The sequence below is a fragment of the Musca vetustissima genome, unplaced genomic scaffold, assembly GCF_032173495.1.
Source record: "Musca vetustissima isolate MV318-11 ecotype Yass unplaced genomic scaffold, APGP_CSIRO_Mvet_v1 utg17722, whole genome shotgun sequence".
In the NCBI taxonomy this organism is placed as follows: domain Eukaryota; kingdom Metazoa; phylum Arthropoda; class Insecta; order Diptera; family Muscidae; genus Musca; species Musca vetustissima.
This window is the reverse complement of record NW_026880099.1, coordinates 993-289350: the sequence shown is the minus strand read 5'-3', so window position 1 is coordinate 289350 and position 288358 is coordinate 993. Positions and strand designations below refer to the sequence as shown.

Here is a 288358-nt window from a genome sequence, read left to right as displayed (position 1 = left end):
CATCACGGAAAATTTTAAAGCGATCAGCGCTATATTTCCGCCCTCTAGTATGGCAATGGGCTACTAAATAATATCTGAATGCGTAAGGACCTGTAATTATTTATTAATTTTATACTATTGACCTATTTGCGGCCTCTGGAGCGATCCGGAAAACCGACAAAAATTAAGTATTTGGTCAATCTTTCGATCTTTTCCAAAAACAAAAGGGGTCTTCTTTGCAAAATTTTGTGAAGTTTGGTCCATAACTGTGGCCTGTATCGTATTTAAACCAAACCCAAAAACCAAAAATGGGATGGTACCAATATATAGAGACTATATCGATATATCCAATTTGCAATACTAAATTTCAATCAATTTCCTAAATATTGCGAGCTCTAACGAGATTTCAAGAATCAGACGACCACGAAATTTTATATAAACAGTGAGGAAAGTAGTAAAGTCGGACTGGGCCGACTATATGATACCCTTCACCACTTTTGTTATATATCTATATCTGAACCGAGGTACGATCAGTACTTTGTATCAATCGGAAGATCATGTTCCAAGATGTTTTTTTCAACTTGGTCTTTCCATCTAATTCGTGGCCTTCCCCTTCTACGGGAACCATCAGTAGGCTCGTTTTTATATGCCTTTTGAGCTGGGGCATTTTCATTCATCCGCACAACATGGCCTAGCCACCGTAGTCGCTGTAGCTCAATACGACTGACTATGTCGATGTCCGCGTATAAATTGTAAAGTTCGTGGTTCATTCGACGCCGATATTCACCGTCGATGCAGATCGACCCGGAGAATTTTTCTTTCAAACATCCCAAGAGCTGCTTCATCTGCTTGCGCAATTTCCACAGTTGGTCCGAGTCTACTGGACGTTTTGCGCGTTGATACCATCAGCTTGGTATTCTCGCCGTTTACTGCCAGACCCACTTAAAGTTATCCTGCATAGCCTTAATAATTTTGCAGGAATGCCGAACGCAGACATGGCTTTAAACACCTCTGAACGGATAGGGCTGTTGAATGCGGCTTTATAGTCCACAAATAGGTGGCATGTGTCGATGTGTTTTTCGTGGGTCTTTTCCAGGATTTGGCGCAGAGTGAAAATCTGGTCAATGGTGGATTTACCAGGTCTGAAGCGGCATTGGTAAGGTCCAATGATGTCATTGACCATTGGCTTCACTCGTTCACACAGCACACTGGATATCACTTTATATGCGATAGGAAGGAGACTTATTCCTCTATAGTTGGCACATATCGTATTGTCTCCTTTTTTTGTGCACGGGACACAGGATACTGAGGTTTCAATCATTGGACATGCATTCATCTAGCCAAATTGTACTAATCAGCTGGTGAATACTCCTAACCAGCATCTGGCCACCAGTCTTGAATAGTTTGGCTGGTAACCCATTAACATTCAGTACGCTATGCCAAAATTCGTGCAAATGAAAAGATTTCGAAGGACTTTGGTACACCATTTACCTAAAATCGGGCGAAACTTTATATGGGAGCTATATCTAAATCTGAACCGATTTTCATGAAACTTGGTACACATCATTCTAGACTGTGACGCTGTGCCAAATTTCGTGCAAGACGAAATATATGTAGGGACTTTTGTACACCATTTACTTTAAATTGGATAAAAATATATATGGGAGCTATATCTAAATCTGAACCGATTTTCATGAAACTTAACACACATCATTCTAGACATTACGCTGTACCAAATTTCGTACCCCATTTACCTTAAATTGGATGAAAATATATATGGGAGCTATATCTAAATGTGAACCGATTTTTCAATAGGGTTCGTCCTTGGGCCAAACAAATGAGCTGTGCCACATTTCATCCAATTCGGACATGTACTTTGCATAAATCGACTCAGAAAGTGATTCTATGCATATTCTCAAAAGAAACCATGGGTCTATCTCGTTTCCTTTTGCCTGCACAAAGACATAATACAGGGTATTATTATGTAAAATTTCAGGATGTTTCGGATCATAGGTGGGGTCTGTGGAGGTACTAGCAGGCCAAAAAGTTATTGGTCCTGGATCAACATTTATAGCACATAATACTACTCCCACAAAATAGTGTTGTAGTTTAAATCGCACACACATTTTTCTCCACATTTCGCTGACTAACTTAATTAGAATGTGTGTATGTGTGTGTGAGTGAGTGTCAGTGACAACCACTACTAAAAACTAGTTGACAACAAATGTAAACACTTATAATTTAAACACTTTTACAACTACTAAACTTTTTGTTACAAGTTCAACAACAAACCAACCACTGAGAGCCAATATACGGCAGAATTAGGTCGGAACAAAAAACTAACCCATTAAACAACCAATTAATTTCAAGGACTAGAAAACATCCGGCTAGTTATGGAAAAAATCGATAATTACCATAATTTGAAATTTAAAACCATGTTGGGCGCGGTTAGTAATTTTGAAATTTAATATTGAACATTTGACCTATTACACGCTGTATTATATCATTACAAAAACAACATCATGGAAGCATGATTGATATGTGGATGATGATGATGGGAGTGATTCATCAAAAGGACTAAGAGTCCGGACAAGTAATTATTGTTAGCGGAAGTAATGACTGGTATAATATCCTTACATACTAAGCGTGTGTAGACAAATTAAATTAAAAAAAGCATGACATAAGTTTGGGGGGTTATCATATATTAAGAAAGGATAGATGGCGTCTTAAGGATGACAAGTGGTTTTCTTAATAATGAAGGATATACACACAAGGATAAGGTCAATGACCTATTGTCAAACACTTTTTATGTAGGAGTACATTTGAAGGATGTTATTAGTACATACAGAGTAAAAATTGATTTAAGGGAAACCCCTCCCCCCATTCTCGATTTTAATTTTTCAAGATTTTTAATGGGCTACTAAATCAATACCAACGCTTGTTAAGGTTTGTAACTTTACACATATATAACTGAAGATTTAAAATAGAAGAAAAATAATTTACAAAAATTGTTTGTTGTTGTTTTTTGTAATTAAAGAAAAGTCCTTATTTTTGATGGCGGGCATGATAACTCCTCACTGGAACATCGGAATCCGAAAATTCCAACGGTGTTAAAAAGAGTACATGTCTGGCTCTCGTATGAACTAGGATTATTGACATCGCTCTAAAATTAACAAAATGGCGGACCTTTGAAAAAATATTTTTGGAAAATCGCCAATTTTTTACCAAAACCAAAGTTAAAATATAAGGAAGATCTTCACCGATTGGCTTTATCCTAGTTCATACGATAGCTATACACTCAGAGAGAAACGTATAAAATTTTGAAATCGATTGGGTTATTAGTTTTTGAGTTATCGTGCCCGCCATTCGCAAAAAAATGTTTAGAGAAAAACGCGTTTAAAGTTTGAGAAGCCCTTCAGCCGTCACTAGATGCTGACACAATAAATCGGATATATCTTCAAGAGTTCTTGAGATTTTCACTTGAAATTTTGTAGAGACATTCTTGTATTAGTGTAGAATCGAATTAAATCAAAAAAAATTTTGACCCCGAGAATGGGGGGGTCCCCTTAAAGTTTGAGAAGCCCTTCAGCCGTCACTAGATACTGACACAATAAATCGGATATATCTTCAAGAGTTCTTGAGATTTCCACTTGAAATTTTGTAGAGACATTCTTTAATCAGTATAGATTCGAATTATATCAACAAAAATTTTGACCCCGAGAATGGGGAGGGGGGGGTCTCCTTAAGTGACGAATCATGAATCTATGGGTATGGACCAGAAACCATACAGCAATGTGTATTCAATGACGTTCCAAATCCAAAATTATTGTTCGTTTATGAAGCACTTAGGAGGCAATAGTCGTTGGTTTTTTTCCAGCAAAGCTGTTCATTTGACAACTGTTCCGTTCGAACAATATCGAAAGTCAACTTAGAGTAATGAACCACAACTAATTTACCTAAAGTCTTCGAAGAAATTTGAAAAATCAAGAAGAGAAGATAAATCTTCTCAATGCTTTTCGTTCCGCTCGTGTGATATTAACATTTTCCATATCCATCAGAATTAAAATTCTGCCTCGATTTACGCATGTCCGTCTGTTGAAATCACGATACAGATCCCACTATTTAAGATAGAGCTTTGAAACTTTACATTACTAGTACTCCTAAGATGTTTGGTATTGCTAGATATGGTATTTACCGGGTAAATACCCATTTGCGGGTATTTATTTGGGTATTTACTATATTGAATCGGTAATACAACATTTTACACCCTATTTCCGGGTTTCTGTTATCAAATGGATAGTTTTACGATACTTTAAAGACGTGGGTAAATACCCGAGTTTTTACCAAAAAATTGGGTATAAACTCATTAACTGCCGAACCACCTGACATAGGCTGCCAAAATTTTGCATAAATGTTTTTAATGTCAAAGCAAACATAGAAATCCAAAATGGGATCCCTGGGAGTTTGGATATAGCCCCCATATCTCCCGATTTAAGGTATTTTTTTGCCTATTAGACACATTTTACGACCAAATTGGATGTAATTTGGCACAGAGTGTTCTCTTTGCTGGCAAACTGTCCACGCAAAAACTTATGTATGTAGGTCCACGTTTACTGGTAGCCCCCATACAAAGGTTCCCCTATTTTGAGTATTTACCCAAAAATTGGGTTTAAATTCATTAACTGCGGAACCAATCGACATAGGCTGCCAAAATTTTGCAAAAATGTTTTTAATGTCAAAGCAAATATAGAAATCGAAAATGGGGTCCCTGGATCCAAATTTTGATATAGCCCCCATATAACCGTATCTCCCGATTTAAGGTATTTTTTTTGTCTATTAGATACATTTTACGACCAAATTAGCTGTAATTTGGCACAGAGTGCTCTCTTTGGGTGCAAAATGTGCATGCAAAAACTTATGTATGTAAGTCCAAGTTTACTGGTAGCCCCCATACAAGGGTACCCCTATTTTGAGTATTTACCCAAAAATTGGGTTTAAATTCATTAACTGCGGAACCAATCGACATAGGCTGCCAAAATTTTGCAAAAATGTTTTTAATGTCAAAGCAAATATAGAAATCGAAAATGGGGTCCCTGGATCCAAATTTTGATATAGCCCCCATATACCATATTGCAAATGGGATATATCGGTCCACGTTTTGGTGTAGCCCTCATATAACTGTACGTTGGGTTCGCATTGAATAACAAATATCCGTAACAAAAAATATTGACCCATGTTTCAGGGTACCCAACACCACACTGTGGTACAGAGTATTATGTCTCTGTGCATATGTATGTAACAGGCAAAAGGAAACGAGATAGACACATGGTTCCTTTTGAGAATATGCATAGAATCACTTTCTGAGTCGATTTATGAATGTCCGTGCGTCCGTCTGTCCGCCGGTTTGTCCATGCTAAATTGTAAACAAAGTACAGGTCGTATTTATGATTCAATTATTTGGCCCAAGGACGAACCCTATTGAAATTGGGAAAAATTAGTTCAGATTTAGATATATCCACCATATATATATATATATTCGTCCGATTTAATAGAAATGGTGCACCAAAGTCCCTATATATCCTTCGATTTGCACGAAATTTGGCATAGCGTACTGAATTAAGTCTAAAAAGATGTGTGTTCAATTTGGTGAATGTCGGTTCAGATTTAGATATAGCTCCCATATATAGTTTCGCCCGATTTTAGGTAAATAGTCCACTAAAGTCCCTATATATCTTTCGATTTGCACGAAATTTGGCACAGCGCAATGAATAAGGTCTATAATGATGTGTGTTAAGTTTCATGAAAATCGGTTCAGATTTGTATATAGCTCCAATATATATCTTCCTCCGATTTAAGGTAAATGGTGGATCAAAGGCCCTATATATCTTTCGATTTGCACGAAATTTGGCACAGTGTACTGAATTAAGTCTATAATGATGTGTGCAAAGTTTCGTGAAAATCGGTTCAGATTTAGATATAGCTCCCATATATATCGGATTTGCACGAATTTTGGTATAGGGTACTGAATTAAGTCTAGAATGATGGTGCTAAGCTTTGTGAAAAAATCCATAGCTAGGGCAATTGACACAACGTACTGAAGTAACATAAATTAGTCTCTGGCAAGTTTCCCTGAAATCGGTTCAGATCTAGATATATAACAAACACGCGACGTACGTTAGTATACATATGTAGAATATACCCAAAGTAATAAAGGGTATAATGTAGTCGGCCCAGTCCGACTTTACTACTTTCCTTACTGGTTTTTTTTTTGTTTAAATGGTTTAAACAGTTATGGTCGATTTTTAGCTAACATGCCGGTCAAATTCGAACATTTCTCCGATTTTATTGTCATTTTCGACGACCAATCTACATGTGCGATGTGCATCTTTAACATCAAGCATCAACAATTTCTGAACGGAATGTACGAAACAAAATTTGATTTGAGGCCAACTGTTCCTCTTTCATACCCTGGTATATTTTCGGAATCTTGTCTTCCCAGGGTGAATATTTAAGCCATAAGATGCAAGTGTTGTGATTTTACATTTGATCCAATTGATTTGACCCGCTGAATATTGGTCAATCATTATCAAAACAGTAATGCTTAATGGTAAGTATGGTGGCCATATCCCCTTCCCTGTGTAAAATTTGTGATGTTCGGCTTATAATAGTGCTTTCTAGAGCGACTAGGCAAAAATAGAGTTTTCTAGCTATTTCAGCACCTAAATGATGATATCAGGTCACCTCCAAAATTTATAGTCGTCGTTTTTGTTCACAAAATTTCAAAGTGATCTGCTCGATTTTCTATCCTCTAGAGTACGAAATCATATCAGAATAGGTAGGCCCACTGTAAATACTTACGTATAAGTCCCACATTCGAGTACATACAACAACATAATCGGTATCAATTTAAAGATCAACCACTCTTCTTGGATATACTGTCGACATCCACGGTCTATATCCTTTAGGAGAAAATTATACGCCATCGAATATATTTTTTTTAGATACCAGGAAAAAATTAAATATTTTACTCAAGACTAACGAGAAGCCTAATCGATGGTATTTCAGAGATTTTATTTTGCAATTTAATTCATTCAGGTAATTGAAACCATATTATGCACATCAATTCTATGATTTTTTTAAAATCTATAATATTGAGAGGGCTTCCCACATACCTGAATCAAATTTCCTAAAACCCTCACTTATTTGCATTTTAAATTGAATAATAAAAACATTTAGTTTCTTCTAAAAATAATCATCGCAAAAGTAGCGCTATCAATATCCAATCATCAACAAACCTCCACCTTTTCTGTGTTGCTACAATACGATATCGAGTGTCATTCATTATTCCGATTAAAACCAAATATTTTGTTATTATACAAATTTAATGGATATGTTTACACTTAACAAGCTCCTCCTCCTCTTCTCCTGTTTCCCCTTATTAGCCTGTATCTGTGTGCTATTTTCAGATATTTTTAGTTAAAATATTGTACATAAACTAAAACACTCACGCACACACATGCATCCATAGATGTGCATCTATGTTTACACAACTAATCTGCATCGCATACATTGATATTGAACTTATCCCAACATACCATTCAGTAATCAAATCTCAATACCACTTGAGAACAAGCTTATAATAATAGTTGTTCTTAAGCTTTTTTTAGTAATATTAAAAAAATGTTGTTAAAATTTGACTTCACAAACAGTTTTCAACTATGCTTGATAAACTATTGTTGTACACAAATGTTTCTCAAGAGTTGTATATTGAGATGACTAACCTTTATACACACTAGTTAAGATAAAATTACATTTGTAAGCTTATTCTACAATTGCAAGAATAAGCTTTTAGTAATATTACACAAGTAATTGTATCATAAGGGTTCCGTTTTGATTTTTCTACAATTATTAATAAACATTTCTCAAGATTATCTCAAGACTTTTTCAAGCTTAATGCTTTTGTGGTAAGCTTAATATAATATTATTCTCAATACTTTTGGTTTGTTGGGATCCTTCTACTTGTTTACATACATACACATTGTACATGTGTATATGTATGAGGTTACTCTTTCGTTAGCTATGCAAATAATCTCAACAAGTTGTTGTGGTTTGCGGATTTTTTTTAATACATGGCGTTTAAAATAAAGTCAGTAACGAGGCGGATAACTAAACCATGATGTACTGAACATTTTAGTGAAAAGTTAAAACAAAAGGTTTACGGTAATGGGAAATAATGCTCCGAGGTAAACAAATTTATATATAACTTGTTTTCTAGAACTCCAAAATCGAGATATGTTTTGGGCTAGAGCTCACATTTTTATACCCTACACAACTATGTTGTCAGGGAATTATAGCTTTGTGCAGCCCCAAAAGTTTGTAACGCCGCGAAATATTGGTCCTAGACCCAACTTTAAGTATACCGACCGTCATACCTCGACTAGCTGAGTCGATCTAGACATGTGTGTCCTTCAGTTCGTCTGTCCATTATAATTTGTAAACACGATACAGGCCACAGTTATGGACCAATCTTCACGAAATTTGGCATGTAGGATGGGTTTTGGCCAATGAAGACCCTTATTGTTTTTGGTAAAGATCGGTTAATATTTAGGGTATGAACTGGACCAAATATTAAATTTTTGTCGGTTTTTCTGGTCGCTCCAGAGGCCGTAGTTATGGTCCGAACATCGTGAAATTTTACATGGAGAAGGTGATCGGGCCTAAGAATTAGCATGCCTGTTTTAATAAAGATCGGTCAATATTTAGCGGGTCAAATGGACCCTGATTTTTGTGTGAAAAATTACAAAATTTTTATTCTGGGCCGTATATACTTGCTCCTGAAGGACATTTACCCGAGAAGTTGTTGACCTTCAAATTGATACCAATTATATGGCTGTGTGTACTCTGATTTGGGAGTTATATGTAATTAGGTAAAGGTGACTATGTGCATAGTATTACTATTACTCCATTGGAGGACGGAAATGTCGCGCTGATCGCTTTGAAATGATACATGAATTTCCGATTATGGTCCAGGACGACGCCTATAGTTTTCGGTGAAGTTGAGATTTCATTCAGGGGGTGCAATGAACCGAAAACTTTAATTTTGTCAGATTTTCTAGTCGCTCTAGAGTCAATTATTAAATGCAGATCATAACATATTTTAAAAGTTGAAAGTGATATGACCAAATAATTAGAGCAGCTGTTTAGATCATGATCGGTCAATTTTCCGAGGGTCAAATCAACCAAAACTTAAAGTGACCAATTTTTTATTTTACGGCGTAAAAATTCACTTCAAGAAAAAAAACAATATTGGTTAGAAAGTGGAGTTGTTGATCTATAATCGGTAAAAATGGTGCAAATATCACGAAATATTGCCCAGGCTCAGAATATAGAAACGACGAAAGTTTGCTTTTCGTGGTAGTTGTGTAGGGTATCATATGGTCGGCCCCGTCCGACTATACTGCTCCGCTCACTGGTTTATCCATACATCTTGTACAAAATTGTGTGTCAATCGAACAAACAAACTTTGCACAATTTACATACAATCGGACGAAAATATATGTGGGAGCTATATGTAAATCGCAACCGATTTTCACGAAACTTAGCACACATCATTGTGGTCTTAAATTAGTACGCTGTACCAAATTTTGTGCAAATTGAAAGATACATAGGGGTTTTGCTGCATCATTTACATAAAATCGAGGAAAATATATGTGGGAGCTATATGTAAATCGCAACCGATTTTTACGAAACTTAGCACACATAATTTTAGACCCAATCTAAATTTGATCCGAATCGGATCATAAATGCGACCTGTACTTTGTTTACAATTTATCATGTACAGACGGACGAACATGCATAAATCGACTCAGAAAGTGATTCATCAACTTTCGGTACTTTTTTCTCACATTTTCTGTCAATATGATCAAATTTTTGTATCACCTTTAACCTCTATTTCCATTTTCATTTCAGACGTATTATAAACAGCGGTCTAACAACAATACCGGACTTAACTTATTTGCCATCGACAAATATACTGCAAATGATGTAAGTAAAAGACAGATATTTCAATTTTATATTTATTTTATTATTAAACCTTAAGGCAACAACAAACACCAGGTTTTTTAATTTACGCAAAAAAATACTATTTTATTTACCTTTTCAGAGATCTCGATAATAATCACATAACTCGAATTGATTCCAAATCGATTAAAATAAAGACTGACCAATTGTAAGTGACAAAAATAAAACAAACAAAAAACAAAATTAAATTAATTTTCTTATAAATATATTTAGATAATATTTTTATATAACAAAAATTAAATTTATTTTTTGACATTTATTTTTTATTTTTAGAATTTTAGCAAATAATTATATAAATTATATAGATGATTCAGCATTTTATGGCTCTCAAATAGCCAAACTGTAAGTGAAGTTATTTACATAATTATTATTTAATTTATAAAAATATTGCTAATGAAAATAAAAATATATAAAATATTAAAATATCCGATTTTTCCTATTTTTTGCAGAATTTTAAAAGAAAATCGCAACCTGCGAGAAGTACATCCGAATGCATTTCATGGCATGAGTATGCAAGAATTGTGAGTATATTTACCTCAGAAAAAAATATTTTAGGAGAGACGAAGAGAGTCTCTACATAGAGTGGGATGTGAAGGGAGTCTATCATAGACGAGGTTAAAGGGAGTATATCATAGACGAGGCTGAAGGGAGTCTATCATAGACGAGGCTAAAGGGAGTCTATCATAGACGAGGTTAAAGGGAGTATATCATAGACGAGGCTGAAGAGAGTCTATCATAGACGATGCTGAAGGGAGTCTATCATAGACGAGCCTGAGGGGAGTCTTTCATAGACGAGGCTGAAGGGAGTCTATCATAGACGAGGCAGAAGGGAGTCTATCATAGACGAGGCTGAAGGGAGTCTATCATAGACGAGCTGAAGGGAGTCTATCATAGACGAGGCTGAAGGGAGTCTATCATAGACGAGGCTGAAGGGAGTCTATCATAGACGAGGCTGAAGGGAGTCTATCATAGACGAGGCTGAAGGGAGTCTATCATAGACGAGGCTGAAGGGAGTCTATCATAGACGAGCCTAAAGGGAGTCTATCATAGACGAGGCTGAAGGGAGTCTATCATAGACGTGGCTGAAGGGAGTCTATCTTAGACAAGCCTGAAGGGAGTCTATCATAGACGAGGCTGAAAGGAGTATATCATAAACGAGGCTGAAGGGAGTCTATCATAGACGAGGCTGAAGGGAGTCTATCATAGACGAGGCTGAAGGGAGTCTTTCATAGACGAGCCTGAAGGGAGTCTATCATAGACGAGGCTGAAGGGAGTCTATCATTGACAAGACTGAAGCTAGTCTTTCATAGACGAGCTGAAGGGCGACTTTGTTCAGGAGTTGAAGGGCGACTTTATAGACGAACTGGAGGGAGTCTTTATAGACGAGGAAAAAGGAGGATTTTTACACGAGCTGAATGAAGTCTTTATAGATGGGCTGAGGGCAGTCTTTATAGGCGAAATCTAGGAAGTTTTAGCAACGACTGAAGATGCTCTTTATAGACGAGGCGAAGGGAGTCTTTATAGGCGAGCTGTAGGGCGACTTTATAGACGAGCTGAAGGAAATCTTTGTAGACGAGGTGGATGAAGTCTTTCATAGATGAGCTGGATGAAGTCTTACGTAGACGATCTGAAAAGAGTTTTTATAGACGAGCTGTAGGAAGTCTTTATAGACGAGTTGGAGGAAGTCTGTTTAGACGAGCTGGAGGGATTCTTTATAGACGAGATAAATGGAGGATTTTTAGACGAGCTGAAAGAAGTCTTTATAGGCAAAATGTAGGAAGTCTTTAGCGATGAGCTGAAGGGAGTATTTTCAGATGAGCTGCTGGGAATCTTTCATGACATAAGTATGCAAAAATTGTGAGTATATTTTTCAGACAAAAAGAGAGTCTTTATGGACGGGATGGAGGAAGCGTTTATAGACGAGTTGAAGAGAGTTTTTGTAAACGGTGCGAAATAATTGGAAGTAATAGGAGCTAGTATTTATATAAAAACTTAAGGAGGTTTTTATGGATGGGTAGGATGGGGTATTTATAGAGAAGTAAAATCTGTAACGAATGGAAATGGTCCTTATAATTTATTTCATGTGTACAATTTAATGACACAATTTCAATTAATTAATTAATTTTTTTGTGTCCTTTGCAGAGATCTCTCCAGTACCTCTTTGGTGCGTTTGCCCTCGGCTGGCCTACAAGATATTGAAGTGCTGCGTATTGAAAATACCCACACACTGAAAACCATACCATCCATTTATAACTTTAAGGTAAATATTGAATGTGACATAAACCTAAACAGGAGATGTTTGAGAAGAAACACAACAACAACAAAGAACAGAAAAACAAACAAAACAATAAATCTACCAGCATCAGCAATTTATTGACAATTCTAAAACTTCTGTTTGCATTTGTTTTTTTCTTTCTTTATTTCTTTTTCATCTCTTCCTTTCAGAATTTACAAAAGGCTCATTTAACACATTCCTTTCATTGTTGTGCTTTTAAATTTCCCTCACGCCACGATCCACTCCGTCATGCCGAACGTCTAAAGGAAATCGAAAAATGGCAACAACAATGCACGAATAAAAACAATAGAGCAGCAAATAATTTACAGAAATTCGAGAAATTTACACAAAACAATAGAGCCACCGATGACTATGAGGAGCTGAGAAGTGGTGAACGAGGAGATGGTGTAGGAGGAGAAAATGCAGAATTTGTCAAAGGTACTTGGTCAACGCCACAGGTTGATTTGGGCGCCACAGCTGGTGTATGGCATCACAGTACGACACATGGTGATGAATTTCCGGTTACGGGGACAACTACGTCTGGCGTTGCCGCAACAACATCCTCAACCCTGGATACAAATCAACTCAATTTGTTGACAAATATCAACAGCATTCTATTCAGGTATGAGATGGGAAAAAGAAGGAGAGAGGGAGAGGGAGGGAAAATTACAAACATCATGTCAATAATAAAATTTGTTGAGTGTGTGTATGACTGTAGGGGCGGAGAGCATGTTTCATAAATTTAAACAAATATTTGATAGAGTTGCACACACACACGAGCATATTTTCATCAGAATTAATAGCAAATATGAACAAAACAATCGGGAAAATATTTTTAAAATAGGAAAAATTGAGCAGGAAGGACCATGTGAAGTAATGGAAATATTTATAAAGAACAGTAGGGAGTCTCAAGGAATATATTCAGTCAAATTTTTTTTTTAACAGGATGAACGGTGCCTTTCTAGTAGGATTGAATGGAGTCTTTGTAGACAACCTGAAGGGAGAACTTTTAGGATCATATAATGCAACCTAGAGGGAAGTTTTATAGACGAATAGTTGAAGCCTTGGAAGCTATAGGAGGTCTCTGTAGACGAACGGAAGGGAGATTTTGGAGACAGGATGAAGAATTTCTTAATAGAAAGCTGTATGGAGCCTACAGTCTTCAAAGATTTGTTTCTAAGTTTTTTCGAATATTTTGTATAGAATACAAATTATATATTTTTCTATGAAAAAGTATAGGACACTTGGACTTTTATTAGAATAAATTATTGGGTCCGGTGATTTTTTTTTGTATTGATAAAATGGGGATAAGGAGTTATGTGAATTTTTCCTATAGAAAAAATGGGGACCTGATGTCCTTTGAATTTTTTTCCTATAGAAAAAATGGGGACCAGGGGCCTTGAGATTTTTTTTCTATTCTTTTATTATTCTATAGAAAATATAAAAAATAAAAAATCTCAGGAACCCAGGTCCTATTTTTTCTATAGAATAAAAAATCACACAACTCCAGGTCCTAGAAAAAATCCATTTATTTTTCTATAAAAAATTCATAGGGACCCAGGAGCCATTTTTTTCTAAAGAAAAGTTAAAGGACCCCAGGTCCAATTTTTTATAGATAAAAATTCGCAGAAAAATTTATAGGGCGATAGGGCAATTTGTTTCACAGACCCCTATAAGGCATTTTACTACAAAAAAATCACGGGCCACCAGTTCCAAGTTTTTATACCCTTCACCACACTGTGGTACAGGGTATTATGTCTTTGTGCATATGTTTGTAACAGGCAAAAGGAAACGAGATAGACACATGGTTCCTTTTGTTTGCATAAAATCACTTTTTAAGAGCCATGTATTTTTGTTAACAAAGTACAGGTCGCATTTGTGATCCGATTTGGATCAAATTTGGCACAGTTCATTTATTTGGCCCAAAGACGAACCCTATTGAAATTGGGACAAATCGGTTCAGATTTAGATATAGCTCCCATATATATTTTCGTCCGATTTTAGGTAAATAGTGCACCAAAGTCCCTATATATCCTTCCATTTGCACGAAATTTGGCACAGCGTACTGAATTAAGTCTAGAACGATGTGTTTTAAATTTCGTGAAAATCGATTCAGATTTAGATATAGCTCCCATATATATTTTCTTCCGATTTTATGTAAATAAAAATATATCCTTCCATTTGCCCGAAATTTGTATTTGTAAATAAATGAAGAACTCAAAATGTGGCCGAATGAAAAAAAAATGCTGAAATAAGTGTAACCTAACATGTGACAAGTTTCGATGAAATCGGTTTAGATTTCGATATTTTGCTTTAAATTTAATTACATAATTTTGTCCCTTTGTAATATTTTTCTATAGAAAAAAGTAGTACGGAAGGAACTCGGTTTTTTTCTGTAGTAAAAAATTGTTCTGAATGACCTCGCTTTTTCTATAGTCCTTTTCCATAGTCCTTTTTCCATAGTAAAAAAAAGTCCAAAAGGACATGATATTTTTCTATAAAAAAAATAATAATAAATAAATAAACATCACGGCCACCAGGTCCAAGATTCTTCTATTGAACAAATAGTTCCGAAGGACCTCAAATTTTTTTCTAAAGAAAAAAGTAGGACGAAAGGACCTCGGTTTTTTTATAGTAAATAAATAGTTCTGAAGATAAAAAATAGTCCTGAGGGACCTAGATTTTTTCTATAGTAAAAAATTGTCCTGAAGAACCTGAATTTTTTCTATAAAAAAAAATCCAAGTTTCTATAGAACAAATAGTTCTGAAGGACCTCACATTTTTTCCAATAGAAAAAAAAATCGAAAAAATTATCCCGAAGGACCTTTGAACTTTTTTCTATTAAAAAAAATAGTCCTCAAGGATCTCACATTTTTTTATAGAAAAAGTATTATTGAAGGATCTCGATTTTTTCGTACAATAAAAAAAGTTCTGAAGGACCTTGATTTGTTTTTATAAAAAATTGGTTCTGAAGGACCAGCAGTAAAAAATATCTTGAAGGACCTCGATTTTTTTCTTTAGCAAAAAAAGGCCAGAAGGACCTCAATTTGTTTTTATAGAAAAATATTACTGAGGGACCTCGAATTTTTTCTATAGAAAAAAATAGTAAGGGACCTCGATTTTTTCTGTAGAAAAAAAATATTTTTTCCAGTAATAGACTATAAGCTTCAGGACTGACTTTTTTTATAGATACAATAAAAAAATTCTTCAAGACGAATTTTTATTTAGTTTTCTTTAATTCCAAGAATATAGTTTTTGATTTTCTTTGGTTATCGAATAACATTTTTTTTTATTTTTATTTTTTTGATTTGACCTTAAATATTTAACATGAAGTGATACTGAAAAGTAAAAAAAATCTAAAGGTGGTTATGTTGTTGACATTTGAATTGCAATTTCAAATACAGCCCCATACGATGGGAGGAATGCTAACAATCATAGTTCAGGGTATTTACCCAAAGGAATACCATATAGCATTTTACAATTTTGGGCAATACTACCCCAGTTTGGGTAAACATTTGTTTTGGACAAATCACTGTTGACATTCACAACACAGTTGTTTAAGGCCTCTTCAAATGGAAGAGGCCTGTACATGAAGTTGACCAAAAAAAATCTCCAATACATAGAGTAAAGGAAAAAATTTGTTGAACAAAAAACTTACCTATATCTTTATCTTGTTAAATTTTTATTCTAGCCGTTTAATGCGTTCCGACTTTCCAGTAGGAGATGACCAATTTGTAGGGGAATCGAATATGTGGTCTGAGCTGAAACCCAATTTAAATGACATCGAATATTTTGTCGATGAGAATGATTATTTGTCGGATTCAATGAAATCGGATATTGGCATATTCCACGAACCAATCAACACAGATTCAAGTCAATTGGATGAGTACTGTGGCAATTTTACTTTTAGGTAAGTATTTATTTTTTATTTACTTACTTATTTTGGAATGTGTCATTCAAGTGTATTTAAATAGAATTGGATTTATTGGAAACTTTGGGATATAAAAAATGTATTCTGGGAAATTGGAAAACTTTTATTTTTTTTGGAAAAATATTTTACGCTGAAAATGTTTGACAATCGCGACCTGTGAATTTTTTTCTATAGAAAAAAATAACCGACCTGGGGTCTGTGAATTTTTTCTATACAACAAAAAACAACCGATTTGGTGTCTGTGAATTTTTTTTAGAAAAAAATAGACCTAATTTTTTTCTATAGAAAAAAATAGAAAAATAGACCTGGGGTCTTGTGAATTTTTTTCTATAGAAAAAAAATATAGAAAAAAATAGACCTGGGGTCTTGTGAATTTTTTTCTATAGAAAAAAATAGACCTGGGGTCTTGTGAATTTTTTTCTATAGAAAAAAATAGACCTGGGGTCTTGTGAATTTTTTTCTATAGAAAAAAATAGACCTGGGGTCTTGTGAATTTTTTCTATAGAAAAAATAGACCTTGGGTCATAAAACTGGGGTCTTGTGAATTTTTTTCTATAGAAAAAAATAGACCTGGGGTCTTGTGAATTTTTTTCTATAGAAAAAAATAGACCTGGGGTCTTGTGAATTTTTTTCTATAGAAAAAAATAGACCTGGGGTCTTGTGAATTTTTTTCTATAGAAAAAAATAGACCTGGGGTCTTGTGAATTTTTTTCTATAGAAAAAAATAGACCTGGGGTTTTTTTCTTGTGAAAAAAAAAATAGACCTGGGGTCTTGTGAATTTTTTTCTATAGAAAAAAATAGACCTGGGGTCTTGTGAATTTTTTTCTATTTTTCTATAGAAAAAAATAGACCTGGGGTCTTGTGAATTTTTTCTATAGAAAAAATAGACCTGGGGTCTTGTGAATTTTTTCTATAGAAAAAATAGACCTGGGGTCTTGTGAATTTTTTCTATAGAAAAAATAGACCTGGGGTCTTGTGAATTTTTTCTATAGAGGCAAATGCATTGAATCCCTGCGAAGATGTGATGGGCTATCAATGGTTGCGTATTTCCGTCTGGATTGTTGTAGCCTTGGCCGTCATTGGAAATGTTGCTGTACTTGTGGTGATTCTATCCATCAAGTAAGCTATTATGGAATAGAATTATTTTCATGTAAATGTTTTTTGTTTTCTTATCCAAGAAATTAAATTTTTTATTTCTATTTATTTCCTTTGTGTTCTTTTATATTTAGGTCAGAATCCCCCTCGGTTCCAAGATTTCTTATGTGCCACTTGGCCTTTGCTGATTTATGTTTGGGTCTGTATTTGCTGCTAATAGCCTCCATTGATTCTCACTCGATGGGCGAGTATTTTAATTATGCCTATGATTGGCAATATGGTGAGTATGAAGTGGGCGAAATATTTCCATTAAAATTCCATTTATCAAAACATCAAGTAAACATATTAGAAAAGCAATATTTAAGGAAGTTATTACCTTCATCGTAATCATAGACCTCCATTATCTTAATCCTCTTTGTCTATTTATCATCCTATACATTTCTTTTTTATATGTATTTCCTCAATCTCAATTAGCCTCACATTCATTTTCGTTCGATGTATTTTTCTTCCCCTATAGGTGCTGGCTGTAAGGTAGCCGGCTTCTTAACAGTCTTCGCCAGTCACTTGTCCGTATTTACATTGACCGTAATCACCATTGAACGTTGGTTGGCCATAACCCATGCCCTCTATTTGAATCATCGCATCAAATTGCGACCAGCAGCTTATATTATGATGGGCGGCTGGATTTATTCGATTATTATGTCCTCGTTGCCATTATTCGGTATAAGCAACTACTCTTCGACGAGGTAAGTGGTACAAAAATTACAAAAAAACGACACGACAACAGGTCCATTCAGTAAACTTCAGGTCGATTTTTGCTAAAGAAAATAATGAACAGGAAAGTTGGACCAGGTTGGACCAGGTTCACGACAACAAAATTTCAATGAACCCCAGGTCCATGCTATTATATAGGGAACAACTAACAAAATATCAGGCTCATTTTTTTTTAAAAACTAACAGGTCCATTTTTATCTATAGAAAAAAATTCACAGTTACACTGGTCCATTTTTTTACAGAAAAAATAGCAAAAAAATCATAGGGCCCCATGTTCCCATTTTTTTCTATAGAAAAAATCTTTACGACCCCAGGTTCCCATTTTTTATAGAAAAAAATTCACAGGAACCCAAGGTCCCAAGTTTTTTCTATAGAAAAAATTCGCAGGACCAGGACCCAAGTTTTTTCTGTAGAAAAAAATTCACAGGACCAGGACCCAAGTTTTACTGTAGAAAAAAATCACAAAACCCCAGGTCCCTAGTTTTTTCTATAGAAAAAAATTCACACGACCCCAGGCATCAAGTTTTTTCTATAGAAAAAAAATTCACACGACCCCAGGTCCCAAGTTTTTTCTATAGAAGAAAAAATCAGACGACCCCAGGTCCCAAGTTTTTTCTATAGAAAAAAAAATCACACGACCCCAGGTCCCAAGTTTTTTCTATAGAAAAAAAATCACAGGACCCCAGGTCCCAAGTTTTTTCTATAGAGAAAAATTCACACGACTCCAGGTCCCAAGTTTTTTCTATAGAAAAAAAATCACAGGACGCCAGGTCCCAAGTTTTTTCTATAGAAACAAATCACAGAACCCCAGGTCCCAAGTTTTTTCTATAGAAAAAAAAAATCACAGGACACCAGGTCAAAAGTTTTTTCTATAGAAAAAAATTCACAGGACCACAGGTCCCAAGTTTTTTCTATAGCAAAAAATTCACAGGACCCCAGGTCCCAAGTTTTTTCTATAGAAAAAAAATTCACAGGACCCCAGGTCTAAGTTTTTTCCATAGGAAACAATTATTTCTTTAAATTTTACAAAAAATTGAGGGACAAAAAATTCGAAGGACTTCAAATCCCTATTTTCTTATATAAAAAGACTGGACCGTAGTTATAATTATTGTTTTATCTTTTCTTCAGTATTTGCTTGCCCATGGAAATTCGTGATCCTTTTGATACCGCCTATCTGGTGGCCATAATGGGTCTAAATGGTGTGGCATTCTTTATTATTGCAATTTGTTATGGCCAAATATATTTGTCGTTGGGTGAGGAGACCCGTCATGCTCACAGCAACTCGACGGGAGAGATGAGTGTGGCCAAGAAAATGGCTTTATTGGTAGGTGATACATTGCCGATTTCTATAAGGACATTAAAATATTCAAGAAATTTGTTTTATTGTTTTTCAGGTCTTTACAAATTTTGCCTGTTGGGCGCCAATAGCATTTTTTGGCCTAACAGCATTATCCGGCTATCCTTTGATTAATGTAACCAAATCGAAAATATTACTTGTATTCGTGTATCCATTGAATTCCTGTGCGGATCCATATTTATATGCGATTTTAACATCACAATATCGTCAGGATTTATATCTGCTGTTGGCAAAGTAAGTATATTAATTTTTTACAGGGTGGGATACATCGAATTAATTTCCATTTAAATTTGAGCACCATTCACAAGTATCAGAATTCGTGATTCATTGTTACTTTTTTCTTGGAATAATCCGCATCTGTCTATCAATTTTCTTAAAATTTTATTTCTTAAGAAAACATTCACATATTTAAAACATTTCAACAACTTTTCTCATCATTTGTTTGGTTTCTCGCTATCTCTCTCTCTCTCTCTGTACACAGGTTCGGTCTCTGCCAACAAAAGGCACTGCAGTACAAAAACAGTATTTCCTTTCCGGCCACCTCCAATTATACCTGTTCCATACAGAGGCACGGTTCTTTAATACCGAAGATACAAAAGAACAATAGTACCCCGCCACCTGAAACTCAAATAATGCTGCAGGGCAAAGAGGATTTTGTCTGAGACAGCGTTACAAATCGAAATGAGATTGTGACAACAACAACAACTACATGAAGTATTGATACAATGACAACAAAAAACATACCAAAACATTAGAAATAGACTTTAAGTCATATTTGCTATTAATTTTATTTGTATTTAATTTAAATATTTTATTATTTAATTTTTTAAATATTTCTATTTTCGTAAAAAATGGTATATAAGTCAGAGACTTATAGTAGATATGAACAAAATGTATGTAGCTAGGCTATTAGATAGATGTAATTATTATAATGTATATAATAGGGTGTACCGAAGAACAATCAAGGGAATTTACAATTAAATGTTAACTCAAAAATCAATTTTCTATAGAAAACCCACACGATTCACATTTTTATTTAAACAAAGGGTTTCTCAATAAAAACAATTACAGAATCTCACGTTTCAGGGCTTTTCTATAGAAAAAAAAATCACAGGACCTCAGGTCCCCAGATTTTTTTATAGAAAAAAATTCACAGGACCGCAGGTCCCAAGTTTTTTCCATAGAAAAAAATTCACAGGACCCTAGGTCACAAGTTTTTTTCTATAGAAAAAAATTCACAGGACACCAGGTATTTTTTTCTATAGAAAAAAATCACAGGACCCCAGGTCTTATTTTTTTCTATAGAAAAAAATCACAGGATCCCAGGTCTTATTTTTTTTTCTATAGAAAAAAATCACAGGACCCCGGTCTTATTTTTTTCTACAGAAAAAAATCACAGGACCCCAGGTCTTATTTTTTTCTATAGAAAAAAATCACAGGACCCCAGGTCCCAAGTTTTTTCTATAGAAAAAATTTCACCGGACCCCAGGTCCAAAGTTTTTTCTATAGAAAAAAATTCACAGGACCTCAGGTCTAAAGTTTTTTTTATAAAAAAAAATTCACAGGACCCCAGGTCCCAAGTTTTATCTATAGAAAAAATTCACAGGACCCCAGGTCCCAAGTTTTTTCTATAGAAAAAAATTCACAGGACCCCAGGTCCCAAGTTTTTTCTATAGAAAAAAATTCACAGGACCCCAGGTCCCAAGTTTTTTCTATAGAAAAAAATTCACAGGACCCCAGGTCCCAAGTTTTTTCTATAGAAAAAAATTCACAGGACCCCAGGTCCCAAGTTTTTTCTATAGAAAAAAATTCACAGGACCCCAGGTCCCAAGTTTTTTCTATAGAAAAAAATTCACAGGACCCCAGGTCCCAAGTTTTTTCTATAGAAAAAAATTCACAGGACCCCAGGTCCCAAGTTTTTTTCTATAGAAAAAAATTCACAGGACCCCAGGTCCCAAGTTTTTTCTATAGAAAAAAATTCACAGGACCCCAGGTCCCAAGTTTTTTCTATAGAAAAAAATTCACAGGACCCCAGGTCCTAAGTTTTTTCTATAGAAAAAAATTCACAGGACCCCAGGTCCTAAGTTTTTTCTATAGAAAAAAATTCACAGGACCCCAGGTCCTAAGTTTTTTCATTAGAAAAAATTCATAGGACCCCAGGTCCCAAGTTTTTTTCGATAGAAAAAATTCACGCGGGGTCCGTCCCTTTTCACAGAACTTTTTTCTATAGGAAAAACTTTAAAAGTTTTTTTTGTTCATTACAAATTCCCCCTTTGTTTTTACTTCGACCCATCCTAATATAGTTTATATACAAAAACCTATTTATTTATGTGACATGTGAAAATAATCGAACTTTAATCGTAATATATATTTGTATAAAATACAACTGTTTCTAAGAAACTAATTGAAAAATTGAAGAAAAACAAACAATTTGATGTTCCAATATTTATATGAACCAGAATTTTAAAATAAGAGAAAAAAGAGAATCCAAAAAACAAAAATATATATTTATTATATGTGTGCTTGTGTAAGATAATATTGATTGATCAATGGTACAAAATTTATTCATGTGACATAGATCTCTTGGTAAGTCCAGGTTTTTTTACAATAAAAAATCATCCAATGAAAATACAATAAAATGTGATTAAACATTAAAAAAAATGTGGCATTCATTCTAAATATAAAAAAGATCTAATAATCGTTATCTAAAATGTCCGTAAAAAAACCGTAATAATCACTATCATAATTTAGGGGAAAACCTTATAAAATGAAAACTGCTCCTCGGAATTTTAATTTCAATTTATTGGTCATTCAAAAAATATTATTTTATATGGATCACATATACCTTAAACGATCTGAATTACGCTATAAACCCCGGCCTATTAAATCATTAGTTCTCAGTGCATTTAAAAAGAGCAGTTAGATCGATTTAAACCCCGTTTTTTATTTGTTCCTAATGAGGGCGTATACGTTGTGTCATTATTTATACGCTCCATACCCCCTGCCTTAAATGGAGTAAAATCTAAAATATTTATTAAGATTCCGTTTAAGGTGATGTAATTTTGTGTGCTTGATAAAACGTGAAGACTCTTCAATTAACCCACTTAACGAATTGAATACATGTTATTACACAAAACAAAATGTGAAAGGAGTATTAGATTTGATTTAGACGTTTCACTTAAAACGAGGTCTACTAATCGTCACTACTAAATCGCCTAAATCGTCACTGAGCAACCCTTCTGAACTAATATCCATTTTTTTCCTTATTCCTAGCGAGGGCGTATACGTTGCGACAACACTTATACGCACTAAACCGTTAGACTTGTATTAACATGTTTAATCTTTCTTGAATAGATCCTGATGTATTAATTTAGATTTCGGATAAGGCGATGTGATCTATTTATTGTACTGCATAGTACATTTTGATGCCAGCGATATTCTTTAAAAGCCCAACTTTAAAGCTCTGAAAATCCTTAAAAAGTTTTTTTCTTTTTTTAAATCAACGTTTATAACTTCGAAAATCGATACATACTAATATTGTAATCCGACCGAACTAATTGCCGTTTTTACTTGTTTCAAATAAGGACGTATACGTTGTGACAACACTTATACGCACCATATTCTCCGGCTTTTATTGAAATATTAAGTGATGTGATTTTTTGACTGACACACAACTTTTTTAACGGTCACGCCTCAAATTCGATTCAAACTTCGTTTATAGCTCACAGTTATGGACCAATCTTAATAAAATTGTACATGTGGGATGGGTTCAGGACAAGGAAGACCCCTAAAGATTGGTTAATATTTGAATATTCGGGTATGTAATGGACCAAAAACTTTATTTTTGTCTGATTTTCCGGTCGTTACAGAGGCTGCAATTATGGCCCAAACATTGCGAATGTTTACATGGAGTAGGGGATCGGGCCAAAGAAGAAGCATGCCTGTTTTGATACAGATCGGTCAAAATTTCGCGGGTCAAATGGACACTGACTTGTGTGTGAAAAATTACAAAATTTGTATTCTGTAACGTATATATTTGCCCCTGAAGGACATAGACCCGAGAAGTTGATAGTATATCCAAAAGGAGTGGTTGTCAATTAAATTCATACCAATTACATTGTCGTATGTATTCGGATGTGGGAGTTACACATGAATATTTACAGGTGATTACGTATTCAGATATTATTTAGTAAATCCATTACCACACTAGAGGGAGGAAATATAGCGCTGATCGCTTTGAAAATTTCCATGAGGATCCAGGTATGGTCAAGGACAACGCCTATAATTTACGGCGATAATCAGATAATAATTTTGGAATGAAGTGGACCGAAAACTTATTTTTTTTTTTTGGTGTTTTTTTCGAGTCGACCTATAGGCAGGGAACGGAAATATAGCTGTGATCACTTTGAAATTTTCCACGATGTTCCAGTTATGGTCAAGGACAACGCTTATAATTTTCAGTGATGATCAGACAATCATTATACCCTTCACCACACTGTCGTACAGGGTATTATGTCTTTGTGCATATGTTTGTAACAGGCAAAAGGAAACGAGGTAGACCCATGGTTTCTTTTGAGAATATGCATAGAATCACTTTCAGAGTCGATTTACGCATGTCCGTCCGTCTGTTGATGTTAAATTGTAAAATAAGTACAGGTCACATTTATGATCCGATTTGGACGAAATTCGGCACAGCTCATTTATTTGGCCCAAGGATGAACCCTATTGAAATTGGTGAAAATCGGTTCAGATTTAGATATAGCTCCCATCTACAGTTTCTTCCGATTTAATGTAAATGGTGCACCAAGGTCCCAATATATGTTTCGATTTGCACGAAATTTGGTATTACACACTGAATTAATTTTAGAATGATGTGTTATATTCAGATTATATTACCTAAATGTACCTATATATAATTTCGCGCGATTTCAGATAAATGGTGCACCAATTTGGTATAGGCTATCGGTTCAGATTTACATACACCTATATATACATATTTTTGTCCGGTTTTGACCGATTGACACAACGTATAGAAGTTTATACAAATTAATATCTGGCAAGTTTCCTTGAAATCGGTTCAGATATAGATATAGCATAGCTTCCATATATAATTTTTACCTATTCATGGTAATTGTAAACCAAGTAATCAATGGATGTCTAATTGAGATAAAATTTTAAACAGTGAAGCACACCAAATAGCCTGTATCAAGTTTGTTTCAAATCGATTCAGGGATTGATGTTGGTAGGTTTAGATATAGACAAATATCACATAATTTAGTTCGTTCAATTGCATGTCAATGTTCTTTCTAAAAGGCGACGTCTGTTAGGATACATATGTAAAATATACCCAAAGTGGTGAAGGGTATCATATAGTCGGCTCAGTCCGACTTTACTACTTTCCTTACTGGTTTTGGTATAAAGTGAACCGCAAACTTATTTTTTCTTTGTGTTTTTTTCGAGTCGATCTATAGGCCACAATTGAAAGGCGAACATTACAACCGAATAGCACATGTAATTAGAAGGACTGTACTGAATATTAGTAATATTTGTTGACCTCTAGTCGGTCAAGAGAGTGCAAATATCGCAAAATATTGCCCAAGTTAAGAATATAGAACCACAGAAAATTAGATTTTCGTAGAAGTTGTGTAGGGTATGATATGATCGGCCCCGTCCGACTATACTGCTCTGCTTACTGGTTTGAAATAGCTCTGTAAATCCCTTAAACGTAATAGTTGTCTATCTGTATGAAAAGTTCGAATTAAATACAGTTTTTTTATACCCTCCACCATAGTATGGAGGGTATATTAATTTTGTCATTCCGTTTGTAACTCATCGAAATATTCATTTCCGACCCTATAAAGTATATATATATATTCTTGATCAATTCTAAGACGATCTAGCCATTTCGTCCGTCTATCCGTCTGTTGTAATCACGCTATCTTTTAGGGTGCTGAAATTTTGCATAGGTTTGTCTTTTGTTTGCAGGCAGGTCAAGTTCGAAGATGGGATATATTGGTCCACGTTTAGGTATAGCTCCCATATAACAGTACCACCCCCTCCAATTTTCGGTATTTTGGGGTTCTTGAGCGCGTTTTTCAATCGAATACGCTGAAATTTGGTTCATTGTGTTCTTATTGGGTAGTAAATTATAAATATAGGTCCACTTTTTCTTGTAGCCCCCATATAACGGTACCTCCTAGTTATCAGTATTTTGGGGGTTTTTATCGTGTTTTTCCACCGAATTGGATGTAATTTTTTTGTTCTTAGTAGGTTTGAGTTCTTAGTAGGTACCAAATCCCTCCACAAAAAATTATAAATATAGGTCAATTTTTTCGAATATCCCCCATATAGGGGCACCCCCCAATTTTCGGTATTTTGGGGTTCTTGAGTGCGCTTTTCAACCGAATTCGCTGAAATTTGGTACACTGGGTTCTTATTGGGTACCAAATATTTCCACTAAAAATTATAAATATCGGCCCACTTTTTCTGGTAGCCCCCATATAAGGGCACCCCCAATTTTCGGTATTTTGAGGTTCTTGAGCTCGATTTTCTACCGAATTCGCTGAAATTTGGTACATTGAGTTCTTATTGGGTACCAAATATCTCTAATAAAAATTATAAATATCGGTCCACTTTTTCATTTCAAATACCTGTCAGTATACCTGTGGTGGAGGATATCCAAAGTTAGGCCCGGCCGAACTTAACGCTTTTTCACTTGTTACTTCTTTATAATGGGGGCGTATACGTTGCGACAACACTCATACGCACCATACCCTATAGTTGAAATGGAATATATTCTTATAGATTTATTTATATTTCGGATTATATACCATAGTAAATTATTTTAGAACTCTTTTCAAACAAAACACCCATTCTATTTAACTGTTTATCCAACAGCAGTGATGAGTCTGCAGGTACTTTATCATGGTTTAAAGGTTCACGTTAATGGCCTACACCACAATGTGTCCTTGTGATAAAGTCTCTTGCAACACAATGCAATTATCCCTGAAACTATCTGTAATGACAATGATAATTTCTCGAGCATGCAAATTAATTATTCCTTAACCGCAGCCGTTCAAATGTCCTTCCCCAATCCTAGGAAAATAATGGTAATTACTTTCCATTCCCATCCATTAACTTTGTCAATACTTAACACATTATTGTGATTTGCAATATGACAAGTCCGAAATCAATTTCTTAAATAATAATAATAAAAATGAAATTAAATTGCAATCTTTATATAAATTATTGAATTGTCTCTGGATTTATAAGACAGATAAAAGCCACAAAACACTAAATGGACAATTTACTAAAGTTTATTGCCAATTTTAGTTTATAACTAAATTGTGATGTGACAATGGTGAAGTTGATAAAAGTTTGTGATTTATTTGTGTGGTTTATAAACCACAGAATACACAGTGGAGTGTGGATATAAAGTATACGTTCGTTAGTCAATGACAAATGAATAAAATATTTATTTCTCTTGAAATGTTTTATTTTTTTTTAAATTAGAAATGTATCGTTTTGGTTTTTTTGTAATTTTGGTGCATTATAGCCATGTTCTACTGTCCACATAAAATTACAGAAAACAGATTCCTTCCCTCTGTTCCCTTTTGCAAAACACTTCCTTTTAGCTTTAAGTTCATGCAGAAGTTCTTCAGAAATTGTGATTTAGTTATTTAAATGAATTTGTTATGAATATTCTCTTTTTTATTTATAGGAAAATAAAAATGATATTTATGTAATTTGATGTTTGCTATGTGTGTTTGTTATATTCACAAATATTATATGTACATTGTGTGTGTACTTTGTTTTCCCAAATGAGTGTTTTGTTAGTTAAATATTTATTTAAAATAAAAATCATAATATACTTTGTAAATTGTTTGTAGTTTTATTTAACAAAAAAAAAAAAAAAAAAAAAAAAAAAAAAAAAATATTGTAATGAAAGGTACGTTATGGTTACAAGGCAATGTTTGTTTTTTTGAAATATAAATAAGAGCCAAATAAGCGTATTTTTATGGAAAATATTTTTCAAAAACCACAATAAGTGAGGATTAAAAAAAAACAACTATTTTATACAATTTTTACTAATCTTCAAGGTAGATATTTAAAAAAATATTTTCCAGGACTCCCAAGGACTTGAGCTTATAAAAAAATATATATTCTAGGCCTTGGTTTCTTATCGAATATTTATCAAGGATTCAAATAGGCGTGGGTTTATTAAAGAGAATGTTTTTTTGAGGACTTCAGTAGTATTAGGTTTGCTAAAACCAGTAAGGAAAGTAGTAAAGGCGGACTGGGCCGACTATATGATACCCTTCACCACTTGAGTATATTGTACATATGTATCCTTACAATTGTATGTCAATGTTCGTTCGATGGAACCTACTCATCTCTTTCTGCAACCTATGATAAATTTAATTTCATTCGGGCAGATTTAGAGTCGTCTGCGTATCATGGGACACATTTATGGAAATGATTTATAGCAAAGTTGATACACGCTATTCGTTACGCCGCACTGTTAAAAATTTTATCTCAATCACACACCCATTCGAAATACATATGGAAGCTACGGCTGGATCTGCCGCAATTTCAACAAAACCCAATAACGCCATTCAAGTCTTAATTTGATATTTTGTGCAGAATTTCGTGTTAATCGGACAAACATTAAGAGTTTTGAGCTATATCTAAATCTGAAAGGATCTAATTCTAGAGTTATTTAATATGCTATGAAAAATTTTGTGCAAATCGAGAGGTATATAGGGACTTTGGTGCACCATTTTCCTTATATCGGACGAAAATATATATGGGAGCTACATCTAAATCTGAACCGATTTTCACGAAACTTCGCACACATCATACTAAGCTCAATACAGTTCGCTGTGCCAAATTTAGTGCAAATCGAGATGTATATAGGAACTTTGGTGTACTATTTACCTTAAATCGGACGAAAATATATATGGGAGCTATATCTAAATCTGAACCGATTTTTACGAAACAGCACACATCATTTTAGACTCAATTCAGTACGCTGTGCCAAAGTTCGTTGAAATCGAAAGATATTTTGGGACTTTGGTGCACCACTTACCTTAAATTAGACGAAAATATATATGGGAGCTATATCTAAATCTGAACCGATTTTTACGAAACTTAGCACAAATCATACTAGGCTCAATTCAGAACGCTGTGCCTAATTTCGGGCAAATCGAAAGATATATAGGGTCTTTGGTGCACCATTTACATTAAGTCGGACGAAAATGTATATGGGAGCTATATCTAAATCTGAACCGATTTACACGATACTTAGCACACATCATTTTAGACTCAATTCAGTATGCTGTGCCAAATTTCGTTCAAATCGGAACTTTGGTGCACCATTTACCTTATATCGGACGAAAATATATATGGGAGCTATATATAAATTTGAACCGATTTTTCCGAAACTTTGCACACATCATTCTAGACTCAATTCATTACGCTGTGCCAAATTTAGTTCAATTCGGAACTTTGGTGCACCATTTACATTAAATCGGACGAAAATATATATGGAAGCTATATCGAAATCTGAGCCGATTTTCAGGAAACTTAACACACATCATTCTAAGCTTAATTCAGTAGTCTGTGCCGAATTTCCTGCAAATCGGAAGATATATAGGGCCTTTGGTGCACCATTTACCTTAAATCGGACTAAAATATATATGGGAGCTATATATAAATTTTAACCGATTTTTACAAAACTTAGCACACATCATTCTAGACTCAATTCAGTGCTCTATGCTAAATTTCGTTCAAATCGGAACTTTGGTGCACCATTTACCTAATATCGGACGAAAATATATATGGGAGCTATATCTAAATCAACCGATTTTCACAAAACTTGGCACACGTCATACTAGGCTCAATTCAGTACGCTGTGCCAAATTTAGTGCAAATCGAAAGATATATAGGGTCTTTGGTGCACCATTTACATTAAATCGGGCGAAAATATATATGGGAGCTATATATAAATTTGAACCGATTTTTACGAAACTTAGCATACATCATTGTAGACTGAATTCAGTACGCTGTGCCAAATTTCGTTCAAATCGGAACTTTGGTGCACTATTTACCTTATATCGGACGAAAATATATAAGGGAGCTATATCGAAATCTGAGCCGATTTTCAGGAAACTTAACACACATCATTCTAAGCTTAATTCAGTAGTCTGTGCCAAGTTTCCTGCAAATCGAAAGATATATAGGGTCTTTGGTGCACCATTTACATTAAATTGGACGAAAATATATATGGGAGCTATATATAAATATGAACCGATTTCTACGAAACTTAGCATACATCATTCTAGACTCAATTCAGTACGCTGTGCCAAATTTCGTTCTAATCGGAACTTTGGTGCACCAGTTACCTTATATCGGACGAAAATATATATGGGAGCTATATATAAATTTGAACCGATTTTTATGAAACTAAGCACACATCATATTAGACTCAATTCAGTACGCTGTGCCAAATTTCGAGCAAATCGAAAGATATATAGGGTCTTTGGTGCAGCATTTATATTAAATCGGACAAAAATATATATGGGAACTATATATAAATTTGAACCGATTTTTATGAAACTTTGCACACATCATTCTAGACTCAATTCAGTATGCTGTGCCAAATTTCGTTCAAATCGGAACTTTGGTGCACCATTTACATTAAGGGAACCCCACCCATTCTCGATTTTAATTTTTCAAGATTTTCAATGGGCGGGTAAATGAATACAAATGCTTATTAAGGTTTGTAACTTTGCACATATATAATTGAAGATTTAAAAGAGAAGAAAAATAATTTACAAACAATTTTTGTTATTTTTTTGTTGTTGTTTTTTTGTAATTAAAGAAAAGTCCTTATTTTTTATGGCGGGCATGATAACTCCTCACTGGAACATCGGTATCCGAAAATTCCAACAGTGTTAGAAAGAGTACATATCTGGCTCTCGTATGAACTAGGATTATTGACTTCGCTCTAAAATTAACAAAATGGTGGACCTTTGAAAAAATATTTTTGGAAAATCACCGATTTTTTACCAAAAACCAAGTTAAAAAATAAGGAAGATTGGCTTTATCCTAGTTCATACGATAGCTATACACTCACAGAGAAACGTGTAAAAATTTGGAACCGATTGGATTATTAGTTTTTGAGTTATCGTGCCCGCCATTCGCAAAAAAATGTTTAGAGAAAGACACGTTTAAAGTTTGAGAAGCCCTTTAGCCGTCACTTGATGCTGACACAATAAATCGGCTATATCTTCAAGAGTTCTTGAGATTTTCACTTGAAATTTTGTAGAGGCATTCTTTAATCAGTGTAGATTCAAATTAAATCAACAAAAATTTTGACCCCGAGAATGGGGGGGGGTCCCCTTAAATCGGACGAAAATATATATGGGAGCTATATATAGATTTGAACCGATTTTTATGAAACTCAGCACACATCGTTTTATATTCAATTCAGTACGCTGTGCCAAATTTCGTGCAAATCGAAAGATAAATAGGGACTTTGGTGCACCATTTACATTAAATCGGACGAAAATACATATGGGAGCTGAACCGATTTTCACGAAACTTAGCGCATATCATTCTAGGCATAATTCTGTACGCTGTGCCAAATTTCGTGCAAATCGAAAGATAGTTAGTGAATTTGGTGCACCATTTACCTAAAATCGGACGTCCTCGAGCCAAATGAATGAGCCGTGCCAAATTTCATCCAATTCGAATAATAAATGCGACCTGTACTTTGTTTACAATTACATGGACAGACAGACGGACATGCATAAATCGACTTAGAAAGTGATTCTAAGCATATTCTCCAAAGGAACCATGTATCTATTTCGTTTCCTTTTGTCTGTTACAAACATATGCACAAAGGCATAATACCCTGTTACACAGTGTGGTGAAGGGTATAAATATATATATTTTTCTGAATACTATAAGAAATGTTGATTTTTTTGTTGTGAGGTGTGGTTTTAGAAAAATTATTTTGGCATAAATCATCTGGTCTACAAACAAAGTTTTTCTTTCAAATTATTTTTTTTTTTCGACAATCGAACCTTAATCTTTAATTTTTAAAATTATGTGTGATTGCTGAAGCCACCTTGTTGCCTTCTAACGAATGGCAACATTTTCATGTTAGCAAAGTTTCACACCTTTGGAAAATATATTCACGACTCTAACCATAATTGGTATTGCCTAATAGTTGGGCTCTGTGTACTGGTAATGTACCATGCCAGCCGCTCTATAATATTTACATATAACTCATGGAGATAATCTCAGATAACCATGGTTAGTTCACATTGTCTTCACCAGATGTGGACACATGTTGAGTGTGTACAGTACATACAAAGCATATTGTTCCCCATTCATCCCAATTAAAAGGGTTTTAAAATTGTATTCCCTTTTTTGAAATAAAAAACACCCAGAGTTTACAATTACACAAAACAATTTTAAAATTTTATTTATTAATTTATTTTTTTTTTTACTTTTCATATAATTGTTGTATTTGTTTTTTTTTTGCCATACGAATGGGTTTGTTGTTGTTCTTGTATTTACTATATATCAGTTAAAAACATTATTTATATATTTTGTTTTGTATGATTTATTATTGTTGTTAATTGAAAATTGTTGTTGTCTTCATGTTCTTGTTGTTACAATAAATTTTAATAAAGGAAATTAAAGAAGCTGTTGTTGTATATTTGTATTTGAAATTTAAATTTTCATTTTAGAAAATTTTGACAAAATTAAATTGGGAATGCAAAAAAACAAATCAAAAAAAAGTATATCGAAAATTTATATTTGTTTGGTTCTGATTTTTTTCAAGCATTAATAAATTCAATATGTATATATATTTATAAATATGTTTGTTTCTTTATTTTTTCGGTTTAATTTAAATGTCGTATGTTTATTGGTTTTGTTATTATTATTTTTATTGTTGTTGATCTTTTTGTAATAACATGACATATTCTTTTTTTGTAATTGATTTTCATAAACAATGCAGTTATTTGTTGTTGTCCTTCTTCTTGGTTTTTTGTTTTTGTTTTACTAATTTATTTATATTCCTTTTTTTAACAATACGTTTAAACTCACAATATTTTTGCTACATATTTATTTATTATAATTTTTTTATTTTTTGGGATTTTTCTCTTCAACACCTTCTTTTTCAATACTTTGTATATAATTTGTTTTTATTTAAATAATATTAATAATAATGTATAGTATAATTTAGCTTAATTAATATAAGTATAATATTTTTTTTTATTTCTTCGCATTAATTGTTTTAGTTTTTTCATTTGTTTTTAAATATGTATATAATATGTATAGTATATAAAGAACAAGGCTTGTTTACTGTTGTTTTTTTTTTAATTTATTTTAATATTTTTCAAATTTGTTATATATTCAGTTTTATTTTTTTTTAATAGAAATATGATTTATTGAATATTGATAGTATGAGTATTTTGTTGTTGATATGAATAGTTTTTTCTTGTAGAATTTCGAAATAAATTGAAAATAAGAACACAATTTCTAATATTTCTAAGCGGAATATAATAGCGTATTGTTGGAGAAAATGTACACGGATAAATTGATGATTATATAGGACTGTCGAACCTGCTGGTCCATTAGGGGGGTTATGTGGGTTCTACCCCTAAAAAGTGGGTCGAATATTAATCATTTTTGGGAGGGAGATTTGTTACCATAAAACAAAAAAACAAATTACAGCGAATTCGGTTGAAAAAACACGCTCAAGGACCCCCAAAATACCGAAAATTAGGTGTACCCTTATATGTTGGCTACCCGAAAAAATGGACCTATATTTATAATTTTTAAGGAGAGATTTGCTACCCAATAATAAGTGAAAGTACTAAATTACGGCTACTTCGAGCGAAAAATGCGATCAGAACCCCCCAAAATAATGAACATTACCAGAAAAAATGGTCCTATATCTGTAATTTTTAATTGAGAATTTTAGTGGCCAATACGCACCCAATGTACCAAAATTCAGCGAATTCGAATCTATCGAAATTCGTTTTGATGATCTATCTCAATAGAATTCTACGCTGATCAAGTATATATAAACTTCATAGTGTCGGAAATGATTATTTCGATGAGTGACAAACGGAAAAACTAAATTAATATACCCTCCATACAATGGTGATGAGTATAAAAACGTAGTTCATGTAACTTTCGAACTACATTTTCAAATGCAAAATTGTATATCTTGACAAAAAAAACTGGTCCTCTCAGCTTTTATGTGACGCCAATTTTATTACAATATCTCAAGTAGTTCGAAAGTTACGGCACAAAAACCATAGCATTATATTAAAAAATTTCGCCATTTTAATCTACTGCATTAAGGGGACCCCCCACTCTCGGGGTCAATTTTTTTTTTGATTTAATTCGAATCTACACTAATTCTAGAATGTCCCTACAAAATTTCAAGTGAAAATCTCAAGAACTCTTGAAGATATAGCCGATTTATTGTGTCAGCATCAAGTGACGGCTAAAGGGCTTCTCAAACTTTAAATGCGTTTTTCTCTTTTGCGATGGCGGGCACGATAACTCAAAAACTAATAACCCAATCGATTCCAAATTTTTACACGTTTCTCTGTGAGTGTATAGCTATCGTATGAACTAGGATAAAGCCAATCGGTGAAGATCTTCCTTATTTTTTAACTTAGTTTGTGGTCAAAAATCGGTGATTTTCCAAAAATATTTTTTCAAAGGTCCGCCATTTTGTTAACTTTAGAGCGGTGTCAATAATCCTAGTTCATACGAGAGCCAGACATGTACTCTTTTTAACACCGTTGGAATTTTCGGATTCCGATGTTCCAGTGAGGAGTTATCATGCCCGCCATCAAAAAAAAGGAATTTTCTTTAATCACAAAAAACAACAACAAGACAACAACAAAAATTTTTTGTAAATTATTTTTCTTCCTTTTTAAATCTTCAAATATATATGTGCAAAGTTACAAACCTTAACAAGCATTGGTATTCATTTACCAGCCCATTTAAAATCTTAAAAATAAAAAATTGAGAATGGGGGGTTCCCTTAATAGATGGCGCTGTGTCCGCCAAAACGTCAGTTCGCTGATCATCTGTATGTTAAAATAAGTTTAATATTCCGTTCACAAGTAGGTAAATAGTGCTACAAAATGCTGTCAAGTGTTAATAGGGAAATTTCTATGCGACTTTTAGGGAAAACATATTCTACATAGGAATTGAGGATAATTTAAGCATTAAACAATCGTTGCATTTTTCGAAATGTCTTAGCTCATTTGAAAGTTATTGCAATTTTAGCAATACCATGATTTTCCCTAATGACCTGATGGTTGGGCGACCACAGCGCCATCTATTGATGCAGTAGACTGAAATTGTGAAAATGAATAATGGAAGGTTATGATTTCTGCGACATAATTTCTGAACTACTTGAAAAGTTATTTCAATTGTACCAATACTTTAATTTTCCTTCCGCAGCGCCATCTATTAATATAAAAGTGGAGAAAATGAAAAATGTAAGGCTGTGGTTTTTGTGTCATAATTTCTGAACTACTTGAGGTATTTTGAAATTTATTTATATTTAATAGAATATAAAATACTGTTTGTAAAAATTTAATTAAAAAGTTAGGTTTCAAAATGATGACTTGAATTAAGTTTTTAAAATATAGTTTGCCGACTCGATAACAAAGACCCGTATTTTCCCTACTATATGACACCACATTTGTGTTCTATAGGTATTTATTTCTAAATATCACAATTCGTTCAAAAATTATTTCAATTGTACCAATAGAATGATTTTTCCGTCCGCAGCGCCATCTATTGATGCAGTAGATTGAAATGCCGAAAATGAAAAATGTAAGGCTATGGTTTTTGTGCCATAACTCTTGAACTACTTGTGATATTGTAATAAAATTTGTGTCATACGAAAGCTAAGAAGTCCAGCTATTTGAAAATTTATTTGTCTTTGCGAAGATATGAAATATTGTATTTGAAAATTTAGTAAGAAAATTATGTTTATCAATTATCACCCGAACAAACTGTTTAAAAAATACTTTGTCGGTTCTATAACGAAGGCAAGTATTTGCCCAACAATATGCCACCTTATTTGTATTACATACGTATATATTCCGCCGCTATATAAATAAATATTTCCTTTAAATGAATATTAAAATTATTTGTTATTTAAATATGTTGTTCAAATATTTATTGTAATATTTATGTTGTAACTAATGTTAAATATTACTGTAACATATATTTCATGATATACATGTAAACATGTTTATATATATATAGCAGATATGTATTTTGCAATAAAACACAAAAATGTAGTTATATTTTTTATTTTCAATACTATTCTAATGTTTGCTTTAAAATAATTGAAAAAATATTATTTGTTTAAAAAACACGTTTTTTTCTCATCGGGCACGAGTTTGATATGCATTGAATTAGATTTGTTTTCTTTATATATATATATATATATATATTTTCTTTTTTTTCTATTTTCACAATCTTATAATTAATAATTATATTTAATAATTTATATATAATGTATTTTGTTGTTCTCTTTGTAGAAACTCGAAATGAATTGATTTACTTGTTGTGAAGAAACTCACCAAAGAGGCCAAACCTCCGTTGAAATATATTTCTAAATTGACTTAATCTAGTTTATAAATTTAATGAAAGAAATAATACAGAAAACAAATAATTTTTGTTTTATTATTATTTAAAATGTAATATTTTTCTAAAATGTATAGTTGTATTTACTTATTTTTTTTTTCTTTTTTAAGCAGTTAATATATTTATTAATTTTCTATTTTCCTCAATTTTATTTATTATAAAAAAGTTTATTATTTTGTATATATGTAATAATACATTGTATAGTTTTATAGCAAAAAATGATGATGATTCTTTCACTAATTTAAAATTCGTTCTTGTTAGGTTCCATTACTTTTCTTCATGTCTTATTTTAAATATTTGATTAGAAAAATTGTTGAAAACAAAATACTTGCCTGGATACGAAAAAAAAACAAAAAAACAAAAAAAAAAAAAAAAGAACAAAGTAATACAAATTATAGAAAAATATTGTCTTATTGTTCAAACTTGAAATAATGAATTAAATACTTGAAAAGGGCTCATACAATTAATGTAAAAAAACTTCGATTATATATGTGTTTGAAGACTTAAATAAGAAGAAAATACAATTATAATATGTTGTTCTCTTGTTGTTGTTCTTTTTGTAATATAAGAAAAGTCGTCCTTTTCGATGGCCGGCATCAAAGAGTATATATCTGTCTCTGGTATGAACTAGGATTATTGACTTTGCTTGAAAATTAGAAGATGGCGGATCTAGGAAAATTATTTTTTGGAAAATCGCAAAAAAACCAAGCTGGAAAATAGGGAAAATCTTCACCGATTGAATTTTTTCATACGACAGCTATGTAGGTGCAGAATAACGTGTTAGAATTTGGAACTTACTGGATGGATAGTTTTTGGGGTATCGCGCCCGCCAATCGTAAAAACTCTGTTTCGAGGAAAACGTCTTTAAAGTTTGAGAAGTACTGTTGCCGTCGCTTAATGCTGACACAATAAACCGGCTATATATTTAAGAGTTGTTGAGATTTTCACTTAAAATTCGAATCAGACAGATATATACCCCGAGCTAATTTTATTATTCAGTGTATAAAAGATATATGTTTTTTAAAGAGTTGGCCAACTGTGGAGATGTACCAGAGCAGCTTTCCCTATAGACCCCATTTTCTGATTTGAAGTAGGTTTGGTAAAATATTAAGATGTGAAAAACGTGAATTTAATAGGTTATTCAATTCGCTTCAAATTAAATTTAAAAATATTTAATAATGTGAGAAACGTTCAAAATAAGGTTCTAAATTTTGATCATTATGTGTGGGACGTGCCAGAAGGAGTGAACTTATAAATCCCATCTTACAACATTATACAGGCATGGTTAAAATATTAGGTTGGGGAAAAATAAATTCATTATTTTTATATGAACTATAGGACTTTATTTAACATGCTTCGGAATGTTCGATTGCAACAAATATGCACCGTTTTGTTGTATGATTTGTCCTGCTCTCTATTTGCAAAAAACTCTATTAGTCGATTTTCACAATCCACCTTGGTTACAATTTTTTTTTTATTTTTAAAGAAATTTTGCAATGATAGAAAAATATGATAATCGCTTGGTGCCAGAGTGTATGGTGGATGCATTAAAACTTCTCAGCAAAACTGGCGAAGTTTCTGTCAGGTCACTGTAGATGTGTGTCCTGGTGGAACACGACACCCCTCCCGTTGGCCAAGTATGGCCGTTTTTGGTCAATTGTTATCTTCAAACGGCCCAGTTGTTGACAGTAGAGATCAGAATTTAACGTTTGGCCATATGGAAGCAAATCATAATAAATAACACCCTTCCAGTCCTATCAAACCTTCCTGGCCGTTAGTCCAGGTTTGGTCACTGTTTGAGGTACTTCAACGTTCATTGACCACGATCGTTTTCGCAGAGGGTTATCGTATGTGATCCATTCTCATCTCCAGTCAGCATCCGTTTAGAGAATAGTCTATCTCATTACGTTTGGTCAAGGCTTCGCAAATGGAATTTCGATCCATCCTATTTTTCTGTTAATAGGTGTGGCACCCAAACATCGAGCTTCTTTTTGAATCCAGCTTTGTGTAAATGGTTTAAAACAGTTTTTTTTGCGACTTTGAGCTCCTGGGCGATGTTACGACTGCCAACATACCCGTCAACTTCGATCATTTCTCCGATTTTATAGACATTTTCATAATGGATTTCTTATTTCCCAACCTAATATTAGCTTGAGCAAAATTTTGTTAAATTTTCAAAATTTTGACCCATTGTAGGGCAAGTATCAGATGGAATGTACCCGATGGGTCCAATCCTCGATTTAGAGTTGCTAAAAACATGACGATGTGCAGAGTCTGGATCAATTTGGACATTACGTTCGCTTAATATTGGGTTGATAGCGAACGTAAATACAAAATACAGGCTTGATAGAAATATTACGTTGTGCAAAGTTTGTATGAAAACAGTTACTTCCATCGAGAGTTATCATGTGCAACATCCAGCCATATATACACAGACAGACGGATGGACATTTGTAAATCGACATCAAATTGGCTGAAACGGATTTGGCCCAAAGAAGCATGGGATCCAAAACCAATATTTCGATGAGTCACATTTTTGCCGTAGAAAAGTGTATAACATTTCCTCATTAGCTCTAAGACTGAGGGTAGAAAAACATGGCCGATCAAGATCCAGTTCTAAACTCAATTCAATACGCAATGCAAAATTTCGTGGTAATCGAACAAAGATAGTGTCTACTAAAAAGGACGATTTTTTAAACGCTATTTGAACTTTCACATAATGACAATTTCTCTCTTATATAATGTAATTCTATGTTTATAAGATTTTTGAGATTTTTTTTTGAGAAACCATGGTGAATTCAAATGCAAATAATTCAGCGATTTTCATAAGTTTTGTACAGCTGTCACGAGGGAATTCTAAAGTTGTATTTTATATTGACAATACACAATATTTAACCAAGCCTACTTACACTCCCGGCCGAACATGGCGAAGTCTTTATAAATAATTTATAATTTTAGCAATACCATATCATCCTCTAAAGCATTTCTAAAAATCGCATGCATAACTCATTCCAACTCAAAAATATAAAAAAAAACTATCAACCAAATAAAACAACAAAAATAGTTTTTTTCTGTTTTTATTTTCATTTAAACGAACAAATAAAATAATTTATTATTATTGTTGTTGTTGTTATTATTGTTACACATATTCAAAGTTGAAAGTTATTATTTAGTATATAATGTAAATGTATGTATTTGTAGATGTATTGTTGTTTGTTTTGTTTTTTTCTTCTCAATATTTAATTAATAATTACTACACAAAAGTTTGTCTTGTTTAATTATTTAACATTAGAATATTTAATAGTTTTAAAAATAAAGCATACAACAAAAAGGAGAAAAAAATATTAATATAAAAATTGATATAAAAAATAAATAAAATATTATTAAAAATTATTTATGTGGTTTTGTTACAAATACTAATAAGGCTTATAATATATTTATTTAAATATTTGAAATATAAATAATATACAATAAACTAATTTTTAACAAACAGATTAAAATGTTGATTGATTTTAATAATTTGTTTTATATAATTTAAATAAATCCGGCAAATGTTAGTAATTTTTAATCGTAAAAATAAATAAGGCATTTATTAAAGTAAATAAAAATAACGAAAGGCATTGAAATGTGTTTCAATAAATTTAATAAATTAATTTTGAACGGATCTGCGTCCTATCATTTGTAAAAATTAGTTTTACATCAGCCTATCATAGGAGTGAATTTTTTAAAAAATATTTTTTAAATTTTTAAAATATTTTTTTTTCATTCACCTATCATGGTGATTTTCAGAAATCTATCATAGGTGTGGTTTTTTTGCTGCAACCTATCATAGGCGTATTTTTTTAATATTTTTTCAGAAACCTGTCATCATAGATGTGAATTTTTTTAATAAGTACTTTTTTCATTTCATTCACCTATCATAGGCGTGGATTATTTAAAAAATATTTTTCATTCACCTATCATAGGCGTGGATTATTTAAAAAATATATATATCTTTTCAGCAACCTATCATAGGCGTGGATTTTTTTTAAAAATTTTTTCAGCAACCTATCATAGGCGTGGATTTTTTTAAAAAAATGTTTTTTCAGCAACCTATCATAGGCCTGGATTTTTTCAAAAAAAAAAAATATTTTTTTCAGCAACCTTTCATAGGCGTGAATTTTTTTTAAATATTTTTTCCGCAACCTATCATAGGCGTTGATTTTTTTTTAAATATTTTTTCAGCAACCTATCTTAGGCGTAGATTTTTTTTTAAAATATTTTCCCAGCAACCTAATATAGGCGTTGATTTTTTTAAAAATATTTTTTCAGCAACCTATCATAGGCGTGGATTTTTTTAAAAATATTTTTTCAGCAACCTATCATAGGCGTGGTTTTTTTTAAAAATATTTTTTCAGCAACCTATCTTAGGCGTAGATTTTTTTTAAAAATATTTTTCCAGCAACCTATCATAGGCGTTGATTTTTTTAAAAATTTTTTTTCAGCAACCTATCATAGGCGTGGATTTTTTTAAAAAAATATTTTTTTCAAGGAACCACACAAGGCGTGGATTTTTAAAAAAAAAATATTTTTTCAAGGACCCACACAAGGCGTAAATTTTTTAAAAAAATATTTTTTTCAGCAACCTTTCTGAAAAATTTGTTCATCAAAAGAAAACGATCCGATTTCTTTAAATTAAGACTAATACACCTTTTTTTATTTTAAATAAATTATTATAATTATCCAAAATGTTTTTTTTTTAATTTTCCAGCATTTTTTGGTATAAGCTTTTGTTCTGTTACAAATTTTTGAAATCAATTTCCGTTTGAAAAATTCTTAGAAAAGGTTTTCATTTCTTGCAGATTTGTATTGGATAAATATTGCGGTTTTTTTTGTTTGTTAATATTTTTTTGGTATAATAATTTTTTTGTTCTTGGGTATTATTTTCAACTTTTTTAGAGCCAGTTACTTAATTTATTTTATTAAAAATAACACACCTTGTTTTATTTTATTTTCTTGATGTTAATATCGTAATTCCCATTTTTAATGTAGCTGAGTTTTATTTTTTTATTCTAATTTATTTTTTTTTATTGAATAAATATTATTTGCCATACATTCTGTTAAATTTTCATTAACTACCTTTTTTCTTAAATGAGGGAATCCTCTTTTTTTGTTGTTGTAGGATTTAGCAGGGACTTGTCATGTAAAAGTTGTTAAATATTTTATTTAATGTTTTTATTTGTTTCTTTCATTGCTGATATGTATCGGTTTATTCACTTGTTTGTTGTTCTTGTTCTTGTTTTTTTTTTTAAATTATTATATAATTATTTATTAATATTTATTGAATATAATAATAATGTTCCCATAATTCATATTGTTTAGTTTTTTTGTTGTTGTTTATTCGGTCATGTTGTTGTTTTTTGTTTTATTTATTTTAATAATTAATACGAAATGTTTTCGTTTATTTTTTATTAGTTTCTTATAAACTAGTTTATATGTAATATATAGGTTTTATTTTATTTAAACATTATAGTAATTGTTTTTGTTTTTTGTTTGTTTAATATTTAAAAATTAATATTGTTTTTATGCCGGCATTGTTGTTGATAATTCAGCATTTAAATAATCAACTGAATTATAAATGTTGTTTATTTTATTTCTATTTTAATAATTCATTACTAAAAATTAAAGTTTAAAATAAAAAAAATGTATAACTATAGAAATACAAAAATAAATTAAATAATATTCTGTTTTTTATTTTAATAAATATTAGCTTCTATACTTTCAGTTTTATATTGGTATTTAGCTTCAATATAAATCACACACTCATAAACTTCTAAAAAAAAACTTATAATAATATTACTACGTAAAATAGAGGACCAATAACAATACTTAAAATATTTTTCATTACCTAAATTATTTTTCAAATTTATTAAATTAAATAGAAAGTTTTAACAAATTCGCAGAATATTTGAATTTATAATTTATATTTTTTCTTTACGAGAAATTAATTTACTTAATTAAAATTCCAATTTAAATATATTAGACTTCATGTGAAAGGAAAATATAGTGTACCCTGTGTGGAATATATGTTCAAAAGGAAATGTTTACATATGTCCTCTCATTTGTGGACTTTAATGTGTCACACTTAGACCTCATAGTCTAATGAATTTCTTGATGTGTAAATTTAAAAAAAAAATCAGAAATCAAAAACCACCTTTATACATAATTTGATGAAGAGGAAATCGAAAAGAAAACTATTTTCTCTCATTAGGTATGTTATAATATCAGGGAAGTATTTTTTTTGTTATTCTTTTGTTTTGTTGTTCTTAATGCTTTTAAACAATTTTTTCTTCCATAATGTTCATTTATTTCCCTTAAAATACCTGTCCGAACACTTTCAGTCACGAGCCACCACTATTTTTTCAAAAATAAGTAAAAAGTTCACGAATTTAAAAAAAGTTTTCTTAGTATGCCCTTCTTAACACTCAATCTCATTTCTCTCTTCTTATTTATTGGTAAATTCCCTTGTATTATTAAAAACAAAAACACCACAAAAAAAAAAAACAAATATGAAAACCTTTATATTTCCATCATTGTTTTTCAGAAAAATTTAAACATTTCATAGATTGTAAAACCTTTGTTCTATTTTACCACTAGATGCGCTCATCCATAATGTTTAACTTTTTGACAAACTTTCTGTAGTAGTTCTTTGTTGGAAGCAAAAAACAATACAAAAACCAAAATGTAATGAATTTGTCAAAACTTCCATTCAAAATTTTTTTTCAAAATAAAAATATTTCATGAAGTCCAAAACTATTTTGTTATTTTTTCATTATTTCCCTCAAAATAGAAATTTAAATGAATTTGTTCATAAGTCCATTCAAAATTTATCTCATCCATAATGTTCATGTTAGATACATGTTTAAATTGTTATAATAATGAGAAAATCCCTATTTCCCCCTAAATATGTAAACATTTCATGAATTTCAAACCTGTTTACTTATTTTGTCCATTTTATCAATTTATGTACTAATGTACTCATTTTTGTAACAAAAACTCTCTTGTATTGTTTTGGAAGAAAGAAACACATCACAGAAATACAATTTATGAAAATGTTCATATTTTATAATTCCATTAATTTTTTTTAAATATTTAAATATGTCATGCCCCAAGCCCAAATCTATTTTTAACTACTTTCACCCACCACAGAAAGAAATATTAAGTAATTTGTTCATAAGTCCATTCATAATTTACCTCTTTCATAAAGTTCATGGTACTTGTAAAAATTCTTATAATAAGGAGAAAATTCCTATTTATAAATTTCAAAAATTTTTTTCTTATTTTTTTTTTCTTTTTACCAATTTATGTGCTCAATTTGTGCTCTCTCTGTAATTATTTTGAAAGAAAAAGCTCAATTTAAACAAAATTTGTTTATTTTGTTCATAACCTCATTATTTTTCATGTTTCTTATAATTATGAGCCATTATTTTTTTCCAAAAAATGTAAACATTTCATGAATTTTAAAATCATGATCTTACGAATTTACATTCTTGACAAACTCTCTTGTTGGAAGAAGAAAACGAACACGAGAGTAATTCGCGTGCAATCGAAGAGAATACACCCATAAACAAACCAACAATCAGTCTCATTTGAGCTATTGCTGCAAACGGTTGTGCTCTAGCTTGTTTTATTGCAAACGATGTATGAGAGGCACAGACTTTGCAAACGATGTTTGAGAGTGACAGTTACTGTCACAGACTTTGTTTCTGTGTAAAAAATGCAAGCCAAACAAACTTTGTGCTCGTGTAAAAGATATTTTTTACCCTTTTGTTTCAATATTGCACTTATGATTTTTAGTTTGGCATTTAATCAAACCACCACGCCAAACCCTTAAATTGTAGTTTCTCTCTCTCTCTCTCTGACAAGAAATACGTATTTAAAGTTTTATGAATTGGGTTCATAAAATGCAGAAATCCGAACATAGACTATTCTATTTTTAGCATTAGTTGATATTCAGCAATTCTTTGGTGAGTCTTATATTCAGAGAGCAGAGCTAAGGTAGCTGTCGATGTCTGCTATTGATTAAAAATTTTGGCCTGAATGGAATGGTTTACTGAATTGAAATGGTTTAAAATATTCAAATCCTCAGACACCATCGAATTTTAAGTACCAATACATTTTGAGAAATTTTTTATAGACTACTGGAGGATCTTATAAACACAGTCTATCGAATATTTTGCATTAAAGCCTGCAGAGGCCACTGTCTTTACAAAATATCTCTAAGAGTCATCCCTATAGGAGAATAATCTAATGTAATTGAAAATTCCTTTCTAGGCCTGTTTTTAAAATCAAAACTGTTCCGAGAGATATTTCCTTCACGACGTGAACAAATTAAGAACAAGGACTCTTTTGATTACAGTATTCCGAAGACTTCACATCAGCCAACATTAGTTAAGGGAATTCAATTTTCAAAGAATACTTTTGGAATACCTCCCACCTAATTAGCTCAATAATAATAACACGAAGTCTTGCTAAGTAGATTAATTTACATTTCGAACATGGGAGTTATTTTTTCAACCGCCTTGGCATTCTTTTTCGCAAGAAAAAAATATGTTATATATTTTTTTTTCATTTTATGACAAGAATTCATAAAATTTTAATGAATGGTTTCTTGGCAGAGAAAGAGAGGCCGAAAATAACAATAATTTGGACATTGGTGGTGACAAAACGAAACATTGGCGAACGATAAATGAGAGGAAAAATGCGCGCAATATGGGTGCACAGAAAAAAATCATATGTTTTATGAATTTCTTAATTTTATGAACCGAATTTATAAAATTGTAAATAATGGTTTTTTGTTAGAGAGAGAGAACTATATAATAAATAATATATACAATAAAAGATAGTGACGTATTTCGTCAAAAATGAGAGGAAAAATGAATGAAAGTTCAAGATATATTTTCTATATTCTATATATTTTCCGAAAAAAATTAACATTCTCATTATTATAATGTCCTTGAATGTATTTCAGTTGGGATAAATTAGCAGATTAAAAAATTCAACTATGACCCTCAAGATTTGTTTCTGTTTCAACAAAATAAAATTTTTTCCACAGATGGAATTATTTATTATTATTATTTTTGAAGAATACTAGTATAACTATTGCAATTTATCTTGTTGATCCCAGCTGGGGATCAATAAATATCTAGTTTTATATAGATATAAATTAAACACAGGACCTCGACAAAAATGTATAGTATGATTTCCTAGTGGATGGCTTATTTGCTTTCTATATTGTGTTAGATCAGAGAATAAGATTTGTTTCAATATATGTTTAAGGATTTCGAAGTACTTTATATGAAGATTTCCTAATTGCTTAACAATAATGTAATCTCTAAAGAAGATATGCATGGAAATTTCTTTTTGAAAACCTATACCTCTCTTAGAGCACATAGTGTGCTAACGTTGATGTTTAAACCCCGATTCTGTTTTTGTACACTTTTCGTCAGTAGTTTTTCATTATGAACTCTCAGTTATGCTATCGCACACTTACTCTAAATTTAGTACTGTACAAGACATTTTACTAGACTCATAATCTTATAACACTCTCTTATAAATTGATATGCAATAATTACCCAGTAGGAAATGGGAGTACATATTACACACTTCAGTCTACTTTCTAATCATTTAATTTTATTGAAGATTTTCTACCAATTATTACCCAAAATCACTTTTAATTTCAAAATATTTTTGTTTTAGAAAAAAGAAAATACAAATTTTGTTTTTTGTTTCTTTGAAATGTTTTATTGAAATTTTCTACACCAACATAAATGAATATTAATAGCTTATAGAAAAGAAAACACGCAGTGTAGAATATATTTGTATATATTTGTTTGTTTAAATATAAATTTTAACTAGATAAAATTGGTAAATTGGTTGTTAAAACTTTCTATTTAGTATTTTTATTTTCATTTGCCATTGTTTTAAGAAAAAAAGAAACTTGATGATGCCTGTTTTGTAACTATTGTCATCAGAAAGATTTGAGAAAAACAAAATCTCAGTTTTGTCTTAAAGATTCTTTTTTTGGGGTCATTGTATTTGTTTTTTTTATAAATAAATTGCTTTGAATTTGAAGTTAGTTTTTTTTCATTAATAATTTTTATTGTTATTATTATTGATAAACATGTATGTAATGTTTATGTATTTTCCATCATTACTTTGTTTTTATTTATTTTTTTATTAATTAATTACTATGTTATAATTTATTGTTATGATATTTTTCCATTAAGACTTAACCTGAATAGATGTTTTTCCATTTATTTATGTTATTTTCTTTTCTTTTTGTAATATATTTATAAATATTTTTTTATAGTTATTTATTTTAAAACATTGCTATTAATTACGCTTAAAGACTAAAAGACAAAAAAATTTCGAAAAAACCAAATTAAAATACATTTTTTTGTTTGGTTTGAAATATTTATAAAATTATTTTGTTTTATTTTTTTTTTGTTAAATATTTTTTATATATATGTATAATAATAAAAGGCGCAATTTATGATATGCATTAAGTAAGTAAAACACATGTATGTCCATTGATATTTGTTGTTGTTATTGTATTTCTTTAATGATATATGTATATATTTAGGGGGACATACATGCTAGTTTTACTCAAGAGCGTTGCGGTTGTTTTATTAGATTTTTTTTAAATTTTTTTATTACCTATTGTTATTTAAAATTTCGAAAACAAATTGCCAAAATAAAAAAAATTAAATATAGGGTCAACATTTAAAAAAGAAATTATTGAACTGAAATTCTTAAGAGGTTTTAGAACGAAAAAAAAACATTAAAAAAATATATATGTTATTGTATATTTTTATATAAATAAATGTTGAGGTATTAAATAAATTTTTTTTAACAAACATCATTTTGGAAAAACAAATTATAAAAAATAATTGTTTATTAAAAAGTTTCAGTTTATGTCAGCCGGCATATATATACTCTCAACCAATGATTTGCGGAGGTCTACGGAATTATACATAGGGTTTATTATTTGATTTGATTATTTGTAATAAAAAATATAGAAATTTCAAACATTTTTTTATGGATTGTATGAAAGACGTTCTTTTTAACTTTCATATGGCACCAATATCATTAAAATATCTTTCTCAGCTCATAAGTTATACAAAATCTACTATGTAAATGATTTTTTTTCGCATCTTGACAATGATCCGTGACCAGCGCCATCTATACATTGGCATCATTCAAATTGGGCAATGAAAAAATTTAAAATTGATTCCGTTTAACTACAAAATTCATTGCAATTCCAATTGGTGTCATATGAAAGATAGAAAATCTTTCCTATAAATCTCAAAAATATTTTAAGAAACAACTAGTTAATTGGAATATTTTTGGGTTTCAAAAACAATTTTTTTAAATGTGTCTTAATTGTTAGAAAGTTCATATTTTTACCTTTCACATGACACCCATATCGTATACATCTCTTAAATAGTTCAAAAGTTATGATCAAAAGAAAAAGACATTCAATGTTTGCATTTGAATCAATAGATGGCGCTGACGATGAGTCTTGGCCAGGGTTGCCTAGTTGGAAAAAAACATATATATTTTAAATTGCTCAGAACTTTCGAATGATATGATATGGGTGTCAGATGAAAGATGGAAATATCTACATTCATATGACCCATTTAAATCAATAGATGGCTCTGACGATGAGTCTGTCAGGGTTGCCGAGATGCAAAAAATTATATATATTTTAAATTGCCCAGAACTTTTGAACTATAAAAGGTATTTTTATGATATGGGTGCCAGATGAAAGGTGGAAAGATCTACTTTCATATTTGAATCAATAGATGGCTCTGAGGATGAGTCTGTCAGGGTTGTCGAGATGGAAAAAATTACATATATTTTAAATTTCCTATAAAAGGTATTTTAATGATATGGGCGTCAGATGAAAGGTGGAAACATCGACTTTCTTATAATTCATATGAAAAATTAAAAAAAAAAATAATTCCGGAAAGTCCAGGTTTTAGAATATTTCTCAAACTTTTTCAGGTTATGTTTTGTTTGAAAAAAAATTAATTTGAAACTTTCGGCGTAAAATAGGCGAATATTCTCAGCGTTTTTGAGTTGTGAACAAACTACGCCATCTATTGAATGGCTTGATTCGAATCAGGGTTGCCGAGATGCAAAAAATTATATATATTTTAAATTGCCTATAAAATGTGGTGGAAAGATCGACTTTCTTATAATTCATATGAAAAATAAAAAAAAAATAATTCCGGAAAGTCCAGGTTTAAGAATATTTCTCGAACTTTTTATGTTTTGTTTGAAAAAATTAATTTCAAACCTTCGGCGTAAAATAGGCGAATATTCTAAGCGTTTTTGAGTTATGAATAAGCTAAGCCATCTATTGATTGGCATGATTCAAATCAGACAAACATTTATAATTGAATTTTTTACCCATAACTTTTGAACTATAAAATATCTTTTATATATGGGTGTCATGGTGAAAAGGTGAAAATATGGCCTTTTTTACAATCCATGTAGAAATTTCAAATTCATATGAAAAATTAAAAAAAAAATGATAATTCCGGAAAGTCCAGGTTTTAGAATATTTCTCGAATTTTTTCAGGTTATGTTTTGTTGCAAAAATTAAATAGAAACTTTCGGCGTAAAAGAGTCTCCTTTTTTTACTGAGTGGTTTAGAATTATGAATAAACTAAAATATGTGTGATTTTTTTGCAGTTTGGCAACACTGACAATGATCCATCTTCAACGCCATCTATTGATTGACATGATTCGAATCCGACAAACATTTATAGTTGAATTGTTTTCCCCATAACTTTTGAACCATAAAAGATATTTCTATGATATGGGTGTCATATGAAAGGTGAAAATATGGTCTTTCTTACAATTCATGTAGAAATTTCAAAAATAATTTCTAAAGTTCGAAAAATTTCGTTTTAGAATATTTTTCAATGTTTTCAGAGTTTTTTTGGGGCAAAAATTAATTTGACGATTTAAACTTTCATATGTCATATTACTTTCGATTATATGTTAATTTACAAACCTTCGAATATATTCCAAATTTTATATGTTTCAAAATTTTCGGATTTTTTTGTGGTAAAAATTAATTTGACGATTTAAACTTTCATATTTCATATTACTTTCGATTATAGGTTAATTTATAAACCTTCGAATATATTCCAAATGTCCAAAAGAGAAAGTGAATATCCTGACATGTATATGTCAGGAATTTTCAGAATATGACTCCTTTAAATTTCTTGTAAATATTAGGTTTCCCATAGACCTTCCGCAGAAAAAATTCCATGAATTTTTTGTAATAAAGATTTTTTTTAGATATTTTAGGAAAAATATAGATTTGTTCCTTAATTTTCCAATATTATATTGAAATATCTCCTTGAAAATCCTTTTTCAAATTTCCCATTCACATGAAATTTTTTTTTAAATTCCAAACCCTAATAACAAATCAATGATTCCCTAGTAAAAATTTTCAAAAAATAACATTTTATAAGAGGAAAAAATTATTTAAATTTATTTTACGACAAAAAAAAGAATATTTAAATTAAATTAATTTATTAATTAATTAGAAAGAAAGAATAAAATATATATTTATTAAAAGAAAATTAATTTTAAGTATTGTTATTGCTGTTTGTTGTTCTCTATTTCAGAATTAAAAAATATTACTAAATAATGGACGGAATTTTCATTAAAGAAAATAAGACAAAAAAATTAATAATTAAAAAAAGAAACTAATTTTAACATAATACATATTTGTTATATATATGGAGAAATAATAAACATATACTTTATTTTTTTTAATTTAAACTAAGCAGAACAAAAGTTTATGATTAAAAAAGAAATATTTATTAATAATTTAATAAAATTTTATATATTTAATTTAAGAAAAAAAGCTAAAAAATACATAGATATCATATTTTTATTTAAATTGGATTTATTTCAAGAAAAAGAAAAACATCAGTTTTCTTGTTGTTGTTTTTTTCCTCTTTCATTCGTATGTGATAAATTATAACTTTGGTTTCTCTAGTTTTAAACTAATACAAATGGTTTTTTTAATTAGAATTTTCATCTTCTTCTTTGTTGTTGTTAATACGTTTATTTGTTAATTTAATATGTTATGATGTTTTTTTGTTTTTTTTTTATTTTATTAAATATATATGTTTTTTTTTTAAAAATTGTTGGTTGGTTTGTTTGTTTTGCTTTAAACAATTAATAATTGATATTTAGTAAGGACAACTTTGGTAATAAACAAATTCATTTAAAAATAATAATAATAGTACAATTATAATAATAATAGTTAAAAATAGTGTTTTTTCTTTTTATTTTTTTGGAGGGGAATAAAACAACATTTAATGATTTTTTTAAATTTTAGTTGAATTAAGTTGACAGGGTGTGAAAAAATATATTAAGGAAATTAAAATAAAAAATTTTAATTTAATTTTTAAAAAATTGGTATTTAATTTAAAAATTAAAAAAATACAATTTAAAAATATAGAAAATAAATATAATATTTTTTTTAATTATATATATATATAAATAATTATATATATCTTATTTTTAATATTTATTTTTAATTTATTTTATATATTTTTAAATTGTAATTTTTTAATTTTTAAATTAAATTCCAAATTTTTAAAACTCCAAATTTTTCAATTCCAAATTTTTCTCTAAAAAATGTAAAAAATATTTCAAAATTGTTTTTGGTTTTCAAAGCAATTTTGGAATTTCCATTTAATGTTTAAATATTTTTATTTGTATATACATATATATATATATATATATAAATAAAAATATATAAAATAAAAATTTTTAATTGAATTTTTAAAAAATTGGTATTAAATTAAAAAATTAAAAAAATTACAATTTAAAAATATAGAAAAAATATATAATTAAATATATATATATATATTATTTTTAATATTACAAATTTATTTTATATATTTTTAAATTGTAAATTTTTAATTTTAAATTAAATACCAATTAAATTAAATACCAATTTTTTAAAAATGTAAAAAAATATTTCAAAAATTTTTTTTTTGTTCTCAAAGCAATCTTGGAATTTCCATTTAATATTTAAATATTTTTATTTGTATACTTTTCAATATATATTTTATTTTTAATATTATATGTATATATATATTTGTATTTTTAATATTACAAATTTATTTTATATATTTTAAAATTGTAATTTTTTTAATTTTTAAATTAAATTCCAATTTTTTAAAAATGTAAAAAAAATATTTCAAAATTGATTTTTGTTCTCAAAGCAATCATGGAATTTCCATTTAATGTATATATATATATATATTTATATATATTATTAATAATATTATTTTATTTGTATACTTTTCAATATATATTTTATTTTTAATATTATATATATATATATATATTTGTATTTTTAATATTACAAATTTATTTTATATATTTTAAAATTGTAATTTTTTTAATTTTTAAATTAAATTCCAATTTTTTAAAAATGTAAAAAAAATATTTCAAAATTGATTTTTGTTCTCAAAGCAATCATGGAATTTCCATTTAATGTATATATATATATATATATTTATATATATTATTAATAATATTATTTTATTTGTATACTTTTCAATATATATTTTATTTTTAATATTATATATATATATATTTGTATTTTTAATATTACAAATTTATTTTATATATTTTAAAATTGTAATTTTTTTAATTTTTAAATTAAATTCCAATTTTTTAAAAATGTAAAAAAAATATTTCAAAATTGATTTTTGTTCTCAAAGCAATCTTGGAATTTCCATTTAATGTATATATATATATATATATATATATTTTTAATATTACAAATTTATTTTATATATTTTTATATTGTATTTTTTTTTTAATTTTTAACTTAAATACGATTTTTTTGTTCCCAAAGCAATCTTGGAATTTCCATTTAATGTTTAAAAATTTTTATTTGTATATTTTGTAATTTCCTATTTTGTCACACCCTGCCTAAATAATAAAAACAAAAATTAATTATTATATTTTAAATATAATTTCTAATGAGAAAAAAAAATGTTGTTTAAAAATTTCCCTTCTCTTTTTGTTTTGCTTCAATTCTTCTTTCCTTTCTTTTGTTATAATATTAATTTATTTTTTTTTAATAATAATTGATATATTTTTAAATATTTTTTTATTAAATTTTTAATAAAACCCCATGTCTTTTTGTTTGTATTAAATTTTAACATTTTGTTTTTTTTTTGTTTTCTTCTTAAATATATATAAGTTTATAATTTTAGTATATAATATAATAATATTATTATTTATTTTTTTTTGAATAATTCATTGATATGTTTTCGGTTTACAGTTGTTGTTTGTTTTGTTTTGTTGTGGTTGTTCTTGTTGCTTTAGTTAGGAGTCTTAGTTAGAGAAGAGAGAAATTATTTGCTCTCTAACACTTTCTCTTCATTTTTTTTTTCTTTTTTTTTGTTGCAAGTCCAAAAAAAGTTTTCCCAGTTGTCTGATTGTTCGAGCTAACGAAAAATGGTTCTTAGAAAAAAACTCCTATGTTCTGAGGCCCTCTGTGTCTTATTGGTTGGTTTTTTGTTTTTGTTGCGTCTAGAAAAAAAGTTGTATCTAAAAGTTGTTGTTGTATTCTGCTTCTTCATCTTTTTCTTCTTCTTCTTTGTTTTGTCATTTAATAAATATAAATTTAAAAAGTTTTTGTTGTTCTTGTTACATAGTATTTGTTGTTTGGGCGGAAAATTTGAAGTAAGTAATTTAATAGACAGAGTATAGTTTTGTTTCCACATCGATTTCAAGATCTAAAGTTCTGTTCTGAGAGAGGGAGGTTGGGATAATCCAGGAGGTTGGGGGCAGGATATGAAATAGAGCTCTGATTTTTTACTATAGATTTTTCTCTTTACTTTTCCTTTCATTCCATATTTTTTTCTCTCTGGTATTTTTCTTTTTTTGTATAGGAAAGTCTTTGTTGTTCTTGGTTTTTTTTCTTTATAAGGTTTTCAAATTTTATGTTTTCATTTAACTAGATTTTATTTTTTTATAATTATTTAGTTTTTTTAAATTTCATAATTTTTTTTTTTTGAATTTCGAAACCTTTTTCTTGTGATTTTCTATTCATTAATGGATTATTTTTTTATTTCTTTAAAAAATTGTATTTTTTTTATTTCCTCATAAGCATTAATTGCTTTATTTTTAAATATCATCATCATCATTATCTTCAGCAAAATTGCTTGTTTTTGTCGTTGTTTTTGTAGTTGTAGCTTTTTTGTTCTATTTAATAATTTTTTTTTTATTATTTTGCTCTAATAATTCAAACCAGTATTTCTTCCCATTTAAATCCTTTTGTAGCCAAAGAAATTCCAAAAAAAAGAGAGAGAGAGCTTTTATTTTGCCTTGGTTTGTTTGTTGTTTTCGCTTATGTTTTGTTGTTGGTTTTTTTTCTTGTTTTTCTCTAAAAAAGGGCACATACGGTTAAGCTATACTTAAACTCTTATATATGTTTGTTTGGTTTTTTCTAATATTTTTTAAACTGTTATCTAAACTATTTTTGTTTTGTTTTTCTTCTTTTCCATTTCAAGCTTAATTTTCTAAAATTTTTTTCTTAATAATTTTTTGTTTTCATTAAAGATTTATTTAAACGTTTTTCCTCATTAGCTGTAATTATTCTAATTGTTTAATTTTTTGTTTTAAAAAACAACAAGCATACATGAAGTCTATGTTTGTCAATTCCTTTTTTTGGTAGATTTTTTTTAATGATTTCAATGAATGAAAGAAATAAAACAATTAAGAAATATTAAAAAAAAACAATTCAGCAAAACAAACACCCAGCTGAATTGAGGTAAATCATTAATAAAAGTAATTTTTAATATATTAAAAACATTTCGTAATATGTTCTATGCAATTCAGCTAACAAAAAAATTTTGCTGAATATAAAAAAAATAATACAGAACATTTTTTATGACAAACAAATTTTGAAAATGTTTAAAAAATATTTTTTTACGGCGCAATAATTCGTATAAAATAATAAAAATAATTTTTTAAAGTATCCGAAACATCATAAAAAGCAATTAAGCTTATGGAAAACCTAGCTGAATTAGGGCAAATCCAGTACAGAAATGTTATCGCATGTATTTTAAGCATTATTGTATTCGGTCCTTGCTATTCAGCTGTTATAAAATTCAATTTAGCAAAAATTTTACACAGCTGAATTTGTATAAAGCATGCATAAATGATATTTTCCAAACGGTTGAAGTTTTCCAGAATAATATTTTAGCTATTCAGCTGGGAAAATCCTTTGCTGAATAAGAACATGATTTTTTTTTTTTTTTTTTTTTGGGAATAAAGTCCAATTAAGTAAAATTTATACACAGCTGAATTCATAGAAATCGATCTTAAATATTGTTTTCATGTATGTATGCCTCTCTAAATATCCATAAAAAGCACATCATAAAAGTCGAAACATCATAAAAAACAATTAAGCTTAAGAAAAACCTAGCTGAATTAGGGTAAATCCAGCACAGAAATGTTATAGCATGTATTTTAAGCATTATTGTATACGGTCCTTGCTATTCAGCTAAGAAAAATCAAATTATTAGAATTTTTTTGGTATAAAATTCAATTTAGCAAAAATTTTACACAGCTGAATTTGTATAAAGCATGCATAAATGATATTTTCCAAACGGTTGAAGTTTTCCAGAACAATATTTTAGCTATTCAGCTGGGAAAATCCCTTGCTGAATAAGAACATGATTTTTTTTGGGAATAAAATCCAATTTAGTAAAATTTATACACAGCTGAATTCATAGAAATCGATCTTAAATATTGTTTTCATGTATGTATGCCTCTCTAAATATGAGTTTTTGTTATTCAGCTAAGAAAAACCTATGCTGAATTGACAAATTAACAATTATCTAAGAAATATTTATATTATTTAGGCTATTGCAATGATGTATGGATTAAATGGAAATGGCTGCATTAAGTTTTAACGTCATCAAACATTATAAATTGCAATTCAGCTACAGAAATACCTAGCTGAATTGGTGTAAATCAAACAAAAATATGGATTTTTTTTTAATTTCAAGTCTAAGTGAGTTCGATTTTTGATATTTAGCTAAGCAAATTCTTTGCTGAATAAATAAATTACACTTTAGGGAAAACAGAAAACGCACTTCAACCGTAACTCCAATTTTATTTCATAATCTATAGCTGAATTGATTCCTAGAGCAACATATTGCAATAGTGATAACTTATTTGCCATTTATATGGCTTTTAATTGTTATTCAGCTGCGGAAAAATTTTGCTGAATTGGTTCTGAGAGCCACATACTGCAATATCTATTACTTATTAGTCATTTATCTGATTTTTAAGTGTTATTCAGCTGCAAAAAAATTTGCTGAATTAAAAGATATGTCGAATAAAAAAAAAAATTAAAAAAAACAAAAACCAAAACCCAAAAAGACCGAAAATTAATATCATGTATACTGTGATGTTAATGTCTATTGATGGAGAGAGGGGGTATTTTCTTTTCGAAAAGGGGGCGAGGGTTGTTTTTTTGTCTACTTGTTTGTCATCTTACAAAGCTAATATTATCGTAATATATATTTTTTTTTAATAATTTATTAATATTTTTATTTTATTTTAGTATTCTCATTTTTTTAACTGGGGTTTTATTGATGTCTTTTATTGTTGTTATGAGTTAATTTTTTTATTTAAATTAATAATTTTTACGAGATATATTCTATATCGTTTTTCATTATTTTTTTGAGTTATGCTATGCTTTTCAAACTCAAATATCAATGCCGCTTATTAAGAGAGTCTGGGGGGAGAGAGAGACTTGTTTTTCCCCAAAAAGTTGCTCCCAAAGCTTAATTTTGTTTTACTTTTAATTATTATTTTTAATTTATTTTTTAAAGCAATCAACCCATTTTGTGATCTAGCCTTTAGCCATTTTTTTCTTTCTTTATGTCCAGCTAGATCCTTTGGCTATTAGCTAATATGCCGACTATATGGTTCGGTTCAAAAATACCAATAGATATTTTTTTTATCCATCTATTGCTATATACGATTTTTCTTTGTCTATTATCTATATGTATGTTTGTATGTATATATAAATATTTGTTTCTATGATTACAAAAACAAAAACACAACATAAATATAATAATTATTAATGGTATTATATATATAGTACATCTACAACTAGACAATACACCTACACATTTATTATTGATGTATGCATACATATATGTACGTATGTATGTATATATCGTTCATTCTCCGCTCTGGTATTTCATATTTGCGCGCCATATTTATCTATTCGTTTAGAAAACAAATTTAGTTATCCTGTAGAGGGGAGTAGGAGTGGTATATGTATATGTTTGCTTGTTTTGGTTTTGTTTCTCTTTGCTTGTGTTGTTTTACCTAACCATTGCTCTTTAATTTTTGTTTTTGTTTTTTTTAGAATTTACCAAATAAAAATTGCTTTGCCACGTACTATGCCGCTATATGGGTAGCTGTGGGCAACACATACGAGTACAGGCCCGTTGCCGAGCCGGGTGGTGCCCCCGCAATAAGGGTTGTCGGTATGTGATGGGTGGCAGCTATCGTTGCCGCATTATTCACATAATGATGTTGATTGGCAGCGGCCGTGGGTGGTGGTGGTGGCGGCGCTTGGTGTTGATGTTGTGGCGGCGGCTGAGACTGTTGCTGTTGTTGCATGGCTTGGGCCACATATTGCTGATAGTGTTGCTGTTGCTGTAAATGTTGCTGCAGTTGTTGTTGCGCCTGCTGCTGTTGTTGTTGGGAATGTTGGGAACCGTTGACTACAGCTGCCGTGGCCGCCGCTGTTGTTGTAATGGGTCAAGTTGGTGTTGTCATTAGAAATTGCTGATGCTGTTGATGATGGTGTTGTGGATGTTGCTGTTGTTGTTGCTGTTGATGTGGCTGCATTTCACGTTCGAGTTTTTTACTAAGTAAATCATGCCTTGATTCCATACCCGCTCCTCTGTAAAAGGTGTTACAAGAAAAAAACAAATATTTGGTTATTAATATAATTGTCTTGAAAAATATTTTCAAAATTTTAAATTTAAAAAAATTATAGGAAAATACAAAAATTATAATAAAAAGCTTATATTTGGAACAAATAAGTGATAATAAATATTGTGCTTAGAAAATAAATTAAAACTAAAGGGGACACACTTGGTTGTCTATCCGGTTTCTATATACAGAATGGAAATTTTCAAAATTATAAAATAACAAAGCTTATATAAAAATATAAATAAAGGCAACACACTCAAGCAATTTATTCAGGCGTTAATATAACATTAATATTTAGGGGACTGTAAAACTGTATTTAGGGGACTGTAAAACTGTATTTTGATTTTTTTGTCATTCCAGAGGCCGCAATTATGGTTCAAACATGGCGAATGTTTACATGGAGAAGGGAATCGGGTCAAAGAATAAGCATGCCTGTTTTGATAAAGATCGGTCAATATTTAGCGAGTCAAATCGATCCTGACTTTTGTGTGAAAAATGACAACATTTTTATATTCTATGGCGTATATATTTACCCCCGAAGGACATAGACCCGAGAAGTCGATGGCCCAAATATCGCGAATATTTACATGGAGAAGGGATTCGGGCCAAAGAAAAAGCATGCCTGTTTTGATAAAGATCGGTCAATATTTAGCGAGTCAAATGGATCCTGACTTTTGTGTGAAAAATGACAAAATTTGTATTCTATGGCGTATATATTTACCCTCGAAGGACATAGGCCCAAACATAGCGAATGTTTACATGGAGAAGGGAATCGGGCCAAAGAATAAGCATGCCTGTTTTCATAAAGATCGGTCAAAATTTAGCGAGTGAAATCGATCCTGACTTTTGTGTGAAAAATGACAAAATTTGTGTTCTATGGCGTATATATTTACCCCTGAAGGACATAGACCCTAGAAGTCGATGGCCCAAACATCGTGAATGTTTACATGGAGAAGGGAATCGGGCCAAAGAATAAGCATACCTGTTTTGATATAGATCGGTCAATATTTAGCGTGTCAAATGGATCCTGACTTTTGTGTGAAAAATTACAAAATTTTTATTCTATGGCGTATATATTTACCCCCAAAGGACATAACCCGAGAAGTCGATGGCCCAAACATCGCGAATGTTTACATGGAGAAGGAAATCGGGCCAAAGAATAGGCATTCCAGTTTTGATAAAGGTAGGTAAATATTTAGCGGGTCAAATGGATCCTGACTTTTGTGTGAAAAATTACAAAATTTCTATTCTATGGCATATATATTAACCCCTGAAGGACATAGACCCGAGAAGTCGATGCCCCAAACATTGCGAATGTTTACATGGAAAACAAAAAAGCGAAGCGGGCCAAAGAATAAGCATGCCTGTTTTGATAAAGATCGGTCAATAATTAGCGGGTCAAATGGATCCTGACTATTGTGTGAAAAATGACAAAATTTTTATATTCTATGGCGTATATATTTACCCCTGAAGAACATAGACCCGAGAAGTTGATAGTATATCCAAGAGGAGTGGTTAACCTTTAAATTGCTACCAATTATATTGTTGTGTGTACTCGGATGTGTGAGTTACACTTACATATTTACAGGTGCTTACGTATTCCGTATTCAGAGGGCGGAAATATAGCGCTGATCGCTTTGAAATTTTCCATGAGGATTCAGGTATGGCCAAGGACCATGCCTATAATTTTTGCTGATGATCAGTTAACAATATTGGAATGAACTGGACTGAAAACATAATATTTTGTGTGTGTGTTTCGAGTCGTGGCCTATAGCACAATTGAAAGCCGAACATCACAAAACAATTCACCGTGAAGGGAATCTGGACAAGTAATTAGACGAGCTGTACTGAATATTAGTAAAATTTGTTGGCCTGAGAGGGTGCAAATATCGCAAAATATTGCCCAAGCTCAGAATATACATACAAAGTTAGACTTTTGTGGAAGTTGGGTAGGGTATCATATGGTCGGCCCTGTCCGACCATCGATATTTATTTAATCGATATTTATTTAGCTGAATACAATTTTCGTTAGCTGAATGATCTTTTTCCTGCAAACTTTTAATGAAGAAAAGTAACTGGTATCAATTTACCCTCAGCTGAATATAGCTCTGATATATATATATATATATATATATATATATATCAACATAATAAAAATTTAACAATTTTCTAAATTGTTTAAAATTTATTTTAAAACCAACAAGTAACCACTGGTGTTTGTTTCCATTCCACCATCAAACCCATGTAGTTTCACAAACAAATTGCGGAACATTATGGTGTTTTATATGTAGAAGTTCGGTTCTTAACTTTGCAATGTGATTACCAAGTTAGTTTATGGACAGAAACATTTGTTTGCAACACTTTTTCTAACGTCTGGCGATTGAAAAAAAAAACGTATTTTTTCCTCAAGTAGTTTTAGTAGTTTTTACTAAACAGTTAGCAGTAAAAAAACTACCACCACCTAAACATTTAGGAGGAATAAGGAAGATAAAAAAGTTTATTGTAAAAGCTGCCACAACAGATGTCTAAACAACATAATGCATTTTTTATAAGGCAGGTTGGTGTGAGAGCAAATTTCTTTATATACACGATTATCCTGTAGTGGTTCTTAGTTTTTGTTTTGCGCCATCAGGATAGTGAGCATCGATGTTAAAACTAAATTTATGTTGCTACATGTTGTGGTTGTTTCACTTCAGTTTCAGTTTTTAGGTGTCTCGTAAAATATTTGAAGGTTTGAGGTGTGTGTGTGTTTTTTTGATGTCTATTTGGAAATGGTTTCCAAGATATCTCGAAGGTTAGAAGGGGAATAAAAGGGATTTATCCCAATTTATATGTGGGATGATGGAATAAAATGTTAAACCATTATTTTTCATATTATGTGATATTGGAAAATATCAAGGTAAAATCTAGAAATACATGTTGAGGGTTATTTATATGGAGGAGATCATGTAGATGTATTGGTTTGAAGTGTTGCAACCAATACAGAGAAAAAATTTTTAAATAAAAAAATCATTTTTTGTATTAAATTTTAAGGGTTCGTTTTCATAGAAAACTTTAGTTTATAGTTCGAAAAATATCCATTAATTTTCTAAGAAAGGTATAATCAACTATGCATGTATATCCTATCAGGGAATAAACTACAACGTAACGTATCCTTTAATAACACATGTTATAGTTTTCTTTCAAATTTAATGTAACAGCAGCAAATAAAGTTGGACAGTCATTACTTCCCTATCCCACACCTTCATTACTCCACAATCACAAGTGGATGTGTGTGTCTGTGTGTGCACTCATCACAACACAACCCATTGTGCGTGTGACACGCATCCAAATTGTACATTTTATTTACAACATCGTTTCGTGTTCATTCATTCAGCTCGTGCCAACATGAATTTTCTTTTATATTTCGTTGCAAATGGACGGGGTAAGGGGTAAAATAAGTACCATCCATGCCTTGTCACTGCTCCCTCCATTAGAATAAAATATAGGGTAGCATGGCAATAATAACAATGGAAATAAACCAAACCGAACAATAATACAAAATACCAAACAACAGAACAAAACAACACTGGTGTTGTGTTTGTTCCCCCACATACACACACACCTTCACACATAGAAACGAAACGAAAAAAAAACCCGAAAACATGTAGTCACGACAAATTGTTGCAAAATTACTTCGAGTACAACAAAGGGTGAAAAGAGCAAACAAAAACAAGTTTTGTTGTTGTCGATGGTGGGTGGGGAATAATTTTCATTCATTACATGTTATATTCGGGTGTAACGAAATTAAGAAAACACCCATTTAAAAGATATGTGTATAATATACAAATAATACAAAATTGTATAGAGGGAACCCTAATATTTTCAATTTAATGCAATACGGACATTTGTAGTTGATACCACAGGGGACTATAATTGAAAAAAAAAAACACTTAACATTAAATTTTTATAAAAAGGTAAAATATGACCCAAAGGGAATTATAAACTGCAACAACTATTATTAAGAACCCCATTGTTACGGGAATGCAGTTTTTTCCAGAAAGTTTTTGTTTTACAATTTTCAATAACAATTTATATTCAGCTAAATTGTTGAGCTTGTAATGTTTTTGTAATTGTTTTTGTTGTTGGTTATAAAAACGTGAGAGGATTATATTTGTATTGGTATTATTATATATTTGTATTATTATTTAATATTTAATAAATCTATATTTGTATTGGTGTTAAGAGAAGATTTAATTTTTAATAAAATATAAACAAAAAAAAAAAAAAAATAAATAAATGGTTGTTTGAAAAAAAAAATAATAATAATAGAATAAAACCAGGGAGCAGAGCAATATAGTCGGACAGGGCCGACCATATGATACCCTACACCATTTCCACGAAAATCTAACTTTCTGTGGTACTACATTTTGAGCTAGGACAATATTTCGCGATATTTGCAACCTCTTCATCGACTAGAGGCCATCAAATATTACTAATACTCAGTACAGTTCTTCTAATTACTTGTCCAGATTCCCTTCACCGTGGGTTGTGTTGTGATGACCGGCTTAAAATTGTGGCCTATAGATCGAATAAAAAAAACAACAACAAACAAACAAAAAACAGTGAGCGGGCCATACGACCATACGATACCCACATAACTCTATCTTTCTGCGGATTTTTATTCCGAGGTCAACATCACCTCTTCCTTACACTGATATATTTTCCAAATATTACCAATATTCAGTACAGCCCTTCTAATTACTTGTCCATATTCCCTTCACCATGGGTTGTGTTCTGATGTAAGACTGAAGCAAAAAAAAAAAAAAAAAAAAATCCGTCCCCTTTATCCCCAAATTATTATCTGATCATAACCGAAAAATATGGGCATTGTTCTTGACCATAACTGGAACTGACCACCCTACAGTGTGGTAATCGGCTACTAAATAATATTTGAATTCGTAAGCACATGCAAATATTTAAGTGTAACTCCCACATCCGAGTACATACGACAATATAATTTGGATCAATTTAAAGGGGTAAATAAAATACGCTATAGTATACAAATTTCGTCATTTTTCTCACAAATGTCAGGGTCCATTTGACTCGCTAAATATTGACAGATCTTTATCAAAACAGGTATGCTTATTCTTTGGCCCAATCCCCATCTCCATGTAAAAATTCGAGATGTTTGGGCCATAATTGCGGCCTCTGGAGTGACCAGAAAAACCGACAAAATTAAGTATTTGGTCTTCATTGGACCGAACCCATCGTGTATCGTGTTTACAAATTATAATGGACAGACGGACGGACGGACACACACACATGTCTAGATCGACTCAGCTAGTCGAGATATGACAATGGGTATACTTAAAGGTGGGCCTAGGACCAATATTTCGCGGCGTTACAAACTCTTGGGGCTGCACAAAGCTGTAATACCCTGACAACATAGTTGTGTAGGGTATACAAATTGCTGATGTCAATAAAAATCTCAATTCAGCTGAGAGGGGTATTGTATTCAGCAAGTAAAACATTCAGCAATGATAAAATACTAACCAGTATTTGCCTAAAGGCATAATACCCGTTACAACAGTGTGGTAAGGGTACAAAAATCGGACGAGAGAATGAAACTATAGCTACATATAAATCTGAACCGATTTCAACAAAATTCGGATCATAAATGCGACATTATTAACAAAAATACATGGACGGACTCAGAAAGTGATTCTATGCATATTCTCAAAAGGAACCATGGGTCTATCCCGATTCTTTTTGTCTGTTACAAACACATGCACAAAGACATAATACACTGTACCACAGTGTGGTGAAGGGTATAAAAAGGAGGATTTATGGGGACTACCCCTTAAAGGGGGCGAATATTATTAATTTTTGGGAAGGAGGTTTGTTGCCATAGACGACTACAAAAAACCAAATTACAAAAAAGAATTTGGTTCAAGAATCCGAAAATTGGGGTGTACCCTTATATGGGGGCTACCCGAAAAAATTGACCTATATTTATAATTTATAGTAGAGACATTTGCTACATAATAAGAACTCGACGTACTAAATTACAGTCAATTCGGTCGAAAAATACGATCAGAACCCCCAAAATACCAAAAATTTGGGGGTACCGTTATATGGGGTCTACCAGATAAAGTAGACCTATATTTATAATTTTAGTGGAGTAATTTGGTACCCAATATGAACCCAATATACAAAATTTCAGAGAATTCAGTTATATAAGGGACCCAAGAACCCGAAAATACCGAAAATTGAGGGTACCCTTATATGGGGCCTATCCGAAAAATTGAACCTTTATTTATAATTTTTGGTAGGGAGACTTGCTACCCAATAAGAACTCAAAGTACCAAATTTCAGCGAATTCAGTTAAAAAACGCGCTCAAGAACTTCAAAATACCGAAAATTTGGGGGTACCCTTATATGGGAGCTATGCCTAAACGTGGACCGATTTTCTCCAATTTCAATAGGGTTCGTCCTTTGGCCAATTAAGTGACCTGTGCCAAATTTCATCCAAATCAGATTATAAATGCGACCTATACTTCGTTAACAAAAATACATGGACGGACCGGCGGACAGACGAACATGCCTAAATCGACTCAGAAAGTGATTCTATGCATATTCTCAAAAAGAATGGGTCTATCTCGATTATTTTTATATGTTACAAACATATGCACAAAGACATAATACCCTGTACCACAGTGTGGTGAAGGGTATACAAATGTATTCAGCAATCGAAAAATATTATTCAGCTAAAGAATATATGTAGATTCCGCTGGGAAAATATTAAATATTTTAATACTAGTAACAAATAAGGGAGACATTTATTCAGCAATTAGAAAATAATATTCAGCTGACTGAATATGATATTCAGTATGCAAAAAAACCATAATATAACCATAATATATATATATACCTATATATATATATATGGCAATGAGAATAATTATATTTTAAATAAGAAAATATATTCAGCTATAGTATTCAGCAAAGAAAGTATGAACAAAGTTGTATAAATATTGACATTCCTTATATATATATATATATATATAACAAAGTAGAAAATATTATTTTTAATAATAATATAATAAATAAAAAGTGATATTTTTTGGAGTAGAGAAAATATATTTTTTAAATAAAAATTAATTTATAGTTATAGGTTTTTTTTTGATTATTCTAATAAAATGTTTTTTTTAAAGAAATTAAAAAAATATATTTTTCTACCATTTTTTTGCCTAACAATATTTTTTTGCATAAAAACCACATGTATTTAAATAAAAATAATTTTTATAAAAATATATTTTTTAAATATTACAAAAATATTTCTTTAAAAATGAACATGCTAAATAAAATGTATTTTTTTTTTTGCTAAAAAAATAACACACATTACGAAATATATTTTTTTTTTTAAATAATATTTTTTTTCTAGCCAACAACAACAAAAATCGCAAACGCAACAAAAAATTATTAGATTATTGCTTAGGTAAAGGGGGGGAGCGGGGTGTTGAATAAAGAGATTAAAGAAAAGCCCCCAAGTTAATATTTAGGGGGAGTACAAAGAAACAATACATACGTCTCTAAAGAGATGATTTTGGTGCGGTATTGGATGAAGTTGGTGCTGTAGTGAATTGACAACGACAGTTGTTGGCTGTGGTTGCAATGGTGTTGGTGGTGGTTGTGGTATTGGTGGTAGTAGTGGTGCTGGTGGTTGTGCACTTGAACGATTACTATTAACAATGGTATTAGTTGCAATACTATTATTATTGATGTTGTTGCAGTTGTTGTTGCTGTTGCAGTTGTTAGCCGGATGATGGTGGGGGTGGAGTTGATTATTAAACTGCATTGTTATGGCCGTGGCAACATTATGCTGTGGAAACTGTTGCTGTGCCTGCTGCTGCTGTTGGTTGCCACAATTTATATAGTGTGGTGTTGCCATGGCCTGACCTGTGGCCGCACTAACAGGTGGTGGTGGTGGCGGCAACATAATCTGATGTGTTGCTGGGCCAGCTGTTGCAAAACCAGCCGGATTGCCATAACCATTCAAAATTACCAACTGTGGACCGGGGGCACCGGCAGATGGTGTTAGCATTGCCGAGCCTTGGGGATTTATTAGAGTCATGGTAGGTGGTGCTTGTGGTGGTGGTGGTGGGGCCGAAGCATTCATGCTGCTGATATTATTTAAAATTTTGTTGGCCTGACTGACATTTACATTGTGTTGGTGGTGTTGCTGATGTTGTCCACTGGAGCTGGAGCCAGAGCCGCCACCATCATTAATCATTTTGCTTTTGGCAAATTCAATGCGTATGGAACCACGGTCCGATGAGAGCAAATATTTACCCTGCAACTGTTGCATGGCCGTGGCAGCACTGGCGGCATCTTTGAATTCGATAAATGCCACCGGATGATTTGCATTGCCGGACAACGATGACGACGACTGGGAGGACAGTGATGATGACGAGGGTGAGGCCATTGTCGATATACCACCATTATGAAAATATTGTTGTTGTGCGGCTACTGAATTTGTGCTACAACTTGTTGCTCCGGACGAAGTTATCGGGGCATTATTTGTATCGTTGCCACTGCCATTGTTGTTGTTGTGGTTGGCTGCTGCTGTTGTTGTATTATTATAATTGGTATTGGTGATAGAAGTAGTAGTAGTAGAAGAAGTGGTGATGGTGTTGGAAGTGGTAGTAGAAGTGGTGATATTGTGCGTACCTTTTGTGTGCATTCGTAGGCGACAAAAGCCAGGCATACTGTGCAAATATTTTTTGTTTAATTTTAATTTTTTTTGGTTTAGTGGTAGTGGTAATTATATTTATAATTATGAGTAATTTTACAGATATTGTTTTTTGTTGTTGTTGTGAGTTTTTTTTTAAGAGAATAACATAAACAAATATTAAAATTAAAGAAATTAGTTGGTATTTTGCTTTAAAACTTATAATAAATAATAATAACAAAATTATAGAAAAAAAATAATATATTACTAAGAACTTGGCAGTTGGAATTTAAAAGAAATAAAAATAATAATTATTTTTCAATTCAGCTAAGAAAATATTTGCTGAATTACAGTTTTTCGTTATTTTTATAGCATTTTCAAAAAATAAACTTCGAAATTTATTTAGTATTTTTGCAGTTTAGCTAACAACATTTGAAATTTATTAATTATTTTCGTTTGGAAATTAGAATTTTTATTAAAAAATTAAAAATCTATATATTTATTTTTCAATTCAGCTAAGAAAACTTTAGCTGCATTGCAAATTTTCACCTTTTTATAATATTTTCATAAAATAAACTTCACATAATGTTAGCTGAATACACTTTAATCCAGCTGAATATGTGCGTTTTAAAAGAAAACACTTTTAAAATCGCCTCAAATGACATAATTGATAAATAAATTCAAACTCAGCTCAGCTGAATACGCCAATTTTGATTAACATAAATTTTTAAACATTTAAAATTACAAGAGAACTTATAATTTATATATTCAGCTCAGCTGAATAGTATAATTTGAGCCCAAAAACATTTCGAGATATTCAAAATTACATGGAAAAATAAATTATATAAAAAATATATATATTTTTTTTAATTTCAACTGTCATGTTCTTAGAATTGGAATGTAGATTTTTGTGAAACGTGTATGTGTCTTGGTTACGGGTGTTTTCGTTTTTAAACAACAATAAGTGCTATTTGTAATCATTTAACAGTTTTTTTAAATATGTGTGAGTATGTGTTTCTGGTAAATAACATGTGTCTTAAATCGAAATTTACAATTAAATTATAAATATTAAAAATACATATTTATTGACTTACCTAGAGAAAACTTCTTTCAGTTCATGCTCGGACACAAACTGGCCCAAATTGGCTACAAACAATGTCGAACATGGTGCATTGGCAGCCAAAGGTGGATTATTCGGATGCGTTGCATTATTTGTAGAACCAACTGGGCTCGCTAGAGCGGGACTTGATAAAAAAGGATGATGTGCGTGTGGTCCACCCGAGGGTGGGGCGCCACCTGATGGCCCGGTAGCTGCGGCCCCAGGTGCCAAACCGGCAGCAGCTGCTGCAGCGGCGGCAGCAGCCGACATATGCATAGATGGATGTATAGCTTGGGTTGTTTGATGATGTTGCGGCATGGTCATTTGAGTCTGTCACGAAAAATATATGTTGTAATTAATATTTATTTCAATTTTTCTTTTCAAAATATGTTTTAACTACTCACTTGATGCATTGGCTGTTCCATAACTTTATCTGTATTTAGTCAAAGATAAGAGCGTACTGGCACTTGTGGATGCAGTGCCGGATGTACTAAAGTGGCATGTTGCAATGCCGCAGCTCCTGGCAATTCAGCGGCTGCCGCCGAATAGGCTAACGGATGATGCCATAGCTCGGGTCCGCCCGGAAAGAAGGGACCGCCCAAATCTACATGTTGATTATGAGAGAGAAAATAATTGTCTTTTGTTAAAAAACAATCGAACGATCGAAAACGAGAAGAAGGGGGAAAAACAAATATATATAGTTGCCATAAATTATTATCTTTTTTTGTTTCTCATAACAATAATTATAAATATTAAAAAAAAATTTAAAGAAATTAGTTTATTTTTTTTGTTAAGAATTATTTATTTATTTTTTTGGATATTTGTTGAGTTGTGTTAGTAGTATTTTTTGAAAATACAAAGTTGTTATTGAAGTTTTTATTAGGGACAAAATTAAAATATAAAAAAAATAATAATTTTGTTTTGGGGGAAAATCGTTTAAAAATAGAATATATAGTCGCATTAAATACGATTTAAAAATTCCATATTTTGTTAGAAAAATCCAGCCCACAATGATTGTTATGAATTATTTCAAGTTTCTTGGTTAAGACTTTTCTTGTAGTTGCAATTATGTTTCACAGATTCAATGGGAAAATAAAAATATTCCTCTCTCTTTTATTTACATACAAAGAGTATTGAAAGTTTGTTGCATAAGTCTTTTTCTGAAAAAAGTAACCCAGGAGAGAGAGAGAGAGAGACAGAGGGGGGATAGAGAGCGTGAGAAAAAATCTACTATCAACATTTTATATTTGCTGCTTAAGATTGTCATTGCATCTCTCATCATATTATCAGAAAAAAATATTCAAGTTTGTTGCTTAAGTCTTTTGTTTTTTTTAATTAAAAGTGATATTCGTTTTTAAAACATAAAAGAGAGATTTCATTTTCTTTGATTTAAGGAGTCTTTGTGCTATCAAGTTTGTTGATTAAGTCTTTGTATGGAAATAAAATCCCCATGAGAGAGAAAAAGGTAGTACGCGAGAGAAAGAGTTAACTAGAATTCAAGTTTGTCGCCTAAGTCTTTTAATTTAGTTATAAGTGAACTCCGTTATCTCACAATATTATGAGAAAAATATTTCAAGTTTATTGCTTAAGTCTTTTGTTTTTAAAGTACAAGTGATCACCGTCATTAAAACGGAGAAGAGAGAATTTAAAATACCCTTCTCATTTTCTTTGATTTATGAAGACATGTTTGTTGCTTAAGTCTTTTGTATTTTAGTTATTCCGTTATTCAAAGGGAGACAGAGTTGGTCTCCCTCTCACCGATTGAGATTAACAACCATCTGCCCATATTAACATCAACGCATGGGAAGTTTGTTTCTTAAGTTTTTTTTCTTATTTTAGTCACAAGAACATTCCGTTATTCAAAGAGAGACATTACAGTTGTCATCTCTTTCTCTTTTCATTCAACACTCTGCTTAGACACACGTTTGTTTCTTAAGTCTTTGTTTTGATAATAACGCCTATATATTTATATATCTCGAGAGAGAAAGAGAGTGATAATATTTGTGGGAATTTACTTCTCTTTACGCTATAGTGTCTCAATGTGTGTTTGTGTTGTTGGTGGGTGTTTCATTTTGTGAGAGTTGTGTTATCTATGTGTTTGGTGTTGGACAAGTGTTGTTTCTTTTTCATACGTGTAACTGTGAGTTGTGTGAATTGATGCTTTGCTTTCTTGTTGTTATATATTTATTTTGTTCAATGAGGAATTGAAGAGAGGGGCGGGTATTTCTTTGTGAGTGAAAAGTGAGATATATATTTTTTCGTTAAAGAGAGAATAGAAAGATAATATATCCATGTTCAAATTTGATATCAAGTGCCTTACAATAATCAATGCTTGATTTTTTTTATTTTGTTCCAGTGAACTTTAATTAGAAGAATTATAATTTTCTTATTTGAATACAAAGAAAGGGGATTTGTTCTATTTTTTTTTTTTATTTGAAGGGATTTTTTGTGTGAACTGTGTATTTTTAATTTTTTTATATTATAGAAATATAATAATATATAAATTTCATTGTAGTGCTTTATTCGAAAGCTGTTTATTTTTTGGTTTTAATAAAAAATTTCTTATTATTTCATTACATAAATCAGTTGTTATATGAAAAAAAATACATCAAACAAATATTTTTTTTTTTGGAAAACCTATAAAAAGTGCGTTTGGTTTTTTGTCTTGCATTGAACTAATACTTCAAATAGCCAAATTTTATTCAATTTATAATAAATGAAGGACTTATTAATATTAAAATTATACTCAAGTCATTCATTTATTATTTTTTATACAAAGGAACCCAAAACAAAACTACAAAAAATTTAAAAAAAAAAAACAAAAACTAACTACAAAAAATATTAAACAAACAACAATAAAAACCAAAATCAAAAAAAATAAAACACAAAAAAAATAATTATTGTTGTTTTGTTTTTGTACTTAAAATTTACTTACGTCCAGTGAGTGGGTGCATCAATGCAGGATGTGAGGCTGTTGTCGCTGTATTGGGCTGTGGTTTGGGTTTGCTCACTTTCGTGTTACTCTTGGCGAATTCCAAGCGTATTGTTTGGGGCATATCGGGATCGAAGCGTACACCCTGCTGTAAATTTAATAATACAGCGGTTGGTATTTGTTTTTAAATAATTTTTTTTTGTTGTTGGTGGTTAAAAACAAAATTCAGTGTTAAATTGTAAGTTATTTTGTATCTCTTCAAATATTTAATTTTTTTTTGGAAATTATTTTTTTTCAAATTTAAAAAAAATATATATTTTTTTGAATTGAACTTTTTTTAAGAAAAAAATTGTTTTTATTTACTTTCAATGTCTTAACAATTCGCCAAAAATAATTTTCGTTTCGTTACTTTGATTTGATTTGCTATGGTGTAGATTTTTGGTGATTTGTTGGTTCTTAATTTTATTACTACATATATATTTGGCATTACAAAATACATTTCCATTGTCTCATTTCCGATTACATTCTGTGGTAGGTTGGGGTCTTGAGAAGAAATATTCCGATCTGAGGTGCAAAATTGCGGGGGTTTTATTTGGATTTTGTATATAACTTTGTGCTGCAATCGAATAGAAAAATGTTTCTAAGGGGGGGTTTGAAAATATTTCTTAAAAGTTCTTGGGAATTGAATATATTGGGTCTCCATAAGGCCTACTACTAATTTAATGCTTATAAAGTTTGTTTTAAAATAATGATTTAAAAATTTAATTTAAAAATTTATTTTTTTTATATAAAATTTTAATTTTATATAATATTACCTATTTTGATTTTAGAATCTTTCTTTAATGAAATGACATTTTTATTATTCTTTTTCTAATTTTCCTAATTTCAACCTTTTTCATTCATTCAAAAATTTTGTTTCCCAAATGAAAAATCAGTGCCAGCAGCACACATGTACAGCAATTTATTTATGCAAATAAATTTTATTTTATAAATAAAGAAAATTAATGATGACTGCTAGAGAAATTTAGAACAAGAAATGTTTGAAAAAAATAACAAAAAAAAAAAAAAAAAAAAAATTAGGAGAATTTTGAATCAAAACCTGAGGCTAGATGGTAAAGGAAATTAATCAATGTTGAAATATTGGGAACAGACACGACAGCATTTGTTTGAATTTAAAATTAAAAAAAAAATAATTCAGACCTCTAATGAAATGGACTTGATTGTGCAGGGACCCAATAGACCTTATGAAATACACCAACAATTCTTTTTGTGGGTATTCAAATAATTTCAAATTTAATTTATGGTGCAGTTTTATAAATGGCGTGTACAATAACTAGAGACAGAGAGAGCGAGAACAAGTCGAGAGGTGGTAGAGTAAGAAAAAAAACTATGAAAGGACAGAGCAAGCTACAGACGACCCCATAATAAGAAGATGATTTATACTCAAAGGCGATTTCTTTTTTTTTTTTTTTTGTCATCAATTTCATTGAACAAATAATGTGAATGTGGTGCAAGCTAAACTAAAAAAAAAATCCCACATAAAATAAATCAAGCAATTAATTTTAAGTTTATTTTATTTTTTTGAGTTGCTTTCTTCTGCTTTGGTTGGTGAAAAATAGTTTATTATTTCATGTCTTATACCACAGGCATTTTTTTCGTTTATATAGAATATATAATATATGTATATAGAAATGCCATTTCATTGCAAAAAATAGTAATGTGTGGTGCATATTTTTTTTCAAGCTATATTTCGATTTCTTTTAATCTGTTCTAAAGATTTTCATTGTTTTCTTTTTTGCAATTTTTTTCTAAAGTTATACAAAATAGTTTACAATTTTTGGTTGTTAGTTTTTTTTAAAGTATATTTTTTTTAATAATTATAACCATTTTAATTATTATTTTTTTTATTACCTGTAAATCTTGTTTGGCGGCCTCAGCGCCCGCACGTGTATGGAATGTAACAAAACCAACAGGCTGTGGTTGTGTTCAAATTCAGTTGCAACGTAGGGGGGACCATTTAGTGAGTGTATCGGTGTGTGTTTTATTTTTGGTGAAATATATAGAGAGTGGGTGTTTTGATTTTTTTTTTGTTTTTTGAGGGGGGAGAGAATAAAAAAAACGGTATACAAAATTCATTTAGCATAAGTGATGTGATATGTTTATTTCAAAAATTAATTAATATAATAATTTTAACATTGCATAAAAATTGTATTTATTTTTTTTTTAATCTTACCGATGCAGTCTTGCCATTTTTGCTGGTCACTTTCAATAGAGATCCTTCATAACCCTGCAAATTGTGGAAAAAAAAGCAAATTAATAACAATCAGTTCAATTTTGGACAAATATTTATGTGTGGTGCATACTTTTAGGCCCCCAATAATATCAGAAATCCAAATTCGGATCAGATCTTTAAATTTTACTTTAATTTTTTAATGTGGAGAAAAACATTTCATAACAAACTGTTCGATTTTTTGATATACAAGGAAATATATTTATGTGTGGTGCATACTTTTAGGCACCGAATAATATCAGTAATCCAAATTCGGATCAGATCTTTAAATTTTACTTTAATTTTTTAATGTGGAGAAAAACATTTAATAACAAACAGTTCGATTTCCTTGTATATCAAGGAAATATATTTATGTGTGGTGCATACTTTTAGGCACCCAATAATATCAGAATTCCAAATTCGGATCAGATCTTTAAATTTTAGTTTAATTTTTCATTATCAATAATAAGGGACTAAAAAAATTTAATATATAGGCAATACATTTTCAAGTAGTTTTAAAGATAGTTCAATGTGTGGTGCATACTTTTAGGCACCGAATAAAATCAGAAATCCAAATTCACCAGCTCTTTAAATTTTATTTTAATTTTTTATGTGGAGAAAAAAAAATAATAATAAACAATTCAATTCTGGATATATAAGGAAAGATATTTATGTGTGGTGCCTACTTTTAGGCACCGAAAAAATATATTATAAGGCTTGATATTCATTTTAAAGGTAATATCAGAATGTACCTATTAGTTAAAATTTATAAGAAACCAAAAATTATAAAATAAAAAAAATTATAAGGTCTAAATTCATCAGCTCTTTAAATTTAATTTTAATTTTTCATTATCAATAATAAGGGACAAAAAAATTTAATATATAGGCAATACATTTTTATGAAGTTTGAAAAAAAATTCAATGTGTGATGCATACTTTTAGGCGGCATTTTTGTTTTATTCTTCAATTTTATAATATCAACTTACCTCATAAGCTCTGAATAACAAATACAATTCACGTGGTTTTGCATCCATGGGCAGACCACTAACGAAAAGGGTTCGAACCTGGAAGAAAATAACAAAAAACAAATACACATTAGGAAAATTATATAAATACATAATATTTATATTCAAAAATTTGTCATATTTTAAATAAGTATATTTCTTGGATCTCCATCTCATTAACAGCTGATTATTACCAACCCGTATATTACAGGGTCTTTGTGAACACCTAATTAGCGTAGCCATCAACAGCAGCAAGCTCATGTGAACTCTTGGCAAATATTTATAAAAATATGTATATATATATATACATATATTATGTAAAATGCCAAAACAAAGAAGAATCATGTGTCTCTTGCATTACCACTTGAACGTTTGGGCCAAAGTTCATGTTCCCCGGGGGAAGGGTCGGGGCAGACATAAAGGTTAAAACGTGTGGTATGACAATGTTAGAACAAAGGCACAGAAACCCTAACCCAAGCAAGATAACATCTTGTCGTCTCATTTTCTCTGGGTTAACAAACCAGCAGCCAACCACCATCAACCCCAACCGAACGAAAGGTTTTTTTTTTCTTTTGTAAAAGTGAGGCAAAAGAACCACCCAATTTAATGAATGTATGAGTACCGAGAACATAAGAAAGGAGGACTCGAACCACTTAACCGACAAAGTATGGCAACAACGTGCAATAATATTCCACTACAAACACTAGCAGCATCATGTTAATGGTAATGAAGCCAAAAACTGTAAATGAGGTAAAGTGTAAAATGCCGGAATTGAGGTTGGTGTGGCTGTGCAGCAGAAGGGTTGCGTAAAATTTTTGGCGAGCAAAGTTAGAATTTAACCAAAAAGGGGAAAGATAACTAATTTGGAAATAGTTCTTTTTTTGGAATGGAATATAACATAAAACAAGTGGAAAAGCATTAAGTTCGGCCGGGCCGAACTTTGGATACCCTCCACCATAGATATAATGACAGGTACTTGACATAAAAATATAGGGAATATACCAAAAAGTGTACCTTTGCCGACAGTTCTTCAACCCGATTATAGTTCTAAATATTGGTCCTAGAACCCATGTTTCCTTGGACTAAATTTGTTTCCAAAAATTTTGATTTCATCCAAACTTTGCACATCTTATTACTTCTACCAAAATTAGTTCAAGTTCGAACATGGGGAATATCGGTCCACTCCTTCTGGTACCTCCTACACAGGGGCTAGGGCTAAATGCGGGTTACAGTTCATATATATGAATATATAGTTATATTATCGAATATATAGTTAATTATCGAATCTTATGTTCTAGTTTTTTTCGTATCTTCCGCAGATGAAATGATTACAACAGAGCCTTAGAACTAAACCGAAAAACGGAACAAATCATATAACTATTTTAATATAAAACCAGTAAGGAAAGTTCAAAAGTCGAACGAAAGTTCACCACTTTGGGTACATGCAAGACATGTTATATCCTTTATAGAACATATCCTATAGATAGAACAGGCATAGAATCTTTGAAGGACCATTGAGATGAAATCGGGCGAAATTAAATGTGCTATCGAGATAGATATTTGAACAAATTGAAAAAACCCAAACACATACCATTCTGAAATCAATGAAAAATTTCATGTCAAACGGACAGACATGGACCTAATTGAGTATCCGCTGCATACACCATTTGTTTTTTGTAATCACTATATTCAATTTAATATCCTCTGCCAAATTTCGTGTAACCACTATTTACATAAAATCGAATGAAAATATATATAAGTCCTATATCACAATCTGAACCGATTTCAACAAACTTTATCACGCATCATTTTTTTCTCAATAGCATTCGCTATGCAAAATTTTACTCAATAACACAAATATTGGGAGTTTGTTGTATCATTCACAAAAAATGGGACGAAACTATATATGGGAGGTATATATAAATCTGAACCGATTTCAACAAAACTCCGCATACATTAGTCTGTGCGAAATTTTGTGCCAATCGAACACATATTGGGAGTTTAGTGCATCATTCACATAAAATTGGACGAAACTATATATGGGCGCTACATCTCAATCTGAACTGATTTCAACAAAACTTCGCAGACACCAGTCTGGACCTAAATCAGTACTCTGTGCAAAATTTTGACCCAATCGGACAAATATTAGGAGTTTCACCAAAAATCGGACGAAATTATATATGGGAGCTATATCTAAATCTGATCCGATTTCAACAAAACTTCGCAAACGTCAGTCTGGACCTAATTCAGAACTTTGTGCAAAATTTTGTGCCAATCGGACAAATATTGGAATTTTGGTGCATCATTCCATAAAATCGGACGAAACTATATATGGGAGCTATATCGAAATTTGAACCGATTTTAATAAAACTTCGCAGACACCAGTCTGGACCTAAATCAGTACTCTGTGCAAAATTTTGATCCAATCGGACAAATATTAGGAGTTTTACCAAAAATCGGACGAAACTATATATGGGAGCTATATCTAAATCTGATCCGATTTTAACAAAACTTCGCAGACGTCAGTCTGGACCTAATTCAGAACTTTGTGCAAAATTTTGTGCCAATCGGACAAATATTGGAATTTTGGTGCATCATTCACATAAAATCGGACGAAACTATATATGGGAGCTATATCGAAATTTGAACCGATTTTAATAAAACTTCGCAGACACCAGTCTGGACCTAAATCAGTACTCTGTTCAAAATATTGTCCTAATCGGACAAATGTTAGGAGTTTCACCAAAAATCGGACGAAACTATATGTGGGAGCTATACCTAAATCTGATCCGATTGTAACAAAACTTCGCAGACATCAGTCTGGACCTAATTTAGAACTTTGTGCAAAATTTTGTGTCAATCGGAAAAATATTGGGATTTTGGTGCAACATTTACATAAAATCGGACAAAACTATATATGGGAGCTATATCTAAATCTTAACCGATTCCAACAAAACTTCGCACACATAATCATGGACCTGATTCAGGGCGCTGTGTTAAATTTTGTCCCGATCGGACAAATATTGGGGTTTTGGTGCAACATTTACATAAAATCGAATGAAACTATACATGGGAGATATATCTAAATCTGAACCGATATTTTTCAATTTCAATAGGGTTCGTCCTTGGGCCAAATTATTGGCATGTGCCAAATTTCATTCAAATCGGATGATAAATGCGACCTGTACTTTGTTCACAAAATACATGGACGGACAGACGGACATGCGTAACTTGACTCAGAAAGTGATTCTATTCATATTCTCAAAAGGAACGATGGGTCTATCTCGATTCCTTTTGCCTGTTACAAACACATGCACAAAGACATAATACCCTGTACCACAGTGTGGTGAAGGGTATAAAAAATATTTGTGTTTCATAAAAATATTTTTATAAAATAAAATTATTTTTTTAATCTCTCTCTCAGATTACTTTTTTCACTCCTTGTTCTCCCCTCGTAAATAACCAACCATTCCGCACCACCATCTCCTCCTATAAATCCTCCCTACCATCAGTTGGACTTCCTTTAATCCACTGGCATGTGTAAGTCGGCAAAAATACCTTCTCACACAAGGCAAACATGACAGATCCTTGATAACAGAGACAAAAAAAGTGGAAGGGAATTCATTAAGTATATGCGAATATTTTTTTTTTGTTGTAGTTTGTTTTTTTTATGGCGTGACATTTTACCGTTAGACACTGATGTAATAATTATCCCGTTTTTAGGGAAGAAAGTAGAGGAGGAGCAGAGGTTATTTTTGCTTCCTTTTTAAATATTTGTTTCTGCTCAGCTGTTTCTCCATGCCTGGTTTGACGGCCAAAACGTTTTTGTTTTATGAATATGCAATTACTACCGAGAACGAATGAACGCGAAATTAAAACGTGGCTTATCGCTGAATCTTTTGTTTGTTCGTGAATACTTTGCGTAAAAATGTCACATTTCTGCGTTTGGCGTTGTTTTCGTTGTCAGTTTTTGGACGATTTACCTATCAGTTCATTAATGTTTGTCACACCTCTGCCAGAAAAACGTTTTAAATGTCATAAAAATGGGTTTGAAAAAATATGTTTTTTTTTGTGGGAGGGAAATATTTTGTGATGAATCAACAATAAAGGTAGCATATTTTTGATATTTTTGAAATGTGGTGCATAGTTTTAGGCAATATCTAGAGATAAGGATTAATGTACTTTTAATGTCAATTTGTGATCTTAAAAATGTTAAGAGGTTTGAATTTCAAGGTAAATAAATTAAAACTAAAAATTAATATTAAAAGTGGTGCCTATTTTTAGGCTATTCGGGGCGATACTGATAGCCAAAATGTAGGACAAACGCCTGTCATGGCCAGAAATCTAAACAAAGCGAAGAATTAAAATCAAATTTACGAAAATGGGATCAGCTACCCTCACCATTTCCCTTGAAAATGGAAAATCTATATTTAAACCAATGATGATGACAACAAAAGTTCCCCATCCCTTTGCCCTCACACAAATCACCTGACAAAATTTACTACAGCAGTAAAGAAAAAAATTTCACGACAAAAGTGATGTCATGCCAATATTTACACACACGCACCACTTTATAACAACGTTTTCACACACACAAAATGGCTGAAATGAAATGTGCGTGTGTGAGTAAGGACGTTCGTGTTAAAGTGTATTTGTTTAAGGTGTCAATGCTTGTATGAGAGAGTGTACCATGAATATTTCTTTTCCCATATTTACAAAATGTCAAGTAAGGGAATTTTGTTGTTGTTGTTTTTGTTTTGAATATACGCGTATCTGCATTAAATTACCCTGTTTTAGCCGGATAAACAACAATGCACAGAAAATGACATTAATTAAAATTACGATGAGGATGATGATGATTTTAACCCCTGAATATTTTCTTTTTGAAGAGGTTTCTGTGTGTGTGTGTGTGTGGATATGTTGGTGGTCATGACATTTTTGTTGTTGCTGAACCCAAACCAAATTATTCATTTAAAACCCTGTTATTTAAATTTTAATAAAATGAAGTGAAAGGGCCAATTAAACGGGGATACATACATGTCAAGAACAGCTGACAATTTTTTTGGGGGGGACAATGTTTTTCGTAATTTGTATTGTTCTAATTTTAGGTTTTTTTTAATATAGAACATTTATTCAGAAGACTTCCAAGCCAAAAATGATTATATAACGCAATAGCATTTTTTGAAGTGCCTAAAAGCAGGCATCACTTTTTTAATAATATATAATATATTTATTTGCCTACATTTAGGCACCACTTCCTTTAAATATTCTGAGAATATATTTTCCGATTTATTATTCTATAGAAAAAGTTAAGGTTAAGGATTTCTTTTCTATAGAAAAAAATCTTCCTCATATGATGAGGATTTTTTTGCTGTAAAAACATCTTAAAAATCTCAATATTTTTTAAATTACGGTAAAAGTCTCGAGGATTCGTTTTATTGTAAAAAATCTTCTTCAGAGAACTGAGAATTTTTTTAGGATTTTTTTCTGTAAAAAAAATTATCCTCAAAGGCTGAGGATTTTTTTCTATAAACAAATCCTTAGACGCTGAGGATTTTTGTATGTAGAAAAAATCTTCAAAAAATTCAATATTTTCAATAGCAAACAATTTTCCTCTGGGGGCTAAGGATTTTTTTCTATGTGCTGAGGATTTTTTCCACCAAAAAAATCTTAAAAATCTCAGTATTTTTCCTACAGAACAAAAAATTTCATTACGGAGAAAGTCTTTTTACACAAAAAAATTCATCCTTGAAGGCTGAGAATTTTTATCTAAAGAAAAAAATCTTCTGCAGATGCTGAGGAAGTTTTTTTTTTTTTTTTGTAGAAAACATTTGTTCTTCTGATGTTGAGGATCTTTTTGTAGAAAAAGTTTCTTCAGTGAAATGAGTATTTTTTATAGAAACAAATTCTTCAGTGCGAAGGAAGTCCCAATGAAACGAGGATTTTTTCCCCATAGAAAAAAGACAAAAATCTTCTTCAGAAGATGAGGATTGTTTCTGTAGAAAATAATTTTCCTCAAAGGCTGAGGATTTGTTAGAGAATTTTAAAGAATTTGTTTCCTATAGAAAAAGTATTCTTCATTGGATTGAGGATATTTGTTCAATAATCATAAATCTTCCTGAGAGGAAGATAGAAAAAAATCATCCGCAAAGGCTAAGGAGTTTTTTCTAAAGAAAAAAATCTACTGCAGAATCTAAGGAAGTTTTTTTTTTATGCAGAAAAAAGTCTTCAAATGTTCAGTGCGGAGGAAATATCAATGAACCCAGAATTTTTTCCTATAAAAAAAGACGTCTTCAGTAAAGTGAGGAATTTTTTTCTATTATCCAAAATCTTCTTCAAATGAAGAGTTTTTTCTATAGAAAAATATCCTTAGAGATCTGAGTTTTGATGAACCCAGAACCCAGAATTTTTCATCAATGAACCAGAATGAACCCAAAATTTTTTCCTATAGACAAAAGACATCTTCAGTAAACTGAGGAATTTTTTCCTATAATACAAAATCTTCTTCAAATGATGAGTTTTTTCTATAGAAAAATATCATTCTCAAAGGTTGAGGAGTATTTTCTACAGAAAAAATCTTCCTTAAAGGCTGAGAATTTTTTTTCTATAGAAAAGAATCTTCCCTAAATCTGAAGAATTGTTTCTATAGAAAAAAAATCTTCCTCGAGGGCTGAGTAATTGTTTTCTACAGAAAAAAAATCATCAGTTTCTGTAGAAAAAAGTTTTCTATAGAAAAAAGTATTCTTCGATGAACAGGTGTTTTTTTATCTACTGAAAAAATTCATCAGTTTCAGTAGAAAAAGTCTTCCTCAGAGAATCTTCTTCAAATGCTGAGAATTTTTTTCTATAGAAAAGAATCTTCCCTAAAGTCTGAAGAATTTTTTTCTATAGAAAAAAATCTTTCTCAAAAGGCTGAGTATTTTTTCTACAGAAAAAAATCATCAGTTTCTGTAGAAACAGTCTTCTACAGAAATAGGTATTCTTCAGTGATTTTTTTTTTTGTTTTTGTACAGAAAAATTCATAATTTTCGGTAGAAAAAGTCTTCCTCAGAGAACTGGGTCTCAATAAACCTAGGAATTTGTTTCCTATAGGAATTTCCTATAGAAAAATATTCTTCATTGAGCTGAGGATTTTTTTTCTATTTGTTTCCTCAGCCATAGGATATTTTTTCATGTGCTGAGGAAAATTTTATTATAGAAAAGTATTTTTCCCTGGTCTACAGAATTTTTATATATACAAAAAATTCTTCCACTGTAACTGAGGATTTTTTTCTATAGAAAAAAGTCTTTCTCGGTTAACTGAGGATTTTTTTCTATAGAAGAAAATTATCGTCAGTAAGAGGAGGATTTTTTCTATAGAAAAAAGTCTTTCTCGGTTAACTGAGGATTTTTTTCTATAGAAGTAAATTGTCGTCAATAACTGTGAACCTTTTTTATATAGTAATTAAGGAATTGTTTTTATGGAATAGATTTTTTATAGAATAGAATTTTTTTATAGAATAAATCTTCCTCAGTGACTAAAAAAATAGAAAAATAAAAAAAAGTGTTCCTGTGTAAACTGAGGACTTTTTTACTATGGAGAAAATTCTGAAATCTTAAGAACAATTTTTTTAAAGAAGAATTTAATTTTTTTGCAGAAAAATATTTAATCTCTTAAATCTACAATATTCTCCCAAATGAATTTCTCTTGGTAAATTGAAAATCCTCACCCAGCCAGCAAATTGTTATACAATGCAGTTTTCATCCCAACCATATTTCATGGATCTCCTTAGAACTCCTTTTGTTATTTAATATACTATAAGGTACACCATACATGTATGTATGTGTGTGCTGTAATTCAGTACAGCAAAGCCAATTGCATGAACAACAGCATGTTGGTTAGTCGGTCGGTTGGCTGCTTGGTTGTGCAACAATAGGAATAACACCAAACAATTGATAATAAATCATTTTCACTTGTCCAGATGCAATTGTTCGGCATTTATGAACACAATGGCCAAAGCGTAGTATGGAAGGTATATATAGGGGTGGAAAGATGGTCGTCGGGTGCCATGGTGGTATGCATGGATGGATGTTTGTGGAAAATATGTTATAAATTATTATTATTGCCGACAATAGCATATAATAATATGACCAATGGCCTAAAGATGATTGTGTGTTGTAAATGGCAAAAAAAATTTAATTACTTACAAATTTTTATTTTACTGATTGTTTTTATTTTATTTTGAAAATTAATAAAAAAAATATAAATTAAAAGCTTTGGCCAGTGTAATCAAGTTCTCAATCGCCTTAAATAAAAAATCGTTTCTGTTTAAATTTATATATTTTATATAACTTAACTATAAAAGCGTTTTAATTTTTATTTTTTCTTAAATCTGGATTTCACTCCATTATGCCAAGTATTTTCAATTTTCCCCCCGCCAAAGAAATATTTAAGATTTCTTTCTTTTTTGTTTACTGTTGTTTCAATTGGCTTCTTCTATCTTTTGGGTTTTTCTTCTTTGCATTTTGGATAATTGTTTTCTTTTTTTCGTAACCACCTAATTATGCTTAAAGCATAACTAACGTAATTAGCGTTAATATGCAAGACGTCTAGAGTGAATGAAAACACACAGAAACAAAATACCAGCCCCCTAACGAAAACCATTTACGCTTCAGCAATTTTCCACAAAACAATAAATGTTGGTCTAAAGTAATTTACAATTTTTTTCATTTCAATTGTTGTGTTTTTTTCTTCAGTTGGCAATTGAAAAGTCAGAAATTTAATTATGAATACCAAAAATTAATTTAATTTAATTAAAGAAGAAATATGGAAAACAAATGCTTAGTAACTGCGTAGTATAACAAAAACATTGTTTCTATAAAAAAAAATCCACCGCCATAGTAAAAAATTCTCAATTACTGAGGGATTTTTTACTGAGGACTTTTTTCTATAGAAAAATTCATATCTACGGGGAAAATCCCCTACTTGCTGAGGAAGAATTTTTCCAACAGGGAAATATCGTCAGTTTACTGAAAATAAATTTATTCTATAAAAAGAAATTACTCAGTAACTGAAGAAAATTTTTGCCTACAGAAAAAAATCCTCAGTTTAAAGAGTTAGACTTTGTCAATAAAATAAAGTACTCAATTTTCTGACTTTCTATAGAAAAAATTTAATCAATTTACTGAGAAAGACTTTTCATTGGAGAAAAAATCTTCAGTTTACTGAAGAATTATTTTTACAGAAAAAAGTATGACCTTTTTCTATAGAAAAAAATTCTTACCTATGGGGGAAAATTCTCTACTTGCTGAGGAAGACGTCAGTTCAGTTCAAAAAAATCCTCAGTAACATAGGAAGACTTTTGCTTACAAAAAAAAAAAAAAAAACAATCATAAGTTTAAAGAGAGAGACTTTGTCCATAGAATAAAATTTAGTTATAAGAAAAAAACCAAGACTTTTTCCCTAGAAAAAATCCTCAATAACTGAGGAAGACTATTTATACCCTTTACCACACTGTGGTACAGGGTATTATGTCTTTGTACATATGTTTGTAACAGGCAAAAGGAATCGAGATAGACCCATGGTTCCTTTTGTGAATATGCATAGAATCACTTTCTGAGTCGATTTACGCATGTCCGTCTGTCCGTCCGTCCATGCATTTTTGTTAACAAAGTACAGGTCGCATTTATGATACGATTTGGATGAAATTTGGCACAGTTCACTTGTTTGACCCAAGGACGAACCCTATTGAAATTGGAGAAAATCGGTTCAGATTTAGATATAGCTCCCATATATACTTTCGTCCGATTTTATGTAAATGATGTACCAAACTCCCAATATTTGTCCGATTGGGACAAAATTTTGCACAGCGAATCAGATCCATGCCCGATTTAATGTGAATAATGCACCAAACTCCCAATATTTGTCCGAATGGCACACATTTTTGCACAGAGTTCTGAATTAGGTCCAGACTGATGTCTGCGATGTTTTGTTAAAATCGGTTCAGATTTGGATATAGCTCTCATATATAGTTTCGTCCGATTTTATGTCAATGATGCACCAAACTCCCAATATTTATCCGATTGGCACAAAGTTTTGTTAAAATCGGTTCAGAGTTAGATATAGCTCCCATATTTTGTTTCGTCCGATTTGTGAATGATGCACCAAACTCCCAATATTTATCCAACTGAGACAAAAGTTTGCACAGAGTATTGAATCATATTCAGATTGCTGTATGTGAAGTTTTGTTAAAATTTGTTCAGATTTAGATATAGCTCCCATATGCACCAAACTCCCAATATTTGTCCGTTTGACACACAGTTTTTCACAGAGTACTGAATTAGGTGCAGACTGATGTCTTCGAAGTTTTCTTAAAATCGGTTTAGATTTAAATATAGGTTCCATATATAGTTTCATCCGATTTTTTGTGAATGATACACCAAACTCCCAATATTTGTCCGATTGGGACAAAATTTACCACAGAGTACTGCATTAGATTCAGACTGATGTCTGCGAAGTTTTTTTTTTAAATCGGTTCAGATTAAAACATAGCTCCCATATATAGTTTCATCCGATTTTTTGTGAGTGATACACCAAACTCTCGAATGCTATTGAGAATAAATCATGCGTCATAAGGTTTGTTGAAATCGGTTCAAATTTTTATATTGGTCTTATATATATTTTCGTTCGATTTTATGTAAATGGTGGCAGAGGGTATTAAATTGAATATAGTGAATTCAAAAAATAAAATAAATAAATAAAAATTAAAAATGGTGTATGCAACGGTTACTCAATTAGGTCCATGTGTTCATATATAGCTCCCGTATATAATTTTACTCGATTTCATACAAATGGTACACCAAAGGCCATCCAAAGATTCTATTACAGTTCTATCTACAGGATATTGCAGACATTAACATGTCTTCCCAAAGGGGTGAAGGATAGCATATAATCGGCCCCGTCCGACTTTTGAATTTTCCTCACTTGTTATATATATTCAAGACAATTTTTTTCTATATTAAAAAGTCTAGGGATCTTCTGTGTGGGTGTTTTTTCGATAGCTAAAATTCCTCACCTGATTCTGAGAAATATTTTTATAAAGAAAATATCCGCCCTCAGCTGCTGAGGAGTTTTTTCTGTAGGAGTTTTTTCTATAGCAAAAACTTCTTGTCAGAATTTTTGTTATATTAAACTGTTTTCCTCAGTTTTTTGATTTTTTTTATACGGGAAAAAGTTATACTCATCATCTTTATTTTTTTTATAGAAAATACCCTCTTCCTCATCTATGTGGATTTTTTTAAATATATTTTTTTTCAAAAGTTCGGACTATCCTGAAAACTAGGTCAATATTGATAGTTTTGTGGTAGGGGTATTTTCTATCTAAGGAAAAACCTAAAAACAAATTTTTTAGTAGATATGATAATATTAACTACTACAATAAAAATTTTGTTTTTAGGTTTCTCCTCTGAACTTTTTTCCTATAGGAAAAAGGTCTCTATAGAAGGAATTTTTATCTATAAAAATTGTTCTCTTCAATCTCGGATTTATTTTGACATTCTAATCCTATTTTGATAAGCTACTCCCAGTTAAAACATAATATTTATTCTGTTTGGGGCAGTAATATAAAAAACAACAACACTGCCCATAAAAAACAAGACAAACAATTGCAGTGTACCATAATTTTGGATTTTTAAGGAAAAACTTATTATTACCACAAATTTCTGGTTAAAAGTAGGAGAAGTATGAATTACAGTATATTAGACAAAAAAGGGAAATAGACAAACTTCGAAACAACAACATGATATTAACAACTTTGCTAACATATATGAAAACTAGTAGCAATATACAATGACAACTTTAAATTCCCAACTATCCCAACTTATTGCTGGCTACAATCCAGGGTGCCAGAAACGTCATGTAAAACATAAGAATAACGTCACAATGTGGCATTTTTTGTTGTTGTTGATGTTTTTTACAATTTAGGCATGGATGGCAGGCAGGCTGGCAATTCACTTTTATAGTCATTATTAAAATGTAAACAAAACCGTTGTGAAGTAATTTAAAAAGCCACTGGCTAAAAACAACAGTCACAACAACTGCAACAATGCCGGAAAAAAACAACAACTTTGTCATGAAATACCAGCCCAGTTGGCTGTAAAAGTTCTTGAGTTCTTTGTGTGATTTTTTTCCTGGTGTCTGGAATTAAAGGCTATTTCCATTCGGCTGGTATTTAAAGGCCCAAACCAGACCAGACCGCCCCTATGTCTGTTTGCCGGTTGCGTTGGGGGGCCCTTCTGACATGTCTGAGATGAAGTTAATATAGGAAAGTGCACTTAATTGGCATAGTGCCCAAAATATGTTCACACACACACACACACACACAATGCTAAATATCCTTTGGAGGAAACAAAACCGAAAAAAAACTAAAGTTGCGACTAAAAAAATAGACACTCTCGGTAGAACGCAATTGTGAATTCTATGTGGCAATACGACAAGTCCAATAAGCATATAAAACTTTATGTTTTTACAGCTATCGTTAAGCAGTGGTGGTAATGGTCTCTTGTATAACTATGTTGGCATGTGTCTGTGGCTGTGTGTGTGTGTGTCTGTGTGCGATTAGTTAGTTTGTGGTTATCCCCCGGTTTTTTTTTGTTAAGTTCCGTTATAACTATGCTATGTTTCAACTGCTGGCATACAAATGCTGTTAAATGTTCACTGCAATACAGAGTCATTTCCGTTTCCTTGCTCTGTTATGTTCACACACACATTCTCACACTCAAACATTTGCACATTTACATGTGCCACTGCAATGTTGCAACACAACATTTATACTCTAATATGACACTATAAATGCTACAATTTCCATGATTCTGTATGTATGTGTGAATGTCAGTGTGTATGTGTTTGAGTGTTCGTGTTGTTCGCATAACTTATATAAGAATTGATGAATATTATTGTTGCCATTGCTCTACTCTTGTTTGGTGATATTGTTGTCGTTGTTGTTGCTGTTTTTGTTCGGTGTTATTGTTTGTCGGTTTGGGAATTCATGTTAAATGGGTGGTATTGTAGTTTTGGTGGGTGTGGTTGTATCGCTATGTTTGTGTGTGCGATATTGTTGTTGCCCATGCATTATTGTCTGCTGGCTTGTCAGTTTTGTCGTTGTTGTTGTTGCAGTGAATTCGACCAATACATTTGGTCATGTTGACACAAACCACATTGAACACAAGTGTATAAGTGTTATATATATTTTTTGTATATGTATGAGTGTAAGGCTATGTTTGTCTGGCTGAGAAGTCAATGTGTTGTTGGGGTTCATTATAAAATAGCGAGGGTGAGGAATAAAAGTTTTTGCTAGTCGAAAAAGGGTAAGGATTAGATAAAATCGTTTTTTAAATATAGAATCTTTTTTGTTAGAAACATATTTTAATAAATTTGAAAATTATTTTTCTACAGAAAAAAACTCTGCGTCGTGGTTCGAAGACTTTTTACAAAATTAAAAAAATTCTACCTACTTGAAGAGATTTTTCCACATTTTTCCTAAGTTAGGATTGGCATAAAAAACTACAAAAAAATTCTCCACAACTATGGATTTTTTTTTCTGAAAAAAAAAACTGCCTCAGTATTAAGGAATATTCTCTTAATATAAATAAAAATCCTCAGCAGAAAAGGAATTTTTGTTCTATAAAATGGCCGTCTTCAGTCAACAGAGGTATTTTGTTTTATAGTGAAGTTAAGAAATTTTATTCTAAAAAACCAGTAAGTAAAGTCGGACTAGGCCGACTATATGATACCCTTCACCACTTTGGGTATATATCCTTGTAATAGTATGCCAGTGTTCCCCCGAAGGAACATACTCATATCTTTCTGCAACCTATGATAACTGAAATTTCATTCGGGCAGATTTATATTTATAGCAAAATTGATACACGCTATTCGATGCGCCGCTTTGTTAAAAATTTAATCTCAATCAAACACCCGTTCGTAATACATATGGAAGCTATGGCTGGACCTGCACCAATTTCAGCAAAACCCAATAACATTATTCTAGTCTAAATTTGATACGTTGGGCAAAATTTCGTGTTAATGGGACAAACATGGAGTTTTGTGCACTATTTTTGTAAAATCGGACGAAAATATATATGGGAGCTATATCTAAATCTGAATGAATCTTCACAAAACTTAGCACACATCATTATAGACTCCATTTAGTACGCTATGCCAAATTTCGTGCAAATCGAAGAATACATAGGGTCTTTGGTGCACGAGGTACATTAAATCGGACGAAACTATGTATGGGAGCTATATCTAAATCTGAACCGATTTTCACGAAATTAACACACGTCGTTCTAGACTTAATTCAGTACACTATGCCAAATTTCGTGCAAATCGAAAAATATATAGGGTCTTTAGTGCACCATTTACATTAAATCGGACGAAACTATATATGGGAGCTATATCTAAATCTGCACCGATTTTCACGAAATTAAACACACATCGTTCTAGACTTAATTCTGTACGAAATGCCAAATTTCGTGCAAATCGAAAGATATATAGAGGCTTTGGTGCACTATTTACATAAAATCGAACGAAAATATATATCGGAGCTATATCTAAATCTGAACCGATTTTCACGAAATTTAACACACATTGTCCTAGACTTAATTCAGTACACTATACCAAATTTCGTGCAAATCGAAGAATATATCGGGGCTTTGGTGCATCATTTACATAAAATCGGACGAAAATATACCTGGGAGCTATATCTAAATCTGAAACGATTTTCACGAAATTTAACACACATCGTTCTAGGCATAATTCAGCACGCTTTGACAAATTTCGTGCAAATCGAAAGATATATAGGGGCTTTCGTGCATCATTTACCTAAAATCGGACGAAAATATATATGGTAGCTATATCTAAATCTGAACCGATTTTCACGAAATTAAACACACATCGTTCTAGACTTAATTCAGTACGATATGCCAAATTTCGTGCAAATCGAAGTATATATAGGGACTTTGGTGCACCATTTACATAAAATCGGACGAAACTATATATGGGAGCTATATCTAAATCTGAACCGATTTTCAAATTTAAATCTGAACCGAAATTTAGCACACATCATTCTGGTCCTAATTCGGTACGCTATGCCAAATTTCGTGCAAATCGAAAGGTATATAGGGGCTTTAGTGCCTATATCGGACGAAAATATATATGGGAGCTATATCTAAATCTGAACCGATTTTCACAAGTTTCAATAGGGTTTGTCCTTGGGTCAAATAAGTGGGTTGTGCCAAATTTCATTCAAATCGGATCATAAATGCGATCTGTACTTTGTTTACAATTTAACACGGACGGGCAGACGGACATGCATAAATCGACTCAGAAGGAGATTCTGTATATATTTTCAAAAGGAACCATGTGTCTATCTCGTTTCCTCTTGCCTGTTACAAACATATGCATAAATACCCTGTACCACAGTGTGGAGAAGGGTATAAAAAATCTTCTGCTACTGTGGAATCGATTGTTCCCGTGACGTTTTAACCCTCAAACCGGCATTTAGAAGTTTCGTAATAAAATGAAGCCTTTCTACCTTTAATGCTAATTTATGACAACGTATGACAATATATGTATGTGTTGTGTCTGGTCTACGATGTTTATGCAAATGCGACCAATTTTCCGATCAACATTCACAGTCAGCAGGTCAACACCACCAACACCGCAAATCACAAAGTGATGTTGGTTTGACATTGTGCGACAATATTGCCAAAAAGTAATGAATGTCATTTCTGGATACGCTGTTGTTGTTGGCTAAACACAAAAATCTCAAAATAGTGTTTGCGTGTGTGTGGTTGTGCGCATAAAGTATCATAGACCAAAACATGTCACAATTTAGAATTAGCATGAAACTTGCCGGTTTAACTGGCCATGTTTAGCATTTAATAAACATCATTATTGAGTGGTGGATGGATTTACTGATGACATGAAAATAATGTATAGCCAAAATGTGTGTGTGTGTTCTTGTAAGGGATGTTGTTTGATGCATACTTTTAGGAGGCATGTTGTAAAACAAGTATACGATTCTTAGATTTTTTTTGAATTCCTCGTCCATTAAAGTCCTTTGGAAAATATTCTTTAAAATATCCTCGTTAATAAGCTCTTGTAATAATTTATAATGTTTGGTGCATACTTTTAGGCTTCCTTAGTTAAGAATTATATTTCTACATTCTAATTCATATTATTTAATTTAATTTCATACATATAATAAATTTCACATGTGGGTAACAATAAAATAAATTTCCTTCTTAAATACCTCACGCAAATAATACCACAAATTGTTGAAAATTAATTACACCTTGTCAAAATTTACCAAACTATCAATATATTTGGCAAAAAGTCTCCTGTTGAGAATCCCACATATTTTAAAACGAACAATTTGCAATAACATTTTATTACCTAACAGCATTTATTGATTTATTTGTAAGACCAAATAAATGTATACATCTTGGAAAGTGCCACAAGAAAATGTAGGTGTCGGAAACACCATACAATTGATTTGCTCGACTTGCCTGTCTCTTGTTCTTGTCTGGAATCCAAAGATTGATTTATCTACGCAAAATATATTTTTTCAAATTGCATATTACCAAATAATGTGTGCGTATGTAACCGAAACCTACCAACCGACCAGACAACAAGATTTGTAACACAATTTAAATCTTTTAAGTGGTAAGCTATTATTTTAGAAAACCTGTCAATTGCCATGACATTCATTCATGAATGAATGCATGGCAATGCAATGCAACAGCATATTACAAGAACAACAATAATATTGTTGGTGTTTATTTGGTATCTGTGTTATGTGTCACAAATTTGTAAAGCTGCTGCTGCTTTAGTAGCAACAAATGTTCTTTTGGATTTCTTGTTTAAATAAGTCGATTTTGGTTTTGACTCACTTGTATGTAGATTTGTAGTTTTAAAGAACGAAAGTATATTTTTTTTTGGAAATAAATGATTATGAATGGTGTATTAGAAGGGGAATTAAGTAGCAAAAAAAAAAAAAAAAAAAAATAAATAAATAAATAAATAAAAAAAAATTCAGAATTTTTCTACAAGTATTATTGAGGCTGTTATAAACCTGAATTAAAAAAAATATATTTTTTTCACAAGGAATCTAAAATGAAGGATTCATAAAAAATTTAAGACTCTACTATACGTGTATTTAAAAAAAATTATATTTTTTAAGGACTTCTGTATGCATAATCAGTAAAAAATATATAAATAAATAAAGTCTTCACTGTCAAGCATGGACGTAGGCAGGGGGGGGGGCGGCCCGGGGGCCGAAATGATTTTTTTCACAGTAAATTTGAACTACCGGGCCCCCCTCGAAATGAAATCCTGTGTACGTTTTTTTTAAGAATATTTTTCAATGACTTCCAACGAACTGAGATTTTTTTAAAAACAAGTATTTTTCCATTAAATATTTTTCAAGGACTTAATTTTTTTTAAAAATATATTTTTTCAAATGACTTAAATAGGCGAGGCTGTTCTAAAAAATGTTTTTCAAGAACTTCAATAGGCGCCGATTTAAAAAAAGAGAAAGTCTTCAATAGGCGGACATTTTTATACCCTTCTCCACACAGTGGTACCAGATATTATGTCTTTGTGCATATGTTTGTAAACGGGCAAAAGGAATCGACATAGACCCTGGTTCCTTTTGAGAATATGCATTGAATCACTTTTTGAGTTGATTTACGCATGTCCATCTGTTCGTCCGTCCATGTATTATTATTAACCAAGTACAGGTCGCATTTGTGATCCGATTTTGGATGAAATTTGACACAGTTCACTTAATTGGCCCAAGGACGAACCCTGGTGCAGGTTTAGATATAGCTCCCGTGTATAGTTTCGTCCGATTTTATGTAAATGATGCATCAAACTTCCAATATTTGTCCGATTGGAGCAAAATTTAGTACAGCGCCATGAATCAGGTGATTACTTTTTTTTTGAAATATTTTTATGGGGGACTTCAGACAAGTGGATTTTTTCCTTACTTAAAAAAAATATTTTTTAATTTTTAAAAAAATATTTTTTTCAGAGGTAATTTAAACCAAAATTATGTATTTCATTAAAAAAAGATTTTTTCAGTCCTAGGTTATGTTTTTATACCCTTCACCACACTGTGGTACAGGGTATTATGTCTTTGTGCATATGTTTGTAACAGGCAAAAATAATCGAGATAGACACATGGTTCCTTTTGAGAATATGCATAGAATCACTTTCTAAGTCGATTTATGCATGTCCGTCCGTCCGTCCGTCCGTCTGTCCGTCTGTCCGTCTGTCCGTCTGTCTGTCCATGTTAAATTGTAAACAAAGTACAGGTCGCATTTATTATCCGAATTGGATGAAATTTGGCATAGGTCACTTATTCGGCCCAAGGACGAACCCTATTGAAATTGGGAAAAATCGGTTCAGATTTAGATATAGCTCCCATATATATATTTAACCGATTTAATGTAAACGGTCCCTATATATCCTTCGATTTGCACGAAATTTGGTACAGCCTAATCATTTAAGTCTAGAATGATGTCTGCCAATTTTCGTGAAAATCGGTCCAGATTTAGATATAGCTCCCATATATAGTTTCGTCCGATTTCATGTAACTGGTGCCCCAAAGTCCCTATATATCTTTCGATTTGCACGAAATTTGCCATAACGTACTGAATTAAGCCTAGAGTGATGTTTGCCAAGTTTCGAGAAAATCGGTCCAGATTTAGATATAGCTCCCATATATAGTTTCGTCCGATTTCATGTAAATGGTGCCCCAAAATCCCTATATATCCTTCGAGTTGCACGAAATTTGCCATAACGTACTGAATTGAGCGTAGAGTGATGTCTGCCAAGTTTCGAGAAAATCGGTCCAGATTTAGATATAGCTCCCATATATAGTTTCGTCCGATTTCATGTAAATGGTGCCCCAAAGTCCCTATATATCTTTCGATTTGCACGAAATTTGCCATAACGTACTGAATTGAGCGTAGACTGATGTCTGCCAAGTTTCGAGAAAATCGGTCCAGATTTAGATATAGCTCCCATATACAGTTTCGTCCGATTTCATGTAAATGGTACACCAAAGTCGCTATATATCTTTCGATTTGCACTAATTTTGGCATAACGTACTGAATTAAGCCTAGAGTTATGTCTGCTTTTTTCCGTGAAAATCGGTCCAGATTTAGATATAGATATAGCTCCCATTTTTATACCCTTCACCACACTGTGGTACAGGGTATTATGTCTTTGTGCATATGTTTGTAACAGGCAAAAATAATCGAGATAGACACATGGTTCCTTTTGAGAATATGCATAGAATCACTTTCTAAGTCGATTTATGCATGTCCGTCCGTCCGTCCGTCCGTCTGTCCGTCTGTCCGTCTGTCTGTCCATGTTAAATTGTAAACAAAGTACAGGTCGCATTTATTATCCGAATTGGATGAAATTTGGCATAGGTCACTTATTCGGCCCAAGGACGAACCCTATTGAAATTGGGAAAAATCAGTTCCGATTTAGATATAGCTCCCATATATATATTTAACCGATTTAATGTAAACGGTTCCTATATATCTTTCGATTTGCACGAAATTTGGTACAGCCTTATCATTTAGGTCTAGAATGATGTCTGCCAAGTTTCGTGAAAATCGGTCCAGATTTAGATATAGCTCCCATATATAGTTTCGTCCGATTTCATGTAAATGGTGCAGCAAAATCCCTATATATCCTTCGATTTGCACCAAATTTGGCATAACGTACTGAATTGAGCATAGAATTATGTCTGCCAAGTTTCGTGAAAATCGGTCCAGATTAAGATATAGCTCCCATATATAGTTTCGTCCGATTTCATGTAAATGGTGCACCAAAGTCCCTATATATCCTTCGATTTGCACGAAATTTGGCATAACGTACTGAATTAAGCCTAGAGTGATGTCTGCCAAGTTTCGAGAGAATCGGTTCAGATTTAGATATAGCTCCCATATATAGTTTCGTCCGATTTCATGTAAATGGTGCCCCAAAGTCCCTATATATCTTTCGATTTGCACAAAATTTGGCATAACATACTGAATTGAGCATAGAATTATGTTTGCCAAGTTTCGTGTAAATCGGTCCAGATTAAGATATAGCTCCCATATATAGTTTCGTCCGATTTCATGTAAATGGTGCACCAAAGTCCCTATATATCCTTCGATTTGCACGAAATTTGGCACAACGTACTGAATTGAGCCTAGAGTGATGTCTGCCAAGTTTCGAGAAAATCGGCCCAGATTTGGATATAGCTCCCATATATAGTTTCGTTCGATTTGATGTAAATGGTGCACCAAAGTCGCTATATATCTTCGATTTGCACGAGATTTGGCATAACGTACTGAATTGAGCCTAGGGTGATGTCTGCTTTTTTCCGTGAAAATCGGTCCAGATTTAGATATAGATATAGCTCCCTTTTTATACCCTTCACCACACTGTGGTACAGGGTATTATGTCTTTGTGCATATGTTTGTAACAGGCAAAAGGAAACGAGATAGACACATGGTTCCTTTTGAGAATATGCATAGAATCACTTTCTAAGTCGATTTATGCATGTCCGTCCGTCCGTCCGTCCGTCTGTCCGTCTGTCTGTCCATGTTAAATTGTAAACAAAGTACAGGTCGCATTTATGATCCGAATTGAATGAAATTTGGTATAGGTCACTTATTCGGCCCAAGGACGAACCCTATTGAAATTGGGAAAAATCGGTTCAGATTTAGATATAGCTCCCATATATATATTTAACCGATTTAATGTAAACGGCCCCTATATATCTTTCGATTTGCACGAAATTTGGTACAGCTTAATCATTTAGGTCTAGAATGATGTCTGCCAAGTTTCGTGAAAATCGGTCCAGATTTAGATATAGCTCCCATATATAGTTTCGTCCGATTTCATGTATATGGTGCCCCAAAGTTCCTATATATCTTTTGATTTGCACGAAATTTGGTATAACGTACTGAATTAAGCCTAGAGTGATGTCTGCCAAGTTTGGAGAAAATCGGTCCAGATTTAGATATAGCTCCCATATATAGTTTCGTCCGATTTCATGTAAAAGGTGCCCCAAAGTCCCTATATACCTTTCGATTTGCGCGAAATTTGGCATAACGTACTGAATTGAGCTTAGAATGATGTCTAACAAGTTTGGAGAAAATCGGTCCAGATTTAGATTTAGCTCCCATATATAGTTTCGTACGATTTCATGTAAATGGTGCCCCAAAGTCCGTATATATTTTTTGATTTGCACGAAATTTGGCATAACGTACTGAATCAAGCCTAGAGTGATGTCTGCCAAGTTTGGAGAAAATCGGTCCAGATTTAGATATAGCTCCCATATATAGTTTCGTCCGATTTCATGTAAATGGTGCCTCAAAGTCCCTATATAACTTTCGATTTGCACGAAATTTGGCATAACGTACTGAATTAAGCCTAGAGTGATGTCTGCCAAGTTTGGAGAAAATCGGTCCAAATTTAGATATAGCTCCCATATATAGTTTCGTCCGATTTCATGTAAATGGTGCCTCAAAGTCCCTATATAACTTTCGATTTGCACGAAATTTGGCATAACGTACTGAATTGAGCCTGGAATGATGTCTACCAAGTTTCGAGAAAATCGGTCCAGATTTAGATATAGCTCCCATATATAGTTTCGTACGATTTCATGTAAATGGTGCCCCAAAGTCCCTATATATATTTTGATTTGCACGAAATTTGGCATAACGTACTGAATTAAGCCTAGAGTGATGTCTGCCAAGTTTGGAGAAAATCGGTCCAGATTTAGATATAGCTCCCATATATAGTTTCGTCCGATTTCATGTAAATGGTGCCTCAAAGTCCCTATATAACTTTCGATTTGCGCGAAATTTGGCATAACGCACTGAATTGAGCCTAGAATGATGTCTACCAAGTTTCGAGAAAATCGGCCCAGATTTAGATATAGCTCCCACATATAGTTTCGTACGATTTCATGTAAATGGTGCCCCAAAGTCCCTATATAACTTTCGATTTGCACGAAATTTGTCATAACGTACTGAATTGAGCCTAAAATGATGCTAAGTTTCGTGAAAATCGGTCCAGATTTAGATATAGCTCCCTTTTATTATAGATTGATTTTAAGTAATTGACGTACTAAGGAACCAATAGAAACAAAACGTTCTGAAATTAGTATAACCTAACCTGTGACAAGTTTGTTTGAAATCGCTTAATATTTGGATAGAGCTTCCATATATATTTTCGACCGATTTCAAGTAAATTGGGCATCAGACTCCTCATGTTAGTCAGATTGACATCAAATTGTGCACAACGCACAAAATTGAGCATACAATTACGTAGTTGCGTTTTCTAGAAGTACAGACATAGCCCAACGGACTTATTTATATTTGTTTGAAGTCGATTAACATACTTTATGGATAGATCTAGGTAGATTCACATTTAGATAAATATTACTTTTTTTCATCCAATTACATGTTAATAGTCCTGTTTAATATACCCATAGTGGTGAAGGGTATCATATAGTCGGCCCCGTCCGACTTTACTACTTTCCTTACTGGTTTTTAATTTAAGATTTTTTAGTTTTTATACCCTCCACCATAGTATGGAGGGTATATTAGTTTTGTTTTTCCGTTTGTAACGCATCGAAATAATCATTTCCGACCATATAAAGTATATATATTCTTGATCAGCGTAAAATTCTATGACGATATAGCCATGTCCGTCTGTCTGTCAGTCTGTCTGTTGTAATCACTCTTGCGTCTAAACGAATTGAGACAGATCGACAAAATTTTGCATAGAGTCGTCTTTTGTCTGCAGGCAGATCAAGTTCGAAGATGGGCTTCATCGGTCCACTTTTAGGCATAGCTCCCATATAAGGGTACCCCCCATTTTTTGGTATTTTGGGGTTCTTGAGCGCGTTTTTCAACCGAATTCGCTGAAATTTGCTACATTGAGTTCTTATTGGGTACTAAATGTCTCCACAAAAAATTATAAGTATAGGTCCACTTTTTCTGGTAGCCCCCATATAACGGTACCTCCTAATTTTCAGTATTTTGGGGGTTTTGAATGTGTTTTTCCGCCGAAATAGCTGTAATTTAGTATTTTGAGATCTTAATAGGTACCAAATCTCTCCACAAACAATTATGAATATAGGTCCATTTTTTCGGATAGCCCCCATATAAGGGTACCCCCAATTTTCGGTATTTTGGGGTTCTTGAGCGCGTTTTTCAACCGAATTTGTTGCAAATTGGTATTTTGTAGTCGTATATGGTACCAAATCTCCCTACCAAAAATTATTAATTTTCGCCCCCATTTTGGGGTAGTCCCCATATAACCCCCTTTTTTATATTAAAATGGTTATCTGATTTGTTCCGCGTTTTAAGTTTGGTTCTAAGACTCTGATGTAATCATTTCACCTGCGGAGGATTTCGAGATAAAAAAGTAGAACGTAAGGTTCGATAATAAACTATTAACCTAGTCCCTGTATGGAGGTTCCAGACAAAGTGGACCGATATTCCCCATCTTGGAATTTGAACTAAGATTGGAATAAATAATAAGATGGACAAAGTTTGGATGAAATCTAAATTTTTTGAAGCGCATTTGGTATAAAGATACATGGGTTCTAGAATCGATATTTTAATTAGCCACAGTGTATAATTATCCATTAAAAATTACTGAATTTTTTATTATGGTTTACATAATCCCTTTTTAGAAATGTCGGTATAGGTCCACTTTTTGGTATGTTTCCCATATTTTCATTTCTAGTTCCTGTCAGTATATCTATGGTGGAGGGTATCCAAAGTTCGGCCCGGCCGAACTTAACGCTTTTTCACTTGTTTTCGCTAAGGTTGGTTTTTTTACATTACATTTTTCGTATGGCAAACAGAACGTTGTCTTATTAGGAGGTTGTGCTCAAAAGAAATACAATTCCTAGAGCCAAAAATATATATACTTCGGAATTAAAACTAGTTTCCAGAATTTAATTTGTAATTTTATATAATTTTAGTTTCAGCATTAAAAACTGAAAGAGTGGTGCATATTTTATTTTTTTATTTTGATACAAATTATCTACAAAAATATATTAATTGAAGAAAAAGGATGATGTGAGTGGGAGGTTTCTTCTTCCAAATAAAAATATAAAAGTTCAAAATACTTCGTGTTTTCCTATGCAAAAAATTGTGTATGTGAAAAAAATTAGGTGGACGAATGCATGGTGCATAATTTTAGGCGTTTAAATACAAGTTCAATAAAAAATTATTACATTTTTTTAATCACAAGGAATGTGTTTAATTTAATACATGTTCCTGTTACATATTTATTTTGATTGTATCTATTTTAAAGCACAGGTGCGGTGCATACTTTTAGGAGCTCGTGACAATATTTCAATTAAATATTTATTGCAGTTCTTTTTTTTTCAATAATATAAATAAGATTAAATCTCATGATGGCAATTTAATGATATCATAAATTTACAGTATATATTTTCTGTTATCGGCATTTTGGTACCACTCTAATATACCCATATATTTTTTTGGGTATAAAATTTCAATTTTAGATTTTTATCTGTATCTGTCTTTACCAACCAAATTGTGTGTAATATTTATTACATGCTGTTGATAGGCTGGCAATTGGCAAGTGACAGCATGTTGAAGTGTTATTTGTTTTTCATGTCATAACATCGGTAACAGGTATTTAAAGATATATCTATTGAAGAGAGGAACACATTGTCATAAGTATTTTGCAAGGTGACTAAGAGAAGAATCAGAACGAGTGTCTTTTCAGGGTGTCATCAAAGAAGTATGATAAATATTTATAACATTATATTGTAATAAATAAAATGTTAATCAGATTTGTCATAGAAAAAAAAAATGGCTTAACCGTATAACGTGTGGCTGAAATTTGGAGTCATATTACTTTTTTACAAAATTAAACATCAGAAATAATGCAAACATGTATATGAAGTCCGAGGTCATATTAAATTTTTACAGAGTTCAAGGCCACCAGAAATAATTTGAATAAATTTAAATATTTAATTGGCATTCTCCATTTGTTTATTGGAATTTTCCAATTTCCAAAGCCAAGTCTATTGGTCTCTCATCATTATTATTAGCTATCCAGTCATTATATTATTTTCTCCATATAGAGGGAATCTAATTGGTTCATTGACTCATTGAGGCATTCATTCAAATTTTCATTTCGAATAGACTCTTTAGATATTCTCTTAAGCTCTCTCCACAAAAAAAAAACTTAATTCAATTAGGGCAAATAATACAACAAAAACTCAAATCAAATATCCAGCAAACCCCAAGCAATTTCAACTGATGTTATCTACAATATTGGCAGCTCCGTACTACGAACATGGCTGTTTGCATGTGGGTGGTGGTATAGCTGGTCGTGGCCAATCACATTCTGTTCCATTGATATTGACCAATATATGTATTTCATTAGGCTGGTGCTTTTTTTTTTTGGTTTTGTTCTACTCTCAAATTCCCAGACCAATGGAGTATTTAGCAACTGCCGTTCATTTTCGATATTCATGGAGCTGCTGAAAATTTGAATTTTTGGTTTTTTTTTTTGTTTTTGACCATTTAGTTTTCGGTTGGACATGTATATTTGTCATGCAAGTTGTGTTGGGTGTGTGTGTGTTTCTTTCAATCTTTAAATTGTACATTTGTTTTATTTTGGGTGGGGAAAGAGCCTAACATTGAGGTCAAATTAATTTAAATGTTTTGGTAAGAGGTGGTAGGGGTTAGTTGTTGCACTACAAGTACCACTCCTTGTGATTGTGGACAAAAGTAAAAAATTGAGCAAAAAGTGTACAAACAATATTCAATTTATTGCCAAAGCATTTTTCGAATATGTTTGATGCTTTATGGCCTTTTTATTGCCAAACTAAAATTTCAACAAATTCAATTGGCCAGGGCATAGAATTTTCGGTTTTTTTTATATTTTATTTAACCACATTTCATGGACATATTAAATGAAGGTCTAGTTTTATTTCTTTTGTGCAGGGCAAAAGTGAAATTAAAAAAAAACAAAAAATAAATTTAATTGAATAATGTGGGGGAGTTTTTTCTTTGTATAAAAATAAGAAAAATATTTTTTTTAATAACTTGCGGCTTTGTTTGAATTGAAATTGTGGTTGAAAATATTTTGATGGGCCAATTGAAAGATGAACTTAAAATAAAGTCTCCAGGACTTTTTAGTAGATGGCCGTTGGTCATCTTTGAAAAAAGGAAAATATTTTTTTCAGGGTCTAAAACAATTTGTTTTCGAATATTATAAAATATATTTTTGTTTTTTCAGTTATCTTCAAAAATAAAAATATTTCTTCAGGGACCTTTAATAAGAGGAGAATTATTAAAAGAAGAGTAGATTTTTTAAAAAAGTAAAAGGCGTGAATTTTTAAAGAATATTTTTAAGGACTTCAATAAAGCGTGATTTAAAAAAATATTTTTTTCAGGGTCCTCCAAATATCTTTCATGTACAAGAAATATTTTTTAAGGACCTCCACATATTTTTTAAGCTTTCCAAAAAAATATAAGGGTTTTAAAGACTGTTTTAGCCTCATGAGAACTTTTTAAATAAAAAACGATTTTTTTTTTATTTTTAGTATCTAGTAATGCAATATTTATGCCCTACACAACTATGTTGTCAGGGTATTATAGCTTTGTGCAGCCCCAGGAGTTTGTAACGCCGTGAAATATTGGTCCTAGTCCCACCTTTAAGTATACCGATCGTCATATCTCGACTAGCTGAGTCGATCTAGACATGGGTGTCCGTCCGTCTGTCCATTATAATTTTTAAACACGATACAGGCCACAGTTATGGACCAATCTTCACGTAATGTAGCATGTAGTATGGGTTCTGCCCAATAAAGACCCCTATTGTTTTTGATAAAGATCAGTTAATAGTTAGGGGATGAAATGGACCAAATACTTAATTTTTGTGTGATTATCTGGCCGCTCCAGAGGCCGTAATTATGGCCCGAACATCGCGAAATTGTACATGGATAAAGATCGGTCAATATTTAGCGGGTCAAATGGGCCCTGACTTTTGAGTGAAAAATTACAACATTTTTATTCTGTGGCGTATATATTTACTCCTGAAGGATATAGACCCGAGGAGCTAATAGCATATCCAAGAGGAGTGGTTGGCATTTAAATTGATACCAAATACAGTGATGTATCTACTCAGATCTGGGAGTTACACTCACATATTTACAGGTGCTTACGTATTCAGATATTAGTTAGTAAGCCATTACCACATTAGAGGGCGGATCGCTTTGAAATTTTCCACGAAGTTCCAGTTATGGTCAAGGACAACACCTACAATTATCGGTGATGATCAGATAGTAGTATTGGGATAAAATGGAACGAAAACATAATTTTTTGTGTGTTTTCGTGTCGAATATAATCCGAACGTCACAACACAACCCACTGTGAAGTGAATCTGGACAAGTAATTAGAGTGGCTGTACTGAGTATTCGAAAATGTAAGGAAGAGGTGCTGGGCAAGAGGGGGCAAATATCTCGAAATATTACCCAGACATTCGCAGAAAGTTAGAGTTCCGTGGTAGTTGTGTAGGGTATCGTATGGTCGGCCCCGTCCGTCTATACTGCTCCGCTCACTGTTTTTTTTACATATTGGTGTTGATATTAGGCACCGCCTCTGACTACACCATCTGGAAATGATGGGGACTTCAATGAGGAAATAACAGTTGTTAAATTATTGGCAAAAAAACAAAATAAGTAGATTATGTATGATTCGCTTTCCAAGATAGCGTATAAGTGTTGACAACAATCATACGCCCCAATTTACTGCAAAAACCAATTCGGAAGCCAATGATAGAAGATGTATTATTATCGTTAATACTAATACGCACCACACACCTTCACAACATATTCAAATTACTCTCAATGTATATTTATTTCTGTATTAAACATGTCAATAAATTTTGAATATATATGACACTACTAATGGAGAAAAAATAAAATATTAAATATATGACAAACAATTGCCAATATAGCGTATAAGTGTTGACAACACTCATACGCCCCAGTGTACTGCTTAGATTTATTCAAAAGTCAATTGTAGAAGGCGTATAATTACTGGCAACACTAATACGTACCACACCACCTGGGATCGTGGAAATTATTAGAAATTCCTTGTTCAATTCTATATGAAGACTCATAAGACTATTTTATGTTCTTTTTTATAAAATGTTTCCTTAAAATCTCACTTCCAAAAATTTCATTCCATTAGCACTTTCTATTTCATTTGAAACTAGCAACATTTCTATTTGCTTAGCTCTTTCACAAAAAAAAGGAAAAATATTTCATTTTCCAAAGTACTGGACAAATATGAAATACTTTGAAAATAAGATTGCTGCATAACGTAAATACAACAAAAAAATAAACAAAGAATTTTGTCGGTTTGTTTATTTTTGTTTGTTCTTGAAGAGCTGACAAGCTACTTCTTATCCTTGCCCCACATTTTTTGTGTGCAGTTTTATGTTGGGCGCCATCATTAATTTCCATAGAATGCCTAGAAATTCTCAACACACACATATATAGAAAAGCTTTCTAAGAAATGAAAAATATACAAACTGCGAGCGTTCTCTCTGCTCTCGTTAGTTGCAAAAAAAACTTGAATACAAAAGTAAATAGCAGCATTCGTTAACGTAAAACTTAAAAAAACAAAACGAAATGAAAACATTCTCAAGTGGTTATGGCTAATTAAATAACTACTTGTTCGCTGTGCGAAAAAGAAAATCTTTGTAATTTGTTTGGGTGACAAATGTGTGGAGATGAAGGGGGTTTGAGTATTTTTTGAATATATTTTAAAGAATGGATTTGAGTCGAAATTAAATGCATTTTTGATGTCCAGTTGAAGAACAATTTTGAAGTAATGATTGTTTAGTTTTTGGAGAAAAACAAATAATCCTTGTTTTAAGTAAAATAAAACGGAAAAATAAAATGAACTTCTCAAGTAGGCGTATAAGTGTTGACAATGCTCATACGCAGCCTGTTACTTAACAATTCAACATGGAAAGCAATTTAATGTGGCGTATGATTACTGTCACTAATTCTACGCACCCTACTACCTAGATGAATGCTATTAGGTCCTTTTTGGCTGCTAAAATTTGTATTTAAAAATTTTTTGATATTTTTTTTATAACTTTGATGTCAAGGTATTTCAAGCTTATATTTTTTATATTCGGCATGACGGCTAAGTTTGTGAAGCTATATTTCATAAAAAGAGAAGAAATGATAGTTCAATTTTTTGACAAACAAACAATCTGTGTTCTAAGTAAAATAAATATAAACTATTTTGCAAACTTGCCAAGATATCGTATAAGCGTTGACAATGCTTATACGTTCCCAGTATACCTTTGATTTCAAATGCTAATATAGTGAGGCGTATGATTAGAGACAATACTAATTCGCACCACACAACCACGGAAATTAAAAAAGAATTCGTTTTGGTTCCTGATTTCAATTTCTTCGCAACTTATTTAGATTACATAGAACTGTTTTTCAACTAATCAATAGTGGGCACCACATTATAATTTTTTTTTTAATAAAAACGACAAACTGGGATTCATCCTGACTATTTTGCAAAAACAAAATTTCCGCAAATTCTTCAAATTAATGTCAATGTATATTTATTTTTATATTATACATTGCCGTTATTTTTGTGAAACCATGATGGATATTGATGACTGTAATAGCGTATTAGTGTTGACAAAGCTCATACGCCCCAAATCTATTTCAAAGATCAATTACAGTAGGCGTATGACTACTGGCAACATTAATACGCACCATATCACCTATGATATTAAAATGAAATTAATTTTGGCTCCTGAGTTCTTTATTTAAACAAATTACATATTTTCACTTAATTTATTTAAATTATTTAGAATTTTTTTTCCACAAAGTTCATTTCTGCCCTCTTTTTTCTATTCCGACTTTAAATGTACGCATATTTGTATATTAAACATGACAGATACAGTTTTGTGAAACCCTAGTTTGCAACTACATTCATCTTTGTCCATTGGTGTTAACAAATATGACATTCATTTGAGTTATACGATGATGTTCAGCAACAACAACAACAACAACTACATTTCTATGCTAACTTTCTAAATTAATTTCACTAAAATTTTCCGCCTTAATTTGTTCATTTATTTGTGTGAGTGTGCGGAAGAGCAGGAGATAGTGAGTGTATATGGCCACAGGGGAACTAACACACATTTGAATAAACAGAGGCAAACCTAGCATTTCAAAATGGGTGTGGTAGAACGGAGAGGAGCTCTGAGAGCTGAGAGCAGGAAGGTAAAGGAAATTGTACATAATGGAGTAGTACGAATTTGTGTTGGCATTTCTATGAGGATTTATGGGGTGTAAGAACACAAACACATCCACTCACATCTATGTTTAAATATTTGTTTGCTGTTGTATCTATTTCCGCTTTCTTTTATTTCCCGTTTTATTTTCTAGCACGTTGCCATGGTTGTTTTGGTTATCCATCACTACTGAAGATTGAAACTATAACAACAAGAAGGCAGCACTTCGAAGTGTTGAAATGTAATTTAAAATTGCAACGCCTTTGGAGAAACGCATTGGATTGGAAATATTCTGATCAATATGGGATGGGGGAAAAAATAAAGAAATGTCAAATTAAAAATCGTCTTTAATACTGTGAATGCTAAATTGTTGATTTTTATTTGCCGGAAAACATGATTGCTTAGCAAAATAATTAGAAAGGATATAACCAACTAGCCAAGATGGCGTATAAGTATTGGAAAACCACATACGCACCTTGTTATGTTACAAAGCAACTCAGAAATCGATTTAATGAAGCGTATGATTATTGTTAGTAATCATATGCAACCTATTGCTAAGGAGAAGAGTATTACATTCAAACAATTTTAATTGATGGATGAGTCTTGCAGATTGAGGAACAAAGGAACATATACACATATCCAAGGAGTTTCGGGATAAAAATACGTTTTTAGGATAGGTCAATAAACTTCAAACGTTTTCCCTAAGAAAAAACCTGTGCGTATTATTATTGTCAAAATGTATACGTACCCTTAAACATTAAACGTTTTTATTCCGCGACTGTGTAGCGTCCCATTTCTTAGAAATTGAAAAAAAATATTTTTAAGTTCCGAACAACTAATTTGGAGTAAACAATTGAATATATATATATTACGAATTTTTGTAAAACAAAAAGAAATAAGTCGATAAGATTCAAAGTTTCCCAGTGCGAATGCGTTGCGACAATACTCATACGCCTGTGTGCGTATTGATTTGTTTTTTTATATACATTATTATAAATAATTATTTTAAATATTTGCATTTTTTTGTCCAAAATTATATTTAAAAGCTATTAAATGATATATTTTGTGTTTTTGTTGTTCAGTTTCTCCAGCTTCTCACCTTCTTCAACATCCACACACACTAATTTAGTGTTACCCCCCCTCGATGATGTTGATGATAATAGGTCATGGGATTATGTTTCTCTAATCATGTAGTTCTGTAAATAAATTATGTTTTTCGTGTATATATATATATATATATTATCATACATATATGATGGCGAAGCTACATCACAATTAACTTGATGTTTTTGTTGCTATTATTTTATATAGGTGTTAAAATTATTTACGTGTCATGAATTCTATAGAGAGCTTGTTAGGTTTTACACGAACTTTTTTTTTTTTTGCTAAAAGGCTTCACCGTTCCATTTGCCCCCAGTGCTCTCCACAGTTAGGGGAATTTGAAATTGACATTTTGATAAATTAATAAATTTTCCATAATGATTACGATGTAGAGGCAAATAAAAATGTTAAATGACAGCTCTGAGAATTGAATGACAATTTAGATGAAATGAAGAGAAATGGAATATTTAGTTTTTGTGGAGAGGTGGGAAGGGGAAATATGGCAATAATTTGTTTTGGGATTCTAGGAAACTTAAAATTCGTTAATTTTTAAATGTGATTACATTGGGGCGCATAAATGTTGACAACACTCATACGCACCTGGTTACATATTTGAGAGCAATATTTCATGAAAATAAATTTTAATTCAATAATTTTCTTAAAAACCCCATTATATTAAAGAAAAACTGTTCTAATTCAAATCTAGAAATTTTAAAATGGGCGAATACGTGTTAACATTACTCATACGCAACCTAATTAGACATGAGAAGAATATTTTTTTAAGAAAAAAATTTAATGTTTAGAAGCGTTTTTTCTCATTTTTATATAAAATTTGTATCAAAGATTTAATTTTCCAAATATAGGATACTTATTCTCAAACCAAGAATATTTTTTTCTGTTGTGTTTTGCCTTGGAAGTCATATTTGTTAGAAACCATTTACATTTTGTTAACTGTTTTAATTATAAATTAGATTAAATGATTTGGTTTTATATGTTTAGCGTATTCCAACCATGAACTGACTCGGATTCTTGGAAAAATTTTAATAAACATAAAATGTGTGTATTGGGACGTATACTTATTGGCAATGCTCATACGCCTCCCCTTTAGCTAGCAGGAATATTTCGTGAGTAATAATTTCAATGTTAGAAACGATTCTCAAATAAAAATAAATAAATAAAATGATTATTTTCTCCCCAAGGTTTAAATATGAAAGGCAAGCCTGTAAAACTCAATTAAAAATAAAATTAATTTTTAACTCCATAAGATTTGACCTTTAACGACATGTTTGTGAAAAATGAACAAAACTAAATTAATTGAATTTTGAAATTGTTTTTGTGTGGAAATTCTAGGAAAAATTTGAAATTTCATTAGAATAAAACCTATGTGCTTAAGAGGCGTATACGTGTTGACAATGCTCATAGGCACCGTCTTCACGTAAAATGCCTATATATCAAGAATGTATGTATGTAAGATAGGAAGAAGAACTACACCAAAAACATATACAAAAATTCCAAAGAATATATAAAAAAAACGTTTACCCAATATTTAAAAAATATACACTGGAGCTCAGTAAAAAAATATGCTCAGAAACGGAACATGATAAACGATCTTGTTCTTTATTCCAATAAATCTCACTTTCCTTCGGAATTTTGGTTTAAATTTGTTTCAGATTTTTAAGACACTTTTAAAAGGGGTTTAATGTTGATGGGATTTATCGACGGACTAACCTATCCATCCCCCAACAATTTAAGGAATTCAAATAAAAAGTGACATTTCTCCAAATTTAAAATATGTGTACACTGTTGCGTATAAATGCTGACAATACTCATACGGTGTAAAGACATAGGGGATTTTGAAAGAGATTTTTGTAAAGGATATTTTTTTTCTCCTAGAAAAAAGTAAACGAACCACTATCCTATTTCTCTTAAACATTTTTGAAGTAATGTTTTTCCTGAGTCTTCAGGTAGTTTTTTCCAAATGCTAAGCTATTAGCCTAACATCCTTCCGACAATATTTATTATCGCTGCTTAAAATTTTTAGCATTGCATTTCATTTAAGTGTTTCTCATTTTCTCTTCTCTCTTTCATTTCCTGAACATATTTATAAATAATTAAATCATACAATTTTCTAGTTCACTATTTTTGCTCTCTCTCTCCAACAACTTTTATACAGTTTGCCGGTTTACAATTTTGTTGTTTCTGTCAAAAGTTAAGTTGTTCTTCCTCTTCTTTTTGTTTTGATGATGGTCATAATGGACATTTTCAAAGCTGAAGTCGCAGGGAACAATGTATCTACCGGTTTTCTAATGAACAAACAAACACTGCGAAGAGTGCGAAAGAGACAGAAAACATTTAACTATATAACTTTTGCCGGAGAGAAAAAACTTTTTTTTGAATGCCAGAACTACGAAAACAAAACGTTTGTTTTAAGGGCATGCAAGTGTCAGGTAAACACTATCAGTAGTTGAATACAATTGTCATTTTTTATGCTGCTACCAAATGCTGCTGGTGATGTCAAGTATACTTAGTTGAACACGCACATTCACATCATGACAGCCGCCACTATTTTTTAGATTTTTTACCTTAACTATTTTTGTTATAACAGTTGTAGTTCTGAATGACAAAAAAAACTATTCCAGAACTTATATATTTCACGAAGAAAAAACTTTTCTTTCTTTCTGTCACTTTTCACAAAGGCAATTACGTTTTTGCTTGGTTGAGACTTAGACATGTGGCTGATTTGCAATGTAAAATTGCATGGCGTTTGATGTTGAAATTGTAGAGTGCTGGATTAAATTGTTCAGGATGGGTCAAGGGACTTATAGCATTTTCCATTTTTTTCTAACTATTTGGCTACAACGCATTCTTAATATAAATGTAATACTTTTAAATTTGTTTTGTTGGTTTAAAAATAAAAAATCCTCATTAGAGAAAAATCGATAAAAAAAATTCCAGGGTGCGAATGATTGACGATATTACTTATACGCATAATATGTTTAGGAGTTTTTGAAATTATTTGAAACTTGTTTTACAGGTTCTACTCGATGACTGAGGAGGTTTTTTCTCAGTAGTAGGTTGATACAAATTGCTGTCTTTTCCACCGCATGTCCTGCTGTGGGCTCCAGTAGGGAAAAAGACAGAAGAAACATCTCTCTATACTTTTGGAAATTATATGTTATTTGTGATGTTATTCAATACTTTCCACTCACATACCATCCTGGCATTTTGTTCATGGTCATAGTATCTTTTCCCAGGAATTTCCGGCAGGCTGATATGTCCTGTGAGAGAATATCTATTAGTCTGCGGATTTCCATTGTTTTAAAAGAGCGATTTTTTTTGGTTTAAAAAGAAACAAATAATCAGGTATGTGTGAAGATTCTCAGTAGAGAAAAATCGATAAAAGAAAATGCCATGGTGCGAATGATTGACGACATTACTTATACGCATGAAACATTAGGATCAATGTTAATGATATTTTCCACCTTTTTTGTGCATGTTAGCTTATTCCTATCATGGTTTTAAATCATCTCAGGGTGACTAATAAGAGTTTCGTACAATTTTTTTGAAACTCGTGTGTCTAACAAAATTCAAAATGGGGTACATAGGAACGTATGATTATTATCAGCACTTATACGCACCCAAAACCCTGAACTGTTTTTCTTTGCAAATCGTTTTAATTATTGAAAATATTTAAATTTTTTGTAATTTCATTAATCAACTACAATGTCTTTACACTAATTGCATTTCAACTAAAACTGTTAGTTCCACTAATTTCATTACACAATTTATTAAGTTTTCAAACATGAAGTTTTTTTTTCTCTACGAAACAAAAAAAAAGTGCTCAACGAAAATATTTTCATTTCCAAGTTTAAAGTTAAATGTTAAGCTTATGTTTGCCTTTTTTTACTTCGGCAAACTCAAATAGTGGGAACCTTTTTTTGTCCTGTTATCCTATGCTGAACATCAACGAGGAGACCAGACCTCCAACTAACATAAGGTCGTGCAAAAAATTCTCAGATTCCTTGAACGGTAACAAGTCTTGGTTCCTTGTAGCCAAATTTTTTTGCTTCCTTCCCGTTCGGTTTTTTTCTTATTTCATGACACTAACAATAAAATGTTAAGATTTTTTTTGTTGTACTTTGTTAATAAGTTTAAAGCTTAGGCAGGCGTGTGCGAGGACCTTGTGCACTAGTAGTAGGAGAGCAGTACAACCCTTAGGTGATAGCTGCAGTGGCAGGAAAACAACAAAAAAATGTAAACGAAACATTAAATGTTTCAAAGTGTTAATGAGTTTTAATTATTTAAAGCGACAAAAATTGTCTAAGCTTTTCCTACTTGAGTATTTGCCTTCAAGTCAGTTAGCCATACGGCAGCTGTTCACAAATTCCATTGCTGCTATTGCAGTAAGGCGTAAATTTCCCTTGGGGCGTGCCAGCAATCAGTCCTTAAGCTTTAGTTGGCAAGCATACGAAAAGGGTATACCTGGTCTTTGTGCAATAACAGCAACAAAAGAAAGAAGAAACAAACTTTGCAGAGGTCGTTGTTATTCTTGCAGTTCTTTCGTTTTTTCTTTTGGGTCTTCAGCAAGTTTTCATAAATAATTTGCCAAAAGGATTTAATTGCTGTTGATTGCCAAGTTTTGCAGGTGTACATATTTCAAAATGCAAGATGTTTTTATATATGGTTATATATACTGTGTTTTTTTAATAATTATTTTTAGCTTTATTTAGGATGGCAGATTCATTTCTTTAGTTAGTTTTGGAAAGTAAATATTTTGCATGCATAAATAAATTGCAATTAAAATGTTGGTGTATTGAATTTCTAAGTAGGCCTGAATGTTTACATTAAATAAAAAAAATTTTGAAGATTGCTAGTTTCAGAAACTATTGCGATAGGTAAATATTGACTAAATGTTGCAAATTTTATTAGAACATTAAAGACTCTTTTAAAAATAATTGCATTGTTTGCCATGGCGGCGTATGAGTACTGACGCTAATCATACGCACCCATATTTGCAGGCTTTAAAAATGAGGAAAATCTAAAAAAGATCTGTGGGAATTATATAAAACCAGAATAAGGAGTAACTAAAATTTTAGATTAACGTAGATTAATTAAAAATTTGTAAAATTGCTAATTATTTCTATTTCTAATTTTTGTGGGACTTTGAAATCGTTGAGACTTCGAAATCGTCAATAGTGTTTAATATTGAAGTATATTTCGATCTAAATAAAGTCTGTTTTTAATGTAGAATTTAAATATTTTGTACAAAATTGTATAATTGTTTTTTATTGTATTGCTTCTCATGGCTGACGTATGAGTCCTATATGAATGCTTGAGGTATTTTTCTCCCGATATGAGAGCTGATGTCTGCTTCTTCCTAGAGGAGAACTGCATGTATTCTTCTTCCTGTGGAAGTGCTGCAGGTATTCTTCTTTTTCCTATGGAAGAGCTGGAGGCATTCTTCATATAGGAGAGCTGGAGGTATTCTTCCTCCTATAACAGAGCTGCAGGTATTCTTCTTACCGAGAAAGAACTACACGAATTCCTCTTCCTGTGCAAAAGCTGCGGGAGTCTTCTTCCTGAGAAAGAGCTGCACGAATTCCTCTTCCTGTGGAAAACCTGCAGGAGTTTTCTTCCTGCTGAAGGATGTCTTCTTCCTAGAGGAGAACTGTAACAGTACGTCAGGAGTCCTAAACCAGAAAATATTTGTAATTGTCATAAATTTCATTTAAATTTATGAGTTCAGAGTACAGAGCTATCTTACACATTCAAAGACCAACACACTAAGGTATTTCATCCCAAATAGGAATTTTCAACCCACCCAAGACCATAACCTCAATTTTATCTCATAATGAAACCAATCTAGATTGAAATGCAAAAACCCTTCTTGAATACTAAGTAAATAACTAACCGCAAAAGTAATAATGGGTCTATAGGTCTGCATGTGCTGCATTCTGCATACAATTTACCACATTATGGTGTAGAGTATAAAAATGATATTGCCTTATATATTTCCAGATGGACCTATGAACCTATATTGCATTATTTCTGCAAGGAGTTTTTAATCAGCTCTGAGAAATCGAATTTACAGCCACTTCTTGTGCAAAATGCGGCAAGGGCCTTTAAAATCCCTTAAACGAAGGAAGGAGCCTTATATTTCGATCTATGACGAATTGAAAATTTTACGCCAGAGGGACATGGCTAAATACGTGTATTAAATTTTCATTCCGATCATATATTATAGGATGTACCACTAAAACAAGGTGTAACATTCTCAAAGCTGGGTAGCCCGGCGTTAGATTTATACCAATTAAGTCCAATAACTTCGAATCATTTTCTATTCGCCACCGCCAAATGGTGCATTCCAAGAGGCTTCCACAAATACTTTATCCCATGCTGGAATAATGACAGTAAAAGAACATCTCATAGAAAGCAGCAGATGTAGCAAAGCCCAGACGTAGCAGAGGAGCTAATTAAAAAGTTCGGACGTTGCGAGAAGATCTGAGTAAACAAAATTAATGTCCAACTTCAGCTTGAAATACTACTGTCTTAAAGTGTGACAACTTATTCGCAAACCCTCCCTCCTTTCAAGGCCAAGACTGACGAACCCCGGCCACCCAAAGAATAAGCTCGGAATTTATAGTTCTACGTAGTCACACCATCCCAAATTAATTTTTTCTCTCACCCTTTCTCCATATGGGAAATTTACAAAACACTATTAAAGAAGAAGTATGGCACAGCAGCAGAGGTCGATTTCATTTACCCAGAGTCCATTATGCATAGTGGTAGCAGACAATGGCGAGTCAGGCAAAAAAAAAAAAAGAAAAAAAAAATCAGGCCGATTGTCCACCTCTCAGTGTGCCTATAGTTATTGGAAAGATTTACACACACTTGTCCCACCTGATTCTTCACATTAATTTTTAATACACTCTAATCAGCAAATCCATATTTTTCGATATTCTGGAAGATCCTTCAGTTCATGAAAATGTCCTTCTTTCTCACAAAACTATCTAAATCTCTCGTTGAATATTTATCTAAGAAATCAGAAAATATTTCAACAATTCCTTTAGGTATCTGATATCTTATAGAGTTTTTTTACATTCTCATATTAAATATTTAATTTTTCAATAATGCACTTCAATTATTTTCCCACATCTACAATAAACTGCATATTGAACTCTCTCTGTGACAGCACTGTTTTAAAAATTACCACAGCATTTAACATCAAACCTATGCCAAGCCAACATCACATATATAAATTTTCCATGCCATTTTTATTATTAATCATCCAATCAAAATGCATAAATCCCCTGGATAATAAATCACTTTGTTGTATGGTAACGGAGTGCATTTGCAGAAAGTAATGAAAAATGAAAAACCACAACCCCAAAAATGAAATGCATTCTCTTGCAAGAGGCATGGTGAACGGAAAAGGGGCTTTTGAAAATAATAATAATAACATGATAGGAATATTGTCGATGGGAATTTGAAGTAGAAAGGAAGTGGAGTGGTTAAGGAGCAGAAATATAAAATATTTACTGAAGAAAAAGTTAAAAAAAAATATTTGAAATAATAAACCTTACGTAAATTAAAAATATACAAGAAAAGAAAATGAATTAGAAAGCTTGGGTGAAGTTTGAAAATGTCCATATGTGCGTATGACTGACGACACTACTCATACGCATCATTGTTTTGTTTAATTTAAATTAGTTCACAATAGCAACCATTTATCGTAATTATTAAAATGAAATAACTTTCAAATGATCACTGCCCTTACAAGGCAAAATTCAAATAAACAAAAATTAATTTCAGCTGAGCACGGCTAGGGCTCGAACTTAGGGTCCTCGGAGTAATACAAATGTTGCCAGACCACTCAACATTCTGAGCCATCAACACACTTCCAAAACGGTTGCGCAGAAACGTGTGTATACCATGGAAACAATTGTAGGTGTGTGGAATCATTATCCATCATTACAACAAAAATCTGCTTTGAAAAGGACTGTTCCTAGAAGACAAATGTCGAACATTGACAAATTTGAATTTATTATTTGAATTTATGCAAGTTTCGCATCAGGGCGGAATAAATACAAATTATCAACGTACGACCTTTGTAAAGCCACATAGCCCAATATGCCTGATGAGCCGCTTAACCAACGGCGAAACGTGTCGCATAATGGTGGGTACGTAGGTTCTTCTCCTGGCTTTCCTTTTCATTGCAAAACTTAGATCAACAAACTCGACTTGAAAGAGTATAAATAATATCTTAAAAGTAATTCTGTAATAATTATTAATTATGTCCGAGAGCGTATGAATAACGACAATACGTATACGTATTCAGGGTTGATGTATTCAAAATTACTTTAAATGAATTCGATGGCTCGATTTTATTAAAAATCCCTCATTAGGACTGATTTTTATACCGTACACAACTATGTTGTCAGGGTATTATAGCTTTGTGCAACCCCATAAGTTTATAACGCCGCGAAATATTGGTCCTAGAACTTTAAGTATATCGATCGTCATATCTCGACTAGCTGAGTCGATCTAGACATGTGTGTCCGTCCATTCGTCTGTCCATTATATGGACCAATCTTCACGAAATTTTGCATGTAGGATGGGTTCTGGCCAATGAAGACCCCTATTGTTTTTGGAAAAGATCGGTTAATAGTTAGTGGATAAAATGGACCAAAAACTTTATTTTTGTCGATTTTTCTGGTCGCTCCAGAGGCCGCAATTATGACCCAAACACCGCGAATTTTTGCACGGAGAAGGGAATCGAGCCAAAGAATAACTATCCCTGTTTTGATAAACATCGGTCAATATTTAGCGGGTCAACTGGACCCTGACTTTTGTGTGAAAAATTACAAAATTTATATTCTATGGGGTATATGTTTGCACCTGAAGGTCCTAGACCCGAGAAGTTGATAGTATGTTCAAGAGAAGTGGTTGAGCTTTAAATTGATACGATATATTGTCGTATGTACTTGGATGCGGGACTTACACATAAATATTTACAGGTGCCTACTTATTCATATATTATTTAGTAACCCATTATCACGCTAGAGGGCGGAAATATAGTGGTGATCGCTTTGAAATTTTCCATGAAGTTCAAGTTATGGTCACTGACAACGCCTATAATTTTCGGTGATGATCAGATAACAATATTGGGATGCAGTGGACTGAAAACTTACTTTTTGTTTTTTTTTTCGAGACGATCTATATGCCAAAATTGAAAGCCGAACATCACAACACAACTAATGGGCTGTATTGAATATTTGTAAAATTTGTTGACCTCTAGTCGGTCAAGAGGGTGCAAATATCGCGAAATATTGCCCAAGCTCAGAATATAGAACCACAGAAAGTTATAGTTTCGTGGAAGTTGTGTAGGGTATCATATGGTCGGCCCCGTCCTACTATACTGCTCCGCTCACTGGTTTTTTCATAGAAAATCCTCATTAGGACTGAAGTTTTCATACAAAATGTTTCCATAGAAAAGTATATAAAGCTTTACATTTTTTTTTGTGGAAAAAAATTCATTTTGTCTAGTGAAAGATATATTACAGGAAATATGTTTTTAGTATTGGAAGAATTTTTCTACATGAAAAAATATGTCTTGATTAGTGAACGAGTTGTTTTCTATAGAAGAAGTTAGTATGACATTTCCGTGGGCGTATGAATGACGACAATACTTATACGCACTCACGGTTGATGTGCTTGGAATTAATTTAACAGAATTCGATTTTTGGAAAAAAATCAGTTGTTTGGACTCATGATTTGTTTTCTATTTTCTTCCATCGAATATTAATTTATTTGGAATATTATATTAATTTGGTCTCTTGAAAGAATATAGAACCACAGAAAGTTATAGTTTCGTGGAAGTTGTGTAGGGTATCATATGGTCGGCCCCGTACGACTATACTGCTCCGCTCATTGGTTTTTGTCATAGAAAATCCGCATTATGATTATGATGTTTTTCATACAAAATTTTTCCATAGAAAAGTATATAAAGCTTTACATTTTTTGTTGGATAAAAATTAATTTTGTCTGGTGAAAGAAATATTAGAGGAAATATATTCTTAGTATTGGAAGAATTTTTCTACATGAAGAAATATGTCTTGATTAATAGACGAGTTGTTTTCTATAGAAGAAATTAGTATGAAATTTCCGTGGGCGTATGAATGACGACAATACTTATACGCACTCACGGTTGATGTGTTTGAAATGAATTTAACAGAATTAGATTTTTGGAAAAAAATCAGTTGTTTGGACTCATGATTTGTTTTCGATTTTCTTCCATCGAATATTAATTTATTATGGAATATTATATTAAGTTGGCCTCTTGAAATATTTGGTCTATTGGCTGATAAATAGTTTCTATTGAAATTAAAAAATGTTTTTAATGGTGAATAAATTTTTCTACGGGGGAAAACAATAAGTTTCTAATTAGAAAAAATTTCCATGAGATTTCAGTGGACATATAAATACTCATAGGGACCCGTGCCTGGTGTTGTAAATATGATTAAATTAAAAAAAAAAAATACGTCTTAATGACCTAGTGACTTATTCCTCTAGTCTTATAGACAAAGTATTATTTAATAGATCTCAAAATCTTTACATATTATTCGAAATACCAGGGAACGCGAATGATTGATGGTAATACTAATTCTAAAGTTCTGGGGGCGTATGAATGGCGATATCACTCATACGCCTCAGTGCTTGAAGTGTTGGAAATTGTTTGAAAAAAAGGTTTGTGGTTTGAGTTTTCATATAAAGCAATCCTCAGCGCCTTATTTTTTACAGAAGGTTCCCAAAAATTATTCAATAAGATTTTTGGATTTTTTGTTATTCAAAAAAGTCTTTTAATGACAATTTTGCTAATAAAAAAATAAAATGTTAGGGCACGATAATTGCTTAGAATGCCGAAAATATATAATAATGGTATCATCCACCTCTAAATTATCAGGCTAACGAATGATAACACTCTTAGAACAATTTAATGTAATTTCATGAAATATTCAGGAGCGCACCATTGGTGCGTATGATAGTTGTCAACACTTATACGCTGTAATTTCTTTTTGATATTTAAGAGGATTTTTATTTAAAAACATTATCTTTTAAATCTGATTATTTTCCAAACCCCACAACAACACCATAAGAATGTAATAATTAAAAAAAAAAGAATAAATATCCTATGAAAACAACGACTTAAAACACTTGACGTGTTAAATACAAACAATAACTCACACATGAAAGTATATACAATTCAAGCATACAAATGAACATATATAAACAGCATAAAGAAAAATAAGAAGAAAAAATTGCAACGAATAGTAAATAACACACATATATTTTTAAGATTCTCACATACTCCGGATTTACTTTTGCAATAAATAATTTCACATCTTGCAAGTGCAACAACAACAATTGTTTATCTCAGCCAAACAACGAAGTGAAGAGAAGTCAAACAAAGCAACTGCTACTGGATAAGTATGGAACAGCAGATGATTGCTTCACTACTTTGTACAAGTGGTAGATGATGACAGGCAGTGTTTCTCCATGGCAACAACATTGCTATTTGATACCACTCCATACTCAACTCTACACAAACTGAACTCTTTTTTGTTGTTTTTTTTTAGTGCAGAGTGTAAATTATTAAAAATGGCGCTAATTACCACTAAAGCAATTGTTATACAATCATCATGGCATCATCCGCATTAACACCAGTAGTAGTAAGCAGCATCAGCAAGAATTTCTAGGGAATGCGAATGATGTTATTTCATCTTGGCTTTTTTTTCTGTGTTATCTCTTTCTCTTGGAACAATGCAAGCAATGCAGTAGTGGTAACTGGCATGAATTACAACAAAGGCAACAAGATAAGAATTGTGAAAAGAAATGAACCTGTTTACTTGTTATCCTTGTAGGGAGTCATATTTTTTGTTTTGCTTTTCTAAAGGTCCTGGAAGCCTGGATTGAATTCTTTATTCTTTTTATTCAATTTTTATTGTGTGAGGACTATTGTTTTGTAGGATTCCGGATAAAGAGCATTTAATAATTGTAGAGGAATTAAAACAAAAGGTGTTTTTTTCGTAAAAAAATAAGGTTGTTAAAAAGGTAAGAATAATGTTCAGGAGCATACGCAACCTAAGAAATGTGTTAAAAAAATCATACGCCCTGATGTATAAACAAATTCCAGTGGTGCGTATTATTGTTGTCAACACTCATACGCCTTACCATACATAATAAAAAGAACCTATAGAAAGGAATAGTAAAGAGATATTTATTTTTAAACGTTGACTTTTTTCAATGACTAACCCCCTCGATTGTTTTAAAGGCTAAGATCTTCAGGTGTTCGTATTTAAAAAAGTTATATTTTTTACTAAAATTTTCAGTGTAGAAGTTTAGTGGTGAATATTTAAGGAATATTTTTTCAGGGACTTTAAACCATGGAGTTCATTAAAAAAACATTTTTTCAGGGAATTCCAAATTTGTAATATTAAAAAAAAATATATATTTTTCAAGATCAATATAAGGCTGAAAAATTTAAAGAATATTTTGTCAAGACCTCATTATGCGTGGATTTTTAGAGAATATTTTTTCTAGTCTTATATAGTCGTGGAGTTTTTGAGAATATTTTTTCTAATTTTATTCTAGGCATATATAGTCGAGATATACCGATCGTCATATCTCGACTAGCTGAGTCGATCTAGACATGTGTGTCCGTCCGTCCGTGCGTCTGTCCATTATAATTTGTAAATACGATACAGGCCACAGTAATGTACCAATCTTCATGAAATTTTGCATGTAGGATGGGTTCTGGCCAATGAAGAACCCTATCGTTTTTGGTAAATACCGGTTAATATTTAGGGGATGAAATGGACCAAATACTTAATTTTTGTCGGTTTTTCTGGTCGCTCCAGAGGCCGTAATTATGGTCCGAACATCGCGAAATTTTACATGGAGAAGGGAATCGGATATTTTTTGTGGACTTCGCAGCACAATTTTTTTTGAGACTACTAATCTTTGCTTTTACTTATTTCTTAGATTCAAAGATTTTCTTCTAGAATATTTTTTGTTGGAATATTTTTCAGAAAGCTTTTTTATTCTATAAATATATAACAATATAAACATATAAAATTTGGATTGGTTTTATGCAGGGGTTATTCACAAATTATTTTCTGGGACTATTCATATTTTTCTTTTGTTCTTATTTTAAAGGAAATTGTTTTTCTGGACTTCCTATATGTCTGGATAATATTAAAAAAATTACAAGTAATTAAAAAAATATTTTTTTATTGTTTCAGAATTGGTGGTTAATTTTTTTAAGTGTATTCCCAGTAATGTAACCCATGCTGCGTATGAGTGATATTCATACGTATACGCACTATGGCTCATATTACGACAAATTAATAATACTTATACGCCTTAATGGTTCCATATAAATAATTTAATAACAAATGTTTTTCCATGAATTTTCTGATAATTTTCCTCGATACCAGAGAAATCCTTAAAAAGAATTTATATTCCATAGAAAAAATATCACGCCATAATATCATTAAATTACATTTGAGGTTGTTATCAAATCACAGCCTACCTACATATCCTAGCATATTCCAGCACATATCCACATGCTTCTTTTGTTTACGATTAATACAAAAGATTCGTTGCAGCATTAAAACGCACAACTTTAGTTTGTGCGGTTTGTTTTGTTTGTTAAAATGTCTTTGTATTTTATTTTGTTTTACCCTGAACATCACCACTACAAATGTAATGCAAAGAATGAACAATCAACCCTTTCTACAGACATATTTAAAGGAAATTGTACAGATAAACTCTTTTTTGGGTTTTTAAGTTTCTTTTTTGTTTTCAGTGTCTGTGGGGATGTGAGTGTCGGTGTCTCTGTCTGTCCGTCCGTCCGCCTGTCTTTGTGGCTGAATATTGTACACACACACTCTTGCTCAGAATAATGATTATATTTACTGCAATGCAGTAAAACAAAAACAGAAGAAGAATAAAGAAAATAAAACGAAAATGTTCTATCAACAACAAACAAACTTAACGCAGCCATGTTCGGTTTGTTTGCTCGGTTTTGTTTTCCGTTTTTTGTTTTGTATCTTCATTTCAACTCCCCAAGTTGTGTGGTGCTGAACAGAACTCGAGTTGAAATGATGGCATTTCTTTCGTTAACCATAATCACACAGAGATTTTCTACTTATGATTTCGACAGAAAAAAAGTGTTGTTCTCCAACTTCAGGCAGGCAAACAGTCAGCAAGCCAGCCAGCCAACCAACCAGACTGGCAGATAGCTAGGCAGCCCAGCATTATTATTATTAAGGTGGCAAAGTTGAACAGATTTACGAGTGAGTATATATGTGAATGGTATTTTTCTCAGCTTCGTTTTGTTGCTCCAAAATGCAAGATGAAACGCTTTGCAGCAAGTGGAATGAACTTTCTTGTACTTTTCCTTTGTCATGGTCTACTTATGGTTAACCCATATACTACATATATATGTATATATGATGTATACTCTTAATGTGTGTGTGAGAGAAGAGAAACAACGGCAAACCAAAAGTGTTTTTGGGTTTTCTTATGGCAACACTTTGGCGTATTGCCGGCTAATCAATAATTTATTTTAATTCGTATAGATGATATATTTATTTCTAAACAAGAAACAGAAAAGAATCCCATGACCAGTTCCAGTCCAAATAAAATGTATATCTATGCAGGGAAGGGTCTTTCCCTTTGGACCCTTCTACAAACAAAAATAACAAGAAGATAATCTATCACTCAAATATTTGCTGTTAAGTCAAGTGAATTTTTGGGTCAATCAGTTCGTATTTATTTATTTTTTCTGGGTTGATGTTTTTCCTGGTTATCTTTTGATACATGTGTGTTTCTGCTTTCCATCCTGTTTGTTTTATATCTATTGGTCATTGGAAGACTTTATATGTATTTTTTCCAAATATTTGTGGCGATTTCCTAACAAAACATTGATAGCTGATGGCTGTTTTAATGATAGCGACAGTAAAATGGCAATGTATGCTATTGATATTCAAAAAGGGGAGCGTATACGTATTGTCGTCAATTATACGCACTCCCGATTTCAGAATTCTTTAAAAAAATATACCTGAAATTAAGCCTAGAGTTTTAAAAATATATGTAGTTGATAGAACCTTTTTGAAATGAAGATAGAAGCTTGATAACTTAGAAGTTTAGAAACATAATTTCTGAATATTCGATACGGGGGGCGTATAAGTATTGCCGTTAGTCATACGCAATACCCAACCCATTTTGTTTGGTTTTAAACAAGAAATAGAACAGGGGAACCACAAATTCCTTTCCAAGACATCAAATTTGTCCTGAATTTCTGTTTTTACCGATTAGCCTGGAATTTTAGAAATATTTTTGTGTTCGGCTGTATTTTTTTTAATATTTATTTACTATTTTTGAAGCTGAATTTTGGTCTTTTTTGGGTCAAAATCGAACACCTATTTTTGAGAAAATATTTCAGAGTTTAAACCTGGTGTTTTACAAATAGCTGTAACTGAAAGGTCATGTCTAAAAGGAACACAGTAATTTGGAAATATTACATCTTACAAGGAGCGTATAAGTTGTGTCGTTTATCATACGCCATCTCCAAACAAATCCGGTTTTTAAAGGGGTTACACAGTCTGGAGACAATATTCTTTAAGACTTCTTCAGCATGGTGTTTTAGAAATAGTTTTTATTAAATATTTCATATTCTGAATTTTGTGTATTTTTTTTAACAAAGTCGAAACCCAATTGTGAGACTAGGGGTTTCAGAAATTCTAGGAAATTTTTCAATCAAATTTAAGAGAAGTGTAATCGAACTGATATTCTTTTTATAACATATTTTTTAAGAAACTTGGGCAAGTAAAAATGGAACTCAGAATCATTGCACAATTTCTGTCCTGACGTGCGTATAAGTATGGTCATCAATTATACGCTCCAGTGATCTATAATATCCAAATAATATTAGGCGCTCCTATGTATTCTGATTTGTGTGACAAGAGTGAAATCCGGCCCACGTCTTTTTTGGCTTGAAAGTAGCTAGGACTCTGATAATTATAATTTAATTTTATATACATATATATTCTTACGTGCGTAGAAGTTTTGTCATCAGTCATACGCTGAAGTATCAAAATTTTTTCTTGAGACCTCAGTCTGATATATGCGTAGTCCCATTATTATTATTATTATTAATTTTTTTTTTGAAATTAAGAACAGCGTTACCTTAGCTGTAGAAGGACCAGATTTCGACATTATGCGCTGCTATTTATAGCAAAAACTGCCGTGCCTAATAATGCTGCCAATAATTATACGCACCAGTGTTCCATACATTTTCGAATTAATATTAATTATACGCACCGTTGTGAAATTTAAATAAACGGTAATTTGTTCAGAGTTCGAATGGATTTTTATTTAAATGTCTGGAATTTAAAGTGAGTCATAGGAGATCTCATCTTCGGCGTAGGATGAAAATCCTGATTTCTTTATGGAATATATTTTAATTGACTTAGACAAGTCTGGATTTTTAAAAGAATATTTGTCTCTGATAAGCGTGGATTTTTTAAAGCATATTTTTTAATGTCACAGATAAGCGTGAACTTTTCAAAAGGCCAAATGGACCCTGACTTTTGTGTGAAAAATTACAAAATTTGTATTCTATGGGGTATATATTTGCACCTGAAGGTCCTAGACCCGAAAAGTTGATAGTATATTCAAGAGGAGTGGTTGACCTTTAAATTGATACCAATTATATTGTCGTATGTACTCGGATGCAGGACTTACACATAAATATGTACAGGTGCTTACGTATTCATATATTATTTAGTAACCCATTACCATACTAGAGGGCGGAAATATAGCGCTGATCGCTTTGAAATTTTCCATTAGGTTCAAGTTATGGTCACCGACAACGCCTATAAGTTTCGGTGATGATCAGATAATAATTTTGTGATGAAGTGAACCGAAAACTTATTTTTTTGGTGTTTTTGTTTTTGAGTCGATCTATAGGCCAAAATTTAAAGCCTAACATTACAACACAACCCACGGTGAAGGGAATCTGGATAAGTGATTAGAAGGGATGTGCTGCATATTTTTAATATTTCTTGACCTCTAGTCGGTCAAGAGGGTGCAAATATCGCGAAATATTGCCCAAGCTCAGAATATAGAACCACAGAAAGTTATAGTTTCGTGGAAGTTGTGTAGGGTAACATATGGTCGGCCCTGTCCGACTATACTGCTCCGCTCACTGGGTTTTAAAGCATATTTTTTAATGTCTCAGACAAGCGTGGTTAGTTTAAAGAAAATGTTTTTTAAGAATTTAATGAATATTTTTCATGGATTTCCCTAAAAATGGATGCTTCGACGAGATCTTCCACGATGTTGTGACCCTTTTAAAAGGAAAAAAAATCTCAAATCACGTTCCCTTCCCCCATACCACGTTGCTGCCTTCATTCAAGGGATTTGTGTCTTTTCCGATTTGTTTTGTTTCCCCAACAAATAAAATAGAAAAATCCATATATCCTCTCAGTAGCTAAGTAACCAGAACCCTTTCTTTTAGGATAATGATGTTTTATATTTTTTTGTAACCAATTTTTTAGTTTATTTTCTTTTCTTTCTTATTCTACTTTTTCTTTCGATTTAGGGTCTTAGTTATTTGTTTTTGGGTATGTTTGACTTTGTGCCGGACCACACAAAATGATGGAGTCATGTGAATTTTAAATGGATTTTCCTTTCGAAGTTTTTGTGGTTGAAATTGATTTGTTTATTTTATTTTTTTATTTCTTAACTAATTCTGAGGCAGTAAAGTAACCGATTAAATAAAACATGACCTAAATTTTTAAGAAATAAAAAAAAATTAGTTTGTTACCAAAAATTGTTAAATAATTTATGTAAGGGATTTGAAAGATTGCTTACGCTTACCATGTGCAGGAAAAATAGATTTCATAAATTATTCATAAAAGAAAAAAATATTTTTAAGACATACCTGCAAAGAGAAAAAGAGAAGAACAAATATCGGAATTAATATTTAATAGACTTTGGAAGAAATATGTTTTAAGGAATTTAAAATTAAATGACATTTGACATTCTGGCATGTAATAAATAATTAATAAAGTAGAATAAATAATTTGTAATGCTTTCTGAAGATTTCTATTACCTGTTATAAAGAATAAAGTTTCAAAATGTTATAAATCATAAATAATAATAACAATCATACGCCCCTGTATCCATCTGCAAAAAATAACACTCATACGCCACCCACCCACTCACCAAACAACTAACAAATAATTATTATCACTTATACGCCACCAATTATTTTTATTTATTATTTAACTCCTTGAATAAATTTCTTTCGCTATAGCGTTTTTGTTTTTTTTTTAATTCATCACGAATGCATCATGATGGGCAAATGAATTGCAAATAATTGATTTATGGCGAAAAAAAAATCGCAATAATTTTTTATTGTTATTGTTTGTTGTTTTTTATTCCGCAAATGTAAATAAATTTTCACCCAAAGATTTATTTTTAATTTTGTGGTTTACTTGTTCATTCGTGGTTTGCAAGTCTCCACATATGTATGTCTGTCTGTGATTGCCACTGATGCTCTGCCTGCGAATGGCAATTATTTTCAATTAATTGTTGTGTACTTTAAGAGTGGAAAAATGGATGAGAATGAGGTGAGGCGAGAAAAATCACAGAACTAAAATAAAATGATTGAACCTATTATAGGTAGCGATTGTGGAACGTGGTTGCTTTCAGTTTATTTTAACAAATTTTCCTTTTTTTTAATTTTTTTTTTTCACATGCCATTTGATTATTTTTATTATTAATTTAATTGATTATGTGGTTTATTTTTTTGTGGTATTTATTTATATAAATATTTTAAAGAGGATTTGTTTGGTTTTCATTTAAAAGTTCTGAATGTTTATTGAAAAGGTTAAATGACAATGACAAAAATATATGACAACAAAAATTAAATTTAATTTTTTAAATGTTTTAAGAGGAATAATTTTTGGAAGAACAAATAATCAGAAGTATTGATTGAAAACTATTTTTTCCAAGAATATTTTTGTAAAGAATTTTTTTAAGGAATATTTTTTCACGACCAAGACAATTATGTGTGCTTTTTGAAAGAATACATTTAAAAGACTCAAATGACTATAGGGATATTATTTCAAAAGCCTTAATCTATGAGTCAGCAAACGTAGATTTTTTAAAGAATATTTTTTCTAGGACTCTGATAAATTAAAAAAAATATATACACATATTTATTCTACTACTAAAATAAGCGAGGATTTTTAAAGAGTAACATTTCTACTACTGAAAAAAGCATGAATTTTTAAGGAATATTTTTGCAAGAACACAAAGACCAGCACAAATTTTAAAATAATATTTCTTTGAAGTACTCAGGTAACGTATATTTTTTTTGCAAGGACTAAGACAACCGTAATTTTTTTTTTAATATTTTTTCAAAGACTTCAATAAGGATACATTTTTTAAAGAATATATTTTCAAGGACTTAGATGAAAGCAATTTTGTTTGAAGAATATTTTTTTTTAAGGACTCAGACAAGCATAGATTAAAAAATAGGTTTTAAAGACTCAGACAGGCATAGATTTTTAAAAATAATTTTCAATGATTCTGGCTTTTTAAAAAATATTTATCGATGGTATTTTTCAACGACGCAGAGGAATGCAGGTTTATAAAAAATATTTTTTAGTCAATACATATATATTCAGGACTCAGATATGCGTAAATTTTAAACATATTTCTTCAAAGACTCTTACAGCGTATAATTCGGAGCCAGCAATGAGCGTAAATTTGGTAAAAAATATTTTTCAAGCATGTAAATTTTTACACAATATATATCAAGGACTCACACAAGCGTGGACTTTTTAAAGAATATTTTTAAGGAACCAGAACAGCCTAGACTTTAAAAAATAGTGTAATTGATCGCTACTTTGAAAAAGAAAAACATAAGTTATTTATTGAAATTTCATTAAGGGAAGCGTATACGTATTGTCGTAAGTCATACGCAACCCGCGCAAGACATCACATGTGATTTTAATTTTCCGGATTGTTAAAATATTCTAAAAGTCGAAAAATTCTTTATAACAAAGCAGCTTTAATCCAGCTTGGAGTTTTAGGAAAAAAATTTGGCTTCACCTGGATCAAAAAACATATTTTTTTAAATTTTTTTCATTTAAAATTTTTAGGATTATGTTGGAGAAATAGAAGACAAAAACCTTGGTAATATAATTTCTTACGAGGAACGTATAAGTATTGTCGTTGGTCATACGCAACCTTAGCAAATACTGGCTACTCTAACTCGATTAAAAGAAAATGAATTTACAACGAAGTTATTAAACAAAAATAACAAAAATGTTGGAAAATACTTTGTTGGAAGAATAATTCTAATAGTTGTGGATTTTTTAGAAATATTGTTATGGCCGCATAAATAAAAAATTATTTTAAAATCTAAAAAAATTATGTTTTCAAAAAAATTGATATCTGAATTTTATTATTTGATTGTTTTTGAAAGATCTGATTAGTTTTCTTTTGTTTCATCATTTAGGTAGCGTATGATTAATATTAAACATTATATGCCTCATACGCCACATAAAACATATTTAATATTAATCATACGCCTAATTTCGTGCAAAATTTCAATTATATATAAGTATTTTGCACCATTTTATAGTTACCAGGGTATATATATGCTATTGTGCAGCCCCAAAAGTTTGAAACTCTGCACACATCATTCTGAACCCACCTTTAAGTATACCTATGTAAAATTTCGTAGCAAATCGAAAGATATATAGACTGTGTGTCCGTCCGTCTGTCCATTATAATTTGTAAACACGATATGAGAGCCATATCTTATCTGACCCGATTTTCACGAAATTTTGCACACATCATTCTGGACGTAAGACAGTACTCTATGCCAAATTTGGTAAAGCTCGGGTTATATATAGGGACTTTGGTGAACCATTTACCTTAAATACTTAATTTTATGTCTGTTTTTCTGACCCTTATTATCCTTAATTATGGCACACATCAATCGCGAAATTTTACCCTATGCCAAATTTCGGAAATCGGGATAAAGATATATAGCATTTGGTGTTTTGATAAAGATTGGTCTAAATATTGGTTAAAAGGACCCTGACTTTTGTGTGAAAAATTACATTTGTATTCTATGGCGTATATATTTGCCCCTGAAGGACATATACCCGAGAAGTTGACAGTATACCTTAAGAGGAGTATATATGGCTGACCTATATATAATACCAATTATATTGTCGTATTTGACGTGTGCCAAATGTATTTTGTTAACAAAAATTGCTTACGTATTCAGGTATTATTTAGTAACCCATTACCACACTAGCGGGCGGAAATATAGCGCTGATCGCTTTGAAATGTTTCATGAGGTTCCAGCTATGGTCAATGCCAATGCCTATAATTTTCAGTGATGATCAGATAATAATTTTGGCATAAAGTGGACCGAAAACTTAATTTTTGTGTGTGTTTTTTCGAGTCGATCTACAGGCTACAATTGAAAGCTCAACATCACAACACAACCCACGGGGAATGGAATATGGGCATGTATCGAGTATTAGAAATATTATTTAGTAACCCATTACCACGCTAGAGGGCTGATCGCTTTGAAATGTTCCATGAGGTTGCAGCTATGGTCAATGCCAACGCCTGTAATATTCGGTGATGATCAGATAATAATTTTGGGATAAAGTGAATCGAAAACTTTTTCCTTGTGGGTTTTTCGAGTCGATCTATAGGCCACAATTATAAGCCGAAAATCACAATACAACCCACGGGAAATGGAATATGGGCATGTATCGAATATGTAAATGTGTAAGTGTAAGGGAAAGCTGTTGATTTGTTAATGTGGCAAGAGGGTGCAAATATTACGAAATATTGCCCAGGCTCGGAATAAAAATCCGCAGAAAGTTAGAGTCCCGTGGTAGTTGTGTAGGGTATCGTATGGTCGGCCACGTCCGACTATACTGCTCCGCTCACTGGTTTTATTTTCAATTTATTTATTTTTTTTGTTAGATAAATTTAATTCTCCTCCATCTAAATAAATTCCCACCCAAATAAGCCTCATGTTTCCGTTACCGTTTTTTTCTTCCTTTGTGTGTGTGTTGCTGGAACTCCGTCATGTTTCACGTATTCTACATCATTTGCTTAATTGTTCTAACAAAAAGAAAACAAAACATAGGCAACAAAAAAACCAAACGTGCCGGAATATTGGCTGCGATTCGTACAACTAGTTTCAACATAACATGTTTCAACTTCTTCATTGTTATGACAATAGGCTGACAGGGAGTTTCAATACTATCTCCTGGAAAACAAAAACAAAAAAATTGGACGTGCCAGCCAAGTTGACAGAGATAAAGGACAAAAAAACAAAAGTACAGGAATTGGTGGCTGATACTGGCACTGGGAATATTTAACAGGAGTACAACTTGTCAATGGAGGGGAGCGAGAGAGCGAGATAAATAAAAACTTGTTTCTGTTTGCATCACTTTGAATGGATGGTTGTTTGTCTTGTTGCCTGTGAGAGATTTTGTTTTCGTTTTAATTTTTTTCTGCGAAGAGACAACAAAACTAAACAAACAGAATAAATGAAATTTTGACCGTTTTTTTGTGCTGGTTTTTTTTCGGTGTTCGTTTGTTATTGACAAAAAGTAAATTCATTATTGTCACTCAACTCAACAAACTGTATCGTGAAGTTGCAATGCATCTCCACTGGAGCCAACACTCGCTCACTCACACACACACGTATATGTGGGGAGATGTGTCACAACCTTGTAGTCAACGAGTCATAGTCGAGCCGTGTCCTTTTCATTGGTGTCATCACATTGTCAGTCGACTATATAAACTCCTACAACATTCAGTCATTGCGCCATTCATTCCATCATTCATTCAATTCTGACTCCTTTAAACACCAAACGGTTATGTACATACACACACATACATACATCTATATTGATTTATTGTCCTTGTGTATCCTTGTACTCAACAGCGGCTAGCTGTTCGTTGTGCTGACTTGCTGCTTGCTCGCCCCATCAACCTCATCAACAATATTGACCATGACAATATCCAAACAAAAATCGGAAACTCTTGTATGTGTTACAATAATATTTGTCCTTGTTGATGAATTGCGCGACATTTAAACAAAAATAACAAAAAACTTTTTTTTTGGATTTCCATTTGTTTTTTATTTTCATATTTAATTTTTGTTGTTGTTGTGTTCTCTCTCTCAGGGCCCTGAATGGCATTTATTCCAGGCAAATGGTGTTAACCAGTTTTATAGTGACATATAACTATCGCAGTCCACCTGCACTTATACCATGAAAAATTGTGTTCGCCCCCTAAAGTCATGCCACCGCCACCAGCATTTAACATCACCAATTCAATATACAACTCTAATGAAGTTGTGTGCGCCATTTGTCCAGTTTGTGTCAACGTCAACGTTGTTTGGCTTTAAAGTAATTTGTCGATATGTCAATATGTTCCAAAAAAAAAAAAAAAAAAACAAAAAAAAAAATCTGCAAAGTTTTCATAGTTGTTGCCTCACTGGATAGCCCGCTGGATGCATGGATGAATGAATAAATGGATGGATGACTCGCTGGCTGACTGACTGAACATTACAATAAAAAGGGATAAAGCCAGATTGTCCAATCAATGCAGAAGAATTGGCTGTTGGAATTGTTGACATTGCTGTATTTTTTTTCAATACTGTTACTGCGAATGGAATGTTAAATATTTAAAATAGTAATACTAAAGGGCTTAATTGAAGTGATTTTATGTTTGTTTTTTTTTTTTGGTTCTGTATTTCAGTTTTATTTTATTTTATTTCCGTCACCTGGAATTCATGGAAACGATAATATTTTGTGAAATTTAAAGGATATTTTTGAACTTGAATGTAATGAATTTTAATATAATTAACGTATACGTTGTGACAATACGTATACGCACTAGATGATGTATATTACTTTTTCGATTTTGCTACGTATACGTTGTGACATTACTTATACGCAGTGGATGTCTCTAACGATTCAATTATTGATTGGTACAAAAACGTTTATATATGGGTAAATATTTCTTCAAATGTTATTTAAAAACCAGTGAGCGGAGCAGTATAGTCGGACGGGCCGACCATATGATACCCTACACAACTTCCACGAAAAACTAACTTTCTGTGGATCTATATTCTGAGCTTTGGTAATATTTTGCGATATTTGAACCATCTGGACCAACAAGAGACCTACAATTATAACTAATGTTCAGTACAGCCCTTCTAATTACTTGTCCAGATTCTGTTCCCTTGTGTTGTGGTCTTCTTATTCCCATTGGATCCTATAGATCGACTCGAAAAACACAAAAATTAAGTTTTCGATCCACTTCATCACAATATAATGATCCATGACCATAACTGGAACTTCATGGAACATTCTAAAGCGTTCAGCGCTATATTTCCGCCATCTAGTGTGGTAATGGGTTACTAAAAAATATCTGAATACGAAAGCACCTCTAAATATTTACGTGTAACTCCCACATCCAAGTACATAAGACCATATAATTGGTATCAGTTTAAAGGTCAGCCACTCCTCTTGGATATACTATCAACTTCTCGAGTCTATGTCCTTCAGGTGTAAATATATACGCCATAAAATACAAAATTTGTATTTTTTCACACAAAAGTCAGGGTCCATTTGACCCTCTAAATATTGACCGATCATTATTAAAATAGGTCTGCTTATTCTTTAGCCCGATCCCGTTCTCCATGTAAAATTTCACGATGTTCGGACCATAACTGCGCCCTGTGGAGCGACCAGAAAAACCGACAAAAATAAGTATTTTTTTCCATTTCATCCCCAAAATATTAACCGATCTTTACCAAAAACAATAGGGGTCTACATTGGGCCGAACCCATCTTACATGCAAAATTTCATGAAAATTGGTCCTTAACTGTGGCCTGTATCGTATTTACAAATTATAATGGCCAGAAGGTCGGACGGACACACATGTCTAGATCGATTCAGCTAGTCGACATATGACATGATCGGTATACTGAAAGGTGTGTCTAGTACAAATATTTGGCGGCGTTACAAACTCTTGGGTCTGCACAAAGCTATAATACCCTGATAACATAGTTGTGTAAGGTATAAGAACATATTTTTGTGCAGCCCCAAAAGTTTGTAACGCCGCGAAATATGGGTCCTAGACCCACTTTTAAGTATACCGATCGTCATATCTCGACTAGCTGAGTCGATCTAGACATTATGTCCATCCGTCCGTCCGTCTGTCCATTATAATTTGTAAACACGATACAGGCCACAGTTATGGGATGGGTTCTGGCCAATGAAAACCCCTATTGTTTTTGGTAAAGATCGGTTAATATTTAGGGGATGAAATGGACCAAATACTTATATTTTGTCCGTTTTTTTTAACGCTCCAGAGGTCGCAATTATGGCTCAAACATCGCGAATTTTAGCATGGAGAAGGGGAATGGGCCAAAGAATAAGCATGCAAGCGGTTCAAATTGACCCTGAATTTTGTGTGAGAAATGACAAAATTTTTATTCTATAGCGTATATGTTTACTCCTAAAGGACATAGACCCGAGAAGTTGACAGGATATCCAAGAGGAGTGGTTGACCTTTAAATTGATACCAATTATATTGTCGGATGTGCTATTACTCCAGTGAGGACGGAAATGTCGCGCTGATCGCTGTGAAATTGTGAAGGAAGTTCCGATTAGGGTCAAGGACGACGCCTATATTTTTCGGTGAAGTTTAGATTTCATTTAGGGGGTGCAATGAACGGAAAACTTTAATTTTGTCAGATTTTCTAGTCGCTCTAGAGGCAGTTATTATATGCAGAACATCGCATATTTTACAAGGTGAAGGGGATGTGACGAAATACGTAGATCGGATGTTTAGATGATGATCGGTCAATATTCCGAGGGTCAAATCAACCAAAACCTTAAGTGACCAGTTTTTTATTTTATGGCGTTAACATTCACTTCAAGAAAAAAATGGAAAATTTGCCAGGGTTAGAAAGTGGAGCTGCTGTGACGCAAATAGGGCGCAAATATCACGAAATATTGCCCAGTTTCAGAATATAGAACCGCAAACAGTTAGAGTTCCGTGGTAGTTGTGTAGGGTATGATATGGTCGGCCCTGTTCGACTATACTGCTCCGCTTACTGGTTTAAAATATATGTAATTTTAAAGGTGGATTTTTAGAGGTAGATATTTTTTATGGTTCCTCGGGAAGAGCGTATTTGTAAAAATTGTTTTTTTATGGCTCCACCACAAGCATGGTCCAACCATATTCGATCGATCGGTATTGTCCATATTAAGCTATTATTTCGCAAAATCTCATATAACTGCTAATAATCCACAGCATTTAATTTTCAATCACACAAAAGTGTGTTGTTGTTTTACTTTCCCCATCACTGTCAATAAAATTTCAACTTTCATTGTTATTAAATCTCCGCAGCAGCATCGGTTACAAAGTTTCTATTTATGTATTTATGCCTGCACAAATCTACTTATTTTAGAAAGCTGTGCAAATATAACTATGTTCATTGTTTGTGTGTGTGTGCGTTTGATACATTGTTGACATGTCAAAATAGAACAACAACAATAACCGAATCAGCAATGATATGATGCTGTAAGTAAATCATATTTATTGGCTGTCAATACAATTTGCATCTGTTTCAAAATATGGAAATGTAAATACACCTTTTGTGTCTCTCTCGCTCTGGGAAAATTTATTTACATAAAGGGTTATTAAAATGGAGCTATATTAAAGCAATTTAATACAATTGTAACATGTGACGTATAAGTGGTATTATTAATGTGGCCAAGGTGGCGTATTAGTTATAATAATTTAAAAGGTGTTGCGGAGGGGCGTATGAGTTATGGAAACAAATACTATCTATACTAATAAAATAGTGATTGACTGACTGACTGATTTAACGATTCATCATCGCCCAGACTAAACGGCTGAAGCTAGAATTTTTGAAATTTTGGGTGAGGGTCACTCTTGGTCCAAATGTGACAGATAAGGCTGGGTTTTTGGACATTCGTAGTAGAACAGTACGAAAAGTACTATATGTGATACCATTTCTATTTGGCGAACCGGTAGAGCTAGAACTCTGAAATTTGGATTGGTAGTCGCTGATGGAGTGTAGGATAGGTGTAGCAAAGGGAAATTCGAACTATAAGTATCCGAAAAGTACTGAAATGTACTAAATTTGGTACAATTTCGTAGCAAGTAAATGGATTGAGCTAAAAACTTGAAATTTGGATTTGAAGGTACAGATTTGATTTGAAGGTACAGATCGAGCTGGAATCCTGAAAATTGAAATAACATTACCGTCGGAGTGTAGGATAGGATATGTATGTAGTTTTGGAAGATTTTTAATTATGTGTACGAAAAGTACTAAGTCGTACTATAATTGGTTCAATTTGGATTTGGGTGAACCGATAGAGCTAGAACATTTGGAGTTAGGATCATTGTAGGGATGTAGGATTAGGGTCAGGATACAATTTAACAAATTAATACTTATGGGTACTTAATGGTACTAAATTTGGTACTATTTGAATTTTAGGTAACAAATAGAGCTAGAATCATGAAAATAGGAGTCAGGATCACGGTGTCAGAGGTGTGTACTAAATTTGGTACAATTTGAATTGTGGGTGAACCGATAGAGTTAGAATCCTGAAACTAGGATTTAGGATCACTGTGGGGAGTAGGATTGGGATAGGAAGGAGGTTTTGGAAATATTTACTACTGTGTAATAAATTTGGTACAATTTGAATTGTGGGTAAACCGAAAAAGTTGGAACCTTGAAACTTGGATTTAGGATCACTGTGGGGGTGTAGGAAATTTTGCAATTGGTACTACTGTGTACAAAATTTGATACAATTTGAATTGAGGGCGAACCTATGGAGTTTGAATAATGAAACTTGGGTTTCGAATCACTTTCGGTCTGCAGGATTGGGGTATTTAGAAAGTTTTGGAAATTCGTACTATTGTATACTAAATTTGGTACTATTTAAATTGTGAGTGAACCAAAAGAGTTGGAATCCTGAAATTTGAATTTGGAATCATTGTGGGTGTGCAGGGGATCAGGGTATGCATGAAGTTTTGTTGAATGGTTGAACAGGATACTTATGGAAATAATGTTTGCTAAATGGAAAAGTTAGATTTGGGTGAACCTTAAAAGCTCGAATCATGAAATTTGGTACTAAATGGTACTCAAATTTAATTTAATAATATGTGAAACGATTTTTCTGACGTATGCAGTTTGCTGTTACATGTTCGATTTGAATTAATCACCCTCCAAAATATTAGCAAAATTTATGACAACAAACATTAATAAATAATTATTTCCAACCATATTTGTTTACCCTAACCATAATGTTATTGTTAACATATTTACATATAAGTATTTATATAAATCATTTGTTATGATATGATTGACTGACGGATTGATTGATTTCCATCCCCCCTCCCCCCGCTCTGTCAGTACCCCTTTGATATATTGCTATACAATTGGGTAAAATGAGAGACATGTTTGTGTGTGAGAGAGTGTGTGCAGCAGCATGGCATTATAGTTCTTACAATTATAAACAAACACACTAAAATACCTTTAAGCTATTGACTTACGGGATCGACGGTAATTGTTTGCCAATCGTGGTTGAGGTAATAAATTTTATTTGCTATACAAATTATCTATTGAAGGAAAATTTTTGTATTTGTTGATAAAGCACCCGAACACCCGAATGAAAAACTGAAAAATATACTCTTGACATTATTCTTTAATTGAGGGATGTTTTGTTTTGCTTATGTGTAAATGTAGTTGTCTACACATACATATACAAAAGGTCATTGTTTATATGCAAAATGAACGTTCTGTTCTGCTCTGTGAAATGCTGGAAATAATTGCTTTACTATGTCTGGCTGTGTGTGCGTGTGTTTTTTGTGGTATTATTTGGTATGCTGCGTGTGTTCCCCCCCTTTAGCCTCTTGTCTCTAATATTGGTGAAATACTGACATTTCAATGACACACAAACAAAGGGGAGGGGGGCTGAAATTGAAATTTAAATATTTAATCAAAATTAAATTAAAAACAAAAAATAAATTGATAACAGATGATTGATGATCAAAGGGAATGTATATTGTTTGTGATTTATTAAATGTCTCGCTTTAATGTTTGTCACTTTTGTGTGACATAAAGAAGATGAAAGGAGGCCGCAGAGTTCAAAGGTTTAATATAATTGTTAGAGCTAAATTCAATGATAAAATAAACGAATATCTTTTTAAGGGCAGTAAGAGCGTATAAATAATCACTTAAGAAATATTATATCTTTACAAAAATTCCAAGATAATGTTGGCAAATGAAAAATATATATTATGCATTTGGACACACCTAACTATTTTTGAAATGCACTCTTGCTATTGGTTCACGAAAATAAAAAAGAAAATATTCGGTCGTCTCCCCAGAATACTTGGACAAAAACACAAAGCTAGGGGATTTTTTCTATTCGAAAAATCTCCAATTCTGAGTTACAGAGCGTATACGTAATACCACAACGTATACGCCCATAAATCACAATGCAGTCCGTGATATAGATCGTATACAGAATATTCAGAGGTATACGTTCAATATCCTTCGTAGTAAAGGCTTCCTTCAAATGGCCACACATATTTCAACGTTGAATAAGTCTTCATTAAAAAAAATTAGAATTGTTTTTGCTATGAAAAAATATTTTCGAAATATCCCTCTATAAAAATTAACAAATACATGACTATTCTGGGGGCTATGAAAAAATATTTTAATAAATCCATGACTATTCTGGGTGTATGAAAAATATTTCCTCATCTATTTTTGAAAACTAAAAATATTCTTAAACCGGTAAGGAATGGAGTAAAATCAGACTGGGCCGACTATATGATACCCTTCACCACTTTGGGTATATTCTACATATGTCTCTTAACAGACTCCGCCTTTTCGAAAGAACATTGACATGATATAATATATCTAAATCTGAACCGATTTTTACGAAGCTTAGCAGACACCATTCAAGACTCAATTCAGTATGCTATACCAAATTTAATATAAATCGATAGATATATAGGCACTTTATGTACCATTTACATAAAATTGAACTAAATTATATATAGGAGCTATATCTAAATCTGAACCGATTTTCACGAAATTCAGCACACATCATTCTAGACCTAATTGAGTACCCTATGTCAAATTTCGTGCAAATCGAAAGATATATAGGACTTTGGTTTACCATTTATATAAAAACGGACGAAACTATATACGGGAGCTAAATCTAAATCTGCACCGATTTTCACGAAACTCAGAACACATCATTCTACACTTAATTGAGTACGCTATGCCGAATTTCGTGCAAATCTAAACATATATAGGGACTTTGGTACACCATTTACATAAAATCGGACGAAATTATATATGAGAGGTATATCTAAATGTGAAACGATTTTCACGAAACTCAGCACACATCATTCTAGATCTAATAGATTACGTTATGCCAAATTTCGTGCAAATCAAAAGATATATAGGGACTTTAGTGCACCATTTACATAAAATTGGACGAAATTATATATGTGAGATATACCTAAATCTCACTCGATTTTCTCGAAACTTAGCACACATCATTCTGGACCTAATTCAAATTTCGTCCAAATCGAAAAATATATAGAAGGACTTTTGGCCAAATAACTGAGTTGTGCCAAATTTCATCCAAATCGGGTCAAAAATGCGACCTGTACTTTGTTTATAATTTAACATGTTCGGCTTATAAGTGTAGCCTATAGATCGAATCGAAAAAAACACAAAGAAATTAGTTTTCGGTCCACTTCATACTAAAATTATTATCTGATCATCACCGAAAATTAAGGCGTTGCCCTTGACCATAATAGAACCTCAGGGAACATTTCAAGGCGATTAGCGCTATATTTCCGCCCTCTAGTGTGGTAATGGTTTATTAAATAATATCTGAATACGGAGATACCTGTAAATATTTACGTGTAACAACCACATCCGAGTATCAGCCACTCCTCTTGGATATACTATAACCTTGTCGGGTCTATGTCCTTCAGGAGCTATAGAATACAAATTTTGTCACACAAAAGTCTGGGTACATTTGACAAGCTAAATATTGACCGATCTTTATGAAAACAGGCACGCTTATTCTTTGGCCAGATCACATTCTCCATGTAAAAATTCATAATTGGGCCATAATTGCGGCCTCTGGAGCGACAAGAAAATCAGACATAAATAAAGCTTTTGGTCCATTTCATCCCCTAAATATTAATCGATCTTTACCAAAAACAATAGGGGTCGTCATTGGCGAGAACCCATCCTACATGCAAAAATTCGTAAAGATTGGTCCATATCTGTGGCCTGTATGGTGTTTACAAATTATAATGGACAGACGGACGGACACACATGTCTAGATCGACTCAGCTAGTCGACATATGAATATCGGTATACTTAAAGGTAGGTCTAGGACGAATATTTCGCGGCGTTACAAACTCTTGGGGCTGCACAAAGCTATAATACCCTGACAACATAGTTGTGTAGGGTATACAAATTCACCCCTATTGGTGTCATGATTTATTTTTAAATCCACGCCTATATGTGTGTCATGAAAAAAATATTTTTAAATCCCCGCCTACATGTGTGTCACGAAAAAAATATTTTTAAATAACCACGCCTATATTGGTGCCATGAAAAAATATTTTCAAAAAATACAACAAATATGTTAAAAAAATCCACGCTTATATTTAGGCTATGGAAATATATTTGCAAAAAATCCACGCCTATGTTGGGTTTTAAAAAATATTTTTAAAAGAATCCACGTCGATATTTAGGCTATGAACAAATATTTTTAAAAATACTCACACCTTTTTTGGAGAATTTAGAAAATATTTTTTTTAAATGTTCACCTATATTGGAGCTATGTAAAAAAAATTCAAAAAAATCCACGAAAATATTTAGGCAATGAATACATATTTTTAAATAATCCTTGTCTATAATTTTCTATAAAAATTTAGGCTACGATATTTAGGCTATGAACAAATATTAAAAAAAAACTCACGCCTTTTTTTAGAGAATTCAGAGAATAATTTTTTTAAATGTTCACCTATATTGGAGCTATGAAAAAAAATTTCAATAAAATCCACGAAAATATTTAGGCAATGAATACATATTTTTAAATAATCCATATCTATGATTTTTTTCTCCATATGAATTATTTTTAGTCAGAATAATTGATACATATTAAAACAGCACATCATCATAAATCCTTTTAACATTTTAATTAGGTTAAATATTTATGCATATGTATTTGTTGTTTTAACAACAACAATAAAAACTGCATTTGTTAATTTATGACAAAATTTTATTGGCTTATATTGCATATATCTCTAATAAGAGAAAATTTGTTCAATAATCCACATTATTAACATACTGGAAAACAGCTGTCGGTAATGTGATCATCATGGATATAAATTCACACACACACATATACGCACACACATATAGGTATCTACATAATATCTTTATTGGCTTTATTATAATTCGTTTAATTTTTAAAATCAACATAATATTGCCAATGAATAAATAAACCAAAGAATAGCAACAACAACAGATGTCATTATTTTAATGACATCTGACACAGATATTATGCAAATCTATCGAAATTAGTCAGGTCGGCTGGTAGGTTGACAGGTTGCTATATATTTGGAAAATAAATATTTACTTTTGAATTGAGTATGGTTGTGGTGTGGAAAAATCAAATCTAATTAAAATGTGGCACATATTTGTGTTATTAAAGGGGGGTGGGAGTAAACAAAAAATTAAATCGATAGACGGAGGGCGAAGAACAAAATATTTTTGGGAGCACAAAATATTTACAAGACATCACATGAGAACCAAATAAGCAATGTTGCCAGGAAATATATATTGAATATACCACATACGAATTTTTATTTTCATAGGGCAAAATCTCCAAAGTGTGTGCCACGCCCCTGTCTATGCAATATAAATTAAATAATGTTTATAATGAGCTCTTCAAAGTAATAGAATCGTTTTTAAATTTTTTACTAAATTATATTTGACTAGGGCGCTTACCAAATTCCAATTAAATTAATAATAAAAAGAGGATAATTTTTTTCACTTCACTTAATTTTTTCGGATATCAAATATTTTTAGGATTATGTTATTTTTGCAATTTGGTTTTGGAAATTGACATAAAGTGTTTGGAATAGTTGTGTCTAACCGAACCAAAAAACGCAATATTCATGCAATCAACTAAAAATGTGAATTGCTTAGTTACTTTTTTTTATAGCTATTCAATATTTTTTTCTATTCGTTTGTATTCCATATCTAATGGTGTTTATTTTGAAAATACCATTATCACAAAAAAAACTACAAATACACTGTCAGTCCCTTTGCCCTAACCTATCTTCTACAAGCGAAAAATAATCACTTGAAAAAAATGAAAATTGAAATGAAAAAAAATCTCCCGCCAATATTTGCCTGCAACAAAATGTTGCATTTCTATCTAAGCATGATGCCACATGTAGAAAAATGAAATGCGAAAAAAATCGAGCGCTCTGCATAAATGTCTGCGTTTTGTTAACTGGATTTACCACAAAATAACTGCAGGCCACAAATATACATGAAAAATACGGAAAATTGAACAACCATAAAAATTATATAGACGTAACGAACAAAAACAACAACAACAACGACGATGGCAGCAACAGCAAGAAAAAACGCAGTCAATTTCCTGTTACTTTTTCATGGCATCGAAGAAGATAGGAGCATCATCACCAGTCAATGGTGAAGACAGTGGAGCAAAATCCTCAGTTATGAAGGTTTTTTAAAAAAAAAAAATATTTTTAGAAAATTTTTCATATTGGGGATATGAAAAAATATTTTTAAAAATACACGCCTCTAGAGGGCTATGAAAAAATCCTAATTACTACAAAAATATTTTTAAACCAGTGAGCGGAGCAGCATAGTCGGACAGGGCCGATCATATGATACCCTACACAACTTCCACGAACATCTAATATTTTATGGTTCTATATTCTGAGCTTGGGAAATATTTCGCGATATTTGCACCCTTTTGACCGAATAGAGGTCAACAAATATTACAAATATTCAGTACAGCTCTTCTAATTACTTGTCCAGATTCCCTTCAACATGGGTGGGGTTGTGATATTCGGATTTCAATTGTGGCCTATAGATCGACTCGAAAAAACACAAAAAGTTAAGTTTTCGGTCCACTCCATCCCAATATTAATATCTGATTATCATCGAAAATTATAGGCGTTGTCCTTGACCATAACTGGTACCTCATGGAATATTTCAAAGCGTTCAGCGCTACAATTTCGCCCTCTAGTGTGGTAATGGGATACTAAATAATATATGAATACGTAAGGACCTGTAAATATTTAAGTGTATCTCCCACATCCGAGTACATACGACAATATGATTGGTATCAATTTAAAGGTCAACCACTCCTCTTGGATATACTATCAACTTCTCGGGTTTATGTTCTTCAGGAGTAAATATATACGGCATAGAATACACATTTTGTCATTTTCCACACAAAAGTCAGGGTCCATTTGACGCGCTGAACAGGCATGCTTATTCTCTGGCCCGATCCCATTCTCCATGCAAAAATTCGCGGTGTTTGGGCCATAATTGCGGCCTCTGGAGCGACCAGAAAAACCATTTCATCCCCTAAATATTAACCGATCTTTAGAAAAAACAATTCATTGGCCAGAACCCATCCTACATGCAAAAATTCGTGAAGATTGGTCCATAGCTGTGGCCAGTATCGTGTTCACAAATTATAATGGACAGACGGACAGACACACATGTCTAGATCGACTCAGCTAGCCGAGATATGACAATCGGTATACTTAAGGGTATATTTCGCGGCGTTTCAAACTTTTGAGGCTGCACAAAGCTACAATGCCCTGACAACATAGTTTTGTAGGGTATAAAAATATCTCATATTCGGACTATGAAAACATATTTTTAAAAATACACGCCTCATGTGGGGCTATGAAAAAATCCACGCCTATAATTAGGCTACAAAAATATTTTTAAAAAATACACGCCTATTATTAGGCTATGAAAAATATTTTTAAGAAGTCCACACCATCTTCCAGGCCTATATTTAGGCTATGACAAAAATAGATTTACAAAATCGACGTCTTTATTAAGGCTATGAAAAAATCGATTCCTACATTTAGGCTATTAACCAATATTTTAAAATAATCCACGCCTATATTTAGGCTATGAAAAAATATTTTAAAATAATCCACGCCTATATTTAGGCTATGACAAAAATAAATTTACAAAATCCACGCCTTTATTAAGGCTATGAAAAAATCGACTCCTACATTTAGGATATGCAAAAATATGTTGAAAAAAAATACACGCCTATATTTAGGCTATGAAAAAAATTAAATAATCCAAACCTAAATGTAGCCTATATATATATATATATATATAAATGTAATTTCCCACTGTCGCAATCCTGCATTCCATTCAAAACTATACGATTGACAGCAGACAGATTCGAACTACGAACACACAGACATTGAGTTCACACATTCAACAACAAACACGGTTATATTTTACACCTACAGTCGCAGTTAATAGCATTCTCCTGCATCGAGTCAAAATTGACGACAACGACATTTATGTGTTGATGTTATAGACACACACTCCCGTAGGGGACACTTAGGTAGAGGAGGCGAGTGGTTGAGGCGGGTGGGTGCGAAAACGAATAAGGAAGAATTATAGATACCGATGGTGGTATGGCATTTAATGGAGTTTTGTTGTAGTTGCTGCTGCTGCTGTTGTTGTTGTTACTCCCTACCTCCGTCTGGGTAAATCGAATTTTGTTACTGTTATCAAATCAAAGTGCAGACGAGCGTTGACAGTTGAAAGTTAATGCCATTAGTCTGAGATTGATTGGTGTTGATTGAGAAATGCAATCAATAGGTAGGTACTATGCCCTTGTGTGTATGGGAGTGTGTGTGTGTATTTATGTATTTTTATGTATGTGAGCATTTTATTTGAACTTTCATATATCCAGCTGAGTCTTTGAAGAATACACTTTGATTGCTGAAGGGAGGATGAATGGGAATATTTCAACGGATATTGCCACTAAGGTGTCTTTAGTTTTTGGTGGATTTTGATGTTTATATTGGGAATGACAAGAACAATAGGGTGGGTATCACGAAATAAATAAAATAAAAATATATAAAATGTCAAAAAGTGAAATGCAACCCATTAAATTTTGTTTGGAAATTTTGGAAAAAATATTTATTTGAAATTTAAAAAAAGATACACAATTTTTTATAGCCGGACCAGGATTTCGGGGTGATTTTTAGACCTCTAGATATGTTTAATAAATTTGAGAAATTGGATTGTAATATTAAAAAAAAATAATAATAAATAAAATATATAGGCGAATTTAATCTTAATATTTTTCTATTTTATACCAAGAAATTTTTGTTTATTCCTGTCATGTTTTGCTGCGTATCAGGTTCAATGTTTCGTTCATCAATATGTTCAATCAATTTTTATTATTTTACATCATTGTTGCATTGATTACTTTGTTCCTTCGCTGCTGTTGCTGCTCATCGGACACATTTGGCACATACACCTGTAAATCAGGGAAATACACATTCCACACACACAAACACTGACAAGAAGGGCGAGAATTCCCCATTAAATAAAGTGAATCTGGAGAAATCACGTTCCTGATTACATGTGTAATAAAAATCGATGGGGTGTGTAATTATTTTTATATCTTTTTGTTTAGGGAGGGGAGTAGCAAATATATTTGGAGATTGTTGTTAAATTTGGAAACATAAATTTGAAAGCTATTATAATAAAAAACAAACCACAAATTTTGTGGATTTTTTTAAAATACTTTTTGTCATAGCCTGAATATTGGCGTGGATTTTTATACCTTTTACCGCACTGTGGTACAGGGTATTATGTCTTTGTACATATGTTTGTTACAGGCAAATAGAAACGAAATAGACACATGGTTCCTTTTGAGAATATGCATAGAATCACTTTCTAAGTCGATTTATGCATGTCCGTTCATCCGTCCGTCCGCCTGTCTGTCTGTCGATGTTAAATTGTAAACAAAGTACAGGTCGGATTTATGATCCGAAGGGGATGAAATTTGGCATAGGTCACTTATTTGGGCCAAGGACGAACCCTATGGAAATTGGGAAAAATCGGTTCAGATTTAGATATAGCTCCCATATATTTTTTCGTCCGATATAAGGTAAATGGGACACCAAAGTCCCTATGTATTTTTCGATTTGCACGAAATTTGGCACAGCGTACTGAATTGAGCCTAGAATGATATGTGCTAAGTTTCAAGAAAATCGGTCCAGATTTAAATGGGGCACCAATGTACCTATATATATCTCGATTTGCACGAAATTTGGTATAACGTACTGAATTGAGCATAGAGTGATGTCTGCCAAGTTTAGTGAAAATCGGTTCAGATATAGATATAGCTCCCATATACATTTTCGTCCGATTTTATGTAAAAGGTGCACGAAATCCCCTATAAATATTTCGATTTGCACAGGCAACTGAATTGGGTGTAGAATGATGTATGCTGAGTTTCGAGAAAATCGGTTCAGATTTAGATATAGCTCCCATATATATTTTCGTCCGATTTAAGAGAATTTGTGCATCAAATACCCTATATATCTTTCCATTTGCACGAAATATGGCATAACGTGCTGAATTTAGTCGAGAGTGATGTTTGCTAAGTTTCAAGAAAAACGGTTCAAATTTAGATATAGCTCCCATATATTTTTTCGTCCGATTTTAGGTAATTTGTGCATCAAATGCCCTATATATCTTTCGATTTGCACGAGATTTGGCACAGCGTACTGAATTGAGCCTCGAATGATATGTGCAAAGTTTCGCGAAAATCGGTTCAGATTTGGATATAGCTTCCATACATATTTTCGTCCGATTTTAGGTAAATGGTGCACCAAAGTCCCTATATATCATTCGATTTGCCGGAAATTTGGCATAGGATACTGAATTGGGTGCAGAATGATGTGAGCTAAATTTAGAGAAAATCGGTTGCGATTTAGATATAACACCCATATATATTTTCGTCCGATTTTAGGTAAATGGTGCGCGAAAGCCCCTATAAATATTTCGATTTGCACGAAATTCGGCATAGGATACTGAATTGAGTGTAGAATGATGTGTGCTAAGTTTGGAGAAAATCGGTTCAGATTTAGATATAGCTTCCATAATATAATTTTGTCCGATTTTGTGCACCAAAGTCCCTTAATATCTTTTGTGTGGATTTTTTAAAATTTTTCATAGCCTATGTATAGGCGTGGATTTTTTTTAAAAAATATGTTTTCATAGCCTATGTATAGGCAAGGATTTTTTTTAAATATTTTTTTCATTAAATATTATTTTATTGGAAAAAATGTGTGGTCTCTGAAACACACATGTCTTATTTGTATGTGAACATGTGCTACTCTCACATTTTCGATTTGTCAGTTTTTTTTGCCAATTTTCGGAGCAATTTTCTTCTGAGCATTAAAGGCAATTGTTGAGGTTGGAATCAAAACGTTCATTCTTCTTCTCATTGTAATGGCGATGAAGACACACTTTGGCATAGTTGTTGTTGCTGCTGTTATTGCGGGAATTGTAGCAATTTGAAAGTTTGTTTGTTTGACACAGTCCCTGTGGCACGTTTTTCCTAAAATGCATGCATGAAATACATGCCAAGCATAGTCAATGAATGGAATTCCACTTGATTCCAAGAGCAACAAAAAAATAGGAGGCTTTTGGGTATATTTTCTTCTCCTGCTGCTGCGGTTATTTGCTGGTAATGATAGGGAGTGAGAGAGAGGAGTGATTGCAAAGTAAAGAGTTGATAATGAGTGCATTTCTTCCCCAAATGATTGGAGTTCTTTGAATATGTGCCTTCGTAGAGTTTCACTATGGGTAGAAGAGAAAATTAAAAAAAAAATCTTTAAAGAAATTAATATTTTTATAGTCTTATCTGATGACAATTGCTGGATGGGAAAGAACTTACCAAACTTCCCAGTGACTGGGAACTATGCTCCAACAATTGTTTTCATTTCCAAATTTTCTGGCATAACTAGTTTTGGCCTACAAATTTGTGGACAATTGCCTGATTTTTTTCTTGACAAATTTTCATTGGCTTTTGTAGCCAACCAAAAAGACTTGGCCCGTTTTTAAACAAAACATCCCAAGAACACAAATAAAACAGAATTTCCTTAGGATATCTTCATTGGAAATTTCGTGAGAACATTTTAAATTGTTGAAATGCTGACAGTTTGAAAATGCAATTGGTTTTACTACAGAGCCCTAATTATGTTGACATTTAGGGGGCAACGATTTTAACTGCTGGGAACAATATCTTCGTTTAAAAGATTCCAAGTCCCTTAAGGAAAATCTAACTCTTTAATGGAAAACATTTTTAATTCCCATAATTGTGTTTATTTTCTCTGCAAAATATCAGCCTCACCAACACAATAATGGCTATTGAAGTTTCTCTATCTCTCCCTCTGCTTCCCATCGGGCTAAGACAATCAACATCATCATTATCTCAGAGAGGCCCACAAAGCAACATTAGGTCTGTCTAATAGAAAAAGTTTGGTTTTTTTCTTTCCTTTTTTGTGGAAAAGTTTTCGCCAACAGTTGTTTCCAATTTCACATTGATATTAATGTTTAGACATCAGTCTGGTTACATACATATAAACCCATACGAGTGTGTGTTTGTTTATGGTTAAGTTCGTGTCACTCAGTCAAACTAAAATTGTTGGCTACCGCATTGATTTTATGTTGATTTCAATAATTTCACACATACTTTGCAAATGTGTATAGCCTAAGGCTTATGGTTCATGGGATAAATACATACGAGGGAAAGAAGAAAAAATATAGAAATTCAAATTCAGCCAGGCTAAAATCTAGTTTTTCTATGTAAAATTTCATTTAGTAGATGTACATTTAAGTTTTCTTACAGAGAACCTAATTCAGCTTGGCTGAATTGAAATTTTCCTATAGAAGCACGAATTCAGCAGACCGAAATTGACGATTTTCTATAGAAAACCCAATTCACCTTGGCTGAATTGAAGTTTTCCTATAGAAACACTAATTTAGCAGGGCTAATTTAAAATTTTCGTACAGAAAACTTAATTCAGCTAAACTGAATTAAAGTTTCCCAATAGAAAACTTTATTCAGCTGGGCAAAATTGTAGTTTATCTGTGGAAAACCTAATTCAGCGGAACTAAATTGAAGTTTTACCATGGAAAACATAATTCAGCTGAACTAAATTAATAGTTTCCCAATAGAAAACCTTATTAAGCTGGGGAAAATTGTAGTTTATCTGTGAAAAACCTAATTCAGCGGAACTAAATTGAAGTTTTACCATGAAAAACATAATTCAGCTGGGCTGAATTTAAGTTATTCTATATAAAATTTAATTCAGCAGGCATATATAGCATTTTTCCTATAGAAAACCTTATTCAGCCAGGCTAACTATCAGTTTTCCTATGGAAACCTCTATTCAGCCAGGCTAAATATCAGTTTTCCCTTTAAAAACCTCTATTCAACCAGGCTAAATAGTTGATTTGTTATGGAAACCACTATTCAGCCATGCTAAATAGCAATTTTCCTATGTATACCTCTATTCAGCCAGGCTAAATAATAGATTTCCTATGGAAACCACTATTCAGCCAGACTAAATAATACATTTCCTATGGAAACCTCTATTCAGCCAAGCTAAATAATACATTTCTTATGGAAACCTCTATTCAGCCAGGCTAAATAGTAGATTTCCTATTGAAACTCCTATTCAGCCGGTCTGAATTGATGTTTAATTATAAATAGCCTATTTAAGCGGGACTGAATTACAGTTTTCATATAAATACCTAATTAACCTGGTCAGAATTTAAATTTTCCCATAAAAAGACAAATTCAGCTGAGCTGAATTGAACTTTAAGTCCTTCTAGAGGTTTCTATGGAGAGTCCCCTGGCGGACTCAAATATAGAAGTACTCTAAGATGAAATTATATAGTTAAAATCATTTTTAGAGGTCTCTATAAATATAAGTTATCTTAGAGGTATATATGGATAGAGAACCTCCGCGAGGTCTGCTCGAGAGAAAAGCCAAACTAGACTTCTTCTATGGATTACTATTTCTAGAGGTCTTCTACAGACCTACTGGACGATTATAAGATATAAAAAAACCTTTTGGGGAATTCTGGGAATAGAAGACCTTCTGGAGGTCAAGTTTGAATAGAATAACTTTTGGAGGGGTTTATATATAGGAGATCCCCTGACACTCTAGATGATTTATCTGGATATAAATAATTTTTAAATTTTTCTGCAGGCCTTCTGGAGGACTTTTATACATAGAAACGCTTCTGGACAATTCTAGAGAAGATTATCTGGAGTCCTTCTATGAAGAGATACGTTACGGAGGTCTTCTATGAATAGATGGCCTTATGGATGTCCTCTACGAATAAAAGCTATTTCAGAGGCCTTCAAAACCTTCTAACAGAGAAGTTCATCTAGGACAAGGAGAATTCCGTCAGAAGGACTTCATCTATACACAGAAGTCATTCTGTCTGTCTTTTAAACATAGAAAATCTTCTGCATAGAAGAGCTTCTAAAGATCTTCTGGAGGACTTGTATAGATAGAGAATGAAGAGAAGAGAAACCCTTCTCGAGGTCATATACGAATAAAATATCATCAGAATAGTCTATATTAAGAGCATACCTTCTAGGAATCTTCTGTGTATCGATTACCTTCCGAAGGTCTTCTACGTATAGAAGATGTTTTAGACCATCTGAAGATTTTCTAAAAATAGAAGATTTTTTTGGATATCGTTTACGAATAGAGGTATTTTACGAATATAAGGCATTTTTAGAGATCTTCTATACCTTGTGCAGGGCTTCTGCGGCTTTGGAGGTCAGCTATTTATAGAAATCTTGTTCGAAATCGTTTATACATAGAAATTCTCCTATTGGACCTGTATATATAGAAAATCTTCTGGATGCATTCTATGGATAGAAGAGGTTCTAGAGATCTTTTAAATAGATGACCTTTCCCAATGAGATACTTCCCTAGACCCCAGAATTTCATTCCCTACCTCGTATATTTCCCATTCATTGTTCTTAATAAGCTCTTAAATGTGATGGCTAACATTTATTATATGGCCAAAAAAATAAAATACCAAAATGATTAGGCCATATGTAGTAAGAGAGTATGGTGGGCTCATTCACGGGGGTGAGTTGGAGGGAATAAACAAAAAAACATTAATTTTTGTTGTTATTTCAGTGATTCCTTTAACTTGCCATGTTTATGAAGAAGCCTTAAAGGCATATTTCCACTTTCCACTTTTTTTGACAGCATATGTATGCATGTCTCCGTGTGTGTGTGTGTGTCTTTGTGTTTGAGTATCATGGCATAATAATTTGTCTATCTGTTTGGCTGTCTACAAGAAAAATAACAAGAGCTATGATATGTTCATATATGTTTGGGTGTATGTGTGTTCTATTCTATGTTGTGTGGTAATAAAAACTTGGTCGTATTGTTAAATGAGACTGCCAGTTGTTGTTGCTGTTGTTGAAGATGATGATGCCAATGCATGTGAGTTGGATGGCAGTGGCGTTGCTGCGGTTCTATGTATGTCTGTCTGCATTGTGACGTTGATAATGATTTTATAAATTGATGACAAGTGCGCGAATTTACAACATAATTCGTTGCTAACGTCCTGGCCGTCGTCTCCTCCTCCTTTTTATGATGAGGTCTGCAAGTTCTACCGGGGAGTGTGAATGGACGGATGGGTGTTTGAATGGCAGAAGAGGATTTCATGTTGATCATTATATTACATGTGTAGCTGCATGTGTGTATGTGTATGTTCCCCACATTTATTTCATTTCATTTTTCTTCCTCGTTGTCTTTAGTCTTTTTTCATCTTTTCATTTAATTTGTCACTGACTTGCCTCCGCAGCCAAACAAATGTCACAGACAAATATGTGGAACTCGAACTTTTTTTTTGTTGTTTGACAAAGTTCTATTATGGCTGCAGTTGTGAATGATGATGAAGACAAGTTTTTGGCCTGGTTGACTTTATGCCCTAAACTTAATTGTGGCTCTTTATAAAGAAATGTTTTACTTTCTCCTGAAGAGAGAATGTGTGAGTGTGTGTTTGGGTGGTTTTGAGAATATAATTTTTTTATTGCCATAAATTGTCAAATATATATACACAGATAACAACATTGTGGTTGCAGTTTATATGTGTATGGGATTTTTTTTTTGTTTTTTGAAAAGTTAAGAAATTAATAATGAAAAATATCTCTTCATATGGTCTACGGATTGTTTGGCTTCTGTAGTTGAAGTTGCTGATTTTTTTTTTTTCAAATAGTTTTAATTAGAAAAGTTTATTAAAAATTTTGTTGTATTTCAAACCATAAAAGAATGGTTTGCAAGTATTTAAGAAAGTTTTGTTTGTTATTAAGTTTGCTGCAATTGTGTGTATAAGTTTTCTTTCTTGCACTGCATTTTCCATAATGGCAAGCCAAGACAATTCACAAGGATTTTTTTTAGACAAAATTAAAAACAATGTTTGTTTATTTTTGCTTACTTGTGTATATATAATATTTAAAAATTTTATCGCACAAAAAGAATTTAATTAAAATAGAAATATCAGCCTGGTTTAATAGAGGTTTCCATTGGAAATCTACTATTTCAGCCTGGCTGAATAGACTTTTTATAGGAAATATATTATTTAGCCCGGCTGAACAGTCTTTTCCATAGGAACACTGCTATTCAGTCTGGCTGAATAGAGGTTTCCATAGGAAATCTACTATTCAGCCTGGCTGAATAGAGGTTTCCATAGGAAATCTACTATTCAGCCTGGCTGAATAGAGGTTTCCATAGGAAATCTACTATTCAGCCTGGCTGAATAGAGGTTTCCATAGGAAATCTACTATTCAGCCTGGCTGAATAGAGGTTTCCATAGGAAATCTACTATTCAGCCTGGCTGAATAGAGGTTTCCATAGGAAAACTGCTATTCCATAGGAAATCTACTATTCAGCCTGGCTGAATAGAGGTTTCCATAGGAAATCTACTATTCAGACCGGCTGAATAGAGGTTTCCATAGGAAAACTGCTATTCAGCCAGGCTGAATAGAGGTTTCCATAGGGAATCTACTATTCAGCCAGGCTGAATAGAGGTTTCCATTGAAAATCTACTATTCAGCCAGGATGAATAGAGGTTTCCATAAGAAATCTACTATTTAAACCGGCTAAATAGAGGTTCCCAAAGGAAATCTACTATTCAGGCTGGCTGAATAGAGGTTTCCGTAGGAAATCTACTATTCAGCTTGGCTGAATAGAGGTTTCCATAGGTACTCTACAATTCAGCCATTAGAAAATCTATTATTTAGCCTGGCTGAATAGAAGTTTACGTAGGAAATCTACTATTCAAAATGATTCCTTTTTTATTCAATTTTATTTTCATAGAACCGTAAAAGGATAAGAAATAAATCATAGCGGTGACAAATTATCGACGAACATTTCGAACAAACCTTCTCTATCCCACATCCCCCCTTCGCAATATGCCAAGCTATCATATATCACATTTGGAGATATTTGGAAAAGAAAGTAACCAAAACTCTGCGTAACAAATTTTACACACGATGGCCACAAAAAAGGACCACTCATACAAAAAACATAACAAGACCATTCCCACTCAATATCTTGAAAAAGAAATAATAAATAAAAATTCCTTTTAAAAGTAGATATGAAATTTCTTGGTTACTCAAACTGCCAAGTCATGTGCTGCTGCTGCTGCTGCCAGCAGAATGTAAACAATAATAATAAAAAAATTTGCCATACGAAAAGGAAGAAAAAGTTTGTAGTCTTTACAGGACGAAAACGTGCTAATAACCAAATCACGTGCCTGTCTCTTGGTTTCTTTTTGTTGAAGTAAAACCATCATAGAAAGCAATTTCGAAAACCAAACTCACACAAAGAAAAGTTTTTTGTATTTTCTTTTTTTCTTTTTTTGTGGAAAACATATTTTTATACAAACACACACACTCGTATATCTCCATTCTTGTGGTATTTCTGTAATCGTTTATTAAACTTTCTACATGCGTATCATGTTGTCGCTCATAAACACACACTCACACAATAACAACCATTAGGAATACATGTGTTTTTACTTGTATGCGTTTTTGATCTTATCGGATTTTGGGGGAAGTAAGACAGAATATTACAGAGAAAGGAACAACCATTAATTACAGGAAAGTTGAATCATTCGAAGTAATAAGTCTTGAGGAAAGAACTGGTAAACAAAGGACCAAGGTCCATGGGGGCGACTATATATACTTTCGATATGACTAACGTCTTTCTAAACTTAATTCGAAAGTCTGTGCAAAATTTCATTTCACTCGGACAAATGTTGTGCCTTTGAGGTATATAAATAGAAGCGGTCGAAAGTATATATGGGAGCTATAGGGAAATCAGAACCGAATTCAACGAAATTTAACACTCGTCACTCTGGACTCAGTTAAATACGCTATGCAAAATTTCGTCTAGATCGATATGACCTTTGATGCACCATTTCCATGAAAGCGGTTAGGGTTGACTTAATTTCTATGTTACAGTGTTGAGCTATTGGAAAGTGTCCTCTTAAAAACTGAATTTAAAAAACTTATGTGTATCAGTTTTTTCTCACAACCTCTCTCGTTTCTAAGAATCATGTGAGGGACCTCATTAGTTCTACTCATTGCATTGCCTGCGAAAAAAATATAAATATATATATGCATTCTGCTAAAAGGTCACACAACTTAGCATCCTTTTTTGCATTCATCTTCTTCTTCTTCTCGTATCATGATTTACCCCGTTTAACAGCTGTAATTGACCATGACACCATGACGGGAATCAAGTATCGATTAACATCAATTGTATTATTTTTTTCTATTGTTTCGTTTTTCCAGATAAATTTCCCACTGCTTTTTCATCCACCACCTCCCCCCTCAATCACCACTTAACACGAATAACAATAAATCGGATTTATCTCTTTAACTACTTGAAGTGTGAAAACAAAAAACACCACTACCATCACCATGATAAGCTGTTTATAGGCTTAGAGCCGTATTAAAGTAATAAAAACAAAAACAAATCACTTTAGCCAGTAACCAACATGAAGAGCGCGATACAAGAAGAAAAAAATGTGATTGTCAACGACAGATTTGCCGAGAGATGCTGACGAAGAAATCCTTGACAACAAAAACAAACGAGTATTGTTCCACAAAAAAAAAAAAAAATAAATAAATATGCAAAATCAACTGATTCAAATTGTTGGAGGATATGATGTTAAATTGAGGCAAAGCTGAAACTAGGGACGAATTTAAAAATGAAAAAAAAAACCAGTGAGCGGAGCAGTATAGTCAGACGGAGCCGACCATATGATGCCCTACACAACTTCCACGCAAAACTATCGTTCTGTGGATCTATATTCTGAGCTTGGGCAATATTTCGTAATATTTGAACTATCTGGTCCAACTAGAGGCCGACAATTATTATTAATTTTCAGTACAGCCCTTCTAATTACTTGTCCAGATTCCCTTTCAATTTGTTGTGGTGTTCTTATTACAATTGGAGCCTATAGATCGACACGAATAAACACAAAAAAATAAGTTTTCGGTCTACTTCATCACAACATAATTATCTGATCGTCACCAAAAATTGTAGGTGTTATCCTTGACCATAACTCGAACTTCATGGAACACTTTAAAGCGATCAGCGCTATATTTCCGCCCACTAGTGTGGTAAAGTTTTACTAAATAATATCTGAATACATAAGCACCTGTAAATATTTAAGTGTAACTCCCACATCTGAGTACATACGACCATATAATTGGTATCAATATAAAGGTCAACCACTGCCCTTGGATATACCAACAACTTTTCGGCTCTGTGTCCTTCAGGGGTAAACACGCTATACGGTATATCTATAGCTATATGCTATAGATATACCAACAACTTTTCGGCTCTATGTCCTTCAGGGGTAAATCTATACACTATAGAATACATTTTTTTTAATTTTTCACACAAAAGTCAGGGTCCATTTGACCCGGTAAATATTGACCGATCTTTATCAAAACAGGCATGCTTGTTCTTTGGTCCGATCCCCTTCTCCATGCAAAAATTAGGGGTGTTTGGGCAATAATTGCGACCTCTAGAGCGACGAGAAAAGCAGAAAAAAATACAGTTTTTGGTTCACTTCATCCCCTAAATATTAACCGATCTTTACCTAAAACAATAGGGGCCTTCATTGACCAGAACCCATCCTACATGCAAAATTTCGTAAAGATTGGTCCATAACTGTGGCCTGTATCGTGTTTACAAATTATAATGGACGGACGGACGGACACACATGTCTAGATCGAATCAGCTAGTCGAGATATGTAATTTTACACACAAAAGTTAGGGTCCATTTGACCCGCTAAATATTGACCGATGTTTACCTAAATAGGCCTGCTTATTCTTTAGCCCGATCCCGTTCTCTATGTATAATTTCGCGATGTTTGGGCCATAATTGCGACCTCTAGAGCGACGAGAAAATCGGACAAAAATACAGTTTTTGGTCCACTTCATCCCCTAAATAATTACCGATCGTTACCAAAAACAATAGGGGTCTTCATTGACCAGAACCTATCCTACATGCAAAATTTCGTGAAGATTGGTCCATAACTGTGGCCTGTATCGTGTTTACAAATTATAATGGACGGACGGATGGACACACATGTCTAGATCGAATCAGCTAGTCGAGATATGTAATTTTTCACACAAAAGTCAGGGTCCATTTGACCCGCTAAATATTGACCGATCTTTACCAAAACTGGCCTGCTCATTCTTTAGCCCCATCCCGTTCTCCATATAAAATTTTGCGATGTTTGGACCATAATTGCGACCTCTAAAGCGACCAGAAAATCAGACAAAAATAAAGATTTTGCTTCATTTCATCCCCTAAATATTAACCGATCTTTACCAAAAACAATAGGGGTCTTCATTGACCGGAACCCACATTACATGCAAAATTTCGTGAAGATTGGTGCATAACTGTGGCCTGTATCGTGTTTACAAATTATAATGGACAGACGGACGGACGGACACACATGTCTAGATCGAATCAGCTAGTGGAGATATGACGATCGGTGTTGGAGGTGGATCTAGGACCAATATTTCGCGTTGTTACAAACTCTTAGGGCTGCACAAAGCCCCAACATAGTTGTGTAGGGTATAAAAATTCTAAAAAGACAAATGAAAAAAAAATCGCCAAACTCTCATTAGTTTGAAAAAAATAGACCTCACAATAGTTTGTTTAACAATTGAGAGATCTGATTTTGAAAGAATATCTCTAAGGGTATGATCTGGACACCCATATCATCAATTTGAAAACCTAGATCATGGTTTTGAACACCTATGTCATCCATTTGGTAGCCTTCATTTAAAATATCCACTACGGCCACAAAACATAAATAATATTTTTCCCCTTCAGCTCACCCCTCCTCCCCTCTCCTTTATAAAAAAAACAAACCTTAAAAAATTACTCTAAAACCCACAACACCCAAAATGTCATAAAAACTCATAAAAGAAATTGTGTAACAGCTTTTATGACAATATTATGACAAAATGTTTTCGATTATCCGCAAAAAAGAAAGATGAAAAGTGATAAATGGACGGACATATAAAAAGACATGACATATAAAGGCTATGTTCTCAGTCGAGGGAGAAAAAAAACGAATACCCACCCAAAAACCCATAAAAACTTCCAACCCTAATAAGAAAACAAAAACAAATCACCACTAAAGACAGAAAGTGTAAAACAGACCAGATAGACATCTAATAAGTAGTTGAAAGGATGTTAAAGAAGGCAGCAAAAAAAACTTCGCACTTTTTGTGCCAAATTTTTGCGGGCTATGGTTAAACTAGATTTCGGAAATATTTGGAGGGCCACAATGGTAACAGTGGTTCAAAAAATATAGTAATAATAAGTTTTTTTGCCAAAAATTAATCCAATATCAAAAAATGGAGCCCAGCAATATCAAAAAATGGCGCCCAACATTTCTATACCCACACTGTTGTATTTTGTGAATATGTTTGTAACAGGCACAAAGAAACTAGAATATGAATAGAATCACTTTCTGAGTTCATTTATGCATGTCCGTCCGTTTGTCCATCAATTTTTGTGAACAAAGTACAGATCGCATTTGTGATCCGATTAAGATGAATTTTGGCCCAGCTCACTTATTTGGCCCAAGGACGTAGCCTATCGAAATTGCAGCAAATCATTCGAATTTAGATATAGCTCCCACATAAATGATGCACCAAATTCTCAAGGATTATCCGATTGATACAACATTTTGCACAGCGTACTGACTTAATTTCAATTTGATGTTTGTGAAGTTTCTTTGAAATCGGTTTAGATTTAGATATAGTTCCCATATATGGTTTCGTTCGATTTTAGGTAAATGGTGCACAAAACTCCCAAGGAGTGTATGATTCATACAAATTTTTGCACAGCCTATTGAAATAGGTCTATAGTGATGTATACAAAGTTTTATGGAAATCGGTTTAGATTTAGATCTAGCTTCTATATATGGTTTCTTCCGATTTTGGGTAAATGGTGCACCAAACTTCCAATATTTGTCCGATTGAGACAAAATGTTGCGCAGAGTATGGAGTTGGGTTCAGATAGGCATATGCGAAGTTTTATTGAAATCGGATCAGATTTAAATATATATCTCCCATATATATTTTCGTCTGATTTTATGTAAATTGTGCACCGGTGAGCCTACGTCTGTTCGATATACACGATATAGAATTGTTGACAGCCCATTGTGCTGTAGTATACCAATGGCCACGGTTGCTCAAATAGGTCCAGATTTACATATAGCTCCACATACATTATTTTCGAATTCATATAAATGATATACTAAATAATCCGATTGACTTTTGGGCTTTTCTTACTGGTTTATACTCAAGTAATATGGGACTTTTTTTAATGCCAAGGGCGATGAGGATTCCAAACATAGATTATAACTTGAAAAGACTCAGAAAGGGTGCCAACATTACCCAGATATTTTAGTGTCTCTGAAAAATGTGATGATGCTCTTTTAAGGTTTTTATTGGAAGGTATCATTGAACTGTAGCATTCGTCGAAATAATATGTACCTATCGAAATTGACATTCTAAGAGGAAAATCTCAATTAATATGGTACCTTTTTTTAGTGCCAAGAGCCAACATTGCCGAGACACATACCTCTGAAACATGGCATGGACATGAAACATTGGAAGGTATCTTAGCACTTATCGAAATTGACATTCTTAGAAGTGAAGCCACGAAATTCCACCTATAAAATCTCCAATAATCTAAAGGAAAAAATCATTTTTTTCCGCACACTGTGCAACAGCAATTTTTCGTTCGTCACTTCGAAAAAAAACGTACTTTCTAGCAAACCAGGCCACAGGGCAAGAACACTGCTTGCCTGTTAGATACTTGACAAGAAAACAAGAGTGACAAAATGACAAGTAACACATTTTTTACATTTTGTTACGCATATTTCTGTGACAGCTTTTCTTGTGATTTTTTTTTTTGGTTTCTTGCCAAGCCATGACAGCAGCTGAGACATCAGCCACACCAACCACTGATGGTTGGCTGCCATGCGTCGTTATATTAGACACGATTTTTACGTTATTCAGCGAAGGGACACACAAAAAAAAACGTTACAAAGCAACTTTGATGATGGCGAAAAAACATCAAGTTTATCACTACTAATCAGAGGATACAAAGAGAACACATCAAACGACAAAAAAGAAAATGTTACATAAAATTCCAAGGCATTCCTTGAGGTTTTTTTTATCACACAGAATCTTTTTTTTGTTGATTTTTGTTTCTAAGGTTAGGTTTAAATGTGATTTAGCTTTTTTTTGGATTGTTGCCTGTTAGTGTTTAATCATAATTTGCGACATATGTTGTTTGAAGGGGCCAAACAATGAGAAGAACTTTTAGGAAAAACCTTCAAAAGATGTTCTATCGAGGCAAAAAACTCATTTTCAAGCAAAAAGTTCTATCGAAGGTTTTTTTTCATTATAAACCCTTTGGGATTTCTGTTTCATGGAACATATTAAAATATTTCAAATATATTCAAGAAGTTTATAAAACACTTATTAACGATTTCGCATCTAATTCTTCCCCCAGAGATCATCTATCCTACATAAATTCCCTTCCCAAAATCTAGTGTGTTGTTAACTTTTATTTGGGAATATTATTTCAATGCATCCTGCAAGGAATTTTCCCCACATACTAATAATTCTTAACCTCATCTCATTTAACATTCCACTTACTTACTTTTTGTTTTTGTTTTTTTTTTTAGAAAAAAATTCTAACATGAAAAAATCCACATACAAATTTATATTTCGTTTACTATGTCCTTGTTAGGGACGAAACAAATCCCCAATCAAGGAAGTGACAACATAACCAAAAGGGTTCTAACAAAATGTCAAGAGAAGGAGAGAGAGAGAGAATGCGAGAACGAGAGAAGAAATGTATTACAAATTACCATCATTCGTATTGTGTGGAATTTTTGGTTACATTTTTCTGTTGGCATTTTTTTTTTGGTGTAAAGCTATGCGGAAAATGTATTTGTTTTTTCGCTTGGTTTTATTTTTCTGTTGTCCTGATTCTTGAAAAAACGAGGAAACATGAAAAATCCCCAACAATTTATATTGTAGCATAATTGTGGTGGTCCTGGTTAGTTGGGATATATTGTAAATAATATTTGTAAAGCAATTTGTGTGGAAATATTTTTTTTCAAAAGTGATATGAAGAATAAAAAAGGAGAATTGGTGCTTTAAAATATATAGAAACATATAGATCGCTGTGTATTGAATTCGTAGAAAAAAAGTCACGAAACGCGAAATATTGAATTTCCAATTATATACAAAAATTGCATATAAGGAAGCCAAATATTGCACCACAATTGTTATTATATTGGTGTGTATCCCTGTGGTAAATATTTTTTGTTTTTAAATTTTGTATATCATGAAATTTTTTTTGGATTTTTTACATACCAAAATATTATGAATTTCAAATAGTATTTTTTTATAATCCACATGTGTACATACCTGTAAAGAAAAACAGAAGAAAATATTTTATTAATAAATGTTATAAATGTGAAATAGAATGATGAAATAAAATATAAGAAATTAATTGGAATTAATCCTTTGCAAGTTATTCCGAAATGTTTTGGATGATTTTTTTTTAATCGAAGGCTAATGAAGCTCTAGAAAAAATTATTTTTATATTCCACGCCTACTGGATGTCTATACAAAAAATATTTTTTTTTTTTTCAAATCTATGCCACCTGGGTGTAATATATATATATATATATATATAATAAAATACACGTCTATTTCTAATCATCGGAAAATTTTGTATAAAAAACCTAACTCCATTTTTACATTTCTGAAAACATTTTTTTAAAATTCTATTACTATTGGGGTGGTTGGGTGATTTTTTATTACAATTCACATTTGGCATATTTGGATAACGTAGCTACATTTATTTCTTTGTTTTTCTACACCCTGTTCGCGAACATGAAATGACCCCCATGAGAATTAAAACGGGAGTAATAAATTTTAATGTCATACAAAAATACAACTGGTAGTGTATTAAAACATAAAAACAAATTGTTGTTGCAACAAAAACGACAAACAACATAAAAACATGATGTCATTAAAAAAAAAACAACAATAACAACAAATATATAAAATAATGTTTTAACTAAACGGTTATTGCAAAAAAAATGTTAGAGAAAAAATTTACAATTATAAAAAAGTTTTTTTTTTTATTAAAATGCTATCAAAAAATATGGTTTGTTCTGGAAAGTCATAAGAAGTTGGAATTTTTAAAAATAATTTTTATTAAAAATCAAAGGAATGAAATTTAAAAAAAATCTTAGAGAAAAAAGTTACAATTATAAAAAAGTTTTTTTTTTTATAAAAATGCTATCAAAAAATATTTTTTGTTCTGGAAAGTCAAAAGACGTTAGATTTTTAAAAATATTTTTTATTAAAAATCAAAGGATTGAAATTTAAAAAAAAAAAAATTTTTTAATGAAATGGCTACCTCTAATTTTTAATTTTTTTTATGACAAGTCAAACCATGGAGGTTTATTTTATTTATTTTTATACCCTTCACCACACTGTGGTACAGAGTATTATGTCTTCGTGCATATGTTTGTAACAGGCAAGAGGAAACGAGATAGACCCATGGTTCCTTTTGAGAATAGGCATTGTCTGAGTCGATTTATGCATGTCCGTCCGCCTGTCCGTCTGTTGGTGTTAAATTGAAAACAAAGTACAGGTCGCATTTATAATCCGAATTGAATGAAATGTGGCATAGATCACTTATTTGGGCCAAAGACAACCCCTATTGAAATTGGGAAAATCGGTTCAAATTTGGATATAGCTCCCATATATATTTTCGTCCGATTTAAGGTAAATGGTGCACCAAAGACCATATATATCTTTCGATTTGCACCAAATTTGTGATAACGTACTGAATTGAACCTAGAAGGATGTATGCCAAATTTCGTGAAAATCGGTCCAGATTTAGATATAGCTCCCATATATAGTTTCGTCCGATTTCATGTAAATGGTGCACCAAAGTCCACATATATCTTTCGATTTGCACGAAATTTGGCATAACGTACTGAATTGAGCTTAGAATGATGTCTGCAAAGTTTCGTGAAAATTGGTTGAGATTTAGATATAGCTCCCTTTTATTATAGCTTGATTTTAAGTAATTGACGTACTAAGGAACCAATAGGAACGAAACGTTCTGAAATTAGTATAACCTAACCTGTGACAAGTTTGTTTGAAATCGCTCAATATTTGGATAGAGCTTCCATATATATTTTCGCCCGATTTCAAGTAAATTGGGCATCAAACTCTTCATGTTAGTCAGATTGACATCAAATTTTGAACAACTTACAAAATTGAGCATAGAATTACGTAGTTGCGTTTTCTAGAAGTGCAGACATAGCCCAACGGATGACCTATTTATATTTGTTTGAAGTCGATTGACATACTTTGTGGATAGATCTAGGTAGATTCACATTTAGATAAATATCACATTTTTTTCATCCAATTTTATGCTATAGTCCTGTTTAATATCCCCATAGTGGTGAAGGGTATCATATAGTCGGCCCCGTCCGACTTTACTACTTTCCTTACTGGTTTTAATCTCAAACTGGGGATTTTTTAACTATTTATTTTCACGAAAAGTCAAAGCATGGTTTTTTGAAAAATATTTTTTTTTTTTTGATTTTTATGGATTTTCTTTCGGTCTAGGATTCCAATAAGGCGTGATTTATTAAAGAATATTTTTTCTATGCCTCCAATAAGGCGTGATTTTTTAAGAAATATATTTTTAAGGACTCCAATAAGGCGTGCATTTAATAAGTGTTTTTTTAGAAATATTTTACCACCAAAGCGTGGATTTTGTATAAAATATGTTTTGTTATTAAAAGTAAATAGTGTATATTTAACATTAAAAAAATGTCAAAACTCATTTCTTTATTAATTATTTTCCAACAGATTTCCCTCCAAACTTCATTCCAAAATATGCTTATTTTGTCACTGGCCTTTCCACACTTTTCATCTGCATCAATGTATGTATGTCTGTGTGTATGTTATATATGCAAACAAATAATATCGCTAGCTGATGTTGTTGTTGCTGTTGCCGATGTCATTAATTTTCAGTATTTCGTTGAGTTTTTTTTTGCGATGAGAAGAAGTCATAAATTTGTTTTTCGAACAAATTGTAATATATTTGCAATATTGTGATTTTTTTTTTTTTGAGTAAAATATTTATGATTATGAGCTTTCTGGGGGGGAGAAAAGTACGAAAAGTTTTCTCTTGTCAGCATTATGCTAACAAGATAGGAAAAAGTGGACATATTTTAAAGGGGTCAAAGGAGCAGGGGTTATATGATGAGACAGCAATTTTAGATTTCCGTAGAAAGGAAGTCATCTATTAAATCACTAAAGGGTACTTGTAGTATGACATTAGAAAACTCTTTACTCCGATTTCTAAATTTTGGGAAAGTATGTTCTAAATTACTCCTCTAGAATGGCTGTTTACATAGGATGCATATACTTATTGCCTTAAATTGTCCTAAAACGTATATGGGGAAGATATACTTTTCTTAACAGCTTTGTTTTTTTATATTGTGTTCAACCTTTGTTGATATAATTCAACTTTTATGATTCAACTACACAATAAAGGACATTTTTGTTTGGCTTTAGTGTTTTAATTAAATACAGTAAGGGCTCGCCGGATAAACACATAAGAAAAATTCGTAGCATATGAGGAAAGAGAAGTAAGGAAAATAGTTTTTCTTTTTGGGAAAAATTGAAAAGCTGTCCATTATTTTCTAACAAAAAAAGTCCTTAATGTTTTCCTTTCAATTTCTGGCTCCCCAATTTTTGTCCACATACCCTTCTTTATGAGAGGGCTTTCCATTTATACACAAGGTGTTGTAAGTCCTTTATTTTTTGGCCAGCTCATCATCCTTCATTGGTATCCTTGTTATGTTTATGCATATTTAACTCTCATACAATGTTATTGTTGTTTTTTTTTCTTCTTCTTTTTTATTGTCGTTGACTTGCATCAAAATGAATAGCCTGAAAGTGCTTTTATTTTTCTGTTACGCTGTCATCAACATAAAACTTGCAAGTAATTAAAACATGAACCACTTGACTTAAACATGAGCGTACTCTTGGCACAGAGGCAGAAAAGAAAACGAGGAGGAGGAGGGGAGAGAGTGGTCTATGTGTGAAACGTGTCCGGTAATATGTGGAAAAGTTTATGTTGATTTTTGGAAGGAAGACAGATGTATATTGGGGTGAATTGGAAGTGACAACAATAGGAAAGTAAGAGATCGAAATTAGAATAAAGACTTCTATAGACCCTATAAAGGATAGTTTTTTTCTTGCTAGAATATTTTTTGAGATGCTATATAAAAAAAAATCAAGTGAAAAAGCGTTAAGTTCGGCCGGGCCGAAATTTGGATACCCTCCACCATAGTTATACTGACAGATACATGCAATGAAAATATAGGGAACATACCAAAAAGTGGGCATATACCGATAATTCTACAAACCGATTTATGTAAACCATTATGTACACCAAATAATAACTTCAGCAATTTTTAATGGGGATTTTTCCTAAGATCCAAAAAGTGGACTGATTCTGATAACGCATGGTAGAGTATAAAATCATCAAAATACTCTAATTTAGATTACAAAGTTATATGGGGTTATGCCTAAAGGGGGACCAATATTTATTACATAGTTTAGGAAATAGTGAATATTTGGGGATATTATTATATGAGGGCTATGCCTAATTAATGACCGATATATGCCAATTTTGAACCTAATTTTTTAATTGTTTATCACAATTCTTTCCTTCAGAAGGTATCACTATATTGAGGAGATGCATAAATGTCTGCCGATATATTTCATTATAGTCATGTTTGAGTTTTTTTATCACAATATCTTTAAAAGGCGGAATGTTTACAACAGATGGATAAATAGTCTTTGAAGGGTAAAAATTGACTATTCTCCGTAGCGACTACGCAACCGCAACACACGGAACAAATCAGATAACTATATTAATATATAATTAAAAAAATGGGGTTATATGGGGACTACCTTTAAAAAAGGGGGTACCCTTATATGGAGGCTACCCGAAAAAATTGACCTATATTTATAATTTTTTGTCGAGAGATTTGCTACCCAATAAGAAATCAAATTACTAAATTACAGCCAATTCGGTAAAAAAAATCCCGTCAAAACCCCCCAAAAACTGAAAATTTTGAGGTACCCTTATATATGGGGCTACTAGAAAAAGTGGACCTATATTTATAATTTTTAGTGGGGAAATTTGGTACCCAATAAGAACCCCATGTTCCAAATTACAGCGAATTCAGTTGAAAACCGAGCCCAAGAACCCTAAAATACCGAAAATTGGGCGGAGGACCCTTATATGGGGGCTACCCGAAAAAATTGACCGATATTTATAATTTCTTGTATAGAGATTTGCTACCCAATAAGAACTCAACATACCGAATTTCAGCGAATTTGGTCGAAAAATGCGATCAAACCCCCCAAAATACCGCCAAATTAGGTATACGCTTATATGGGGGCTACCAGAAAAAGTGGACCTATATTTATAATTTTTAGTGGGGAAATTTGATACCCAATAAGAACCCCATGTACCAAATTTCAGCGAATTCAGTTGAAAACCGAGCCCAAGAACCCTAAAATACAGAAAATTGGGCGGAGGACCCTTATATGGGGGCTACCCGAAAAAATAGACCTATATTTATAATTTTTAGTATAGAGATGTTCTACCCAATAAGAATTCAAAGTATCAAATTTCAGCGAATTTGGTCGAAAAATGCGATCAAACCCCCCAAAATACCGCCAAATTAGGGATACCCTTATATGGGGGCTATCCGAAAATATGGACCCATATTTATAATTTTTAGTGGAGAGATTTGCTACCCAATAAGAACCAAATTTCAGTGAATTCGTTTGGCGTTTGGCGTTCTATCTCAATTCGTTTAGACGCTAGAGTGATTACAACAGACAGATGGACAGACGGAAAAATGCGATCAAACCCCCCAAAATACCCCCAAATAAGGGGTACCCTTATATGGGAGCTATCCGAAAATATGGACCCATATTTATAATTTTTAGTGGAGAGATTTGCTACCCAATAAGAACCAGATTTCAGCGAATTCGGTTGAAAAACGCGCTCAAGAATACTGAAAATTTTGGGGTACCCTTATAAGGGAGCTATGCCTAAACGTGGACCGATATAGCCAATCTTCCAACTTGACCTACCTGCAGACAAAAGACGACTCTATGCAAAATATTGGCGTTCTATCTCAAATCGTTTAGACGCTAGAGTGATTACAACGGACAGACGGACATGCTTACATTTTCATAGAATTTTAGGCTGATCAAGAATATATATACTTTATAGGGTTCGAAATGATTATTTCGATGCATTACAAACGGAAAAACAAAACTAATATACCCTCCATACGATGGTGGAGGGTATAATAAAGATTTTCTGTGAATTGAATAAGCGATGAACTTTTTCAGAATATTTTTTTGTCAAAGTCCTGGACAAGAAGAATATTTTTTTCAAGGACTCAGAAAGGCTTGAAATTTGAACAGAATATTTTATGGTCCATTAATGAGTGGATTTTTAAGGAGTAAAATGTTGGTAACCTACAACCTAATATTAGTAGCAATCCCCACCGACAAAGAATTTTCCAAACCTGAACGTAAGAGACGTACCTCCACAACAAAATAAAAAGATTGATGTTTTTTTCTACGTTACCTAACAACAACAACAATAACAAAATAACCACATAAACTGTTATCGTTATTTTTTTTGTTTGGGTTATAAAGCACAACATTTAATATGAAAACTCCAAAACAAGAAGGATACAAAAACAACAACTATTTGGTATTCCTTTGCCATACAGGATGTAGTTTGGCTATTATAACGTCCAACATGCCATGTGTTGGTGTCTGTCTGTTTTGCTATTTGTGTGCGTGAGTGTGACAGCTTGAGAAGAACGTAATATTTTATTAGTTAAGTGTATGCATGTATGTGTATAAGGGGGTGGATGGGTGAGGGTGTATGTGATAGTTTTTGGGACGTGTGTGTGTATTAGTGTTATGCCATAAAGAAGAACTATCGTTTGCTTACTATAAACTTCAAGGAGATGATGATGACGATGACTTTGCATCTAACCGCCACAAACAGCCCATAAATGGTCGCTTTGTAGTCATCCTTAAGGAGCTGAGTTTCGTGTTTTAGTTTTAGTTTTGTGGAACTTTGGTGTTTCGGATATTGTTTTTATTATTGTTGTTGTTGTTGTTGCGAAAGGCGTGTCCCTTAATCATAAACATTTTATTTCTTTGAGGAAATTATCTTGATGTTTTTAATATAGAGGAGGTTCGGTTTTTATTGTTGGTAGTTTGGGTTCAGTTCGTAGTTGTACTTGGCTTTTGCTACTTATGTCGAGACATATGTCGTGTCTTTTGTAGTTAGGATATTGATGACTTTTATTGGCCATCAAGCAAAGGATGATGGTTGGACGTCATGTTGGTTGTTGCGGGGTGGGTTATATGTTTATTAGTTTTTTTTCTTCAACTTAATTTTGGTATTATTTATTTTTGTTTTTGGGAGGTAAATTGTGTGTGAAATTTGGGATTGGGGGGCGGGGAGGATAATAAATTTTATTGAAATAGGAAAAAATTCGAAATGGAAGGAAATTGAAATATATTTGCAAGGGTTCCTGTAAGATATCCAAATAAATTTTGTGAGCATAAACATCCAAGAGAAATCTCCTATACATATGGTCAGAGTAATGGCGGAATTGGTCGCCGAACTTTTTTTGGATTTTTTTTTTTTTTTTGAAAACCCACCAAGGAATCCATTGGAGGTGCCGTTTGACTACACTAGAACTTTATAAACTCCTCAGAAGCAGACTTTATAAATGCATTTAGGGTACATTTTTAGACTCCTCCAAATGAGGTCTCCTTTACCCTGTTCAAGCAGCACTAAAGGGCCTCTTTGAAGAATTATTTTTCGAAGAATTTTTAGACACTTGGAAGTAGTCCTTACAGTCTTATTTAAAGAAATATTTTGTGACTCAATTGAAGAAGTCACAGCAGACTACTACTAGCGTTCGAAGCAGCTTTATAAACTCCTCAGAAGAAAACTTTATATATGCATTTAGGGTACATTTTTAGACTCCTCCAAATGAGTTCTCCTATACCCTGTTCAAGCAGCACTAAAGACACTTGGAAGTAGTCCTTACAGACTTATTTAAAGAAATATTTATGGCATCAATTGAAGAAATCGCTGCAGACTACTACCAGCGTACGAAGCAGCTTTATAAACTCCTCAGAAGAGAACTTTATATATGCATTTAGGGTACATTTTTAGACTCCTCCAAATGAGTTATCCTATACCCTGTTCAAGCAGCACTAAAGGACCTCTTTGAAGGATTCATTTTCGATGTTTCTACAAGGATTTTTAGAACCTTGGAAATAGTCCTTACAGATTTATTTAAACAAATATTTATGGACTCAATTGAAGAATTTTTAAAAGCCACCATTACCTTTAATATCCTTCATTTTTATAGACCCTTGTCTTGGCCTTTCCTCCTTCTTTTCTCCTGCATTTTTTAAACAAGACTAAAACCATACCTCTTACAAAAAATTAAAAAAGAACCATACCCTCACACATCCTTAATAACATAAGCCCCAACAGGAATATATATACTTCATGTTTTACATTTACTCCTCCTGCAACGGCGAAAATTCAAGTGTATGCGTGTGTGTATGTGTGTGCAGGATAGGATTAGCAAAATAAAAATTTATTATTTATTACAAAACACGGAAGTTTTAACCCTTTATCTTATGCTGGTGTCATGTGATGTTTTCAAACTACACAGCACATAAAGGATAATATAATGGACACTGAGAATGGCAAGGATATTAAGGATATCCACTTTGTCACACATAAACATGTCTGGTGTGTTGTTTGTCGCTGTTATCTATGTCTATAATCTCTTGTGAAGAGGGAGCAAGCAATAGATAGCGTGGTATCCTTTGATGTTTCGGGGAGAGAGTAGAGAAAACACGATACTGAAAGTAGATTAGGGAGGACAAGGATGGTAAAAGAGAAATGGAGTCATTCTGTAAAAACAGAGTTTTCATAGAATCGGCGAATGAGTATTGAAGGAGCCGTAATAAAGAGTCTTTACTCAATACCAGGAAGGGGTCCTTTTCGGCTCCTCATCTAAAGGAGCCCTTTTCAATACCATTGAAAAAGGTATTATAGATAGATTCCTATCTAATAGTCTCTATAAAATCATATAAAGGAGTTTTTATAGACTCATATATAAAGACTCCTTTATAGATGTCCATAAAGGAGTCCTTGTGGAATCCTTTATTGGAATCTTAATGGACTTCTATGAAATAGTCTTTATGGACTTATATTAATGAATCTTTATAGACTCCTATAAACGATTTTTTATTGACAAATATAAATGAGGCTTTATAGAAATCTTCAAAGGACTCTTTACGAAGTCATATAAAGGAGTCATACAACGAAGTCTTTCTAGACTCCTATAAATTAGTCTTTATACGCTCTTATAAAGGAATCTTTATAAGGTCCTATAATGGAGTTTCTAGACTCCTATAAGGGAATCTTTATGGGCTCCACTAAAGAAGTCTTTATAGACCCGTATATATGAGTAGTCTTTATAATGGATTTTTTACAGGAGTCTCAATAGTATCGGTTGAAGTTGTCTGTAATATAGAAGTCGTCTAAATTATAAAAAAAAAAAAAAAAAAAAATAGTTTTAAAGGCCGTGGATTTTTAAAGAAAATTTTTTCAAAGATCCCAAGAACCGGAGAATTTTAAAGAAAATATTATTTTAATGATTATCTACAGACATGCTTTTCTAAATTATTTTTTAAGGAAATTGATTTTTCAAGGACTATCCTCAGGCGTAGATTTGCTAAGGACTTGAATTGGTGTTAATTATTTAAAGATTATTTTATCAAGGACTAGCAGAAGCGTTAATGTTTTACAGAAAATATTAAGGACCCAAAGGAGCTTTATTATTTTGGAGAATATTTTTTTTTCAATACCCCATAGAACTATGGATTAAAAAAACTTTTTGAGTACACCAGGGAGCTTTAATTTGTTTGTGAATATTTTTTCAAGGTCCCAAAGAACTATGGATTTCTAAAGAGAATACTTTTTAAGGTCCCAGAGAACTATTTTTAAAGAATATTTTTTCAAGGACCTAAAAAAGGGGAGACTTTGAGAAAAAAAATTTCAAGGATCCAAATGAAATATGGATTTATAAAGAAACCCGATTTCAAGGACCCAAAGAAGGGTGTTTTTTAAGGAATATTTTTTTCAAAACCCAATAAGGCGAGGATTTGTATAGAAAAAAGTTTTCAAGGACCCAAAGCAAATTGGATTTTAAATAATATTTTTAAGGACATGAAGCGTGGTTTTGTAAATAATATTTTTAAGGACATGAAGCGTGGTTTTGTAAATAATATTTTTAAGGACATGAAGCGTGGTTTTGTAAATAATATTTTTTCAAGGACCCATAGAAGCGTAGATTTATAGGACCCAAAGAAGCGTAGATTTATAAAGAAGGTTTTTTTTTTCAAGGACCCAAAGAAGCGTAGATTTATAAAGAAGGTGTTTTTCAAGGACCCAAAGAAGCGTAGATTTATAAAGAAGGTTTTTTTCAAGGACCCAAAGAAGCGTAGATTTATAAAGAAGGTTTTTTTTCAAGGACCCAAAGAAGCGTATATTTATAAAGAAGGTTTTTTTCAAGGACCCAAGGTTTTTTTCAAGGACCTGAGAAAAGTGGATTTTTAAAGGAATACTTTTCAAGTCCCTAATAACCCAATGAATCGTAGACTTTCAAATAAAATATTTTTCAAGGAGAATATTTTAGTGGATTGTTTTAAGTAAATATTTTTCAAATTGGATTTTTATAGAGTATTTATTCAAGGACATGTTGTAATGTGAATTTAAAGAAAAGGAAGATGATACGTTAAAAAAGGTAAAATGTGCTAGTTCTTGAAAAATATTTTATTTAACCCAAAGAATCATGGAGTTTCAAAGAAAATATTTGTTCAAGTGTGGGTCCTATTATTTTTTCAATGGAAGCGTGAATTTTTTTAAAGAAAATAATTTTCAATAGCCCCAATCCTCATCGATTTTTTAAAGAAAATATTTTTCAATGCCCCACAGAATATAGTTTTTTGTGTTTTCTGAATCATAGCCTCCATCCAGCCTCATAAATTAAATAGCCTTTTTTCTTGGTTCCCCATGCCAATATAGGTCGATCTTTGCGTATAGCCCCGATGTGGTTATTTAAATGGTCCTAACATTTCGGATGTAATTTGACATTCTTTGACACTTCATGGGTAATCTACTTCTTCATAGAACATTTCCAGTATATGCTCATAATCCTACACAGCTACCATAAAAAGGTCTGGGAATATTTTTGGTTTGTTCAAAGTCTTAGGCCAGTTTTCCAACCTCAGTGTCAAAAATCATGGAGTTCTAAATAGCCTTTTTTCTTTGTTCCTCAAGCCAATATAGGTCGATCTTTGCGTATAGCCTCGATGTGGTTATTTAGATGGTCCTAACATTTCGAAGTGGATGTAATTTGACATTTGTAGACCTTGATGGGTAAACTACTTCTTCATAGAACATTTCCAATATATCCTACACAGCTGCCATAAAATGGTCGGGGGATATTTTCGGTTTGTTCAAAGTCTTAGCCCAGTTTCCCAACCTCAGTGTCATAAATCATGGAGTTCTAAATAGCCTTTTTTTGGTTCTCCAAGCCAATATGGGTCGATCTTTGTGTATAGCCCCGATGTGGTTATGGTCCCAACATTTCGAAGTGGATGTAATTTGACATTCTTAGACTTTGATGGGTAAACTACTTCTTCATAGAACATTTCCAATATATGCTCATAATCCTACACAGCTGTCATAAAGAGGTCGGGGGATATTTTCGGTTTGTTCAAAGTCTTAGCCCATACAAATATATACAAATTCGATCTCATCCGAACTTAAGTTAGTTTTTACTTGTTAAAAATATATATTTTATTGTTTAAATAGCATCAAGTTTGAATTTTTAAGGACAATTTTTTAGCATAGTTTTTTTATTTTTTTCCTGTACTGAAATAAGGTTTTTTTTTAAGTCCCAGCAGAATGTTTCTTCAATGATTTAAAGAATTGTCTTTCAAGAAAAACGCCTATTATTTTCATTATTTGTTCTATGCCTGAAGGATTGTTTTAATTAAAATGTAAATAAAAAAATATTTGATTTTAAATTTTGTTTCAAAAATATTTTGATATCATTATTACAACCATAAACTACGTATTTACTACACCTCTCTCTGCTATCAATTCCTACACAAACTAACAAATTAAATTTACATCTAAACCATATACATATGTATGTGCACAATTTTGTAAATTCCCATTTGATGATTTAGCAACAGCAAAATTTAAATTAGTTGTAACCAACAAGCCTCTAGAGAACTCTAGAAGCCATAAAGCGATCAATTTCAATTAACCCGATATAAAAATAAATACAACAACAAATAACAACAACTGCATTATAATGCATACAACAACAGATATATTCACATACATATGTATGTATTTATTTATTTTATGAAATTTTAATGTACATTATATCAACTACCAATTAAATGACAATTAAAACGAAAAATATATTTCTTTTTTCAACAATAATGAAAAATAGTAATATTTTTCCAATACCATAAAAAATCATAATAATGTCATCAACATTGGTAGATAGAAATGTTTTCTGTATGGAAATCGATGTTGCATTCCCATGGGGATAATATATGTGCATATATACATATATGTATTTTTTTTTGTTTGTTAGGTATCTAGGGAAATGACAGTTATTTGCTAAAAGCAATGCATTTATTTTGTAATTATTTAATGTGCAATGGATTTTTTTGTTTGTTTATGACGCAGATGCAACAGTAATGGCATGTAGATGCCAGAAAGGTTTGGTAATATTCAAATTTTAATTTCAGCTAATGAAAGTTGTGATAAGAGTGAATTTATAGTTTATGAATTGGGAGAGAATGGATGGAAGATTGAAAAAATAGAAAAACAATTAACATGGGCTGAGTTTTTTTTTTCTACAGAAAAAAATTCGCAGGGCCTTCGGGTCCACGTTTTCTTCTATAAAAAATCGCAGGATATCTGGCGCAATTTTTTATACCCTCCACCATAGTATGGAGGGTATATTAAGGTTGTCATTCCGTTTGTAACACATCGAAATATTCATTTCTGACCCTATAAAGTATATATATTCTTGATCAGGGTAAAATTCTAAGACGATCTAGCCATGTCCGTCTGACACTCTATCTTCTGAAGGAATTGAGATAGGGTGCTAAAATTATGCATAGGGTTGTTTTTTGTCTGCAGGCAGGTCAAATTCGAATATGGGATATATCGGTCCACCTTTAGGCATAGCTCCCATGTAAGGGTACCCCCAAATTTTCGGTATTTTGGGGTTCTTGACCCTGTTTATCAACCGAATTAGCTGAAATTTGGTACGGTGGGTTCTTATTGGGTACTAAATGTCTCCACAGTATTTTGGGGGTTTTGATCGTATTTTTCCACCGAATTGGCTTTAATTTATGGGGACTATCCCCCTTTTGGGGTAGTCCCCATTTAACCCCCTTTTTTACATTAAAATAGTTATCTAATTTGTTCCGCGTTTTGGGTATGGTTCTAAGAGCCTATCGTAATAATTTAACCTGCGGAGGATATCGAGATAAAGCTAGAACGTAATGATAATGAACTATACATGAACTATAACCGGCGTAGCCCCTGTGTGGGAGGTATCAGAAGTTGTGCACCGATAGTCCACATCTTCGAACCTGAACTAAGTTTTGAAGAAATAATTTTCTGGAACATGGTTCACATTATGGTTTACATAATTGCGTTGTAGAAATGTCGGTATAGATCCACTTTTTGGTATTTTCCCTTCATTTCAAGTACCTATGGTGGAGGGTATCCAAAGTTCGGCCGGGCCGAACTTAACGCTTTTTCACTTGTTTCTATTAAAAATTCGCTGGACCACTAGCCATGTTTTGTCTATAGAAAAAAAAAACGCAGGACCTATAGTCCACCTTTGTTTTCTATAGAAAAAAAGTCGCGACACCCTAGGGTCAATGTTTTTTCTATAGAAAAAATTCGTGAGACCCTTGGGTCCAAGTTTTTTCTATAGACAAAAAATTCGTGACACCCTTGGGTCGCTAATTTTTTCTATTGACAAAAAATTCGTGAGACCCTTGGGTCGTTATTTTTTTCTATAGAAAAAAAATCGTGAGACCCTTGGGTCGTTATTTTTTTCTATAGAAAAAAAATTCGTGAGACCCTTGGGTCGTCAAGTTTTTTTTGTATAGAAAAAAAAATCGTGAGACCCTTGGGTCGTCAAGTTTTTTCTATAGAAAAAAATCGTGAGACCCTTGGGTCGCTATTCTTTTGCTATAGAAAAGAAGTCGTGAGACCTTGGGTTAATCTTTTTCTATTTCACAGGACCTCTGGTGCAAATTTTTTCTATAGAAAAAACATCGCAGGATATTTGGTAAAAGTTTTTTTCTATAAAAAATTCACAAGGTTCTGGTCCAAGTTGTTTTTCTATAGAAAAAATATTCGGAAGATGCTTTAGGCCACAATCAATATATTCCCATGAATTATTCTCATCCCCATGACAGGAAGCCCATGTGTTTATTTTATTTGCTGCAAATCATTTGCCTGTTGGTCAGCTTGCTTTGCCATCTGGCATACATACATATATATGTATAGATGTGTTTTATGTGTGTTTAATATCAGTTAATGGATATTGTTTAGCTTCATTGCTTATTTTGGCGGTTTCCAGAGATTCTGGACAAAAAGCACACAACTCTTCCCCTCTCCTACCACAAGTACATATATAAACATATGTTAATAATAACCAATATAATCATCTCGCATGTATATATGTATGTACACATATACACCTTCCTCTGTAAATATTATTTGCCTCACACCTGGCTGATATGCTTGAATTGTAAAATAGCCATCTGCTGCTCCGGATCATTATTGTTATAATGATAATAATATTGGCTATGGATGGTTCAGTGGTGATTTGAAAATTACAAAGTTATGTATGTATTTTACATACATATCTACAATGCAGTAAAAATAAATTTTGTTACGAAAATATACACCCAGAGTACAAAAAATGCGGTAAAATATAAATTCAATAGCATTTTGGAAATGTTGCGTATTTCAGATCGTTTATCACATCCCTTGCACGCACACCCAGGCACACATACTTATACACAGCCATACACTCAAATATATGTTAACATATGACCAAATAATTTCTGTACGGATATCAGTACGAAATAATGATAGAAAATAATAGCCAACAATAAACATGGTTAAGGGTTGGCGATAGATAAGAACTGTGGCAATGCGAATTCGGCTATTCATGACAATAGTGGTCGAGATAAGGGCTATTTTCGGATGACTATAAATAGTTCAGTTAAGTGGGAGGCAGGCATGAAAATTACTGGTCATAAATGAAATGTAACGGAAGGAGGAAAAAAGAAATGGACAGATGACTCTTAAATCAATTGAAAATAGAGTAACCAAATTTTGTATAAAAGAGGAAATTTTTGTTTTCAAAAGGGACAATAAACTTTGAAAAAAAAAATTAAAAAAAAATTATTTTTTTTAAAGATTTTTTTTTTTTCATCATTTAAATATCATTTAGTAGAATCGATAATCCTTCTGACCAAAATGTTGAATAAAAATCCAATAATTTTTCAACAAAGTGTAATGAATATCGCAACAGTTTTAAAATATTTTAAACATTCAATACACCCACATAGTGTCACACAAACACATTGCCGTCCACACCTCACGGCATCCTATAAATATGCAATATTTTTGTTTCGCCCCACACCATACGAAATGCAATGGGGGGGTAGGGTATTGTTTACCGGCGTGTGAAACTGTTGGGTGGAGATGCTTAAAGGATATTGAGATATGTATGCCATCACACATACACATATGTACCTAAATACATGTGGGTATGTGTGAATGCAAAAAAAAAAAAAAAATCACTGAATTTGTCGATAGTTTACATTCGATTGATGGAGGACAAAGGAATTTAATATGCAACAGCAGCAGCAGGAACCTATGAATGATAAAGGGTGCCTGTGTGTGTGGAAAGCTGCTACCAAAAAAAAGTTAAAAAAAATATATATCAGGGAAATTGATTGCATTTAATATGGATAGCTATGAAAAAAGGAGGAGAGGAGTTGAACGAGGAAGTGGTTGCATGAATTAATATTCAAAAGGGTGTTATCGTGAAAGATACTTGGAAAAAATATATTGGAAAAAAAATAACTGAAAAAGGACTGAAACATTCAGGTGAATGAGAATTTTATATATGTGGAGAGAATTCATTTTTGTCTTCATGAAAAGAGAGGAAAGGTGAGAGTTTGTACTTCACACCAAACTCCAATTAATTAAAAATTCAATGAAGCATACCAAATAATGGGAGAAAGTAATATTTAAAATATTTTTTGGAGGTTAGGTCCATAAATTTTTTATTGATAAAAAAATATATTTTATTTTAAGAAAAAACTGCGATTTATTTCAGTACAAAAACACAAGACCCAAGGGTCTCACGATTTTTTTTCTTTAAAAAAAATTGACCCAAGGGTCTCACGAAATTCTTTCTATAGAAAAAAGAGCAACCCAAGGGTCTCACGAATTTTTTGTCTTCATGAAAAGAGAGGAAAGGTGAGAGTTTGTACTTCACACCAAATTCCAATTAATTAAAAATTCAATGAAGCATTCCAAATAATGGGAGAAAGTAATATTTAAAATATTTTTTGGAGGTCAGGTCCATAAATTTTTTATTGAAAAAATATATATATATATATTATTTTAAGAAAAAACTGGGATTTATTTCAGTACAAAAACACAAGACCCAAGGGTCTCACGATTTTTTTTTCTATACAAAAAAAAATAGCGACCCAAGGGTCTCACGAATTTTTTTTCTATAGAAAAAAATAGCGACCCAAGGGTCTCACGAATTTTTTTCTATAGAAAAAAATAGCGACCCAAGGGTCTCACGAATTTTTTTCTATAGAAAAAAATAGCGACCCAAGGGTCTCACGAATTTTTTTTCTATAGAAAAAAATAGCGACCCAGGGGTCTCACGAATTTTTTTCTATAGAAAAAAATTGACCCAAGGTTCTCACGAATTTTTTTTTCTATAGAAAAAAATTGACCCAATGGTCTCACGAAATTTTTTCTATAGAAAAAATTGACCCAAGGGTCTTACGAAATTTTTTCTATAGAAAAAAATTGACCCAAGGGTCTCACGAATTTTTTTTCTATAGAAAAAAATTGACCCAAGGGTCTCACGAATTTTTTTTCTATAGAAAAAAATTGACCCAAGGGTCTCACGAATTTTTTTTCTATAGAAAAAAATTGACCCAAGGGTCTCACGAATTTTTTTTCTATAGAAAAAAATTGACCCAAGGGTCTCACGAATTTTTTTTCTATAGAAAAAAATTGACCCAAGGGTCTCACGAATTTTTTTTCTATAGAAAAAAATTGACCCAAGGGTCTAACGAAATTTTTTCTATAGAAAAAAATTGACCCAAGGGTCTTACGAAATTTTTTCTATATAAAAAAATCGATCCAAAGGTCTCACTAAATTTTGACCCAAGGGTCTCACTAAATTTTTTCTATAGAAAAAATTTGACCCAAGGGTCTCACTAAATTTTTTCTATAGAAAAAATTTGACCCAAGGGTCTCACGAATTTTTTCTCTAGAAAAACCTTGGACTAGAGGTGCTTACGATTTTTTTTCTATAGAAAAAACAAAAACCCATGATTCCAACAATTTTTTCTATAGCAAAATTATTTTCCTTTGTATGGAGCCAATCGATAACACTTCCCCCTATACATCACCATCATATGCCATAATATTTAACAATTTTTATAAATATTTCAATTATAGCAACAACAACATCATAAACCCAGAGAGATATTGTAACGCTCGTTGGTTGTTAGTGTTATTGCTAATAATAACTCTATGCTGTTGTTGGTATTGCAGTCGCGTTTATTCTAGGGCTCTGAATGACCTAAATTAGAAAATTGGAATTTTTCATTTTGCCAACAAACAAAATTGAAAATAATAACAACAACAGCAACGAGGACGGCAAACACCAAAATATACAACATAAAAAATATGGTAATAAATATTCAAACATTAATATGAAAGTGTGTGTGTGCTATAGGCGGGGCACCAACATCAAAGTCTGAATACCACACAAAGGCAAAAATATTGTCAGCAATTTATTTATTTCAAATTTTTTCGTTTCTGTTGCAAATATTGGAACAAATCGTGAGGTTAATCAAATATGCCAAAGCTAATCCTTGTTGGTTGGCTTGTGGATTGCGGATGGATCACCACCAGTCATGCATGTATATGGAACCAAATAAAAAAAGAGGTGGTTAAACCTATTTGGGAAGGTCTTTGAGAATAAAACAAAACAATTTTGAAATGCTGTACTGATTTTAAGCTACTCTAACAAATATTGGATCATTTGATTGTTGGGTTTAGGTCTCGTTATGTTAAACCGGACCACGGCAATCATGTGCTTTATGTATTTTGGGGTTTGTCCCCTGTGAATTTTTGAATCGAATGCAACATAACCAACATTTTGATTTTCTATGGTGGTCACCAAGTGGGTAAATTTGTCGCATTTGCTCACATTTCTCCCCTGCAATATAATGAGTGAGTTAGTATTATTTGTCCTCACAACCACCAAATCAAATTGCCACTAACACCACCACAACTTTTATAAGCAACAAAACATTGGACTTAACAAAATTTCCCATTTCGCAGGTGGTGTAAATTAAACAAAGTTTGATGATGACTGGCTGGCTGGCTGATTTGGTTCATTTGTTGGAAGGTTATACGATTTCGAATATCCTTCGTTCACCTTCATTAGTTGTACTGACCGCAACCTAAACACACACACACACACACTCGCACATATGTGGAAGTTACAAATGTTTTTTCCTGCTGATTGCCTATGATATGAAATGAACTCCCTCCCCCTTTGCAATAGTTTTGTATTCATATGATGACCGTCCGACCATCTGCCATAATTTCCGAGACAAACCACACAAAAACCTATAACCACAGACATATAAAAATCCGCATTGTCAGACCATATTTGAAATATACTAAAAATATTTGTTAATTTTCTATATTTGCTTAAATGATTGTGGATTCGTGGAGTGTATTGCTTTGATATGAAAAAAAGGATCACGATACAAAAATAGTGCACGATTTAAATGAAAATATTGTTAAATGGCAATTAAATAGGACGTGAGAGGAATTTTTTGAAATATTTACAAAATATGAAAAAATAAAATTAAGTGGAAAATCTAGGAATCTTAAGGCAGATTATTTTTAAGTTTTTTTTAAAATAACCTTTGGTCCATAGAAGATCTAGGATTCTAAAGGCAGATTATTTTTAAGTTTTTTTATTGAAAAATATTTTTCAGGACATTTGGTCCATAGAAACAAAAAATCGTGAGACCCTTGGGTCGCTTTTTTTCTATAGAAAAAAATTCGTGGGACCCTTGGGTCCAAGTTTTTTCTATAGAAAAAAATTCGTGAGACCTCTGGTCCAAGTATTTTCTATAGAAAAAAATCGCCAGGCCTCTGATCCATGTTTTTTCTATAGGTCCAAGTTTTTTCTATAGAAAAAAATTCGTGAGACCCTTAGGTCCAAGTTTTTTCTATAGAAAAAAAATCGTGAGACCCTTGGGTCCAAATTTTTTCTATAGAAAAAAATTCGTGAGACCCTTGGGTCGCTAATTTTTTCTATAGAAAAAAATTCGTGAGACCCTTGGGTCGCTATTTTTTTCTATAGAAAAAAATTCGTGAGACCCTTGGGTCGATTTTTTTCTATAGAAAAAATTGTTGAGGCCCTTAGGTCGATTTTTTTCTATAGCCTCATCCAACATTACGTGGCTTGTTGTTTATCTACAACTATGTTGTGTGGCTTCAGTATGTGGCGCGTATATTGTTATTCTGCTACTATTGTTGTTGTTATTGCCAACCATTGTCTGGTCAAGAAAAAAAATCCACAACAACAACTATCAGCTGAGAGTTATTCAGTTGCCAATTTACATAAACAACAACCAACTACAATCAAATGGTACAGACAGATGAATGGCTGCCTGGCTGGCTAGCTGTTTGGTAAGGTTGGACATGGAAGTAACTATCAGGAAATATACTCCCATATACATGTGTACTTATGTGTGTGTGTGAGTGCATTGCGTTAAATTATAGTTGATGTTTGTTAGGGGTTCCGGTAGTGGCTTTTATTCTCGGTCTCAGTTTCTATTACCCAAAAAAACATGGAAAAAATATTTGTATGGTTTTTTGGCTACTCCCACAAAACCATTTGTTGAGAAGAACGAATGAATGATTTGATTGCAACACACTCCAGATCGTAGATCCAGTAGCACGTGTTGGAAACCAAAGCTACTCTACGCCAAACTTCCATTGGCTTCTGACAGAGCGATGAGGTTGCCACTGCTGCTGCTGATGATGGTAATGATAGTAATGCCGTTCATCACAATGTTGGCAATGATGTGTGTGTGTGAGTGGATATGTATTCATATGTATGTGTGTTTGTAGCACATAGCTGTGTTTTGTTGCGGTGGATTTCTCTTCTTGTAATCGTATCAGTTTTCATTGTTGTCGGTTGTCGGTTGTTCTGCTATAATTGCAATATATATTCTAAAGTTCATTTGCTGTCGATTCATTACAGGCAGTTGTTGTTGTTGTTCTGTTGTTGCTGTTGATTTTATAACTCATTTCATGCTGAACACACATCCATACATATAGATGTATGGGTGTATGTGTCTATTTGCCAATGAAGTTGTCTACATTTGAATTATGGTTGGATTTCTTTTCTGGTTGTTGTTATTGTTGTTAGCTCATTATACCATTATAAGAGTACATTTTGTTCTATCATAATTTTTAGCGCTAATTTCATTGGAGCATTGAATTTGAAATTTTATTGAAACTAGTATAACAACAACTACAACAAGAATAACAAAAAATGGTTTTTAATGAAAGCCATTAAATGTTATGTAGAGAAATTTTTGTCTGATCGGTTGGTTTTAAAGATAGACGAGAAAGCGAGGGCAAAGCAATAGCAAGGGGTCAATGACCAAGGTTTGTGCAAAGAAACATATTTTCGTTTGTTAAATCTTGGTATATATGCTAGAAATATGCAACGATTTTGTTTCTATAACAAAACAGTATAATATGTCCTTAGGGTCTACGAATTTTATAAAAAAAAATGGGAACTGAGGTTCTATAATTTTTTTTCTATAAAAACTGTGGTTCCACGATTTTTTTTTTCTTTTCTATAGAAAAAATGGGGACTGTTGCTTTACGATTTTTTTTTTTTTTTTGAAAAATTGGAATTGAGTATTGACAATGGAATAGTCCCCATTCTTCATATTCAGTCATATGAAGACAAGTGGTATCGTCTATACAGGCAAATTGGTCTGCATATAAAGACCTATAGGCTTCTCTATACAATCCAAATTTGGTCTCTTTAAAGACCTATGGCCTCTATACCGAGCATTAAGTCTCTATATGAACTATGTTTTCTATACCGACCATTTGGTATCCACGTGTGGTCCCTAAACCGATCTATTGGTCTTTATAAAGACTCAATCTTGGTTCCAAAATTTTTTTTATATTGAAAAAAAATTTAAAACCTCAGCTCTAATTTTTTTCTATAAAAAAAATCACAGAATTTCAGTTCCGATTTTTTTCTATAGAAAATAACCTTATATCCTTATACCCTTCACCACACTGTGGTACAGGCAAAAAGAAACGAGATAGACCCATAGTTCCTTTTGAGAATATGTATAGAATCACATTTGTGCATATGTTAAATTGTAAACAAAGTACAGGTCGCATTTATTACCCGAATTGGATGAAATTTGGCATACGTTACTTATTTGGCCCAAGGACGAACCATATTGAAACTGGGAAAAATCGGTTAAGACTTAGATATGGCTCCCATATATATTTTCGTCGGATTTAAGGTAAATGGTGCACCGAAGTCCCTAAATATCCTTCGATTTGCACGAAATTTGGCACAGAGTACTAAATTAAGGCTAAAATGATGTGTGCTAAGTTTCATGAAAATCGGTCTAGACTTAGATATAGCTGCCATATATATATTCGTCCGATTTAATTTTAATAGTGCCCCAAAGTCTTTATATATCATTCGATTTGCACGAAATTTTGCACAGGGTAATGAATTAGGTCTAAATGATGTGTGTTAAGTTTCCTGCAAAATCGATCCAGATTTAGATATAGCTCCCATATATATTTTCGTCCGATTTAATTTAAATGGTGCCCCAAAGTCCCTATATATATTTCGATTTCCACGAAATTTGGCACAGCGTAATGAATTAGGTCTATAATGATGTGTGTTAAGTTTCCTGAACATCGGTTCAGATTTATATACAGCTCTCATATATATTTTCGTCCGATTTAACGTAAATTTTGACCCAAAGTCCCTATATATATTTCGATTTCCACGAAATTTGGCACAGCGTAATCAGAATCCGCTGAACCTTAGTTTCAATTTTTTTCTGTAAAAATAAATTCGCAAACCTCAGTTTTGATCTTTTTTTAATAGTCATCTGTCATAACTTTACCGTTTTCAATAGTTCACTTTTATTTTCCCAGGCTAATTAAATCATCATTTATTATCATTCCAAGTAAAAAATTAAAAAAACACTTTGAGAACATATTCCACTAAATAAAACAATATAGAAAGTAGAGGTGGAAAATATATGATGGCATTGTATTCGAAAGATAATCATTAAAAACATTTTATAAATAGTTCCCAGACTAAATGCAAAGCGAAGAAAGACAGAGAAAAAACACATAAATAAAATGTACACGTTGACACATATTTCACATGCAAAAAAAAAAACAAGAGGGGAATACTTCTCCTCCCCATATTGAAAAAGGAAAATAAAAATAAAAAATAATCTGATAACAATATACAATTTTTCGCCACCACATAACAAAAACACAAAACATAGACTCCACATAAATAAACCACCAAAAATGAAAAACACACCAACAACAACAACAAGGAAAACCAAATCAGATAGGAACATCAAAAATGTTTTTCGTTTTTTTTTTTATTTTTTTTGTTATACACTCTATTAAAAGGTGTGTTCATCGTCGAACAGTTAATAAAGTCTGTATGTATGTGGGTTGTTAACTAAATCATGAAGTCTACCTCTTAGCTCCTTTAGGCAATTCATTTAATGAACAGTCAGCCAAACGTTAAAAAATATGAACTGGAAACCCTAGTAAATGAAACGAAGAAATCGTGCAGAACTTTTTTTCTTGGAATAGCAGAATGAAAAATCTTCACCTCCTACCTACCCACTTCACCACAACATTTTCATATAAACACACACACAGATTTTCTTAACTGTACTAGCTTAATTTGTATTACGGTCTTGCGGTCTTAATCTAGAGTACGATTTAATTTTTTCCAAGAGCAAAAAAACCCTAGAAAATAGTAATGTTACTATTTTTCGTGGCACTTTTGCCGCACTTGACTAACCGAACCAGTACACAGATTTAATTATAATTGGTTTTCTGTTTGCTGATTATAATGAGGTAGTTAGTAGAGCTGGTTGTTGTTGTAATTTTCAGCTTACTGGCTTATTTACGGTACATGTTTACGATATGTTGAATGTTGATGGCAGTAATGATGTGATTTTGAAGAAGAAGAAAAAATATGCATACCCAGTAAACAATTTTTTCTGTTGCTAGAAATATGCAACGATTTTGTTTCTAAAACAAAAATATGATCTTGTAAAAAAATGAGAACTGAGGTTCTACGAAAATTTTTCTTGAAAAAATATAAAAAAATTAGGAACTGAGGTTCTACGAATTTTTTTCTATAGATAAAATAAAAACTGAGGTTCTACGATTTTTTATATAAAAAACAGAACAGTTCTACTATTCTAAGAACTGATTTTTTCTATAAAACAAATAAGAAAAAAAAAACTGAGGTTCACAGATTTTTTCTATAGAAAATATAAGAACTGAGTTCTAAGATTTTTTCCTATAGAACAAAAAAAAAAAAAAACAAAACAAAAAAAGAACTTCAGTTTCACAGAACTAAAATTAATAGAATTTGTATCAGAACTCATAGTAATAAATTTTTTCTGTGGAATATTTTTGGTCTCTATAAATACCTATGGTCTTTATACACCCCAATTGGTCTTTATAAAGACCTATGGTCTCTATACAGACCAATTGGTCTTCATAAAGACCTATGGTCTCTATACAGACCAATTGGTCTTCATAAAGACCTATGGTCTCTATACAGACCAATTGGTCTTCATAAAGACCTATGGTCTCTATACAGACCAATTGGTCTTCATAAAGACCTATGGTCTCTATACAGACCAATTGGTCTTCATAAAGACCTATGGTCTCTATACAGACCAATTGGTCTTCATAAAGACCTATGGTCTCTATACAGACCATTTGGTCCTCATAAAGACCTATGGTCTCTATACAGATCAATTGGTCTTTATAAAGGTCTTTGGTCTCTTTAAAGACCAATTGACCTTTATAAAGACCTGTGGTCTCTATACAGACCAATTGGTCTTCATAAAGACCTATGGTCTCTATACAGACCAATTGGTCTTCATAAAGACCTATGGTCTCTATACACATCAATTGGTCTTTATAAAGGTCTTTGGTCTCTATATAGACCAATTGACCTTTATAAAGACCTGTGGTCTCTATACAGCCCAATTGATTTGCATAAAAGACCTATGGGCTTCACTACACAGCCCAGTTTTGGTCTTTATAAAAACCTGTGGCCACCATACCGAGCAATTAATCTCTATAAAGAACTGTGTTCTCTATACCGACCATTTAGTATATGTAAAGACTTGTGGTCTCTATACCGAAAAATTGGTATCTATAAAGACTTGTGGGTATCTGTGGTCTATTTATGAACAAATTTGTCTCAATGAAGAATGTAAAATATATTAGAATGTAAAAATATTATATATCTTCTCAAAAGACATTTCAGTCACACTAACCCATATTTGACAACTGTCATATAAATATAATTTACTGAAAATTTTTGATAACCTTATTTTTATTGCTTCTACTGCTGTCATTCCGTACTTCGTATTCCATAATGGCAAAACATGGCAAAGATGATATTTATGCTATTGCTGATAGTGTCAAAAGCGATAACATTTACGGTACGTATTTTTTTATAGTTTCTTTATAACACAGAATGGCAAATATCTTATTGACCTGTCACAACTACATGCATATCTGTACATATGTCTTCTCTCTCGTTCTCTCTCTCTCTCTATCTGATAGAATATGTATGAGTGGAAACTCTTTTTTCTATAGTTACAACCATTTTTATTTGAATATTCAAGTTGTTGTTGGTGTTGCTGTTGATGATGATATTTTCAGTTGAAGGACAATATCAGGAGGCAAATATCTAGAAAACATATAACACTTGCAAAAAATACAACAGGACATCAGACCACACTGCACCCAACACTTGGTAGTGACATAGCAATAAACATTTTTATTTTTTGGGCGTACTTTTTCCCAGGTAAAGTGTCAGAATGTGTGTGTTTAAGTTTTACAATATCATTATTATTATTCAGGTGAATATCTAAGTTGTTGTTGCAATTGTTTGTGTTTTCTCCTGTTTCTCATATACATGTTTAAGAACGATAACATCACCATACTACTGCTGCTGCTTCTCCTTCTGATGATGACGTTGATACCTACATACATACCATCATTATATATTTATAAAACAAATATATTTTTGTTTTCCTTTTACATATTATATGTCCTTTTTTGTTGATATAAATATGTAAATAGGTTGTATGAAATTTTCCTAGTTGTTTTTTTGTTCCTACTTATCTAGCAGCTATGTAAGTCCATTGTGTGTATGTGTATGTGTGTGTTTTCTATTTGTGACCTAATAGTTTCCAACATTTTATTTGGTACATATGGTATATATTTATATACAATATATTTTGTTGCAAACAGCCTTTTAGCGTAATGTCTTCTCCGTTTTGTTTATGTTGTGGTACTCTTTGTAAGGATCACGTTTTTGTGGGTGTATGTGTGTGTGTATTCTATTTGTTATTGAAATATTTAAATGTTTCATTTAACTAAGGACGTGTAGAAAATAAAAAAGGACACAATTTATTAAATTGTTTTTTTTTTCTTCAGTTTTACAGAATTGAAATTAATGGAATTGTTACCAGAAATCATAGAAATAAATTTTTCCTGTGGAATATTTTTGGTCTTTATAAAGACCTATGGTCTCTTTACAGACCAATTTGTCTTTATGGTATCTATACAGATCAATTGGCCTTTATAAAGACCTATGACCTCTATACAACCCAATTGGTCTTTATAAAGACCTGTGGTCTCTATACAGCCCAATTGGTCTTTATAAAGACCTGTGGTCTCTATATACAGCCCAATTGGTCTTTATAAAGACCTGTGGTCTCTATACAGCCAAATTGGTCTTTATAAAGACCTGTGGTCTCTGTACAGCCCAATTGGTCTTAATAAAGACCTGTGGTCTCTATATACAGCCCAGTTGGTCTTTATAAAGACCTGTGGTCTCTATATACAGCCCAATTGGTCTTTATAAAGACCTGTGGTCTCTATATACAGCCAAATTGGTCTTTATAAAGACCTGTGGTCTCTATACAGCCCAATTGGTCTTTATAAAGACCTGTGGTCTCAATACAGCCCAATTGGTCTTTATAAAGACCTGTGGTCTCTATACAGCCCAATTGGTCTTTATAAAGACCTGTGGTCTCTATACAGCCCAATTGGTCTTTATAAAGACCTGTGGTCTCTATATACAGCCCAATTGGTCTTTATAAAGACCTGTGGTCTCTATATACAGCCCAATTGGTCTTTATAAAGACCTGTGGTCTCTATATACAGCCCAATTGGTCTTTATAAAGACCTGTGGTCTCTATATACAGCCCAATTGGTATTTATAAAGACCTATGGTCTCTATACAGACCAATTGGTCTTTATAGAGACCTATGGTCTCTATACAGACCAATTGGTCTTTATAAAGACCTATGGTCTCTATACATACCAATTGGTCTTTATAAAGACCTATGGTCTCTATACAGACCAATTGGTCTTTATAAAGACCTGTGGTCTCTATACAGCCCAATTGGTCTTTATAAAGACCTGTGGTCTCTATACAGCTCAATTGGTCTTTATAAAGACCTGTGGTCTCTATACAGCTCAATTGGTCTTTATAAAGACCTGTGGTCTCTACACAGACACAATTGGTCTTTAGGAAGACCTTTGGTTTCTAATCAGACAAATTGGTATTTATTTAGGCCTGTGATTTTTTTTAGATGGAAATTGTTAGGTCCTAAAAAAAGAAGGTTGTAGGAATGTAATATCCGAAAATTAGGCGTTTCCCTATAGCTTTATGTTTTGTATTACTTATTTATTTTTTTCAGTAAATGCCTGTGAACTTAATTTGAAATATTATTTATCATTCTATACATTTTATATGGCCTACCAGAATTTTTTTTGTTTTATGGTACATACCTGAAACGATAAGATTTGGAAAAAAATACATTAGTTATTATTATAATATAAATATACTTATCATAATTAAATTTATTTAGATTTTGATATGTTTATTTGCGAATGCAGTGTGATGAGAAAAAAACAATAATAAAATACAAAAAGATTATATTAACCCATTAAAGGCAGCCAACAATTTATGAATAGAAATTTGAGGGCTTTGACTGTTAGGATTAAGTGATTGGAAAAATAGTCGATGCCTCAATGGGTCAATAAAATCACAGTTCACGGTTTTTTTATTATTCCAACGTTTTTTCTTCAGTCATAAAAATAATTTTTTTTTTATCAACTAGTACTCAAAAAAAAAAATAATAATAAAATAAAAAAAATAAATATTACTATAAATAAACTTATAGCTGTTAATGATGCTCGTGACAGATTATTGCATTAAAATTATAAAATATATTCCAGATTTATCTTTTTTCCTTTTGGTTTTGTAGAAATAATAAAAAAAAACTAAAATGAAATAATAAACATAAGCAATAAACAACTTTTTGTGGGTGCCTGTGTGTGGTTGGATATGGTAATAAATACAGTCCGTCCATACAAACACACTTTTGTACGTAAACAGTTATCATTCAAATTAGAATATTGCAATATGTAAAAAAACATAATTTTATATATATATATATATATGCGAATCCATTAAAATAATTAGAAATCTCTAAAATAGCTTGAACAAAAAACTAACTAAATACAAAATTTTAATATCATTATTTAAAACAAATTTAATTAACCTAATAGCATTGCAAATAATAACAAAAATACGGATATAGGTTTTTGTTTTATTTAAGTATGTGAAGTTTGGGTCATGACATGTAGGGTTAGGAAACATAAAACTCCTATCTGTTAATTGAAAAAAATCGAAAAATACAAAATTATAACATGGATATGGCAGAAAAATTAAAAATACATATTTCTGAGCTTAAAAATAATTGGTGATATTCTTTTAAAAATATTCTTAGCAACGCCTTGGCATATAACTACATTTCTAATCGGTGTGGGTCAAACAAGTAAAAAATTAAAGGTCTAAGTTTAAAAAATTATTAAAATCCCAAGAAAGTGAGTGCCATATTTGATCTGTTAGTACATAAAAAATAATTCGAAATTTTAGCAGCATTTAGACACATTTAAAATTTATGTAAAACCAGTAAGGAAATTAGTAAAATCGTTCGGGGCCGACTATATGATACCCTTCACCACTATGGGTATATTAAACAGGACTGTTAACATGAAATTGGATGAACTAAAATATGTGATATTTATCTAAATGTGAATCGACTTAGATCAATCCATAAACATGTCATTCGTTTGTTACAATGGGACAAAAGTATGTAAATCGACTTCAAACAAATATCAATAGGACATCCGTTGGGCTATGTCTGTACTGTTAGAAAACCCAACTATGCTCAATTTTGTACGTTGTGCAAAATTTTATGTCAAACTGACAAACATGAAAAGTTTGATGCACCATTTACTTAAAATCGGACGAGAATATAAATTGAAGCTATATCCAAATTTGAACCGATTTAAACGAAACTCAGTACAAATCACTAAAGGCTCAATTCAGTACGCTATAGCAAATTTCGTGTAAATCGAAAGATATATAAGGACTTTAGTGCACCTTTTACATTAAATCGGAAAAAATATATTTTTTTTCACGAAACATGACATACATCAGTGTAGGCTCACTTCAGTACACTATGCTAAATTTCGTGCAAATTGAAAGATATATAGGGACTTTGGAGCCCCATTTACCATAAATCGGAAGAATATATATGGGAGCTATATGTAAATCTGACCTGATTTTCTCGAAACTTAGCATACATCATTCTGGACCTAATTCAGTTCCCTATGCCAAATTTCGTGCAAATCGAAAGATATATAGGGAATTTGGAGCCCCATTTACATTAAATCGGACGAAAATTTATATGGGAGCTATATCTATATCTGACCCGATTTTTTCGAAACTTGACGCACGTCATTTTAGACTCAATTCAGTACACTATGCTAAATTTCGATATGTAGGGACTTTGGAGCCTCATTTACCTTAAATCAGACGAAAATATATATGGGAGCTTTATCTAAATCTGAACCGATTTTCAGGACACTTAACACACATCATTCTAGACCTAACACATTACGCTGTGCCAAATTTCGTGCAAATCGAGAGATATATAGGGACTTTGGTGTACCATTTACATTAAATCGGAGGGTTCGTCCTTGGGTCAAATAAGTGACCTATGCCAAATTTCATCCAAATCGGATCATAAATGCGACCTATACTTTGTAAAAAAAAATACGTGGATGGACGGACATGCGTAAATCGACTCAGAAAGTGATTCTATGCATTTGCTCAAAAGGAACCATGTGTCTATCTCGTTTCCTTTTGCCGGTTACAAACATATGCCCAAAGAGATAATACCCTGTACCACAGTGAGGTGAAGGGTATAAAAACTGGTGGTCCTTGAAAAACTACTCTTCAACAAACACGTTTTTAGTTTATAACAAAATATAAATTAAATTATTCGCACTGCTAACTATGATCGGACGGGCCCTTATGAGATATATCTTTGCCAAAATAGGGGCCTTAATTGTATGTTTCCTTATTCCCTGATAAAAATAAAAAAAAATAAAACAAAACAAACAGGCAATTATGTTAGGCAATGCTACAAAGATCTGCAACATACCTTAAATATGATGAGACCTTGTGACCTATGTCTTCAGAACATCGGCCTAAATTGGCAAATTTTTTGTCACGATGTTTTTTTTTTGGGAAAACTTTATGAGTCTAATTATAGCAATATCTCTCGGAAATAATTGGGATATATAAAAAATCGATCTTTATTTAGGTCCCTATGCCAAAATAGGGACCTAAATTGTATGTTGCCTTATTCCCTGATAAAAATAAAAAATAAAAAAAGACGACAATTATGTTAGGCAATACGACAAGGATCTGCGACATACTTAAAATAGGATGAGGCCTTGGGAGCTATGTCTTCAGAACATGGGTCTTAATTGGCTAATTTTCTGCCACTATGTTTTTTTCCGAAAAATCTGATGAGTCTAATTATAGCAATATCTCTCGGAAATGATTGGGATATATAAAATATCAATTTATATTGAGCATTTCCTTTACAGCGGAGAAGTATTGAAGCTACTTTGATTGTAAAATGCGACTACTTAATATGGAGAGTGGCAGTTACATGGGAGGTAATAAACAAAATAAAGTTCATAATTTCGGTATGTTTTTTTCCTTTTCTCCAAAAATTGGGGTTTTATGGCCAAGTCGGTTCCTAAATTCGGTTAGATCCTTCAATGTGCATAAAATAAACTTTAGACCTATATTTTATTGGTTTTTCTAGGTTTTTATTTTAAATATTTTAACCCTTCCAAAACCCGGAATACCAAATTAAGGGTTTCTTCTGACGAAAAAAAAAAATCTTCAAAAAAATCTTCATAATCCCAAAATGTGGATTCTTGAGGCTATATCCAAAAATATGTGTATCTTTTTAATAATCGCCACCTTCTTGTGACAGTTGTAAACTGACGATTAATCTGGTACATTAACTAAACATACATATTTTAAATAACCCTTATGTTTCAAATTCCTTACACCTACACTAACACAAACAAATATCATTTGTTTTTTGCTTTTATTTACACAAGTCTTGCATTAACTTAAAATCCCGGAATCTGATACCCCAAAACAAAAAACAGACGACATACAGGCTGTGAACAGGTTTCCAGTTAATCCCTTAAGTAACTAAGGACACAAATATATGGGAATATCCTTTTTTTCTGCTTCGGTGTCTATACACCATCTTCCAACACCTTTAATCAAACAAAAAGCTCACTCACTCACATGTCACACGGCTAGACATTTAACATGGAAATCTTATTAACTGGGAGGGAGAGAGTTAAGGGAATGTAGAAAGTTTGCATGGAAAATGTGTATTTGTGTGTGAGAGTATGATGATGATGATAATGGTACTGGTGTTGGTGTAATTAACAAGTAACTTAGACATTTACATGGGTTTTTGGTTACTCCCTAATCAAGAAATTACAAGAAAAAAAACGAAAAGTGTAAGAAAAAGTCCTCGTCCTCCAAAGTCCTCGTTTCGGTGAGGAACCATGACAGGGCTGGCAAAAAAGCCATAGATAAAACTGAAGTATTTGGTTGGAAGCTACCTGTAAACATGGCTACAACAGACACAAATACTATAATCATATACAGCAATTTTATAAAAACGTACATACATATGTATATATTTAATTTAACCTTAACCAAAAAATAATAATAAGGTAGCTCTAGCAGACTCCAATCACATTAAAAAAAATTCATATTTCGAATATTTCCATTTCATGGCGACATTTTTTTTCACTTCACATTTCAATTAATTTTCGCTGGGTGTATTTTGTTGTTGCTGTTGTTGTTAATTTTTATGGTCTGGTGACAATTTAAGATTATATGTTCGGGTGATAGTGTGCAGGCGAAAAATGTTATATATATTTTTTCTGTAATTATAAAAAAGGTATTTTTCCATTAACTATCACTGCACTATGTGGACGATCATGATGATGATGATGACAGAGCAGGAAAGCGGACGGTAATAGTCATGAGATGATGTTGACGATAGCGCTGATGACTATATGGCTATTAACGGAAATTGCTTTAAAAAGCATTCTTGTTTTTTTGTCAGCGAAATTCTGCATCACATGTAACATATCACGGGAATGTGAAGAGCAATGATATATCACAGCATTCATTTTGGAATATGCATACAATCTCAGCATTAAATATCACCAGCATGACAGTTTATTAACAAAAAAAAAAAAATGGAATGAAATGAAATAAAATGCAAAAAGGAAGGGTTGTATTAATTAAATCTCACATATTACCCCCAAAACAAGATGAACATTAATTAAAATGAATACAACAACAACAAATGTACATTTGAGTTTTTGATTTCCAAGAGCAAACAGAGTGATACGAGTCCGGTCTTTCGATTTTTTTGGCTGTGTCAGCGGAAAATTTTAACAGGACTGCTGTGTTGCTACTTTTTCGATAGACTTCTGTTTTTATTAAACTCTAACGATTTTTATTTGAGTATTGAAAATTATAAAATATTTTTGATACAAATTGCAAATTTCCATAAAATTTCTATATGATACCCTTCGCCACTTTGGATATATTCAACAGATGAACTCCTCACAGACGTCGCATTTTTGAAGGACCATTACCATGAAATTAAACATGTCATTCTGCAACCTATACTAAATTTTGGTCGAATATAGAGTTGCTTCTTACAATCGGATAAAATTATGTAAATCAATTTAAAGCAAAATATCGAAATATAAAGCGATTTTATCGAAACTTGTCAACTGTTAGATTACACTTATTTCAGTATGCTTTGTGCATTCGGCCATAATCCAAGTTTCGTGAAAAAGGGGCTTTGCTGCACCATTTACAAAATATCGGACGAAAATATATATGGGAGCTATATCTAAATCTGAGCCAATTTTCTCGAAACTTGACACACATCATTCTAGACTTAATTCAGTACGCTATGCCAATTTTCGTGGAAATCGTAGGATATATAGGGACCTTGGTGTACTGTTTACATCACATCGGACGAAAGTGTGTATATGGTAGCTAATTCTAAATCTAACCCGATTTTCTCGAACACATCATTCTAGATACAATTCAGTATACTATGCTAAACTTCGTGCAAATCCAAAGATATGCAGCAACTTTGGTGCCCCATTTACCTTAAATAGAACGAAAATATATATGGGAGCTATATCTAAATCTGAACCGATTTTTATGAAACTCAGTACACGTCATTCTAGACCTAATTAAGAACGCTGTGCCAATTTCGTCCAAATCGAATGATATATAGGGACTTTGGTACACCATTTACATAAAATCGGACGAAACTATATATGGGAGCTATATCTAATTCTGAACCGATTTTCACGAAACTAAACACACATAATTCTAGGCTCACTTAAGTACGCTATGCCAAATTTCGTACAAATCGAAAGATATATGGGGACTTTGGTGCACCATTTACATAAAATCGGACGAAAATATATATGGGAGCTTCATCAAAATCTGAACCGATTTTTACGAAATTTAACACACATATTTCTAGCCCTTTTTCAGTACGCTCTGCCAAATTTCGTGGAAATCGAATAATGTATAGGGACTTTGGTGCACCATTTACATAAAATCGGAGGAAAATATATATGGGAACTGTATCTAAATCTGAACCGATTTTTTCCCAATTTCAAAAGGGATTGTCATTGGGCTAAATGAGCTGTGTCAAATTTCATCCAATTCGAATAATAAATGCGACTTGTACTTTTTTTACAATTTAACGTGGACAGACGGACATACGGACGGACATGCTTAAATCGATTTACAAAGTGATTCTTTGCATATTCTCAAAAGGAACCATGTGGCTATCTCGTTTCCGTTTGCCTGATACAAACATATGCACAAAGACATAATACTCTGTACCACAGTGTGGTGAAGGGTATAAAAAATCTACGGATAGTTGTGGTTTAAATATTAAAAAATATAGATTAAAAAAATGCTTAGGCTGTTAAAAATGATATAGAAATATAAAAAAAAACAAAAAATGTTTTGAAAAAGAACCCCTGAAGGCCCAGCAAATATGGTAAAAATTCTTTCCTATCCATTTTCCAAATTGTGATGAAAATTTATATATATTTCCCCAATTATTTTTCTTAATTACCTCGCAGTTTTCCCATTTCCCAAGTATCCTCTTCTTTTGGGTCCTATTTTTATTTGAATATTTAATTATCGCCATGGATGGAGAAGCCCTTCATTCATTTAACCTTTCCATCACACTTAAGATGTTGTAAATCATCGGTAATAAGACAAGATATTGTAAAATATTTCTATGGTAGTTTCTTGTTAAGGTAACTCCACCTCTCCGCTCGTTCTCATGGTATTTTAAGGTTTATGTTGGGATTGTTTATGCCACACCACCACCACCACAACTCTTAAGGATAACGATAGGAAATATATCACTAGGATGTCGACAAAGTAGAAATATCACAACAACTTCTTTGTCGTTTGTGACGGCGATGAGGACGAGGATAAGGATGCCTAAGTATAATGCAGTCTTGGCTTGTCTCATCATACTTTTTGTTAAGGATGAGAGAATGTAAATCATGTTGGCTGGTTCGGATGGATAACGGAATGCGGACAATTCAAATGAAGATATACGAATGATGACGTTGATGTTGGAAATCGTTGTCAACGAACCACTGTTGCCGGTGCCAATGCTCCAAACAACAACAACAATGATGGCATCGAAATAAAATGTTGTTATTTTTGTGTTGTGCAAAGAGTAGAGGAGAGAGTGGGGTGTTTGGAGTATTTTGATAATGTCATAAAATGTAACAATTTATATCAAGTGTTTTGCATATTTACAATGACATTTCTCACAGATAGTTGAGCCGAAACAATATCTCCTCATCGAAATGATGCAACAACAACCAGCACCACCATTAAGGCAAAGTCGACCCTAGAGAAATATTTATGGATATAGGTAGGACAAGATGAACCAGGAAATTGTAAGGTAAAAAATCATTCGTTTGAATTCGTAATAAGATGACAATGGTGGAATAGTAAACAGGATATTTTGGCAAAGAGGCAGAGGGCAGGGAATAGTAGAGGACCTTTTTTTTGTTGGTTTGAGTGTGTGCTTGTTTTTTCACCTTTGTCACAAATGTCACTTTCTTTATTAACAGTTGTGCTTTTTTTTATTTCTACTTAATTGTGGTAATGTCATGTTGCAAAAGGCGGGTGCTTGCAAGAATATGGTTTGACAATTTTTAAAATTAAATAAATTATTAAAATTAATAACATACGCGATTTTTGTTGTTGTTGTGTTGAGTGACCATCCCTTTATATATTTCTGTTTTGTTTTTCTTGTTGTTGTTGTTGCTGTTTCGTTATTTAATATCAATTGCATTTTAATGAGGTTAAACATTTTAATTAAATCCGTATTTCATAAAAGCCACAAACAAACACACACACCAACACATTGATTAATTTCAATTATTAATGACTTATAAATGAGAGGTGAAAATCTATTGTTTTGTTATTTAAATAAAAATACACACACAAAATCACACCTACACATTGAATTAATGACTAGTGGCTTTGTGAAAAGGATCATCGAGGATTTTTTAATATTTTGCAAAGCTAACGAATTGATATTAACATCAAGTGGATCTAGAATTTCCAAGTCATCATAAAAACTACTAGATGGAGGAAGAATTTTACACTACATATGTGTGGGTGTATGAATACAGTAATTAGTGGAAAATAACCAGATACATATGTAGTTATTTTACACAGACACTCGTAATTTAAAAAAAAATATTTTTTAAGGACAGCAAAGAGGCGTGGATATTTTAAAAATATTTTTAAGAACCAACAAAGTGATTTTTACCGCAAATATACCCTTCACCATACTGTGGTACAGGGTATTATGTCTTTGTGCATATGTTTGTAACAGGCAAAAGAATCGAGATAGAGCCATGGTTACTTTTGAGAATATGCATAGAATCACTTTCTAAATCGATTTATGCATGTCCGTCTGTCCATGTTAAATAGTAAACAAAGTACAGGTCGCAGTTATTATCCGAATTGGTTGAAATTTGGCGCAGATCATATATTTGGCCCAGGGACGAACCCTATTGAAATTGTGAAAAATCGGTTCAGATTTATATATAGCTTCCATATATATTTTCGTCCGATTTTAGGTAAATTGTGCACCAAAGTACCTATATATATTTCGATTTGTACCAAATTTGGCATATCGTACTAAATTCAGTCTAGGGACTTGATTTCGTGAAAATCGGTTCAGATTTAGATATAGCTCCCATATATAGTTACGTCCGATTTTCAGTAAATGGTGCACCAATGTCCCTATATATCATTCGATTTGCTTGAAATTTGACACAGCGTACTGAATTATGTCAAGAACGATATGTGCTAAGTTTCAAGAAAATCGGTCCAAATTTAGATATAGATCCGATATATATTTTCGTCCGATTTTAGGTAAATAGTGCACCAATATCCCTATATATCATTCGATTTGCTTGAAATTTGACACAGCGTACTGAATTAAGTCTAGAACAATGTGTGTTAAATTTCGTGAAAATCGATCCAGATTTAGATATAGCTCCCATATACATTATCGTCCGATTTTATGTAAATGGTGCACCAATGTCTTTATATATCATTTGATGTCTTTATATATCATTTGATGTACACGAAATTTGGCATAGCGTACTGAATTGAGTCTAGAATGATGTGTGCAAAGTTTCGTGAAAATCGGTTCAGATTCAGATATAGCTCCCGTATATATATTCGTCCGATTTTATGTAAATGTTGCACCAATGCCCCTATATATCATTCGATTTGCATGCAATTTGCCATAGCGTACTGAAATAAGTCTGAAATGATGAGTGGTAAGTTTCGGTAAAATCGGTTCAAATTTAGATGTATGTATGTGTATATATTTTCGTTCGATTTTATGTAAGTGGTCCAAAGTCCCTGTATATCATTGGATTTGCACGAAATTTGGCATAGCGTACTGAATAAAGTCTAGAGTGATTTGTGTTAAGTTCAGATCGGTTCAGATTTAGATATAGCTCCCATATATATTTTCGTTCGATTTTATGTAAATGGTGCATCAAAGTCCCTATATATCCTTCGATTTGCAATTGTGAGGATTCATATGTACAATATATCCAAAGTGGTGAAGGGTATCATATAGTCGGCCCAGTCCGACTTTACTACTTTCCTTACTGGTTTTAAATATTTTTCAAGTACCACAAAGTAGCATGGATATACCAAAAAATATTTTTTTAATTTCCCTTACCACCCCTTTGGATGTTACCCTTTATTTGTTATTGGTTCAAAAGAAAAGTACTTCATATTATTACATCATTACATGGTCATAAATTCTGTGCAACGTTTTGTGGCAAATACCATAATTAATAACGTCGCTCATTACGACATTTAAAATAAAACGTTTGCCTAATCGTTCGGCGAAGCGAAGTGTAACAAAAATTCCGGCTGCTGGGCGAAAGAACGAACATCAGCCACGCCAACGACATTACAAGTGTGAACGAGGTATTTAAAACATTTTAAATAGTTTTTAAATTAATTGTGCGAACATACGTTAAGTGCCATGTTGTCGTCGTCGTTGCAGTACCTGCCAGCCAGTTCGACCAAGGACTGGTTGGTTGGCTGGCTGGCTGGGGACGATTAGCATTTTTCGTTTGGTTTTTCAGCAAACTGGTTGACAAATGCGAAACATTGGGTGGAGTGGTGGTGTTTGGGGGGGTATGCTATGTGTTTAGTTTGCCATTATGTTCGCCACACTTGAACTGGGTAGTTCTTTGACAAACAATTCAGGCACACACTTACATGCAACTCGAACATGTTTGTGCTTAAACACTTTCGAAAAAAAGTACAACTGCAATCTGATAGATCCTTGCTATTATAGGTCTTTTTTCAGATGTAGTTCCATGAAGCCATATATTGATATGGCCTAAAGAGTAATTCATCCCAAGGAGATGAAACTCAGGGCTTAATATTCTCCTGCAGACAGCTAAAGGGACGGCCGGTGTTTTACATATTCCGTCGGCCAACGGTAACATCTTGGTCCATGATGACAACATATTTATTGCCTGTTGGCAGACTAAGGCTGACAGGCTAGCTAGCTATCCGGCTAAACCTATGAATCTGCCAAAAATCATCAGTGATGAATACCCTCATCATTAGCATCACAACAACAACAACGAGCGTCATGAGAAACAACAACTACATTACAACGGTACACAATTAACAACTGTCCCTACTATATGTCTATATTGTGAGCAAATCATTCGGTGTAGCTGTGTGTATGTCTGTCCATTAGATATCATGCCACATTGCCGTATGGTATGGTGCGGCATCTGCGTCACTCCATATGCTGATGGCTGTTAGCCTGGGTTCACTGCATCCACACATGACAATCACAACTCATTCACTCGTTCGCTCACTTCACGTTTGGGTGGCATTATTGGTCTTAGCCGGTGTGCTAATGTGGCAAAAGCACCATTGGTGCTAAACGCATTCAGACCTCAATTAAATGCAGCTAAAAACAAGATTTGTGGCTGCCACGTCATCTGTCTTAATTTGTTGTTGCTGCGGATATTTTTCTGTCAGGGTTCTTTGGCTGAGGCAAATAGGAGGGCATGACAGCTAGACAAGATACAAAAGGTGAGTTACACATTCATTCACGGGCTGCCGGCATCTATATGACACTTTGTTTTAACGTGGCTGGTGAGTGTGTGTCAGCTGTAGATGTGTTCGTATGTTATCCGCAAAGATTTGTTGCATTTGGCTGAAGATTTTTAGTTTGGTTTTGCGATTCATTTGTTTCTCAACAACATTTCAAATTAAGGGAATTAATTTTTAGTTTTTTTTTGGTAATTTTTAGAAATAGAAATTTATGGTGTTTTGTGGAAAAATGTTTCAGGATTTCTAATGAAAATTTATGTTGCAGAAAAATGGAAAATGTATGAATTTTTTTTTTGGCAGATTAAAGGACTGTGGGAATAAGAGAAATATAGACAAGAATCTGAAATGTTGCGGCAAAGATTAAAAATTGAAAAAAATCTAGAAATTAGGAATACCTTTTCACCACACTGTGGTACAGGGTGTTAAAAATTCTACACAGGATTTATTTGGATCTTGAAAAATTCCTAAAAAAATTCCTTCACCACACTGTGACAATAGTTTGTACCTGTCTTTGTGCATATGTTTGTAACATGCAAAAGGAAACGAGATAGACATATGGTTCCTTTTGAGAATATGCATAGAATAACTCTCTGAGTCGATTTATGCATGTCCGTCCGTCCGTCTGTTGGTGTTAAATTGTAAACAAAGTACAGGTCGAATTTATAATACGATTTGGTTGAAATTTGCTTCAGCTCATTTGTTTGGCCCAAGGACGAACCCTATTGAAATAGGGGAAAATAGGTTCAGATTTAGATATAGCTCCAATATATAGTTTTGTCCGATTTTATGTAAATTATTCACCAAAGCCCCTATATATCTTTCGATTCGCACGAAATTTGGCGTTGCGTACTGAATTAAGATTAGAATGATGTGTGTTAAGTTTCGAGAAAATCGTTTCATATTTATATTTAGCTCCCATATATTTTTTGTCCGATTTTATGTAAATGGTGCACCAAAGCCACAGTATATCTTTCGAAATTTGGCATAGCGTACTCAATTAAGTCTAGAATGATGTGTGCTGAGTTTCGTGAAAATTGGTTTAGATTTAGATATAACTCCCATATATATTTTCGTCCGATTTAAGGTAAATGGTGCACCGAAGACCCTATATATTCTTCGATTTGCACGAAATTTGGAACAGCGTAATGAATTAGGCCTAGAATGATGTGTGCTGAGTTTCGTGACCGAAGACCCTATATATTCTTCGATTTGCACGAAATTTGACACAGTGTACTGAATTAAGCCTAGAATGATGTGTGCTAAGTTTTGTGAAAATCAGTGCAGATTTAGATTTTGCTCCCATATATATTTTCGTCCGATTTAAGGTAAATGGTGCACCAAAGTTCCTAAATATCTTTCGATTCGCACGAAATTTGGCACAGGGTACTGAGTTAAGCGTAGAATGATGTGTGCTAAGTTTTGAGAAAATCGGTTCATATTTAGATATAGCTCCCGTATATTTTTCGTCCGATTTGAGGTAAATGGTGCACCAAAGTACCTGAATATCTTTAGATTCGCACGAAATTTGGCACAGTGTACTGAATTCAGCCTAGAATAATGTGTGCTAAGTTTTGTGAAAATCGGTGCAGATTTAGATGCCGATCCAATATATATTTTCGTCCGATTTAATATAAATGGTGCACCGAAGACCCTATATATTCTTCGATTTGCACGAAATTTGGCATTTCGTACTGAATTGAGTGTAGAACGATGTGTGCTAAGTTTCGTGAATATCCGCTCAGATTTAGATATAGCTCCCATATATAATTTTGTCCGATTTTACATAAATGCTGCACCATACTTCTAATGTTTGTCCGATGTACAAGAAATTTTCCATAACATATCAAATTGAGACTTGAATGACGTTATTGGGTTTTGTTGAAATTGATGCAGATGCAGCCATAACTTCCATATGTATTTCGAACGGGTGTCTGAATTTTTATACCATACACAACTATGTTGTCAGGGTATTATAGCTTTGTGCAGCCCCAAAAGTTTGTAACGCCACGAAATATTGGTCCTAGACCCACCTTTAAGTATACCGATTGTCATATCTCGACTAGCTGAGTCGATCTAGACATGTGTGTCCGTCCGTCCGTCTGCCACAGTTATGGACCAATCTTCACGAAATTTTGGGTTTTGGCCAATGAAGACCCCTATTGTTTTTCGTAAAGATCGGCTAATATTTAGGGGATGAAATGGACCAAATACTAAATTTTTGTCGGTTTTTCTGGTCGCTTCAGAGGCCGCAGTTATGGCATGAAGAAGAGGATCGGGCCTAAGAATAAGCATGCCTGTTTTGATAAAGATCGGTCAATATTTAGCGGGTCAAATGGACCCTGACTTTTGTGTGAAAAATTACAAAATGTTTATTCTGGGGCGTATATACTTGCTCCTGAAGGACATTTCCCCGAGAAGTTGATAGAATATTCAAGAGGAGTTGTTGACCTTCAAATTGATACCAATTGTATGGCTGTATGTACTCTGATGTGGGAGTTATATATAATTAGGTAAGAATGACTATGTGCATAGTATTACTATTACTCCATTAGAGGACGGAAATGTCGGGCTGATCGCTTTGAAATGATACATGAATTTTCGATTATGGTCCAGGACGACATCTATAGTTTTCGGTGAGGTTGAGATTTCATTCAGGGGGTGCAATGAACTGAAAACTTTAATTTTGTCAGATTTTCTAGTCGCTCTAGAGGCAATTATTAAATGCTGATCATAACATATTTTACAAGGTGAAAGGGATTTGACCAAATACTTAGAGCGGCTGTTTAGATCATGATCGGTCAATTTTCTGAGGGTCAAATCCAATTTTGATCAATTTTTTATTTTACGGCATAAAAATTCACTTCAAGAAAAAAACAATTTTGGTTAGGAAGTGGAGTTGTTGATCTATAATCGGTAAAAAGTGTGGAAGTATCACGAAATTTTTCTCAGGTTCAGAATATAGAACCGCCGAAAGTTTGCTTTTCGTCGTAGTTGTGTAGGGTATCATATGGTTGGCCCCGTCCGACTATACTGCTCCGCTCACTGGTTAACATTGCAGCGTACCGAATAGCTTGTATCAATTTTGCTATAAATCGTATACAAATTAAAATCGTTTGAAAATAAATTTATCATAGGTTGCAGAAAAACATGAGTATGTTCCTTCGAGTCCGACTTTACTACTTTCCTTACTGGTTTAATATATTTTAATATATTTTTCAATGTCTATCAGAAGAATGCAATTTTTAAGGTCTATCAGAAGGCATGGATTTTTTTAATATTTTGTACCACAAATATGCATGGCTATTGTCTATATTTGATTTTGTTTTGAAATAGCTATATATATATATATATATAGCTAAATAAAAATTATCACAAGGAAGCTCAATTTCTTCTTGAAACACTTCACGTTTATCGTATAAGACTTGCCCAATAATTCTGTTCATATCTCAATTTGGCCCCATTTGGGACCCCTTCATGCCGATTCACCTACATCTACATATAATATTCTGAATTTACATCATTTATCATACCACTTAGGGATTACTACATACTCGGAATATTTTCTTTAATTGTGCGTGGTTTAGCTCAATTTATAAACAACGCCATTAATATAAAAAAAAAAATAAACAGCAACAACAACAAATGCAATGCCATATTTACTTCATTTGCAGGCAGTCAAGAGTAACTTCATTACTGGCTGGCTCATTAGGAACATCATTATTAACAATAATAATAAAATGTACTAAAGATCATCAACATAATGAAAAAAAATAAATATTTATTTTTCTTAATGATCATTACCATTAAATAAATGATCATTAACTTGATTGTGTGGGCATGCCACTGAGGCACGCACTTCATCTCATTCACGCCTTGCTTTTATTTCTTATTCTTGCTTGTTTTTGGAACACTTGTTCTAAGACCTAGAAAACTAAATTGATAAAACAGACTGTCAAAACGCAACGCAACTAGTCTGCTAAGCCACATAGCAAATAAAAATAATAAAATGAAAAAAAAAAATGTCTTGGAATATGACGGCGGCGACATTCAAATTGAAGTCAACATTATTCAATGTCCTCCACCCCCTTCTTTTATCCACATCATAATTATGAATGACGGAGGCTTGATTGGGCTGATAAAAAGACTAACATTGTGACACATTATTCATTGACATTCGCGCAAGTGTCAGAAGTAGGGACTGGAGGAAAGTAATTTTTTAAGCGGCAAAAGTTCACAAAAGAAGAGTTTTAGATATTAACCGAAAGATATACAATGGAATTTTTTATTTGAAATGATTTTTGCTACGCAATTTTGGACTTAGCTGAATTTCAAAAATGCGGAAATTTGAGAAATGGAGAAAACCCGAAATCCTTTGGGGGTTCAAAAGGGTGTACATACTTCTTCATCGATTCTAATGGGGAGAAGAACAAGTGCTCATTTCAGGTGCGAAGAAAATGCTGAGGAAGAAGACCTGAGGTTCTTCTTCTTCTTCAAAAAAAAAAAAAAAAAAATATGCAGAAGACGACAGATCTTCTATGAAGTTGAAGCAAAGTCTTTAGTTCTGCTACGAAGAAGAATACCTTCAAAGAGGGGGGCTCTTCTATGATGAAGAAGTCCTTCATCTCTTCTATGAACAAAAATTCCTTCACCTCTTCTATGACGCTCACCTTCGACTATTCTATGAATCAAAGAAAGACATTCAGTTTTTCTTTAAAGAATTCTTCTATGAGATCGTCAACTCTTCTATGAAGAAGAGCTTCAATCTATGAAGGAGAAGAAGACCTCCAGCGCTTCTATTAAGGGAACCCCACCCATGAAGATTTTCAATGGGCTGGTAAATCAATACCAATGCTTGTTAAGTTTTGTTACTTTGCACATATATAATTGAAGATTTAAAAGAGAAGAAAAATAATTTTTGTTTTGTTTTTGTTATTGTTTTGTTGTTGTTTTTTGTAATTAAAGAAAAGTCCTTATTTTTGATGGCGGGCATGATAACTCATCACTGGAACATCGGAATCCGAAAATTCCAACGGTGTTAGAAAGAGTACATGTGTGGCTCTCGTATGAACTAGGATTATAGACTTCGCTCTAAAATTAATAAAATGGTGGACCTTTGAAAAAATATTTTTGGAAAATCGCCGATTTTTTACAAAAAACCAAGTTAAAAAATAAAGAAGATCTTCACCGATTGGCTTTATCCTAGTTCATACGAGAGATATACACTCCCAGAGAAACGTAGCAAAATTTGGAACCGATTGGATTATTAGTTTTTGAGTTATCGTGCCCGCCATTCGCAAAAAAAATGTTTAGAGAAAAACGCGTTTAAAGTTTGAGAAGCCCTTCAGCCGTCACTTGATGCTGACACAATAAATCGGCTATATCTTCAAGAGTTCTTGAGATTTTCACTTGAAATTTTGTAGAGACATTCTTTAATCAGTGTAGATTCGAATTATATCAACAAAAATTTTGACCCCGAGAATGGTGGGGGGTCCCCTTAAGCAATGAAGAGGAATCTATGAATAAAATATTCTTCTGTTCTTCTATTGAAAAGAATAAGGCCTTGAGCCTATCTATCAGGAAGATTTCGGAACTTCTGCGAACTTATATAAGAGGAAATTTTAAGCTTCTATGAAAATTTACTCTGGATCTTTTATTTGGAGAACATTGTGGTGACCTTCTTTACGAAGGGTTTAGGGGTTTATATCTGTACGAAGACGTGTCGGAAATAATTCCCTTGGTGTTATTAAGAGGGACTATTTTCCTTCTCTGAGAAGATTTATATGTGTTATATGCCAAGAGATTTTCATCTTCTTCTTCTTCGAAAAAAAAAAAATAAAATAAGGCATTTTGGTCTTCACTCTCTCTTCTTAAAAAAAGATCAGATTTACAGCTCTATTAAAAAATATAACTTAATTTTTAAATCTAGCATCCAAAGGCCTTCCCATTCCCCATTCAGTATTCAAACTTCCTTCTCTGTTTGAAGTACAAAAAAAAATTATGTCAGCAACAAAATTTATGAATGCCTGACATTTATGTGTCTTACAAGCTAGCTATCCGAAGTGAGTGGGATTATTATTTGAGACATATGGAAGTACTTGTTTGATATGCTCAGTTTTTTTGTTTTGTTTTATTGCCTTTATTGTTGTAGAAGTTGAGCACATCTGTTCGTGGATGTTGATGATGATGACACAAGTGATGCGGCTGATGATGTTACCATCCTATGTTCTGTTACTATGAAATACTGAAATACTTCATTCATATTAGAATTAAGCGTAAAAAATTAAAGTGAAGTGTAGGCGTTAAAAAAACGCGACTGGCATAAGAATTGAAACAATTTTGAGTCGAAGTGTTATGTCAGACATTTGTCGACGTTTTTAAATAAGACGTAATTAAAATTGGACTTTATTAGATGAAATGAGAGGAAGAATGAAAAAAAAAACCAATAAATAAACCAACAACAAAAATACTAAAAAAATTAGCGTCGGAAATAGTTTGAAAACATTAAAGGAAAGCAAGAGAAAAAGCGTTAACTTCGGCCGGGCCGAACATTGGATACCCTCCACCATAGATATACCGACAGGTACTTAAAATGAAAATATAGAGAAAATACCAAAAAGTGGACCTATAACGACATTTCCACAAACCGTTTATGTAAACCACAATGTAAACTATAAAACAAATTTCCGAAATTTTTAATGGACAATTATAACCTCAGCTTTATGGATAATGAGGGTGTATACCCTTTGACACGGTTAAAATGGTTCTAGACCCCATGTTTCTTTGGACCAAATTTTTTTCAGAAAATTTTGATTTCATCCAAACTTTGGCCATCTTATTATTTCTTCCAAATTTAGTTCAAATTCGATGGTGGGGAATACCGGTCCTCTCCTCCTGGCAACTCCCACATAGGGGCTAGGTCTAAATACGGATTATAGTTCATATATAGTTCATTCTTATTATTATCGAACCTTACGTTCTAGTTTTTTATCGATATCCTCCGCAGCTGATATGATTATAACAGAGTCTTAGAACCAAACCCAAAACACGGAACAAATTGCATAATTATTTTAATATGAAAAAGGGGGTTATATGGGGACTACCCCAAAAAGGGGATGCATATTAATAATTTTTTGTAGAGAAATTTGTTACCATAAACGACTACAAACTACCAAATTTTAGCGAATTCGGTTGAAAAGCGTGCTCAAGAATCTAAAAATAGCGAAAATTGGGGATACCCTTATATGGGGCCTACCAGAAAAATTTGACCTATATTTATAATTTTTGGTGGAGATATTTGCTACCCAATAAGATCCTTATGTACCAAGTTTCAGCGAATTCGGTAGAAAAACGCGCTCAAGCACCCCAAAATACCGACATTTGGGGGGTACCCTTATATGGGGCCTACGAAAAAAATTTGACCTATATTTATAATTTTTGGTGGAAATATTTGGCACCCAATAAGAACCAAATGTACCAAGTTTCAGCGAATTCGGTTGAAAAACGCGTTCAAGAACCCCAAAATACCGACATTTGGGGGGTACCCTTAAATGGGGATACCAATAAAAAATTGACCTATATTTATACGTTTTAGTGGGGAGATTTGCTACCCAATAAGAACTCAAAGTACTAAATTACAATGCCAATTCTCTTGAAAACTACAATCAAAACCCCCAAAATACTGAAAATTAGAGGGTACCGTTATATGAGGGCTACCAGAAAAAATGGACCTATATGTATAATTTTTTGTGGAGAAATCAATAGCAACTCAATATACCAAATTTCAGCGAATTCGGTTGAAAAACGCACTCAAGAACCCCAAAATACGGAAAATTGGGGACTACCCTTATATGGGAGCTATGCCTAAACGTGGACCGATATATCCCATATTCGAACTTGACCTGCCTGCAGACAAAAGACGACTCTGTGCAAAATCTTGGCGTTTAGATGATTACGTTTTTAGGTGATTACGGCGTTTAGGGTGATTACAACAGACGGACGGACAGAATATATATACTTCACAGGGTTGGAAATGATTATTTCGATGAGTTACAAACGGAAAAACAAAACTAATATACCCTCTATACTATGTTGGAGGGTATAAAAATGGAAATGTCAATTATTGGCAAAGAAACCTTTTAGGCTGATCGCTTTGAAGAATTATGGTCAAGGACAACGCCTACAATGTTTGGTGACGATAAGATAATAATTTTTGGGATGATTATTTCGATGCGTTACAAACGGAAAAACAAAATTAATATACCCTCCATACTATGGTGGAGGGTATAAAAATGAAAATGTCAATTATTGGCAAAGAAACCTTTTAGGGCGGATATATAGCCTGATCGCTTTGAAATGTTCCATGAGATTCCATTTATGGTCAAGGACAACGCCTAAAATGTTGGGTAATGATCAGATAATCATTTTTCGGATGAAGTGGACCTAAAACTTAATTATTTGTACTTTTCGAGTCGAAAGTCGAACATCACAACACAACCTACGGTGAAGGGAATCCGGAAAAGTAATTAGAGGGGCTGTACTGATTATTAGCAACATTTTCTGACCTCTAGCCAGTCAAAAATGTGTAAAAATCGCGAAATATTGCCCAATCTCAGAATATAGAAACACAGAAAGTTAGATTTTCATGGAAGTTGTGTAGGGTATCATAGGGTCTGCCCTGTCGGACTATAATGCTCCGCTCACTGGTTTTATGATAAGTTATGACCAGGAAAAGAGAACATATTAAATTATTAAAAAAACAGGCCCAAGTGCCCAATTTTGGAAGGTATCGCCATATGGGGCCCAACCTGAAATTTAGACCAATATTCATTAGTTTTGGTAGCTGTTTCTTTCAAAACCCACATTTCTATTATTTCCCCTTTCACTCTCTTCTAACTACCAAACAAATCATCATTCATTACCTTTCAATACTCTATAGAAAACAATAAACCGATAATTATGATAAATGGATTAAGAATCAATTTCACGCCTGTCACAAGCATGACTTGTACAAAACTACAGCTCGGACAAAACTAACAGATTCATTGGTCGAGATAAAGATAATGAGGCATATCAACAACCAGACACCTTTTTTTTGCTTTTGGGTATTGGCACTTGTCTTAAGACACTTAAAAACAGAGTTAAACTCCATCGCCTATAATATGTCAATTTATTTGGGTATAGATGTGTGTAAGATTTTTTGTGGCTCATTTATTTTTCGAAAAAAAAAACAAAATCCAGTTTGGCAAGGCTCTGTAAAGTTTGTGTGTGATGTTTGTTTTTTTTTTTTTTTTGGGTGACTGTGAATGACCGAACGAATCCACTTTTTTGTGACTTGGTGACATAATTGTCATGTGGGTTTCATGCTTTTCGAAACTATTTCTCCCCTCATTCCCCAAAACAAAATTTTGTTGTTGTTGTGTCTGCTAGTATGGATGTCAGTATTTTGGTTTGGTGTTGGCTATGATGATGATATTAATGCCTACTTTATGGTTATCAGTTATGGGCAATCTGCCGACAGTAATGTGAAAAGCAAAACAAACACACACACCAACATTCATCATAGACCAAAAATTGTGAGACATTGTTTTGGTTTTGTGGGATATTTATTTTTGGGATTTTTATACAACAGAGAAAAAAATAAAAATAATGTATAATAGATGAAATAATTGAAGGCCCATACAAAACCATTTGAAAAATTTGTTGATTATCTAAATGGGAAAGAAATTTTCATGTGCTATGAATTCGAAACTTTGGATTTTCTAGAAATGTTTTTTTAGATATAAAAAAATAACCAGTAAGGAAAGTAGTAAAGTCGAAGGGCCATTAACATGAAATTGTATGAACTAAAATATGTGACCATTATCTAAATGTGAACCGACTTAGACCAATCGATAAACATGTCATTCGTTTGTTACAATGGGAGAAAATTATGTAAATCGATTTACAGCAAATATCAATCGGGCACCCATTGAATATTTGGAGCCCAATAAGAGACGAAGTCGGTCGGAAATATATAAGGGCTACAACTGTACTTCTACACGCACTTACGTTATTCAATTTTGAAAACACATGAAGAGTCGGATAAAAATAAATATGAAAGCTATATCCAAATATGAACGGATTTCAACGAAACTTGTCACAGGATAGGTTAGACTTTTTGATGCACGTTTTGTTAAAATCGAACGAAACTATATGGGACCTTTATCTAAATCTGGACGGATTCCAACAAAACTTGACACACGTTTGGCTATGCTACCTTAAGTACGTTGAGCAACATTTTGTGTCAATCGGCCTAACTTTGAGTCTTTGGTGCACCATTTATTTAAAATCGGAAGAGCATATATATGGGATTTATATCTAAATTCGAACTGATTTCAGCATAACTTGACCCAAGCTTTAGTACGTTGTGCAAACTTGTGTGGCAATCGTTCTAACTTTGGGTCTCAAAATCGGTCAATTTTCAGGAAACTTTACACAGGTCATTCTAGACTCAACTCAGTACGTTATGTCAAATTTTGTGCAAATGGAAGGATATATAGGGACTTTGGTACACCATTTACATTAAATCGGTCGAAAATATATATGGGAGCTATATCCAAATCTGAACCGGTTTTCAGGAAACTTAGTACGCACCATTCTAGACTCAACTCAGTACGTTATGTCAAATTTTGTGCAAATGGAAGGATATATAGGAACTTTGGTACACCATTTACATTAAATCGGTCGAAAATATATATGGGAGCTATATCTACATCTGAACAGATTTTCACGAAACTTAACACATATCATTCTATACTCAATTCAGTACGCTGTGCCAAATTTCGTGGTAATCGGAAGATATATACAGACTTTGGTACACCATTTACATTAAATCGGTCGAACATATATATGGGAGCTATATCTAAATCTGAACCGATTTGCAAGAAATTTTGCACACATCAGTCTAGACTCAACTCAGTACGCTACGCCAAAGTTTGTAGAAATGGAAAGATATATACGGACTTTGGTACACCATTTACATAAAATCGGTCGAACATATATATGGGAGCTATATCTAAATCTAATCCGATTTGCAAGAAATTTTGCACACATCATTCTAGACTCTATTCAGTACGCTGTGCCAAATTTCGTGGTAATCGAAAGATATATACGGACTTCGATACACCATTTACATTAAATCGGTCGAACATATAAATGGGAGCTATACCTAAATCTAAACCGATTTTCACGAAATTTAACACACATCATTCTAGACTTAATTCAGTACGCTATGCCAAATTTCGTCCAAATCGAAAGATATATAGGGACTTTGGTACACCATTTACATTAAATCGGGCGAAAATATATATAGGAGCTATATCTAAATCTGAACCGATTTTCCCAATGTCAGTAGGATTCATCCTTAGGACAAATAGACAAGCTGTGCCAAACTTCATCCAATTCGGATCATAAATGCGACCTGTACATTGTCTATAATTTACCATGGACAGACACCCAAATGACGCACGAAGAGAACGATGCTCAACGAACGATCAGTCATAAACCCTTTAGGGTCTAGTCAACAGGTTCTCAAAATCTGTTTATGCCCTTTGGTGATGCGGGCTCCGCCAAGAGCAATAAAATTGCAGTAATGTGCGGATTTCAGACGACAAACCGGTGCTTCTGAGAAGGAAGCAACTGTACCGACCAAGAACCAATTCTCCCCAACGCCTGTTTCAATAATGAGGATAAGATCGTCGGGGAAACCGAAGAAACAAATTATAAACAATATATAAAAAATATATTTTTATATAAAAACAACAAACTGGGATTCAGTCTGACTATTTTGCAAAAACATAAGAAAAACAGTGAGCGGAGCAGTATAGTCGGACGCGGCGGACCATATGATACCCTACACAACTTCCACGAAAATCTAACTCTCTGTGGTTCTATATTCTGAGCTTGGGCAATATTTCGCGATATTTGTACAGTACAAATTCCCTTCACCGCCGGTTGTGTTGTGATGTTCGACTTTCAATTGTGGCCTATAGATCGACTCGAAAAAAACGCAAAAAAATACGTTTTCGGTCCAATTCATCCCAAAATTATTATCTGATCATTACCGAAAATTTAAGGCGTTGTCCTTGACCATAACTGGAATTTCATGTAAAATTTAAAAGCGATCATCGATATATTTCCGCCCTCTAGTGTGGTAATGGGTTAATAAATAATATCTCAGTACGTAAGCACCCGTAAATATTTACCTGTAACTCCCACATCCGAGTACATTCGAACATATAATTGGTATCAATTTATAGGTGAACCACTCCTCTTGGATATACTATCAACTTCTTGGGTCTATGTCCTTCAGGAGTAAATATATACGCTATAGAATACAAATTTTGTAATTTTTCACACAAAAGTCAGGATCCATTTTACCCTTTGGCCCGATCCCCTTCTCCACGCAAAAATTCGCGATGTTTGGGCCATAATTGCGGCCTCTGGAGCGACCAGAAAAATCGACAAAAATTAAGCATTTGGTCCATTTCATCCCCTTAATATTAACCGAACTTTACCAAAAACAATAGAGGTCTTCATTGGCCAGAACCCATCCTACATGCAAAATTTCGTGAAGATTAGTCCATAAATGTGGCCCGTATCCTGTTTACAAATTATAATGGACATACGGACGGACGGACGGACACACATGTCTAGATCGACTCAGCTAGTCGAGATATGACGATCGGTATACTTAAATGTGGGTCTAGGACCAATATTTCGCCACATAACATAGTTGTGTAGGCTATAAATATAAAAAATCTAATTTCAAAATTTCCCAAAAATTTGCCGGCTAATACCTTTTTGGTTTTTATTATCTTAATCGTCTTACAAAATTGTTGTGCGCTGATTTATTATTTTATTGCATTTTTTGTTAATTTTTGAAGATTAACTCCTAAGCGTTTATTTATTGTGGGAGCTAATTCAAAACTGGTTTCCATTACAAAAGACTTGTGAAATGTTCACCATGCCGAATGATGAAAAATATAAACAAAAGAGCATTTATCAAAATTATTACAAAATGTTTGGTTAACACCCACAAATAGTTACAGCTCGTGATAAACTTGTTTTGGACCACCAAAAATAAAAACTATTCATTCGGCACGTTTTGATTAAATTGACTTGTAATGAAGCTATGAATGAAAAAACGAATGAAATAAAAAAAAAAAAACTCACGAGATGCTGACGAATTAATGTCATTTAAGGGTCAATTAATCATAATCATCATAGGTTCAAATAATCATCGTATATTTTATTTATTTTTTAAATTTATTTGGTAGATACATTTTTGATATCTGATTGAAACATTTATGGCTCAATTAATAGATCGCTATTTCAAAATAACTGTCAATGGGAATTGTATTCTGTCCTTATCTATTTTAATTTAATTCCTATTATCTTTCTAAATATAAACAAAACAAATCGTGAAATTTCAATACAAATTTTCCACACTTTTTATGGCAAATAATTTTCACACTAAATTTAAATAACTAAAATACTATATTTACCATCATAATTTAACAATAAGTGTGTTAGTGTGCTTTCACAAATTTCTCTTCTTCCTATGAAACATATGAGAGTGGTTGGATCTGTATTTTGTGTGTGTATGTTGAAAATGTTCATTCATTTGTCTAAATACAAATCGTATTTCAAAATGTTACTTAAGTGTTTGGTTTGATGTACGTTCAAGGAGGAGGGAACACACTTCGAATACCCTTTGTCGGCATACTTAAAAATGCATAAGTTGAAGGCTTTGCCACTTAACCTCTCTTGTCGGCTCCCTCTCTCTCTCTCTTTGCTCACAGTACTCTCAGTGCCACTAAACAATGACACTAGTTGTAGTTCTTCTCGTATTTGGTTTTACATATTATAATTGAAGCTATCTGTGGCTAAATTATGTTTGTATTTGTAAAAGTGTGTAGAACACACACACTCACACATATACACACAACAACGCATACACAACAACAATGTGTCTTTGTGTGCGTATGTATAATATTAAGTATACGCGCCGAGTTTCAATTACAATGCATGAATATGCAAAACGAAAGCTAAGTGAGTGAATAAGTGCATGTGTGTGTTTGGCTGGTTGTTTACAGTGTGTTTGTGTTGAGTGTGTTTGTTTGTCCATTGTGTAGTGTAGAGTAGTGTGTATGCTCGTTGTTATTAGAGACATACTTATGACCCCAAAACCATGTTGAGGAGTTAAAGCAACACAAAGAGAGTGATAGAAAGAAAGAGAGAGACTGAGTAGGAGAGAGCGGGGATCCTAGCCATTAAGTTGTATAAGTGTATATTCTTGTTGTACAACCATTTAGCGATGCTTGACTTCATAATTTATAACAAGTGCAAAACACACACACATACACGCACTAACTACACATATATTTGTAATAAATGTATGAACATGAGCATATGATTGTTTGTGTGTGTATGTATAAATATGTTGCTTAACCACAATAACAAACAGAAGAGCAGTAGCAATACAGTGGCCCGAAACAAATAAAACACAGCTTAAACACAAAACTACCAAACACGCATACACACACACACAAACAGAAAGCTAGCTAGACAACTACACCACACATGAACACATTACTCTACGAGCACACATCCACATATGTAAACTACAGTCATGAAACCACAACAATATACAATGATACTTCAAACTCAAATGCACGCACACACACACAGTCTTATTTATACTCCTCACACACACACACAAACCCATTGTCCTCATATACATCTATATGTAATTTACCCACAGCCTTAATAAGTGACTACTAGTGCTGCTGCTACTGAACTTTCAAAAATGTATGGCGGGGATTTGTGTGTGTGTGAGTGTGCGCTCTAGTGTAGTGGTGTTGCTGTTGCCATTTGCGGTAAAATATGCAATTTTCTTCCGCTAATTAAAATAATTACTAACAACCGTAAGTGTTTGGCGTATAATTCATATACACATACACACACACATATGTATAAGAGTGCATGTATGTGTGTAAATCTACAATTACATGCTTTGAAGTGACTTTTATAATATCTTAATGTTCTGTTATTTAAAGTTAAGTTGTTGTTGAAGAGGTTGACTAGTGAAGAGAACTTTAGAGATGTCTGAAATAAATATGAAAAAAAAATCACCCAAGAAGGTCCCGCAATTTTTTTTCTCTACTCCAGCATAATGTGGAGTTTATATTTAAAATTTGTCATTCCGTTGGGAATAACTTGAAATATTCATCGAAAATCCCTTTTGATCGGATTAAGTTGTATCTCGATCTGTCTGAGATCAGTACAGAGCTCGCAGAACTTAAAATACAGAATTGAAAATTTTCCACACACATTGCTCTTAGTTCTAGATATTGAAAAATGCATTTATCGGTCCGCCTTTTTGGCATGACCCTCAATGAACCGCATTCCCAAATATTCGGTATTTTGCATAGGGGGCTTCTGCTGATTTTTTCTGTATTTTTTATATTTTAAGATTTTGAGATCGCATTGGATAACAAAGCTTCCTACCAAAATATGTAGGTTTGCCCCCATGTAACGATGCCTCCAAAATTCCGATATTTTAAGGACTAGGCTATAATTTTATATATTGGATTCTTATTGGGTAGAAAAATCTCTCTACCAAAAATTATCAATAATGTCTGCCCCATTATTCAACATTTTTAGGACTATCGACACGTGTTTGAAAATGGCCTTCGTGAACTTAGGTCTGCCGAATCCTTTTCCATAGAAAAAAGGGCTCCGTTAGCAAAGACCTGCCGTATTTTTTTTTATAGACAAACATTTCCTAAGTCAGCCGATTTTTTTTTCTATAGACAAAAATTTCCTGAATGAACTAAGGTCTGCCGAGTTTCTTTCTATTGAAACTGAATTCTACCGATTTTTTCTGTAAAAAATGGCCTCTGCGAACTGAATTCTGCCAATTGTTCTGTCAATAGAAAAAATGGCCTCTTTGGACTAATTTTTCATTTCGGGGTTCTCCCAAGAGAGAATTTATCATTATAAGTCTACGATTTGGAATAGCTCGCACAAAACATACCCCCGGATTTACGGTATTTTGACGGTCTTTCCGCCATCCCCTATGGAAATAATGGCCTCTTGAACTAATTTTTCATTTCGGGGTTCTCCCAAGAGAGAATTTATCATTCTACGTTTTGGAATAGCTCGCACAAAAGCATACCCACGGATTTTCGGTATTTTCAGGGTCTTGCCGCCATTCCCTATGGAAAATTATCTATGGAAAATTCCAAAGAGGAAACAAGTTTCTCTATTGATTGAAAATTTCCCAATGAGAAAATGTTTATATTTTTGTAAAAAATTCTGACTGAGAAAAATTTCTATGAAAAAAATAATATATAAGATTTTTTTTGCAAAAAAAAAAAAATAAAAAAAATCTTGTCTATACAAAATTAATGTTTTTTTGTTTTCTAAAAAAAATCCCAATTGGAAAAGTTTAAGTAAAAAAATCCGAATGGGAAAAAAAAATTATAGAAACATTTTATAGAGACAATTCCCAATGAAAAATGTTCCTCTATAGAAAATCTTCTGATTGGAAATTTCCCAATGGGAAAATTACCTTTTTTTGTAAAAATTTTTGACTGAGAAAAAATTCTATGAAATAGAAAATTCTTAACAGAAACTTCTTGCCAATAGAAAATTAAAAACATTTTTTCTGTAAAAAATTCCTAATTGGAAAAATTTTTGAACAAATTTTCATATAAGAAAATATTTATACGAAATTCAATGAGAACTGTGTATAGAATAAAATCCAATTAGATCCAATTATCTATTGAAAATTTCCAATGAGAAAATTACGTCTATTGAAAATCTTCTAATTGGAAGAAAATTCCTCAAAAAGAGAAAATTTTGTACAGAAATTCTTCATTGAGAAAGCAGGTCAAAAAACTCCCCTTAAGACGTTTTTTTAGAAAACTCGCAATTAGAAAAAGTTTTATAAAAAAATTATTATTATTTAAAAAAAAAAATTCCCAATTGGAAAAAAATTTTTAACAAAATTTCATATAAGAAAAAATTTATATAAAATTCAATGAGAAATTTGTATAGAATAAAATCCAATTAGAAAATTATTTATTGAAAATTTCCAATGAGAAAATTGCGTCTATTGAAAATCTTCTAATTGGAAGAATATTCCTCAAAGAGAACATTTTCTACAGTAATTCCTCATTGGGAAAACAGGTCAAAAGACTCCCATTAAGATTTTTTTTTTTTTTTGGAAAACTTGCAATTAGAAAAGTTTTATAAAACATTCTATAGAAAATGTTATTATTATTTATTATATTACAGCATTGCATGAGCTGTCACTCGAATGAAACAAAAAAAAAATTGTAAATTATTGTTCATGTCACGAACAACTCAAATTATCAAATGGTGGATCATATCAACTTGTTTTGAATGACATTTTTATTTTTAGTTTCCATGTTTTTATGAAATTTTGGATTGATTAATTTGACAATGCTGAGAAATGAAACTATTTTTTTTTTTTTTTGGATTTAAAAGCCGCCCAAAGCATAATGAATAAATTGCCAACAAATAACCTCTCAAAATATTTGCAAATATGGAATTAAAAAAAATGAAAACAACTCTACAAAAAAAAAAAAAAAAAAAAAAATCACATTTGTCACATCAAAATTAAATGACCGACTGTCAAATAACGAAACTTAAATGAAATTAAAAAAACAACAACAATAACATCGTTAGATAGTCAAATGACATGACACGAACCGTGAAGGTTATTTCAAAGGCACATTAAATAGAATTAAAAAAATCACTAAACGAAAAACAAAATCATCAGAGTTCATAGAAAACCGAAATAAGCAAAGCGAAAAAAATTTCAAAATGAAATTGAAACAATGCTGAGGTTTTGCATTGCCAAATGCCTGGCGGCGGCAGCACCAGCACCACCAGTAACCTGCAATAGTAACGGTCGTTTCAAATTTAAAGTTGCCATTATTAGTGTAGTTGTTGTTGCTTTAATTTTGTTTTTCTGTTTTTGTTAGAAAATGTGTTTATTCAAATTACATTCACAGAATAGACAGATAAGCAGACAATCAGTCAGCTAAAATCGGCATACATTAAAAAAGCGAGGTATAAGCGAATAGAGAACGAAACAATGATTCAACGGTTGGGAATACACTCGAAAAAAAATTAAAAAAAATTCTATAGAAATTTTCTAATAAAAAAATGTTTAGTCGGGATTTTTTCTGAAAGAAATTATGAAAAATATTCTATGGAAAATCCCCGATGAGAGCATTTTGAAAGAATTTTCTATAGACAATTTCTTAATGGGAAAATATTCTTTGGAAAATTCCCAATATGATTTTTATATCCTACACAACTATGTTGTCAGGGTATTATAGCTTTGTGCAGATCCAAAAATATGTAACGCCGCGAAATGTGTGTCTAAGTATACCGATCGTCATATCTCGACTAGCTGAGTCGTGTCCGCCATGTGTGCTCATCCATCCGTCTGTCCATTATAATTTGTAAACACGATACAGGCCACAGTTATGGACCAAACTTCACGAAATTTTGCATGTAGAATGGGTTCTGGCCATTGAAGGCCCCCATTGTTTTTGGAAAATATCGGTTAATATTTAGGGGATGAAATGGACCAAAAACTTTATTTTTTCCTGATTTTCTGGTGGCTCCAGAGGCCGCAATTATGGCCCAAACACCGCGAATTTTTGCATGGAGAAGGGGATCGGGCCAAAGAATAAGCATGCCTGTTTTGATAAAGATCGGTCAATATTTAGCTGGTCAAATATTCTATAGCGTATATATTTGCCCCTGAAGGGCCAAGGCCCGAGAAGTTTATAGTGTGTTCAAGAGGAGGCGTTGACCTTTAAATTGATACCAATTATATGGTCGTATGTACTCAGATGTGGGAGTTATACGTAATTAGGTAAAGGTGACTATGTGCATAGTATTACTATTACTCCATTAGAGGACGGAAATGTCGCGCTGATCGCTTTGAAATTGTACATGAATTTCCGATTATGGTCAAGGACGACGCCTATAGTTTTCGGTGAAGTTGAGATTTCATTCAGGGGGTGCAATGAACCGAAAACTTTAATTTTGTCAGATTTTCTAGTCGTTCTAAAGGCAATTATTATATGCAGAACAGCACATATTTTACAAGGTGAAGGGGATCTGACCAACTACTTAGAGGGGCTGTTTAGATGATGATCGGTCAATTTTCCGAGAGTCAAATCCACCAAAACCTAAAGTGACCAATTTTTATTTTATGGCGTAAAAATTCACTTCAAGAAAAAACATTTTGGAAATATGCAAGACTTAGAAAGTGGAGTTGTTGATTGAACCAAAAGTTCATGATTTTGGAGGTAATTGTGTAGGGTATCATATGGTCGGCCCCGTTCGACTATACTGCTCCGCTCACTGTTTTTTTTATAAAACTCCCATCGAAAACTTTCTAAAAAATAATTCTCGGAAGGGAATTGTCTATTAAAAATTCTTACTGAAACACCTTTTTTTCGAGTGTAATTTTTTATCGTATTTTTTTTTTTTTTTTTTTTTTTTTTGCCACCAGTTAACTTGACACTGAAGTTTGTGGTCGTTCGGTCCCAGGTGGAATTAATTGCATTAACGTGTATTTTATTTTTTATTTTAATATCCCCATTCTCGCTAGGAATGTTTCACAATGGTGCTTGGATTCCAGAGTGATTATTTAAATTGTGCCTTTGGAGAGAATGCCAGAGTATATGGGTAATTATTGGGGAGAATTAAATTGTAGACTGTAAAAAAATAGAAGGTCATAGCAATGGAATTGTGTGATGAAGAAAATAATCCGCCAGTAGTTAATTATTTTGTGAGTAATTCGGAATTAAAATCGCAGGGAATTCAGAACCTGGTAATCTAAAGTAAAACCATGAAAACTTACCACCCAAACAGAGTTTGATCATTTTTTTGTAATTTGTATACATACCTGAAAAAGAAGAAGAGAAAAAAATAAGTTTTTTAATTTTCAATTCAAATTATTATGTGAAAAATTAATTAAATACAATATTAATTAAATAAAATGTATATTAAATTTTAGCCCTATTTTCTGTTCTTCTTTAAACAATTATACATTTTCTTTTCTTAAATACCCCATCAAATACAACTTCCTATTCCAATGTTGCTTAAATTTTGCATTGCAGTTGTAGTTGTTTTCCTTCATATTCCGGTAATTGCCCTAAGACCCATTGAACCATATTGAAAATTATTTACAACAACTTTGGTTCTGGCCCCGTTCAATTTGTGTGTGTGTGTGTGTGTAAACGATTACAGGGCATATTTTCCAGCATATAGGATTTATACAATAACTCTCCGGTTTTACATAAATTGATAGGCACTCCATCGAGGAGAGGGTATAAATATTCTTAAAAAAAAATAAAGTTAAACCCTCTTTAGGCCATAAGCTCGGCATACCAGAGTATTTGTTGGTTGGTTGGTCAAACGTCTGTGGGTCATAAGGGCGCTTATATGACCATTGGCTTTTTAACACAGAGTGAGAAACAAAAAACTTTATTTCCGCGTTTACCATCACCATCCTCATCCACACGAACGCTCTTAGCTCAATGGTAATGTAATCAGAAATGTAAACTACAAACAAATATTGAAATGATTCAAATAAACTACAGAAACTTTGTTGGTTTGTTGTTGTTTTTATTTTTTCTTTAAAGGGAAAAGTTTAAAAAAAAAACTTTGCGAGGAAAAATAATAGTTCATATGGAATAAAAATGTTGAAATGACCAGTGAGCGGAGCAGTATAGTCGAACGGGGCCGACCATATGATACCCTACACAACTTCCACGAAAAACTGAATTTCTGTGGTTCTATATTTTGAGCTTGGGCAATATTTCGCGATATTTAAACCATCTGGACCAACTGGAGGCCGACAATTATTACTAATGTTCAGTACAGCCCTTCTAATTACTTGTCCAGATTCCATTACCTTGTGTTGTGGTGTTCTTATTCTCATTGGAGCCTACAGATCGACTCGAACAAAAAAAAAAAAACAAAAAATTAAGTTTTCTGTCCACTTCATCACAGCATAATTATCTGATCGTCACCGAAAATTGTAGGCGTTATCCTTGACCATAACTGGAACTTCATGGAACATTTTAAAGCGATCAGCGCTATATTTCCGCCCTCTAGTGTGGTTAACGGTTACTAAATAATATCTGAAGACATAAGCACCTGTAAATATTTAAGTGTAACTCCCACATCTGAGTACATACGACCATATAATTGGTATCAATTTAAAGGTCAGCCACTGCCCTTGGCTATACCAAGAACTTTTCGGGTCTATAGAATACAAATTTTGTAATTTTTCACACAAAAGTCAGGGTCCATTTGGCCCGCTAAATATTGACCGATCCTTAACAAAGCAGGCATTGTTATTCTTTGGTCCGATACCATTCTCTATGTAAAAATTTGCGATGTTTGGGTCATAATTGCGGTTTCTAGAGCGACCAGAAAAACCGACAAAAATTAAGTATTTGGTCCATTTCATCCCCTAGATATTAACCGATCTTTACCAAAAACAATAGGGATCTTCATTTACCAGAACCCATCCTACATGCAAAATTTCGTGAAGATTGGTCCATAACTGTGGCCTGTATCGTGTTTCCAAATTAAAATGGACAGACGGACGGACGGACACACATGTCTAGATCAACTCAGCTAGTCGAGATATGACGATTGGTATACTTAAAGCTGGGTCTAAGACCAATTTTTCGCGGCGTTACCAACTCTTGGGGCTGCACAAAGCTATAATACCCTGACAACATAGTTGTGCAGGGTATAAAAATAAATTGATATTTCTTTGACCAAATAGCGGAGCTTTATCATCTGTTTATAATTTAAAACCTATTTTTTTAATATTTTAATAAAAAAGCATAGATTTTTAAAATACTTTTTAATATCTTAGCTTGGGATTATATTTCAAAAATATTTTCTTTAAGAGCTAATCACAGGCGTAGATTTTTTAAAAATATTTTTCTAAGATACCAAAATAGGCCTAGATTTTTATACCCCTCACCACACTGTGGTACAGGGTATTATGTCTTTGTGCATATGTTTGTAACAGGCAAAAGGAAGCGAGGTAGACACATGGTTCCTTTTGAGAATATGCATCACTTTCTGAGTCGATTTACGCATGTCCGTCTGTCTGTCTGTCCATGTTAAATTGTAAACAATGTACCGGTCGCATTTATTATTCGATTTGGATTATGTTTGACATCCAATAAATATCTTTCGATTTGCACGAAATTTGGCACAGCGTACTGAATTAAGCCTAGAATGTCGTGTGCTAAGTTTCGAGAAAATCGGTTCAGATTTAGATATATTATATATTTTATGTAAATGGTGCACCATATATATATATATATATATATAGAGAATGATGTGTGTTAAGTTTCCTGAAAATCGGTTCAGATTTAGATTTAGCTCCCATATATAGTTTCGTTCGATTTTATGTAAATGGTGCACCAAAGTCCCTATATATATGTAGATTTGCACGAAATTTGGCACGGCGTACTGAGTTAACTCTAGAATGATTTGTGCTAAGTTTCGTGAAAATCGGTTCAGATTTAGATATAGCTCCCATATATAGTTTCGTCCGGTTTAATGTAGATGGTGCATTAAGACCCTATATATTCCTCGATTTACACGAAATTTGGCATATCGCACTGAATTGAGTCTAGAATGATGTGTGCTAAGTTTCGTGAAAATCGGTTCAGATTTAGATATAGCTCCCATATGTATTTTCGTCCGATTTAAGGTAAGTGGTGCACCAAAGTCCCTAAATATCTTTCGATTTGCACGAAATTTGGCACAGCGTAATGAATTGAGCCTAGAATGATGTGTGCTAAGTTTCGTGAAAATCGGTTCAGATTTAGATATAGCTCCCATATATATTTTCGTTCGATTTAAGGTAAGTGGTGCACCAAAGTCCCTAAATATCTTTCGATTTGCACGAAATTTGGCATGGAGTACTAAATTAAGCCTAGAAAGAAGTGTTCTACGTTTCCTGGAAATCGGGTCAGATTTAGATATAGCTCCCATATACATTTTCGTCCGATTTTTACAAACTTCTGATTGTCCGATTAACACGTAACTTTGAACAACGTATCAAATTGAGACTTGAATGACGTTATTAGATTTTGTTGAAATTCATGCAGATGCAGTTATAGCTTCCATATGTATTTTGAACGGGTGTCTGATTACATTTTTAACAGTGCGGCGTACCGAATAAATTTGTCCCATGGTACGCAGATGATTCTAAATGTGCCCGATTGAACTTAATTTTATCATAGGTTATAGAAAAGACATAGAAAGGGAACATCGACATACACTTGTAAGGATACATATGTATAATATATACCCAAAGTGGTGAAGGGTATCATACAGTCGGCCCCGTCCGACTTTATTACTTTCCTTACTGGTTTAAATATATATATTTTTCCAAAATCGTAAATTTCCTACCCATTTTTTTTTCAAACCTTTAACAATTGTTTTCCATACATAATGTGTTTGAGAAATATAATAACCCTTTTGAAACCCCCTGCCCAATTTGATTCCGCTCTGCTATGTAATGTCGCTGCCACAAAAGGTGTCCATCTGTAACCGAACTCATCCTGAATTTATGAAACAAAACAGGGGGAACAACAAAAACACTTTGTAATTATGTTCGGTTCTGTTTACCTTGGCAAATGAGTTCACACCAAAACCGTTTTCATAAACTGTAACAATTCTACAACAACAACAACAAAACTCTGAAAGGAAGTTTTTATCTCACCCACACCGATAAACACAAGAAAGCTGGAATTATGAATAACCTCTATGTTGGCCAGAGTACATTCGTGGTGGTGGTGGTGTTGGAAGGTGGGTGAACAGGAAACGGAATAACTGCACCCGCCTTATTTTTTTGCAAGAATGCAGCAAGCTAAGCTGATGGGCGATATGGTGGTTGTTTATGTTTCTGCAAAAACCTCGAAAACCTTTATGCTTTGTATCATAAAGAAAACAACAACAAAAAAGGCGTCCAAACAAAAGCTGCAAAACTCCAAAACTCCGTTTTGTGCGTTTTTTTAAACGAAATCTGGGAATTGAAGGTATTAAAGAAGAAGAATACCACGAAATGAATACTCAGTCCATTATTTCTATGTGTGTGTGTATGTTTTTTTTTCTTTGCTGGCTGACTGTTTGTGGTGGTTTGAGGATTTTGTAAGGATTCCAAAAAGCATTTCAGTGCATGTCCATCCATGCCTGATTTTGTTGTCAGTTGGTAAATATAATTTTCTTTTCCGGCCATTTGTGCTGCAGAAAAAAATAAAAACCTGCCTTCCCCCTAATCAAAGAAGCAAAAGAAGAAGTAGAAATGTATACAAGAAAACCAGGCCTATAACACCAGCCAGCCAGCCATCATCAAGAACTTTAGGGCAATGGAAGAAGTAGAAGAACCGCAAACAACATCATCAGCACAGGCAGCAGCAGCGGAGGAGTCGCCATCAACCGGAATATTTAATGTTCGTTTTATGGACATTTTTCCTGCAATACCTCCCGGTTTCCTTTTTTCCTTTTTGTTTTTTTTATTCTGTTTTTTTTTTTTTATTTTCCTTTGGCCTTTGAATGTTTTTGTTCTCTTTTGTTTTGTTTGCTGGTTTGTTAATAAGCCGGATTTCTGGTTATTATACAACCTTATGGCCCTGAGTCTTCACCTCTTTATTCATCGTTGTTGGCTTTTTTTGCCAGTCTATCTGTTTTTTTCTTCTTTCATTTAGTTGGCTGTTTTCCTTTAAATGATTTCTTTCGTTTACCATGGGTATTTGACCAGCTGTTTTATGGCAACATCATTGTTGTATAAGGCAAAATTGAAAAAAAAATGGAGTTGAAAAATTCTTTGGATACCTTGATGATGAAAATTGGAAAACAATGATGGAGCCTTAGTCTTTATTATAAAACAATAAAGATATAACAGTTTCTTTTCATAGTTCGGGGTTTTGTTTCTGCTTCTGTTCATTTATCATGGCATTGTGGCTAAAGAACAGATAAAGGCTAATATTCTTCTTCATATTTTTTTTTTTGTGTTTGGGAAGAAGATGAAATTGATTGGAATCTAGAATTTTTACACAATGAAATAACATTTTGAAGCAAACAATTTAAGAAACGTTCAACACATATTTTTTTAAGAGCTAAGTTTGGGTGTAGATTTTTGTAGAATTATTTTTTCAAGATGCTAGGTATGGATATTGTAGAAAATTTTTTATTTTAAAATTTTTTTAAGGTTTTAGGCGTAGATTTATTACAAATATTTTTTTAACAACTAGGCAAAGGGGTAGATTTTTATACCCTACACAACTATGTTGTCAGGGTATTATAGCTTTGTGCAGCCCCAAAAGTTTGTAACGCCGCGAAATATTGATCCTAGACCCACCTTTAAATATACCGATCGTCATATCTGGACTAGCTGAGTCGATCTAGACATGTGTGTCCGTCCGTCTGTCCATTATAATTTGTAAACACGATACAGGCCACAGTTATGGACCAATTTTCACGTAGTAGTATAGGTTCTGCATGTAGAATGTGGTTCTGGCCAATGAAGACCCCTATTGGTTAATATTTAGGGGATGAAATGGACCAAAACTTTATTTTTGTCGGTTTTTCTGGTCGCTGCAGCGGCCGCAATTATGATCCAACCACAGCGAATTTTTGCATGAATAAGTTGATCGGGCCAAAGAATAAGCATGCCTGTTTTGATATAGATCGGTCAATATTTAGCGGGTCAAATGAACCCTGACTTTTGTGTGAAAAATTACAAAATTTGTATTCTATAGCGTATAGATTTACCCCTGAAAGACATAGAGCCGAAAAATTCTTGGTATATCCAAGGGCAGTGCTTGACCTGTATATTGATAGCAATTATATGGTCGTATGTAGTCAGATGTGGGAGTTACACTTAAATATTTACAGGTGCTTACGTACTGTTATATTATTTAGTAACCTATTACCACACTGAAGGGCGGAAATATAACGCTGATCGCTATGAAGTGTTCCATGAGGTTCTAGTAGTGGTCAAGGACAACGACTATAATTTTCGGTGATGATCAAATAATAATTTTTGGATTAAGTGGACCGAACACTTATCTATAGGCCAAAATTATAAACCGAACATCACAACACAACCCCCGGTCAAGGGAATCCGAACAAGTAGTTAGAAGGACTGTGCTGAATATTAATAATATTCGGAAAATATGTCAGTGTAAGAAAGAGGTGCTGTTGACCTGTTGGGAGATATATCCAAATCTGAACCAGTTTTCACGAATCAGTCTGGATCTAATTCAGCACCCTATGCCAAATTTCATGCAAATCGAAAGATATATAGGGACATTGGTGCCCCATTTACCATAAATCGGACGAAACTATATATGGGAGATATATCTAAATCTGAACCGATTTTCTCGAAACTTGATACACGTCATTCTACACCTAATTCAGTACCCTATGCCAAATTTCATGCAAATCGAAAGATATATAGGGACTTTGGTGCACCATTTACATAAAATCGGACGAAAATATATATGGGAGCTATATTTCAATCTCACCCGATTCTTTCGAAACTTGAAACAAATCATTCAAGTCTGAATTCAATACCCTATGCCAAATTTCGTGCAAATCGGGACTTTGGTGAACCATTTTCATAAAATCGGACGAAACTATATATGGGAGCTATATCTAAATCTGAACCGATTTTCTCGAAACTCGAACACATTATTCAAGTCTCAATTCTAGCTCTATGCAAAATTTCGTGCAAATCGGAGGATATATAGTGACTTTGGTGCACCATTTACATAAAATCGGACGAAATATTTATGGGAGCTATATCTAAATCTGAAGCGATTTGCACGAAATTTAACACACATCGTTCTAGACTTCATTCAGTACGCTGTGCCAAATTTCGTGCAAATCGAAGGATATATAGGGACTTTGGTGAACCATTTTCATAAAATCGGACGAAATTATATACGGGAGCTATATCTAAATCTGAACCGATTTTCATGAAATTTAACACACATTTTTCTGGGCTTAATTCAGAATGTTATGCCAAATTTCGTGCAAATCGAAGGATATATAGGGACTTTGGTGCACCCTTTACATAAAATCGGTCGAAAATATATATGGGAGCTACATCTAAATCTCAACCGATTTTCACGAAATTTAACACACATCGTTCTAGACCTAATTCATTACACTATGCCAAATTTCTTGTGTATCGAAATATATATGGGGACTTTGGTGCGCAATTTACATAAAATCGGACAAAACTATATATGGGAGCTATATCTAAATATCAACCGACTTTTACGAAATTTAACACACATCTTTCTAGACTTAATTCAGTACCCAATGCCAAATTTCGTACAAATCGATAGATATATAGGGACTTTGGTGTACTTTTTTCCCTAATTCGAACGAAAATATATATGGGAGCTATATCTACATCTGAACCGATTTTCACGAAATTTAACGCACATCGTTGTAGACTTAATTCAGAATGCTATGCCAAATTTCGTGCAAATCGAAGGATATATAGGGACTTTGGTGCACCATTCACATAAAATCGGACGAAAAAATATATATGAGCTATATCTAAATTTCATCCAATTCGAACCCAAAATGCGACCTGTACATTGTTTATAATTTAACATGGACAGACGGAAAGATAGATGGACGGACATGCATAAATCGACTCAGAACGTGATTCTATGCATATTCTCAAAAGGAACCATGTGTCTAGCTCGTATCCTTTTTCCTGTTACAAACCTATGCACAAAGACATTATACCCTGTACCACAGTGTGGTGAAGGGTATAAAAACAATGCGCAAAAAATTCAAGAAAACCCCCAAAATCGCATTTTTCATGAAAATTGTTTTTTTTGCGTTTCAGCAGGTCATTAGTGAAATCATTAGCGTCAGCATTGCATGTCCTTTAGATTATTTAGATTACAAAGTAAGCGAAAAAAAGAAATTCCTAATTTTTTTCTTTTCTAAGGACATTCAATGGGTCACAAAGAAAATGAAAATCAATTTCTTTTCTTTGCAATTTATTTTTTTGTCCCCCAAAAAAAGTGTTAAACAGTAAAGGTAATCAATATTGTTGTCAAATAAATTTCAGATATTTGCTATGGAGAAAATAAATTCAAGTACAAACAAAAAATAATAATGTTCACATAGTTACAGAGGCTCGATAAGAAGACCAACAAGCGAGACATTTCATGACCAGTTGTTATTTTCTGGGGTTTTTTCTTTTTTTTTTTGGGAGCTCATAAATAATAAATGAAATTACCAAATAAACATTTGTTGTTTTTTTTCCTCTCATTTCTACCTTTCATATAACTATTGTCATGTTTTATCCCTTCTCGTTACTTTTTATCCTCGAAAAAAAGGAGTTCTTTTAGGTGGTCTTTTTTCATGTTTGTGGTAAATTACTTCTGGTCACGAATTATTTATTTGCCTTGGCTGGGTATATAAATATTTTGTTATTTTTCCTTTTTTTCTCAGCACAGTAAATATATAAATACATGGCCGGTCATACATTTAAGGAGTCTCCAGCTCCCTTCCCCACGCCCTTCAACCAACACCTTTGTGTTTATAAATTCCATAAAAATATCCTGTGGCTGGCGACCAAAAAACCAATGGGGGTATTTTATACCTGCTGCTGCTGCTGATGACTTGCCTACTGGCCAAGTTTTGTTGCAGGACATGTGTTTTTATTTTATATATTCCCCAACCCTCCAACACACCTCATCACCCTTGCATTTAGGGAATGTGTGATAATTTTTAAAGTTGCCGTTTTTACGTTACGTGGCACATAAAAATAAATTTTAAGGTATGTCCCTTTTTCGAGTTAACAGCTGGAAATTGTTTTGTACACATATGCAGGTATTTGTGTGTGTGTGTGTTTGTAAAGAATTTAGTCCTTGACCAAGCATGACATAAATAAAATCGTAAGATTATTCTGTTTTAATGAATACTTTCAAAATGAAAAAAAATAAAATTGAAAAATTGAAATCGAAGTATAGGTACCCAATGAACAAATATTTAAAAAAATCCCCACAAATATTTGGACCTCTAAAAAAATATAAAAAATTAAAAATATTTTTTTTAAATCCCCGCCATCCATCAAAAATCCAGACCATTAAAAATTATTTACAATACAGGAATGCTCAATTCAAAAAAAAATCCTTTATCCTTAATAAAATTCCCACAAAAAGTCGATAACAAGAATGTTAAAATCTCTTATATATTTTCCTTTCTTCCTCTGCTCACCACCATCTGAATGCAGAATTATCATTAATAAACTCAACTCCCGTTGAGTTATTAAAACATTGCTGTTAATTATGCACCTCCCTATATCCTTTGGGTTTTTTCGTTCGTTTTTAATATGGACACATAAATCATACGCTTCATGAAATTTTCAATGGAAGAAGATTTGCCTGCCTCTTTTGCGACTCCCTCTCATAACAAAATTTTCTCTTCTAGATGATAATGAATTAAGAGGGGTTTTGGGGAGGGTAAATTCTACAAGGATAACTGACACTTACGCAGCCACACACATATTCACACAAATTCACACAAGAAATTATTTATAATTTTGTTCTTTTAACGCCATCATTCATTAAATCATTAAGAAATTAATGGTTTTCCAGCAGAGGAGAAACACACAGTGTTCGTATGCGACGAAGAGAAGAAATCTGCTGGATGCACTTAAGGGAGAATTGTAATCGACTAGCACAATTCTTCTTATTGAAAAAGAAGAAATATTTTTTTTTTAAAGAAAATGTATGGCATATAGGAGAAATACGGAGGAGTCTCTTACTCCTCCTTTGACATGAATCAACATTAATAATTCAAAGAAAGTTTTCTACCTTTTTCGTTATAAGCCCAAACTAAAGACAATAATTTTTAATTACAGCAAAATTCGATTCATTCATTTACCCCATCACTCTGTATGTACAAAAAAGTAGTTTGATAGAGTAGCTCACGAAATATACACATTACGTAGCTACTAGTTGTTTCCCTCTTCATAAATATTTCACACTACAAGCTAAATTTTCGGCTTAGTGACTCAGAGTGTGGAATAATTAATTTCTAGGAAAATGTAAAACATCTTACAGCAACGAAAGAAAGTAACAGAAATCAAGCGACGTAGACTTAACGACAAGTCATTCAATATTGGTAGCATCAAAAATATTTTTTTAAACCAGTGAGCGGAGTAGTATAGTCGGACGGGGCCGACCATACGATACCCTACACAACTACGACGGAGTTCTAACTTTCTAAAGAAGTTTATTCCGAGTCTGAGAAATATTTCGTGACATTTGCACCCTCATGCCCGATTAGAGGTGCTGTTGATCTCTAATCTTCCATACACTAACATATTTTCCGAATATTACTAATATTCAGTACACCCCTTCTTATTACTTGTCCAGATTGATTCCGGCGTGGGTTGTATGGTGATGATCGGCTTATAACTGTGGCCTATATATCGATTCGAAAAATTTCAAAAAAATAAAATTTTCGGTCCACTTCATCCCAAAATTATTATCTGGTCATCACCGAAAATTACAAGCGCTGTCCTTGGCCATAACTGGAACTCCATGGAAAATTTCAAATCGATCAGCGTTAAATTTCCGCCCTCTAGTGTGGTGAGGGATACTATATTATATCTGAATACGTAAGTACCTGTAAATATTTAAGTGTAACTCCCACATCCGAGAACATACGACAACATAATTGGTATCAATTTAAAGGTCAACCACTCCTCTTGAATATACTATAAACTTTTCGGGTCTATGTCCTTTAGGAGTAAATATATACGCCATAGAATCCAAATTATGTCATTTTTCACACAAAGGTCAGGGTCCATTTGACCCGCTAAATATTGACCGATCTTTATCAAAACAGGCATGCTTGTTCTTTGACCCAATCCCCTTCTCCATGTAAAATTTCACGATGTGCGGGTTACAATTGCGGCCTCTGGAGCGACCAGAAAAACTGACAAAAATTTAGTATTTGGTCCATTTCATCCCCTAAATATTAACCGATCTTTACCAAAAACAATAGGGGTCTTCATTGGCCAGAACCCATCTTACATGCAAAATTTCGTGAAGATTGGTCCATAACTGTTGGCTGTATCGTGTTTGCAAATTATAATGGACGGACGGACACACATGTCTAGATCGACTCAGCTAGTCGAGATATGATGATCGGTATACTTAAAGATGGGACTAGGACCAATATTTCGCGGCGTTACAAACTGTTGGGGCTGCACAAAGCTATAATACCCAGACAACATAGTGGTGTAGGTTATAAGAATGTTGTAAATTCCTCAAACAAATATATTTGAAAAAAAACTCCTTGTAAATTTCTCTAAAAATATTTTTTTAAAAAATCTACGCCCTGTGAATTTTACGCCTTGTAAATTTTTCAAATATTTTTATACCCTTCACCACACTGTGACACAGGGTATTATGTCTTTGTGCATATGTTTGTAACAGGCAAAAGGAAACGAGATAGACACATGGTTCCTTTTGAGAATATGCATAGAATCACTTTTTAAGTCGATTTATGCATGTCCGTCTGTCCATGTTACAGGTAGCATTTTTAGATTCGAATTGGACAGCTCACTTATTTGGCCCAGATCCCTATTGAAATTGAAATGAGATTTAGATATAGCTCCCATATATATTTTCGTCCGATTAAAGGTAAATAGATCACCAAAGTCACTATATATATTTCGATTTGCACGAAATTTGTCACATTGTACTCATAGTCTAGAACGATGTGTGTTAAAGTTCGTAAAAATCATTTCAGATTTATATATAGCTCCCATATATATTTTCGGTCGATTTAAGTTAATTGAAGCACCAAAGTCCCTATATATCTATCGATTTGCACAAAGTTCGGCACGGCGTCCTGATTTAATTGTGGAATGATGTGTGCTAAGTTTCATGAAAATCGGTTCAGTTTTAGCTATAGCTCTCATATATATATTTTCGTCCGATTTTATGTAAATGGCGTACCAAAGTCCATAAATATCCCTCGATTTGCACGAAATTTGGCATAGCGTACTGAATTGAGTCTAGAGTGATGTGTGTTAAGTTTCGTCAAAAATGCGACGTCATCTGTTTAATATACCCATAGTGGTGTGGGGTATAATATGACCGGTCCGTCCAAATTTACTACATTCCTTACGTTTTTTTTTTTTTTTAAATCTTCGCCTTGTAAATTCATCAATGTTGGTAGCTTGAAAAATATTTTTTTTTTTAAATCTACGCCTTGTAATTTTTCAAACAAAAATGAAAAAAAATCTCTATTATTCAATTTTTTGTCATCCATTTTCGTTAACTTTTCTGACTTATTCCCTCCCCCATTACTGACTTTTAATTACTCTCAGGCACATTTCAACAGCCATTGCCTGTAAATAGCCATCTCTCGCTCTCTTCCAGGCTAACTTAAAGCAATACACGGTTATAAATATTATAGTTCAGCGTAGTATATATACACATATACGTATGTATATGTGTGTGTGTATATATGTATTCGTGTGCCAAAGTGAACACAATGAATGTCCACAGAACACTGAGTCATCATTTAATTTAAGTAACGGCATATATCCACACAAAAACAACGACGACGACAGGCAATGTGTGAGCATGAGTCTGTGTGTGTCTATAAGGCTTCACACAGCACCTTTAATATGGTGGGGGGAAGCAAACATACTCACATCATATACACAAAATGTAGACACGAACACTAATGAACTTGCCATGCCTTCGAACTATAAAGATGAACGAGAATACAAACGCACGCATACTAATACCATGCCAGTATGGCAGGAAAACTACACACATACACATATAGCAGTAATTATAACACGAAGGATATTAAAAATATCCAACAACCCTGCGACGTTTTTTTTTTCAGTTTCTCTGTGTGTATAGGTAGGTGTTGACGACAAAAATGTTTGCCGGTGGTGTGGCACAAGAGAGAGAGACAGAATGTATAGGTGTGTGTGTGGTGGGGGTTATATGGTGGTGCAGTGTAATCATGTAATGTTTGCTCGTGTTTACTGCCTTGACCCTAATTTGTTTGATTAACACAACTACAAACATGGTGCTAGATGAGGTATTACACATACACCTAGGAGGTGGAGGTACGAATGGGAATAGTACAGGTAGATGTAGTTTTTTCCTTTTTCTGTGCATACATATATATTAACTCATTACTCTGATTTATAGTCATCACTGGGTATAAATATTTTAATCATATTTTTTAGTTTTTCTTTCCCAGTTCTCGGTGTAGGCAAAAAGTAAGACGGCGTTTAATCCTTTGAAATGTTTTTTATAAAATGGAATTTTGTAGTTATTTTTTTCGGAATGAAAGAGGGGATAAATGATGGAAGACTTGGGAATTATAAGAGTTTTTCTTAATTCCGGAATAAAGATGTAAAAATCATTGGAAACAAAAAAAAAATCTAGGCCTTGTAAATATTTCAAAAAATATTTTTTTAAAAAACCTACGCCTTGTAAGTCTTTCAAAAAATATTTTTTAAAAAAAATTTCGCTTTTTATACTTAATTTTTTTTTAATCTAGGCCTTGTCTATACTTCAAATTGTGAATTTAATTTTTTTTTTTAAATCCACGCCTAGTTAATCTTTCAAAAAATATTTTTTTTAAATAATGTACGCCTTGTATGTCTTGCATGTCTTAAAAAATATTTTTCAAAGAATCTACGTCATGCCTATTCTTCAAAAAATATTTTTTAAGAAAATCCACGCCTTGTTAATCCTTCAATTTTTTTTATTAGCCAGCTATTCTTTTATACCTTAAAATGTTCGTTGTCGTATTTACTTTCGTGTGGTTATTTTGTTATATTCGATATATTCACAAAATGTCTTCTACTTTTTCGAAAGTTTTGTGGATTTCAAATTTTTGTTATACCCTTCACCACACTGTGGTACAGGATATTATGTATTTGTGCATATGTTTGTAATAGGCAAAAGGAAACGATATAGACATGCATAGAATCACTTTGTAAGTCGATTTATGCATCTCCGTCAGTCCGTCTGTCCATGTTAAATTGTAAACAAAGTACAGGTCGCATTTATAATCCGAATTGGATGAAATTTGGCACAGCTCATCTATTTGGCCCAAGGACGAACCCTATTGAAATTGGGAGAAATCGGTTCAGATTTAGATATAACTCCCATATATATTTTCGTCCGATTTAATGTATATGGTGTACCAAAGTCCCTATATATCTTTCGATTTGCACGAAATTTGGTATAACGTACTGATTTGAGTCTAGATTGATGTGTGCTAAGTTTCGTGAAAATCGGTTCAGATTTAGATATAGCTGCCATATATATTTTCGTCCGATTTAAGGTAAATGGTGCACCAAAGTCAATAAATATCTTACGATTTGTACGAAATTTGGTGTAACCTACTGATTTGAGTCTAGATTGATGTGTGCTAAGTTTGTGAAAATCGGTTCAGATTTAGATATAGCTCCCATATATATTTTCGTCCGATTTAAGGTAAATGGTGCGCCAAAGTCCCTATATATCTTTCGATTTGTACGAAATTTGGTGTAGCCTACTAAATTGAGTCCTGAATGATGTGTGCTAATTTTCGTGAAAATCGGTTCAGATTTAGATATAACTCCCATATATATTTTCGTCCGATTTAAATGTAAATGGTGTACCAAAGTCCCTATATATCTTTCGATTTGCACGAAATTTGATATAACGTACTGAATTGAGCCTAGAATCATGTCTGCCAAGTTTCGTGAAAATCGGTTCAGATTTAGATGTAGCTCCCATATATATTTTCGTCCGATTTAAGGTAAATGGAGCACCAAAGTCCCTAAATATCCTTCGATTTGCACGAAATTGGGCACAGCGTACTGTATAAAGCCTGGAATGATATGTGTTAAGTTTCGTGCAAATCGGTTCAGATTTAGATATTAGTCCCCTATAAATATTTTCGTCCGATTTAAGGCAAATCACGCAATTGTGCACATCATACTGAATTAAGCTTAGAATGATGTGTGCTGAGTTTTGTGAAAATCGGGTCGTGAAAATATATATATTCGGTTCAGATATATATCTTTCGATATGAAATTTGTTATAGTGTACTGTATTAACCCAATGATGTGTGTTACATTCGGTTCGTCCGATTTATACCTTTTGGTTAGATTTTAGGTAAATAGTTCACCAAAGTCCCTAAATATCCTTCGATTTACTCGAGATTTGGCATAGGTCTAGAATGATGAGTGCTAGGTTTCGTGAAGATCGGTTCAGATTTAGATATAGTTCTCACTTTCATCAAATTTTAGGTAAATCGTGCACCAAACTCCTAATGTTTTTCCGATTGACACGAAAGTGCGACATACCGAATAGCGTGCATTGTACGGATTGATGTTATTCGGTTCACATATACATTAATATCACGTCTTTAAGTTCGTTCAATTTCAATGTTCCATCGAAAAGGCGACGTATATTAGGATTGAGTATACCAAAATGGTGAAGGGTATCATATAGTCGGCCCAGTCCGTTTTTACTTTCCTTACTGGTTTGTTTTTTATATAAAAATATCCCAAACTACCATGCTGTTGTACAAGCCATAACAAATATTTTACTACAAAAATTTGCTGTTCAATTTCCAACATATACTTTTACCAGACAACTTATATTACAGGCATACATCTGGTCGTGTAATGCCTTTACAATCCCCTCCTCACACACCTTCCTCTCCCAATGAAACCAACCATTGTGGTTGTGGTGTGTTTGTTCTCTTGTCATTTTTGTTAAAATAGACATCATCATCATCGTCGTAAGCAAAAGGTTAAAAGTTTAATTGTGCAAAAATAGTTTATAGAGCAATAGAGAAGAAGATGATGACCACGATAAGTGGACACACACACAAAGACATTCACTTTTGGACACACATACACATTCACTTTTGGACATACATAAAGAGAAAGGAATGTTGTACAGTATTTCAAAAACGGAAAGTGTTGAATATTTGTGGTATTGGATGGATGAATTTTGTATAATTTTAATGGAAGGGTATGGTGAAGGACTCATGAATCCTGCAAGAGAAAGAAGAAGAGTAAGACAAGGTTTTCCATGGGAGTGAAAATATTGTGGTATTCTTTGCCAATTAGTTTTGTAAAGATCTATCTCGAAGGAGTAAATTTTTAAAAACTTTTTCCCAATCAATTCGTAGAATAAAATCCAAAGCTTTGACGGCAAATGTTATCCTGTTGGTATTCCGTTACCTTTCTTCCCTTGTCAAATATCCAACCTATTTTTCGGACATATCTTTCTTTTCAAATGCCCAGAACGCTTAACACATTTATTTTCCACTGTGAGCTCTTTTTCCGTTTTTTTGTGTTTGGTTACATTCAAGTGTCATTTAAGTAGAAATTACTTCCGAGAATTGTGCATGTCCTCCTTAGAAGGTCAAAAGTCAGTTTGGACAGCAGATAGTCAGATAGAGAAAGAGAATGACATCAACCAATAGTAATTCAGGCAGAACATTAGTGCTGTTTGTCGACCATTGCAACAAAAAAGCTTTTAAAGCAGAATAGTTGTTGTTGTCTTTTGTACAAAAAAAAAAGATATAGAAATGCAAAATACCACAGTAAATATTGAAGGACATTTACTGGTTGAGTACCATTAGCTTAGATGCCGGACAAAATAGAAAAAACACAATTTAGCAGAAAATTACCTTTGAAATAAGAGCTGAACATGCACAGATTTAGAAAAAAAATTAGTTTTAGCAAATTGCATTGAAAATACAAGCAGGAAAAATTAAGAAGTGCGGATTTTTTTTAAAGATTTACAAGGATTTACAGGACGACTATTTTTTAAGCACGTCTTTAAAAAATAGTCTTTAAAAAATAGTTTTTTGCATTGAAAATACAAGCAGGAAAAATTAAGAAGTGCGGATTTTTTTTAAAGATTTACAAGGATTTACAGGACGACTATTTTTTAAGCACGTCTTTAAAAAATAGTTTTATACCCTTCAACACACTGTGGTACAGGGTATTATGTCTTTGTTCATATGCTTGTAACAGGCAAAAGGAATCGTGATAGACACATGGTTCGTTTTGAGAATGAGCATAGAATCACTTTCTGAGTCGATTTAGTCGACGGGCCGACCATATGATACCCTACACAACTTCCACGAAAATCTGGTTCTATATTCTCTTGACCTTCACCGTGGGTTGAGTTGTTATGTTCGGCTTTCAATTGTGGCTTATAGATCGACTCGAAAAAACACAAAAAATTAAATTTTCGGTCCACTTTATCCCAATATTATTATCTGAATATCACCGAAAATTATAGGCGTTTTCCTTGATCATACCTGGATCCTCATGGAAAATTTCAAAGCGATTTTCGCCCTCTAGGGTGGTAATGGGTTACTAACTAAAATTTGAAAATAAGTGTAACTCCCACATCCGAGTACATATGACAATGTAATTGGTATCAATTTGAATTGGTATCAATTATCAAAACAGGCATGCCTATTCTTTTGCCCTTTTCCATGCAAAATTTCGCCATCTTTGGACCATAATTGCGGCCTCTGGATCGACCAGAAAACTAAAAAGATAAAAATTACGTATTTGGTCCCTTTCATCCCATAAATATTAACCGATCTTTACCAAAAACAATAGGGGTCTTCATTTGCCAGAACCCATCCTACATGCAACATTTCGTGGAGATTGGTCCATAAATGTGGCCTGTATCGTGTTTACAAATTATAATGGGCAGACGGACGGACGGACACACATGTCTAGATCGACTCAGCTAGTCGAGATATGATGATCGGTATACTTGAAGCTGGCTCTAGGACCAATATTTCGCGGCGTAACAAACTCTTGGGGCTGCACAAAGCGATAATACCCTGACAACATAGTTGTGTAGGGTATAACAAAGTATAGGTCGCATTGAAATTGGGAAAAATCGGTGCAGATTTAGATATAGCTCCAATATATATTTTCGTCCGATTCAAGGTAAATTGGGCATCAATGTTCCTATATATCTTTCGATTTGCACGAAATTTGGCATAGAGTACTGAATTGAGTCCAGCATGACGTGTGAGAAGTTTCGGGAAATCGGGTCAGATTTAGATATAGCTCCGATATATGTTTTCGTCCGATTTAAGGTAAAGGGGGCATCAAAGTTCCTACATATCTTTCGATTTGCACGAAATTTGGCATAGAGTACTGAATTACGTCCAGAATAATATGTGCCAAGTTTCGAGAAAATCGGTTCAGATTTAGATATAGCTCCTATACATAGTTTTATGTAAATGGTGCACCAAAGCCCCATATATCTTTGGATTTGCACGAAATTTGGCATAGGGTACTGAATTAGTTCCAGAATTATGTGGGCTAAGTTTCGTGAAAATCGGTTCAGATTTAAATATAGCTCCCATATATAGTTTCGTCCGATTTTATGTAAATGGAGCACCAAAGTCCCTATATATCTTTCGATATGCACGAAATTTGGCATGGAGTACTGATATGAGTCTAGCAGGACGTGTGAGAAGTTTCGAGAAAATCGGTTCAGATTTGGATATAGCTCCAATATATATTTTCGTCAGATGTAAGGTAAATGGGGCATCAAAGTTCCTATATATCTTTCGATTTGCACGAAATTGAGCAGAGCTTGTGAAAATCGATTCAGATATAGATATAGCTACATTTATATATTTTGGTCCGATTTTAGGTAAATGGTGCACCAAAGCCACATATATCTTTCGATTTGCACGAAATTTGGCATAGGGTACTGAATTAGTTCCAGAATTATGTGTGCTAAGTTTCGTGAAAATCGGTTCAGATTTAGATATAGCTCCCATATATAGTGTCGTCCGATTTAAGGTAAAGGGGGCACCAAAGTCCCTATATATCTTTCGATTTGCACGAAATTTGGCAGATCTTACTTAATTTTGTCTAGAATGATATATGCTAAGTTTCGAGGAAATCGGGTTAGATTTAGATATAACTCCAATATATATTTTAGTCCGATTTAAGATAAATGTGGCAACATAATCCCTATACGTCGGACACATATGTAGAATATACTCAAAGTGGTGAAGCGTATAGTCGACCCCGTCCGACTTTACTACTTCCCTTACTGTTTTTTTTTTTGTAATTATTTAAAATTAATACTTTGTTAAGTCTCTGTTATGATTGTATTTTTGAAATATTTTAACATTTCCCTATTCCCCCTAATTTCTAGCAACTGCCATCCTGACTCATTTAAAACCAGAAGTTTGTTTAAAGTTCTTTTCCTTTTTGTAGTAAAACTGTTATTTATAATATCGACCAACAAAAAAGATTCAGTTGTTGTTGTTTTTTGTTTCTGTCAAACTGTTAGCCAGAGTTTGCCATTCTTTATTTATTTTCATGGCGTTTTTCTCTCTCTTATACTACTACTGCTGCTGCTGTCAACCATTCTCTATTGTTTTATGGCTTTCTATGTAAGTGGGCTTCTCCTGGGTGTTTAAAGAAAAAAATAAATAAACCTAACCTTTTGTGTTTTGTGTGTTTTTTTTTTTTTTTTTTGTATAAAAAGTTATACTCTTTGTTTTTGTTTTTACTTGGCATCGCCATGGTCACTGAGTTCTTTTTTTTTTTGTAAAAAAGTTTTCCTTTCATTGTCACTATTTTCTTTTTTGTGAGTGACACACCGAATATTGTTAGGAGGAAAATAGTGAAGAATAGAAAATAAAAAGAGTGAAGGAAAGTAAAGTTTTCTTTACGTTTTGAACTTTTGCTAATAATAAATGATGACAAACGTTTAAGCATTTGTTTGACTTGGTGTGAATTAAGATATAACGCCACCTATTTTATTTCAAAGTTCATAATATATATTTTTTTAATGGAAAATTTTATATATTGGGTATTAGGTGCGTCATAGCTTGTTATGACATCCTTTAATTTTTATTGTTTTTAAATTTTCTTTTCCTTTCTTTGTTTGTCCTTGTTTTGGAAAGTTCTCATTTCCTTCATTTTTTACCCATTTATATTCTTCTGTTTTTTCGTGGTCGTCGCCTTCGTCATACCACGCCGCTGCAAAAGAAACATGTCAGGTTATCAAACAAACGTCATCATATTATGACGCCAAATGTAGCAGTTGTTGTCTGAATCCAAGACGCACAATTGAGGAAAAAAGACAACTCCGGCTGTGTCTTTGTCACAAACATTGTATGACATAAGTAGATTGCAGCTGAATTTGTCACATGCGTAACATTTACTAATCAAAAGAAAATGGAAAACTCAATGGATGTTATGATAATGGCGCCCAACGTGTGATGAATGCAATTGAAACCATACAAAAAGGGATTTTGAGAGATTGAAATACACATTTTTTTAAGAATGATATTAAAGGATATCTTAAGTGGAAGAATGGATTTTAATAAGACTGATTTAAGGACCAATGTAACCTTAAAAAATTACATTTTTTGTTCAAGGAAAAAAATTCTATAAATTTTAAAAGAATTTATTTTTTAAATTCATTCCTGCTTTTTCTGTCCAGAAAATTTCTTCATACACATATCCCTATTTGAATATGATTTCGTTAAGTTTCCGTATGATAATGTAAAACGAAAAGAAGCCCTCACGAAATTCCGCACATTATGAACATTGACGTCGTCAGACAGGAAAAAAGCGCAAAGGAAGCAGACTTTACTTGGGTTGGTTGTAGGAGATATAAAAATACATATTACACATGTTTTAAAAGAAAAAAAAAAGACAATGACTTATTTCGAAAGAAATGCAAGGAAGTATGGAGAAAAATGAAAAAAAAATCTCTCACATACAATAAAGAAGTTATCATCTGACAACTGTTTAAAATAACAGCAGACTTTATTTTAAGTGGCATGTTAAATAACAAAAAATTACATGGAGATTTGTTTCTATGCCTTTTTAGGGCGAAGGATCATTCATGTAAATGTTTTTTTTTATTAATTTCTCTTTCGAGATGGGCTACATGATCGGAGTTGCAATGAAAAGGAAAGCCAGAGAGATACTGCGAAATTGCATCTACGAATTAACTTCAGCCGTGTCAAGGTTCGAACATTTGGCATCACACCAGTCCGTCACTACAAGAAAAATCTGCTCTGAAAAGGAATGTTCTGGTGTGATGCCAAATGTCTGAACCTTGACACGGTTGAATTTAATTCGTAGATGAAATTTCGCAACAATAGTCGACATATATACAATTTATCTAGTAAAGACATTTGTAAGCCACATTCCCCAATATGCCTGATGAGCCGCTTAACCAACGGCGAAACGCGTCGCATAGTGGTGGGAATGTAGTATCTCTCTGGCTTTCCTTTTCATTGCAACTCCGATCGTGTAGCTCATCTCGTAAGAGAAATTAATAAAAAATACATTGTTTGAGGGCTAAAGTAATCAAAAATATTAATGTTATAGTAAAAGGAACCTACGAACTCCTGAAAGTAGGCACTACTTTTTGAAGAAATTTCAAATACTTTTTTGTTAATAAAACAAGTAGTGAAAAACATTTTAGCCACATTTTTGGCGTGAATATTTACATTAAATATTGAACATTTTAATACCTTGATTAATTATATATTAATTATATCCCTAAAAGTATGCTAGCAATTTAGTCAAAATTAAAATTTTTAGTCCTTGTTTTTGGAATTTGTTTCAATATTGAATATTCTCAACACACCTGAAATAAATATTTCAATATAGACAATAAATACGCAGAGGACGTAGGCAAAATAAACTTAGGGTGTCCTAAAAGTATGCACTAATTTTTGAAGAAATTTCTAAAAAATATTTTTTTTATACTGCAAAATAGTGGAAAACATCTTATCCAATTTTTTGCGTGAATATTTACATTAAATATTAAAAATGTTAACACTATAAGCTTAATATTTAGTACATTAATTATACCCCTAAAAGTATGCTAGCAATTTGATATTTTTAGTCAATTTAAAATTCTAATCAAATTAAATAAACCTGAAATAAATATTTAAATATCAAATCCTAAAAGTAGGTAGGCAAAATGAACTTGGGGGCTCCTAAAAGTATGCACTAATTTTTGAAGAAATTTATAACAATATTTTTTTAAGTAGTGTTGGCGGGTTATTTGGGATACCATTTGTATTTTGTTTTTGCAAAATAGTTAGGCTTAATCCCAGTTTGTTGTTTTTACAAAAAAAACAACTATTTATTAGTGGGGAATGTATGGCATTGTCCGCCGAGGGGTAAGGCAGGGAAGACTATAGTTTCGGATCTCGCCACTGATCCTCATCAGTTCCCTTAGTTTTTTGTTGGGATATTCTCCCCAGAAGCTATTAATAGCTTCTTTACAAAAACTATTTTGCAAAAACAAAATACAAATGGTATCCCAAATAACCCGCCAACACTACTGAAATTGTAGACGAGGCACGGTCATACTGTTTGGTTTATTGCTTTAACTAGCAATACCAACAACAACGTTATGTGCATTCGTCACAAAGTGACCACACATAGCAGTGGGAAATGTAATGTAGTTGTCTGTAAATGCCTTGTTGACCACGAAGTCAGGCGCCAACGAAACGAACTTCTCATTGAGGTCTTATCGCTGGTAACGTAAGAACTTCGAATTGTCACAAGAGACATTTGGGTTTGAAAGGTTTTTTTGTAAAGAAGCTATTAATAGCTTCTGGGGAGAATATCCCAACAAAAAACTAAGGGAACTGATGAGGATCAGTGGCGAGATCCGAAACTATAGTCTTCCCTGCCTTACCCCTCGGCGGACAATGCCATACATTCCCCACTAATATTTTTTTAAACTGAAAAATAGTGGAAAACATCTTAGCCAAATTTTTTGCGTGAATATTTACATTAAATATTAAAAATGTTAACACCATAAGCTTAGTATTTAATATAGTTATTATAACCCTAAAAGTATGCTAGAAATTTAATCAAAATTGATATGTGAAGTCCTTGTTCTTGGAATTTGTCTCAATTACATTTTTTTGTATAATTAATTAACTAAAGCATACTTTTAGGCATTGTATTTTACCTTCAGCAGGTTTGCATACTTTTTTTAATTTTATATAAATACAATTATCCATACGTGGGATTGAGGAAAATTGTATTTCCCTTGCAAAAAAATAATTAAATAAAATAATTTGAGAGCTCTTGAGATTTTCCTCCAGGAGGAGGTATAGAAAAATGTTGGTTTAAGAAATATTAAAAATGCTACCACTAGAAGCTTGATATTTTATATATTAATTGAGGAAAATTTTATTTCAGTTACAAAAAAAAACAACTTTGGAAAATACTTTTAGAGCTCCTTAAAATAGGCTTTAATTCTTAAATATTTCAATAAATGCCTAACAGTATTTTTTTGGATTTTTTAGTAAATTATTTTGCGCTCTGTTCTCATTTGGTATTCGAAAATTGCATTGATCTAATATTTATACAAGTGACGTTATTTAATAATTGAACCCCTAAAAGTATGCTAACAATTTAATTAATATTTTGAACATTTAGTCCTTGTATCTGGGATTTCCCTCAATTCAACTGATTGTCTAATTCATTATTTGTTAGCACCCCAAAAATCAGTTCCAGCTCCATCTAGTTAAATATCAGCAATCTAAAGCATACTTCTAGGCAAAGAATTTTTTACTATCCTTTGTATACTTTTTTAGGAAATTGTTATAAATACAATTATCAATTCATAGAATTTTTTGTTGTTGTGGTGAGTAAAACTTTATTTCCTTTTTTGCAAAAAATAAAAACTGGAATCCATTTAACACAACTTCATTTTGATGTCCCACTGCTGCAGTCCCCAGACCCATTTGATATTCAATAATAGTAGTGGCACCAGTAGGTTAGCACTTTGACATGTTTTCTTATTTTACATAGTTGTGAAATATTGAATTCGTTTACTTTTTTGTTGCTTTGGATATTTCGAATAGAGTCAGGCCTTGTCTTGAAAATTTATTCATTTTTTATACATCACTTGCTGTTGAAATATTTTTTTTTTTTTGCAAAGAACACATGGCCTTAGCAGCAGTACCAGCAGCATAAAACGTTTGTGGTTCTTGCCTTAAGATAGATTTCCCATAACTATTACAAAAGAAATCCCATAGCAATAAAAGGTGACAAACTAAATAAAACATGACTTGTGCAGAGAATGATGATGGAGGGGAATACCAGCTGTAGGAGGCGGTGGAGGAACAGCAGTGGAATTGGGGGCTGTCACCAATTGTAGGAGTCTGTGTGTAGTTCATCGTTAGTGAACATATTTACCCTGGTGTATGTGGCTGGGAAATGTGGTGTGGTTTCAAAACTAAATTATCAAGCATACTTTTAGGGAGAGCAACGGGGAAATCTTCTTCTGGTGTTAAATGTAAATATAAAAGTTGTTGTTTTTTTCTTGAAGACGGTAAAACTTATAAATGTTACAGACAAGATATGTTGTTATTTGGGTGAAATAAAATTTAAAGCATACTTTTGGGATTGGTGCTTTTTTTCTTGAAAAGGAAACAGACGTTACGTTTTTAAAAGCTTTATCAACATCCGTTGCTTCAGAAGAGTGTGTGCGCATGGAACGCATGCATATTAAACTAAACTGTTTGTCATCGCAATTCCCAAGTGGCTGTTAGGAATGTTGGGAGGGTTTTATTTTTTATGAAAATATCAACAAAAACGGGAATTATGTTAAAAGTGTTTCTTGTCACATGGTTGTTAATTTAAAAATAAATAATGAACAAATTCGATATTGGTTCCCGAAAAGTATGCTACTAAATTAAGAAGCTCCTAAAAGTATACTTTAAAACTTAAAAAAATTAACTTTTAATAAACAATGTCGAAATAGATATTTGAAAAAGTATACATCAAAAACACAGAGTATATTTAATGGCTTCCTGTAGTCCTTTCAATACCTAAAAGTATGCCTTACATTTCGAATTTGTTTTTGTTTTGTATAGCAAAAAATTAAGGCAAAGAAAAATGCAATTATTAAATATTTCAATCCCATATTTCATCCCAAACAGACCACATTGTGCATCGAAAACCGGCTTTCAACACCTAAAAGTATGCTCTCAAACTTTTCAATTGTGTAAGATTGTTTTTGTATTTTTCTTTAACGATGATAAAACTATTTCAAATTCGATTTCAATTTCTTATTATTTTCCTTAAATTTCCCCGATAGTGAAACCAATATTAATTTGGGAATTCCTCCTCTAAGTCACATTTCAGAACCACTATTAAAGTTCACCCCCTCTCTCCTTTATTTTAATCCAAAAATTTTTTTAAAACTCCCTCGAAGGAATCCCCCCACAAATTCTTTAAAAGTTCCGCAAAACAACAAACTTCTAAATTTGTTCGACAATGAACGGAAATAATTTATTTGTACCCAAGCCGATAGATTTTATGGTCAAATGAACTTGAAATCAAAGTAAAAGGATAATAGGAAGGATTTCCAACCCCCCCATTAATAACCGGCATAAGAAGAAGTTTTACAAACTGAAGATGTTGAATTTACCGGAACAAAATTTGTTATAAATTCCAAGATTGGTGGAATTAATTGGTCGGTGGTTAGGTTGGATGAATTTTTAAAGGATGTGATGGAGTTGGATGGGGGGGAGGAGTGGGATACGCTTAGGAAATAAAGAAAATCAATGAAAACTTCCGTTTAAAGTTGAGTTGAGGTTAATGCCAGTCGCTAATTGGGGTAAGTTTGCAACAGCTAGGAGAGTAGGACTTGGAAATGTCAAGTTTTTTGAGCATCAGGTCATTTGAGGCCTTGTTAAAAAATAAAAGGCAGTGGAGTTCCTTTAAAGTGGCTTCGAAAAATGTAGGAAGATTTTAAACAAAACAGGATATGCCAGTGTCCAACTGGGGCAATTCGTGCAAGGTTGTAACAACTAAGAAAGTGGGACAAGTTACAGAGGTCATGTTTGTACACGTCACTAAGGGTATCTTTAAAAAAATGGAAGGCAGTGGAATTCATTTAAGGCGACTTAGAAAAATTCAGGAACATATAAAAATTGGTAGCTAAATCGGTTAATTCGAGGAGAATAGAGCACTTTTAAGAGTTCAAGTTGCTGGTAATCAGGTTAGGAACCTGATTAGGTCCTAGTTGCAAATACAAAGCAATACAAATCCCTTAGTAAAAATTAAAAATATATTTTTTTATTTAAAAGCCTACATTTTTGGTTTAGGATAAAACCATTGCATACTTTTAGGCTTAAAAATTAAATTTCGAGTGTTAATGTTGTTGTTATTCAGTTTTCTAAGGACCTCATAGCAAATAGAATTCCAGTGGAATTCCCTTAGAAAGAATTAAAAAAATATTTTTTATTTAACAATCTAATTTATTGGTTTAGGATAACACCAATGCATACTTTTAGGCATAACAAATATATACATTCGATTACAGGAATTTTGACTCTTTCCCATCTTATGTGCGATTTGCAGAATATATTTTTTTAGCGGATTAAGAATTTGTACTTTATATAGCATACTTTTTGGCTTACCCCAAAAAGAAAAACAGTGCCTACTTTTAGGACGTTAAAAATAATTATAAAACATACCGGTCAAATTTCCAACTGAATTGAGGATTTTTTTTAAATAATATTATTTTTCCACAACTAAAATTATAATTCTGTATGATAAGGGGTTGAATAGACCGTTAATACTTAATTTTAGGCGTTTGGCGGATTGAGAAATTTATTAGTAATTTATATGGCCTACTTTTTGGCATACTGCAGAAAAAAATTATTGCCTACTTTTGGGACCTTAAAATAATTATAAGACATATTGGTCAATTTTGCAACTGAATTGGATATCTTTTAAATGGAATTATTATCCCACCATTAATACTTCATCTTAGGGGGGGTGATGTGAAGGAAAGATTTGTTCCTCATAAAATTTCACTATAGGTCTCTAAGCTAAATTAAGCGCTATATATAACGCATATCAAGAAAATATAGATCAAAATTTAAGATTTTGAAAAGCATTTATCGAAATTGGAGTTTTTTTGTTATTTTTCAAATTAGTACCATTTGACCTATTATTTCAAACTTTAAGGTGGTAGTGTCAATGGAAAAAATCTTCTATATAAAATTTTATTATAGGTCTCCGTATAAAAGAAATCCGTAGGTATAATATCTAGCAATAAAAAGTGGTCACTGGTCACAGAATTCCCTTAGAAAAATTTAAAAATATTTCTTTAAGTAAAGTCTACTTTTTGGCTTAGGATAAACCATTGCATACTTTTAGGCTTACCAAATCCATACATTCTATTACAAAAATTGTGACACTACCCATTTAATGTGCGGGTTGTAGAATATATTTCCTTTGAGGAATTGAAATTATAATTTGTATTTTTTTATGTAGCCTACTTTTTGGCTAACCGCAGCAAAAAAACACATTATTGCCTACTTTTAGGCCCTTAATATTAGTCTTATATTCCACTTACCTCTTCTTCATTGCTTGCTGTATTTACGGAATCCATGCTTTGTGATAATCCTAATGGTGCCAATGCCATTTGATTTTCCATTGTTGTTGTTCCTGCTGCTGCTGCTGTTGTAGTGGTGTTGGTGGTTGTGTTAGCGTTCACTGTTGTTGTCGACGAAGTTGTCGTATTCTCACCGGCCAATGAAGTGGCAGCGGCCGTTGCTACGGCTGTTGGTGTGGGTGTGGTGGTGCTCGATGAAGATGCCGATGTATTGGAGTCGTTGGAATGTAATGAAGTATTAACGGTTAATGCTGTATTTGCTGCCGAGGTATAGACTAAGTTGTTGTTGCTGCTGTTGTTGCTATTGGGTGATGTACAAGCTGAGGAGGTGTTGGTAGAGCTGGTAACGGTTTGGTGTTGTTGGTTTGTGTTGCTGTTGGTGTTGTTAGGTGTTGTCACCGCAATCAGTTGTTGTTGTTGATGATGATTACTGCTGCTGTTTGTGTTGTTGTTGTTGCTACTGTTGTGATGATTGTGTTGATGATGATTGTTGTAGTGTCTCAATTGTTGTTGTTGCTGCTGTTGTTGTTGATGCTGCTGATAAATACTTTGCTGATGTTGATGTTGCAATACAAAATGTTGCTGATGTGCAGCAGCAGCTGCAGCCGCGGCAGCTGCAGCGACCTGTTGTTGTTGTTGTTGCTGCTGATGCTGTGTTGACAACGAATGTGCGGCAGCTCCCTGACCAAACTGCTGTTGATGATGATTCAAGAGGGCCGCAGCAGCAGCTGAATTCTGTATATGCTGATGGGCAGCAACGGCAGCGTTTATATTACGTTGATGTTGGGCAGCGGCCGCAGCTGCTGCAGCAGCCACTTGCTGTTGGGCGGTGTGATGTGAATGGGTGTGAGCGTTAATGGCAGCTGTTGCGGCCAATTGTGCAGCGGCAGCTGTATTATAGGCCAACTGGTGATGGTGATTGGCTTTCAGGGCAACGGCAGCGGTGGCTGGTGCAGTGGCGTATTGCAATTGGGGTGCTAATTGGGCGGCGGCGGCAGCAGCAACGACTGGATTACCGACGGCGCTATTGGCTGGTATTACCGAAACCGCGGCGGCACACTGTCGTTTGGGTGACAACACCTGTGGGGCACTCGCTGGCGTTTGCGGCAGCGTTGGCCTGCGTTTAATCGCAATCGACGAAATGGTGATGGCTTTTTCGTACACGTTTGTCTGGGGGGGAGTGATTTTGGGGCTGTTGTAGAGACACGTTTAAAGAAATGTTCGTCAGTGCTGCTGGATTTTTGCTGGTTGGCGGTGGCGGTAACGTTTCTTTAAATTGTGTTAACTACACACACACACACAAACGATTAATTGCGGTAGCCAATTTTTTGGTTGTTTGTTGTTTTTGGGTTTGTAATTGTTTTTATTTTACTTGTTTTGGTTGTATATTTTAGAGCGCTTAAGTTTCCGGTTTTTTGCTCGAAATGATTGTGTATTTTCTCTAGGACTTCTTTGTTGTTGTTTTTTTAATTACACACTTTGATCTGCAAAGAAATAAAAAAAATATATTTTAAATTAGTTTGTGGTTTTAAATTGATTTCTGAGGTTATTTCGATTGTTGCTAAAACTGAACAAGAAAAACCCATTTTTGGGGGGTGATGGTTGTATTATCAAGAAAATTATTTATGGACGTTATTTCGTAGTCCATCATGGGTGCCAAAAATGACCATCAGTTCCGCAATGCATGATTTTAGCGGGATGATATCAAGGCAAAAAATATTCTCTAGAAAATTCTACTATAGGTCGCCAAATAAATGAAATCGGTAGGTGTAATATATAGCAGAAATAAATTAATATCAATTTGGCCATGAAATTATTTAAGAAAAAATATTAGTCCTGTTTGGGCGCCATTTTTAAACTAATGTTGAATTGTTTTGTTTATTAAAAGTAATGACTTCAATATTTCTCTGCTTAAAGTAGCCTTCCACCATCATCTCTCTAAGAACATTCGATTGATCTGTGAAACTTTAAACGAATCGCCCTAGTTTCTTTGCTAATCACGCCCAAGGCAAAGCAATGAAAAATAGAATCAAACAAAACTGTTGATTCATTTTAGGGAATTCTCAGCATACTTTTACCCTTGCTCCCATGTTAGAACCAACAAATATTCGAAAGAAAAAACCTTCTAATTTTTATGAAATGCCAAAACCTCAAGCAAACCCCAATGACTCAACAAAAAACATTGGTAAAGCCATTAGATCATTGAAAGGAAGAGGTGGAACTTTAAAATATTTCTTCTTTTCCAAAAAAGCTAATTTTTTTCAAATAAAAACATTTAGAACCCGCTCATTAATTATCCATAAACCGTAAAACAAAAATGTACTGTGAAAGTATTTTTTAACCAGATCAAAGTGAATGTAATGGGTTTCTCCACAATCACCCAATTCTAAGATCTAAATACAGCTGGTAATAATTTTTTTGTGTTCAGGTTCTCCTCTCGCCCCACGTTTTTTATGTGTCTTGTGACCGAACAATACCAACAAATCAACTTATTCAGCAAAAATTGAACTTTGCCATTTTGTTGTTGTTGTAGCTGTTTTTTGTTGTACAACAATATGTGTTCAAATGCAATCAACATTACAGGCTTATTGAAGATGCCTGGAGGTGAAATAGAAATCACAATCACACACCCATCTGTGGTATATGATGAGGCACGTACAAAGCCAAGTGCCAAAGTTATTATAACACAGTCTTGATGAAGAAGAAAAAAAAATGGTATAAGGAATTGTGAAGATTTTGGTTCAATGAAAATTATGGGAACTAATTGGAAATATGAAGGCAAAGGAAGGAAAGAAGAGACAGATCTGACGAAATCATCAATTTTAGGTTATGTTTGAATTAGTATCATTTGACCCACAATTTGTCATTTTCGGAGGTTGGCGTTAAGGGGAAAATTATTCTTCATGAAATTTTACTATATGTTGCCGAATACAAGAAGTTGGTATAAATGATATATGTTAATAAAATATGGACCTACATTTCGGCCATTTCATGAAATCTTAAAATTTAGCTTATATTCAAACTGGTGGCATCTCAGCCACAAGTTTTCACTTTAGGTGTGTGATGTAAAGGGAAAAATTATTCTTCATCATATTTCACTATAGGTCACCGAACATCAAAAATCTGTAGGAATATTATATTTAAGAAAATATCTGGTGCCAAATGAACTAAAAAAATTAAATCTATTTTTGCGACTATTTTTACACCCTTTTCTTTTGGGAAAATTTAACCCACTGAACTCTTTTTTTCAGGGGGTGAAGTCAAAAGAATAAATATTCTTGATCAAATTTCACTGTAGGTTATGGACCAATTTTCACGAAATTTTGCATGTAGGATGGGTTCTGGCCCAATGAAGACCCATATTGTTTTTGGGAAAAATCGGTTAATATTTTGAGGATGAAATGGACCAAATACTAAATTTTTTTTTTTGTCGGTTTTTCTGGTCGCTCCAGAGGCCGCAATAATGGCCCGAACATCGTGAAATTTTCCATGGAGAAGGGGATCGGGTCAAAGAATAAGCACGCTTGTTTTCATAAATATCGGTCAATATTTAGAGGGTCAAATGAACCCTGACTTTTGTGTGAAAAATTACAAAATTTGTATTCTATAGCGTATATATTTACTCCTGAAGGACATAGGCGCGAGGAGTTGATAGTATATCCAAGAGGAGTGGTTGACCTTTAAATGAATACCAATTATATTGTTGTATGTGCTCGGATGTGGGAGTTACACCTAAATATTTACTGGTATCTCCTTATTCGTATATTATTTAGTAAGCCATTATCACTCTAGAGAGCAGAACTATAGCGCTGATCGCATTGAAATGTTCCATGAGGTTGCAGTTATGGTCAAGGGCAACGCCTATAATTTTCGGTGATGATCAGATCAGATAATTTTGGAATGAAGTGGACCGAAAACTTAATTTTTTGTGTTATTTTCGAGTCGAGCTATAGACCACAAATGAAAGCCGAACATCACAACACAACCCATGGTGAAGGGAATCTGGACAATAGCTGTACTGAATACTCGTAATATTCGGAAAATATGTCAGTGTGATTGGGCAAGAGGGTGCAAATATCACGAAATATTGCCCAGGCTCGGAATAAACATCCGCAGAAAATTTGAGTGCCGTGGTAGTTGTGTAGGGTATCGTATGGCCGGCCCCGTCCGACTATATTGCTCCGCTCACTGGGTTTTATGGTTATTTTCACACACTATCGTTGTTAGGACAATTTGACCCTCTGAACTCTTTTTTCGGGGAGTGAAGCTAATGGAAACAATATTCTTCATCAACTTTTACGTTTTGTCTTTTTATGAACTACTGATACAAGTTTTAAAATGTTATATAAATGGAAATTTCGATTCTACAAAAAAAGACAAATATTAATTCGTTGGCATATATTCCCGATTTTATTCCTCTACTGCCAGGTGGATTTCCAGAAACTTCTGGTACACTTTAGAGATATTTTCCCAATAATTTCCATATAATTAAAACATATTTTGAAAACTGCATATCCGCAATGCTATGCATATGTCAGCCCATTGAAAATCTTTTTTCTTCAAATATTTTAATCGAAAGTATGCATATGCATGCCTACATCATTTCCTTACCTCTGTGCCATATGTCCTTCTTGGCAGAGAAGTCAGTCAGACAGTCAATGCTTTGTCATCACAAACATATATTTCCCAAATGATTTCAATAATTTATGGCATAAAATCAAAACTCATCAAAATCGAAAGATGAATGTGAAAACTTGATGTTGACAAAGTGAAAGAGAGAGATAGAGATAAAACAACAGTGGAACCTAGACAGAATGGTGGATCTTTACAACAGCTCAGAGAGTAAATTAAATCTGAAAGATCCTCCAGTAAAGGTATGTAGAAGTAATTTTATTTGCCGAAAATCTCAGAGCGATCTTTAAGGAAATTAAATATTTTTTTTCTCCTATGTTTGTGGTAATTTTAATACTGGTCCCACTGTCTATTCAATTTCCTAATACTTAACAATTTTTGATTTGACAAAGATGACAGCATATCTAAATATTTGCATATGCAGCAGAACACGGACAATCGCACACAATACATAAAACACAAAAATATGCTTTTGATCCTAAAAGTATGCCTTGGTTTTGTCTATACGCCATCAACATATGCAATATCTAAGGTAGAACTCAATCTATACCAACAACCAAACAAATAAAAGGAAGAGAATAAGGGACGATTGAATTGCAAACAAAAAAAAAAAAAATATATATATATATATATATAAATATATAACAACATTGTGACATTTTTTTGTATCTGTTGAAAATAATGTTTGTAATGTTTTAAATAATTTAAATATTTATAGAAAATAAGGAAATATGAAACTTTGTTCGGAAGTACAAAAATAAATAACTAAATAAATAAATAAAACAAAATAAAATATAAAATCAGTGAGCGGAGCAGTATAGTCGGACGGGGCCGAACATATGATACCATACACAACTATCTAATTTTCTGTGATTCTATATTCTGAGATTGGGCAATATTTCCCGATATTTGCACACGCTTAATGGGTTACTACATAATATCTGAATACGTAAGCACCTGTAAATATTTAAGTGTAACTCCCACATCCGCGTATCTACGACAATGTAATTGGTGTCAATTTAAAGGTCAACCACTTCTCTTGGCTATACTATCAACTTCTCGGGTCTATGTCCTTCGGGAGTAAATATATTCGCCATAGAATACAAATTTTGTAATTTTTCACACAAAAGTCAGGGTCCATTTGACCTGCTAAATATTGACCGATCTTTATCAAAACAGGCATGCTCATTCTATGGCCTAACCCCCTACTCCGTGCAAAATTTCACGATGTTCAAGCCATTATTGCGGCCTCTGGAGCGACCAGAAAAACCGTCAAAAATTTAGTATTTGGTCCATTTCATCCCCTAAATATTAAGCGATCTTTACTAAAAACAATAGGGGTCTTCATTGCCCAGAACCCATTCTACATGCAAAATTTCGTGAAGATTGTTGTGTAACTGTGGCCTGCATAGTGTTTACAAATTCTAACGGACAGACGGACGGAAGGACGAACACACATGTCCAGTTCGACTCAGCTAGTCGAGATATGGCGGTCGGTATACTTGAAGGTGGGTCTAAGACCAATATTTCGCGGCGTTACAAACCCTTGGGGCTGCACAAAGCTATAATAACCTAACAACATAGCTGTGTAGTGTATAATAAAACAAAGGCATTTAAGTATATTTTTCAAAGGCCAGATTTTTATAATATTTTAAAGACGTACATTTTTTATTTAAAAGCATTCTTGTAAGGACCAGTTTATGGCGTGGATTTTTTAAATAATATTTTTTAGGACCAGTTAAAGGCTTAGATTTATTTTTTCAAATTAATTTGAGGACAAATTTAAAACGTTGATTTGGATTTAGAAAAAATGTTTTAAGGTCCTTCACCAAGCTGTGGTACAGATTTCGATAAAGCTCCCATATATATCTTCGTCCGCTTTAAGGTAAATGGTGTACCAAAGTCTCTATATATCTTTCGATTTGCACGAAATTTGGCGTAACTTACTAAATTAAGTCTAGAGTGATGTGTGTTAAGTTTCGTGAAAATCGGTTCAGATTTAGATATAGCTCCTATGTATATTTTCGTCCGATTTTATGTAATTGGTGCAGCAAAATCCCTATATATCATACGATTTGCACAAAGTTTGGCATAGCGTACTACATAAGGTCTAGAACGATGTGTGTTAAATTTCATGAAAATCGGTTCAGATTTAGGTATAGCTCCCATATATAGTTTCATCCCATTTAAGGTAAATGGTGTACCAAAGACCCTATATATCGTTCGATTTGCACGAAATTCGACATAGCCTACTGAATTGCGTCTATAATAATGTGTGTTAAGTTTCGTGAAAATCGGTTCAGATTTAGATATAGCTCCCGTATATATTTTCGTCCGATTTAAGGTAAATGGTGTACCAAAGACCCTATATATCGTTCGATTTGCACGAAATTCGACATAGCCTACTGAATTGCGTCTATAATAATGTGTGTTAAGTTTCGTGAAAATCGGTTCAGATTTAGATATAGCTCCCGTATATATTTTCGTCCGATTTAAGGTAAATGGTGTACCAAAGTCCCTGGAAATCTTTTGATTTGCACGAAATTTGGCATAGCGTACTAAATTAAGTCTAGAGTGATGTGTGTTGAATTTCGTGAAAATCGGTCCAGATTTAGATATAGCTCCCATATATATATTTTCGTCCGATTTTATGTAATTGGTGCCCCAAAGTCCCTATTTATCTTTCGATTTGCGCGAATTTTGGTATATGGTACTAAATTAAGTCTAGAATGATGTTGCTAAGCTTCGTGAAAAGATCCATAGCTAGGCCGATTGACACAATATACGGAAATAATATAAATTAGTCGCTGACAAGTTTCCCTGAAATCGGTTCAGATATAGTTATAAAACAAAAACGCGACGTCTGTTAGAATACATATCTAAAATATACTCAAAGTGGTGAAGAATATCATATAGACGGCCCAGTCCGACTTTACTACTTTCCTTACTGGTCAAACAATTTTTTTAAGAACTAGTTCAAAGTGAGGATATTTGTAAACAAAATTTTTAAAGGTTCAGCTTCAAAAGTGGATTCTCTTAACACATTTTTTTTTAAAAGTTCAGCTTCAAATGGGGATTTTTAAAAAATATTTTTTAAGAATCAGTTCAAGTTGAGAATTTTTAGGCTTGGATTTTGTAAGTAATATTTTTTTTTTAAATTTAGAAAAACTAAAAAAAACAAAAAAATTAAAAAAAACTTAATGATTTGTTTTATTATTTCATTTTTTTTTTTTAATTTCCATATATTTTTTACCCGTTCCCAGAGACCCCCTTTAGGTCACACCATAATCATAAATTTTGTATCAATTAAGATTTATTGCAATTTGATATAGTGTAAATATTTAATGAAGAATTATTACCGTTTACACTTGCTTAGTCATGGTGTCATGTTTTACACTTACATTCATACATACACATATATATATTTATAGAGAATTTATGATGTGATAATAAAATTAAATAATAATTTTTTTTAAATAATAGTTACGTATAAAGGTGCAGGGGGAAAAGATTATAGAAAATTGGTTCGAAAGGGGTTTGGTCAGAAAAAAAAATATATTTTTATATTGATACGGATTTGAAATCTCACGGAGTTATTTTATTAATAGAAGAGATACTGAAAAATGTATAAAGGCCTCGTAAAAAATCTCCCTGTTGTGGAAGAATTTTTGGAAGATCTTTCAGTTATGGACAGAAAATTATGTTTGTTGAAAATTTTACTTCCTTTCAATATCTCAATTTTTTCTGAGGCAATATTCTGTAAACATCCTAGCCAAAAAAGGTGAGGACCGCCTTAAAAATCCACGCCTTATAGGCTGAAGCTATAGCCTTAGACATATTCTTAAAACATTAATTATTTTTAAACTAAAGTTGATTTATTTGATGTAGGTCTATCATTGACAAAGGCCACCTAGCCCACTCATCAATTAAATGTTTACATTGTTTTCATTATTATTATTTTATTTTTTATTATTTGTTTTTTATTTATTATTGTTTATATCTTTTTAATTATCATTATTTTATTTTTCCTTTTTATTGTTATTTTTATTTCTTTTTTTGTATTTTTTAAGTCATGTCACATTGCCATAACCTGACTGAAGATGCTGCCTATTTTTGGTTAGAGTCAAGATTTGTTTTTATATATCGTAAATTAATTAATATTAATTTTTATGCAAACACGTTTCAACGAAACATCCAACAGCGAATTTAATTTTTTTCAATTTTTTTTCTAAGGTGGGAGTTTTCTAATATCGGAAACTGCCAATTATAGTAGAGCAAGTAAATGAATGCAAACAACAATTCAAGTTTTCTAAATGGAAGAATAAATTCAAAATATTATTTAATACTTGAACAAAAGATGACAGGTTGGGAATAAAAATCTACAGTAGAACCTCTTAATATTTAATGAAATATTTCATACAAAATGGGAGTCCACTAGGTATTTAATATAATTTCATATCTCTATAATTCTCTCTAGAAGGTATTGATGACCATACAGAACCTTTGTTGAGCTTTGGATGTCTATTCACAACAGATTGAAGCTCCTGGCCTCAGTGAGCATACCGATAGTCACTTCAAGCAATTTTGGGGTCAATTGGGAATATTTTTTATGGTACCCATATTTTTATTTTATAACCTCCCTCCCTCATGAATTCCATAAAAATGAACCTCAATTCACTTTTCCAATATACCTCTGTATTCATTATTTGTTTCATCTTCGCCAAGCTATTAATATTTTTTTTGTGATTACATGTTGGTGTTTTTTTTTCTATTTTTATACCCTACACAACTATGTTGTCAGGGTATTTCTGGTCGCTCCAGAGGCCGCAATTATGGCCCAAACATCGCGAATTTTTACATGGAGAAGGGGATTGGGCCAAAGAATAATCATGCCAGTTTTGATAAGGATCGGTCAATATTTAGCGGGTCAAATGGACCCTGACTTTTGTGTGAAAAATTACAAAATTTGTATTCTATAGCGTATATATTTGCCTCTGAAGGACATAGAGCTTTGATAGTATATCCAAGAGGAGTGGTTGACCTTTAAATTGATACCAATTATATTGTCGTATGTACTCGGATGTGGGAGTTACACTCAAATATGTACAGGTGCTTACGTATTCAGATATTATTTAGTAACCCATTACGAAATTAGAGAACGGAAATATATCGCTGATCGCTTTGAAATTTTTCATGAAGTTCCAGTTGTGGTCAAGGACAACGCTTATAATTTTCGGTGATGATCAGATTAAAATTTTGAGATGAAATGGACCGAAAACATAATTTTTTGGTGTGTTTTCGAGTCGAATATAATCCGAACATCACAACACAACCCACCGTGAAGGGAATCTGGACAAGTAATTAGAAGGGCTTTACTGAATATTCGAAAATGCAAGGAAAATGTTCTGTTGACCTCTAATCGGGCAAGAGGATGCAATATCATGAGTAAACATCGGAGTAAACTTCCGCAGAAAGTTAGAATTCCGTGGTAGTTGTGTAGGGTATCGTATGGTCGGCCCCGTCCGACTATACTGCTCCGCTCACTGGTTTTTTTCTAAATATGGTTATAGGAAATTTCCTATAATATTCTTGTTTTGCATTCCCCTGGTATTATTTTTTTCATATCAGCTTTGATCAAATTTGTTTTTCATCCTCCTACCACCCACGTTTCTCATTATAGCTAATGTATGCTAGGTAATCTAATTTTAATTACATTTTTCGAACAAAATTAATTTCTAGTTACTGTTTTATATTTGTTTAATATTGAGTATTTGTCACGTGTCAAAAAAAAAAAAAAAAAAAAAAAAAAAAAAAAAATCGCCAGAATTTAAAATTGTGGCGGAATAAATTGAAAATCGTTCGACCCCGAAATGTTCCCGGAAAAGGTTCTCTGTTGAAAAATTATATTTACTAGAGTGTAACCCTACACAACTAACACGGCACTCAAATTTTTCGGAATAATCCGAGCCTGGGCAATATTTCGTGATATTTGCACCCTCTTGCCCCATTAGAGGTAAACAACACCTCTTCCTCACACTGACATATTTTCCGAATATTACGAGTATTCAGTACAGCTATTGTCCAGATTCCCTTCACCGTGGGTTGTGTTGTGATGTTCGGCTTTCATTTGTGGTCTATAGATCGACTCGAAAATAACACAAAAAATTAAGTTTTCAGTCCGCTTCATTGCAAAATTATTATCTGATCATCACCGAAAATTATAGGCATTGTCCTTGACCATAATTGGAACCTTATGGAATATTTCAAAGCGATCAGCGCTATAGTTCCGCTCTCTAGAGTGATAATGGGTTACTTAATAATATACGAATACGGAGATACCTGTAAATATTTAGGTGTAACTACCACATACGTGCACATACAAAGGACAACCACTTCTCTTGGATAAAATATAAACTTCTCGGGTCTATGTCCTTCAGGGGTAAATATATACGCTATAAAATACAATTTTTTTTAATTTTTCACACAAAAATCAGGGTCCATGTGACCCGCTAAATATTGACTGATCTTTATGAAAACAGGCATGCTTATTCTTTGGCCCGATCCGCTTCTCCTTGCAAAATTTCATGATGTTGGGGCCATTATTGGGGCATCTGGAGCGACCAGAAAAACCGACAAAAATTTAGTATTCCATTTCATCCCCTAAATATTAACCGATCTTTCCCAAAAACAATAGGAGTCTTCATTGGCCAGAATCCATCCTATATGCACAATTTCGTGAAGATTGGTCCATAACTGTGGCCTGTATCGTGTTTACAAATTATTATGGACAGACGGACGGACGGACGGACACACATGTCTAGATTGTCTCAGCTAGTCGAGATATGACGACCGGTATACTTAAAGGTGGGTCTAGGACCAATATTTCGCGACGTTACACACTTTTTGGGCTGCACAAAGCTATAATACCCTGACAACATAGTTGTGGTGGGTATAATAACCCTGCATACATTACAAAATTTTGTTCCTGTGTTTTTTATAACCTTTCATCTAATTTTTCAATATTAATTGTCAATCATTTTGTATAATATTTGTTGTTGTTGTAATATAAAACTTATTTCCTCATAAAAATGCCCTACCCTAAAAAACAATCTTCATCGTCGTCACTCATCCACATGAATACTGCATTGCTTGCGATCTCTTTTTTTGTATCTCAAAACCTAAGTATCAAATAACTGTCATCATTTGTGACATTGCAAAATATTGTCATGTGGCTGGTTGGCTGACTGTCCGACTGACTGACTAGTTGAGTGTCTTGCCTATAATTCAAACAAATCAAAAACCGATTGTCATATTTGTTTGACGGTTTTCTGTCTATCTGGAAATCAGAATAAAAATATTAATAAGAATTTGTGGTTTTCAATGTATCCGTCGATTTTAGAATTGTAGATTATTCAATTTCATTTTTATTCCTATTTTTTGTGTGTGTGGCGTTTTTATCCTTGCCATTTTAACATCTGGGGTTATGTATTTATTTTTTTGTTATATTGTCCTCTTCCATGTGGAAACCTCAAAACATGACATAATAACTTTGTAGGTTTCACTGGTATTGTTACTGTAAAAGGTAGGTACAAATGAGCACGTTTTTATGGAGATACTTTGCACCAGAATAATATTCCATATGGTGAGAGGACTTACGACTTCTTATTTTTCCAACATTTTCATGATCTGTCCTTTGCAGATCATAATTTTTTTAAAAGATTGTGCAGCTTTCCTCGTGATACCACAGAATCGGTAGTAGGCCTCTAAATGGTTATTTTAAGATCCTCCATTAATTCCAGATTAGGAATATCAAAGACAAAAATTCGCTGTCATAGAAAAAAATTCGCTCTTTCTTTGACAAAAGTTAATATTTAACGTTTTATGAATAGCGTTCATAAAACTCAAAATCTGAACATATTAAATATGAATTATTATTTTTTTTTTTTGTATTTTAATACAAGACCTTTCATAAGGACTTCTATGTACAAGCCATGAAAGATGTTGCTTACAAAATGTATTCCATAAACAGCAGGACATTCGAATGTCTTTCAAAAATAAAATTGTAATGTAACAGACATCAAAACAACTAACCGCCATCCTCTTCAACCTTGCTCTGTTATTATTAATTTTTATTAACTTTGCAACGTCAACTCTTAACATCGGTCCTATTTTTTATTATGAAAAAAATCTTTTAATTAACCATACAATTTTGTTCCAGTCAAACGGTCGCTAAGTACCATTGATGCAATAAATAAAACCATTCATTTGTGTCCTGATTACTTGGAGAGTGGCCACTCACTACCTTGTCCTCTTTATTCATTTGAGTTTATTGCGGTAAAATTTGCATTTGATTACGAAATTGAATTATTAAAGGGATTAATTGGGAAAAATGAATATAAAATATCTTTTTGGAGACATACGATCTCCTAGACGTATTCTATTGGCTATTTTTTATTTTTTGTTTCGCTTTAAACACTTGAACAATTGCTAAACAATTTTAAAATATTTTATTTTTATTAGAAATATTATACAGAAACCGTGAGCGCCCGTTTCCAATTTATATGTGGACTGAAAATGCTTCAAAGGATATCCAAACCCATAGAAATTCTTCTGTAGAAAGAGTACCAAAATATCCTTCTCAGCGACAGAGTATTTTCCAAAGGTTACAAGACATTGCAGAAAAAATTCATCAAACTTCTTGCGGCTGTTAAAGTATAGCTGTGAAAAGTTCCACGATGCAGAACAAACATTTTATTGACTTCTTTCTTTTAATTACATAAAAAACCCATTTCAAATATCATTTCCTTAAGCCTGTTAAAGTTCTTCTATATAGCTGTGAAAAGTTTGTCGATGCAGAATACAAATTTTATTCATTTTTTAATTACATTCACAGTTTATTGCTATTCCAACATGCCTTATGTACCTCACTAAGAATTATATGCAAACAGTCTTATAATCATAAGTTAACCACAAAAAATGTAAACATTTCATGAATTTTAAAACTAATTTCTTATTTTGCCCACTATTTGGGCTCAGCTGTTATTCTCTTCTTTTTGGCAAAATCTCTTGTAAAAGTAAATGAAAACCACCACCTCAATTTAGTGTTCAGGGTTTTTGTGAGAGCGACATCTACATCTCACCTCACCTTTTGTGGTGGTTAGTTTGTTCGTTTATTGTAGCTCCTGCTAACCTCTGTCTATCTCACCACTCAGCCGATGGAGGTTAGTTTTGTATTTAAGAAAATCAAAGACAAAAATCGGTTCTGTCCTCTGATAATGAAAGCGTAATTAACGTTTTATGAATAACGTTCATAAAATGTCCATATTCGTTTGGAGAATTGGTTCCTAAAGTCAACACTCTTGTAGATCGATCTATGAAAATGTGCAAATTGATAGGGTTGCTATTATCATTAGAGTTGGGCAAACTAGTTCACGGAGCGTTCCTTTTGTAAAAAAGGGCTAGTTCCTTTACTCCATATAGTTCTGACTCATCTATAGTTCCTTTGAATATCTCTCTTTCATCCTTCTTTTTTGTTTTATCGCTTACAGAGTTCCGTAGAATATTCACAAGCTACAGAATCCAACTGCAGAACGATAAGTACACTTTTTTTACTTATCTACTTAATTTTTATAAATAATTTTGTTGTTTAGAAAATAATAAATTGACGAGCGTCTTTTCTAATATATTTTTAACAATGTGATAGCATATGAAAAACGAAAGAGAACGAATGAAGAATATTGGAATAATGGAACCATATCACAAAATGAAAATACTTCAAATAACGGATCAAGATTAGAAATGGACACCATAGGAACTAGAGAATTGGAACTAGTTCATAACGTTCCTTTATCGGAATAGTTCCAATGAACTAGTAATTTTCGGAACTATCCAGCTCCAGTTTTCATGATTAGATATGTTCTCGCAATCTTGGAAAGGTCGCCATTTGTAGAGAATGCCATCGTCGACTATTTAAACCATAAGCCACCTGCAGCCCTTGTTAAAATTAATAAGCTAGGATTGGAAGAAATGTGTTTTATTCTATCACAAAAGATTTTTCTCTTCGGACTGTTATACAGTTGGGCATACTAGTTCACGGAGCGTCACTTTTATAATCAGAGACTAGTTCCTTTGCTTCATATAGTTCCGACTCCTATATAGTCCCTTTGAATCTCTCTCATTCATCGTTATTTTTGTTTTATCACTCACAGAGTTCCGTTTTGATTCGTTGATGAAAGAACTTAGTAAACAAATTGAACAAAAACTAAATATTTATTATTTATGCTACTAATTATCTATTTAGTAGCAATATTTTTTTGTTTATATATTTTTAACAATGTGACAGCATATGAAAAACGAACGAGAACTATTGAAGAAAATTGGAGATCATAAAAATGAACGAGATTACAAACAGGGACGAGATCAGAAAAGGGAACTATGGGACTGGAACTAGTTCATAACGTTCCTTTATCGGAATAGTTCCAATGAACTAGTTCTTTTCGGAACTACACAACTCTAGTTTTCATGACTAGGTATGTTCTCGCATTCTTGAAAGGGTTGCCGTTTGTAAGAGAATATCGATATCCGCTCAGCGAACCTACTTTAATTTTAAGTTATTAATTTTAAGTTATGGACCAATCTTCAAGAAATTTTGCATGTAGGATGGGTTCTGGCCAATGAAGACCCTTTTGGTAAAGATCGGTTAATATTTAGGGAATGAAATTGACCAAATACTTCATTTTTGTCGGTTTTTCTGGTCGCTCCAGATGCCGCAATTATGGCCCAAACATCTCGAATTTGTACATGGAGAAGGGGATTGGGCCAAAGAATAAGCGTGCCTGTTTTGATAAAGATCGGTCTATATTTAGCGGGTCAAATGGACCCTGACTTTTGTGTGATACCAATTATATTGTCATATTACAGATATTATTTAGTAAACTATTACCACACTAGAGGGCGAGAATATTGCGCTGATCGCTTTGAAATTTTCCATTAGGTTCCAGTTATGGTCAAGGACAACGCCTATATTTTTCGGTGATGATCAGATAATAATTTTGGGATGAAGTGGATCGAAAACGTATGTTTTCTATAAGCTACAATTATAAGCCGAACATCACAACACAAACCAAGTGAAGGGCATATGGCAAGAGGTTGCAACTATCACGAAATATTATCCAGACTCGGAATTGAAATCAGCAGGAAGATAGAGTTCTGTGGTAGTTGTGTAGGGTATCGTATGGTCGGCCGCGTCCGACTATACTGCTCCGCTCACTGGTTTTTTAATTATTCGATTTTTGGGGTCTAGTTTGCTTATGTAATCAGTAGGGCATAGTTGGAAGTTAGTTGGTTGTGTCCTCAGCTAAGCTGAGACACTTATTGTTAGGGCTAGAGTAGTCGATGAATAAATGCATGTTTATTTAAAGAAATGAGCTCGGCTAAAGTCGTCTGTCGCTGTAATAAAAATAAGATACGAATTAATTAAATGTCCTTAGCCTATGACCTGGTTCAAAGGGCGTTCATATAATGTCCTAGAGTATAGTTATATGTAAATTGGTTTGGTCCTCAGCTAAGCTGAGACACTCATTGTTAGAGATAGGTATATTTATATCTGAGTTTGTTCGGTCCTCTGCTAAGCTGAAATACACATTGTTAGGAATAGGGATAAATGTATGTTTATTTACTGAACTAAGCTGGAGCTAAGCCTTTTAATAAATATAAGATTCGAAAAAATAAAATTACCATAGGCCCAAAAAGGTAGAGGTTGATAAAAATGCAGAAATTCGAACATTGGCAACATATATGCATGTTTTTTCCGGTGTAATACAATTTCAACCAAGAGACCATTTTCCAAAAGTTATTCAAAAAGTCAGGATCCGTCCTGATAAATCTCGTATCTTAGCTTCTTGGTTTAAAAATCTATGCCAATAGCTAATTAACGCCATAAAAATAATAATTTTCACTGTGAAGGATATTCACTTCAAAAATAATGCTAAGTAAGCGAATTATGACAATTTTTACTAAGGGTATTCAATTGACGTCATAACAAAATATTTTTTAGAAATAATCCAAATTTTGTCGTTATAAATCAATCGTGTTGTATATTTTGGTACCAAAAAATTATAAGATTTTAAGATTTCTTATTTTTTTCATTCTACCGTGAATACCCCTAATTTTTTTGGTATTCAGCATGTTTGTGTCAATTGACATCCACCCTTTTGGGGGAGCGTCATACAAATGTGCATGTCGGTGCCTCACCCAACCCTGCCAGCATTCATTCAATATTAATTAATGACATCATTCACAAGCATTTTTCAATTGCAATCAAATAATCATCATTTTTCCCAGTCAATTGTGAATGTGTGTGTGTGTGTGAGAGCATGTGTGTATTCGTGCGTGCATGATTATTACCAATACCAAGATATTTAATGACTTGGTGATGATGCTTAAAATTAAATTGTTATTTACTATGAAGAGAGAGGGCAAAATTTGTAATGCTTAAATTCATATGAACAATGAATAGAGAAGGCACAACGAAAATTCTCACGATGTGACCTATTTTGATGTCACTGACTATATTTGCAGTTTACTGAAACAAAAATATATTCACACAAAATATATGATACTCTTTTTGCAACCAACTCTGTCTTTTAAGTTTAGTTTTGATTTATTTCAGAACTTCTCGATTTCCTTCAAATATTTTCTTTCGAAAATTTTGGTCCCTTAATAGCTTCTGTTCGGCTCAAAGTTCCAAAAAAAAAAAATTCGTAATTAAAACAGAGAGGCCTTCCGAAACAAATGCATTGTTCCTTAGGAACCAACACTGAAAGTCTAAACTTTAAAATTTCTTTGTTTAGCTTTTTGTCGGTGTACTAATTATACCCTTCACCACACTGTGGTACAGGGTATTATGTCTTTGTGCATATGTTTGTAACAGACAAAAGGAAACGAGATAGACACATGGTTCCTTTTGAGAATATGCAGCATAGAATCACTTTCTGAGTCGATTTATGTATGTCCGTCTGTACGACCGTCCGTCTGTCCGTCCATGTATTTTTGTGAACAAAGTACAGGTTAAATTTATAATCGGATTTGGATGAAATTTGGCATAGGTCACTTATTTGGCCCAAGGACGAAAATTGGTTCCCTATATTTTCGTCCGATGTAATGAAAAAGGTGAAATTTGGCAAAACGAATTGGGTGGAAAATCGGTTCAGATTTTATATATTTTCGTCCGATTTAATGTAATGGTCCACCAAAGTCCCAATATATGTTTCGATTTGCACGAAATTTCGAACAACGTAATGAAGTAGGTATCGAATGATGTTTGTAAAATTTCTTGAAAATCGGTTCATATTTAGTTATAGCTCCCATATATATTTTCGTCCGATGTAATGAAAAATTACCTTAATATTTGCCGATTTGCACGAAATTGGGCACAGCGTAATGAATTAGTTCTGGAATGATGTGTGTTAAGTTTCCTGAAAATCGGTTTAGATTTAGATATAGCTCCCATATATATTTTCGTCCGATTTAATGTAAATGGTCCACCAGAGACCCTATATAACTTTAGATTAGCACGAAATTTGGAACAACGTAATGAATAAGCTATCGAATGATGTGTGTTAAGTTTCCTGAAAATCGGTTCATATTTAGTTATAGCTCCCATATATATTTTCGTTCGATTTAAAGTAAATGTTACACCAAAGTCCCTATATATCTTTCGATTTGCCCGAAATTTGGCACAACGTAATGAATTAGGTCTAGAATGATGTGTGTAAAATTTTGTGAAAATCGGCTCAGTTTTAGATATAGCTCCCATATATATTTTCGTCCGATTTAAGGTAAATGGTGCACCAAAGTCCTTATATATTTTTCGATTTCCACGAAATTTGGCACAACGTAATGAATTAGGTCTAGAATGATGTGTGTTAAGTTTCCTGAAAATCGGTTCAGATTTATATATAGCTTCTATATCTGACCAAATGAAAAATTTAGTATCGGTTGGCGAATGACATATTTATGGATCCAATTTCATTTTACTGGTTATTTAAAATGCGACGTCTGTTAGGATTCATCTGTTGAATATACCCAAAGTGGTGAAGGGTATCATATAGTCGTCCCTGTCCGACTTTACTACTTTCCTTACTGGTTTTTGTTTTGTATTACAAGACAAAGGATCTTGATTTTCTTCAAATATTTCCTTTCCCCAATTTGGGTCCCTGAACAGCTTCTGTTCGGTTCAAAGTTCCCAAAAAAAAAAAAAAAAAAAAAAAAAAAAAAAAAACGTTTGTTTCCTAATTAAAACAGAAAGGCCTTCCGAAACAAATGCATTGTTCCTTAGGACACTGCTTTCATATGAAAGCTTCTATATCTGACCAAATGAAAAATTTAGTATCGGTTGCAGAATGACATATTTATGGATCCAATTTCATTTTACTGGTCCTTTATCTTGTGAATATACCCAAAGTGGTGAAGGGTATCATATAGTCGTCCACGTCCGACTTTACTACTTTCCTTAGTGGTTTTTTTTTTTTGTGATACAAGCCAAAAGGAACTTAGAAACTTATGAGCCTAATCAGTTTTTAGGCAACTTATAAAAAAACACACAACAAAAGGAAATAGGTTTTATTTATGAATGAATATTTGGCCTACATAATGCTATCACCACACATACATACATACAAAATTCCGAAAGGAAAATCTTTTCACCAACACACATTATAATTTTCTACGAAAATGAAAATTCATAATAACAAACACTCCCACACACATACATACATACCGATGCACTTACAAAAATGGAACTGACAAAGCAAAGAATTCCGAAAAGAAATAAAAGATCAACAAAACAAAAGTGTACAGAACCTACTTTTCCCTACTGTTCTTTTTTTGATTTTTCATCATTAAAAATAAAGTCAATATTTTTTTTTTTTTGTTATGCTTTATGAAAAAAACAAAGAAGAAAAGAAAAAATAATTTCAACAGGATGAAAGGAAAAACAAAACAGAATACAAACATTTCAGAGTGTGGGAGTGGGTAAATAGGAGGATATTGCTTAAGTATGACATACATATTTTTCCGTTTTCCTTTGATATGTCCCATTTATATGGCAATCAATTAAAAACTCAATTTTCCTTATATACAACGCTAGCCATATTTTAATGAGTCCTTTAAATTTTTTTGGTGTATTGACATATATACAAACCAAAAGGCATACATATGTATGTATGTTGTATCTGCGGCCCCATTAATAATGATCATTAATGTTCGTATGTTCTGTCGAATAATTCAGCTGATGATGTTCAGGATGTTCAGGATGATGCTGTTTTTCCATTATCTTGACTTTATTATTTTATATCCTTGTTATTATCCTTTTCACAATTTAATGAATTAATAATAACATTTACATTTCAAGCACACAAAACATAACAAAAAGGAAAAAAGGGAACATGATGCCAAGCAATGTGAAGCATGAATACAAGAGTTTTCACTCAAAACGGATGTTTTATTTTCGGGTAGATATTCATTTTGTTATTGTTGTTGGGGGTTTTGTAAAGAAACCGGTTAAGTAACTTTAAAAAAGCAAGCCAAGATGAAAATCCTCATTAAAAATTAAGTGTAATTAATATGAAAGTGTAACAATAATGGGATACATTTCAGTATTTTCCGAGACCAGCAGTAAGAGTGGATTTTTTTAAAGTATTTTTCCTAAGACCAAAAATGAACTCATATTTTCCAGAGTCCAATATTTTTCTAAGGACCAAAAAAAGGCAATCATTATTAAAAAATATTTCTTCTATAGTCCAATAAACGGGAATTTTTTACAAATAATTCTCAGAGACGAACATCCAGCGTGCATTAAAAAATCAAGGGGCCTTCAATGGGCGTGGATTTTTGAAAAAATATCTTCTCAGAGATTTTTCCAAACTTTCTTCCAAATTGGACTGTGGGCTGGACTTTTTGATAAAAATATATTTTTTTTTTGGAACATTCATTCATCACCACACTGATTTTTACAAAGAAATGCACAAAGGCATAATGTGCATTTGTTTGTAAAAGGCAAAAGGAAACGAGATAGACACATGGTTCCTTTTGAGAATATGCATAGAATCACTTTCTAAGTCGATTTATAGATGTCCGTCCGTCTGTCTGTCTGTCCATGTTAAATTGTAAACAACGTACAGGTCACATTTATTATTCGAATTGAATGAAATTTGGCACAGCTCATTCATTTGGCTAAATAGTTTCCGATTTGCACGAAATTTGGCACAACGTACTAAATTAAGCCTAGAATGATGTGTGCTGAGTTGCGTGAAAATCGGTTCAGATTTAGATATAGCTCACATATATATTATCGTCCGATTTAAGGTAAATGGTGCACCAAAAGTCCCTATATATCTTTCGATTTGCACGAAATTTGGCACAACGTACTAAATTAAGCTTAGAATGATGTGTGCTGAGTTACGTGAAAATCGTTTTTGATTTATATATAGCTCCCATATATAGTTTCGTCCGATGTTATGTAAATGGTGCACTAAAGTCCCTATATATGTTTCGATTTGCACGAAATTCGGCATAGCTTACTCAATTAAGTCTAGAATGATGTGTGCTGAGTTTCGTGAAAATCGGTTCAGATTTAGATATAGCTCCCATATATAGTTTGGTCCGATTTTATGTAAATGGTACACTAAAGTCCCTATATATCTTTCGATTTACACGAAATTCGGCATAGCGTACTAAATTAAGTCTAGAATGATATGGGCTGCGTTTCGTGGAAATTGGTCCAGGTTTAGATATAGCTCCCATATATAGTTTCGTCCAATTTAAGGTAAATGGTGCACCAAAGTCCCTAAATATTTTTCGATTTGCACGAAATTTGGCACAGCGAACTGGATTAAGTCTAGAATGATGTGTGCTGAGTTTCGTGAAAATCGGTTCAGATTTAGATATAGCTCCCATATATAGTTTTGTCCGATTTTATATAAATAGTTCACCAAAGTCGCCATTTATATTTCGATTTGCACGAAATTTGGCACAGCGTACTAAATTAATGATTTGGGCTGAGTTTCATGGAAATTGGTTCCGATTTAGATATAGCTCCCATATATATATATATATATATATCGATTTGCACGAAATGTGGTTTAGCGTACTGAATTAAGTCAGGAATGATGAGTGCTAAGTGACATTATTGCGTTTTGTTGAAATTGGTTCAGATGTAGCTAGCATCCATATGTATTTCGAACGGGTGTCTGGTTGAAATTAAATTTTTAACAGTGCGACGTACCGAATAGCGTGTATCAAGGCATGAGTATGTTCCTTTGAGGGAACATTGACATGCAATTGTAATGTAATATACCCAAAGTGCTGAAGGGTGTCATATAGTAGGCCCAGTCCGACTTTATTACTTTCCTTACTGGTTTTAATATTATTTAAAAACTGTCTAAGCCTAGACTTTTTGAAATATTTTTTTGCATTCGAGGATTTAATAACATTGGATTTTTATTAAATATTTTTTATATATTTACATATAATTTGATTTCAATTTCACATATTATGAAATTTAATTTCATCCCATTATATTTAAATTCAAGGTCTATGATTACATTTTTTCCCTCCCCTCAATGAATACCCATGGAATTCATATTTCAGAAATGCATTTCATTCATTTCACAATATGAATGGTAAATTTTGGGCATAACGATGATGAAATTTCCAGTACCCCCTACCCTCTCTAGCCATCTACTAATTCCCCAACAACATTTTAAAAGCAATAGGGCTGCTACAACAACAACATTTTACAAATGTGACCGACCATCTCTCATCAGTAAATATTTACGGGGTTCAGTAACTTTCAATAGAATGTTTGCCAAAAAAATGTTTTTTTTACAACAACAATGCTGCACATAGTATATCCAAGCTATGAACTTGGCTTTGAAATTGGCCTAAAGAGGCCATTTAGAGCTTAGAATACCAATACATGGTAGTGAATACTGGGCCGGAAGGTTATTATCTTCCCTATGGCCAATGTCTGTGTCATTTGGCTTTGGATGGAATGCAGTAAATTTTTTTTGCAACATTTGTATTCAAATAAAATTTAATCTCTTTTAGTGGAAATTGAAAAAAATAAACGAAAAAATCTGTATACAGCAAAAGTTCGGTTGGTGAAACCATACAAGTGGCAAGAAGTGAGAGACACAAATAGATAAAGTAAATGATATACATGGAAGTGGAAAAGTTGTGGGTTAATGTTTTTTTTGTTATATAATAGACCTTTGTATATGAAAATATTTAGTTGGAAATGTCTACATAGCATCTTAAAATATATAAAGACCCTTTGTTGGTCCTTGGAATTATCATTATATTTAATATATACGCCTTTATTGTTCCTTGTGATGTTTTATGAAAAATCCATGCCTCTGTTGTTCTTTGAAAAAAAAATATTTAATTTAAACAATTTACGTCTCTGTTGGTCATTGAAAAAATATAAATATATATCTATTGAAAAGCCTCTCTTGGTCCTTAAAAAAACATTTCTTTTTAAGCAATCCTGTTGGTCGTGGAAAAAAAGTGTTAAAAGTTCACGCTTATTTTAAATCACATTAATCTATCCCCATTTCCCTCACAACCACAACCTGCAGCACCTCCCCAGGAAGAAAAATACATTCAGCTCTTTCACAGGAAGAAGAATACATACAGCTCTCCTATAGAAAGAAAATCATTTGCAGCTCTCCTATAGGCAGGAGAATACCTCTAGCTCCTTCAAAGGAAGCAGAATATCTGCAGCTATTTCAAACAAAAAACAATACCTGCAGCTCTTCCATATGATGAAGAATACCTGCAGCTCTTTCACAGGAAGAATAATACCTGCATCTCTTCCACGAGAAGAAGAATGCCTACAGCTCTCTTATAGGAAGAAGAATACCTCCAGGTCTTCGATAGAAAGAAGAATACCCACAGCTCTTCAATAGGAAGGAGCAGACCTCAAGAAAAAGAATATCTGCTTCTCTGCTATAGGAGGAAGAATACCCCCAGCTCTCCTCCTCAAAGGAAGCAGAATATCTGTAAGAAGAAGAATTCCTGCAGCACTTCCACAGGAAGAAGAATATTTGCAGCTCTGCTACAGGAGGAAGAAGACAACCAGCTCTCCTGTAGGAAGAATAACATCTTCAGCTCTTTCAAAGGAAGAAGAATACCTGCAGGACTTCCATAGGAAGAAGAATGCCTGCAGCCACAGGCATCCACAGGAAGGAGAATAGCTGCAGCGATTCCACATTAAGAAAAATACTTGCAGCTCTGCTATAGGAAGAATAATACCTCCAGGTCTTCCATAGGAAGAATAATAGCTGCACCTCTTCAACAGGAGGAAGAATACCAGAAGGGAATACCTGCAGCTCTGCTATAGGAAGAAGAATACCTCCAGCTCTTTGGAAGAAGAATACCTGCAGCTCTGCTATAGGAAGAATAATACCTCCAGCTCTTTGGAAGAAGAATACCTGCAACTCTCCAATTGAAGAAAAAACCTTCAGCTTTCCTATAGGAAGAAAATTACATGAAGCTCTCCTATAGGGCAAAGAATATCTCTAGGTCTTCCATAGGAAGAAGAATACCAGCAGCTCTTTCTTAGGAAGAAGAAGACCTCCAGGTCTTCCAGAGGAAGAATAAGCTCTTGACAGAAAGAAGAATAATAGTGATAAGAAAATTCTTCCTAGAGGTGCAATTTGTAATTCAATTAATATTTGAATTAAATATCTTTTGAATAGTCGCTACTTGATATTTTGTTTTTTTTTTTTTTTTTGAGTTAAAATATTTTTGTTCTTTTCATAAAGTCTCCACAAATTATAATGCCTTAGCATATCTGGGAAAATATTCACCTGTCCCTGAAAATTTAAGTGTTTTTCTTATTATTCTTCACTTGGTGACACAATTTATGTTGTTGCCATGGTGACACCACCATTTTTTTCACCATATCTATTTTATTTGAATTTTCTGAATATATTTCCATCCCTTAACATAATGGACACATACATATATTTTTTGAGGGAAATTATTTTTATAATAATGGTGACTGTTTGAAAATAATTTTTTTTTATAAAAAAATAATATTTAGGAGAAAAAAATTCATATTTTCACAGTATAGAATTTAATTAAAAAAATATATTTCATTTTAATCACTTTGTTGAAAATTCCACCTTTTTCACTTGCAATTTTATTGATATATTTAAATACCACTTTTTTCTTTCAGTTTTATTTTATTTTTTTATTTTATTATTTTTTAATTTTACTTTGGAATTTTTTACACGAAAATGTATTTTCTTTCCTTTTTCAGAATTGTTATTATTTTATTATGTTACTTTAGTTGCCATGGGAATGGTGACATGAATATATTTTTTTAATATATATTTTCAAATTAATTTTCTTTATTTCCCTAATTTTTTGTCACAAAATTTAAATGTTTTTAAAACGCAACGTAGAAAAAAATATTATTAACACATTATAATATTTTTTATTTGTTTGTATATTTTTTTCATTAAAACTTGGTTTAGCATGGAAATTTCCAGCTTTTGAAATATTTTGCACAATTTTTTAATTTTTATTATTTATTTCCAAATATATTGTTCACTGTGTTTTCTGTTTTTTTATATAATCTATTAAATTATAATTTTTGTTTCACAACTTTGTCACCCACTGGGAAATTTTTATTTAACTTGTTCAAATTTTTTCCACAAATTTCCTAGGCCAATTTTGTCATTCCCAGAAAAAGCAAAATGTTGTTGAGAACTTTGGTTGCCATGGCTATGGTTACCATGGAGAAAGTGTTATAACAATGACTTAATTTTCTTTTATTCAAATTATCATATTTTTTTCTATTTCATGGAAATATATTTTCGATTATAAATATGACTAATCATGAATATATATTTTTTTAATTTACAGTTAAAGTTTTTTTTAACAATTTTTTATTTAAATTATCATAATTTTTTTGTATTTGGATTTGATATTTTCGATATAATCATGAATGAATTTTTTTTTAATTTTTAGTTAAAGTTTTTTTATTTATTTTTAATTCGAGAAACAATCTTCGTTTTTTTTTCAATTTTGAGTTAAAAATTTAAATTAAATTTGCAGAAAAAATCTTCGATTATAATAATTATTTTTTTTTCTTTTGAAATATCATGAATATTTTTTTATTTTTAGTTAAAGTTTTTTATTTATTTATATATTTTTTTTAATTCGACAAGAAATCTTCGTTTTTTTCAATTTTGAGTTAAAAATTTAAATTAAATGTGCAGAAAAAAACGATTATAATAATTAGATTTTTTTTTTTTTGAAATATCATATATAATTTTTTCAGTCACCATTTTTTTATTTTTCACTTTTCTATTTAATTTTTGTATTATCTTTTATAAGTTTTCTATTATATATATATATTTTTTTTTTGTTTTTTTAATTTTTATTAACATTTAATTTATTTTTTATATTCGTCAAATTCACTTTTATTCACTCATAGCCTCACTCCATTTACCCTACCTTCAAATTCAAAGTAGAATTAAATATCCAAAGCAAAAAATCCATTTGAAATGATTTTGAAACATACCTGCAAATAAAGAGAACAAAAAATTATATCTTTAGTATTTTAATAACAATAAAAAATAATACATTATTTTTTCCATAATTTTAAATATCATGACTTTTAATTGTAACCCAAAAAAGGTGTTTTCTTGACTTTACTGCAACAACAAAAGAAAATCCAATAGATTTTTTTTCGATTTTAAGAAACATGATAATGCAGAAAAACGGCTTATAATCCTTGGATAACAAATGAACAAAAAAAGTCATACAACAAAATCCTGCTGAATGTGTTAAAATCCCTTTGCCTTTACAACAGGCAACAAAAACTACAACAACAATGAATTATTACAAAAGAATGGTAGCAAAAAAGAATCACCTGCTTATGAAGGCTCTGTTATAGTGGTAGCAGTCAGCAATTGTTGGTTCGTTCTTGGTTTGTCTTGTTTATAATTTCTTATTTTGTTTTTCTTTTTGTTATACTTTATTATAGTAGTAGTATTATTGTTGTTATTATTTTATTCTTTCAACTTTCTTGTTTGGTGTTTTGTTCTGTTTTTTGTTGCTGTTTTATTTTTCTTGCGTGTAGTTCAAGACTTTAACGCAAAACAATACCTTTTTTTTCAAAGTAAACACAGCATTGAAACCGACGACGAACGAACCGAAAAACCACGAACTCAAGTCACAAAATTTACAAATGGTGCAGGTGAATTTTTATTTTTTGTTGCTGTTGTTATTATTATTTTTTCGGAAAAAAAATTTTTGTGCGCAAAATAATAGAAAAGAAACGAACAGTGTGAGAAGTATATTTATAAACGAATATATGTGAACGAGCGAATGAACAGCGACGACGACGGAACGACAAGTGCAACTCAACGTTTTGTTGGTAACTAAACACAATGTGAACGATGATAAGACACAAACTTTAGACGGGCGGCAAAGAGAGTGAAACAGCAAGCATGAACACACGACCACTCACACACACACACAAAGAGACACACTCATACAAAATAAACTACCCAGGAAACAATGCCATGACAATAACTCACAAACAGGCAGGCACACACACACACTCACTCACTAACTCGCATGCCGCCGCCATAGAGACAGGTAAACACAATAACAACTGGCATAGCAAAGCAACGAACCAACCAACTCATTCGGCGGCTCTCACTTACACGCATTTGTTGTAATACAATAATAATAACTACATACAATGGGTATGAAAAGGGATAAAACAGCACGTAAATGTGCAGCAATCATGATTAAGCGTAACAAATATAGCTTAACTAATGTTCTCTTTTTTTCTTGGTTTCTTCGTCGTCTTCATCTATTTCTAACTGGTGAGAGAGTGTGTTTTATTAGTTTTTTTGAAGAGTGCGGTTGATTTGGCTCTCAGGCCTGCATAATAATAATAATTGTAAGTGTGTGTTTGACAAATAAATAAATAGCATGCAAGTAATGGCTATTACTGTTACTAGGAGAGTGAGTGCCAAAAGAAAATCATTCGTAATATGGGGGAGCAACACAGAGAGCGACTACAGTAAGAGACAGTGTGGCTTACTCTGTGTGAGGAAATAAATAATGAATAGTAGGGAAATATGTGAGACTATTTTGAAGAAAATTAAATATTAAAATTAACCAGTAAGGAAAGTAGCATAGACTAATGAAAATATAGACGACGAAATGCTCTCACCAGTCCTCTCTGAATTGAGTCTGCTAAATGCGCTACTCAATTTTAAATGCCGATTTACTTAAATGTTTGAACCTTGTTATTTGGAATGTCACTAAATTTAGTTAGTTTTAAGCAAAAACTATATCTTCAGATAAAAACATTAAAGAAAAATAGGCCATTTCCCCCAAAAAAACGTCTTTAAACATTTTTGAGTTTTTTGTTTTGGGGCACTTAAACCGTGCATTTTTTGAATATTTCGTCGTCTTTATTTTCATTAGTCTATGAAAGTAGTTAAGTCTATGAAAGTAGTGTATGTCAATGTTCCCTCGAAGGTACGCTATGCCAAATTTCGTGCAAATTGAAAAATATATACAGACTTTGGTGCACCATTTACCTTAAATCGGACGAAACTATATATGGGAGCTATATCTAAATCTGAACAGATTTTCACGAAACTTAGCACACATCATTCTAGGCTTAATTCAGTACGCTGTACCAATTTTCGTGCAAATCGAAATATATTTAGAGACTTTGGTGCACTATTTACCTTAAATCGGACAAAAGTATATATGGGAGCTATATCTAAATATGAACCGATTTTCAGGAAATTCAACACACTACTATCTAGACTTAATTCAGTATGCTATGCCAAATTTCAGGTAAATCGAAGGATATATAGGGTCTTTGGTGCTCCATTTACATAAAATATATATGGAGATATATTTAAATCTGAATATATACACACATCATTCTGGACTTAGTACGCTGTACCAATTTTCGTGCAAATCTATAACCGATATTTTCACGAAACTAAGCACACATCATTCTAGGCTTAATTCAGTACGCTGTACCATTTTTCGTGCAAATCGAAACATATTTAGGGACACACATCATTCTAAATTCATCCAAATTTCATCCAATTCGAATCATAAATGCGACCTGTGCTTTGTTTACAAGTTAACATGGACAGATAGAAAGACGGACGGACATAAATCGACTTAGAAATTGATTCTATGCATATTCTCAAAAGGAACCATGTGTCGTTCTCGTTTCCTTTTGCCTGTTACAAACATATGCACAAAGACATAATATCCTCTACCATAGTGTGGTGAAGGGTATAAAAAGGTCAAACCATATTTTTTGAGGACTATACACAGGCATGGCTTTTTAAAAATACTTTTTTTATCTGCAATTATTTTTTTATTTTCGCGTTTTTTGTACTTAAAAAATCACCAAATTAGCGTTACTGATCAATGTCTCGGCTCTCTGAGTTTCTTGTGAGAATACTTAACAAACAGACTCTCGCAATCTAACAAAATATTTATAAGAAAATTTTCACAGAGGTTTAATGGTGGTTGTAATAATTGTATGAGCCACGAAGATGGTGGTAGTGTGTATATGTGGTGGTGGTTGTAGTGGTAGCAACATTAGTTAGCCTAGTCTAACTAAAAGTCATTTTAGTAGTGCACTACTAACACCACCACCAACCATCGCCACCCATATATGTGCCCACATAGCAAAGTATACAAACACACGCACACGCTCGCAAGGCAATAAAACTGCTGGCCCACCTAACGCCACCATAGCGCCTTTTTCAAAATTAAAGGATAATTGCTATGTTTTGTTGCCACTATTGTCCTTGCTGGTATTAGCTGTGCAAAGCAGGCTTAACAGCACATTTCCAACTGTGCAAGAGACTAAGAAAATGTAGAAGAAGAAGAAGAATAGAACGAATGTTGTAAAACAATCTGTCATTTGTTTAGAATTTGCCTGTCTTTGCAGTTTTTCCTTTTCTTCAAATTCTTTCAAAATTTGTTTTGAAATAAAACAACATAAGTCGAATATACAACTACTCTGGAAGTTCGTAATGTAATCGGAGATTGGCTTAAGAAAAGTTTTGACAAAAATTGACAAGAATTTCATTTAACAATAGTAGTGGTAGTAGTAGCTTGAAGAGATAAATTTTTGTATTTTAAAAGGAGAGTAAGTAGGATAAGCTCTATAGAAAATAAAATTTTGAAATAACTTGTATTCAAGGAATTTGAAAATGTTTTTTTTTCAATTGTCTGTTTAGATTTTTTTTCTTAAGATTAAAAAAAATAGTTTTAGGGCAATAAACAAACATGGATTAAACCAGTAAGGAAAGTTCAAACGGGGCCGACTATATGATACCCTTCAACACTTTGGGTGCATGTAAGACATGTTAATATCCACAATATCCTGTAGATAGAACGGTCATAGAATCTGTGGAGGACCATTGAGATGGAATCAAGCGAAATTAAATGATATTTGAGCCAATTGAATAAAACCCATACACATACCATTCACAAAAAATCTGACGAAACTATATATGGGAGCTATGTCGAAATCTGAACCGATTTTAACAGAACTTCGCAGACATCAGTCTGGACCTAATTTAGAACTCTGTGAAAAAGTTTGTGCCAATCGGACAAATATTGGGTGTTTGGTACATCATTCAAATAAAATCGGAAAAAACTGTATATGGGAGCTATATCTAAATCTGACCCGATTCCAGCAAAACTTCGCAGACATCAGTCTGCAGAACTCTGTGCAGAATTTTGTCCCAATCGGACAAATATTTGGGAGCATGGTGTATCATTCACCAAAAATCGGACGAAACTATATATTGGAGCTATATCTAATTCTGAACCGATTTTAATAAAACTTCGCAGATATCAGTCTGGACCTAATTTAGAACTCTGTGCTAAATTTTGTCCCCATCGGACAAATATTGGGAGTTTGGTCCATCATTTACCTAAAATCGGACGAAACTATGTCTGGAAGTTATATCTAAATCTGAACCGATTTTAATAAAACTTCGCAGACATCAGTCTGGACCTAATTTAGAACTCTGTGCACAAGTTTGTCCCAATCGGACAAATATTTGGGAGTTTGGTACATCATTCACATAAAATCGGACGAAACTATATATGGAAGCTATATCTAAATCTGACCCGATTCCAGCAAAACTTCGCAGACATCAGTCTGGACTTAATTGAATAATATCTGCAAAATTTTGTCTCAATCGAAAAAAATATTGGGAGTTTGGTGCATCCTTCACATAAAATCGGGCGAAACTATATATGGGAGCTATGTCTAAATCTGAACCGATTCCAAAAAAACATCGCACGCATAAACTTGGACCTGATTCAGTGTGCTGTTCAAAATTTTGTCACAATCGGATAAATTTTGGTAGTTTGTTGCATCATTTACATAAAATCGGACAAGACTATATATGGGAGCTATATCAAAATCTTTACCGATTTCGTCCTTGGGCCAAATATGTGAATTGTGCAAAATTTCAAATTGGATTTTCCATTTTTAAATTCCATTTTTGTACAAATATATTTTCAAGAACCATTCATATGCAATGATTCCTTTTCTTCTTCTTCTTTCCTTTTGTGCTCCCCCTCTCAAAATCAAATAGGTGTCACATCTCATTAACGTCGAGCCGGAATAAGTGGTTCCTCGATAAACACCTTAATTAGGATTTAGTCGACGAGACATTTGCAACCATTCTCACATGTTCAGACAGAATGACTATGAGGGGGCATCAAGCATTTATGAATATCCTGTGGAAAAAAGGATACACTCAAAGGAAGCAAACAAAATAACAGAGTCAATAATATTGCGCACACACACACACACACATCTATACACACTTTAGGCATTATGTGCCCCCATAAACAACAAAAACAACAGCCATAAGCAATGGTATTCAACCGCAAAACAATGCAAAGACTAAACCAAGCAAACAGCAAGAAAACCAAAGAGAAAGGATAGAAAAAAAGGAGAGCGAAAGGCTACAGAGGGAACGTTATGTAAATAAATAAATAAATAAAAAAAGCCGAACTAAAGTGTCTGCTGAAAGGCGTGCAACCCAACAAACAAATACACACACACAAACCCTAAACACATTGCATCAAACGCATACGCACCACGTTCAGGCCAAACAACCAACCATCTATGCTCATACAAAAGCCGAGGAAGCAAACAATTATTATAGGGATGAATGATAAAAAAACAAAACAACAACAACAACAACATCATGCTAGACTTCGACAAGAACAACAACAACAAAAAAGTGGAGTAGACTGGCAAAATAAAAACCCATGAAAAAAAGAACTGAACACCTCCGACCATCATCAAACCACCTCAAATGAAATTGATAGAAATGTCTATACAAAGATAGACAGACAGAGAGACAAATGGATGGATGGTTGGTTGGAATGTGAATGGGGGGTGTGTGTGTGTGAGTGATACGTTTTTGGTGTCATATGTTGTGAGGCGAAGACGACGATGTTGCTAAATACTGAAATTGATGATGGAAGGGAGACACATAGAGCAAGTTGCATGATAACCGATGATGACATGAATATCATATGACACCAGACCAGTAAATTGTGCAATTCAAACGACTGCCATGTAACTGTGAGACAGTTATTTGGAAATGTTGGGAATTAAGTTCGCAAACGATGAGATTTTTAAAAACTTGGTCCAAGTAGGACTACAGAGAATAAAAAAAAACTTCAAGGACCATAACTAAGCATGGATTTATTAAAAAAATGTTTTTGAGGAGTCTTCCATAAGTGTAGATTTTATTAAAATATTTTTCAAGGTCTACCTATAACCGGGCACATTTATGGAGCCCCATCATTTGCAAGCCCCATCAATAAGCGTGTTTTTAAAATTTTTTAAACCCCATATATAGGCGTGAATTTTTAAAATTCATTCGAGATTTTTTAAAAATATTATTCAAGAACATCCATAGGCTTGGTTTTTATACCCTTCACCACACTGTGGTACAGGGTATTATGTCTTTGTGCATATGTTTGTAACAGGCACAAGGAAACGAGATAGACACATGGTTCCTTTTGAGAATATGCATAGCATCAATTTCTGAGCCGATTTATGCATGTCCGTCTGTATATGTCAAATTGTAAACAAAGAACAGGTCGCATTTATGATCCGATTTGGATGAAATTTGGCACAAGCCACTTGTTTGACCCAAGGACGAACCCTATTGAATCGGAACCCTAAAAATCGGTTCAGATTTAGATATAGCTCCCTTATATAGTTTCGTCCGATTTAAGATAAATTGGGCACCAAAGTCCCTATATATCTTTCGATTTGCACGAAATTTGGCACAGCGTAATGAATAAGGCCTAGAATGATGTGTGTTAAGTTTCGTGAAAATCGGTTCAGATTTAGATATAGCTCCCATATAGATCTTCGTCCGATTTTGTATAAATGATGCAACAAAGACCCTATATATCCTTCGATTTGCACGAAATTTGGTAAAGTGTACTGAATTAGGTCTAGAACGATGTGTGTTAAACTTTGTGAAAATCGGTCCCGATAAATATTTTCGTCCGATTTTATGTAAATGGTGCACCAAAATCCCTATATATTATTCGATTTGCACGAAATTTGGCATAACGCACTGAATTAAGTCTAGAAAGATGTGTGTTAAAAATCGGTTCAGATTTAGATATAGCTCCTATATATATTTTTGTCCGATTTTATGTAAATGGCGTACCAAAGTCCCTATATATCATTCGATTTGCACGAAATTTGGCATGGCGTACTGAACTAGGTCTAGAATTATGTGTTTTAAGTTTCCCGCAAATCGGTTCAGATTTAGATATAGCTCCCATATATATTTTCCACCGATATAATGTAAATGGTGTACCAAAGTCCTTATATATCTTTCTATTTGCACAAAATTTTGTATAGTGAACTGAATTAGGTCTTGAATGATGTGTGTTAAGTTTCCTGCAAATCGGTCCAGATTTAGATACAGCTCCCATATATATTTTCGACCGATTTAATGTAAATGGTGTACCAAAGTTTCTATATATCCTTCGATTTGCGCGAAATTTGGTAAAGTGTACTGAATTAGGTCTAGAACGATGTGTGTTAAATTTCGTGAAAATCGGTTCAGATTTAGATATAGCTCCTATATATATTTTCGTCCGATTTAATGTAAATGGGGCACCAAAGTCCCTATATATCATTCGATTTGCACGAAATTTAGCATAACGTACTGAATTAAGTCTAGAATAATATGTGTTAAGTTTCGAGAAAATGGGGTCAGATTTAGATATAGCTCCCATATATAGTATAAATTAATCTCTGGCAAGTTTCTTTGAAATCAGATTTAGATATAACATAGCTTCTATATATAGTTTCGACCTATTCATGTTGATTGTACAATAAATAATCAATTAGAATAGGTTGCCGAATGACATTGGTTGGGATTGGTGTTAGTCTTATAGATATATATCCCTTATTTAACTTCGTTCGATTTCATGTCAAAGTGGTGAAGGGTATCATATAGTCAGCCCAGTTCGACTTTACTACTTTTCCTAAGCGTGGAGTTTTTAAATATATTTTATTCCTTTCTCTAATTAAGTTAACTGTCGGCATTGGCAACCCTGCCGTTCTTTCATCCACTCACACACACACAGAAGCATTTCATAAACTCTCTCTCTATTTACCTTAAGGGTTTCTACGTTTTGTGTACTCAGCTTGACTTAAAAAAAATATATATCGAACACAATTGGGGGAAGGCGCGTGTGAGGTGTTTGCCCTCAACTGGCAAACATTAAATTCTAGTTTACTGCTACCACCTTAGAAATGTGCTAAACACCACCACCACCATCACCTCACCGAGCAGGTGAGTGTGTGAGGGTGGTTGCAACCAGAGAATGAGAGAATTAGAAAAATGTTGTCATCCTTGCTGCTGCTGGTTATACATTCTCCTTTTTGTATGCAATGTTGCCATAAATGTTTATTGGCAATCATAGTTAAGATCCTGTTTCAGTTTACTTTGTTTTGTCTTTTTTTCGGAAAATGAAAGAATAGAAGAAGAAAATTTTGCTCATATCGTTTTTATCGTATTGTTCCTGGTTTTAGTTTCTCTTTATCTTTTGTTGTCTTAACTTCTGTAGCGTGCGTATGTACGTGTGTGGCGCCTTTGACATCATAAACTAAGGATTTGAACAGATGTCAGTTGTTCATTTCTTTTTTTGAAATCTGAAATCTTGATAACAATTTTACGACAGTATTTTGATGACTTGAAAATTATATTATGAGGAATAGGGTAATTGTCTATCTTTTTTTGTGAAAGAGAGTGACAATGGTTAATAGTGGCAGGAGGAGTACTTAAAATTATTTTGAGTTATTTGTTTGTGTGTGGTATTTCTTTGAAGTCAGGTCAGAATAAGAAGCGGTGATTTTTAAAGCACTTTCTTCAAAGGATAACATCAAGAATCAAGGATTTTGTAAAGAATATATTTTCAAGCGACAACTCTGGTTTGAAGAATATTTTTTCGAAGGACCAAGAAGCGCTTTTTTTAAAAGAATATTTTTTCAAATGACTAAGGACCTATATACTTTTCAAAAATAAGCGTGAATTATTAAAAATTTAAAAAAAGTCGGGTTTTCGCAAGCCCCCGCAGCTTTTATTTTTTTAAATAACCTACAGGCCAGATTTATTAAAATAAATATTTTTTCAAGAACTTAGATATTCAAAACCAGTGATGGGAGCAGTATAGTCAGACGGGGCCGACCATACATCCACTTGCTGTGGATGTTTTCTCCGAACCTGGGCAATATTTTATGATATTTGCACCCTCTTGTCCGATTAGAAGTCAACTGCACCTCTTCCTGACACTGACATATTTCCGAATATTCAGTACAGCCCTTCAAATTACTTGTCCCGATTCCCTTTACTGTGGGTTGTGTGGTGATGTTCGGCTTATAATTGTGTCCTATAAATCGACTCGAAAAATACACAAAAATTAAGTTTTCGGTCCACTTCATCCCAAAATTATTATCTGATAATCATCGAAAATTATAGGCGTTCATGGAAAATTTCAAAGCGATCCGCGCTATTTTTCTGCCTTAATGTTTGGTAAAGGGTTACTATATAAAATCTGAATACGTAAGGAACAGTCAATATTTAAGTGTAACTCCCGCATCCGAGTACATACGAATATAATCGGTATCAATTTAAAGGTCAACCACTCCTCTTAAATATGCTATCAACATCTCGGGTCTTTGACCTTCTGGGGTAAATGTATACGCCATAGAATACAATTTTTTTTTTTAATTTTTCACACAAAAGTCAGGGTCCACTTGACCCGTTAAATATTGACCGATCTTTATAACATCAGACATGCTTATTCTTTCCGGACGGACGGACAGACATGTCTAGATCGAGATATGACGATCGGTATACTTAAAGGTGGGTCTAGGACCAATATTTCGCGGCGTTACAAACTCTTGGGGCTGCACAAAGCTATAATACCCTGACAACACAGTTGTGTAGGGTATAAAAATCGGGATTTTCGCAAGCCTCCGTAGCATTAATATTTATTTTTTTTTTCAAAGGCCATCCTCATGGGTGGATTTTTTAAATAATTTTTTTTTTTAAAGGACAATCCTCAGGCGTTGATTTTTCACCAGCCTGTGGTACAGGGTATTATGGTTTTATGCATATGTTTGTAACAGGCAAAAGGACTCGAAATAGACCCATGTTTCGTTTTGAGAACATCCATAGAATCACTTTCTGAGTCGATTTATGCATGTCCGTCCGTCCGTCCATGTATTTTTGTGAACAAAGTACAGGTCGCATTTATTATCCGATTTTAATGAAATTTGGCTTAGATCATGTATTTGGCACAAGGACGAACCCTATTGAAATTGGGGATAATCGCCTCATATTTAGATATAGCTCCCATATATAGTTTCGTCAGATTTTATGTAAATTGTGCACTAAACTCCCAATATTTTCTCGATTGCTACAAAATTTTGCACAGAGTACTGAATTATGTCAAGACTGATGTGTGCCAAGTTTTGTTGAAATCGGTTCAGATTTAGATATAGCTCCCATATATAGTTTCGTCCGATTTTATGTGAATGGTGCACCAAACGCCCAATATTTGTCCGATTAAGACAACATTTTGCACAGAGTACTCAATTAGGTGCAGACTGATGTCTGCGAAATTTTGTTAAAATCGGTTCAGATTTAGATATAGCTCCCATATAAAGATTCGTCCGATTTTTGGTGAATGATACAACAAACTCCCAAATATTTGTCCGATTGGCACACAATTTTGCACAGAGTTCTAAATTAGGTCAAGACTGATGTCTGCGAAATTTTGTTAAAATCGGTTCAGATTTAGATATAGCTCCCATATATAGTTTCTTCCGATTTTATGTGAATGGTGCACCAAAATCCCAATATTTATCCGATTGAGACAAAATTTTTGCACAGAGTATTGAATTAGGTCAAGACTGATGATGCAAAGTTTTGTTCAAATCGGTTTAGAATTATATATAGGTCCCATATATAGTTTCGTCCGATTTTATGTAAATGGAGCACCAAAGAGTCAATTGTAGGCCGATTGGCAGAAAATTTTGCATAGAGTACTGAATTAGGTCTAGACTGATGTATGCCAAGTTTTATTGAAATCGGTTCAGATTTAGATATAGCTCCCATATATAGTCTCGTCCGATTTTATATGAATGGTGCACCAAAATCCCAATATTTATCGGATTGAGACAAAATTTTTGCACAGAGTATTGAATTAGGTCCAGACTGATGTATGCAAAGTTTTGTTCAAATAGGTTTAGAATTATATATAGGTCCCATAGAGTTTCGTCGGATTTTAAAATGTTGCATAGCGAATGCAATTTTGTGTGTTGAGGTTCCCGGAAATCGGTTCCGATTTAGATATAGGTTTTAGATATATTTTCGTCCGATTTTATGTAAATGGTGCACCGAAGTGACTATGTTTCTTTAATTTATACCAAATTTGGGACATTGTCTTAAATTGAGTTTTGTGCCACGTGTCATCATGGTAACGGTTCCTCAATTAGGTCCGTATTTGCATATACCTCCCATACATAATTTTGTTCGATTTAATAATAAACACCAAAGAATCCAAGTTTTTAATTGGTTCAAATATCTGTGAAGGGTATCATATAGTCGGTTCCGTCCGACTTTTGAACTTTCCTTACCGGTTTTAAAATATTTTTTTAAGGACCTTCCTTAAGCGTGGACCTACGAGTATGTATACATATATTATGTTTTTGGATTTTAGTTATACACCCTTCCCCTCACATCACCCCCCCTGTCACCCATTCATTGATTCGTCATTTCAATTATTTTTCAAATGCTTTTCATATTATAATATTCAAATTCTAAGGAATTTCAAAAAATTCCTTAATCAATCATTCCAAGCTTTGATAAGAATTTACTTTAACAAAAATTTTCCCCATGAAACTCACCCGATACAAAAAACATTCTCACGTATATCTGTTATGTTGTCGTTATTGTTCTTGTTTATTTACATAATTGTCAAGTTCAGTAACATTTGCCTTGTGGCGTTTTCAATTCAACTTCTGTTTCGTTTTTTTTTTTTGTTCTTTAACGCGCTTCATTTGATTGCCTGCCAGGCAGAGCGACAGACAGCTAGTCAGCTATTCAAGGTATTTTCTGAGTTCTGGAACTGAACTGCCAAACAAAGTCTTCTAAGAAACAACCCCTTTTCATGTTTCAACAAAGGGGATATGACACCACCCTAACAAGGAATCGCATAACTGGCCATGGAATTATCCGGTTTACTTCTTCATCATCATTGCAACTGCTATACATTTGCCGTAGACATAGAGACAGGCAGACCGAACGTCTTCATACATATTTAATGTTATTATTTTGTTTGTTGTCATTGTTTTCTTTACATCTCTTTTTTTGGTATTCTTTTCCTTGGGGTTTTTTTTTGTCGAGCCTGTCAGGGGAATTCTAGAATTACATGCAGGTTGCATTATTGTTTTCAAATTTGTTATTTTAGGTTGTTTCGAAACAAAATTTCTTTCCATACAACAAAAAAAAAAAAAAAAAATAATAAATAAATAAAATTGGGCTATAGGAAGACTTTTTTCACTACAGGATCAAAATTCGAATGTTCGCGGATACTATAAAGAAAGAAGTAAAAAAACGAATAGAAAAAAATTCGTCTGCCCCCAGGCCAGAGGAAGACTTTTTTCTATAAAAAAAATTTGTCTGTCCCCAGGAAGACTTTTTTCCTATAGACAAATATTCGTCTGGCCCTGGCACGGAGGAAGACTTTTTTCCATAGAAAAAAATTCGTCTGCCCCCAGGCCAGAGGAAGAATTTTTTCCCATAGAAAAAATTCGTCTGGCCCCAGTCCAGAGGAAGACTTTTTTCTATAGAAAAAAAATTCGTATGGCCTCAGGCCAGAGGAAGACTTTTTTCTATAGAAAAAAATTCGTCTGGCACAGAGGAAGACTTTTTTCTACAGAAAAAAATTCGTCTGGCACAGAGGAAGACTTTTTTCTATAGAAAAAAATTCGTCTGGCACAGAGGAAGACTTTTTTCTATAGAAAAAAATTCGTCTGGCACAGAGGAAGACTTTTTTCTATAGAAAAAAATTCGTCTGGCACAGAGGAAGACTTTTTTCTATAGAAAAAAATTCGTCTGGCACAGAGGAAGACTTTTTTCTATAGAAAAAAATTCGTCTGGCACAGAGGAAGACTTTTTTCTATAGAAAAAAATTCGTCTGGCACAGAGGAAGACTTTTTTCTATAGAAAAAAATTCGTCTGGCACAGAGGAAGACTTTTTTCTATAGAAAAAAATTCGTCTGGCACAGAGGAAGACTTTTTTCTGTAGAAAAGAATTCGTCTGGCACAGAGGAAGACTTTTTTCTATAGAAAAAAATTCGTCTGGCACAGAGGAAGACTTTTTTCTATAGAAAAAAATTCGTCTGGCACAGAGGAAGACTTTTTTCCTAAAGAAAAAAATTCGTCTGGCACAGAGGAAGACTTTTTTCCTAAAGAAAAAAATTCGTCTGGCACAGAGGAAGACTTTTTTCCTATAGAAAAAAATTCGTCTGGCACAGAGGAAGACTTTTTTCCTATAGAAAAAAAATTGTCTGGCACAGATGAAGACTTTTTCCTATAGAAAAAAATCGTCTGGCACAGATGAAGACTTTTTCTTACAGAAAAAATCGTCTGGCACAGAGGAAGACTTTTTTCCTATTGAAAAAAATTCGTCTGGCACAGAGGAAGATTTTTTTCCAATAGAAAAAAAATCGTCTGGCACAGAGGAAGACTTTTTTCCTATATAAAAAATAGGGCCAGCAGAGGACCGGAAGATTTTTTTCTATAGAAAAAAATCATTCTCTGAAAGGGGGCTAGATTACTTTATGTCTATACAGAAAAAATATTCTGGAACAGGCCACAGGAAGTCTCTAGTCCAAGCCAGAGGACAATTTTTTTCTGTATAGGAGAACTATTTTTATTTTTCACTCCACCAATTCTTCTTCGGTTTTTGATGCAATTATCTTGGTTAAAGTTTGTCACCTTTATTGTTGTTGTTCTTGTTTTTTTTGACCTGAGATAAAAATAAATTTCTTTTAGCTACACCTAAGCCCCGGCTTCATGGTGTCAGAGATTCATTCATTCTTGTTTTGTTTTTGTGCGAAATTGTTGATTTAAATGTGGGCCATGTCGTTTTTTGTGTTCTTATTTCTGTATATCCTGTTATATTGTAGTGTATGCGTTAGTTATTCTTGTTCATGTTCTTCTTCTTCTTTTTCAACTGTTGTTTGTTTTGCTGTTGCACAAACTGAATGCGGCTGAGGCAATGGTCCTTTTGTGTCAGTGCTATTGAGCGCGCCAGTGAACGCGTGTCTTGCTTCTTTATTTCGGTTTTTGTTTTGTTTTTACAGCACTAATGAGGCTGTGGGCTCTTCACTTGGGTCTTCGAACGTGTGTGTGTGTGCGCGTGTGGGGGTGTAGTGCTTGTGAAACGTCATCTAAAGTGAAAGTGGGCGTGAGAATATAAAGAAAAAATTTTACAGAGATCATAAGTCCAAACACACACACACACACTTTTACACACACATACACCACTTGCACACTTATTCAACTGGCATAAGCTTGGTATCTTAGGCGGTTTGCATTGCTCGGTGTGTACGTGTGTGTCTGATTTCTTGCCATGTTTACTTCGTGACATCTTTACCAGGCTACCAGGCGAAGGATGCCAAACATGCATGGGAAACTACAGTGGTTCAAAAGCTGTATACGTATGTGCAAGGACATTTCTCAAGGGTTTCCTCGATTCTTTTTGTACCACTGTAAATTCACTTGAAACTAAAAAAGCCAAGCCTTAACTTTAACTAACATCTCTCATCTCATCCCCAGCAAAAGCAACAACAACGACGACGATGACAAATAAAGCCAAGTATATATTTCACTTTTTCCGCTATACTAATGATTTACAAATAGAATATGGAACAGCAGCAGGACAAATACAGTTAACATCTCGGCACACTCAAAGCATAAATAAATAGAGAGCGCAATAAAGAAGCCAAAGCGCCAAATACGACCCAACGAGAATGAATGAAATGTCTACAGGAAAAACAAAAGTGAAAAGAGTCTCCTTCTTCCACCATGCATGACATGGCTACGTGCAAGGATGACTTTATTTTGTAACAAATTTAAAATAAATATTTACTTTTTTCTTGTTGTTATTTTAGTTTCGTTTCCATTTTATGTGAGAGGCATGAATTTACTACATGAATTAATTTTGTATAAGAACGAGTTTTTTTTCTATAGAAAAAGTCTTCCTCTGGCCAGGGGACAGACGAGTTTTTTTTCTATAAAAAAGGTCTTCCTCTGGCAAGGGGCAAGACGAATTTTTTCAATAGAAAAAAGGTCTTCCTCTGGTAAGGGGCAAGACGAATTTTTTTCAATAGAAAAAAGGTCTTCCTCTGGCCAGGGGCCAGACGATTTTTTTTCTATAGACAAAAGGTCTTCCCCTGGCCAGGGGCCAGACGATTTTTTTTCTATAGATAAAAGGTCTTCCTCTGGCCAGGGGCCAGACGAATTTTTTCTATAGAAAAAAAGGTCTTCCTCTGGCCAGGGGCCAGACGAATTTTTTCTATAGAAAAAAAGGTCTTCCTCTGGCCAGGGGCCAGACGAATTTTTTTCTATAGAAAAAAATGTCCTCCTCTTGCCAGGGGCCAGACGAATTTTTTTCTATAGAAAAAAAGTCTTGCTCTGGCCAGGGGCCAGACGAATTTTTTTCTATAGAATTTTTTTCTACAGAAAAAAGTCTTCCTCTGGTCAGGGGCCAGACGAATTTTTTTCTATAGAAAAAAGGTCTTCTTCTGGCCAGGGACCAGACGAATTTTTTTCTATAGAAAAAAGGTCTTCCTCTGGCCAGGGACCAGACGAATATTTTTTTGCTATACAAAAAGGTATTTTTTTTCTATACAAAAAAGGTATTTTTTTCTATACAAAAAAGGTATTTTTTTTCTATACAAAAAAGGTATTTTTTCTATAGAAAAAAGGTCTTCCTCTAGCCAGGGGCCAGACGAATTTTTTTCTATAGAAAAACTCTTCCTCTGGCCAGGGGACAGACGAATTTTTTTCTACAGAAAAAAACTCTTCCTCTGGCCAGGGGACAGACGAATTTTTTTCTATGGAAAAAAACTCTTCCTCTGGCCAGGGGCCAGACAAATTTTTTTCTATATAAAAAAAGGTCTTCCGATTTTTTTACGTCTTACGATTTTTTTCTATAGAAAAAAAGGTCTTCCTCTGGCCATGGGCCAGACGAATTTTTTTTCTGTAGAATTTCGTAAATGTTTTTCCTCTGGCCAGGGGCCAGACGAATTTTTTTCTATAGAAAAAAGTCTTCCTCTGATCAGGGGCCAGACGAATTTGTTTCTATAGAAAAAAAGTCTTCCTCTGGCCTGGGGCCAGACGAATTTTTTTCTATAGAAAAAAAGTCTTCCTCTGGCCTGGGGCCAGACGAATTTTTTTCTATAGAAAAAAAGTCTTCCTCTGGCCTGGGGCTAGACGAATTTTTTTCTATAGAAAAAAGTCTTCCTATAGAAAAAAAGTTTTCCTCTGGCCTGGGGCCAAACGAATTTTTTTTCTATAGAAAAAAAGCCTTCCTCTGGCCTGGGGCAGAGGAATTTTTTTTTCTATAGAAAAAACTCTTCCTCTGGCCAGGGGCCAGACAAATTTTTTTCTATAGAAAAAACTCTTCCTCTGGCCAGGGGCCAGACGAATTTTTTTCTATAGAAAAAAACTCTTCCTCTGGCCAGGGGCCAGACAAATTTTTTTCTATAGAAAAAAGTCTTGCTCTGGCCAGGGGCCAGACGAATTTTTTTTTTCTATAGAAAAAAGTCTTCCTCTGGCCAGGGGCCAAACGAATTTTTTTCTATAGAAAAAAGTTTTCCTTTTTTTCTCTACAGAGGCCTCTAAAAAATACCTTTAAAAGATATTTTTCTTGTATTTTTTAAATAGTTGTTTCATTTAAATTCATCCTGTCCAGCAAAACTTCCCGAACATCAAGAAGTCCATCAAAAAACTTAAAAGAAATCTCAATAGAAAACATGACTTCAGCATAAAAACAATCAAATAAGTTTTTGTGTTTTTCTGTTTGGGATTTTGTTCTGAAGGCATTCATTTTCATCTGGACTAAATGATCCCTTAGTTATTGTTTTTGTTGTTGTTGTTCTGTTTACTATTCTTATTCATATTCAGCTTACATTCTTGGATATTTCAATTGCTTTATGCTCCAAATAAGAATAAAGACAGCAGATTTTTTGGGTTTGGTTCTTCCTGTATTCCAATAAAGACTACATGGAGAAGTATGAAGCTAAGCAGCAGCAGATACTTTGCTGAGCTTACAATTTCATTTTTATTGGTTTATGGTCAGAGATGGGCAATGTATTACATGTGCCACTAGGCACAATATATGTATGGTGAAATTATACATTCCATCTCTGGTTTCGACAAGTATTACATTCACAACATATATATTTAGGTGCCCGAATCCTGAATGAACATCTCAAGAGTTTGAAGCTGCTGCTGATGATGATGATTGTGTTACCAAAAATTCTATCGTTATATGTATGTGTTGGTGTGTTATTATTTGCATTTTTAACACCTACACCACCTTAGCTTCATATACATTGATGTGAATACCCAATGAGCATTAAATAAGACTAAGACTTTCAGTTGGTTTTGTTTTTTTTTTTTTTTTTTTTTTTTTTTTTGTTTTTGGAGACGTATCCACCCAACCATGTCAGTCAATGCAAATTCCTACTTGTGATTTGTATGAAGTTGTTGGATGTTAGACACCATTCACATGGGCTCTTACACATCTACATATGTTGTGTGTGGAAATTTAGCTAAGCGAGACTGTGGTACAAATTGGGAAAATTATTTACGGGAAATTACGAAAAAATATATTTTTAAAAAATTTACGCCTTAATGGGAGCCATGCAAAAATATTTTTTAAACAAGTAAGGAAAGTTCAAAAGTCGGACGGGACCGACTACATGATACCCTTCACCACATTGGATACATACAACAGATGATAATATATACAATATCCTGTAGATAGAACAGACATATAATCTTTAGAGGACCATTCAAATGGAATGGGGGGAAACTAAATGTGTGATCTACATAGATATTTGAACAAATTAGAAATCCCATGCGCATATTATTCGGTCAATCGTATTCTTTTGTGTACCATTTGTATGAAATCGAGCCAAATAATGTATGTGGAGCTATATGTAAATCTTTATGCTGCAGCACAGATCGCTGTCCACAATTTTATCTCGTGTATATGCAACAGACGTAAACTCCTCGGTGCACCATTTACCAAAAATTGGACGAAACTATATATGGGAGTTCTATCTAAATCTTAACTTAGCTCAATACGCTATGCAAAATTTTGTATCAATCGGAAAATCTTTGGGAAGTTGGTGTACCATTTACCAAAAAATCGGCATAGGGGGCTTTATCTAAATCTGAACAGATTTTTTTGCAAAACTTCGTATACAGCAATGTGGACATATTTTAATACCTTCTGCAAAATGTTGTCTCAATTGAAATTAATATTGAAATTTTGGTGCACCATTTACCAA

General features: G+C 32.9%; 2 protein-coding genes across 2 annotated transcripts in view; one reads left to right on the top strand and one right to left on the bottom strand.

The window, feature by feature from the left end:
- The window catches only part of LOC133325480 (lutropin-choriogonadotropic hormone receptor-like), a gene marked incomplete at its 5' end in the record, with an annotated part of 22611 nt that extends 2413 nt beyond the window's left edge, over positions 1-20198 (top strand). Inside the window, 13 exons of the mRNA XM_061534224.1 lie at positions 9949-10023; positions 10142-10207; positions 10333-10401; positions 10509-10580; positions 12202-12319; positions 12505-12956; positions 16026-16228; positions 17259-17385; positions 17496-17641; positions 17879-18107; positions 19264-19459; positions 19530-19726; positions 19974-20198. Coding sequence (XP_061390208.1) covers positions 9949-10023; positions 10142-10207; positions 10333-10401; positions 10509-10580; positions 12202-12319; positions 12505-12956; positions 16026-16228; positions 17259-17385; positions 17496-17641; positions 17879-18107; positions 19264-19459; positions 19530-19726; positions 19974-20154 — 2131 coding nt within the window. The remainder of the gene's footprint in view (positions 1-9948; positions 10024-10141; positions 10208-10332; positions 10402-10508; positions 10581-12201; positions 12320-12504; positions 12957-16025; positions 16229-17258; positions 17386-17495; positions 17642-17878; positions 18108-19263; positions 19460-19529; positions 19727-19973) is intronic.
- Positions 20199-57071: 36873 nt separating this feature from the next.
- Positions 57072-244689, bottom strand: LOC133325479 (protein couch potato; the record flags this gene model as incomplete). Its single annotated transcript, XM_061534223.1, is given in 10 exon segments — positions 57072-57233; positions 64836-65734; positions 65978-66015; positions 67073-67407; positions 67482-67681; positions 70013-70157; positions 71921-71983; positions 72243-72296; positions 73265-73342; positions 243442-244689. Coding segments are annotated over 10 exon segments (3087 nt in total), but the record flags the coding sequence as incomplete, so codon positions are not given.
- Between the last annotated feature and the right edge of the window lie 43669 nt (positions 244690-288358).